The sequence below is a fragment of the Phyllostomus hastatus genome, unplaced genomic scaffold, assembly GCF_019186645.2.
Source record: "Phyllostomus hastatus isolate PE091 unplaced genomic scaffold, TTU_PhHast_1.1 phas_scaffold_216, whole genome shotgun sequence".
Lineage (NCBI taxonomy): Eukaryota > Metazoa > Chordata > Mammalia > Chiroptera > Phyllostomidae > Phyllostomus > Phyllostomus hastatus.
The window spans coordinates 19632260-19920617 of NW_025334018.1; the positions used below are offsets into that span (position 1 = coordinate 19632260).

The following is a 288358-nucleotide window of genomic DNA, read 5'->3' on the forward strand; positions in this document are numbered from 1 at the left end:
ACGTTCTGTATCTGCAAATGAAATTCGTAACTGAGTTCCATGTGAGTTTGAGGGTAGTGTCTCTTTTTAAAATTACGTATCTTTTTTTAAGGATTCTTTTGTGCTTTTTATTCATGATTGAATATTGTTTTGTAGATTTGTAAGATAACACAATAATAACTCTCTTAAAATTGGATACATTAAGTCATATATTGAGCCACTGGAAATAAATACTGATAAACAATACTATAGGCCAAAAAAATTTCAAAGGTAGTTTTTCTGATCGACAGCATGGCCTGGTTAGTCAATTGTTTTCACTATTTCCCTGCTTATTTGAAATTCTGTGTGTCAATTAAGTGTTTTGAATGCATAATTTTCTCCAAAGAACCTTTTTGTCCTGTGTGGGGGGGGCAGGGGGCATCTACCTAAAATATTATTCTTTATATCATTGAGGTTGCTTGAGTCAGAACAGAAGGACTGGCGAAGACCTGACTTTGGGTCACTGAACAGATGACTGATGGATGCCAGAAAAGAAGGCGGTAGGGATCCTGGGAACTGGAGACAGAGACGATGTTGGCTTATCTCGTGGAGCTGCGGACGAACCTCCTCGGGAAATGCCCGGTGCGTCCGATCTTACGGCCCCAGAGATGGTACTGCTAACCACTCCACTTAATACACTGTTTCACCATCCGCCTGATTTAATCATTTGGATATTGCTTCTCAGATAGTCAGCCTAACACATTCTTTACTCGGGTTTATCTGATTTCCTTTACTTTGCCTCTTTTATCACAATATTCCAGAGGAACGTGACTGCCGGACTTCAGTGCTGTATCCTGATGTATGCTCTTAACGTGGGGCCTTCAAACGATAAGGACATGAAGACCACACAATCATTTATTATGTCTCATTAATTGTCTTAAATATTCCTATTATGATTTCACTTTGGTCTCATGAGTAATGATATAAGGAAGAACTCATTATGCGATGGGGAAAAAAAAACCCTACACATTCATTAGATTTATACCTATGGGTCAAAGTCCATCGCAATATTATCCCTGATTAATATGATTTTACCTCCCTGAGTTGCAATTACGCGCTGCATAATGGGTGATCAGAATTCAGTACAATAAAAGTCACGGCTGAGGAGTGGAATGTGGTGAATAATAGCTCTGAGGTCTAGAGTGATATTTAGTACAGACTCCATTCTTTTCCTAATGTACGTATCCTTCTTTTTATCTAGAAATTAGAATGTTATTAATGTCCGGTGACATCATGCTTCTTTTATCAAATGCAAGTCCAAGACCTTTGCCATACGAGCTGAAAGGGTGGAAGTACCAGGCTTCTACGCTTATAAAAAACCCCTGTATAATGAAAAGTCAGATTTGAACCGGGGCGAGGTCATGAATCCCAAAATGCACACGCATCTGTATCCCTCCATGCTAATGTTTCATCGATCAACAGAACCCACACTTGCAGTTCATACACAGGAAAGCGCCCAGGAGAACATATATTCACATTGCTTGTTTGTACTTTGGTTCGCTGGCACGACGCCAAGAACACTTTGCCCTTCCAAGGGGGCAGTCGGGGGCTCTGGGGGCCCTGGGTCTCCAAAGCACACCTTCCTCCTTGGCTACGTGAATCACTCCACTCTCAGAAAAAACATGCGGGGACCCCAAGGTAGAAGCAATGAAAAGAGCACATGATTTAATCCTCGGACAACAGATCACTTACATCTAGACTTTGTCGGGGTATAATATTGCCAAAAAGAAATCTAACTCTATGAGGCACAGGATGGAAGTAGGATTTCTAGAGAACATTCCAGAAGAATCTCCCTAGAGAATCTTAGGAAGAAATAAGCCCCTGTTTCCCCAGGACTTTTTTTAATCTAGATTTGCTGGTACCTTCCAAATGCACTTTTCAATCTACCATGTTCTCAGCCGGTCCTGATACAGTTAGAAAACCTTAGATTTAGTGACTAATGCAAGAAACATTGTACTGTACCTCTCTTTCTGACCTGGCCATCTTTCCTACCTTTTTCTTATCCAGGAATTTTGCCCCTGAATGCCTGAACGTTTGCGTCTCCCTACAGTTCCTGTGTTGAAATCCTGACGCCCAACGTGAGGGTCAGCAAACTGGGCACGTGCTTGACGCCCTGCCAAAGTACGCCGCGCTGTCCCCTCTTCCCCTTCCCCATGTGAGACGCAGGAACTCCGAGCGCTGGAAGGGGGCCCCCATCGGACCCTGCACACTGACCTCACGCGTCATGCCCACAGAACTGTGAGTGATCATTTTCTGTCGTTTGTAAGCCACCCACTCGGTGATATCTTGTTAGGGCTAAGAGGGTTCCTGTGGACTGCAACCCAGCCCATAACCCCATCTCCTTAGCAACACCACTGGTGCCCAGCCGGGCACTGTCTCATCTTCTTCCCTGGAGGCTTAAATCTTGCTCCCTGGACTCTCGTCACAGACATCCTCGTGATGATTGAAAAAGTTGTCTCAGACCATGATGTTTTTTGCCCAAATATTACTTGTTCTATAGAAGATCATGCTAGATCTTACCCACCATGTTATACAGCTTTAGGCTCTGGTTGTCAGACAAAATGCACCTGAACTTTCTACGCCTGTTTGGGTATTTTTTTTCCTCGAAGTCTATTCCGTCCCTGAGGCACCTGCAGCTAATTAATTTGTTTGCACCCTCTCCTACCTAGGAAGCCCAGTATGACTTATCTGGGTACCCTCGAGGATGACAGGGTAGTGTGTCCTGAATACTGAGATGGCTTTGAAAGCTTATTTTCATTTACAAGTATATCACATGCCATGTGCTTAGGATTTCTCCAAGAGCAGAACAGTAGGGAGATCCTTAACTCACTGTGGGTTATCTGTTCAGTTTCATTGGCTATGGATTTGAATGAGCATTAGTTTCTTATCAAACAGACAATCGCAGAATGGGCAGAGGCTGTTGTCAGGGTGCTATGGGATGTATCGTCCACATTGAGGACAAATGGTAAGCTTACAAGATGCCCAGGACAGCAGGCATAAACCAGGCAAAATAAGTTTATAATCACTCCAGCACTTAGGCTCCTAGTACCAGAATCAGAGAATGTACTCTTGCATACATTTCTTTATTGCTTCACTGAATGACTGCAATATGCTAGGCAATTGGCTAGGCCCTCAGGCTACTCGGAAATTAAGGAAGACATAACTTCGGCCTTCCTTTGGCCTTGAACCTTGTAATCTAATGGTGAAAACAACTGAACAATTAAGAGTATAATGAGGGCTGCAAAACCAATGGAAAAACACGACGGGAACATAGAACTAAAGACCTAGCCTAGCTTTGGAGATGAGGAAGGGGAACTTGGGAAATGGGTATAACAAGGCTTCAGGGCCGAAACCTGAAAAATGAGTAGGATGCAGCGAGGAAGCAGGCAGAAGAAAATGTACATAAGGAAGAGAAAGAAGGATGCGAAACCACCAAGATGGCCCCCGCAGACCCCTGGGCTTGCCTCATCTTCCGACGGGCTTCTTCCCGGCTCTGGACCCCTGGCCTTTCCTCGGAGCCTTTGCTTTAGAAAATATACCTGCAAACTGTGTCTGCACCCCTACGACGCGTAAACCTTCTCTCCGCCTCTTGCCCATTTCACAGATCAGGAACGCCTGCCTCAGGAATCTGAGAGCAGCTCCTGTGACACGTAACCCTCGAAGAAGACAGAGCCCTCTGTCCCGGTCTCCGTGGGAAGGCAGGAGCCGATCCGAGATACAGACAGGGAGCAAACACAGATGGCATAAGAGCATGGACTGCCCCCCCCCAACTTCCCCCGGCACCCTTCCGTTAGCTCGCTCCGGTTTTTTCATTCCCCTTGCCTCCCATTGCAGCAGAGCCGACTTCAGTCACTCTCCTCCGTTGCAATAGTCTTGGATAAAATCTTTCTTGCCTCTTACACTCCATCCACCGCAGTGTTTCTTTTACAAAACTCAGCTAAAAATGGACAATGTGGCACTTATTCGGAACAGAAGGATGACCGGTGTGGTTAGAACAGGGAGAATTTAAAGGAGTAGCTAGGAGTTTTCATGTGGCTGACGAGGGCGGAGCAACTTTCATTTAGTGACATGCTGTAGAGAAGATGACTCATTGTCAAGTTTTAAAAAACCAAACTTCAGCCCTGGCTGGCATAGCTCAGTGGATTGAGCGCGGGCTACGAACCAAAACGTCACATGTTTGATTCCCAGTCAGGGTACATGCCTGGGTTGCAGGCCATGGCCCCCAGCAACCGCACATTGATGTTTCTCTCTCTCTGTTTCTCCCTCCCTTCCCTCTCTAAAAATAAATAAATAAAATCTTAAAAAAAAACCCAAACTTCGATAATCTAAGCCCTAAACATCTGGTCCTGATGAGTCCTCTATTTAATGCCCAGCTCCTCCAAACCACTGTTTAAATTTTAACAACCTGCTCAAGAATATAATTAAATTCTATGTAAGCATAAGGTATGCTTGTCATTGTGAATTGGAATATAAAAGAACATTTAAGGGAGGACTACCTGACCCCTGAAATTTTGCATCAAAGTGAGGCATTTCTAGAACAATATTCAGAATGAACCTGCAACTAGGGACCACGAAGACAGATATTTGCAAGTGGAGCGAGTCAATTTCAATGTTTTAGAATTCCTACCATTCCTCCTTTTAAATCTTTTGAGTGATTGGCTTCATCTATAAGTTCTTCCTATGTACATATTTTTGGGTATTCTGTATTTTCATAGTTGTATAATTAGCTCCACCTAACAGATTCTAATAAGATTTCTTTTTTTTAAGATTTTATTTATTTACTTATTTTTAGAGAGAGAAGGGAGGGAGATAGAGAGAGAGAAACATCAATGTGCGATTGCTGGGGGTCATGGCCTGCAACCCAGGCATGTACCCTGGCTGGGAATCGAACCTGCGACACTTTGGTTCGCAGCCCGTGCTCAATCCACTGAGCTACGCCAGCCAGGGCCCTAATAAGATTTCTTAGAGCAAGTGATCTCTCATGACGTTATTCTGACATTCTCCTCTAACATGGTAACTCTAGTTCGGATGGCTGACTCTTGCGCTGGGCCCTCCTTCCCCTCTTCTAAAAATTATGCACTTACCGAGCATACAAAACTCAATACAACAGAAATAAAAAGGATCATAAAAGATTACCATGAAAAATGATATGCCATCAAACGGGACAACCTAGAAGGGATACATTTTTTATAAACAACAACCTAAGATTGAGTCAGGAAAAAATAAAAAATATTCATAAACCAGTAACAACTAAGAAGATTGGATTAGAAATAAAAACTACTGTCCAACAAACCCCAGGACCAGATGGCTTTATTGATACATGCTACCAAACATTTAAAGAAGAATGAACACCAATCCTTCTCAAACTCTTCCGGAAATTTCAAGAGTAGAACACAGTCTCAATTCATTTTCTGAGGCCGGCCTTATCCTGACACCAAAGCCAGATAAAAACACAAGAACACTACACATCGGTATCCCCGATGAATACAGATGCGAACGTTCCCCACAACACATTAGCAAACTGAGTAAGACATTAAAAGGATCACACTGCATAATCAAGTGGGATTTATCCCGAGGAAGGGAGGATGGTTCACTGCACATGAATCGATCCCTGTGGAGCCCCAGAGATCAAACGAGCATCCCAATAGGTGCAGAAAAAACATTTGACAATATCAGTATTCTTTCCCAACAAGAACTCAAAAGAATGTGTATATAGAGAACTTACTTTATCATGATAAAGGCCACGTATGACAAGCTCACAACCAACTCAAGGATGAAAGGCTGAAAAGCTTTTTCCTCTAAGTCGCAGGTCCTAGGATCAGAAGCAAAACAAGCGATGCCCAATTTCACCCTTCCTATTCAACCTGGTACTGGAAGTCCCAGCCAGAGCAATCAGGCAAGAGGAAGATGTGGAAGGCATCCAAATCGGAAAGGAAGAAGTAGACTTATCTCTGTTTGCAGATGATATGATTTTATTACATTTTATTTTCGCTTGCCAGTTCCACAGCTCCCCTTGGGGCTGGCTTAGACCTCTGCCCACAATTGCATCTCTGTCCAAGTTCTTCCTCTGCCCAATCCTGCTCCCTTTCTTCAGTCCCAGGTGTCTTCCCTGGAGCACCCCTCCCAGAGCCTCCTGAAAGCCAACCACCATCTCAAAGGCTGTTTGTTTCCTTGGGAACACTGCCCCCAGCACAGGCCGGAGTTTCCTGGACAGGAAAGGAAGGGTCCTCGGTGGGCTGGTCTTAAAGGCGCCTCCTGGCTTTCACCTGTGATTCCAAACCGCAATTCCCTCCTCTCCCACTCCAGTTGTATTTGCTACTTTCCTCTGCTATGGATTTTGCAAGTAAATTAATTGTTCACAGTCACTAAATAGATTTTCTGTTAAAGGAAGAATACGACGTGTATATACCTGCGCTTTCAGTAAGTACAGAAGCTACATAAACACTTTTTTTTTTACTACTCCAGGTTCTGGGCCACATTCTGGGTAATTTTGGTAGTGGATAATGACTGTAACATAATTGCTGTAAGATAATTTATTTTGAGGGCAGATACTCTGCTAAATGCTAGGGAACACATATAATTAACAAAAACACCTACGCTCACAGCTTTTTAGTGTTAGAAATTTAGAAAAGACGTACACTTATGGAACTTGCACGGAAATTGCTGTGACAAAGGTGACACTGTACAGAACGGTGTGACAGTGCATTAAGTATTACAAATATTTTTAATTATATAATTTAACACCTCATGAAGCAGGACAACAAACACTGAAATCATTCACACCACATGAATTGAAACAGAACTGTTTTTTATAAATAATGGCACCTACACAAGCATACCTGAACAGTGAAACATTCTCTCTGGAGACCATTCTTAATGACAATTTGCAACATTTCACTGAATATCTGGAAAGTCGGTGAAAATAGGGAGAAAGGACACAGAGAAAGCTTTTGAAATGGAAGAGAAGTGCTTCTCTTTGATGAGTTTGATGAATATTGTAGGTCCACGATATAGATGAAATGCATGGCTTCTAAGGAAACTGCTTTTCTTAAAGGTTGATGTATAGTTGTTGTAAGTTCCCAATTTTAAGATCTATTTAAGGATTCTAGCGACGTTGTACAGACTAAATTCTGTTCTTGCAATCACATCAATAGTAGACTAATTCAGATGATCCTTAATGTTATATACTACCTTCTATTATAAATGTTGACACTTCGAAGTCATTAACTTTTAGAAAAGGCCACTTTCAGAGGAGCTGCATTTCCCAGAGCCTTTCACACGGACTGTGAGTGCCGTAGTATAAATGATACATTGCACCAAATGCCACAGGCCAGGGGACTATGTAGATTCTTGTAGCTCTCACAAGTTTTACTTTCTAAAGGGATGTGACCTGAGACTGACACGTTCCAGGAATAGGGGAAAGTAAAGAAAACGCCTCATTGCTTCTGAAAATGACACGTTCCAATGACAACTCTAGCTCAATCAGATGACCTACAGTGACTTTACTCACAGTTGGACAAGGGACAAGAAGACTGACTCAACAGAACATTTGTGACTAGTCTGTTTTAAAAAGTGCAAGCACAATAGCCTTGGCCGGGTGGCTCAGTTGGTTGGAGCATTGTCCCATACACCAAAAGGTTGCAGGTTCAATCCCTGGTCAGGGCATGTACCTAGGTTTTGGGCTCTATCCCCGGTTGGGGTGTGTACCATGGGCAACTGATCCATGTTACTCTCTCACCTGGTTGTTTTCTCTCTCTCTCTCTCTCTCTCTCTCTCTCTCTCTCTCTCTCCCTTCCTCTCTCTAAAATCAATAAACATATAATCAGGTGAGGATTAAAAAAAAGAAGAAGAAAACTACATAAAGTGTGCAAACACAACCAAGAGTTACTTCGCTGAGTAAATAATGTACCCTCCAAGAAAGCAGACCAAACGTTTATAGTTTTTTAAAAAACCTTATTTTAAAAATGATAAATGACAGAAAATACTTGTGTTGCTCATGGGAAAAAAACGAGCATTTCAGAGAAATCTGAGTGAACTCTCATCTATTAAGCATAGGTAGGTTTCTTGTGGGAAAAAATTATTTTAGCCTTCAGTACTTTCCTCCTTAAGATAAAGACATGTATCCTGCCCATAGGTAATGTTTTCTTCTAAACCAGCTGGGAATAGTGCTGTGCTCTGGGGTTCCCTCCAGTGCACGGCATTGTCAAAGCCTTCCTGGAGAAGACCTGCTTCAGTTACTCGGAACACATTCACATTCTCCAAGCAGAAACGAGTGATCAGAGACGTAAAGGTGAACCTTTGTGGGAAACAAGGTGGAGAACCTCTACTGACCCGTCGTGCAACCTCAAAGGAGGTCCCATCTCACTCTCTAAAACCAGGATGCCATCCTGACAAATGGGAGGGTTTTGAGGGTTGTGTTTGTTTTTATTTTGTGTGTGCATGTGTATGTGTGTGTCACTCAAAAACCAAAATGATGATATCAAATGTCGAAAGTTAAATTGAGTTGTAGAATTGGAATTGAAGTTGAAAACACCATATTCATATGTTTAGTTCCATTTCTCTCGAATAATGTCAAAAAGAAAACGCCAGACACTGAAAGAACCCCTGTCACATAACCATCCCTCAGGAATTTTTACCGATTGAATAAACAAGCAAATTTAATTTAGAGTAGTTAGTATTACACACTTCTAGCAATACTTATTAATCAAAGGAAGTAAGTATACTTTGAGGTATTTGAACATAAGGTAATATCTCTGTGTAAAGGTGATTCTTGTTGAAAAACAAATTAATCTTTTATATTGAAAGCACTATATTTCCCAGTTGGAGAATTAATCCAGGGATCTCAAAACAAATACATTCTTGTCATTCATCCACTGGTATACCACAATCATTCCTTGGCTCCAAAGACGTGAGAGTTTATCGTACCTTTTTAAGACTCTAGAACTAATTTCCCTCACCTTTAAAAAGTAGATGGTGACACGTACCTACTGTGCTAGTGGTAAATGTATTGCCTCTCAGCTCCAAATTCACTCAGCTCCAAAAAGACCCAGGTATGCTCTGGGTCTTTTCAATAATTTCCCTTTGCGCCTCAGAAAAGCTTGCTGGAGAGACAGTGCGGGAGGAAAGAGTTTGCACACGGCGCTGGGACGTTTGGGGCTGGCTCCTCCCACGCCCTTGCTACCACCTGGCTGGCCAGCAGCATCCTGCAGCTCCCCAGGGCACCCCGCCCCCCACCGCGTGCTGGGCAGCTCCCTGGAGAAGTGTCTCAGGCAGGACCCAGTCCGTAAATACTTTTTCCTAGGACGTTGAAGGACAGACTTTCAGCAGCTTCCCCCACAGGCCTCCAGGGCAATTTCTCTGCTACTCAGGTTGCAGAATTCCCACCAAAATCTCTGGCCTCAGCCCAGGAGGCAAGGGTGTTCAGTGGGTGCTCTATCTTAGCCCAAGGGGTAGTGACTGATATTCCTGAGTGTTTTAGAATTCTCTGCATTCTTTACTGGGTAATACCTTGTCATTCCAGTCTCCTACACTGAGTAGCTATTTATGGCGAACCTGGGCTTTGACTGACATTACCCTACATTATTTCAGGATGACACATACGTGGCATACATAAACTGAAGTTTAGAACACGCCACCCCCAAATATGCCACTGACGTATCAGCAGTTCGAGTTAAAAGCACTTAAAAATCAGCAAATTCAAGAAAAACACTCTGAACTTCCTTCTTCGTCTTAAAAGCAGGAGATGTCTCCCTAATATCAGAAAGAAAGGAATAACCCCATCATTAATGAGAGGCTGAGACAGAGGGAATTCTACACAAACAGACCTTGTTAAAGTAATGTGCACGTTCCTTCAGTCTCCCCACTTGGTTTGGTTTCTTTTCCACAATTGCTTCTCTTTGTTCAATGTACTACAAGTGCAAGTAGGTTTCACCATTTATCTGGGTCTTCATCCCTAATGAAGATTCCATGTCACGCAAAACTTGCATTAAGTAAGTTACTATGTCTTCCTCCTGTGGAAGTGTTCTTTTATGTCAGCGTAATGCTCACGCCCAGTCAAAAAGAGGGAAAAGTCTCTAAGAAAATAAAGTAAAAATTTGCCTCCACTGTAACTCCGTGACTTCCCTTTTTGTCCTTGGGTTGTCAGTATCATTGTGTCAGTTGCATGTTGGTTGGAGGCAAAATTTACTTTCCAAAATATTAGACCCTTTACAGTGAAGCGGAATGGCAGAATCTGTCAAAAGGAATTAAAATTTCTTTTCCAATAACTGACAAATTAATTGTAAGGAGAACCTGAAGGTGAAATGTATGTGAAGAGCGACTATTTGAAGAAACTAAGGGAAGCATTTGACAACTCTCTTTTTACATTACTAACCTCTTTCTTCCCGTTCCCTATTCATCGGTGGCCCCAACTCCGTGCCGATCACTGCTGTGGGCCCCAGAGTGATCAAGGTAAATGGAAACTCTGGGCGTTGTGATACTAAAGCCAAGTAGAAATATAAGTGTAAGCCCTGGCTGGCATAGCTCAGTGGGTTTAGCGCGGGCTGCAAACCAAAGTGTCACAGGTTCGATTCCTAGTCAGAGTACATGCCTGGATTGCAGGCCATGACCCCCAGCAACCGCACACTGATGTTTCTCTCTCTGTGTCCATCTCCCTCCCTTCTCTCTCTAAAAATAAACAAATAAAATCTTAAAAAAGAAATATAAGTGTAATATAATGCAACAATTACAATTAGAGAGGCGGTGACAAGATTACACACAAGCAAGACAGAGAAACGCATAGGAAGGTCCCTGTTCTAACTCTTTGTGAAAAATCATCGGAGAAATGAGAGAGGGTTTGCACAAGAAATCTTTCTAGAGAAGGAAATTTGACAAGATTATGTTGGAACATTGATTTTGAAACAATATGCAATATTTAACCACACTAAAAGGCACGTGGTGAAGAAGCATGCTGCAGGTCAAGTGTATGTCAAAGCTTGAAGCTACAGAAGCCCAGGAAACCCAAGCATGTAAGCGGTTCTCGGTGGCTAGAGCCAATGATGCGGGGAAGGGGACACAGCGGGGCATGAAGGCGGAGAGGGAGGCCTGGTGGCCTGCCCCCCGCCCGTTTGCCAGGCTGCGGCGCCTTAGCCTTGCTGAGCATCCTGAGCACGACCTGGGGTGAGGGCACGGAGGACGCCAGAAGAGACCATGAGGTCATCAGACGTGGGCTTCCAGAAGAGGAGAGCAGCAGTAAAGGGAAGCGCTTGGAGGGCCACACGGAGCGGGCCAGAAGTCAAAGAGGAGAGCAGATCTGTCACGAGGGACTACGACACACAGGGGATCAAGGAGGATGCCGGGACAGATGCTTAGGAAACAGAATCAAAGCTCTTAGGGACTAATCAGAGGGAGTGATGAGGGAGGGAGGGAGGAATGAGTTAGTGATGTCTCCCTCCCTTGGTTCTGGCTGGGCTGTAGGTGGAATGATATCAGCTGGGAGGGAACGTTGAAAAAAAAATGATTTGTAACGGTGGTGGGAGAAGTTCGATTTTGAACTGGTTAAATTTGAGTACGACATATCTGTTATACTTAATAGGCATTTGGATATTTTCATTTAAAACTCGAGAATGCTTTAGATGGATGTATTTGACATGCATTAACTCATGAACACCGTATTTTTTGTAGATAGAATCAAGAGAAATGGTGTTCGTAATCATTTAAAACCCAGCTAGGGGCTGCATCCGTGGGCTGTGGCCACAGCAATCCTGCTCCCGAACACTTCGGCGGCATGCAGCAACAAGCATTGGTTTTGGCTCTTGCGTCTGTGGATAAGCTGTGCCCCACTGGGACTGGCTCCAACGTGCCAAGTGGGTCCAGGTTCGCTTTACCTGTCTCCGCCTCTTTAGATCAGTGGCTAACTGAGGCAGGCGCATCGCGCCGCAAAAGGCAGGCACGCCCAGCTAACCCCACGCTCACGGGAGATTTCAAGCCCCCGCTCCCATGGTACCTCTTAGCATCGCAGTGGCCGAAGCAAGTCCTTTGGCCAAGCCGGGAATCGAGGACAAGACAAGGAGGGGCACCGTGAACCCGAGATGTCGTAAAGAGAGGAAGAAGCAGGCGCTTCCCCGCGGGTGAGCCCCACGCTCCCCGAGTCACTTCCACTGCGCCTGTGAGGCAGGCAGCGGAATGGGTTCGCAAAGGCAGGCAAAGCCTGAAGAAGGGAAACATTTTATTCAAGGGAAGAACTTCTACAAAGACTTCCAGAGAATTTGGGGGACTCTGAGACAGGTGAGAAAACGAGATGTATTACCGCACTTCAGGCAACCATGAAGTGGGTCCTTGAATCCTTCCCTGACCCTGCTAAATATTTAGAACTTTAAACTCTTATCATTGCTGATGTCTTCTTAACTACTATTCTTTCAGCACTTTGCAGATACTAATTTGTTTTATTTGTGGTTTTATGTCAATATTCTCCTGTTTCGACTAGATTATAGGCCTCTGGAGAATTGAGACGGAGTTTTATAGCTACTTGTAAACCCATCAGTAACTTAAGTCTTTATTCCTAATGATGTCTTGTGGCATCGCATTAAAAATATAATGTGATAATGAAAGCCAAGTGCTTAGCACAATGCCTGGCACAAAACAGTTGCCCAACAGTTCCTACTTCTCTCCCTTGTTGTGTGTATAAATATTAATTCAAAGAATCAGTGAGTAAGGCGAACAATCAAACCAGTGGTAATCTGGTTTGCTATAAATGAAGAGATTTGCTGGCTACAGATGTTATTGAAGCTAGAATTCTTCACTGAAATATAAGCCGGAAAAATCCAGGTATATAACAATTTGTCCAATTTTCATCTCCTTCACTTATGCATTTTTGTCTGATCATTGTTATTTAGCCGTGGGACTCCACCACCCTCTCCTTCATCCACTCAGGAGCTCCCTTACAAATGTCACACGTTGTACAGAGGATTCATTCGCCCAGTATTCTCGCCGGTGCTTCAGGAATAATGGATGTTTCCAAACGTGTGACACACCATTATGGACAAACACCCAGTGCTGTTCCGGTGCTTGACATCTCAGCAACCCTACTACACACGGTGTTAAAGAAATAGTGTTGCATCTTCTGTATGATTTAGGTCAATTTGCAATTGGTACTCAATCATTTGCTTCAATTATTTGAGAAACAGTTCACATGCCTGATTTAAGGTAGGCATTCACTAAATTCTTATTGAATGGCCAATGAAGAGCTGATTATTATAACCTGTGTGACTTGATACATCTAGTTTCTAGAGTCACATGTCATGACATTTGGTGCTTAGACAATGAAAGAATTCTGAGAAAATACTAATAAGTAATAAAATAATAACAGAACCCATTTGGTGATTACATCACTTTCGTGGTAAGATTGTTCTGCATTGTCAGTTGGGTAGGTTATCTACATTATCAATCAGATCAGCCATGAAACTTAACAGTGTTGAAGAACACCAGCCTGTATCTGCATGTGTGCCAATGACATCATGCACGGACACGTGTGTTCCTGTTACTACACCCCCCCGCGCACACACAGGCATGTGCACATGCGTTCCTGTAAACCCTGACTGTGGAGCAGCAGGAAATGCTGTCCGACTGTTGAGCTGCTTCAGGCTTGCTTTTTGTTGCCTTAATGATCTTTTTAACAACCCACTGAGCCTCCTTTTGTTAACTGAGGACTGACAGAGAATTGTGCCTAATATTTTGAAGCACAAGTACGTGATTATTATAGAGAAATATGGTATGAAATACTGTCATTAATTAAAATTTTGCACTGTATACACCATATGTCAATCATCTGTCTGAAATCTTTAAAATGAAAAGAGTAAATGAAGCTGAAATGAAACCCAAAGAACACGATCTATATTCTTTAAGCATTTCATCGTAATTATATCTAGGATATCTACAAGACAAGGGACTAATTTTACCTGATAAAAAAAACCCGGGAGAGATTCCGAGATTTGCTTGTGCTGCAGGAGGATGAGAAACAGGCAACGGCTGACTGAGTCCGTGGCTGGCTCATTAGGTGCGTACTCACAGGAGCCCCCCAGGGCAGGGCGGACGCCACGGGCACCCCTTGCGCCACCTCCCCCTCGTCTGAGGCCGCGCGCTCAGCGTGCCACAGCCAGGGTCCTGATAATTAGCAGGGAACTATTGGAAAGAAGAACCAGCCTACGTCCTAATTTTCTGGGACATTAGGAAAAGATATTACTAAGAAAACGTGTACAATTTTATCGTTGAGAAGACAGAACCCTGGGAGGGAAGACGGGTTGATTGCTACCCCAGGAAGAAGAAAACGGTGAGTTAAATCTCTGTGACAAAGGAGACGGGAAGAAAACATCCTGCGTGGGAGAAACTGATCCTCTTTGGGGCAAGAACACCTGCCTTTTTTAAAAAATATATTTTATTTATTTATGTTTAGAGAGGGAAGGGAGGGAGAAAGAGAGAGAGAGAAACATCAATGTGCGGTTGCTAGGGGCTGTGGCCTGCAACCCAGGCATGTGCCCTGACTGGGAATCGAACCTGCGATGCTTTGATTCGCAGCCCATGCTCAATCCACTGAGCTACGCCAGCCAGGGCAGAACACCTACCTTCTTATTGTCACTCTACCACCCGCTCCAGATTTTCCACTGCTGACGTGAGGTTTACATCCAGCTGCTAGACCGCTCCCCCTTCCTGTCCCCCTGAGTCCCCCGCAGTGCTGACCCTCCGTCCCAAACCACTGAAGAGTCAGACATTGGTCATGAATAGTGCTGAACTTGGACTCCTCTCCCCATCTCCGTTATACACAGTTTTCTCAAAGTACCGATTCTTGATTTTTTCCCAAAACAAAAACGTCAAATGCAAATTAAGCAAACTTGGGCATCTTTTTCCTCAAAGATACTTATAAAAATCTTGAAATGGGAAGGCTCACCACAAAATTCCCTTATTCACTCACCATAATATTTCGGTTATGTTTGATCGAATGCAAATATATTAAAAACTCTCATAATTTTTACCAGAAAAATAACCATAAGTTACCCAGTTAAATAATAGATAAAATTCAGGATATATAACTAATGATTTGTCATGTTCCTCTGGTCCACCTATCAATAGTATTGAATGCAAAATAAACGACGGTACAATTATTTTGTTTGGCACAAGCTTTCTTGGTGAATGGATAGTGACCCTTCATCTATGCTACATTTTTTCTAAGTGCTTTCTTTCACAGGCCTGGATCTGGCCAAAGGTCTATAACATCCTCTTAGTTTACAGGTTTCGATTTTGTTGCGGCTTCTTTACCAAAGGAGAGGCATTGACTTATCTCCAGTCCCACAACAATTATCTAATTTTGTATAGTTTCTCAGAGATGAACACGGTCGTGGTCTACAGTAACATTGAAAAGCGCCCCATACTCAGGATGGGATTCATCTGTGTTTCAATACATAAACTACTTATAAATGACTATACTTTCTCCTACTCTTTATCACTTAATGAAGCATTAATCACTCTATTTTAAAAACAAATCTTGTTGCTTAGAAATATAAAGAAAAAATATATAAAGGACCATCCTAAATTTTCTGCAAGAAGAGTGTGGACTTGGGAGCCAGACAGCCATGCTTCATACACTATTTCTGCCACCGATAAGCTGTGTGGCAGAAGTAAAACTGTACCAGTTGCTGAAACACTCTGTGCCTTAGCCCTTTCCTTTCCGAGAACGAGGACTGTGCTAGGATACCTCCCAGCGTGTCGTGAGAATATGAGGAGGTGATACAGTGCTTCATATAAATCACTGTTATCATTTTACATTCACATTAAAGCCTTTACCCCAAGCCATTTTTCTGTTTCGTTTTCAACCAAGCAAAGTTCTTTGACCCCTTTTTACTCACTTAGAGTTTACATACAATAAAACTGGTCTGTCTTCATGTTGAGTGTTGACTTACCACCAAAACAGTAGACGTTATTATAAATTCTAGGCTATCGAACTTTTGTCTAGTACTTTGCAGCTTGTCTTTGGAACACGTGCCTTAACATTGACCTGATTAGAGAGCTGACAAAAATGTCCCTTTTTATTCATCATCAATGTTAATTGTAATTTGTATAATCAGAATGGCATCTTATAATGTTGCTTCTCTTATTCAATGCAGCGATTCTTTGCAAAGCCCACTGACCTCTCAATGACAATCTAAATAAAACCTATGACTTGGCACTAGGAAGCCTATTTTTTTTTTCAGCTCAAGGGAATTCATCAGTCCCCTTTACACTGCTTTTGATTAGGATTAAAGCTGCAGGTATCATATATTCATCACTTAAAATAATTGTGTCATGTGTGTTTTTATAAGTCAAGACTTTACAAATATGGTGCTCACTTTGAAAATTATTTTAAAGGCGAATGTTGGCCTTTTCTGCCCTTTAAACCAAATTCCTCAGAATGTCATAAAATATAATAAGTAAAAATACATTAGTCAAATACAGAATAGCAAGAAAGAATGGCTTTAGGAAATTCCATTTTGGTAAGTTCTATGAGTGTAGAGAGTGTAATGGATGAAATGGATGGAGGAGCAAATTCAGAGAACTCTACAGGCTAAAATACACCGAAATAAAACACATAAGAAGTTGCCACAAAGGTTAATGGCAGTTCCGGAAATTAACCCAACTCAGATTCGGCGAGTCTGAGGTCGGGGGCTCCTGAGGTTGTCAGTGGAAGGAGGTCAGGGACTGTGACAATGACACCAGAGAGCTCCCAACGGGAACATATCCACCCCCCCACACACACCTGACTGAGATGGGGTCTCAGTGGCCCGCTCCGGCTGCAGAGAAAATTCCTCCCGAGCTTCCACAAAGACGTCTGTCTGCAAAGGAAAATCAAAGGGAGCAGACTTTTTCCAGTCTGAGGTTACGCGGGTTGTTCTCTGGGAGGGAGAGGTTTCAGGAGTCTGCCAGAGCGTGTCCCCGCTTTCAACCGAGACCTTACCGGTACCTTTCTGCTGCATTCGCTGCTGCCAACAACCTCCATGTCACCCCGCCCCGCGTCCAATGTTCATCTTCTCGGGATCATTTGAATACATTCACCATAATCACCGTCCCCTGTTGGAAACATTCCCTTCACTTGATTTCAACGTTTCTGCTTTTCCTTCCCTTCTCTGACTGGATTCATTTGCTGGGTGAGTAACTCTGTCTCATGACTGTAAATACCACGCGAGTGACAATGACCTCCAGATCTAGTCCCGACCTGCGTGGCTGCCATTCTGCAGGGTAACTGCGCTGGGACGCCTGGGACGCATCGCGCCTAAGACGCGCAAAACCCAAACATGAATTGTCCCTCGGGAACCTCTTCCCACCTGAGTGTGTTTCTCATTTTGGTAAATAATCCCAACTTGGACATGAATTGCTTGAGCAGAGAACTCGGGGTCCTAGACTCCTCCCTCTCTGCCATGCTGCCATCCAGCCAATCGGAGGGCGCTGCTGTCTCTGCCCACAGCTGACCGCTCCGAGTGGGCGCTTTCTCGCCGGTCTGCTACCCCTGCTTCACTAAATCAACAGGCGAAATAACGAACGAGTATCGGTATGTGTTTAAAAACGCATAATATTCAACAGTTAATATGACAAGGGAATACAATGAACATTAGCACCAGAAAGAAGACATAGACTAGGAATCACTACTATTCCTAAAGAAGGATTCTTAGGGGAAAACTGAAATAAATGAGTTTTAATTGATACTACTACCATTTAACTTTATATTCAAAGTTCTGATCAATGTGATTTTTTTCAACTTAATATTATAAAACTTTAATGAGCCATATAATATCGTATAGACACATTTGAAAGTTGATTTTAATACCATGTGTTCCCATTGCTTTATGGTGATACACAGAGACAAATTTCCTTCTGTATTTTCGTACTCCACCACTTCAGAGCTGGAGTCTCCTTAGAAAAATCGGAGACTCTGAGTCTCAATGGTCTCATCTGTAAAATGGGGACTATTGGGGTTGCTGTGATGGCCGAAAGCGCACCTTGACTAATTTAACTCGCTTTATGATTCTACAACGGGCTCGTCTTCGTCCACGGGGCCCCAGCGCATTAATTTGTAACTGCTGAAAGCATTTCATTAGAGGACTATGCATGACCTACTTCTCCCTTCCGCCCGCGAGGGGAAGAAATCAGAGAAATCTTTAAGAGATGGCATTTGATCAAAACTTTGAAGCATACATAGGCGTGGACCCTAGAGATAGGAGAGAAAAAATAAGTATGCTTCTGAAAGGCACCTTCTTTCATTTAGGGATTTCTACCTCAATAGTTTCTGCTCTAGCAAAAGTAATTTATCTTTTAATCTTTTTGACTGAAAACATTCATTTAAGATGATTTTCAAATTTCTGTTTCATTTAAAGTTACAAGTGGTTCGAACAACAATTACAGCGGCCCTATCTTCTTCCAGACATGCCCCTAATTAAACTTAAAAAAACACCACCATGGCATCTTTATGACTTTGCTTTGTGAAAAATAAGTTTTAGTGAAACAGTCAAGTGAAATGATTAGGGCTTCTTTCACTTTTAGTTTGGCTGAGAGCAGTTTTAGGAAAGGTTGTCTCAGAACCTCTTCTTTGGAATAGTAGAGCATGCGTAGGAGATTAAATTCTCTGGGTATTTTCTTAAAGAAAAAGAATGTTATTTCAAAAATACTTTTGCCCCTTTTGCTTCTATAAACATAATTTGTGGCCTATTCAGAGTGATATTTTAAAATCATGTTTTCTACATCCCAAATGTTTCTCCTTAGAATACAGCAGGTATTTGAAGCTAAATAAATTTGATAATGCTAGAAATCACGGATCAGCGATACTCATTTGTAAAGGTATTCATTTCAATGTACCATAAAGCAGTTTTTAAATTCTTGCTATGAAAGTCATAATATGCATCACCATCATTCTCTATACCAAAAAGATAATCCACCATATATATATCAAGATTAGTTCATGTTCAAATAAACTTAAGTACAATGAATTACTTCCTTGAGCTGTTTTGGATTCTAGATGCTCTTTGTCTAGATGTCTCTTACTGAAATAATTCTTTTTTAAAATTACTTGTATTTATTTTTTTAATTACCACCCAAGGATATGTTTATTGTTTTTAGAGAGAGTGGAAGAGAGAATGAGAGAGAGAGAGAGAGAGAGAGAGAGAGAGAGAGAGAGAGAGAGAGAGATCAGTTTTCTCCCATATGCGCCCTGACCAGGATCTAACTCTCAACCTGTTGGTGCAGAAGAGAAACGCTCCAACAATCCACAACTGAGCCACTCAGCCAGGGCTGAAGTAATTCTCAGAACATAAACACCTTTTGGGGGGAAAAGATGAAAAACCTTGTAAGATTTTTAGTTAAAATTTCCTGAATTAAACATTCAATTTTTGTTTCAATTTTTTTTCTTTTTCAAACGAGCCATAGGGTAGTAGTCTAGATTTGGAAGATTATACATCATGAGATTATACTGAATCCATCAATATTCTTACTCAGAATATTCTCAATTTGATAACAAAAAAATGATTTTGCCCTGGCTGGCGTAGCTCAGTGGATTGAGCGCGGGCTGGGAACCAAAGTGTCCCAGGTTCCATTCCCAGCCAGGGTACATTCCTGGGTTGCAGGCCAGAACCCCCAGCAACCGCACATTGATGTTTCTCTCCCTCTCTCTCTCTCTCTCTCTCTCTCTCTCTCCCTCCCTTCCCGCTCTAAAAATAAATAAATAAAATCTTTAAAAAAAAATGATTTTACTTTTCCATGTTTCTCTTAGTCTCTTAGACTTGAGACTTCGTTAATTAAGAAAGGAACCAAAAAGATATCACTGGTATCAAAGATATCACTGCATTTAAGAAGGTAGGGTGTTCACGAGCAGCACAAAAGAGAAACGTCATTACAAAATTCTGTTTAAGCCCTGGCTGGTGCGGCTCAGTGGGTTGAGTGCTGGCCTGTGAACCAAAGGGTTGCCAGTTCGATTCCCAGTCAGGGAGCATGCCTGGGTTGCGGGCCAGGTCCCCAGTGGGGGCCACAAGAGTGGCAACCACACATTGATGTTTCTCTCTCTCTTTCTCCCTCCCTTCCCCTCTCTCTAAAAGTAAATAAACAAAATCTTTTTTAAAAATTGCTGTTTAATGTAACATAGGCCATAAATATTGGGAGTCACCTGTAACTCTGGGCAGAAATTGTCCACATTTCTACTGGACACAAAGCTACACGTTAACAAACAACTCCACTACCAGTGGGACTCCTGATGGGCAGCAACAAAGACATTCATTTTGCCCTTTCCCCCACAGTCCTGGTACAAGCCTCGGCCCCCTTATGATCCTGAAGACACGTTGCCCAACTTTTTATCTTATTTTTAAAATATGGATAATGCTTTTACTCTGGTAATTCTTTTAGTGCCTAACACGGTTGCCAAACTTAGAGTTTTGCTGACCAGTTGATGGCATCTTCACGTTATTCTTTCCCACACTGTTACTAACTCATTTTCTCCATGAACAGGGACCACTGCAAGCAATGAATAAAGCACAGCCGCCATTTTTCTCTCATTTCAGAACTTAACCCAGAACATTTTTGCCACTTCAGGAACCGCTATCCTTATTTTTTTTAAGATTTTATTTATTTATTTTTAGAGAGGGAAAGGAGGGAGAAAGAGAGAGAGAGAAACATTGATGTGTGGTTGCTGGGGGCCGTGGCCTGCAACCCAGGCATGTGCCCTGACTGGGAATCGAACCTGCGATACTTTGGTTTGCAGCCCGTGCTCAATCCACTGAGCTACGCCAGCCAGGGCAGGAACGGCCATCCTTTATCTTACTTTCTTACTCTAAATGTTTTCTGTGGTAGTTGCAGAGCAGCAAGCATTGTCTTACTGACCACAAATCATCAAGCCAAGAGTTTTGCATTTGATTATTTGTTTGGTTTGGTTTAATGTTCTGTTTTTTAACTAGACAGCAATAACATACCAATTAAGATTAGAAAAATCTATCTTATTCCCTCTCTCTGAAGCTGAACTTCTAACAGAATTCTTTAAAAAGTTTCTGCTTGGGCTGAACCCAACGGAGTTACATTCGCAGTCGTTAGCAGAGAACCGCCGTATGGCACCTGGTTGGAAATCGGAGGTTGTGCTTCTCAGATATGAGATGAACTCAGTCTATTTTGTTTAAATCAATAAAAGCAGTCTCTGTAATACCTCCCCACCCACATACTTTCTCATGTCCGTCCATGTAGAAAATATCAGAAATGTTCCTCATTTCATGAAAAGGAGAGAGAGATTCATGGTAATATGATTACTTAATTAAAAATAATTGAACGGGCTGGATCAACGGGGTGTTGAAAGGAGACTGGAGGAGTTCGCTGGCATTTGATCACGGCGCTTTGTCGTCGGAGACAATAGTCACCTAAAAATAGCTCATAAATCTGCAAGGCCGATTATGTTAGCAGCAGCGGGAACATTTCTACAAAAGAAAATTAAATTAATGAGAAAGGGATGTTTAATGGTACTGCACTGCAGTATCCCTCAGCTTTGTCTCTTAGGTGTCCTTACGCGGGTCACATGAATGTGTCACTGCACGTGTGTCAGGGGAGCAAGAAAAACTCTCTTCAGCTCATTTCCATGGTGTCATAAACACTGAAGAACTTCAGTAGAGAGACAAACCATACACAACCAAACAGCACGGGACATTCTGTGGTGACATGCCTTTAATATAAACACACAGTCGCACGTTAACTCCTTATCGTTTCAATACAAATTAACTGAGACTTTATAGTCATTGCAAATGATTTTGCCCTGAGAGTCTTTGTCAGTCTCCTGAGGCACCAGGTGGACACGCCTAATAACCAGATTCATGTAGACGTTCTTCCTATCATCTGAGAACCTGTTCAAGCTAAAATATATAGGTATATATTTTTCCTTTGAACTACAAATGATAAAGCCTCGCATAAGAAGAAAGGTTCTGGATGGAGAGACAGATAACACTGTCTTCACAATAGTGCGTGCTCAGAATCCATACCTGTAAAAGAACATTTTTAGGGGCCACTAGTGCCCTGGATCAATGCAAGCAGGTCTGTGTGACACTGTCTGGGTCAGAAGAAACAATGAGTCACGTTGATAGTGCACGTAATAAACACTCCCCCAAAACACGATTAACAGAGTCTATGCTATGGGAATTAGAGGAGATTCTTTCCCCAAACATGTGCCTACATTACCTATCTCTACCTACCTATCTGTCTATATCCATCTATCTGTCTACCCACCTACCTACCTACCCATCCAAATAATAAAGCTTAAAAAATGGTTCCACAATTGTTAACATTTTCATGCGCCTTGCACCACCTGATTTCAGAAATACTCTAGACATTTCTACAGACATAACACAGTGGAAAATCATTTACAGTCTCGCCAGAGGGAGTTATGCCTGTCACATGGTGTTGTGCATAAATGTATGGCAGAGGAAGAGAAGGACGGCACGGACTTGAACACCAGTTCCCAAACTCAATAACCTACAAACGCCTCCTTGTCGCAGTACGAGAAAGTACGACGTAAGTCCTTCCTGACAACGTGACAAACACTTGTCGTGTGATTGGTGAGCTATTTTAATAATTTCCTGAAATAGTTAATAACCTTAATAGTGTTGTCAGGATGTACTGCATTACATGAAAGAGGTGCAGGGCTTGGGCCAACTCATAGACTATTGTCGCAGCATCAACCAGCGGAGGTTAGAAACTTCCCCGGTGTCGCTTCTCAGGACGGCACCCCAAGTTGAAAAGATAGATACATATTTCCACAAGGAAGATGCTGAATGTATTACAAGAGATAAAATATAGGACTAGATATACTATTAGTCTACAAAAGAATGCTATATATATATATATACACACGCACACACAAACCCTGAATGAGGCTGCAGAAAAATCATGCTGGTAGAGACACATCTGTGAGGCATCACTTTCTGCCTCCCCCCCCATCCCTGGAGCAGGGGAGGCATTCGAGAAGGACGCCAAATAAAGAAGGGAGCCTGCCACTGCACAGACGGCCCGTTTCTAGGCTGAAGGAAGCACTGACAACAACTCAGAGTGCCCGCGTTCCCATCTCTGCAGCCGCGCTTTGCTGAGGAACCTGGCGTGGGTGCGTGGGCTCCCTCACAGACAGTCTTCTCCAATCACCTTCCGGGCTGCACGTGACCAGGGAAGCCAGGGACTCTCCAGTGTACTGAAATGTTCCCGGGGCAAATCACTAGGGAAAATACATGCTTATTAATATAACAAAAGGGTCACGAGTGTTTATCTTTTTGACTGCGTGGTTGGCATTCTTTTGTGCTACCCCTATATACTACTGATTTTAATTTTCTTCGCTCTTAATTTATTCCACACAACCAATCTATTTAATTACAGTTCTGAACGATGCTTCCTTTTAATGGTTTTCTTTGCATATTTACTTCTTCCAATTAGAGCTACCTAAGGAATTCTACTGGAATAGGAGAGATTACAACCCTTGGTTGAAACCAGGGTCAGGCTCAACGGTGGCAGAAATGTGCAGAGTTCTTTTCTTGTTTTCAAGCTGATAGTGTTTTGAGAGCAAAAGAAATATTAGTCAAGACAAGCAATAAAAAGTTTATATGATTTAAGAGCACAACGCCTTCTCTACAGAATTACTATGGTGTGCAGCAACTTCCACATCAACTATGAAATATAGAAGTAGAGAGACCTATTATTATGTACTGTTAGGCTCGCACATTGCTTCCAAATGAAATGTATATTAATTCAGACACCTGACATTGCTTGACATCCACACAGCACGACCTAGATCCCTGGCCTCTGTTTCTTTTAACCAAAATAGAAGTGCATTTTCGGTGTGTTTTCAGATGCTAATCACAGGAAACTTGAGAGGGAAAGATGCTCTTTTCCAAGCAGCCAATTATCAAACACAAGAATGAATAATGGGTCCAGGTAGCATTTTGTAACACTTTGATCACAACATTTGAAAGACAAAACATGCTTTCCACAGTCATAGGGTTTCTATGGTACCTACAAGTTTCCTATATATTCAAGGAGACTATTTTTAGACTGTAAGAAATTCGAGGAAATACACAGTAAGTTTGTGTTTGATATAAAAATAAGCATCTCTCAACATCTTTATTTTATTTGCTTCATCCAGAAAATCTCCCAATTCAGGTACAATATCTGTTCACGCCTATATACATTTTAAGTGTTCCATAAAAAGTCATTGTTCGAAAATGCCATCCAACCACTCAAGGTGTTTGAAAAATTTTAGATATCTGTGTAATTGCCTATAGTAAAAGGGAAGTTTTGATGAAATTGAGCCTAAAATTTATGTAAATGGGGAAAAGAGTTAGAAGTCATTGATTCACAAACCCTTATTTCTTGCCATAATATTATGTACAAAGCGTGAACCAAGTTGTGAAGGTATTTCTATTTCCAAGGTCAGAGGACAAACCATATTTTAAAGGAAGGGAATCTCGGCGAATAATCCATATTTTTTTCCCACATGATAATAGGGCAACAACATTCAACTAGATCTGAATGACAAACAAGTGCCGTTTTCACTGAAAATATGCATATGCAAATCACGGTTCTCTTTGGGGTCGGGTTAGGTAATTTTTTCAGAAGGCGCCTGTCACTTGGATTTTCAGCGGAAGTGGCATGTTCTGCTCCACGCTCCTCAGTCCGCGTTCTGACACCAGCAATATGCTCGCCGTCCGGGGACCGGCAGCTCTAATTTATTGAGGTCTTCGCTGATCGGACATGAGATCTCGAGAAAGGACTGACATTTCATTAGTAAAGCGGTGACAGGACCAAAATTGTCTTCTGTCGTAGAGGCGTCGCCGTTTGGAATGTGCTGACACAGACCTGTGCCCAAGGTTTGTGATGGGCAGGAAAGCTGTGGGCGGGCCGGTTTGAAAGAGCCGTCAGAACCCGTTTTGGAAACGCTCGGGAGCTTATTTCTCCCCACAGACAAAACTGTTACAAAGGCTTTCCCCTGACGTGCCAGCCCTGGCCTTTTACGTTGTCTCAGGATTCCTCAACTCTTTCACATTCAAATATTGGACTTCTATTCTGTAAATAAAGGACCGTGAATGCCAGTAAAGAAGCATGCACTGAAATGATCAAAACACGATTTCTATATGATTTGGTGAACGACTTGCTTAACTTTAGAGAAAAAACGGCAAAGTAGCTTTATTATGCTGGCTGGGAACTATTAGCATAAAGCATAACAAATAGAGACAGCCTAACCAAGTATCCCTTTGTGCTGAAGCTAAGCTGGGCTTCGGGTGTGGGAGAGAAGGCCGTGGCCAACATGAGAACCCCAATATCAGTTTCCATGGCGATAGGTAAGGCTGTCTGAATGATAAGTCAACAAATCAGTAAGTGACCTCCTTGACCTAATTGACTGTTTTGTGTTTAACTTTTTATTGCATTTGGTTTTTAAATGTATTGGGGTAGCACTGCTTAATCCAATTATATAGGGTTTAGGGGTGCAATTCTATCATACATCATGTGTATTGTATTGTGTGTTCACCTCCCCAAGTCAAGTCTCCCTCCGACACCATTTATCCCCCCCTTCACCCTCTTCTGCCCCCGCCCCCCGCTTTCCCTCTGCCAATCACCACACTGTTGTGTCCAGGAGTTCCTTTCTTAATCCTATCACCTTTTTCACCCGGCTCCCCAACCCCCTCCCCTCTAACAGCTGTGGTTCTGTGTGTCTGAGTCTGTTTCTATTTCGTTATTTTGTTCATTCGATTCCACATATGAGTGAAATCCTATGGTGCCTGTCTTTCTTGGACGGGCTTATTGCACTTAGCACATACAGCGTCACACCACCGCGGCCACTAGAAAGGATGGAAACCCTTTAAAGGACGGTGCCAGAAAAGGGAAGCTCGGATTCGAGTGAATGAAAGGGCCAGGCCAGATCCCCAGCCCCCAGCCTGCTAATGGCCCCGTCCGGCCGGTTTCCCACCCGCTGGGCTGCCTATGACTCAGGTGTCTGACTCCCTTGGCAGCCCGAGGCTTACTGGAAATTCCCACCGCGCACGCGCACAGCAGGCACCTGGCGCCAGCCACAGTGGCCAGTGGGCAGACTGACCCTCCTGTACCTGGGAACAGCCGGCCCTTTACCCAACCCGTCATCCCCGCTCCCATCTTGGAACCCTGAGGCCCCCGCCTGGGAGAACAAGAGACTAACCCCTCCCCTATCCCTCACAAACCCCCAGCTTGTCCTTTTAAAAACCCCACTCCTGCTTCTCCCCCAGGGCTGCAGTCAGTGCAGACCCGGCCAGCCCTCCTCTCAGCTCCGTATCAGATAGAGGCACCTGGACCAGGTCAGCTGGTCCCTCCCGTCTCCGTCCCTCAGGAATTTCTAACAGCAATGGCCAAATATCTGGCTGATCTTTGAAGCATGCATGCACAGAGCAGACTCCAAGCAGACAACTAAGTCAGAGACTGTAGTTTTGTTTATTAAAGTTAAAAGCTGCTTTATAAATTATGCTTTGGCAGAACTTAATTCAATTCAAATTTCCTACAATATAGAATTTACAATGTCTGAGATGCCTTTTAAAATTACATGTCATAGAAAGAAACAAGAAAGCGTGACCCATTCTTGGGAGAGAGAAAAACAAATCAATGCAACAGAGACCCACGCCAGAGGAAACAAATAATAGAATTACACAGAAAGGAATTTAAGACATAATTATAACTGCTTGAGGAAGACAGGCTGATAGATTAACAGAGGAATGGCAAGATGGATAGATAGAAAAAAAACAGAATATGGTAAAATGATAACTGTAAAATCAAGGTTATGTTTGCTCCAAATTTCTTTCAATTTTATATACGCTTAAAATGTTTTCATAATAAAAAGAAGAAAAACAAATACTTTGCAAGAATGAAAAGTATTATAACCCTGTAGAGAGACAGTATTTTTCTGTGTCACCGAAGCATATTTTATTAAATTTGCCATGTGCATACAAATGTCTCTGCTCGATCAACCTAGTCGATTCTATCTGCTAATGTAGAGGAAGATATATAATAATTATAATAACTAAATTGATATTTGTATGCGAACAATTGACCGTTACCAGAAGAAACAAAAGCAGTAGAGATGCCATTCTCTGTGGTAGAATGAATGTGCACATGCTTTGAAAGTTAAAAAAATATTGTTTTACACACAGCTGTTAGTCTCTTCCCAGCTGACACTCTGCAAGGCCATTTTCTCTGAGCTTACGTGTCTTCAATCGATACATCTGCCATCATCTTTGTAACAATCGCTGCCTCTGTACTTCCCAAGTAGCAGAGTCACCAGGAACCTTCCATTTTCCCTCCGCCCCAATCCATCGAAAGAGGAATTATGGGAATCACAAAGGTAGTGTGCATCCCAGGGGGTTCCAACACGCCGCTCACACTTCTGATTGTCACGTGGCTGATGGGTCATCCACCCACAGAATTTCAGCTTCCCAGGAGGCAACTCTGGACACCGCTGTCCCAGCCTGAGTCTCCCACCAACACAAAGGCCTAAAATGGGAGTTGAAATACGAATAACCCGTTGGGGAGGATAAGCCAGGAGGTACATACAAGTGAGGAGTGGGGGAGGGGAGAGGCAAAACAGGTGAAACAGCCCAGCACAGTGGTTGACAGAGGAAAAAGAGTAAACGATCAACAAAACAAAAGAAAACGCCCAGTTTGGCAGATTGTGATAAAGTGCTACAGAACAAAAATGAGGCCAGAGAGGGGACACACTTGGAAAAGGGGGAGCAAGTTTTAAATAGAATGGTCAGGGAGATAAAAGATAGCGAAATCCTGCAGGACTTTGAGATAAGAAATTTGGCTCTAGAGGGTTGGCGGAGATGCGCATGTCCCGACTTGGGTTTTTTACGGACGGCTTTGTCGGCTGCCTGGAGAGCAGACTGGCTTTGGGGGAAGGCCAGGAAGGAGCACGCTGAGGCCATCCTAGTCACTGGGGAGGGAAGAAAGGTCTCGGACCATGATGGCAGTGAGACGCCAGCCGATCCTGGGAAGTGAAAGGCAGACCCAAGATGATCTGCTTATGTGGGGTCTAAGATGATGGGTTTGAATAGTCCAGAGGACTGAAATGGGAAAGAAGGGAAAGAAGACGTCATGGACTTGTCATGTCTAATGTACTCCTGGCACCACTGGTGTTCGTATTACCATCTGTCGGCGAGGAAACAGGGTCAAGAGCAGTTAAGTGCAATGCCCAAGGCCAACTAATAAGGGGAAGGCCCGGCACCTGGAAAAATGTCTACTTGTCTCCAAGACAGCTGCATTTCTCTCTGACGCTCTACTTCATTTTCAAAGGTCATCTCTGGCAGTGTGACCGCATGGCTATTCCAGATACGACAGCACAGAATTGGAGCTCCTTCCATCCCACTGGCTTAACCACAGGATTTGGGAAGGGAAGGGGTCACCAAGGACGGATGAGGTGACTTCAACTGTGGTGGGGATGGGGCGGCCTTACAATTATCTTGAAGTCAGGAGAATTGAAACACGTAATTCTAAGAACTGGGAATTCCTCACCACCTTCACAATCCAAACTGTCCAAACCAGCGAGCAGCCCCGTGGTTATGAGAGCCCTGGAGAAGCTACACGGTTGTCATGTGACCCATGAACAAAAGAAAAAGATTTCTCTTACTTCATAGTTCAAGCAACAAATGCTACTCTTTCACGCAAGACGACACCTTAACAAGCCATCACCTTGCAGGAAGGCGGGGCTACTTTGGGAGTACCAACCAGCAGCTCATTGGTTTTGCCCGAGGGCGGGAAAGAATCAGTCCCATTGTCTGAAAAGTAGATCTGTGGAGGGTGCAAACTTGCCTTTTCTCAGGAAATTTGTCCAGACACGGCGCTCTTGCCGACCTCCAGAGGACCTCTGAACTTAGAGGTCCTCAAGGATGTTTTCATCCCCAAGGATGAAACATTACAGATAAGCCCGCCTAGCTCCCCCACACGGAGAAAGTGTAGAGATGAAAAATGGTAAATGCCTTTCCTTGGGGTTTTCAATTCTCAGGAACCTTAAGAATGCCACAGGCTGAATGGGGAGTAGGACAAGACTGGAAACTATGAAGATAAAATAATAACTGATATCAAACTTGAGGAAGTAATGCCACCCGAGATGGAACTCTTCCTAGGAGTTAACAGGGCGCTTTGATTAGTGTCTTTTAAATAGACTATTTGTATCTCAATGATTAGTCATTGATCTGCTCCACTGAGTCATTAAAACGCAAGCAAATGCTAAGTCTATTAAAATATATCCTGTGCTGTTAGATACTGGTTAAGGTAAAAATTGCATTACAGTGCATGTTGAAAGCTTCAACCCTTGCTAGCATTTGGAGTCTAAATCTCCAATATTATTACTTAGCCTCATTTAAACTGGTGAAAAAGGAAATTACCAGTCATATTAAAATAGGGTGAAATAGATGCATTGTTGTGACTTGGAACAATTTTGAAGTTTCCAAGTCTGTGAATTTAATACACACTTGTTATATTTGCTGCACATAGACAGCATATAAGACTCAACACAAAACTATAAAACAATTTATAAAAATAATATAAGAGCTCTGTAGTAACAATTGTTTAATAAATATGTTTCTTTAATATCATGTGCATTATGTATTAACAAAGTACTATGTAAATATACATAAAGAACAAAAGGGTCTTCTCCCTAAGTATCAGATCATTTAAAATGAAGACAGGTACATAAATAATTAATTCTAGGATTAAATTGACAGGGGGCTGTTAAAGAGATGTAGATAAAATGTGAAAGGATTTCAGAGGAGATGCTACTACCAGCTAAGGAAAGAACAGGTACCGCCCTGGCTGGTGTGGCTCCGTGGGTTGAGTGCCAGCCTGAGAATCAAAGGGTCCCGGTTCAATTCCCAGTCGGGCACATGCCTGAGTTACAGTAGGGGGCACGTGGGAGGCAACCATACACTGATGTTTCTCTCCTTCTCTTCCTCCCTTCCCCTCTCTCTAAAAATAAATAGATAAAATCTTTAAAAAATAAATAAAAAAAAAGAATAGGCACCAACCTACAGTTAAAGATATGGTACCCGGTGATGACAAGTAAGTTAAGTAATTAAGTGACATATAAAGTAAAATCTTAGCCTCACAAAATCCTTCATGAATGACTCACTTGAGGTGCTGGGCAGAAATCATGGTAAAATCCATGACATGTTCCCTCTCCTTCAAACAGCACATCCTAGCTTGTGCTTTATGATTGATTCAGTGTGGTTGTTAAAGCAACGGTCGGTCATTCTGGTGTGTGCCAATGGTCTCGTCCACGAGGTTAACGGTACGGCAGCTACAATGAAAACTAGAACTTGATTTCCTCAAAAAGATGTCAACCTCTCTTTAGTATCTTTTTTGTTACTTCTGTCTTCAAGACTGAAGGATGCGTAGTTGCATGAATTCCTATGTTTTGTAGCATAGTTGTGTGTGTGTGTGTGTGTGTGTGTGTGTGTATTCATTCACAGGTTTTTTAAATCTAAGGCCAAAGCTGTCTTTCTCCAAATGGCTTTCTCAAATGTTCTCTAACTCTCCGGCACCATTCACAAGCGCATCAGACTTCCACACCTCATGTGAGAAAGCAGATCCTTGCTATGAGCCTGCACCCGCGATTCCAGGTCGCCTGAGACACAATCGGCCACTGTTAGGAAGAAGTGGGAACTCACCCCTTCCAGGATCTGTGGTAAATTTTCCTAAGAGAAACTTAACAAAGACAGTGGGGGAGGGAGAGGACTGAGTGGGAGGTGGGGGGAGGGAGGGCAGGGGAGAGTAATGGGCGGAAATGGAGACAACTGCAATTGAACAACAATAAAAAAATGAAACGTAAGCAAAAGTTTTCATTTCATTTACATCTCTAAAGATTAAAAAAATGATAGTTTCAACATTAAAAAGGAAAAAAGAAAACCTTGATCCAAAATCTCTATTCTTTTCAACATCAGAGGCTGACATTTCTGTGTACCTAACTCTAGGTGATACTCATTCTTTAGTTCTGACTTTCAACCTAAGTTTAGAAAATGAACTTCCTCCGTCGGGGATTCCTCCCGTGCAGGCGCCAGAGAAGCTGGAGGGTTTAGGAGAAGGTCGCACAGGCGCCCACACTGCGAGGTGAGCCAGCAGGCCGGAAACATCCCCGCTGAGCTGCCACATGCCTGGCCTCCACCCCTGCCTCCCAGACCCGGCACAGACTTCTCACCGATGCCCCCACCCACCCACCTGGAAACGCAGGGAGAGGGAACTTCTGAGATGTGCAGTTTAGCCTTGCCGAGCTGACACACGACACAGACGCCACACGTCACAAACCATTGTCTCAGGCTTCGGTTCAAACGCTTTGGCATATTCCAGGAGGCTTTTTCAAAATTCTCTGACCCCACTTTCCTCAAACTGTATCCTACACCAAGGCTCACAATTTTTTTTTGCAAAATATAAAATACGAAATAACAAATATTTTAAGTTTGGGGGGTTATGTATGGTCTCTGTACATGTAGTTTTAGTTAGTTCATTAATGACCTTTGAACCATGTAGAGCTCATGGCACTGCAAAAACAGGCCGCAGGCCAGGTGTGGTCTGTGGGCTGGAGTTTGCCATCCTGCCTTGCCTCATCCTATAATATAGAAAGCAAAATTATATACGTATCTTCAAATCATCAGATACTTCCAATACATAAAGTCATTTCTCTGTATATAAGTCTTTTTTTCCTAAGAAACACATTAGTCAACTTTCTCTACCTACAAAACTCCAACCCATCCTATACATCTCAGATAAAATGTGTTTATTCCTACAAACCTTTCCCAGTTTCCCCAGCAATAAGGAGCTTTCAGTCCCCACCCTGAGTTCTGTAAAACTGGTGTCAATGTTTTCTGTATTTCGATGGGCCAGTGATGAGGACAATGGTAAGCCCTGAGTGGCTCTCACTTGATACAGTTTGGATTGTGAACACATTTGTATCCACCCTGCCTCTTTCCACAGAGAAGGTGAGGTCACTTACAACAAAAGTGTGAGCACAATGAAATAAGAAACTAAAAAGGTAAAAACAGAACCATGGAAGCCAGGCTACTGCAATACTAAACTATAGGTCGACGTAGCTGTCGTCGTGAGTTTTCAAATTCAGAGCCATGCTTTGGGGGGGCGGGGGCAAGAAGAGAAACACAGTTTGGTACATTGTTCTGTTTACAGGACAGAATGAAGCAGCATAGTATTTGCTCTAGAGAAACATTGACCTTCTCGCTATGAAATTCTAAGCCATCCCCAAGCAGACAGAGCCTTCTGGGGGAGGGGAGCCCGGCTGAGGGGCAGGAGGGGCCGCGTCCTCCGCACTTCCACGGCGGATGCAGCAGGAACCGTGCGTCGCTACCAGTGGTGTCTAAGGAGGGTGACGACCTTCAGAAGCCTTGACTACTCTTCCTCCACCGTTCTGGAGGGCCTTTGCTGGCCACCCAGACGCTGCTTGGGCAGCGAGACAACTGCAGGAACGCGGCCCGGTTGACTGAGTCTAATCCAAGGAGGAAAGAACTACATGCTCCTTTGAAGGAAAACGGGAAGTGAGAATAGAAAAGAGGACCCCTAATTCACACCCTGCCCCAAAGAAGAATTTGTAACAACAATAAAAAAATTAAAAGGCCGAGTTTTGCCACTTTGTCACTCTGTAATCAGACTGGTGTGGCTGGGTACGTAAGGAGGAGGGAAGGAACTGGCTAGTATTGTTACTTCCATACTGAGGGGTGGTGGAAGTTTCCTTGAGGAAAACGCGAGGAGGACAAGATCATCGGGGTCCACCCAGCTAGTGGTCCCTACAGGAAATCACACCTGAGAGCAGAACGAGTGACAAGGACAGGAATGGTGCTGGGACGCAGGTTATCACGGTGGGTACACGTAGCCCCCTAGTGGTGGCATGGGTGCACGAATGCCCCAGTATTCACTAAACTGGCGTAAGTCCAAAGCATCCTTCCTAAGCAAGACCTCCCTCACTCGGAGTTGGGATGGAAACCAGGGAAGCCATCATTTTCTACGGCGTTTTTTACGAGACAAGAAGCTGACATCCGATGACGCGCCCACATGCCTGATTTACAAGTTCCATGACAAATTGAAATGTGGATGAGATGCAGGTGACAAGCTATTTGCCGCCTCTCTTCCAAGTCTGTTCCTCGACAGAGCTGCCTGGCTCCAGCCCAGCCTCTGCTCCCGGCCTCCGAGTCAGAATCAGTCTCTAAAGAAACGGTGACTCGGGCGCGACTGTGCGGACACCACTGCGGGGGCCCCACTGCGGGCCCGTCCCTCACCTCCTCAATCCCGCCCGCCTGGCTCTCCCGCGGGGGTTACCTTCCCCACTCTTTCTGGTTTGCAGATAAAGTCGCTGGAGTTTTCACAAGCTCCAAAATAGCGTGCATGCTTCCTATTCACAAAGTCATCATTTCAGCCAGAAATACACTCTTCCTTAATGAAGTCTGATTATCTCGGGGTGTTCCGGGAAATGGTTGGGATGACTTCTAAGACTAGAGGTTTTCCTGGGGCCGAAATGTCCTAAATAACCGATTCAAGTAGTTGAGATGCACATGACCATGTTTCCACATCTGACTGTGGAGCATTCGAAGGTTGCAGTGATGTAGTTTAACCTCTTTTTCTAGCTTTCCCACAATGTCTCCCTTAGGTGCCCTCTATCATCTACGGTCTCTTAAGTGGGGCTGGAGGGTTTTCTTCCTCGCGCCTTTCCTGCGGGACCTTCTACACAGTCTTCTGCTTGAAGAATTCTGATTTCTGTTTGAAAGCCCGGTCCTTACCCACCTTTGTCTGTGAGGCTTTCTTAACCTTAGGGGGAAACAATCTTTTTTGACCTGTTGTGACAGTGGCTGTATTCACAGAGATGAAATAGCAACTAAGAACGAGCTTGGGAGATTTGATTCATATTCTTGGTTCTACTAATTAAATGACCTTAAATGCACACGGTGTTTTGTAGTTAATAACAATTACGCAGCGTAACATCCAGTTCTATTTGTGAGCTTTGAAAGAGATAGTCAGCTTTGAATGTACAACATGAAAGTCAATCTTTGAAAATTTTCAAGTTTCATAATTCCATTTCATAATTAAACATGTGCTTGAAGTCATTGTACTTTTGGATGTTTCTCGACCATCTCTTTTCTCTCTTGGAAACGCTTTCTTCTGCGGTTCTCTGCTCCACAATATGATCTCCCCAAACTTGGGGTGTCCCCAGCACTCAACGAGCCCCCAGGGCTGGCCTCTGTGCCCCTGCCCCACCCCGCACGGCGGGCTACATCTCCTTCTGGACAGTGAACCCCAGCAATGGTCCCCCCAGCTTCCTCGGGCCCCGCCTCAGCCCCAGCACCATCCCGAGCTGCCTGCTGTTCCACATCTGAGAACCGTCACTTCATGCTTTTCATCCAGATTTCTGGTTGTATGAGTGGAAGAGCGAATTCAGGTTTCCAGGCCCAAGATGACCTACAGTAGAAATTCTTATCACAGTGTTTTACGCAAAATAACACTTAGAAATATTGGAGATATTATTTTTCTTAAGTAATGGGGTGAAACCATGACTTACGGAAGGTCTGAATTATTGATTTGGTGCCCTCTTACCCTTTCCGAGCCTAAATTATGTGGCTTGGACTTCCGGTGGGTGAGACAGATGCCAGAAGGTCTGACAGGAAATGAGGGTGTGGGGAGAGGAAGGCAGGGAGACGCATGTTCAGAAGTGAGTCAGAAATGGACATTCAGACAGATACTCAAGTTTGCCAGTTTGTTAAATGCCCTGAGCGTCCTCCTTGTTACATCAGTGTCTTAAGAAGAAAAAGAAAGAAAAGAAAGGAGCCTGATCACCTAGAGGGAAGAAGGAATACTTGGTATGAGTTTCACTTGTCCACTGACAGTCATGAGAAATTAAAAGCCCGGCCATGTGGGTTGTGGGGGATTGAGGTTTTTAATCCGCTTGAGTCTGCCAAAGTGAGCCGTGGACAAAGCACAGCAAAGAAGGAGCTGGCCACGCTCTTCCCATTCTAGTTTACGATTTACAAGTATTTTTGTTTCTGGTTCAATTCTCCAGATTGTAGCCTTATAACTGCTCAAATCCCAACCACGGTGGCATTGGAATGCCACAGGCGGCTCTACTCAGTCTGCAGAGGGAGACGCTCACTGTGCTGAAACACAGCTCAACCTCAGGACACTCTAGAGGCATGAAGGCGGTTGACTACGCATTCATGCGGGTTAGGACACCAGCAAAAAGAACCCATCAAAAGGGTAAATTAAAGAAAAGTAGGGACTTTGGGGCATGGATTTGGTAATATCTGTTGTAATTGCTTGGGTTTTTAAAAAATGTCGTTGTCATTGTTTTTTGTTGTTGTTGCCGTTGTTATTTTTTTTCTTTTTACCTTTCGACCCCCTTCTCCCTCTTCTTACCCCCACGCCCCTGGCCTCTGGCAGCTCCCGATCTGCGCTCTGTATTTATGAGCTTGGTTTTTTGTTTGTTTATTCCATATGTAAGGGACAGCATTTGTCCTTCTCTGACTTCTTTCACTTAGCACAATACCCTTGAGGTCCATGTACATTATCACAACTGGCAAAATTTCATTCTTTTTATGGCTGAGTATTATCCCAGTGTGTGTGTGTGTGTGTGTGTGTGTGTGTGTGTGTGTGTGTGTGTGTACACCACCGTTTCTTTATCTACTCATCCATCGGTGAATGCTTAGGTTGTTTTCATATCTTGGCTGTTGTAAATGATGTTGCGATGAACGTAGGGATGCACGTATCTTTTCAAGCTGGTGTTTTTTCTTTGGATAAATACCCAGAAGTAAAGTTGCTGGATCACATCATAGTACTATATTTAATTTTTAGGAAACTTCGTAATGTTTTCCATAGTGGCTGCTCCAGCTTACATCCCCACCAACGGTACACCAGTGTTCTCATGTTTCTACTCGCAATTTTGTCTCTTTAATCATTGTTATTCTGGCAGGTAGGAGGTGGTATTTCATTGTGGTTTCATTGGCATTTTACTCATCACTAGTGATGCTGAGCATTTTTTCATGTGCCTGTTCGGCCATCTGTATGTCTTCTTTGGAAAAATGTCTATTCTTATCTTCTGCCCATTTTAAAATTTAAAAAAATGCTTATTTATTTTTATGATTGAACTGTATGAGTTCTTTATATATTTTGGATATTAGCCCCTTACTAGATGTATGATTTGCAAACATTTCCTCCCATTTCATAGGGTGCTCTTTCATGTTGGTGATGGTTTCCTTTGCTGTGCAGAAGCTTTCGTGAACAATGTAGTCTCACTTGTTTACTTTTTCTTTTGTTGATTTTGCTCTTTTGGAGTTAAAAAATCATCACCAGAACCTACGTCAAGGAGCTTACCACCTAGTTTTGCTCTGCGACTTTTACGGTTTAAGATCTTACATTCAAGTCTCTCATCCATTTTGAGTTCATGCTTGCTTATGGTATAGGACAGCGGTTGAGTTTCATTCATTTGCATGTGGCTGTCCAGCTATCCCAACATCATTTATTAAAGTGGCTGTTCTCTCCCCACTGTGTATTGTTGGCTCCTCTGTTTGGCATAAATTAATTCAGCGTATATACAGGAGTTTATTTCTGGGCTCTATTCTATCCCATCGATCTCTGTGTCTGTTTTTATTCCAATACCATACTGTGTTAATTACTATTGATTTGTAATATAGTCTGAAATCAGGTAGCAAGATTCTACCAGCTGTGTTCTTCTTACTTAAGATTACTTTGGCTCTTCAGGATTATTTCTGTTTGTTTCTTTCCATACAAATGTTAAGACTGTTCCATTTCTTTTAAACATGCCATTGGAATTTTGATAGGGATCGCGCTGGGTCTGTGCATTGCTTCGGCTTGTAGGAACATGTCCGTTTATTTCTGTCTTCTTCAGTTTCTTTCATCACCGTCTCACAGCTTTCAGTGTACAGATCTTTCACCTCCTTGGTTCAATTTATTCGTAGGTATTTTTGGTATGCAGTTGTAAGTGAAATTGTTTTCTTTACTTCTCTTCCTGGTGCAGCTCATGATTTTGATATGATAGAAGTATAAATATAAGTACATTACATCATATAATATATATTTCAATATATTGTACATATTACATATTATATATACATAAACATAAAGAAGTATATGGACGCCTCTAAAAAATCAGTTTACAATCATTCTGCAGGAATATTGAACTCATGTGTGGCCTTACCTAAATTCCAAATACCCCTAAGCAGCCTGCATTTTTCCCTAGATATCTGTGCACTGACATGAATTGCATATTTAATATCTCCTCATTTCCTCAAAAGGACCGCTGCACGGGCAGAGATGGAGTGAAATCAACAACTCCACAACGACTCAAGGTCAGGTCTTTTTGCCGAGAGCCCTGTGACATGAAGACAAGTTAAGTGAATCAGTCACAAACTAAATTTCAGAAGAATTTCCTTTGTTTCTCCCCACAGTATTTCGTATTTGATTTTCAGGCAAGTCTATAAGCTAGCAGCTGTTGCCTTAAACACACCCCATGAGGTATCCCTTGAAATCCATGCAGGAAATGCCGTGCTGTAAATGCTGTTTTGTCCACTGCCTACATTCGACTCGAGAAACTTCAATAAAACATTTACTAGTTAATTTAATTACATCATTCTGAACAGGAACATCTCTAAATGTAATAACTGTATAAATGGAAGGGGTGTGGGGGAATGCATGAAGAGGTGAGGGGATTAAGAAGTACAAATAGGTAGTTACGGAGTAGTCATGGGGATGTCAAGTACAGTATAGGAAATGGACTGGCCAAAAAACTTTTTTTACACATGACCCATGGACATGAACAAGGGTGGGGGGATTGCCTGAGGGAGTGGGGGTGCTGGGTGGAGAGGGGCAAAGGGAGAAAAATCAGGACAACTGTAATAGCATAACCAATAAAATATAATTTTAAAAAGAAAATAAAAGACAACTCTTAAGGACAGGGACTTTTTGTATCTTTATGGCACTTACTACGTTAAATGTACTTCTCACTTTTAAAGATGAGAAAGGTGATTTTATTGAGAATTAATGCAAACTAAAATCTGTGAAGTTGTATGTTACAAAAAATAATTGCATTCGGAGTTTCTTGAATTATCTAGTTTGACTCTATAGCAATAATACTAATCATACTAATCAACATACTAACCAATGTCACTAGTTAAAAACTAACCAATGTAAATAGATAAAAACCTAATTTCCACCATTGTCTTGGTGTATAGACGCCATTATATTCAGCTTGAATTTTAAATAAGTAAAAATGTAAATGATACATATCACCTGTTTAATCAATCAAGTAAATACCATAGTGGACTGACACACTAGAGAAGTGACTACCAAGAGAGGTCAGCAGAGAAGTGGAAACACAAACACATCTTCATGTTTTTCTGTTTTCAGTAAAAGAAGACAACTTCTGTAAAAGTCGTTCTGAAGACCCTTCGGGAAATAAATAAATAAAGACGTGCAGCCTTTAATGACTGGCACAGGGAGCCGTAAATAAGCACTATCCGAACAACCACAGGTCTACCATGCATAAAGGGGATGCCAAGCAAAACATGATGAGCTTGGGGTTGAAAATTATTTTCTGAAGACAAGAAAAATCGGGTCTGCTAGAAATCAGATGCCTTAAGTTATAAAGTGTCCCACATAAAATAAAGCGGACCTATAAATTATTTAAACAAAGGAAAAAGTATACTGGACACAATTATTGATTTTTCTTTCCCCTTTGAGCCGGTGGGAGTTTAACTATTAGGCTTTTATGACAGCTCATGGCATCACTGAAGCTCTCTCTCAAAAAATGTATCTAACGAAATTCATGTAGTTCGTACCCAATGCAATTCAAGATACAGGAGCTCTTCTAAATCAGACCTGGTTGGTGATTTTGTAAATGATGACTTCTCCTATGGGAGTCTGAGTATCCACATACTTGAAATGTTTAAAGATTAGACTTGAATCTCCACTGCGCCCCTCGGTGCCCGTGGGGCCGAGTGTCAGTCACCCAGCATTCTGAACCTGTTTCTACATGAGTAATGTATGCACTCTGTGTCAGCTTCTCCAGCGAGTGCCCGAGGTGACACCATGATGCTCTCGGTGTGGTGAATGGCACTGAGCGGTCCCCATAAAAAGCTGTGCTGGTTACACGTGGGGCAATCAATTATTTTCATCGCCTGTTCCTCTGTTTTGGGTTCTGCCTTTAGCCCCACTGTACTCCAAAACAGAAACTGCATGGGTTTTAAAATGAGAAAAACATTCAAGACAAAACAGCCCAACAATCTTTAATGTCCTCAAAACTAGACCGAAGCTTTAGGATAGGTTCACGGCTGTGAACACCAGTGGTTGTGTCAAAAGTCAGTAACTTCCAGTCCACCCTCCATAATTCCTGAGTAATCCTTGGTGGGGGTCACGGTGAAGGGGGGGAAGGAAGGTCGAGTTCATTCAGTCTTCTGAACCTTGTAGTCTGAGAGCTGTAGAAGCTCCAACCTGGTTTCTTGCAGACAAACGCTCCTAATCTTTTCGGCGTTACTACTTTTTGCACAGCTCAGCCTCCATTTACACAGGGATGGGTGTGCCAAAAACAGAGCCTCAGAAAGCGACATGACTCTTCTTCACTAATTACTAATTTTCCCTGCTAATCTCACACTACATTTCAAAGAGTAATGAATGTCCTGGGATCAGTACCTATTAACAGGATCCTCTGTTTTCCTCTGCAAATCATTTTATCCAAAAAAATGTTTTTTTCATCTAGTTACCAGTCTCCTAAATACAATGTACTCCTGAGTGTTTTGCGTGTCCTTTCTTTTCTAAGCTTTTATTTTATTTGCATTTTTGCAGATTGAAGATTTATGAAACAGCCCTGGCTGGTGTGCTCAGTGCATTGAGTGCCAGCCTGCAAAACAAAGGGCCGCCAGTTCGATTCCTAGTCAGGGCACATGCCTGGGGTGTGGGCCAGGTCCCCAGTAGGGGGCGTGTGAGAGACAACCCCATATTGACATTTCTCTCCCTCTCTTCCTCCCTGCCCCTGTCTCTAAAAATAAGTACATAAACATCTTTTTAAAATTATGAAAAAGATTTTTTACACCCCCAAACCACGCCGTCTCACTTCAAAGCAGAAGCAAAAAGATCTCTAGCTCCTTCCAACGGCACCAAAGTGCTGACTAGGCTGCTGAGAAATGGGCAATCACACACTTTGCTGGAGGGATCCTAAATCAGGGAAATATGTCTGAAAAGCAATTCAGCAATATGTTTCTAAAACTCTAAACATGTTTATGCCCTTGCAATTGATCCTAACATGTAATATAAAATGCCAACAAAACTCTTTGCCCGATTATTTTGGTTGCAATTACATGTAGTAGAGGTAAATTGAAAATAGCCTGAATATTCAATAACAAACCCATAGTTAGTTAAGTTGTGATATACTTACAGTAACATATTACACCAAATACATGGAAAAATGTTTCTGAAGTATTTTAAAAGTTACTTAAGTAGGAGATAATATAATGTAACTTAAACAATAGCCCCACACCTGTGCTCTGGAGCAGACTCCTACTTCCAAAACCCACTGATTCCCCAAGGGAGGTTGCGTGCGTGGGCACTTAACTGCTCAGCACCTCCGGTCCCTTATCTGTAAAATGAGGAAGATCACGTGATTTACCCCACTGGGCGGTTGTGAGCAAAGAATGCGGTATTGCATATGAAGTGATTACAGCATGCCCGACACAAAAATCAGTCAATAATAGCAACTCTCGTTGTTATTTGTATAAAATTAGGATACCTAAGTCTGTGTGTAATGTGAAAAGTACTTACCAACAAGATATAAGAATTGCACTAAAATGTTCAAAGTAGTGATCTTTTCATGGTAACGTTTTTGTCTTGTTTTCATATGACTTTAGCTATACTTTCTGTACTTTTATGTATGTATTGCTTTTTTACTGAGAAAAAAGTCAATTAATTTTTAATTAGCATTTAAGTTTAAATAAAAAATAAATATCTCTCCTGGCTGGCGTAGCTCAGTGGATTGAGCGCCGGCTGCGAACCAAAGTATCACAGGTTCGATTCCCAGTCAGGGCACATGCCTGGGTTGTGGGCCATAGCCCCCAGCAACCGCACATTGATGTTCCTCTCTATCTCTTTCTCCTCCCTTCTTTTTCTAAAAATAAATAATAAAAAATAAAATCTTAAAAAAATCTTTAAAATAAAAAAAATCTCTGAAAAAGTTTGTACATGTTCTCTACTTCTGCATCAGCACCTCTGCGTCACCAGGAAAATGCCAACTGCTTCGCTCAGCCACAGATTAGAACTACAGGTTACATCGATCCTAAGTCGGTAGATGCTAGTGTACTTCCAAAAGAAATGATAGAGACACAGTTTAATATTCTGCTGTCTTCTCAATTAGTGCTACTGACCCCCGTCTCTCCCTGACTAAAAATGTACAGTGTCTGTACGGCCGGTCACATAATCCTCTACAGGCATTATTTGAAGACTGTGTTTCAAAACTAATCAGCAGAAGTGGAGGAGGCATTCAAATATTAAATGACTCATTCCATTGAATATGCCTATATTATAACGTGCCCTTTGCTACTCTATTTGTTAATGAATTCCTTCTTTCTTGGTCTTTGCCACTTCACAGTTCATTCTAATGTCATTTTGAGAGCTTGCACCTCGACCTGTACGCTATCTAGGGTCTCCAGCTTAATTGGCCCACAGCAAAACTGCTCCCTGCAGTTGGCCCAGGCAGGGTCAACAGGTAATCGCTACCATTCAGCATTGGTGGCAACATTAATGGGCATGAGCAAAAAGGTTTATAATAGCACTTAATTTTCAGAATGCTGAGTTGTAAAGGAGTAGTTTCACAGGGAGAAAGCAGTGACCTGCATTATGTGTGGTTAGTTCTTTTCTTTTTACTCCAATCCTTGCTTATTGGATGTGGTATTAACAGGGTTCGACTGATGTAATGATTCTGAATTCCAGTCTGAAACTCGCACACGCGAAACGAGGCATGGTGCTGCTGAGAACTCCAATGCGTGGAAGTCAGAAGATCCTAGGAGTGAGACGGGTGTTGGTGAAGTGTGGGGACAAGAGATTTATCTGCGTCCCTGGGCCTGCATCTCTTTAACTGAAGTACAATGAACTCCCCGGGCACTAAATGACTCACCCCCAGCCTGCAAGAACAGCTTTCATAATTGAGAACTGCTTATTTTGATGAAGAACAAAGTTTCCTGTTTGTGTACCCTGCTTCCCAATGGGGACCTGTTTGGGCATAACTTTGGCCTATTTGATTTTTATCCCTAAGGGTCCTCACGTACGTCTCCTTTGTATGGTACCGGCCCCATTATTGGAGTCCATTCCCGGCCTACTCTGGAGGAAGAAGGACAGAACAGAGACACGGAGCAAAACCGAGCCAAGTGACACGGCAAATCTGGGGTCATCGATTGGACCTCAGCGGGCATCTAGAAGTTCACATCCACACGGAGCACGGAGCCTGGAGTCAGTGAACACAGAAAGTCACATTGCAAATACCAGTTGTCCGTTGATACGGCAGCTTAGCAGGATCCGCGAGCCACTGGGCCGGATGGCAAGGGGACTACAACAGGCAGCAGGAACATTAAGAAAGAAAATGGTAAAAGTGAAAAAGTTTAAAACAAATACGAATGGTGGTGAGGGAGAGTAATCATGTAAAAAAAAAATCAACTGTCAATCTTATGTGTATACCATAAGAATCTCAGGTAAGTCATCTAAGTATCCAGGTGCCTGTTAGTAGAAAAGAATAACTGTTTCTTAGTCAGGTTTTCGACCCAACTGATGATTGTCTAACACAATAGTGGTTGGAGTACGAATTAATCCCCAAGTTGAGACAAGTGATGGTCCTAGGGAAGAATTAAAAATCAAACACGCCGAAGGGTGACAGTAAACCCGGCGACACTGTGGCCCATGTGTTTATGATCAAAGAACATAACCTTCCACGGCAAACGTCCATGACGTCGACATTCTCGCTAGACCACTTGCCATCAGGTGACGATGGGCACATCAGCTCTTCTCCCCGTACTCGGTGTTCTGACCTCCGAATGAGGAAAAGGATTTCCACCACATACATTTTTGGAAGACTAAAGATAGCATGTGAAGTACTTGACATATGAAGATTCTTCATAAGTGACAGTTATTTTTATTAATATTAAATTCAGAGATAATTTTAACCTAAATAATTTAAGCAGTAATGTATTATCGCTTTCTAAAAAATTATGAAATTTTGCTCTGGCTGGTGTGGCCCAGTGTATTGAGTGCTGGCCTGTGAACCAAAGGGTTGCCAGTTTGAGTCCCAGCCAGGGCATATGCCTGAGCTGTGGACCAGGTCCCCAGTAGGGGGCGCACAATAGACAACCACACATTGATGTTTCTCTCCCTCTTTCTCCTTCCCTTCTCCCTCTCTAGAAAAAATTTACCTTTAAAAAATAAAAAAATTATAAAATTTTTAAATTTAATTTTAGCCTCTTTATAATGACATATCATTGATATCTGATTCCTTTCTTTTTGTTTCTGTACTTGAATTGTCAACTGTCGTTATGTATTGTAGATTTCTCAAAAAGCTCATATTTCTCCAAAGCCCCTTCTGCCACAAATGAACTTTGTGTGTATGGGTTTGTTTCTCAGAACTACATTTTATTCCATCGACCTGTTTGTTCATTCTCATGTAATACCACAATGTCTTAATTTCTTCTGCTTTATAATAAGTCTTAAAATACAACAGAGAAATTGTTACCCTTGGTACTTAATTTTTTCTAAGATAATTCTGGCTGTTGCGTTTTTTTTCTTTAAATATATTTAGCATGTTTAAATAAACCAGTGGTTTTCAATGAAACGGTATTTTGTTTCCCCGAGGACATTAGGCAAAATCTGAGGCCCCCTTCAGTCACTACTGGAAGGTTCTTCAGAGGTAAAGGCCAGGGATGCTGCTAAACACCCTACAACGCCTGGGACAGCTGCAGACGACAAAGAATGGTCTGGCCTATGACCACTGTAGCCGCCATTCGCTCTTGTACAGAGACACACAAAATTTGGCAACAACTCATATGTCCACCAACAACTAAATGGGTAAATGAAGGTGGTCTAGCCATACAATGCAATACCATCCAGCAATAAAAAGGAATGAATTACTGAAATGTGCTACTGCATGTATAGCTTTTAAAATAATTACGCTGAGTGAAAGACACAGACAGAAAAGAGTATACATTCTATGATTCCACTCGTATAACTTCCCAGGACTGGACACTGGGAAGTCATAACTGGACACTTCCACGTTACTGGACAATGATTCCAACCCATGGCTGTGCGTAAAGGGAAGGGAAGTAAGTGGCGGCCTGAAGAGATGGCAAAAGCGCACAATGAGGACCTTGGGGGCAAGGTCATGTTCATGATCACATCTGTGGTGATGGCATCATGGGTTCAATCAATGTCAAAACATATTAAATTGTGCACTTCAAACATGTGCGGTTTAGTGCATGTTACTCGTTTCTGATGAAGGCTATTTTTAAAAGCAATTTGAAAACACACACAACACAACAGTATTTTATACCAATCATATTGGCAAAGAAATAAAGACATAGACAATTTCATGGTCATAGAAGCTTTTAGATACGACCGTTTGGGCAATGGAAGGTGAGCGCTAACAAAGGTACGGGTGGTTTCCGTTTGTGTTGTTCACCGGCTGACCTGCCCCTAGGTCTGAGAGCTCTGCCTGGCACAAAACTACGCTTAATAAACATTAATTTAATGCTTGAATAAATGAATGAAACATGTATCAGTATGTTTTGACTTCATATTGTGCGGTTGGCAGTACTCACTTCACACGGGCCGGTAACTTCGTGTTTCTCGCACACGCACCAGGAGACACGTGCAAACGCATTCACTAGCAAGTTGTAACGACGAACACTTCAAAGATACAAGTGTCTATTGTAGGTAAATGACAACCTGACAATTTATTCACGCCACGGAATACTACCATTGAAATTTAAGAACTTATTACAGTTACATAAAGAATTCCCGATGCATTGGTTTAACAGCTAACGTAAAATCGACCTGTAAGTTCAGAATGGGGGTGACCTCCGGGGGAGAGAGGGGCAGGTGTGAGCGATAAAAGGCACAGGCGGTTACCTCGCTGGGTGCGTTTCAGCTCCCCATGTTATTTCTTGTACCTTATGTATCTGCATTGTATTTATCATTCTGCACACGTCAAATAGCCCATGAAAATGAAACCATTTTGAAAAATAATAAGGAAATACAAGACCCGGGCGTTCCGGGTGCGCCAGTCCCTCGAGTGAGAGTGGGGGCGGTTGTGTTCTGGGGGGAGGTGGGGGCGGGGATGGCTAAATGGAGGAGGCTCCGATTGATGGGCCAACACTCACGTTGACTTCCTCTTTCTCCCAAGACGCCCCCTGGACACGAAAGACAGCAATCTTGTCTTTTGTTTGTGTTCCTGGGGGTAACCACCGGGCTCCTTGGCTCAGGCGGGCCAGGGGTATGTGTGAGGAACAGGAAAAGAGCCGTCCTCCACCCAGGTCTTCAGTGAACCCCCCTCCCCCTTGCGTTCACCCCCTGCTGCTGCAGCTCCAACAGGCAGAACTCCCTCAGCCAACAAGGGAACGTGCCCGGTTCCCTCTCTCGAAAATTGCCGTTTTCTCTCCTCTGTTTTCCGTCATTAACACTCTTCTCTCTAACTCTTACTTTGCATAATTTTATTGAAACCTCATTTCCTTTGATATCTTTGCTCCCCTGACTTTCTACCACATCCTGAAAAATTCATCTCTTTTCTATTTCAGAATATCACTAAAGGGAGAGGCAATAAGCACAGACATTCAATCTGCTATCTCAAACTGGATTTCTACAATTATTTGCCATGGTAAACATACACACACACACAAGAAAAATATACCAAATTCAAACCAGACATGGTGTTTGGGATAAGGACGTGTTTTGAGCTATTATTGTGTTTTCCTCTTTACTGGGCTGGTGGAGCATGCTTGCAGTGTCTGCCTAGGTCTCTTAGAAGACCACCTCTCGGGCTGCTCCCTGAGAACCCGCTGTGATGCTGTGGGAAACACCAGCCACAGAGAGCAAGGGCATGAGATGCGCTGGCCAACAGCCTCAGCCGAGCAACTGGCTGACAGCCAGCATCAGCTGCGGCCTCGTGAGCGAGCCAGGTGGACACCTAGCCAGGCCCAGGTGGGAGGTGACTCCAGCCTCCCAGGACTAAGACCACATAAGGAACCGCAAGTCAGACCTAGCACAGAACCATGAGAGCTGATGGCATGTTTTTTGTTTTAAACCACCACCATCTGTAAGGGTTAGCTACGTTGCAACTGATCACCTCAGCATCCCCAAGCTTTACAGTCAAGTGAAACAGAAAGGCACGAAGTAGACTTTAGTAGTCAAATACAGTAAATACGCAATGACAAAAGTGTGCACAAGATGTTATGAGGAAACTGAGAAGAAAAACCTTGCCATGGCTGGCGTAGCTCAGTGGATTGAGCGCGGGCTGCAAACCAAAGTGTCGCAGGTTCGATTCCCAGTCAGGGTACATGCCTGGGTTGCAGGCCATGACCCCCAGCAACCGCACATTGATGTCTCTCTCTATCTATCTCCCTCCCTTCCCTCTCTAAAAATAAATAAATAAAATCTTTTTAAAAAAGAACCTGGTTAAAGAAAAACCTTGAGAGATAGTTTGGGGGGACAGGAAAGAATTTCTAGATAAGATGACATTTAAAAATGAGACTTAAAGGGAGAATAAAAAAATTGTTCTGGCAAATGAAAAGCTGGTAATGACAAAGGAGAATGGTGTTCAGGGAACCACAGGCCTTAAAACTTTACTGGATTCAAATTAGGGGGAGACAATGATTTGAAATGAGATGGAAGAGACAGGCCCGGCCTGGGGCCGCCTTGTCCAGGGCCCAGCATAAGCCCTTTTGAGGGTTCCGCACCTGATCACGGAGGAGACCGGAAGACATGGAAGATCTTCCATCTAAAGGGCAGCACGGCGAAATTCATCTTTAAACTGAAGACCGACGGCAGAAGTGAGAGAGAAAAAGTGGGGGTCCGGCCAGGGGAGAAAACCATTGTAATAATTCAGATGATGCAAAAGGAGATTCGGCTCTAGGTACACACGGAGCAGTTGATGGATTTAGAGGTATTACCGAGAAAAAGTTAACAGAATTGTTGATGGATGGAAGGCAGGGATAAAGTATAACTTTCCTGCTTCTTGCTTTGCAATGGAGGAGAAAAAATGTGCTACAAACTAATATGATTGAGGGGAAAATATTGATTTGAAATATTGAGTTGGAGGTGCCTGGAAGAAATTGAGAGAGTGACATCCAGCAAACCTCGGGTATATAAATATCAGGCATGAAGGAATTAGGGTTGGAAATTCACTCATTCACTCATTCATTAAATCATTATTGATTAAGTGACTGCCAGGTGCCAGGCCCTACTCTGGGTGATTAGATTACAGAGAACAGCAAACAGACACAGAGGCTTCCTCGTGGAGAATGGATTCTAATAAAGGAGGCAGAGAGTAAATAACCAACCTAATTAAAAATAATAAATAGAGACGGATTGGGGTGCTCTTTTAGACAGGGTGGTGCGGACAGGCATGGGGCCGGGATAGGCAAGGCTTAAAAGCCAGCCAAGGAAAACAGCCACCTCGAGTGAGAACAGGAGACAAGAGGGGAAAGAGGACAGTGTGGCTGGAGTCTGGCGGGTCGTGGACATGACAAAACGAATCCAAGACCACCCTCACTTACGCAACCAAAGGCGGACACTCACTCAAGGTTTGTATGACCTGCTGCATCATCTTATTTTTTCTAGAGTAACTGAGTTCACCCGTGTTAAATGATTGTTGAAAACCGAAATAAGTAACAGTATTTTTCAACACGATGGCACATCCCTGGAGTGTTGGCACCATATATCACATGTCTGAAAGAAGCATGTCAGTCTTTCATCAAAAGGAGCCTCACACACACAAAACAGCTCAAATATAATTCAGCATATAATTAGGAACTTACTTTTCTAATACTAGGCATAAATGTTTAAAAAGTCACATTCTGCCCTGGCTGGCGTAGCTCAGTGGATTGAGCGTGGGGTGCGAACCAAAGCGTCGCAGGTTCGATTCCCAGTCAGGGCACATGCCTGGGTTGCAGGCCATGGCCCCCAGCAACCACACATTGATGTTTCTCTCTCTCTCTCTCTTTCTCCCTCCCATCCCTCTTTAAAATAAATAAATCAATAAATAAAATCTTTTTAAAAAAGTCACATTCTTTGTTTGAGGCATTGTATATGTACACCATTTCATGTAGGTCTATTTGTACGCATGCCTCTCTAAAGAGCGCTGGCTAAATTTATGCAGGACTATAGGAATTTCAAAGCAATTTTGTTGGCATCCAAGGCTATCTTTATTGGCATACATAGATTTCCACTATTTTCTTATGCATGTGTTGGAAAACACAATATTTCTAAATCTATGGTACGCATCCCCTTTTTTTTTTCATTTTGTTCTAAGTTCCAGTCACCAATTTAAGTTACAGTGACCTGTCTGAAGTGACTGTGAACACAAAAGTGGATTCCCCATTTCCTTGCTGAGCTAGGACCCTTTGGAATAGCTGATCCAGGACACAAGCCACAAGGAGCTTCATGGACTTTCTTCCAAGGAGAAATGTGGTATAAACTACTGTATATGGATAAGATACGATGTTGCCCACAAAACCATCACATTGATTGTATGGAAGTGTAGGAGGGATTTACTATAAAACAAATGGCTAACTACAAACACTGTCAGAATTATGTTTCAGGAAAAAAAGCATGCAATTTTATTATATTTATTTTAAGAGCAATAGAGGAAGTATTAGGATCTTGGTGAATTTGTGTTGTTTAGTTATAGCTCTTGCTTTCAGTGGCATGTACAAAAGAAGTTTTGGGTTATCACTAAACTCGATTGTTCTGTACACATGACTAAGTTTCTCTTATGTCAAGTATGTTGCCAGTATTCTAAGATCATCCGTTTTCGTTTGTAACATAATTGCCATACATCGCTCACTTCAGTATTTAAGTGTTACCAGCTCTCACATTCCTCGGGCCAAGTTTCATAGCATTTGTCCTCTTATTAACTCACACACATACTATCAGGGTAAAATAGATGCAATGTGATGCAAATCCTTGCCAATTATAACCTTCGAAAGTATTTGAATCTTAATTGAGATTTCATTGTATTAAAAAAAACATGGACCTTTCAGTTAAAGATTGGCAGAGATTTTACACACAGTATGTGTCTGATATCTCAAATAATTCATCACCTTTTTGATGTGGAAGCAAGGTTCATAGCTTCAGGTCACACATTTGAATCCTTACGAAGTATCATTTCTAGAAAAGTCCACATCAGGGAGGTTACAAGGTGGTTGCCAACGCCTCCCCACCTCTTTACCTTTCAGAACATTTACCTTCTCCAGCTTCAAAGAAATCAGGAGGCCGGAGAAGAGTTAAATGATGCAGGGTGTGAGGGTTCATGGTTTGCTCTTCCTCTTCACTGAGGAGGCAGCTATTCTGCCTCTTTTCTTGAGCTCTAGGAAACAGGCGTGTTTGGAAGCGTGGAGTAATCCCTTTCCCACCCCACTGTCCATCCATCACTGAATTCTTCCTCAGGCACCAACAGGAGTCAAATCGACAGGGAAATTATATTTCTGGGCATTACGCTGTGTGAGAGGGAAGATTTCATCAGTGGGGCGTCACTAATGAAATACCCCATGTATAAGAAAAAAAGAAAGCCTCCTCATGTATTTATGCATAATATTTTCAGATGATCAAAAGCTCTAGGCAGATCAATACACATTAATATTAACCAAATAGATGGTTCCAATAGTCTATTCAAAAATGACAGTGCGTATGTGCAGATAAACCAGCGACAGACTTTGTGCCTTGGACAGAAAATACACATTGAGAGTCTGCCCTGCAAACTTTGTTTAAAGCAATAAATATGACAGCGAGTCCTCTGTCAATGACAGCAGAAGGTTCCAGGCGCTGTCCGTTCCCTAATCCTGTATCTAGCTGACTCTTCTTCCTCTGCAGCTCACGTTGCCAGCAAAGGCTGAACGGGAGCTGGAGAGTCGATCCTTGTTTGGTTAACAAATTCCCCGCAAAATATCCCCCCCAAGCCCCCAGGAGCCGTAGTGATGTCATATCCGTTGCCCAGGTCCCCACACCTCTCGCAGCGCTTACTCCCTTTCTCCGTTCCCCGGGTCCAAACTTTTGAGGTGGACGGGCCCCCACCGCCGCGGGAGAGAGGGCGGGCCGGGGCGCGCGGGGCGCGCGGGGCGGAGGCGCTTCAGCACCGCGGCCAGCGCCCGCTGCAGCCCACCCCGCGGGAGCGCGCCACTCCGGCTCCCGCTCCGCTCGCTCCGAGATGCCTGCGGAATGATCGCCCCCCAGGGCGGCTGCCGCGGCTGCTGCTCCCGCCGCCGCCTCCTCCGTCTCCTCGCCGCGCCGGCTGGCGGGCGGAAAGTGCAGCCGGCGAGGGCAAGGTCTCCGCAGTGACACTGGAGTGGCCGCGGAAAAGAGAGTGAAGAGGGGGCGCACACAGCCGGATCAGAATGCAGGCGACGTCCAACCTACTCAATCTGCTGCTGCTGTCTCTGCTCGCCGGATTAGACCCTTCCCAGGTACGCGCAAGGCTTTAACTCTTGTTTGAAATAAAGGTGCAGTAGCAGACAGACCGACCGAAAATGCAAACGCACAGACCTCCCAAACGGCACGGGAGACGCCTGGCGTCTTCGCACTGCCTGGCCATAGCAAGGCGAACTACCTACCCGAGGAATAGCTCCTCAAGGTAGAGTCCTGGAGAGGGGGCGCGAGGTGGGGGGCGGGGGGGGGGTGCCAGGAGCGAACGCAATGGGCACGGGCAGCGGGCAATGCGGCTCTCCGGGGATCGGGGACCGGGGATCGGGGATCGGGGCTCTTTCCGGGTCCGAGTGCTTCGCGTGCTCTTCTGAAGTCGCTCGGGGAATGCGAAGGAGTTCGCGGCGGAAACAATGCAATTTGTAAACATGGATGGGGAGATGCTGAGCCGTGTCTTTGTCGAAAGCAGAGGAGCGGTTTTTTTTTTTTTTTGTCTGTTTGTCTGTTTGTTTGTTTTCTTTTTTTCTTCCCTAACCACCCCCTTCTCCCCACCCAGCCACCACCACCCCCCACCCCCCCAGCCCGCGGATCCCGGTCGGGAATACTCCCATGGCAGACGTGCTGCGGGCTGTGTCCAAATAGTGGGGATGGTGCTGAGAGCACACACACACGGCAGAGAGGCAGAGAGGCAGAGAGACAGAGCCGTCCTCTCCGCCGAGGCTGCAGGCAGGCGGCTGGAGGGGGCTTGTGTTTCTCTTGCTTCTTTCCTTTCATTAAGGAGATTGGGGGGCACCGAGGAAGTTCTCATGAGCAGTGGTAAGGAACAGGAAGTGAGAACCCTCTCCGACCCGGAGGGCCGGGGGAAGGCGAGGAGCTGCTGAACTCTGAGAAGCATCCAGCAGCCCTGGCCATTCGAGTGCACGCTGAGCTCTTTTTTTTGAAAAAAGGCAGGGAAATCAGGAGAAATGTGTTGAGCGGTGTGTCAGAAAAGTCTGGATGATAAAGTGAGATCGTTTGAGAGCCTCAGCATCGTAAGAAAATCTTCATTACCCAGAACAAGAGATAAGGCGTCTGGTAAAAAGAGTATGAGTTACAATTTTTGAAATGCTGTTACTTGTTTAACTGGTCCAGAGCAATCGATCTGACACGGCAGGACGAACTGATGCCATGTTACAAAACCAGTTAGAGCTGTATTTTGGGATATTGTGAAGACATTTTTAAAGCTTTGCATCATCTCTGCGGTGGAGAGAAATTAAGTTTCTTTTCATAATTGACGAGAACTAATTAAGGTGTAACCAAGCGTGGTCTAATGCTGTAGCTGAGTGGGTATTTCTAGGCCTCATACAGTACACAGTGAGAACTTAGAATCACCTCGTACAGACTCAGAATGATTCCTGTGCACTCTTCATGTTGCGGGAGACCTGATGGGAATACAATCATTTTATTTTAAAGCTGTGGGTGTGTTGCCATTGTCACTGAAATCTTCCGTGCGAATGCCCTCTTAGTGATCTTAATGCGACGTTTTACATACTAAGGGACAGCTTGAAAGCATTTACATCAAGGTAAAAAGTGTTGTTTTTTATTTTTATATTTTCTAAATCTCAGTTTTCTTCTTGCCTCTCGATCTATAGTGCACGTTCTGCGACCGCTAGTATCATATTACATTGGTTAAAACTTTTAAACAAACTCCATGATGTACTTCATTTGGAATATTCTTGGTAAAGCATTTTTAAAAACCAAACCTGATCTCAGAGTCACTGCAGAAAAAAAAAATCTCTCGACTTCCAATGAGTTTTGTCATTCTTCAAAATGCATTCAGAAAATGTGGAACTTTACAAACAACAGCATTGTGGTTTCCTGCTGTGTTTAATACATAAATCTCTTCGCTTTTGGTACTCTGTTATTTCCCAAATTGAAGATCTGTAATCAAAGAAGGGCTTCTGTTAAACATTGAGATAGGTCCTCCACATAAATGACCCACTTTTAGTAACATGATCTTTTCTGGGATTGATGCATTTATTTCTGGGTATCCAGCAATCTGAAACTTCCCGGAGACTTCGCTGTGGCTGTTTGGCGTGACAGAGCTCAGGCGTGTCAGGGAGGGGGACACACGCGTGAACTTCCCAAACCGCCTCTTCTCAGCTGCGGGCACTGCCACGCAGAGTGTGGAGGAGAGAAGACGGCCCTCCGTCCCACCCCACGTGTGACACTGTAGAGAACATTCAGCTATTCATAGCAAGCGATTCCGATGCTGTAAAAAGTTTTGGGACCTGGAGACAAAAGGTTGCTTTAGAAGTAAATAAAAGTTACTTTTGTATGTTTCAGCAAACTACTGCTGATCACCAGTCTGCCACCCCTCCCCCAACCGCAGATGGCACCGATCAGTTCTCAGACCAATTATGCATTAGGTTGTACAGTAGGAATTTCCTCAAATGTTATTGTTGTATGAACTACTTGAGGGTTTACTTAGTAAAATTAGCATTCATACTGTAAATTATGGTTAGTGAAACTGAAATTAAAAATCCAATAATAGATTACCACACGGGGCCACAGTTTTGGGACAGACAAGTAATAATTAAGTGATGACCCTTGAATGAACGGCAATCTCAAACAGCAGATCGTGAACACTAACACACTGGGACTGACATATGTCATAATAACATGTTAATATTAACGTATTTCAGTAGTCTTCTATGTTATCACACTGTGTGTTTACAGTGGGCATATTTCTAATCACACGTGGAAATACTGGCAAAACGGGGGGGCTCTTCAAATTGAATCAATTTTTTTTTCAGGTATCAGATTGCCACATACACCAAATATTGTAAATCTAAGTCTGAGAGAGTGCCTACGGTATCATAATTTACCTGAAAACAAAAAGGCTTTCTAACAACAGCACCGATTCCACTGCATAGAATGCTGTGTAATGTTCATGTTTATGATGATTTTTCCTGAGATTGAATCTTACAGAGCTCCTATGACATTTGATAAAGTACTTAAGTATCGCCACCTTATGGTAAGATAAGTTACTTGAAACTCAGTTTTATCTTTAAATTGTAAAAAAAAAAAATCCCAAACTTCTATATTAATAAGATGAACTTACTTCCAGCATGTAATTATTTCTTTCTTTTCTCTCATTTAATACATTATAAAATTAGCCAGATCAGTATTCTCTTTTGGCAAAGGAAAGCAATTTACTGCTAACTAATTATTTGTATTTTTATAGAGACAGATTATCAATTTTCCTCTCAGGAAAATTATGAGAATTATGTTTCCTTAATTAAAATCTTATTAACAAGTTTCCAGTTTCATTTAAAACTCATGGGTATCACTTCACCTATTTTAAGAGATATTAATTAATTTCATCTGTAATGAAGTATGTGAAGTACAGGCAATAAGCCAAATCATCACTCATTCAGTAAGTTTTTTTTTTAAACCTGAAAGCTTGGAGAAATTCACTCATGGCTCAGTTTCAGAGAGAAAAGACGTTTTCTGTGTAGGAAGTTCCTGAGGGCGGCTGCTAGGGGGCATCTCTGTGCTTCTAAACGGAAGGAACTGAGTTCAGTAATGACCTTGATAGTACGAAAGTGAACCTTTTCCTTTCACAAGATTTTCAGCAGACCATTATTTGAACGTAATAACAAAATAGCAATTGCTGCAGGTCCGAACCATGCCTTTCTCTGCTCTGCACTGCTGGATTAAGAAGAGAGGAGGATGAACATGAGACGGTGCAGGTTTTGAGCAGAACATTAACTCTGGAGTCAGACACTTGAGTAACAGTTAAAAGAGGTGGCGCGGCCACCGTGACACAGGACAGTGACTGTGCACTTGAGAGAGGTCATACTTGTGTGATAAATACATTGCAGAATGCCCTGGCAGGCTCAGATGGAGAAAGCATTATCTTGTTACCTAGAGATACACTAAAGAATCACCACCACAGTGTTGCTCACACTACAGACCTGAGCTGTAACAATGATTCAGCAGTAATCCGCACCAAACGACTCTTTCTGTCCAAAGGAACCCAGCCACTTGAAACTCGCCTTAAATGAGGCCGTTGCTTTCAAGCCACATAAACATGACAGCAACTAAATGAATTTCAAGAATTATCCTGCTAAAAGTTTCTTAGCACAGTACATCACGTTTAAGTGCCTTTGTGTTTTAGGACAGCGAAGGCAAGTCATCAAAGACTTAAATTGGCTAGAGGTGACTTTCAGACATAAATTGGTTAAGATTCCTATGATTTTAAATGACATTGAGAAAAAGCAAAAACAGGAAGAGAAATAGGCGGAGGCCGGTATACTTTGCTTCAACATACACCTTAAGTCATCTGTCTTCTCCTGTATCCACGGGATACCAGACACGTCCTCCCTACAGCAGGACCCACGCACGTTGCAGCAGCGGATGTAGATCGAGGGCGTGCGGCCAGGGCCTGCGGACGCGCACAGCCAGCCCCGGCAAGGCGGGGAGTGCGAAGTCCGGGGCAGCCCACCCGTGTTTTGAAAGAGCAACGACTTTTCTACTCTCCTTGTATCCCGTCCTCCTGGAGCCAATTACATTCTTATTTCGCAGAAAATATTCTCTCCTCGGTCTTTCTGTTGGCAACTTGAAAAGGTTAAAATTGTACTGCTTTCCTTTATTTTTTAAAAAAAAATTACTATGCCCTGTATTTCGCAACTATTCTCTTCAAACGAACAAACAACATAGAAACAGACTCACAGATTCAGAGGGCAGTCTGACAGCGGCCGGAGAGCAGAGGGGCTGGGGGCTGGGAGAAAAGGTAAAGAAAGGGATTACGGGGAAAAAACAACCCTCCAGATACAAGCAACAGCCTGCTGAGGACCAGAGGGAAAGGGGGCGACGGGGGGGTAGAAGAGGGTGAAGGGGCATAAATGGTGATGGAAGGAGACTTGGGGTGGTGAACACACAGTACCATATACCAATGCTGTGCTATAGAATTGCACACCTGAAACCTATGTAATTTTATTAAGCAATGCCAGCCCAATAAACTCAATGAGAAAAGGACTACTGTGACAATCGGTCGGTGCTCTGTGGGGAGGGAGAGCAGACCAGAGGAACACAGAGGGCGGGACTCAGGGCCCCCGGTCTCCCAGGCCCGCGCTGCCGCTGATATGTGACATGACTAAGGAAGAGGTTGGGGCAGGCGTGTTCCCAGTGCTCTCACCTGTTAAAGGAGGCGTCTGCATGTTCTTAGAACTCCTGGCTCAGCTTCAGAATGACTGACTCTCCCATGGTCTGCAGGTGTGCGCCCTTCCTCCCCCGCAGTCCGTATGTGGCCCTCATGTCCAAGATGACCGTGGTGAGGTGTGAGGCCTTTGGGGGTGACGGGTGCTGAGGATGGAGCCCTCGTGGATGGGACTAGCACCTTTGTCTAAGAGGCCCCAGGGAGCTCGCTCACCGTCCCCTGTGCGTGGGGACACAAGAAGAAGTCCGGCACCTGGCAGAGGGCCCTGCCCTGACCCTGCCAGCGCGCTGATCTTGAACGTCTAGCCCCTAGAATCGTGAGAAGTAAATATCTGTGTATGAGCCACCCAGTCTCGGGTATTTTGTTATCGCAGCCCGAACAGACCATGATACTCTTCTTAACATTTGGTCATGTATTGACAATTTGCAAATTCTTTCGTGGGCTCTGATTTGTAAGATGATAAAACTTGGCGAGATGTGGCCGTCAGCCTGCCCAGGTGATATCATGAAGCCTTCATCTCCTTCCCCACTCGTCACCCTCCCCCCCCGCCTGCCCCCACGTTCGTGGGTCATGGCCTCAGCCTTCTCGCCGTTCACCCATCAGACTTTGCTCCCCTGACAGGATTTCTCATCAGTGTAGTGGATCTGAAAGTCAACATGTGTCTTGCTTCAGACGCTGTCTTTTATTTGATGAAAAAATCTCGAGTGAAGGCTTACTTTTCATATAAAAGGAATTGCTGGTGTACAGAAGAGAGGAGGGAGGTATTTGGGAGGGCTGTATGGAAAAGGTCCAGCGTATTCATGGCTGACTCTTCCCAAGCAGGAACTTCCTTGAGGATTTTAGATTGGCAATTACTAGAAAACCCTCGATTTTTTTTTTTTTGTAATAACAGTACATACAAAGGGGAAATAACGAGGCAGGAGAAAGCTGCAGCATAGGAGACAAGGCTTGGCATTTGAGTTACTTAACTATTTAAGTGTTATTTTACTTTAAAAAAAACGGGCAGTTGTGCAATTAACAAAGGAGATGCAGAAGCAGAGAGCCATCTTGAGGGCTCAGCTGAGACCTGGGATTGTCTGCGCGTTCGAGCTGAGGGGAGCATGTGCACGTAGGTGAGCCAGTTATTTCAGGGTGGCGTTCAGGCGTGAAGGTGACGTCGAGAGCTATGTAAGCACTCACTCCCTGCACCCCAGGTTTCAAGCTAAAATACGGAGCTGACACTGGTCAACCGCCTCCTCAGTCTATGCCACGTCTCAGTTAAATGCCTTGAAGGATGTTTCTATGAAGCTAACATTAGCATGGCAATTTTCAAATATAATCCTTAGCATTACATTCTAGACTAGTGGCAGCGTAAAAGGGGAAGGTGGGCATGAAACCATAAGAATTGTTTCTAACTCCCCATTGTGCCAGTTTTCAGGAAGTAAGGCAATCTCTCTGAAGCTCATTTTATATTAACTATGGAAGAGATGGAATAGCAATGGAATTTACACAGTGATTGATGATATTAATATAACATATACAAATCCATTTTAAAGCATAAGGTTCTATGGAAATATTCCACCAACATCACGCCACCTACAAGCAAACTTCAAGCCTGCTGAGTACCACACATGAAGGTCATGTATCTTGCTTCTTCTGAGCTTTCAGATAAATGTCCCATAAAATTATCAGCAAGGCCGTGCAGCACCAGCCCATAGTTGTGGTCAGGGCTCCAGTTTCAACACACCCCCGTAACATTTTACATCAGAATTATACCCAAAAAGGCACCTCTTCCAAGTTTGTTAGAAAATAAATCTAAGACATGAAAACCGGTTCCATAATGCTGGCGCCAAACCACATCAAGAAAAGAGATTTTCAATTAATCATGGAGAGCAGACCACAGGTACGATGGATGGGATGTATTTGAACAAAGCATCTACAGTGCATTAAGCCACTTTTTTGACCAGCACGCAGGGTGCCAGCTTCTTGTGTCTCTCCAAAGTATATCTGTGATAACGTGGTTGCAGTCCTCACTAAGGTTTAAAAATATCAAAGAAAGACGCTTTCGAATGGGATTTTCTCAAATTAATCTAAAAGTGTTTAGGCAGAGGGTCATTGTCTTAATTCTGTCAGACTGAACAGTTTATCAGTAACAGCTATTTACTGACCATAGTGCCAGAGTCTGGGAAGTCCAAGGTCAAGGCACCCTGCATCCTGGTTCACAGCTGGTGCCTTCTTACCATGTCCTCACACAGCAGCAGGGACCAGGAAGCTCTGGGGGATCTTTTATATAAAAGGGCACTAATCTCATTCATGAGCGCTCCACCCTCCTGACTTAATCACCTCCCAAAGGCCCCGCCTCCTAACACCGTCACTCAGAGGACTAGGAAATGAACAAATGAATTCAGGGCAGGGAGGGACACAAACACTTGGGCCACAGTGATTATGGAGAAATGACCACTTTTGTGAATATCATTTTCTTGGATTTCATTCTCAGCCTCTTGCTTATACTGGTTTTCCTGCCCTTCTCAAAAGAGAGTTCGGCAAAGTACTTGGAAAGATGTGACCCTTTATAGCCTCTAGCAAATATTTCTTCCAAGGTCACCTATCCAAAAGTATGTCCACCTGAGCCACTCATGAACTGATTCTTTCTTTTCTGAGCTCAACCCATACAAATAACATGAAGGGTAAAACTAGGTGAGAGTACAATACAATATCTAGGACAGACCCTACCCGTGAACAACTAATGTTCCAAAACTGTATTATTTTAAAAACACTGGTCACACTATAGCCAGGTTCACCTTATTTTTGTTACTCACTACAATCTGGGGGGGGGGGGGGGCGGGCAGCTGGCATCCCCCAAAGATACAGGAATAGCTTAAGTTCATCTCCATCGAAATGCCAACCATGTTGCGGATAAAAATACTCAGAAATGTTCTTGAGACTATTAGAAATGGAGCCTTCTAAGAACACCTGTCTTTTGTACTTGAAAACAAGGTGTCATGGAGTGTGTACCAGGAAGCCGTACCTTCTGCCCTCCTCATGCCAAGCTCTTGGGTGCACAAAACAAGTTCAGAAGGAGGGGCGCAGGCGCGCTGTGCTCAGGCCACAGCCTCTGCCTGGAAAGCCCTTTCCCTCTTCCCCATGCGTCAGCACTGTACCTGCATTTTACGATGCAACTCCGATGTCGCTTCTTCCAGACATCCTTCCCTGACGCTCCTCATGTCCCCCGAGGAGGTGATCATGATAAACTAAGAACTCCAAGGAAGGAATCGTGTTCTATGTATAACTATAGCCACGCACTGTGTCTGACACCGAACAGGTGTTCAAGGAACGCAGACAGAATTGGATATCTTGCTCCCCCAAACTTGCAAATTACTCTATGTCTACTCACTCGTATTGTACTTATCCCTGTATTGTTTTTAATTGGATATTTCTTGTAGTGTGTTGTGTCTCCCTTACTAGTTTATCATGCAGCCGAGAGCAAGCTCTTCTGGGCCTTGGTCATCATCTTATTCTTTCCCACCTAGCAACTAGCGCAGTGTCTGTTCAGGCGAGATTTTTCACAAATGATGTCGAATGAACAGATGAATAGATGAAGAAAATAAACAAGTCAAAAACACCTAACAAATGTAAAATCCTGAATTGAATGATGCAGGAATGGAAGCTGCGGTTTTGGTCCGTGATCCCGTCAGACAACATAGGGAGGGAAGGGAAGTGAGACGGATTTTAAGAACCTCGGTGTCAAGGACATAAGAGGCATAGATCAGGCCCTTTATCTTGAAGAATGCTGCGAGATTGTGTCTTCTTAAATTTCTGATGAATTTCGCATCTTACCCCACCACCCTAGCTCTGGTGCTGACATGGGTAACTCTCTGGGGTGCTGGAACCTTCCTGTTCTTGTGAATTGTGTGCGGCGTTTCATGACGCTCTGTAGCAGCATTAGTATACTGTCCTCCTGTATTTGGCTGTGTGTCTGTGTGCATTTTATTTGCACAGCTTTCTAAGTCTGAATATCGTATTAATGTGTACTTATCGTTTTGACAACCTTTAGTTGATGGAACATCTTGCCTTATTTGAAACATTAGTATATTGTCTATATTCATCTCTTTTGAGGGACTGAATTATTTCTTTTAGGTTGCAAACTGTTCTGTTGAATTCATTCTCGTACTACATATTCTTATATCACCATGTAAAAGCCTAACACTGGTTCTACATCTGTACTGTATTACCATATGGGCACACCACCTTACAGAATAACGTCCAGTGACTGAAAGCAGACATAGGTGTCGTGAAGTTGGAGTTATCTACATGGTAACTTCTAAACATAATCAGAAATTCACAAATTTCCAACTCAACTTTGTAGCGTAAGATGCTCTGAAAAGAAATGTCAGCAATGACATTGTTTCAACGGCACGAGTCAACGGCTATCCAGATAACCCTAGAGGGAGGGCATAAATTGAACAGACAAGTCTTTTTATTTTTCAAACCAAGTTGGAGGTGATTAAGACGCACTATCCCACGGTGATGGAAGAGCGTGCCCAGAGGGAACAATTCCAGATGTCAGGATTGCTTCAGAGACAGCGTCGGCGTGGGAGACGTCCATGCGCCGGCACCCAGGTGTCGCCGCTGAAATACTGCCTTAGAAAGACGCCATCCCTTCTGGGAACAATTCTCACCTACAGCTGCCGGGGGCATTGTCTACCCAAATGAGCACCCACGGTGGGTATTTCTGCACCTACGTGTATTCTGTGGCATGATGACGGCATCTGAGTGCGGATCACTAGAGTGCCAAACAAACTGAAATATTCTGTGGCTCCAGACCCACTGAAGACTTTTTATTAGGTTTATCATTTATTATTTATACCACACTACAGATATGTTCCACTCTTGACAACACGTTGAATGCCAGACAAGGTCAGAGAATAAAATGACTCTGGTTTGATTGGCGTCGACCTTACAGCCCTCTGGGGATGGGCGGCGGCGGGTGTATGGATGTGTGGAGAGTTTGAAGCTCATGCCAGATGGGTAGCTCTTGTCATGTAGGGACTCAGAACTGGGCAAGACGCAGTTGAGAGCAAGGAATCAAGGGGGTGGAATACATTTACTCAAAGTGTCTCTCATTGGCGGGGAAGCGGCACGACCCCGCCCCCTGTCAGTCAAAGCAAGGAAACATTCTGGGTCCATCTATTTGTCCTAAAGTAGAAGTGGAAGAATACTTTAAGAAATGGTGAAATTAAGCCCTGGCTGGGGCTTAATGGATTGAGCCCCAGTGGATTGAGTGCAGGCTGCAAACCAAAGTATCGCAGGTTCGACTCCCAGTCAGGGCACATGCCTGCGTTGCCGGCCATGGCCTCCAGCAACCACACATTGATGTTTCTCTCTCTCTCTCTCCCTCTCTCTCTCTCCCCCCCTTCCCTTCCCTCCCTAAAACGAAATAAATAAATAAATAAATAAATAAGGACAAGTAAAAGATTCTATGAACTTTAAAAAAAAGAAATGGTGAAAGTATAAGTGAATGTAAGTGTAGCAGGGAGGCGAACACCTTCAAGTATAGTTAAATCTAAGGGTTCAGGGGAGATAAGGGCTCACACATCAGGGAAGGATTGAAGCCTTGAGAGACGAGACATACATTTGGCAGTGTGTGTAAGCGTTTCAAGAGAAGTCTGTTCCCCCTACCAACACCACACACACACACACACACACACACACACACACACACTCTGTATTCATTACTCTGGGACGAGTTACCTTTCTGTTACTAACCCTGGGCACTCACTTTCAGAACAAGGTCTCTAATTGAGTTCAGCTAATCTTTAATGTCTCTCACCAAGAAGAAACAGAAGGAAGGGAAAGGCATAGAAGCATCAATAAAGTCCCTCTTCCTTTCTTGACTTGAGTCTTAATTTTGCATATGGAGAAGGCATGGAAGCATAACTGCATTGTCCGTTTGTATGTAATCATTGCTTTTGGACTCGACCTAATTAATATGAAGTTAACATAAAAAGTGAAGGTAAAGACAGAGAGAAACCATAGCCAGTCAAAGCTCGGGGCTGTAGACAGAGTACTAAATGGGGGGTGAGAAACTTGTGTGGCTCTAAACCACCGAGTTTATGGTCATCTGTTACAGCAGCAAAAGAAAACCATTAGTCCAGATGATGACAATTAACATGTAAACAAGTGCAAAATGGAAGCCAGCCAAATCATTTACAGCCTGTAAATGATTAAGATCTTATTAAGATTTTAAGATTTTAAAGATTAAGATTTACTAGACCATACATGGAAATTGCAGTGAGGGTTAACAATTATAAAGTTGGTAAAATAGAAATGAAAAAAAAAGTGCTTATGAAAGAAGACTAATTAGATTTCACATGATTTTAATTGAATTACACGATGGCTTATGGTGTTCTCGAGTTGAAAATTACAAGACACAACGTGGTTCCTCTTGTTTCCGTCAGGTAGCGTCTGCCCAGAGAGTCTCACCCTCCATCTAAGAATTCAATGGTTGTCACTGCATTTCTTTGCCAGCATTAGGCTTTCAAAAGCACTTGATGTCAACTTTTTATACTGGACTTGTAATCCACAGTGAAAATACAAATAAATTGGCTGCTTTGATTTATTCAGTAAAATGACGATGATGGCTCCCTCTTCCTCATCAGTCAAGTCTGATCCATCAAAGGCACTGGCACGTCTGCGGATGAAAGCAATTTTGTTTAGAGAGCCAGGGCGTGATGGAGTCACCGTCAGACACAGCGGTGGCTTAGTGGCTCTCCATGAAATAGGCGCCACCTCCTCTCCTGTGCCGAAGAGGGAAATAAGATTGTATTGTTGAGTCTCCTGATTTAATTTTAAATAACTGAAGTTTGTTCTTAGCTTTACAATGACTTGCAATGTGAAGAAAATCATTAGTCCAAAAAGGGACGATTCTCAATGATTGTCATTATCGGGCAATGGAGTACTTTATTGACATTCATGTAGCGATCATTTTTCAACAAATACTCATGTCTGGCACTATTCTAGGAGGTGGAGATAAAATAACTTTTTAAAAGGCATAGTTATTACTCTCAAAAGCCCTTAGTGCTTTCTCCTGGAAGACCCATACATACGGGTGCACTAATCCCTGCAGTGCTGTGTGATACGTCGACAGCGGTGTCCGGTCTAGGAGACAAGTACGGAATTGACAGTGGCCACCCCCAGCTGATGGGGCATAAAGAACATTTCTCGGGGGAGGTGAGGCTTAAAGGGCGATCGCTAGGCAGTGATGGGAGGAAGGGGTGTTCCATTAAAAGGCAGCAGCCTGCATGAAGTCACAGGGACATCAAATAGCTTTTTCATGTGACTCGAGTCCTTTTAGTGTTAATTATACAGGAGACTGGAGAAGCCGATGCAGGTGAAAAACAAAGAGAGCTATTGGTGGTCTTGAAATGCTAAGGAAAGGTTTACCTAAAGGGTTCAAGACTTGACCTGCCCCTGGCTCAAAAATGTTTCTGGACTTCAATGACCCTAACCCCCAAATAAGTAAAACAAAATACAGTGTAGTTGTTATTAGTCCAAGTTCTTCAGAGAAACAAAACCAATTGAATGTACGTGTTCTAAATATATGACATATGCATATCATATCCTATATATGAAGGGGGGACCAAAAAAATGGAATGATCTTCTGGAGTGCAGGCCCCTTGTGGTACAGGCTTCCCCCACTTGGTGATGAGTGTTCTAGGAACCCATCTGGGTCAGTGGACCAGCTGGTGTTGTTGTGAGAGGATGCGTTCCGCTTCAGTGAATTTTTTGTGAAGATACTTTCATCACGTTTGCCCATTTCATGGTGGGTGATTTACAAGTGCTGAGACCACACCGCACTGAGTGTTCAGCAGTTTCTGAGCAAAAACGGCATGACCCCCATGCCCCTCCCTTCCGGTTCACCCGATCTCACCCCAAGTAACTTTTTTTGGTTTCCCTGGAGGAAAAAAGTCCTCAGAGGGAAATGTTTTGCTGAAGTGCAAGAGGTGAAACAAAACATGGCAGAAGCACTTAAAAGGCATCGAAATCGATGCCTTCTAAAACTGTTCTGAGCAGTGAGAAAAACATCTCACCAGGTGTATTGCATCAGATGGAGAGTACTTTGAAGGGGACTGAAGTTTAAACATGTAAGAATAAATACAAAAATTTTTATAAATAAATTCCAGGATCTTGGGGTTCCCCCTCGTATCATGTGTCATACATAAAAACCTTTATTTTAGGGAATTGGCTCATGTGATTATCAAGGCTGATATTTCCCCAGATCTGCAGTCAGCAAGCTGGACACCCAAGAAAGCCGATGCCGTAATTCTAGTCTGGGTGTGAAAGCCAGCCAACCAATGGGTTGATGATGCAGTGATGCGGACCCCGGCTCGTGGGGTCCACGTCATTATGGATGAAAATGAGACATTCTCACGTATTACTGAATCCAGTGGAGGAAAAGGGACAGCATGGCTTTTCTTTCAAAGGGAGCAAAAGCCTTGGCCCTCGCTCCAATGAGCTTTTATTGTCTTACTGGGCACATTCCAAGAAGGTCCTCATTAACTATGCACAGGCTCGCTTTAGGTGGTTACCTTTTACAAAAAACAAAGGAGAGGATGCTGGTAATCACATCACAGAAGAGGGATATTTGCAAATGAAAAGGCAAAAGTGGTTGGACTGGTTACACTCATCCTTGGAAGGTTTAGCATGGTTATTAGGAAGCTGCTTTGTAATAAATGTCCTCAATTCAAGGTGAGGGAGTTTCAGCAAAAACCAAGACTCATAGCAGCCTAGGTACATTGCAGGCCTGATTCCCCACAGGAGAAGCTATCTGTGGCTGTGGGTCCTGTGCATCTCCGAGTGGGAGCTGGGCCCACGCCACGCAGAACAGTCTACTACAATGCAGGTCAGTCCAAAGCCTGCAGGATGGAGACCTAGCAAGAGCCAGTGTTTCAGTTGGAGTCCAAAGGCAGGGAAAAATCCATGCCCCAGTTCAAAGGCAGTTTGGGCAGAAGGAATTTTCTCCTACTCAGACTTTTGTCCCATTCGGGACTTCAACTGATGGGGGCCTGCCTACGTTAGGAAGGGCCACCTGCTCAGTCTACCAATGATTCAAATGTCAGTGTCATGCAAAACATCTCCACAGACCCACTCAAAGTAACGTTTCACCAAATGTCTGGCACCGCGTGGCTCAGTCAAGCTGACACTTAAAAATACCATCAGAGTAGTAATATATATGTATGCTTTAGATGTATAGCTATATATCTAAGTATCTCTGTAGCCTATCATCTATCTATCCTCTGTCTTACTGTTCTCATCTCTATCTACCTGGCCAGCTTTGAACATATTTTCATAATCAGAACATAAATTACTGAGAAGAATCCCCTCACCTATCTCAACACAAGACCTGTACGACTTCCTTGTGGTTATGTGTCCCTACCTCGTCCACACCAGCTGACCTGGCTCCCGGGAAAATCATGACTGAAGATTTCTTGCATTGTGGATTGTATCGCCGCCATCATACATGACAATTACCATTATTACTCAACTTTTAAAATTATTGCTAACCTTTGATAACAAGTTTGTTGTTGGAACGGTCTCCTCCAAATAAAAGACCTTCTGCTATATATTTCACCTAGTTACAAAATGCTTCTGGCTTGCTTGAAATTGGACATCATCTAAACTTTTAGTTAGGTGGCATATTGATTTCATACTCTATTGACAGGGTTTTTTTCATGATATAAATTTATTCACTTTGAATTAAGAGAGATTTCCTTTCTGCTTCCCATATTTTTTCTTTTCCTTTCTTCTTTCCTCCCTCACTTTCTTCTCACTTTCTTTCTTCTATTCATCCAAAAAATAATAAAATCCCATCACAATGTTAAAACTGGAGCCCAAAAGTTCAAACCATGTAAAACGGAGAGCCATGCTACAACAGATATTGTAGAATAATTACTATAAGCCTGTTACGGAGTCTGGGGCCAATCACCAATTAATTATATGACATCCCTATCGCTAGAGACTCAGGGTGAAAAATTGTCCCTGCATTTTTAGACTGTCTGCCATGCACCCAATGCTAGCTGGAATCTAAGGATTCAGCATTGACTAATAAGGCAAAAGTTCTTCCAATCTAATTAACAATAAACAAACAAATAAGCAAAAGGTATGTCATATGGTAGCACATGATGTGTATTGACAGCGAAACAAACAGAAGTGAGAGGACGGGCATGATGCGGGGTTAGGGACAGATGAAACAGGTCACACAGTGAAGGTGACACTTGAGCGATGACATGAGGCAGGCGAGGGAGTGAGCTGCTCCACAGACGTCTGGGAGGAGAGAGTTCCAAGCAGAGAACATTTTTGTACAAGTTCAAGGAAACACGAGGCATGCACGGCGGGCCTGAGGAAAGACAGGAAGGCTGGCGAACAAGAGAAGTGATGAGGAGAAGCCTAGCGGAGAATGAGAGCGCAAGTCAGCAGGAGGCTCGATCGCGTGAACCCTGTAAGTGGTTCGGAGGGTTCTGAGTGGGACGGGAAGATACTGAGGGTGTTAGGCACGGATGCAAGATGACAGGATTTATGTCTTCGAGGGATCACTTCGGCTGCTGAGTGAAGAACTCACTTCTGGTAGTAAAGGAAGTAGAGAGACCGGTAGCATAAAAAAACTAAGCTAGTGTTGATGGCGGCTAAAAGAATTTGTCAATGAATTGGAAATTGACTGAGGAATGTCTTTGATTTGAGCCACTGGAAGGAAACACATCTCTTGAAATGCAAAGAACGCTGGGAGAGGAGATGGGGAGTTTGATTTTGAGTGGGATGAGCTTGCAACGTCTATCAGGCGGCCAGGTGGCGTTGTTGGGTCGGCAGCTGGTGTTTGGAGTTCCGTGGGGAGGTCTGGAGTGAATGTATCATTTCGGGAGCCGTCGGAATGTAGAGAGTATTCACACCCCTGACATGGAGGTGGCCACCCCGGGAAGCCGCCTGAGCACTGACCCTCACGTATTCAGAAGTAGGAGCTGAGGGCAAACCAGCAGTGTGGACGGAGAAGGAACCCCTGGGATGGGAGGAGACCAGGGGGAGGCGCTGTCCTGAAAACACCACCAGCAGGATGCCCCCGGAGCAAGATTTATTAAATGGCCACGTGCTCCACATGGGCCAATAGGAACGCTGAAAAGGAATCATTGTCTTTGGAAATGGAAATCATCGCAATTGGAGGCTCAAAACAGATACAAACAAGAGAAGGGGATATAGACACAGGATGGGGCTAGCAGTGCCACGCAGCAATTCCCCACGTCCGACAGAAGACACGGTTTCAGCCCCACCAAACCCACGCAGGAACACTGGGTCCGTGTGTGTGTTTCCCATGGATCCCAAGACCAAACTAAAGATCTTACTTCGATGTGCTGCATTAATGAAAAGGAATTTGTATTTTGTTATATTCAGCAATTTACTTGTGTCGAGAATAGGCCTAGGGAGACGCAGGTCAGGGATGGCTCTTATTCTGTTCTATGGGGTCTTTGGGATCCGCCAACAGACATAAAAGAAGAAAAATGTCAAGTTCAGTTTGATGTGACTAAAGGAAGAACAAAAAGCCTGTGTGACTGGCATTCTTCTCCTTTCCCTTGCTCTGGGATGACGTCGTCAGAGAGCAAGAGGAACGTGCGGGGTAGACTAACGCTGGCATTGAACTAAGAGTCCGGAAATAGAACAACTGAAGTGTGTGCCTGCGTGTGTGTCTGCGTGTGTGTGAAAGGCCACACCTAGAGTAGACCTCAGCCATTACAACTAATCGTGTTCATTATAGAAGTGAACGGCGTCTGAGTTACAAAATACTCTTAAATGCAGCTTATTTCCAGATCACGCGATGACGTAAGCTAGTCCTGCATGTTTACTGGGAAGGAGAGCCCAGCACAGAGCACCAGGCCTCGCTGTAAAAATAGACGGGGTGGCTTCCCGGCCATCCCGCCAATGAGATGGATGTGGGTGACTTAAATTCCCCGTGAAAATTCAGTTTGCACTGAGGACACTTGTCTCTTTCCTAGCTTGCTTCTTTTCTTCCTTTTTGGGTTTTATGCAAAAAAAAAGAAGAAGTCATTTTTTAAAAAAGATTTTATTTATTTATTTTTAGAGAGGGAAGGGAGGGAGAAAGAGAGAGCGAGAGAGAGAGAAACATCAGTGTGCGGTTGCTGGGGCTTATGGCCTGCAACCCAGGCATGTGCCCTGACTGGGAATCAAACCTGCGACACTTTGGTTCGCAGCCCAAGTTCGATCCACTGAGCTATGCCAGCCAGGGCAAGAAGTCATTTTTAACCTCTGTCACAATTAGCGTACGGTCCAAATGATGAGAAATTGTGATAAACAGCATTTCTTGATTGAAAGTGTAATAAATTACTTAATTTGCGTGAAGCATGTTACTTCTGTCTGATATCACACCGTTCTCAAGGATATACTGGGGAAAATAATACTTCTTTCATGGGTCTATGTGAAGTTTAAGTAAGATAATATTTTGGGGCACGAAGCTCCCTGCCTGGCATTCAGTGAGTCCTAAATAAAGGGCAGCTTATGTTTTCAGTATATTAGTGTTCAAAAAAATATCGCTTGTGCTGTACACTCTACTTCTTAACTAATGTGCCGATGCTGTAACATAACACCACTCATTCAGTTCATCTTTCCCAATTTCATGGGATTCCCAGGATGTCTTCTGAAAAAAGATATTTCTTTCAGAACTGTCTATCTGCTCCTAGCCCATCCTCATCAAGCTGTACATTTTTGATAATCTTTTGAAGAGTGATGTGAACATTTTTATGTTTAGGGAACCAAAAAGAAAAAAGAAAAAAATGACCCCTCAAAAACAGAAAAGGTTATGTCTGTGGAAATAAGTCAGGAACACAACTAGTTTTCAAAAAAGAAGAAAACCAGTGAAGCACCACAAGGGTTAACAAATGAGGATGAACAAAGGCACTTTTTAATTTTCTGTCTGTACTCACAGGTCAGCTCTGACCTCTTGAACACTGCGGGTTGGTGTTGAAAGTTCTTTTGCAAAAAGAAGGATAGAACTGGACTAACAAGGGGTCCCTGAAGTCCCTTCCAATTCAGAGATGTCTTTCAATTCAAGAAATCTTTGCTGAGCACACGGTTGGTTCAGGTCCCCCGATGCTATAAATTTCAGTGTATTCCATTTTTTTTTACACTTTTTGTAATCATACCCCATTTGCTATTTACCCAGAATCACAGTAAGTGCTCAAGGAAAAAAGAAATTCAAACAGATCTCAAGTTCAATTAACTGGGGTCCAGTTCTTCAGCAAAATAGAATATCTCAAAGAACTTAGGAGTCATTAAAGATGCCAGAATAGAATAAAAGTGGTCCGTTGATCATCAGAGAACTCTCCCCAGATGTTACGGGAAAGGCATGGAGAATGAGGAACCCCCTTGACTAAAACTCCCAAATGCATGTAATTTAGTTACCAAGACTTTAGATGCTTCCATTTCGGTAAAAGGCGCCAGTCCTAGCCCTAGAACAGTGGCTCATACACACAGTTTGTATAGTTACCATTGAGATTTCTAGAAAATAAAATGTCTAGTTTGCTATGACCCAACTTCAATGGCAAGTGGTGTTCAGAGCCAATACGTCAGGGGAGGCTGCTTAAATACACCAGCATGTCAGGTTGCATTGTCCAGGAGCTGGGGACGTACGCGGCGGCAGCTACCTTCCGCAAGCCTCGGTCTGCTTATACACACGTTCAGGATGAAAGGAAACGGAACACTGTTGTGGGGGCGTGTGAGGTGATGTTTCTGGGCGTGTCTGGAGCACAGCAAGACAGGGCGAGTCGATGGAGACACTAATACCAATTACAGCCTGATAGCTGATCTATTGTCAGTATTAGCATTTTTGTCTGTGTGTAATTGTCTCTTTTTAGGTTGCCAGTTATGTAAGCCCTCTCCCCTGGTGCTTTTTCACAAGACGGAAAAGGCGTGGGTGCAGCTAAGAACCAGTCATAGGCTCTCTCCAGCCCTGGGCACCCGTCCAGGGGCCAGGTGGCCGCGACAGTGCCCCTGGATGCCGTGACTCTCCTGCACGCAACGCCAGGTCAGAGTCCCTCGCAGGGGATTTAACCGTGAGATGGACCCGTGCGCCGTGCTCTAATTATCTGTCAGGTGAAGTCACTTTACAAGGCTAATGAAAAAGCTAAGCAAACATAGATCACTAATTGCAAATCGACTATGTTGCATCCTCGTGCGCTGGGGCCTTCCGTCTCAATCTCGCGTTCTTTTCTGTCCCCTCCCGGTTCACTGTTCCCACAGCTTAAAACGCCCCATGGGAATCTCGTCGCATCCACTGAGCTGCAACTGTGCTTCTGTGCACTCGTAGCAAATCCTTCAAGCTTGCTTCTCATTCCTCCAGGACTCTCCTCCCCACGATGCTTTTTTAATTAACGTTCTTTCATTCTGTTGTCACGTTTATATCCGGTGCTCCCTCCTCCCCAACTCTCTCATTGTGTGTGGAACCGCCTCCTGTGCCCTGCTACATATTTTTACCTGAGATCCGACCGTCTGTGCCACGAGCTGCCCCGTTCCTCTCCCGCCTCTCTTTTTGGAAACTTTCATCTCTAGGTAAATAGTAATCTCTTATCAAATCTTTGTGTTACTTGTTGTCTTGCAAAGATGGATCATCAGTGGTTAGCATTTTTCTGTGCCCATGGTCACTTGGAGTTCCAAATCCCATTTTGCTAGCTGAAATGGGCTATTTTTATCCTTGAGAAACCTTGATATTTGGCAAAAAAAAAAAAAGGACTGGCTGTACGTCAGCCACCAGAAAAAGCACATGACTTCAGATACCTTGTGCATTCCCTTATCTACAGCCAAAATGACATATTTCAAAAACAGGAAAGCTTTAAAATGCTTTTACTATTAATTCTTTGCTATCCAGAGGCTGTGGCATAGAGGTGCATACAGGCACAAGCACTCATGCACAGACAGGCTCAAATGCATTTTAAAAATCTCTAGTTTTATACTTTTTTTATTCATTGATTTCAGAGAGGCAGTAAGGGAGACACAGAGAGACGGAGAGACGGAGAGACGGAGAGACAGCTCCGTGACGCTCCACCCACTCACACGTGCTTCCTGCACGTGCAGATCAGAGCCACGTGCGTGACGCAGCCTGAGAACCGCTGCCCGGGCGTGTCGTGTCTCTCTAACCACGCACCTCAATGTTATCCGACAGCACCCACACCACCACGGTCCCGAACAGCAGCTGTTTGCCTGGGAGAAACCTGGACCTAGAGCGAATTGGATCATTGAAAGGATCTGTTTCCTGTCCATTGGGGAGAACTTCATGCTTTATTCTTTTTTGCCAGGCACGTCCCTCTACCGGGCACAAGTTGATAAGCTGCCATGGCTTCCCGTCTGTCGGGTGAAAGTCACAGTGAACCCCCTGGACAAGCGCCAGGCGCAGGGTGTCTGAGCAAGGCCTTCCCCGATGCCGTCGGCAATGCCTCAGCCACAAACAGCAAAAAGCTGTGGTCCTGTCATGGCATGTGCTCCTGTGAAAGGGGGAACGGGGGACACTGAGGGACAAACAGAGTACACGGGCTCACGGGAGGTGTCCCAACCCCTGTGGCACTCCCTCTTGGTCACCAAAATTAAAGAGGGGGGTGACACCCAGTATTTACAGTCCAGTGACAGCTCCTAGAAATAGCTACAGGCAGGCTGATGGACAACAACATACTTTGTATGGAAACACCCAAAACTTACTAACTCGTGCATTCACGCACTAGTGTATTTCACAAGCCATCAACGAGTAAAATGCTAGTCACTGGCAAAGAAGCTTTCAAAAACGACCCAGTGTCTGAGCAACATTTGTGACTTCTGTCAAATGCTTTTTGAGCATCCATCATGTTCCAGGCACAAGGAACATGATGGATGTCAGTTGGACAGAACCCCTCTCTGCGAGTTGCAGAAGTGGGCAGGGCCTGGCCAGCAGAGGGTCAAGAAAGACGTCACGTACAGGCGACGTGGTGAAACCCAGGCAGAGAAGCTGAGCAGAAAGTGCACAGGCACCCCGGGACCCCAGTGATCAAGGCGGGCCGCGTCGGCTGTGCGATTGCGGAAATGTTGGGAAAACGTGACATCCAAGCAAGTTTGCTTCACCTCTACTCCTCTGACCAAAACCTCCAGCAGTCCCAAATTTTCTTCGGAAAAAGCCGTGGCCTTCCACGTACAGCCCTCCACACTGTCCATGCAGCCCTCTTTCTCCCCCCGACAGCTTCGGCCACAGCCCCGTCAGAGCTGTGCCCTCCAGACCCACCGGTGCCTTCTGGAGTCTCTGCCCCTTCGCTTCGTGACATTTACTTTGCTTGGCAGACCAACGTGGCTACCCTCTCCCTCTCAAACCGACTGCTACCTCCTGGCTTCAGTCTGCACCCTAACATGTCAACAACACCCTCATTTTTCAGAGCCGTTCGTGCATGTGCGAGATTCCCACACAGACCAGAAATTCGCTCTTCTGGATTTCTGCATGTGCTTCAAGGAGAAGGCACCCACAGCAGCCTCTCCGTCAGTGGCTGGGGAAGCAACTGAGGCTGAGGGGTCTGTGGACTCCCTCCCTGTGGTCCAGGCAGCCGCGGTTCACTGAGACACTCAGCGTGCTCTCCGAGTGGCGTGAGGGCGGACCCAGGCTCCCAGCACCGACGGCCCGGCCCTGGGGGGGCAGAGTCTGCGGAGACACAGCCTCACAGTGCTCTGGGAGCCTGACGAGTTCAACCCGAATCAAAGCGGTTGGACTCCACCATCTCTCTCTACTGCGTTTTCCAGGCCAGCTTCCTCAAGGTGAATCTCAAGACTGAGCCAGTGAAAGGTGATAAACATTTCAGCCCCTAAAGATAACCTGCTGGAAAATGCCATCCATCAAGTAGCAAAAGGAGTGCGTGCTTCCTATGAAGATCAACGCACTAATTTCCCGGGTTTGCCACTTACATGCATGAAGGGTAGCCAAGCCCACGGCATCACCATGAAGATATTTGGAATTGAAAAAGGCACAATTCCCAGCATAAAGTTAGGTTGCTAATGTCCTCCTGGAAATGTCACAGGACTGTCCTCTAAGGGGACAGTCACACCCATCTGCCAAGGAGCGGGAGGCGCCACATCACCGCGACTCTCTGAAGAAATGTGAGCGCAGTGAAATTAAATGTCAGGAACTTGAAACAAATTGAACTTAAAAAGAAAAACCCAGTACTGCCACACTGTCAGCGATCTGCAAAGAGAGAAAACTCCAATTTAAAACCTAGGTACTGAACTGTGAACTCAAAAGTTGACTTTTAAAATTTATCTTAAAAGTTTAGGAATATACTCACATACGCACACGCCATATGCACACACTCTAAAATACAGCCAAACTAAACTCGAGTATTCGTCTACTCACATATAAACTACATGAAAGACAGATATTCTTCTATTTCCCTTTGGGATACTGCCCATAGTCCTAACAATTTGCTTTATAATAGACAAAACTATATAAATAAAAAGGATCCAATCAAATTGAGCTTTTCCGTCAGCTCTTTTCTTGGACTCGCATATCACCTTGAATATCTCCCAGCATCTCCAGGCTACAATAAAGGCTGGTCTGGTTGGGCCTCAGGAATAACTTTAATGCTGAAAACAATGACACGTGCTCCAATTAAATCACTTCTCCCACTCAATTCAACAAGCGTTTAAACTGAACGCGGAAGTTTTGCTTCGCTTCCACCAAGTTTCTGCCACTTCATCTTGGAAAGTTTGCATCTTTGTAACCTATTCAGAAGGCGGTCCAGCCAGCACAGGTCTGTCAAGGGGTGTGGCAATTCTCTAATTGGCAACACGGAAATGATTTTACCCAAGAAGGAAAAACCAGTAATAAAAGACTTGCCCTGACCGAGTAGCTCAGTTGGTTAGAGCATCGTCCCAATATGCCGTGGTTTGATACCCAGTCTGGGCGCATACAGGAAGCAACCAATGAGTGCACAGAAAAGTGGAACAAGATTGTCTTTGTTTCTCTCTCTGATGCCTACTTGCCTCCCAAACTCTATTTTCTTAGCACATCCTCAGCATTGTTCTAGGCATAATCTTTTGGACAATGGCTGAAATGTGATTACCCCAGAACCCTGCTCTGAAGTCTTCGGAACATTTTCATCATCTCCCAGTGAAGTCTAAACCCCTTTGCATGCACGCAAAGGGCTCCGCGTATGGCTGTCTATGTATCGTGCGTCTCCCATTGCTCAGCTGCCCCGCGAGGCGGGCTTAGCAGTAGCGCACATTAAAATTCAAACCACGAATGTACGCCCTGCCGCCTCATACGTACACGCACAGCCATTGCCTCTGGTGGGACTCCCTCCTCCGCAAGTTACTCAGCCCATGAATCCTTCGTCGTGGCTCAGGTTCAAGGATCCCTCTGTGTGAAGCTTCCTCTAGCAGAAGAACATGGGGTGCTCCTTTCCTCCCTCTGCATTTGGGGAAATCGCCACAAAAGCTAGTTTTAGTCTAGCTTTCCTAACGGTTAGTGTTTGTCTCCCCACGAGATGTGAGAATCTCAGGAACACCAGTCAGTGACCCATCTCCATTACTGACATTCCGAAGCCCCGCAGCGTGGGGGGGAGGGAGGGAGGAAGAGAGGAAGCAGGAAGAGAGGGGAGAAAGGAAGTAAGTGATTCTTTAACAGGGAGTAGTGTTTACCCAAAGCACTTTGTCTTCATCTTCTCCCCCTTTCTCCCTAACAACCTATCCAATATTTTTTCATCGTGATTCCTAAAGTAGATAAATACCAAGAACAATCTTAAAATGAAAATGTATACACACACAGGGTGGGGCAAAAGTAGATTTACAGTTGTTTGTGTGGAAAATAATATAATAATTAATAAATCATAATATAAGAATAAATTGTGCCCTGGCTGGCGTAGCTCAGTGGATTGAGCGCGGGCTGTGAACCAAAGCACTGCAGGTTCGATTCCCAGTCAGGGCACATGCCTGGGTTGCAGGCCACGGCCCCCAGCAACCGCACATTGATGTTTCTCTCTCTCTCTCTTTCTCCCTCCCTTCCCTCTCTAAAAATAAATAAATAAAGTCCTAAAAAAAATAAATTGTGTTTCATGTATGCACAACTGTAAACTGAGATCTCAGTTTTTATCTCAGTTTCTCAGTTTTTATATACTCTCTATATGTATATGCATACATATATGTGTGCATACATACATATATGCACGTGTGTGCATGTGTGTATATACTTATACATGCAGACATATATATATGGAGAGAGAGACTCAGAGAGAGAGAGAATGATGACAAAATGGCAACCCACAGCCTGCAAGCTGTGTGAGGAGACCCTGCGGGAACCTGGGTATTAGCTGATCCTTCAGACCCCCCTCATGGACTTGCCGGCAGGAGTAAGAAGCTCCCACTCCAATTCCATTCTCCGTCTAGGAATACCATTTCCTCCCTGCCCGCTCCAGGACTTCCTCAGAGCTCTGATTCATTCATTATCACCGTCATGCTGAGACTGACACCCCTTCACCTGATTTCTACACAGACATAGCCTAGTGATGGAGCAGGGAATTAAAACACAGCCCAAAGGAGGCAAAATCAATAAGGAGTTAACCCAAGAAATATTTGTGATGAAGGATGACATTTTGGATCGTGGGACCCAGAAATAGAATACCCCATCTATGATGTTAGAATTGGCCGCATGTAATTGAAGGCTGACGAAGACAGGGAGGAAATGAATAATATGTACTTTGATGTAACCACTCTGTACATCTTTATGGAGTACATCTTTGTAAAGGTCATTGTGGTTGGCCTTTCTGAGAAAAACGAGGAATGTAAGACACGGGCGACCTGGTTTACAATCCAGATACGTGAAGTAACCATACAGACAGTCCTGGCTCTGTCCCACAAGGGCCAAGACCATGACCCATTTATGCCATCGCCGAGGGAGCAACCGAAAGTCTCAGAGAGTCCGTGAACTTCGAAGCAGGACAAGCAACACCAAGGCAGCGAGGGCTCTGTGCCGCTGCCTCAAGCAGGAGCCGCTCCCGTTCCGTCTCCATTTCTGGTCTCTGCTCTCCCCGAGCTCACTCGGCTTCCTTGTTATCCTTACTAAAATTCTACTGATCAAGAAAAATCAATATAAGATCATCATCCTTTAAAAACTGCACTTATCTCTAAGAATGCTTAGGAGCTATTGCTTTTTGCTCACGCATCAGGCGAATTTATTCAGTCCCGTGACATTCTACCTATCAGACTGAACTCCTTCAGAGACTGGCCCCATTGGACGTGGGAGGCGTGGCTAGTGCGAGGGGAGTGCGTGGACTCAGCAGGGAGGTGGTGCGCGGTCTACCTCTGGGCTATCCATGAAGGGGGGTAGGGGCTCTGAAACTGGTTTCTTTCCTGATCAGCAAGAGAGGAAGCCCTCTTTTACCTCATTAAGTTTCTTTTAGTCAACAACACTCTCCTAAGATCCAGAATAGAGGTGAGTGCTGTACATTGGCTATGCCGTGGATTTGAATCTGTGTGCTCGTGAGACTGCCTCAGCTCCCCCCGGATCCTTATTTTTAGGAAAGCTATGTCCTCTGAGTGCCAAGCAACTGACTTCGAAATCTCTGAGAACATAATTCTTTGTGGTATTTTCCTCCGTATGAGTAAAGTCATCATGAAAAAAAAAATGTCACAAGCCCTTTTAAGCTGGTGCCAAATATATAATGGAGACAGAGAAGGTGTCAAGTCACAGGAATAGAAGATTCTTAAAATATGCGGAATCACGCAAAGGCGTATGTCACCCTTCCCAGGATACGGGCTCCTGACGATGAGACAGGAAGGCGGGCCACCTTGTTGGAATCAAGGTTCACCATCAGGAGACGAGCACTAAACAGAAACAACAAACCAACTGGCTACTTAGCTTCCTGCAGCTGGAAAGACACGAAGAAGAAATTAAAGGCCCCCTTGACCTGCTTGATCCAGAAACAGCAGGCCCCCTGACCTTTAAGGAAGAAGATCTGCAGTACAAGAGGAGAGAGAGGGAGGAGATCCTGGGAGCTGCAGGGTCTCCGCCCTGCAGGGAGGATGCTCTGACAACAGCTGCCACAGATCCACCCGGACTCCTCTAAAAACAGCCTTCCGTCACCGCCCAGATGGGAAGACGCAGGCCGGGGCGGGGAGGCGTCCTACACCAGCGAGCCTGGCACACCAGGCTCCTATTTTCCGTCCATCCCTCACCCCGCTTGCAGGCTGCGTCCTGAAAGCACAGATGGTGTGCACCTCTCTGACACACGGAATCGGTGCAGCGGCATCTTACAATCACATTGTGAGCACAAGGGCTGCTGGGTGGAAGCACCAAGATTCTGCAGAGTATCTCAGAATTGTACATCAGGGACGGTATCTTTAAGCAAAAAGCAGCCACCCGACATCTTGTGACCGTCGGCACTGTTTAAGACAGGGGTGTCAAACTCATTGTCACCGGGGGCCACGTCAGCCTCGTGGTTGCTTTCAAAGGGCCGGATGTGATTTTAGGGCTGTGTACATGTAACCACCCCTTAACGAGGGGCCAGGAGCTCGGCGCTGCCACCAGGTAGAAACAAGGTGGAGGGCCAGGTTCAGCCTGCAGGCCCTGTGTTTGCCACCGTGGTTGAAGCTGTCATTGTCTTGTGCTTAACCAGCTATATTTTCTCTGCTTTCAAGCAAAGTGTTCTCCTGCACGTTTGTCCTGGAACTTGCCTTCCAGGCGGGCCTTCAGAACAGGACTAACATGCTCTCTGCATCCACCAGCTGCATGGTAACCGAAGTAATTGAAACGTTGAGTGACGGCCTGTCGCTAAGTGACCGAACCCCCAAACCAGAGCTCGGAGGTCTGCTAGTCTCAAAGGCGCACGCTGTGTCCCCGTGCTGTAACTGGCCTCGGCCACCTTTTACGGGTTTCTCACACCGGTCAGTAGACCTCACGGAGATATTCCTGGGCAACCTCAGCCTTGAACCTGTCTGTAAGTGGCTGCCTAGCCGTCAGAGTCCGGGAAGGAAAGATCTGGCAAATCCAAACAAGCAACTGTAATGAAAGATTCATTGACCGAAGGATGAGAAGGTCAGGGGAAGCCGAGAGACGGCACATTGCCTGAGGGCTGGTCACTGGAGCACACAACTACTGCCCCAAGCCTGAAGGGAGGAGGGGAGGGAGCAGTTACCTGAACTGCAGAGATACATACCTGAGGGAGAGGTTCTCCCAACATACATGAAGACTTTGGGTAAAGGCGGAGAGTCAGAGGAACCAACTTTACCTTCCTCCTGCCTCCCGATGTTCTACTAGCGCCTCCCACTGACCAACCAGAAGGCAACGATCAGCCCCCCTCCCCCAAACACATGGCAGGAGGAGGAGCTACAGCGTGGACGTGTAGGTGCACCTTAAAAACAGGTGCCTCTACAGTGTGTGAGCGTTCGGGTCAGAGGGGAGTGAGGAAGTCCTCGAAAGAAACCCATTGTGTGATTTGAACTCATGAGAAAGTAGAGGAAGTCGAAGCTATCAACAGTGCCTTAGTTTTCTCCCAGAATGAGATATTTATGGGTTTCGGGGTGATACCCCGTGACTCTAAACTCTACATAATAGACGCCGGACATCTGGGCCTGTCCGCGTCTGCCAGATGGCACGGGCCGCTCAAAGATGTGGGGAGCTAATTTTACACAACCTCCGCTTCTAACGGGAGTTTTATCCTCAAGCCTCTGACATGCTTTTACCAGGAATTGCACTGCCAACTCAGGCTGTAATAAACGTGCGTGATTTAATAGGTAATTCTCCGGAAATACTGCTTTTTTGTTCCCTCCTTTCAAAATCTGTCCCGCATTTCAGCAGCTCACATTTTTCTGCTACCACCTTCATGCTGCTTTTGATCATTTTTCTGCCCGGAAGTGGTAGTTCCTAACACCCCGGGCGTATATATGCTTTTGTGCATTTGCTCGGAAGATTTCAAGGTGCTTTTTGCCACAAATGACAAAAGTGGGTCCCGAGTTTCCGGAGTATAAGGAAATTCCACTCCCGGGCTCCTCCCAACTTCTTTAAGATAAAAGTGCATTTCTCCTGCGTACTGACATGTTGATGTTCCTGCGTTGAATTTTATTTCCGTTTTCTCAGAATTAAATCAGGGTTTGGACAAAGGATCGGCTTTCAAGGAGTGAAGAGCAAAATTCCCAGGTCCTTCCTTTCATGATGAGGAGGGGAAAAGAGCAAACGTGTCTGTATTTTAAGCAGGTATCTCATTATTTTTTTTCTAGAACCAAAGGGCATGAAGTTACAAGTGCTTGAGAATGGTGAAGGATCCATTCAAGGTTTTACGTATCTAACCGACAGAATCACAAGTCTTTGAGTAATGAATGTTTCCAAGACATAATGCACTGTCTTTTTTCACTCTATATGTGTTTATTGATTTTATTTTATTTTTATTGAATTTATTGGGGTGACATTGACTAATAAAATTATATACATGTCAGGGGTACAATTCTATAATATATCATCTCTATATTGTTTTGTGTCTTCACCACCTTAAGTTACGCTTTCAGTAAATTAATTTTCTACTTCTTTTATAAATTGGTAAAAACATTCTGCACTCAACACGTTCTCCACTTTTAACTCTTTCAAAGCCCCTCACAACCCGAAAGATAAAACGCACACTCTTCAAAGTGGCATGGACTTCCCCAGGCTGCTACCTGATCTCACCGCTTGTCTTTCTCATTGGGCCCCGCACCCCAGCCCTAACCTCCCTCACACCCTCCCGTTCCAGCACTTCCTCTGCTCTTAGCCTGAAATGCAAGCCCCGCCCCTCCCAAATCTGCTCCCACATACACCCACCACTACCACCTGTGAGCTGCTTCAAGACTAATCCGGCAGTTCCTTCTATGGCGCATTCCTTGCTCAGTGTCAGCTTGTCACAAATCAGGGATCGGACTTAGGTCAATGGAAGTGAACACCATGCAACGTGGGCATAGCTTCTGTCTTTACTGTCATGTTAGAGTACCCACACACCTCAGGCGCTGTGCCAGATGCTGGTCCTATAGCCGGGGTAGAAAGAGCCCGTGCGTGCCCTGTAGGGCCTGGTTATGCTGGATAGAATACGCTCCTGTGCAAATCAATATTTACAACACATCTAATACCCGCCCTGTCCAGAGTTTAAAAAGATATATAATGAATCTCTTTCTTTTCCTGTTTCAACTGAGAAACCGGTGAGACAGGGGATGGGGGAGACATCCACCCCTTCATGGAAGGGGGTTGGAAACCTGCTTACATATCCCAGACTCCTCATTTAGCTCAAGATTGTCAGAGGAGTCTGAGAGAGAAAACAGAAAAACAGTGACAATGGCAAAAAAACAACAAACCCAAACTGCTGAGAGAGTTCTTCTGAGACTCATGTGTCCCTCTCCACATACACGTGACACAACCTTCCGACAGGAGACCGTCGGTGGGATCCACTGCACCCCCACCCAGGGGAACCCGCCTTCACGAGCAGCCCAGGGAGTGCAAAGACGCCAAGCTAAGTAGGACCTGACTTATCCCGGGCCAGTGCTGCCTTCCCGTGCGCCACCCCCGAACCCTGAGTTCGGCAGGGAGGTCACCGGCCCGGAAGGGTGAGGACCACCAGGTGGAGAGGACGCAGAAGAGCCGCTGACCACGCTGCTGGTTTCCGTCTTAAAGCCAGGTCCCCACGGGGGAGAGAAGAATATTAACACACGGACGTTTTTGTCCGTTCATCACGACGTGACAAAGGACGTGCTGCTTTCTGAGTCAAGACTCTGTGTGACGTGAAGTGACTTTGGAGCTGCCTCTTAGTTTTTTCCCCAAATCTAAAAGCCCTGGAACCTGCTAGAGCTTGTATTCTGGGACGGAGACGTTCACCCCCATTGACTGGAGTGTGGAGGAGCAATAAGAGTCAAGAAGAAAGTTGCATTTGATCATTATCTGCACATCCGTTATGTTCAACAAATCAGTTAGAGGACAGAGCACAATTAATTCTCCAAAAATCATCGTGGGTTTTTTTTTTCTTTTGTTTGGTGCTTCTGTATTTTAAAAAGGGAAAGCAAAACAACACAGCTGACTTCACTAATCATAGCTCACATTAACTAATGATTTGCCTAAGTCCCTACTGGAAGGAAGGGGCTTTGCTACTGAAAAGCGAGGAAAACGTGGGGGGGACCCTTGTATAATATCTCATAAAATTCCATACATAGCCCTGGCTGGCATAGCTCAGTGGATTGAGCGCAGGCTGTGAACCAAAGTGTCACAGGTTCGATTCCCAGTCAGGGTACATGCCTGGGTTGCAGGCCATGACCCCCAGCAACCGCACATTGATGTTTCTCTCTCTCTCTCTATCTCCCTCCCTTCCCTCTCCAAAAATAAATAAATAAAACCTTTTAAAAAAATTCCATACATGTTTATGGCACTGAATTGTGAATCTCTACAAACTTTAGAATCCCTGCATTTCTAATCACCCCTCCTCCCTTTTCCAACACTGACCCTTAAAAAAAAACAAAACGACTGTGCTGTAACTGATGTGTTTAACAGTAAACTGTTGTTTAAGTTCATAAAACATGTCTGCAGCTATTACGTAGAAAGCATAAAGCATAAATGGGGTTAAAAAATAAAGAAAAGAATGGGTAATCTGACAGCCTTGGAAAATAAATGAAAAAAACTGACAGGGGCATTGATAGATGAAAGTGAGGCTATTAGGAGTGTTAGAAAAGAAGGCAAGAAGAACTGAAAGGGAGCTAAGCAGAGGTCTTCCCAGAACTGCCACAGTCCTCAATGAAGAGACTGCTGTCCAGTTTTTTTTTTTTTGAGTTTTTGGTAATACGAGGTCTGCCTGGGAAAATCTAGCCATTGTCAAAATAAAGAGAATAGTTTGCGGGACGTGGATGTCACCTGGCAGCCCATGAGAGTGGACTGGAATCCTCATGCGTGAACAATGACGACTTCACTGTACTCGTCAGTGGGGGCGGTAGACGCCCTTGAGTGAGCATGTGCACTGTGTGGCTGCTGCGTTCAAAATGACTGAGTGAGCAGAGCAACACATGTGCGTTAAATTTTGCGTTCGCCTTGAACATTCCTCCATGGAAACTATTCAGATGATCAGGCTTTGGGGGGTGATGCAATGAGGGCAGCACAAGTGGGGCATAAAGGCTTCAAAGACGGTTGAGGATGCGCTGGAAGAGACCCACGCTCTGGAAGGCCTGCAACAAGCAGAGCCCCTGAGAGTGTTGAGTGTGTACGGGCCACAATCCACAAAGATCGGCGACTGACAGTGCGACAACTAGAAGCTGCTCTGGGGGTTCCAGAATCCACTGCATCTGAGATTCTGACGCGGAATCTTGGCATGAAACGTGTTGTGGCAAAACTTGCCCGGCGGCGTCTGCTACCGGAGCCGAAGGAGCATCGTGCTGCAGTCGGGAGAACTGCGTGAGGTCCCAAAGCGCCTGCTTTGGAGGGGACTGAGGCATCATTGTCTTGCGTACAATGTTCCTTGTGCCTTCTTCAATAAAGGTCTGTTCTTCCTAGTCTGCGGCTGGATACTTTCCGGACAGGCCTCTGGAGCCGAACTCTTGCGTGCAGTCTGATGCCCGGTTCCCTGGGTCACTTCGGAAGTTACAGCTCTCCGTCATGAAGTTATATTGGTTCTATCCCTTCCCGTTTATTACAGAAATTTGCTTTTTATTCATGCTTGGCCTCCCCTCACTGTCTGCAGTCCGTCTCGATCCCCTCTTTTCTGAAACATTGAAAGATGATAAATCATAGCAACAATATAAACAACTTTGCATTCCATAGTCCTTTTGTCTGTCAGAGACCAGTGTCATTAGGAATTTGTAAACTTCCCAAGCAGTTCATGGTGATTTTTTACATAAACAATCTAAAAGACAAGCTATTTTTTATTACATCTAATTTTGCATATGTTTTTGTAAACAGAGAAATTTAAATGGACTAAACCAAATGACCTAAGTCTTTTCTAAATTACGTATTTAAGATGAGCTCCATATTTAGTAGCCTACTAAATTTTGCATTCAACACTTGATTCCCGGACCCCTGGGTCAAGCCTACTTTGTTAGTCAAAAAGAAAAGAGCTGTAAGTAATCATTCTTAACACTGGATAACATCTGTGTTAAAAAGAAATCCTGTTAAAAGGTTTCAGTCTAGTAAATATTAATAAAACCAGGTTAGAGACCGAAGAAAACATGCACAGAAATGCGTTGCTTTATAAATGATTTGCTTCCCAGGACTGTGAAGCTAAATCGTGAGAGCAGAGTGAAATGAGCCCCTGCCTCCAGCTCACCTGCCCAGGGAGACGTAACCCTGCCCTGCTCCGGGCTCGCGGCAGGCAGCTGCGGGGGTGGGGTGGGGGGGGCAGCTCAAGGGCGGCCACACGGACTGGTCCATCCGCATTGCCCCGGCCCACCGATCAGCGTGGGTACTCACCTGCTTCTGGAGTGTCCAGTAATTCATGGTGCCCATCCCAGCTACTGTGAGCTGCCTCCCCAGGTTATCCAGGTAATCTCTCACAGTTCCAGTGATTATGTTTGTTAGTACTTTGGATAAACAATTGGCACAGGATTGGGGCCATTTTCCAACTCCCTTTCCCCCATAAGCACTATTAATTTTTAGTACACAATTTTGCAGAACAGAGATTTTCAAGAACCCAAGTATCCTGTGACAGCAGCCGCACCTTCGTTAACCCCTGCAGAGAGACTCACTGGTACAGACCCTGGTGCCACTCGGATGGTTGACTAGGTCTTCTCACTTTGACTTCCTTTGCTTGAAGCCACTTTTGAAAATGACTGGTCAGTCCAATGCAAATCTGCAATTCACTAGTCATCATTTCTTGTGGGAAGTTATACATTTGCATTTTTACTACCTATGTCAATCTCTTGTGAATCTGGTTGACTTTTATCAGCAAACAGCTGTGCAGTCACTTCTAAGCACCAAAGAGATTGAGTTCCTGAGCTTAACAAACTGAAGACCAGGTTCTCGGCTCCAAGGAGCTAACAGATTAAGACCATTCTGTGACATCCGGACCCAGCAGACCCCCGGTCTCGTCCCGGACTGATCCGTGGCTCTGTCTCGTGCAGCCTCTTCCACACTGCAGCACGATGGAGACCGGCCTAGATTCAACCCCCCGACTCTGGGCAAGTCAGTTAACTTAGCTCTAAGTCTAATTTTGTGCATGAAGAAAAGATGATATTTAGGTACCCATCGCATAGGGTTGCTGTGAAGGTTTCATGAGCCCAGCACAGTGCTTGGGGTGCAGAAGTACTTGATAAGAAGTATAAATACACCTATTAGTATGATGGGTGGTGAGCAACTCATCCTATTTCCGCCAGCCATTTCCCACCAGTATGCCTCCGGGTTCAACAGAGCTTAGAAAGTAACAGGAGAGAAAAAGGGGAGGGAAGGAAGGATGCACTGGGAATTTAGAAGTAGGTGGCTTTGAGCTCTGAGACCTCCCTAGTTCAGCTCTATATTTCTAGCTCCTAGCATATTTAACAGTAAATGGAATTTATTCCTGCAGTCTTGCTGAAAGGAAAAGCAGTATAATAGTGTGTCTGTACACGTGATAGCCCAGGGAGTTCTTAGGGGTCCAGAGCGCCTCCTGGTGTTGTCATTGGTAGAAAACTTTACGGCGCTCTCTTACCCCAAATTGCAGCTCCCAGTTGATTAAAAGACTGTGCATGCTCTGTTCACGATGAAGAATCGCTTTGCCCCAAGAATCCACTCCCGTGCTCACACATTCTATCCAGGAACCTCCCGGCGTCTTCTCCAAATCCAGCCTCCGTTGCCTGCTCAGGGAGAGCCATATGGCTGCGTTCCACACTTGTGGTAAGGAGCTTGCATGTTCTGAAGAAAATTTAAGATGCATCTGATCTTTATGCTCTTCTGACCACAAAATCTATAACGTAGTATTGTCGAAAGAACTCCGATTAGTAGAATAACCTTGACATTAACACTAACGAATTGCCTGAGTTTGGAGAAGCATCAGACCTAGCTGAGACCATTTTCTCTGAGTAAGATGGGCCCAATAATGACAGTCATACCTAGTGCTTCACGGCGTAGTGGAGAACTCCTGTGACAAATTTAATCTATTACAATGGGCTACATTAACTGGAGAGTGTGTCACCACACTAAAACGGTAACGATTTTTTAATGTGAAACTCAATAAAAAATTCCAAGCTAATAAAAACAGTACATAAAATTAACATGGAATTCAAATGATCACTATTAAGTAAAGCGTGAAGGCTGTTTTTCCCATCGTGCTTTTAAAAGCGTCACCGTTCCGGGAAATCAGGTCAGCTGCGGCAGGCTCACAACTCGAGGCAGAACAGGTCATCCATTCACCCCCCAATGCCTTCTCCTGAATGGAGCGGCACCCCTGAAGCTCATTCGTTTAGCCACATAAATCCGCGGTCACTGCATCCCTTCCTGCTGGGAGCCCCCATTTTCGCCTGGCTGCCAGTTACAGGCAAGCGTTATGTTACCGCCTTCCCTCTCCCCTGGGACGCTGTCTGAATTAAACACACTTAAGAAGAAAGTGTTGTCTAAAGTTTCTCTAATTTCCATTCCCGCTTCCTTACCATTCCTTGATATATGATGCTTGGAACTGGTGATTTGTCAATTTTAATAGTCTCTAGCCTTTTAAGAACCCACAATGTTATCCTTTCACTTCCTCATTATTCAGTTTCTTCCCAGAGAGGCCTCATTTATGTAACATCTAGCTTGGGTAATTTTCTTAAATTTCAAAGGAAAAAAGAGAGAGTGCATGTAACTTAAGTATTAACTACTATTTAACTTCTGCAGCCATTTTTTTTTGGTGCAAGAGCCGGTCATACATACTATTTCAGCCATATTTGGCAATAACAGTTAGGAACAAATTGATGTTTAGGTTATGGTGTAACAGAAGACTGGGTTGGATGTTTAAATTTTTAATCCGTGAATTCCTCTGTGTGGCTTGCAGTGAAGGTGAAGACGATTTCCATTTGTCTTCAGTTTGCTGTGAGGCTTCCATACTGTCCCCTTTGGTGTTTCTATTTTTTTTTTTACTTTATTTTTATCGGTGACACTATTGCCGATGTCCCCATTTCCCCCCCAGTTTGCCCACCTTCCCCCCTCTTCCCCGCCCCCCTGGCCGTCACCACACTGTTGTCTGTGTGTGGGGGTCATGCGTACCCCCTTGGCCCATCCCACCCCTTCTTTCATGCAGCCCCGGCCTGCTGTCCCTGCCTCTGTTTCTGTTTTGTTTGTCAGCCTAGCTCATTCATTAGATTCCACCTGATGTCTGACCTTCTCGGTCCCTGGCCCGCTGCTGAAGTGCGTTATGTGAGCCTTCAGTCTAAGTGTTCTGCAAACACCTTCCGCTTTTCGGCCATCGCAACACCCAGGAAAAGGTTTTCCTTACTACGTTTTGAGTAGAAACCCCAAGTCTGAAACCACAACGGGATGCGGCTCAAGAGTGAAACAGCAGCGCAGCAGGCAGTCCGTGGTTCTGGGCCGTCCCCTGGACGCGCCCCCCACGTGTCTCACGACCGGGAAAGCGGCCTGGCCTCCCGGAGACCACCTGCTCTGACGACACGCCTCCCCCCGCCCCACATGGGCCTTTCGCCTCGCATGCAGTCGGATTGCCGTTTCCAGCCGCAAAACCCCCGCGAAGTCCTAAGTGCAGGCTTGAAAGGAAATGATGGAGTCTAGAAGTGCATCGGCCTAATTTTGTTTTGATGAGAGAAGTGGTCGAACTGCAAAATGGAAAGCGATCGGGAGGAGGGAAACGGACGAGCGGTGCTTTCAAAGGTTCCTCTTCCCAGCAGCGAGAGAGGCAGGAAAAGCGTCGCCCACCTGACTCTGCGCCCCACAAAGGACTGCCTGCTGGGCCTCCCGTGAGCCTTCCCCTTGGTGGCTCCGGGAAGGCACCCGGGTTGCTCCCTCCGTTGACAATGACACTACCCGCCATTCTACCAGGACCCAGCCAGAATTTCATAATTTCGGCTGTTTTCTAATCCTTGCCCTCCAGATTCATCGACTCGACAGAATTATTGGCTTCTTTCCATCTGGCCTCACGGCGTTTGGTTTCTAGCTCTAACAGGACATGTATAACATGGCTAAGTGACCCCGTACATGTTTTGCATATATGCACGCGTCTCTGGATAGATGATAAGCTCTTAAAAAGATGGACTTATTTTCCTAGTCTTTGTACCCCCAACACTCAGAAATTATCCACATCCATCATTTTTCAATAAATCAGTTAAAGTGCCATAATGATATTTTTAATTAGCTAGTCAGCTAATTAATTTGTCATAGTTAATGACCTGCCCTGTGCTCTAAGCCATCATTTACAGTAGCTGCTTGACATCTCCTTATAGATGCGTTTCAAGTACCTGCAATTTCTTATGTCCAAAAAGAAACTCAAGGACTCCTAGTCCCCAACAAGGGCTTGCCCTAATAGTCGCCCCCCCAGTGAATGTCACCACCCATCCTGTGGACATGCCAGAAACCTAGACATCAGTCCTGACCTCCCTCACCTCTACTCTCTGCAGCGCCCTTCCATTTCCACTGCTCTTGACTTTGCCTGCTTTGTATCTCTCAGTCTCCCCAGTTTTTGCCACTTCAACGCCCCCAGCCTAACCCAAAACACCGACATTGTAAGTGGATTTAGGAGAGCTGAGCAAAAGGCAATAATTAAAGGATAAGATACAGGGCAGGGCGAAAGCCGGTTTATAGTTGTTCACATGGGAAATAAAACAATACATAATAAAGAGCAATACAAGAATAAACTCTGTTTTGCATACACACAACTGTAAACCTACTTCTGCCCCACCCTGTATTAATCACAGACTCCTCACCCATTAGGATTAACCTGTAAAGACAGGAGAATGGCCACCAAAGGTGTGTCCCTCATGATAGCCCCTCCCAGAGAACGCCTTTAGAAGGACAGCAATTGGCTCTCTTTGGCCTATCAACAAACCCTGCCCGCCAACTGTGGGACCGGCTGCTCTTCACAGAGGGAGGGAGGGAGGGAGGGATTCCTAGGTGCATCAGGGCACGAGAGGCAGAACAAAAAGGAAGATTGAAACTTGCTCATTCCTGAGTTTTTCCTCCAATGAGTCTTCCTTGGTATTATTGAATTACTTTATCCACATTTTAAACTATAGCCACATTTTCCAAGACAGAGACAGTCTCAAAATGGGAGGTATAAAGCATTTGCTACAATACAACATCATAGGGTTATATCTGAGCAATAGCTTAAAGTAGTCGAAGACCAAACAGATGCAGGTTGGGGGGGATGCCTTCTCTCTTCCCTCCATCCTTTGTGAAATATATGTATTGTGTTTGAGAAAGTCTGTCTAACTGTGATTACATGCTCTGTTTACTAAATAACCAAAACCATGGAAGAATTACATAGGGCCATTCAAAATGTCTCAGCCTTCTATTGATATTCATTAGCCTGGGTGACATAAATAAGCTACCACTTGCAAACTCAAAATCTCGTAAGCCAAAGCTGTATCTGATGTTGAATGGGCTCTGTATTCCAGAGAAGGTTGCACTCTTCGAAGGCAGGGATTCCAAGGAAAAAATGTTTCAGTATTGTCTATTGGAGAGCAAACAGATGTTCCCTGAGAGGAGGTGGCAAGGGCAGAGAGAGCCTGCCCAGAAGGAGAACAATACGGAAAGAGACATGGAGGCTTGAAACAAGTGATGTTCGGAGACCCCGTGGCGGACCTGGGACCAAAGGCAAAGGGGTCGGTGGGTTGGAGTGAGTGATGAGCCGTGAGACCGGGCTCACTCAGTGGGTCCCACCAGATTGTAAGCTTTACATGGCCTTTGGAGTAGAGGGCTTTAATTTCATCTTCTAATCAAAGAGTTCAAAGAAGACTTCAAGATTTTGTTTTACTAAGATCACCATAAAAGCACTGTGGAGTTTAGACTGGAATAAAAAAAGAAAAAAGAAAAAAACCTGGTTACAGAAAATCCCAAGAAAAATCCCAGGAAGTTTATAACTCTGACGGTGTTGCATTGACAGATGGGAGATGTAAGAAAGAACCATGGACTATAATTAACTGAATTTGGTGACTGGTATGAGAAACATAGCAGCGTAATAGCATTAATCCATAGGTTGATGGTACATAGATGTATATCTCACTGACCTATCATTCACTGATTTATATTTCACATTTCATTCATATATATATAATATTCATTCACATATCTATATACGTGAATGAAATGTTAATCATGCCCAAGCCTGTGACACTCCAACAGGACAGGAGGAAGCTTCCAGCACGGGAAAAGGAGCGCTGAAGGGAGACCTAGGGAGACAGCCAGAGGGGAGCTATGACTTAGAAACCAAGAGGGAAACAAACTGTTAACAAGTGGGGAATGGGCAATAGCAGTGAAGGCCGCATAGAGAAGTCAGGTGGTGCTGCAGACAAGTCATCGAGGCTGGTGATCAGGAGTTTGCTAGAAACGTCTGCGCTTCCAACAAGCAGCAGAGGTGGGTTAAGTGAAAAACAGATGTCGAGTAGGTGTGACTTCCATAGCACCTTACTTAGAAAAGCACTGAGAGAGAGAGTGTCATAACTCGAGGAAGAAATAGCCCAGGGTGCTCGTGTTTTGGACGAGAGATTATTTTTACAAACCGGCGTGGTATCCGGGCCCCAAATTCCAGAAGAGCCACGGAGGCGGGGCGACGCGTCAGCCCACCGAGAGAGGCCTGGGTCCTGCCTTCGCCCGGTCACTTCTCTTTCCCTCTGCATCCACAGTGGAGACAGAGGTGCCAAGACCGCAAAACAATTTAACATTTTTCTTAGAAGCCAAGATTTCCACTGTAGTCTTTTAGAATGTGAGCATGCCAGTGTGAACCAGATGGAGAACTTCCTTTATGTAATATTTGGGGGGGCGACAGAGCCTCGTGAGGAAGCAGGCTGGTGGGCCGGCTGGGCCCTCCGCGCCTCTGCCCACCTCCAGCGTTCACGCTGAGCCCGCATGCGGTGAGGTCAAAGGTGCCCTCAACACTGTGTATTCTGACCCCACACGTGACTGGCAGGGGGCGGATCCCATTAGGAGTGACCTGGAAAACAGCCACACTTAGCTGTCTGAGATATGGGACAGCGTCACATAAATACTAGCACAGTACCCCAAAACGTGTTGTGCATTTTGATTAATCTAGGTAACCACTTCTCCTTTAGGGTGAAATGAAAGAGCGTGGGCTTCTGCATTGGGAATCCCATTATTAGCCACACTTTAGAAATGCTGTCATTTCCTTTAGTTCGGTTTATCTTCGTGTTAGGTGACACACTCAGTTTGAAATGTTTGAAGTTCGGTTGTTGCTTTTAGGCAAAGTTGTTATTGACACTCAAGGTAAGATCTCATGTGGAAAGGTATAAAATGATTGAGGGATGCTTTAAACCTAAATTAAAATGTTTTAGGGTGCCTGGTCTTTACAAGAAGGAAACAGTATTTCAGGTATCTAGAAATGGAATAAAATTCAGCAATTTCACAATAATCCTACATACCCATCTACATACTATCATTTTGCATATGTACTCACGTTATTTCTAAAACAAAAATTATAGGTAGGAGAAATGACACATTCCTAGATCTAAATTTGAAATAAGTTTTTTTACAATTAAAGTGGACAAGTATATTTATTTCATTCTATGACATAAGGTAGAAAAGCAATTTGCTCTTTGGCTTTGACTCTCTTCAAACGGGTAGGCAATTTGGTCATTTGTTAATTATAAAAAGAAATGGTGGTATCATGAAAATAATTTCAAAGGGATAATGCAAAGGTCATTTTAAATTTATATTGGGATATATATTTTACTACTTACTCTCAAATATAAATGTATCCTAGGAAACAACCCCATCTTAAATAAAATATTAACACCGTAATTCATGACGATCAAAGGAGGAAGAAGTCAGAAAGCTGAACAATTTTTCCTTTTTTCTTACTGCTCAACCAGCCCTACCTGTCTCCTCAAAGACTCTCCCACAGGATGTAGAGTCTGAGCCGGTTGTTTCCTACTAAATGCATTTATACTCATCAGTCTCTTACACGGACCTTTCTTACCCAGGAACGAACGCAGGGCTAAATGTGTCGGATGCACGTGTCACGGGGCCTGGGCCCAGCTTCCTGTCCTGCTGCTCCCAGATGTCTGTGGAGGTTGAAAATATTAGGCTGATTTTCACCCTGGGTTAGGCATTCCTTGGCCTGAACTGGGTGTCCGATCTGCAGGTTGGATGACAAGGCCTGGCAACAGGAACCACTGAAATGGGACAAGCGGAAACTGTGTTTTCTTCTAGAATGTAGGGTAGAGATTACCAGGGGGTTTGACTAGTTCACGGAGAGTTGAGTTGGACGGAACACACCGGGCGAAGCCAAGGTACCACGAAAGAGCAACCATCTGGAGCAGGAATCTGAACGTTGTTTTCCGTAAAGGGCCAGAGAGAAGAGATTTTAGGCCTTGCAGGCTGGCGGGTATCTGTTGCAATGAGCCCACTGTGCCAGCGTAACAAGAAAGCAGGCGTGAACAGATGCGTAAACAGACGAACGCGGCTGTGTTTCACTGAGAAATGCTTTATGGCAGTAGATGAAGGTCTGAACCTGGCCCACAAGCCAGGCTGCCGCCCCCACCTGTCCTAGAGCCCTGTGGTCCCGCAGGAAGACGATGTGCGCCCCGGATGCAATTAGACCTTTTCTAGCAGCCACCTTCCAAAGTTAAAACAAACAGGCGAAATTCAGTTTTTTAATTTATTGTATGTAACCCAATCTGTCCAAAACACTGTCATTTCCACATCTCATTAATAAAAAAGACTACTGAGAACGTTTTCAGTCTTTCTTAATATGAAGTTTCAACTCCCAGGGTGCATTTTACAACGCAAGCATCTCCCAGTCTAGCCTAGGCGTGCCAACTAGAAGGGAGTCCCTTGGTTTTGAATAGGTGGGTTTTGAGTGCTGAATCGCCACACTGACCAGCGGCTACTGTATCAGGCTTTGCGGCTCTGGACCATGAAGGAGGTCTGGAGAGCAGCCAGTTTCCCGTGAGGCCCAGGGACCTTGTGATTTTCATTTGCAGCATTTTTCTAAAAATAGCTTGGGAAGACCTTGTCACTGGCTTTGCAGAACCTAACCAAAAGTGCGAATGAATGAACCAGTGAGCAATGGAAAGAACGCTAGCCGTTAAGTGCCCGGATCATCCCCGCCTACATCTATCTCACTGTTTAGCGTTTTTGTGATTTTTAGACTGCACATTGTTTGAGAAAGGAGGGTTTGCGGTGCACGTTGGTGATTCAGCAGCTCTCCTACCCCCTTTGTTATTTAATTCTACACAGATGCTCAATGCCTGTGCTTGAGTAAGTGCTGAATTTGATAGTCATGGTCTTTACCGCCTACTCTCAAAAATGTCCTGTTGCTTTAAAATAAATTATCGAGCCCTAATACAGAACTGTCTTAAGTCCTAAGCAATTAAAACAAGAATGTTGAAGTAAATCAAGGGTTCTATGAGTTAGCTAAGATACGTGAAAACATCAGCTCAGTCACAGGAAGGAAGGAATCAGAGAGGCAGTCTTCCCTGAACCCCATCCCAAAAACAGGTGTTTCTCGGGCAGATCAGCTGCTGATGGTAGGAAATAGCGTGGCCAGGGGACTGGTTAGATAGTGATTTAAAATCAAGAGATCCAGAGAGACAGTTAAAACAAATAGATAACTAGGAGCTAGCTAAATGTTGGGTATTTAAAATCTTAGGTCATTCGAATAAACTGAAATATCTACATATTTTATTTTTATTTCAAAGGAACAATCTCAATCCACACCTCTCAGTTTACAATCTGCCTTCTCTAAAATAATAGAAAAATGGAAAACTTTTTGTCCCCATAAATTTTAGATATCTGCTTCAGCAAAGACAATCCTTTTGCTATTTGGGACAAAGAAGATTGAGTTTGAATGATTTTGCTGACTCAAGCTCCAAAAGGGCCCTTCTATTTGAAAGACTAGAATATCTTGTAATTTACAGTTCTGAATGCACACTTTAGAGATGCAGAATTTGTCAAGACCTGTCAAGAACAGAGCATGTTTGCTGAAGAAATGGCACCTTTGAAGTCCTGAATCTGGCTGACCTTTCCTCTTGGCTCATCCGAGATAAATGGCTGCCGAGAATGACTAAGTGTTGGGGGAGCACGAAAGGGAGATGCTAAGACCCCCCAGAATTCTGACGCACTTACAAGGGGTAGGTCACTTCCTGTCAGTGCAGAAACGCCCGCCAACGTCTGATCACTCTGATGACTAACTCGCTCGAATTAATCATGAATGATTCATTAAGTCCAGGTCTAGTTTATTATGAGGTCTGCATACACCTGGAATAGTAAGTCAGGAAAAAGCTATCGTGTTTCTTTTAAAATAATACGTTGCCCAAAAAGGTAGACCATACTTCCATTTTCTCTGGGTATCCGACTGTGTGGATAAACAAACTTCAGTGAAAATAAATCACAAATTCCCACAGAGCAGTCAGCATTACGAATTCAAAATGTACTCACTTGTCCCACTCGATCCTCCAAAATATATCTTTTCTGGTGGTCATTATTTTTATCACTCTAAGCAACTGGGAGTGGGAAAAATAAGGAGCCAAAAAGCTATGCTAATCCTAGTATTTCCTGACCACGCTGCCGTTGTAACATAACTCGAGTTTATCGAGATGTCGCACACACCTTTCTATTCCCATATCATAGACTGTCATTTATATTTTCTGTCCTCTTGTTTGGCAAATAAAGAAATTGGAACATAGAGCTGTTATGTACTGTAACTTGACTACATTGGAGTAAGTGGCAGATCTGAAATTCATTTCTTTGTTCAGTCAATAAATATCCACCGAGTTCCTCTTCTGAATCTGCCCCTTTTCTAAGGGATATTGCCCTGAACAAACTAGACAAAGCCTTTGTTGTTATAGAGGACACTCCAGTAGACAAAGGCAATCGATTTAAAAGAGACACGATTAAACATTATCCATAGCAACAGGGGTGATAACGTGAACTACCCATCTGGGTGAAGGTGAAGGGTAAAGGGGTCAGTGGTCGGGATTTTATACACTAAGGTCATGCTGAGTTTTTTTGTTAAAATAACATTTGGCCCTGGCTGGTGTAGCTCAGTGGATTGAGCACAGGCTGCGAACCAAAGTGTCGCAGGCTCGATTCCCAGTCAGGGCACATGCCTGGGTTGCAGGCCATGACCCCCAGCAACTGCACATTGATGTTTCTCTCTCTCTCTCTCTTTCTCCCTCCCTTCCGTCTCTAAAAATAAATAAATAAAATCTTAAAAAAAATAATGTTTGAGCAGAAATATAAAGGAAGCAAGAGAGTGCATGTTTGAAGACAGGAAAAATAAAGGAGTCTGATGGTGAATCTTATGGGTGTATTCAAAGACCCCTGGCTGGTGTGGCTCAGTGGATTGAGCTCTGGCCTGTGAACCAAAGGGTCTCCGGTTCAATTCCCAGTCAGGGCACATGCCTGGGTTCCCAGCCAGGTCCCCAGTAGGGGGCACACGAGAGGCAAGCACACATTGATGTATCTCTCCTGCTCTTTCTCCCTTCCTTCCCCTAAAATTAAATAAATAAAATCTTTAAAAATTTTTTAAAAACTTGCATGGTTGGAGAGGATTAGAGAGTGATCAGAGATGATATTAGGAAGGTCACTGCAACAAGATCCCTGAGGGTCTTAACTACAGTAAGCAGAATTTATACTGAATTCTTGGCAAAATTGCAGCCATCAGAGGCTTTTAATAAAGGAGCGACTTGATCTAAACCTTTTTTTAAAAAGGATTCCTCTTTTTTCTTTGCAGAGGACAGAGGATGGAGGGGATGGAGGGGCCCAAAACCTGCAGATTTGTCTAGAGAGATAGCAAAGTGTGAGAAAAGTTCTGATTTTAAAACTATTTTGAAAACAGAGCCCACATTATAATTAAGAATACATAATTAATTGAGTAAAGGATTGGAACTTTTCATCTTTATAACTGTGCATGTCCAATTATAGCTACTTGAAAAATATAGGTGGAATGAGTGAAGTAATTTCAAAAGACAATTTTGTTACTCACTTGCTTGACTCTTTATTTAAAGCTGTGGCACCAAATGCAGTCCTAACGTTACTGACTTGCTTAACACCTTTGCTAACTGCTTCTGTTATGCAAGACATGAGCCTTGTCTCTGGGATTTTTCAGAAAAACATACACCTCCCTTCCATTCACCACATTTACCAACTTCTCTCTGTAACACATTTATTTGAAGAAGGAATCACATCATCTCCTGTTCACCTCCTCCTCTCCTCCACTTCCTCCTCCTTCTCTTCCTTTTTTTCCCCTTTGGAAGACAGCTGAATGCTCAAAATAACCATACCAAACTGGGTTTTCAGGAAATAAAAACCTTGATAATTAAGGACAATGAATATGGTTCTTAATGAATGAAATGTGGACTGAGCTCCATTCCCAGCAAAACTTTTATGTTAATCAGAAGCTGAAGGTAGTAACATAATTCGAATGAACTTAATTTGATGGGGTGTCATTAAATCTACCATTATACAGTAGCAGTTCCTCTCCCGAGGATATCCCTATGTGGACGCGTGTTGAGGGATATTAGCTATGTGTGCGGATCTATAACCGATGATCTCTAGAGACATCGGTAAGTTTTAAACTTAAGAAAATAGTACAACTAACACGGGTAATCACATATTTGCAAATTAAGCGAGAATAACAGAAAACAGTATGTCTACAATCCGGACCTGGTCAATGTTTTGAAAACCACAAGGGTTCCCCTCCAATTCAGAGGGGAGAAGCTCCTTAGGTGGGGTTTCTGTTTCCTGAGGACTAAGGCATTACCTCAAGTCAATGCCCTACTTCAAGTGATATTTGTACATTTGGTCCAGGGTCAGTCAATATTTAACCAGAGAAAACAGAACCAATAGGAGGCATATAGAGATATACTGCAAAGAATTGTCTTGCATGGGCATGGCACAAGCGCCAGGCCTGGAACACGGGCTGTGAGGAAGGGCAGGCGGACCCTCCCAGCTCGGCTGCAGCTGCTGCCCGCAGCTGGAATTTCTTCTCTCAGCTAAGCCTCCGCTCTGCTGTGAAGGAAGGGCTCTCACACTGATTGATTTGGACCCAACCAGATTGTCTGGAATAACGTAATGTCAACGGTTAGGAACTCTAATCACATCTACGAAATATCTTCACAGCAACACCTAGATTTGTGAGTGACTGAAAACGAGGGACTGTGGCCTAGCTGAGTTGACAAATCTGTAGTGCATCAAATGCTCTGGTGTCCTGCTAGGGGCCATGGGACACTACGCTGGGGGTTTGCCAGACCTGGACGTTTCTGAGCTCAGACATCCATAGGTCGTGTCCATCCGAAGGTACTGTGTAAGAATCAGAGTTGTGAATAGTTGTTTGCAGCAGCCCCTGCTGTGAACCAAAGAGGAAATTAAGTCTAATTGCTAAGAGACTTAAAGGTCACTTGTTGATTTCTCTCTCTCTGTTTTTCTAAGAACAAAGCACAAATGGAAGCGTGGCTTCTTCTAACTTTTAATGCAATGCTATTACTCAAAGATCACTGTGCAGTAATTTATCCATTAACTGTGGAAGGAAAATAACTTCAGTCCTCATATTACGCCACATTCATCAAAGAACAATTCACCCTATGGCAGCCAGTTATGAGAATTGTCCAGTCATAATTGGAAAGACCATAGCGGGTCCATACAGTAACGGCACTGTAAAGGACCCTTCCATAGAGTGACCAGGTGGCTTTCTGCTCCAGGACAGAGAAAAGGTCAAAGATGTGTCACGGGGGTAGGCAGAAGGGGAACGAAAATGCTACAGAAAACCCTGGCCACAGCATGAATACGGAAATCACATTAGCAGGAAACACTTGGCAGTATCTCCCTGGGACCCAGCGTCTGAGACTTGAACTGCAACATTACGCGTCCTGATCTTAATCCAGAGGTGGGAGAGAGAATGCAGGTGAGGAAGGGTTTAGATCCTCGTTGTTGTCTTGTTCTGCCTTTGCACATCAACTCTCCACTTCGTACAGCTAGTTGTGGCAGCACCTCAGTGTACCACTGACCCTTAGTCTGCCTTTGTTATCTTGGGGTTTTTAGGTACTCGGGGTGTCCCCGAACATGTTTCAGAGAGAACATTCCGATCTTGTATATCTGCATGTCTGTGTAGTTTTCTGGGTTTAGGGTTTACCATTTCCTTTAGCTTCCCGAATATTCTACTGCCCTAAAATGATAAAGACACACCCCCCAATGAGCCACCCCCATTGAAGTCCACTCCATCACCACACAGCAGCCTTCAAACATCCAAAGACAGATTCGGTGCCCCCTGAGCTTTGTCTTGTCCGTCAGCTATTCCAAAAGCCTTACCCATACCATCGCCTTCATGGAGACATGCCCAAGTTTGTTCATTAGGATTTTTAGGTGTGCAGTGTAGATTTTTATCTACGATGGTGAGTACCGGTGGGTATAGACCATGTAATCATCTTTGAAGGCCTAACTCCTCTGGCCACGAATTAGCAATGAACACATTTGTTGGACAAACAAATAAATGAAACTATTTTCAAAACATCTCTCTACTATAAATTATCTTTAACCATTTATTTCCCTAAGGAATATGATGTCTTCGTCCAATTTTAGTTTCTAAAGAAGTCTATAATTACTTAAACAAACAAACAAACAAAGTAAATCAGTTTCTTGGAAAGAGAAATTCTAAGAGGTTTGGGGTGTAAGCTGCAGTCTTTATCTCTGTTTGGCTATGGTACTGCATACTGCATGGTGTTTGGGCCAGTCTGGAATTGCTCATTCTTTAAAGAAGATTTGGGTGTTTTTTTTTTAAGCATTGCAGGGATTTTTGCAAAACAAGGGCTACGCCGGCATTGTAAGTTATAAATATGCTAAAATTGGGACTACAGAACAAAACAGGGGCAGAGAGAGAACACCGTCTCTCCAGTCCTAGTCTCTCAACGAGGATTCCGAGCAGGCGGGAAGGTTGCCCTCGATGGCGAGAAACAGGGCGCCTGGGATTGCTCCCGGCAAATATGTTGATTCTCAGCAGGGGAGGGTGACTTGGGTGAGCGCTTGGCAGAGACACTCCAATTCCCTCCAGCCTCAGGGGAACGTGTTACAAATGCCTTGAGAGGCAGCGGGAAGCGACTGAGAGTGTGGGCCCGATAAAAGCTCCTCTCACACATTCCAGGGAGCGAAGTGGGACGCAGCGAACGGGGAAACCCAGCAGGGACCCTAATAACTTTTCACACAAGTGGGCCAAGGCTCCTCTCAGCAAGCCTCCTCAGCAGAAGCACCTTGTGCTGTGATGTGGGGAACAGGAAGGGACTACTGTGCTGCTGGCCTTGATGGGACCAGCGGCAGGTAAGTCACCGCCCAGTGGCCAGGGAAAGGCTGAGTCACAAAGCGGGCCACCAGGAAACAGAGCAAAGGAACATCAGCGAAAACATGTGCATGGAATTATAAATAGGAACCCCACCCAGCATCGGATTGACCAAGTTCAAATCATCCGCTGCTTTCCCAGCTGGGTGGCGGTGGCTGAGACCTTCACGGCCGCTCTTCATTTTGCTCACGGGGTCAGAACCCCTGAAACTCACAACAGCCCCCCAGCCTGACTCACACGTGATTCCAGGGAAGTGTGGACACCACCGCAACTAGTCCACAACGTGAAGAATACAGGGTTTTCACAAAAGAAAAGTCAAACATCATTCTTTTTGGAAGCTTCATAGCAGGGGGAAAATCACTCTCTCTACCTTTCACATACATGAAATAACCCATGTGGTACAAATTTTACCCTATATCCGTGCCCCGTGGAAAACAACTGTCCCATCATTGTGGGCTGCCCTCCGCTGACCATGTGAGCACAAGCAGATGAGCCTCACCCCAGGGGACAGGCCACCCCGGTGCTCCTCAGCAAAGATACATTGCCCTAAGTATCTTGAATCTGTTTCATCGGCCACCCACAGAGCTGCAGACACTTGCCCTGAGCCTACTTTCCCCGAGACAGATTGAACTCGGGTAACCTCAGGGGACCGCCGGTGATTATTAGGAGATGTCATTAATGAGCTCCCACCAAGCTATACCAGGGACGCAGGTCAAAACGCCTGTGGATTCTGGCAAGCGTGAGCTGCAGCTGACGTTTCCTGTTCTCACGGAGAACTGCTAGCGCACGGATGCCTGAACCATCAGTGGGCTGCCAATGGAGGCGAGAGGAGGGAGTCACGGAAGGAGGTGCACGTGGTGGGGGTGGGGTGGGGGGACTGTCTTCTAGACCGTGTGAGAGCGACGGGAAAGGGAAGAGATGGAGGAAGGTACAGGAAGGTCGATTTCTCCCCATTGAGAGCGCTGATTTGTATAAAGGCCCTAAGCGATAGAAAAAACCACGTTGAAAGGTAGTCTTATGTAGCTTTCTTTATAACAGCGCAATGCCTCACAATGGGATAAAATGTGAGTTTGGTGAGGGCCATGAAGAACTTATTACTGAAATACAGAGACAATTGATTTCTTGATGTGGTTTGGAGACAAGACAAAAATTCCTTGAAAGCAGCCTGAAACAAGAAGGCCTTTTGAAGGTTTACTAGTTAAAAGCTACTCTGCATGGCAGCTATTTGAATTAGTAAGAGTCACCACTGATTATAAAAGGTAATTGCAAACAAAATATCGTGTATCTGAAATCCTCTGAGATAGTGCAATACACACATTCCCATTGATACCTGTGCTTCCTATAAATCTCATTACCTGGGTCACCCCTTTCTAAGCTATACATAAAAATGCTGAAGTCCCAGCTCCCAGATCAGCCGTGTGCTAACTCAGCACACTCTTTGGACACCTATTCGCCTGTCCCAAGCTTTCCTCTTCTCATCTGTACATAAGTAGTATAATGGCAGGGTCTCCTGTGAAGAGTTCCAGGATCTCCCTTTTGTGGCATTGACCACACTTTCCATCAGAACACCCACCATCCCTTTCTGCTCCCTGCATCCACACTCTGGACAGACATGCGGCCAGGCCAACCAGGAACACTTGGGACACGCTGTTGTATGAATCAATGAGAAGAGTCCCATGCAAAACGCCGATGGAGTACATTCTGCTACCATGCTTTACGGAACACGAAGCTGAGCTACAAAAGGTTAAACAATCTGCCTGGGATCCGGAATTAAAAGGTGGAAAAGCCAGGATTTGCGCCTCAGCCTTGCGTGGTCTCACTCCGCCCTGCAGACTTCAGCAGGACGTAGTTTGCATTCAGGAAGCTCACAGAGCATTTAAGCTTCGCCCGTGGCCACTGTCACGCTCCTCCTCGCACTGCGTGGTGCCCGTTCCTGCCTTACCCGCGAACTCAATTCAAGACCCCTTAAGGACAAAACCTCACGCTCCTGGTCTGTGTATTTGAATTCATAATGCCTAGTTTAATAAATATTTGTGGAATTAAGAAATTTAGCTTCCTAAAGACGGTCTGGCAATCCCCCTGGGTTGGCTGCACTGCGGCTCGGTCTGCAACAAAGGAAAGGATTTGATGATTTTCAGCGGTAGCGCCGGGCCGCCTCTTTGCCAGCAAACTGGCGGTCCCTTCCATCCTCTTCCATCCATCACAGAGTTTCACGTAGTTTCTGCACAAATACTACCTTTTTCCCGAGATAATGTGTATATTCCATTTTGCCTCGTGATTTTTGAAGAATTATTAGAAACTCGGAAACGATTTCTCATAAATGTACCCTCTGCTGAAGGTCTTTTCTCCATGTACCAATATAATTTGTGAGGAATCTTGGCCTGCAATCTTAGAACATGTAGAATAAGCCGAGAAAGGAAGCCTTATTGGGATGCTTTTTCAAAAGACATCTAAAAATTCTGTTCTCTCTGACATCCTGATATTTTTGCCGTATTTCAGGTGAATTTCAGGTAACCTTGATTTCCTCTGTGTGGCAGAAAGTCCGCGCTGCACTAGGATGACCCCTGCAGGTAGCTAGCAGTTTCAGTTTGATTTCACAGAGCCCTAAATGGTTTCATAAGTTATTTTTAATTCATCGGAATTACCCGAGCTGGAGGTCCATTAACTTTCATTAGGCTGTCTCGGGAGCTGACTGCAGGCGAAGCGCCAAGCTCCCGGAGGCCCGGAGCCCGGGGGGCAGGGACAGATGAGGGGCGGCTCGCGTGCAGAGAACCAAAGGTAGCCAGCCCTCCGAGATCTCAGCCCGCGTCCCTCTCCCACACTCACATGAGCAAGACTGCCACTCAGCTAGTGCTTTCAGCATCAGATCATCGGGGTCCCAGGAAACGTTGTGCATCACCAGGGATCCATTACCCAAGATGCCTGTGCGTTTGGGCTCTCCCTGTGGTAGGGCGGGGCACGACCCCAAGGCTCCCCGATTTTGCTCATCCAAATGTGCAAACCGAAAAGACGATTACATCGGGAGCACTGAATGGCATTCCGCAGTGCCGGGGTGATGGAGTGTCTGCTTGGTTAAGACGTCCTGCCTGCGCAGTTGCTGCCGCTAAGGATCCATCACTAATGAGTGCCGGCCCGTGTATCACAGCGAGGAAGCACGTGACAGGTTGGAGTGCCTTCCCAGGCCGGGTGTGTCAGCACTGTCCTCTAAGGTCCCTCGGGGCATCTCGGGGAGCGCCTGGTCTTTACAGAGAAGGGGCAGCTGGCCAGTGAGGGCATACGGACAGTGGATTATGATCAAAACGTAAGACAAAACAACAACACAAGCAAACCGTTCGGATCTAGACCTGTCAGAATCAGAACCTCAGTTCAGCCCTTCCCACACGGGCCCTTGTGTGAGTCAACTGCAGACCTTCGAGCCGCGGCGTCACCATCTGAAGATGGACGCAATCACGCTCACCTTCGGGTGTTGGGGGGGTGTCAGAAGAGCTGCATTAGGAAGTGAATACGGGACAAGCCTGGGATGGGTGTTCAGAACGTGGTGTCTGCTGCTCCCACGACAGGTTTCGATAGATCTGAACAACCCCCCCTCAAATGGACTCCTGAGCCAGAAGAAAGCACCAGGAATGACTGCAGAATTCTGAAAGGCTGTGGGTTTTCTCGAGTGTTCCCCATCAGAAGGCAGAAAAGCGCTTGTGAAGTGTAGTAAAAGCACATACGCATCTCGTGCAGATGCTCCTGGGTGGGACATGCCAGCGAAACGTCCCCCCAGAAAAGGAAGACGTGGTGGGTGAGGAGGAGTCGGGGGGCCTTGCCAAGCCCAGGGCGTGTGGAGTCACACACAGCAAAGCTCTAGAACCCTGCAGAAAGGGCCATTCTGGCCAACGTAACGAACACGCATTCCCTTTGTTTTTTTCCCCGCTGAAGGGTTATCTTTGCAGAGGCTTGCACCTGTAGGTGTTTGGGAAATGCTAATTTCCCGTGGCAACAGCCAGAGTCGTGCTGTTCCGGTCCAACCATGCAAACGTTCCCCCACGCGCGAAGATTTAAGGTGGTCTCCCAAGGCAGCCTCAGAAGTAGTGGCGGCAGCTTCCTTGAGCGCCTTATTTCTTCATTCAAGAGACATTACTTGCGTGCCTTCAGTGGGGCGGGTGCCAGGAGATGCGACTGCGAACCAGGCAGAAGCGGCCCTGCCTTCTGGGCTTACACCTTCCCCTCCCTGTCTCACCCCACCTGTGTTGGCCTGCGGCGAATTTTTCAATGACATCTTTTTCTAATTACCGAAGACCATTGCATTTTCATACAAAATTCAAAAGGTATGGAATGCAATGAAAACATTATCGTCCTGTTCTCTGCAAAATCTCCCCCGTCCATAGTCCGGTATGTGGTTTTTTTTCCCCACCTTTTCTCATTTCTATCTCTATTCATATATCATGACTTTTTCAAAAATGGTATTATATTATTAAAATCTTTAATATTTAGCATAATGACTAAGTCATGGTAGTTATTCCATACATTTCCTTTTAATAAAGCTTGCAGGCTCTGAATTAACTTTTATTTGAAACAAAGGGGGTCGTGGACGAGACTTTTAAAAAGTCAAATTGTCTTTGTAGAGTCATAAAATGAAATTTTATACAGAGCTGCCAGCTTTAACCTGATTATCCTCTTACCAAGAAGGTCATTATTCCCCAAATCTTGAAAGACGGACCCATTTCATCAGACAGGGCTCCTTAAGGAAAATTTCCAGTGATGTGCTAAATCTTCCTCCTGCTTGCCAAGAAATGCATGAATGGATTATTTTTCAAAGAAGAGTTTTTTAAAAACCCACTCTAGACCAGTTCCTTTCTGCTTCATTCAAAAAAAAATGAAAGACAAGTCAGAATCATTTTAGGGGGAAAAATGCCATTTCCTATCAAGTCCTTTCAGGCAGTTGTTACCTCTTTCCTCACAATCCCCCCTCCCCCCCCAACCCAGGCTTTTACAGCATCGGGGCAGAGAGGACTGTCGGTTGCAGCCCTTCTGCCCACTTTTATGAAAACTGGAAGTGGTTATATGTAAAAAAAAATGAAAGCCATCTTTCCTTTCAACTAAGGCTCAATAATGATTTAAAGGTTTCAAGCTACGCGTTGCTCTCAAATGCTTTTCAGTCGCAAGGAATGCTGGGGCCTTCTCTCGGCGACGGGAGAAGCGATTACAGTGTGTTTCCAGTTCCCTCGCTGTGGCCGTTTCACTGTTCAGAAGGCAGTGTCGGACTTAAAGAGCTCCCTTTTAAACATGCAAGAAAACTGGACTTCCTTTTAATGCAGAGTTGGAAGACTTTGTTCAGTTTTTGTTTTTTACGTTCTACTGCTTGAGAGAGCACTGTCCCTCACGTGTGAAATGGAAGCAGCTGGTTTTAAAGCCCATCTTCATAGGCTGAGACTCGTGAGGACTCAGCAGCGGGCAGGACCAATCCTCGGATCTGAGTGAGCAAGGAAACACAGGGAGGTGGCGGGGAGGAGACCCGTCGTCACCTTGAACGTGTCACCTGCTCTACCTCACTGCAGTCTGATGACCGACTCACAATCAATTGGAGGGTAGGCCCAGTGTGGGGTGACTGTGCCCCAAGTCCCCAGGTGATTTCACGGAGGCCTTTGCCAGAGACTTCTATCTTAGTTAACATGTGATTTTTTAATCGTTCATGTTTAATTATATTGTTTCCACCACCATGATCCCCCATACCCTCTTCTACCTCCACCCATCCCCCTCCCCCCAAAATCAGCACACTGGTGTCCAAGTCCGTGAGCTCTTTTCCTTTGGAGCTCCATGGCCTTCACCCTTGCAACCACGCCCCCTTGAAACCACGCCCCCTTGCCCCCCAGAGGTCAGCCTGCTCTCTGAGTCTGTTTCCTGGCCGGGTGGCTCCGTGGGTTGGAGCGTCGTCCCGTCCACCCAGAGACTCCCATCTTGACACAAAGTCTCCCGGCCCCACCAGGCTGCCTCGCATCCCTGACTGCTCAGAGGCCTCCGGGAACACGTATGGGGCAAAGGGGGGTTGACAGCTGTTTGCACAGAAAATAATACGACGGTTAATAAGTAATAATACGAGAATAAGCTCTGTGTCTTGCTTGCCCACAACTGTAAATCTACTGTTCCGGCAGAACGACAGCCTGAACAGAAACAGTTTGGGGAACTAAATCCCACTGTCAAAAGTAAAAGATTTAAGACCAGCTACTATAAATAGGATTTTGTCTGTGGTATAGACTACCCTCACAGATTAGAGGTCATCTCTATTTTAGTACCATCTTTTTTGCCACACAGAGAAAGTTTGTGACCAAAATAGTTCGATGTGATTGAATATATGGTTTAATTGGCTCAAGCCAGTAGCTAGAAAATTCTAATATTTTTATGGTGTGGTTCAATTGAACTAACTTAAGACTTCAATACTGAGCTATTTATTATGAGCAAGAGCATGACAGATTTAGGACCCCCTACTTTAAAATAATCCCTTAGGTTCAAATCCAGACTTTGCTACTCCCTTGATGACCATCTTGCCTCTCTGCGTCCTTGACACTTGAGTCAGAATTATTGCCCTAAAGAAGGTGATTAAATGCATTCACCAAATATTTACCCAACATCCACCAGGGGCTGAGCCACGTGTTCGGTGGAACTGAGAGAAAAGCTAGCAGAACTGTGAGTTCCTCTTTGGTTTTGAGAGCTGGCTTTTGCTGAAAAGTCAACGCAGATATGCAGATCCACGACTATGCAAAGAGTTCACGGTAAATATTTTGATAATCAAGGCAAAAGTGTTAGACTCCTACCCATTCTGTTTGAATTTAATATGTGCAATGTTTAATATTTCTAAGTTAAATATGTGCAATGACAACATCTTACCAGACGTTGCATGGCTCCTCCGGTGTGTTTCTGAGGTCATGGGAATCATTTTCAGTCCTAAACAATCCTTTACTGCGCCTGGAACAAGACCCCGCCGGCCTCACCGGTGGTGGTAACATTAACGATATCAAGTGGGAAATTTTGATTTTAAATAAGTTACACTCAACCAGTGTTTTTCAGAATGTCTCGTTACTTTTGCCTTTAAGTGGAGAAAAGAACAAATTTGTAGATTTTTTTAAGTATGTATTAAAATGTTGAGAGAGAAAATATTTTGTGTCTAACAGCTAGGTAACGCAGGCCCAGCCTTCCTTGGCAGGGAAACCACTAGCACTGGAAGGAAGGGCTGCACTTAGGTACATGAACTGGATTAGAAAACCGAAGGGACTCTCAAGAGAAGGATAGGTAGAGAAGACCCAGATAATTAAGTAAAGGATATTTACAGACTTAGATCTTTCTGGTAATTGACCCAATTTTTATTTCTTTTTTTTAAAGATGTTATTTCTTTATTTTTAGACGGAGGGGAAAGGAGGGAGAAAGAGAGGGAAAGAAACATCAATATGTGGTTGCCTCTCACATACCCTATACTGGGGACCTGGGCCACAACTCAGGCATGTGCCCTGACTGGGAATTGAACTGGCAACCCTCTAGTTCTCAAACTGGCACTCAATCCACTGAGCCACCCTAGCCAGGGCATTTTTCTTTTTTTTTATGAATAACTAAAAATATATACTTTCATTTGTTAAATTTAAATAGGACTTTTCCCCCAAGCTTTGCTAATTATATAAACTTTAAGCCGATTTAGCCATGATTTAATTACTCCACTCATAAAATGAGGTCAACAATAAAAATATATTTTTAAAAATTTTTAAATAAATAAAATGAGGCTAAGAGTATATTTCAGACATCCTATTGCTAGCATGTTCAGAGTTCAGGAATGCTGAAATTCCCCCGCAGAATCTAGTGCAAAAATACATGTTAAAAATCAGTAATTAGAATTGAGATTATAAATACACCGATTTCAAAGGGTAGGGCCCCAGGAGAATCTTAAAATATTTCTAAATTCCACCAAATCTCCGTATATTATATTCAGGAGCAAACATTCAAAAGCAAAGGCACAGTCATAGAGGGAGGAGTATATCCTTGGATAAATTTTAAAATTAGCATTCGCTGGGGCCACGCCAGGTCGCCGCCAGTCGCCGTACAGAGATGCGCCTGAGAACTAAAGGGCGCTGTCTCCCGCGCCCCACGGCCTGGCGTCCAGGAGATGTCTAGATGGAGTCCTCGGAGGCTCATGGCTCTGCGGTCACACCGCCCAGATCACATTCAGGCTTTCTGACGTTACCGGTGTGGGCCGGGTAGGTACCGTCAGCCCCGCGGTTCCGTCCTCTGTTAGCGGGGAGAAGTCACAGGAACCCCTTCCTGGGGTTTCTGCGGGGACCACACGGGGGGCTGAATGTCCCCTACTGGCTGCGGCGCCTCCCAAATCGTAAGCTCTGAATACATGAGCTGTTGTTTTCATCTCATTCCCAAATGACTCTGCACATTTCCACAAGTCTTCATTTAAAGGATGGTTTACGTACCCATAAGTGCCTCTGATATCTCCGGTGGGGGGGGAGGGGAATATCCCAGGAAACAACCCGTTTTGGTGGGGAGGAGAGCCTTCAGTTCAACAATTACTAGAGAAGGCAAACACATGAGACTGCCTGACAGGTGTCCCCGGGGACTATTGGTCCTGCGTGGCACCAGGGTGACCCAAAGAAAGGAGGGGGACATGAGGAGGTCAATCAAAAAGGGGAAGAGCCTTATGCATGAAAAGCCTAACCTATCAGGGTGAACCCCAACCAGCCCTGCTTCCCAAAATCAGGAAGGTGGGGTACCTGGCGGTCCACCCACCCCATTCCTCTTCGGTCCTAACAGTGAGCATGAATTAAGAGCCAGCATTTAATAAGCACTTACTAAGACTCAAGCACTTTACACGTGTCCACTCATTTAATCCTAATAACAGCTGTGTCAACCAGGCAGGCTTACTAGCAGCGACAGACAGTAACTAGGCACGGAGGCGTTAAGTGGCGTTCCCCAGGGACACACCTGGGCGGGGAGGTGGAGCCTGCAGTCACACCTGGCAGGTGGACAGGGGACCACGGGCTCCCTGGCAGCACCACTCTAGGCAGGGTTCTTAACTCTCTGAACGTCAGTGTCTTTGTCGGTTCCTCAAGACGTCTTGCAGAGATAACTCAGATAACATCTTCAGTGCCTTATCGAGCTCAACCAAGTGTGCTGTTTATCATTGTGCCTTAAGGAAGGTTTGCCTGCCGTGGTTGGGCGGGGGAGGTCTGAGGCTTGCTGACTCGCTGATCCCAGAAGGAAATCAGCCCAGGGGTCTGCTCCAAGCCTCCCCGGGATTCCAGCGCCCCCCCTGCCCCCAGAGACTCAGGGTGAGCCTTTGCCCCAAGACACCAGTTGCCACCACGCTTTCCCACCGTGGTCCCCCTCTCTCCTGCCCAGTGGAGCTTTACATTGGAAACAGACAAAGATGCTTTCGGCAGCCCCTGTTTTCCCGAACAGGCCTCCTTTGCATCTGGGACTTCGGTTTCCTATCTCAGAGTCAGAGTCAATCTTTCAGTGTCGTTCTGCTGTGAGAAATGGGCTGTGAACCGAGGGGGCATCGGGCCACCCGCCGTCCGGGAGCTGACAGAGTGAAACGGGCATTGGTATTTACGGAAATGGAACTCACTAAGAATGATTATTAACAATGACTTATGTGATACCTTCGCCATCACATATCTAATTTAAGACGTTATCAGGCACTTTATTATCACATTATTATCAACTATTATCTCACACTTTCCACCCACACCGAGCGTCTCTAGAATACTCAAGGGCCGCAATGGGAATGAGAGAAGCCACGCAGGTCTTTCCATGGGGGCAAACGGTGGGTGCTCGGCGGGGCACCGGGAGGGAGGCGGAGGAACCGCCTGGTTAAGAGAACGCTGCGCAGAGAACAGTAGCAGTAAGAGAAACACAAACAAGAAAACGCGCCCTTGAGAAAGACAGAGAAACTAGCGGTGTTTAGATGTCTGCGGCATTACATACACACACAGAGAACATACGTACACACGAACACCAGCACCGCCTGGCTGCTGTCAGCACCGGCCGACTCGAGACAGGGAGGGGGGTCGCTCAGGGTCTCTGCTGTGCACTGAAGCACCGTGGGCAGTGGACGCCAGAGCCCCGACGGGGGCAGAAATGCCCTTGACCCCGACCTCCTTCACCTGGGAAGATACGAGCAAGTCACTGACTGCCTCCCGATGCCCAGACTGCGAGTTCCTCTGGAGTCAGGTGCTCCACACAAGCAGAAAAAGAGAAACAAAAAGAACACCTGCATGTTCGCTCCCATCAAGCGTTCCAAGGAAGAGCCAGAAGCACGCACAACAGAACAACGTGCTATCCAGTCATAAACAACGTAAACAGCGAAAAGTGAGGTCGTCCGGGTGATCATTTTGTATCTAACAAAGCGTATAAATCTATCGAAATGCTTTTGTTCGTGATACCTTCAGACGTATCATTCCAACATTAAATTGTTCTTAGCTTGGCGAAGCGTTTTCCTTCACTCCACCCTGCAAATGGGTGCACGGTTTCATTCGGTCCTTTTCAGGATTCTGGGGTGCCCCTGCTTGGGTGACCTGTACAATAGTTATGTGTTCAGTTTGTCCGCACGCTTCCTTCCCTAGGCGTGGTCAGTCTTCACGTGGTTTATAGACACACTCGGTATTTAGTGTAATATGTGGTTCATAGTAGGCGCTTCATAATAAACCAACTGCCCAGGTCTCTCAGTCATAAAAAGTCTTCAACGTTAATAATTTATTCTTAAAAACAACATTCCATCAGTACAGGTACAAACCACTTTACTCCTTTTGATATGTATGCAAAAATAATGCAAAATATAAATACAAATAATCGTCCTTAGGTATTGAAGGTAACCATTGTCAACAAAAAACCCAATCGCTCTCAATGTATTAGATTTAGTAAAGCAGGAAATGTAACTCTATGTTTCAAAAACATTGTCAACAGTCGTAAAACTGAAGGTTCGGCCAGGCAGAATGCCAGTTCCCGACCAGCTACCCGCTGGGGCGGTAGCTCCCCGAGGCCGTCCCCAGAATCACAGGGAGAGAGGCGCACTTCGCGGTCACGGAGGGATGGGGAAGGGGTTACGTGGAGCCCTATCTCAGAGGGAAGCGCTTGAACTTGGGGGTCACGGGGACCTAAATTTAAAAACCAGCAAGTCATCACCTCTCTGGGGCCCTGCACCTTTACCTGGAAGAGGATGGCAATATCTACCTTCAATACTTGAACTTTAAAAAATAAATACGTCAAAGTGTCTGACACAAGAAGACACGCTATACCCGGCGATTACTATCAGGAGCTGAGGCCCGGACCCGGCGTTTAATGGATAGTCCCATCACTTTTTTCGTTACAAATAGTCTTGACCTATGAACCCTAGCTTCCAGTGCTGTCCCTGCCTAAGTCAGTTCAGCCCTGATGACTCAGTTTCCTGCCTATACAGTGAGCATGATAACAACCACTATTTCCTACGTCTCAGAGTGGCTGACAGAGTGGAATGAGCAACCCAGAAGGAAACCCTGAGAAAACCACAGAGCACGGGAGGGCGGATATCAGTAGCTGTGCTAGTGCTCGCAGTGATTTTCCCAGCACAGATAACTCTGGCCTCAAGTCACAGCAATGGCTGGTTTTACGGAACACATTTCCATAATCTGTTTTCCGGAGAGAGAGTGCCCAGCGCATTGGCAGGCACCGAGAAACAGACCTCGGACAGGCTTCCAAGGCCGGCCGCCTGCGGCCGCAGGAAGCGAAGCCGTTGTGCCTCGCAAGAGGGGCACTGCTTCCCGCGCATGCCCACCAGCTTCTCCACGTCCTGAGTGTTTGCCAGCGTATTTTCTCAGGGCGGGTCTGGGCTGTTTCAAAGAGAAGAGGGTCATCTCAGTTTCAGTGTCTATCAAGTGAGTAGGATCACTGGAGCTAAGTTCTTTGAGAACAGAGAATCAAGCTTTAAAAAATAAGTATACGTTTTAGGATAAAGGGCTGCATTGTTTCGATGGCAGACCTTATCATGTACAGCAGGATAACACTCTCCTTATCAGTATCACTCACTCGTTTCAAAGGTGCTTCCTTTTGGACAGTTCAAATCCTAAGAGAGTCACAGTGTCAACATTATTCAAAGCAAATTTTAAAAAGCTAAACTAGACATCATTTTTTGAAAATAACAATTACAGGTATTTTAATAAAGGACATCAAAAACAAAAAAAAATACAAGTATTTTCTGAATTCTGATAATATACTGGCCCAACTGTACATAAAATATTGACGCTCACTTTCCTTTCTTGCCCTTTAAAAATCAAATCAGCTTCCTTCTAAGCAGCACTGTACTGTGTGCTCTGACACTCCTCTCACTTCCTCAGGGACAGGTGCAGAGGACACAGAACGGGCACTGTGTGCCCTGCACAGCGGTCCTTGTCTGTGTGACGTCGCGGTGTGTCTAATGTTCGGAGCTCTTAAAACCGTTCATGTGTATCAGCCTTGCTTAAAAGACAAACATTTTCTTAACCAAGTGAGTAATAACATCAGATAAAAGGTGTTATCACCTTGTGTCCCCACTGATTACACGGTCGTGAGTAATGCAAACGTTAGCCAAACTGCCGAACGTCGAGATGACTGTTCTGCAAGGAAACCTGCCAACCCCTTCTTTCTGTCCAGTGTGTTTTTATATCTGGGCTCCATGAGTACATGTGCATATAAATTCAATGCTTTTCCTTCAGATCATTTGAAACCACTTTATTGTCCTTTTAAAGATTTATTTATTTATTTTTAGAGAGGGAAGGAAGGGAGAAAGAGAGAGAGAGAAACATCAATGTGTGGTTGCTGGGGACCTGGCCCACACCCCAGGCATGTGCCCTGACTGGGAATCGAACCTGCAATGCTTTGGTTCGCAGCCCACGCTCAATCCACTGAGCTACGCCAGCCAGGGCAAAACCCCTTTATTGTTTTGATCCCTCCAGCTGATTAAAGGTTCAAGGAGCCCCACACCAGCTTCCGCCCTTTAGCTGCCTCCGTGGCGTTACATCCTGTCACTGGCCCCCTGCTTCAGTGCAGTCTCACCCCTGAGCAACTTCCGGCGCCCTAGCATCGCTGGAAGGGATGCCCCTGGTGGCGCAGGTCACAGGAACATCGCTCCACCGCAGTGAGCTCACCCAATGCTGTCAACCCGGCACTCTGAAAGCAGGGTAGTCGGGAAGGGAAAGCTGGTCGGGTTAAACCCTGGATGTGTGACTCAGCCCAGTTCAATAGTCATTGTGGGGTGTCAGACACTGAGCAACACTGAACAATAAGCAACACTGAGGCAGCAGTATAGGACCAAAGTGTAGAGGACACAGTCGTTACCCTCAGACATGGGCCCAGTGTGCTGGAGGAGACTGACGTTAAACATACGCTTTCGAAAATGATGCGGTCGATCTAAGAACTGAGTACGGCAGCGTGCGGCGGAGCGAGAGGCGAAACACCCAACCCAGACCCGGCGTCACGATGATGCCTCGGCCGGGCAGACTTGTGGAATGATGCTCGTGAAATAGTAGCAAAACGTAACTAGAATTTTTATGAGGGTCTCACCGTAAATATTTAGTTTTATGCATTTGCTTTTCAGTTTTGTGCCTCAAGTGTAGCATTCATTAGCTCAACACACTGGGATGTGTAGGAACACATCTGAAGTTTCACAATGAATCTTGCACGCAGTGTCTAGACTTAGTAATCTTTGACGTCTCCTAGTCCCTTTGATTTTATATTTACTTATCCAATTCATTTCCTCTCATGAAGCATTTAAGTCACTTTATTCTGGCGATAAACTTTCAGATCATCTCCAATCCTGATGATCGTGGAAGCTATTATTTCTACGGCTGCTTAATGGTCTTGGGGTGTCAGGGCTTTTGTTTTTGTTGCTGTCGTTGTTTTTAGTAGATTAATGGGTATTGATCTTATTTTCTGCAGGATTTTTAGAATTAAAGATTGAACTTGTAACCTCTGGATGCCAATAGCTACCACAGGATTATCTTGCGGTCTCTTCTCCACGCAAGTACACTGAATGTCGTCATCAATGTCAGTGCAAAACAATGTCAGCTGTAAAGTGGCCATCAGTAGGGTCTTTTGTAGTCCTTATCACTAACAGTAAGTCAAAGCAATCATGCCAGAATATCCCATTCAAAAGCTAATGTGACACAAACTTCATGCCTTTTATTTCATCCAGGCTGTGAATACCTTCTGTTGACTGGTAATTCTAGTCAATACCTTTTCCAAGAAGTAAAAATCCTTGGCCTCTTCTTTGTTGTCCGGCGTTTGAGCTCTGAATCATTTAATGCCAAATGAGTGACCTCAAACTGTGCTGACCCAGCTTCCTGTTAACCTTTCTATTAAAGTGTCTGACGTGGGCTGGCATAGCTCAGTGGATTGAGTGTGGGCTGTGAACCAAAGTGTCGCAGGTTCAATTCCCAGTCAGGGCACATGTCTGGGTTGCAGGCCATGGCCCCCAGCAGCCACACATTGATGTCTCTCTCTCTCTCTCTCTCTCTCTTTTTCTCCCTCCCTTCACTCTCTAAAGATAAAAAATAAATTTAAAAAATCTTTAAAAAAGTGTCTGATATGGAAAAATCAATATCTGGAGTTACATAATCTGTAGCCTTTACTGATAGGGAAGCACGCTGATGACTACGCCAGATACAGAATTATTTCTTCGCGGTCTCCCTGAAGTTAGAGAGCTAAACTGGGACCGCTGATTCAGGAATCGCTTTGCTCCAACACTTGCAAGGCTCTTCAAGTGGGAGGGACTTCCTGCTAATTAATCCCCAGATTGGCATTGTCATGTGCTGAGAGGTGGAAGGTGGCACTGTCGATGGAACCTTGGCCCTGAAGTTCCACTCCCCTATCGTCACTGGTTGCACGAACCGTAGAGAAAATGAATGAAACTGAACTTCCGCTGCAGCTTCCGCCTGGCTCTGCGTTTCAGCCCTCCTCTGTGTCTTGGTGTCTGACACCACTCCCTCAAGGATCCTGCTTTCGCTGGGCTACCGCTCTCAGAGAGGTGACAGCGAGCTCCTCAGCTTTGCTAAGGATTATCCTTTTGGATAATAACTTTCTGAAAGGTACTGGCATTTGAACGGATCTTGGAGATCAAATGCATATTTAATGGAGGGAGTACGTGTTATCATGGAAGGTGGCAGATGAGGGGTTGTGGGCAGAAGGTAGCACCTGGATTTTCTTCAAATTACACCAGCTTGGAAGGTTCACGACAAGGTCTAATGTTCCTCAGTTGTGCCTTTGTCTCTCTCACTGTGGGCATCCCCAAGGTTCTCTGGACCTCTGCCCTAGAGCCCTTTAGTCAAAAGATCCAGCCCTACTGCACTGCTTCAGTGGGTGAAGGTTTACTGTGAAATCGGGTAGTAATGGGTTCAAGTCCCAGGCACTCCATTAAGAAACTCTGACTTTCGGCACGTTGCTTTACATCCCTAAACTTCAGTCTCCTCATCTGCAAAGTAGCGATCACAGTATAATGTACTTCGTAGGACTGTGGTAAAGATAAAATGGGTGGCGACTGAGACTTCAACTTGCTGGAGCCCCTCAGAAAAGCCATGTTGAATGCACCTCAAAAGCTTCCAAGGGCTCTGACTGGTGCGGCTCAGTTGGTTGGGCATCATCCCACAAAGTGAAAGGCCACAGGTTCGATTCCTGGTCAGGGCACATGCCTGGGTTATGGGTTTGGTCCCCAGTTGCAGCACTAGAAGAGGCAACCCATCATTGTTTCTCTCTCACGTCGATGTTTCTCTCCTCTTTCTGCCTCCTTTCCCTTCTCTCTAAAAGTAAATAAAACATTTTTTAAAAAAAGCTTATAAGGGATGGAGAGAGGAGGATTGATCCCATGGCTCGGGTCTCCTGCTGGTTTGGATTTGCACATGTGTGAGAGCACCTGTCTCATGGGGCTCCCGTAGACATTCTAAACGAGAGGAGTAGAGAAGCCGAAAGCAGAGAAACCATAAAAGCCGTGTGGTGCAGCTCAGGCAAGGTGCTGTCGCGTTATACCTGCGCAGCTCATTGCCAGAGTCATAATTAGAAGGAATGCGTGGGCCAAGAGAACATCGGCGGAATGAAGAGGTGTCTAATCACCCCTTTCCCTCCTGCCGTGCCTCATTGCCAAAGCTTCCCTACTGGTGATATTTTTAGCGTTAATAACTGAAGTTTTCTATATGAAAATAACAAGGCACCTTGAACTTTTAAATAAAACCTCTTTGTGAAATTACCTAGTTTAAGCAAGGGGAGAAAGTCAAAAGGTTGGAGGGAGTTCAAGGGAGCCACGTGAAATCTCGTCATTTTAAGGGGGTGTGTGGACTCGAATAACACGCTAGACTCAAATGAAATCCTCTCTCAGCGAGTCATAGATGGGTGGTCTCGTCTTGGCACGTCCTCCTCAGTGAGATCGGGCAATTACATTTCTTTACCACATTCGCTCCTCAAAATAGCAATGGTGTCTGTAAGAGCTCATCACGGCCTCTGCACAGTTAGTGCCCAATTAGCATCGGTGCCCACCTGACAACCTGCAGGACCTTGGTGAGCTCACGCTGGGTAGCAAGGGTAGAAATAAGAACCCAGAGCACGTTCATTTCCCTTCCTTTCCTTCCACTGCGTCATGGTTCAATAAGGGGACATCATCAGGGTCCCTGGAGTAGGTCCCTGTCCTTCCTCCCAAGGGACGATGATGCATTCACACAGATCCAATCTGAACCTGCTGTGAGGACTTAACTCACGCTTCCAGATTTCACATTGCACTATCCTGGTTTCTAAAGTCAGTTTTCCATGTTTATATTAAAAACCCCATTCTTGTCCTGGCTGGTGTAGCTCAGTGGATTGAGTGCAGGCCTGCAAACCAAAGGGTCATTGGTTCAGTTCCTAGTCAGGGCACATACCTGGGTTGCGAGCCAGGTCCTCAGTGGGGGTCGCGCAAGAGGCAACCACACATTGATGCTTCTCTCCCATTCTTTTTCCTTCCCTTCCCCTCTCTCTAAAAATAAATAAAAATGAAAAAAACCTCAAAAATTAAAATCCCATTCTAACATCCTACCCTCCTTGCCCCTATCTTCCATTGCCATTCACCAAATAGAACCTTATTTATTTCAAGTTGCCTTTGCCTTGACAGACACTTGCTTCCATTTTGTTCAAAGGATACCCCCCGAGTTCCCTCGTAAATCATTGACTAGATTTATAATGCTTCTCCTCCCAGGGCAGCGGCCCAGGAAATAACGAGGTTCATAAAATATTACCATCAGCCGTGGCTCTGCCATTGCACTGTTTCCCTTTCAAATGTTTTAACACTGCAATGCCAATAATTCTGTAGACTAAACATCCTTTCTGAGTAGTGACTAAAAAAAAAAAAAATCACTCCCTGGAATTGAAAGTTCCCCAAAGGCATCACTGAATCTTAGTTTTTACTAATTGCTCCATTTGAGAAGCTTTAAGTACAGCAGTTATGTAATTTAGAAATAGCGGAGATTTCTATCAGAGATTTAGGCATAATTCCACTCTCTCATCAAAAAGAATGTTAGAGTATTAATTCTGCATTGTGCTATTTCAGGGTCTGTACAAAGAGAATTATTTAAATGTGGTCACAAGCCCTCAGGGCCCCACAGTCTGAAAAAACACTGGGAAGAGAAAACGGAAAAAGACATGTAAAATATTAACCAGAGAACAGAGTCTGGAAAGTGATACAAGTGACTATGAATTTGGTCTACTTTGTGCTCATACGATTTACAGTTCATGCTGTTGGTAAATATTCGGGAACGGAAGACTCAATGTATATACTCCAGTCTAGCCATTTGCAATGGGTATGCCACAAACTCACTGCAATCCTGATTATTTAGACAGGGGCACTGGCCCCTTTTCTCTTAGATTGCCAGATAAAGAAATGACAATAGTCAACACAACACTAACCGTCCAGTGTGGATGCCCGGTCTTGAACCACAATATGTAGGCTATATAATAGAGTTGCATCTGATTGGTTATGTTGCATAGGTTGCATCTGATTGGTTAATTCTTGGTACCAGAAATCCTTACGTAAAGTATAGGCACTTGATTTTTTTAAAAAAGTCACTTGGGAGCAAAAAGTGTAAGCAATTGCTATTATTATTTTGGGGGTAAATCAATCAAAATTATACCTATATTTCTGTCAGTTTGGCAAAAAATATATACTTTTGGTGTGCCACAAAATTTTAGTCATTACTTTATATGTGCCAGGAGATGAAAAAGGTTGAAAATCACTGCTGGAGTCTGTTCAGAATGTATTTTTACATGATAGGTACTCAATAAATATCCAGTGATGACAAAGAAGATTATTTAATTGCAGCTGAAGCACCTTTGGGACAAAGGATAAAAAGAAAAACAGAATCTTAATGAGATGCATCAAGATCAGACATGCCCTAGTCTTGCTCCCATGGTGCCCTGCGTCTGGTACAAAGAACCTCACCGGACGACTCTGTAGTTTACCTGGACATCAGCCCAGCCTTTAAAAATGTCTATTTGCCCAGGACCTTAACATTTCCCAAATCCATATACACTCTTCTTATTAGAAACATTTCTAATGCCCCCAAAGCAATTATCTGAAAAATACAACCTATCAACCTACACACAAAATAACAACCTGCTGACACTTAAATTTAAAAACTCCATATAATGACCTAACTGTATTATAATTGAGATAGATGGCCAGTAAAAGTAATGGAATAATAGGTCTTTTAACATTAAAAGACACGATTAAGTAACCAAGTGCTTGCTCCTGTAGTTATGGTATTCCTAAGTAGGAAAATTACAAATGAAGATTTGTCCAATGTGTGGTGTGGACACTCACATATTGTTGCCAACACAACATGTTGCATTCGCTAGTGGGAAATTCAAAACACGATGAAACAGTTTTGGTAAAGTTCCAAATCAAGTAAAATACATTCTTCCTTCAAGTTACATGGTGAATATATTCCTGGAAAACTCAGTTTCTATTAAAAGGATGCCAAGGCATTTTCCATTTATATAAAAAAGAGTGTGCTTTCTAAGGTCAACTAATCACAAACAGAGGTTTATTTTTGTTTTGTTTTGGTTTGGTTTGGTTTGGTTTGGTTTGCCTACATTGTGTTTATAAAGGTTTAAATGTCTTGAGGGGTCCAAGAATTTTTTTTCAATCATCTGGACCATCCTCAATCTGTAAGACCTGTGGTCCACCTGATAGGCAGCCACTTGAAGCCATCAGAGTGACGAATGTGTCCCCGCCAGTGACAGCAAGGAAACCCCAGGGCAAAGAGACACGTACAGTGCAGTGGCACGGGGCAGCAGATCCACCATGACAGTTCATGGGAAAAGGGGCAGGCAACGTGGAAACGGGGCCCAAAACTCGTCCGATACACTCCTGTATCAGCTTCCAGTGGCCGCTGTCACAAAGACCATGAACTCCGTGGCTGGAAATAACGAACGGCATCCCTCACGGTTCTGGAAGCCAGGAGCCTGACGTCAAGGTGTAGCCGGGCCACGCCCCCTCGGAAGCCTCTAGTGGACATGCCTGCTCCTAATGGCTCCTGGTGGGCTTGGCTCAGGGCTGCATCCCTGCAGTCCCTGCTCCTGTGCTCACATGGCTCCCTCCGCTGTGTCCTTCTGGGTGTCTCTCATATGAACACTTGTCCTTGGACTTAGGGTCCACCTGGACAATCCAGGAGGATCGCATCTAAGATGGATCTTCACTTATTTATATTCACAAAGATCCTTTTTCCAAATAAGGAAGCATCCGCAGGTTCCAGGGCGTAGCACGCGGACCTATCTTTTGCGGAGCCACCATTCAATGTGCTGCCACCGCCTTCCATTCTAGACTGCAGTCCCGTCATTCCTCACTGTGCCAACAGAAAGCCCCTCTACAGATACCCAGCGGTACACCTACGTTTGCCAGGTGGCCCCATCGAGGGCCACCTACACTAGCTTCTCTGTCCTCATCCTCTTCTTCCAACCAAAGGTGCAAAGCTACTCAACCACTCTGAGCATATACCGTTTACCGTCTCATTTCTAGAGACCCCAAAGACCTCCCTCCTGTTGCAAAAGGAACCTCCTGAGCTCAAACTAGATAACGACAAAATGGGCCAGACTGACCAGGGGCCTCTGCCCCTTTTCATTACAATTTAGCCAAAGAGACAATGGTACAAGTTCTGAAAATTTTTGACACCACAGGATGTGAATGATACGTGCTGTAAAAAAGGAAAAGAAGAAGGAGGAAGGAAGGAAGGAAGGGAGGGAGGGAGGGAGGGAGGGAGGGAGGAGGGAAGGAAGGAAGGAAGGGAAGGAAGGAAGGAAGGAAGGAAGGAAGGAAGGGAGGGAGGGAGGGAGGGAGGGAGGAAGGAAGGGAGGGAGGGAGGGAGGGAAAGGGAAGGAAGGGAGGAAGGAAGGGAGGGAGGGAGGAAGGAAGGGAGGGAGGGAGGGAGGGAGGAAGGGAGGGAGGGAGGGAGGAAAGAAGGAAGGGAGGAAGGAAGGGAGGGAGGGAGGAAGGAAGGGAGGGAGGGAGGGAGGGAGGGAGGGAGGAAGGAAGGGAGGGAGGAAGGAAGGGAGGGAGGAAGGAAGGCCTTTAGAATGAATATGTACAAGTGTGTTGTTTGGAAGCCATCTGGGGACTGCCCTTTGCTAGCTCTGCTGGGAGCAGGCGGCCCCTTCTGCAATTCTGCTCATTAAAACTGCAGAAAGAACGATCAAAGTCACGGTGACCTGGGTTGTTTTTCTCGGTAGTCTGCACAGATAAGATCAGGTCAGGTCACACAGTTAGCAGGAGTAAGGAAAACGTTGAAATCCACACTCCACGGTGTGCAGTCAGTACTGCCCGGGCAGAGAATGCACTGTCTTTACGATGCTTCTGCGTTGTGTATATAGAAATATCCCTAATAATCGAATCAAGTGATTGGCGTGTGATTGGTAAGTGTGTGTGTGAGCAGGTGGATTTTAAGTCTCATTTTTGCAGAGATGAAAAACTTAAAATTCCTTTGACATCCCCCCTTTTTACCATATTTATATTATTGTCTAAATACCTCAACCAGGTTATGATTTTATCTGGATCCCATAGCAAAATTTTTTTTAAAACTGAAAGCTTCCATTCCTACTATAGTTGCAAGAAGCTCACGTGTCAGTCACATGTATCATTTAGCTCAGTTTTTCATCTTTTTTTGTCACAGAAAATGCTTAGAGCACTGAACATTTCTATTTCAAAATGAAGAACATAAAATCTGAAACAAATGGAATGTAAAAAAAATAATGAACAAGTGCCCCAATCAAAGTCCCGTGCCGGTTCAGTTTAAAGCCAACATGTCCATGGGTGTGCGTAGATGCACATCATATCCTGAGTTCATGTGTACGAGTCATATAGATGGTGTGTGTATGTGCGTATACGCTCGTATATCTATGTCATATTCAAAGTGTGGTCGCTGACGCCGGTGAAGACCATGGAGGTGAGTCTAGCTGCCCGATTTCCAGAGCAGACACTTATTTCTTCTGTCAGAAGCTTGGCTTCCGTCAAGAGGGCTGTGCAATCTCCGCCCATCACCTGGCATGGCTTAGGAAAGAGATTTACTCTTGCTGCAGTTTGCAGGATCTGAAAAGTGAGGGTTTTTTTCCCATGATTTTATTGATTTGTTGTAAATATGGCAGGAGCCACTTATAATCATGAAAGATTATTACCCTAAAATCAAAGGCTCCTACATCCTAAAACAACCTTTCCATTTCTTACCTTTTTCATCATCGATAAAACTATTTCACTTCATTGGGCCTGAGTTTTCCTACACATATAATAGGGACACCAAAAGCAATGACCTCTGAAACAATCTCCTTGGTAATACAGAACACGTGAGACAAACGATGGGCACACGTGGCCAGGCAGTGCACTGCCGGAAATACTGAAACCTACGATGTGGATGCAGGTACTTGAGTTTCGCCACTACTGCCGGCCTCTGAGTTAAATGTTGCCCATGTCATTTGTAAATGTATGTTTGTTTCAACCAATAGTTCAGCAGTGGTATAGGAAATCAGATGCCTGCCATTCCTGTATTGAACACCAAAGTATTAAGAGGAACTGTGGCTGCGAAAGTCATTTCTCCGAGACAGCCTAGACCCTGGTTTCTGTGGGTCGACTTACCAGTCAAGTCAAGGTGGTTTATAAACCACCTCCAGTTTATAGGGGGAAAGATAGCGACTCCTCCCCTGGCTGCTCAAGGAGCCCAGCCCTCTCCCCGCTTCCACTCAGAAAACAGGAGAGATCTGGCGGTGTGAGCGTTCCCTTGATCCTCGCTGGTTGCTGTTGATCCGACGAGACAGTGAAGGCAAAAGCGGCCCATGCAAAGTTAAGACGATCCCAGCACATCATCTCCTGGTTGTGCTCCTCTGCCCAAGCCAGAGACAGATTATTTCTGGTTCTGAATTATTCATGGATCCTCAGAGGCAATGTCAGACATCGGCGGGGCGGTCCCATAGATCCTGGCTGCTGCCAGCAGCTCCTTTGTGAAAGCACATGAGTGCAGCTCCAGCCTCAGGTGCGGGAAAGCCAGCAGCCCCGGCGTTTACAGTGCCTCCCCCTGGCATCCCCGACACCATTGCATTCAGAGGCTCCGTTCAGTCCCTAGAACGGGCTGTTAGCTTGATGACCACTCCCCGCTGAGACACGCACTGTGCACCTTTCTGAGACACCCCTGCAGGGGGACCCTGACAGAGCACATGGCGGGCTTCCCCCAAGAAGTCAACAGATCCGAAGTAAAATAGCTCTCAGGGCCATCTAGCATGGCTGGGGGTTAACGGTTTCCCACACCCGGTCGGGATTAAGTTACATTGGGCCTGAGTCCATCGTTGAGTGTATGGTAAACGATATTCTCACTCAGTGGCTGCTTTTCATGAGATGTTGGTGTTCCGGGAAGGTTAGCTGGAGTCAGCTGCAAGCCCGTGACTGCTTGGGGGTCTTCGGATTACTCTCACTGGTTCAACACGGGGGGAGGTGCTTCCCGCCATGGTTGTGTTCGAGTGTTGCAACGTAGACGGAAGTATGACGTGCAGAATGGAAGGATGTAGAGGACCGAAGGCTTACCAATGAAAACCAAAACCCCCAAATATGTCAAGTACTCCTGACGTATGCGCGCCATGAAATCCCTTGCTCCCGTAACCTCACCACCAAACCTGTCTTCAGGACACCTTCAGAAGGTCCCTTTTATCTTCCTGTAGCTCGGGAATTCCTAACAAACACGTCCTCAGGCCTCCTCGTGTCTCACGTTCCCCCGTGTCCTCAGACATCGAGCTCCGTGTCCAGCCCTGGCCGACAGCGAGCCATCTGCGCGTGGCCAGGGGCTGCTGGTGGAGGTGGTCGCGGAGCCTGCGGGAACAGGAGCTAAACAGGTAGGGGAGGGACCCATGTCCGCAGTTTCATTTTTCCTGGATGGCTGGTCTCCGAAATTGTAGGTTCTTTTTAGTCCTCGGGAGGAAGTTCCTTGCCTTGATTTGTTTGCCGTCCACTTCCACCCTCCAAGAAGGAAATTGCTCTGGGAAAGAGGCATCTGTCAACCCCGAACGGTGTTGCCGGCCGCCAGCTTGGGCGGCTCTGTTTCACGGCCCTGCCACCTGTCACGGATACCTTCTGACTGGTTCCTAGTAGTAAAGACAGGATTTTTCTCTCCTGCTTCACATGGTTGGTTTGAAAGCTCTGCTCCAGTTTGCACCAGCCACATCCCTTCCTGCCTTCAATCGCTCGAGAACATTCCTTTTCCTGACCCCTTCCACTTATTGTTTGATGACCCCAATGGTTGACGACCCCAATGGTCGGCCACGGCGTGAGCTGTTTGAGAGTGGGGACGTGAGGCGGGTGCAGGCGTCTGCTGGCACTGGCGGGGAAGGACAAGACAACAGGCTGTAGAGCAGCAAGGCCATTGGCACTGAGCACGCAGAGAAGCAGCAGCAGGGCCCTGACGGCTCCACCGTGAGGGTGGGCCAGTGCGTCACTGGGCTCCAGATGGGCACCAGCACGAGTGCCAGCCAGGCGGGCATGATGGCAGATGGCACGAGAAGGCACCTGTACAACCCCAGGAGCCATATCCTGCCACTCATGGGCCACTCAACCATCAGCCTGCAAATGGGCATTAACAGGTGTGCCAGCCAGGTGGGCATGATGGCTCCTGGGACCCGGTGGCACATCTATGACACCAAGCTAGGAACTGACAGGTGCGACAACTCTTCCGTGTCTCTGCGGATGCGCTGCACACAGGGCGCCAACCAGCGTGGCCTGGTCCGTGGCCTGGGCTGGAAGGTACACGACCCCAAGTACTGCCCACAAGGCCCAGTGGCCGACAGAGTTCCGGGGTCAGCTGGCCACTGCCCAAGCCCTGGGAAGGCCCCCGAGTACCACCCCTACTAACAAGGCGGGGGCAGGCTATGGAGGCCTCCCTCATGGGGTGTCTCCCCACATCATCTCCCCATCTGGGATTTCAGGTTCTCCTGTGTTTTCATCTTGTTTTTCTATGTGTTCAAGTGCTTCCAGCTGAGGGTCTGTGAAGGCCAGACCCAGATGCTGTGGGGTGCGGGTCCCCACCAAGACACATCCCGGTAGCAGATTTCCCAGCAGATCTTGGGACAAGCCGTTGAGGGGAGAAGAAACCTGAGCAAGGAGGAGAACTGGCCCCAATGGCTTGTTTTGCTTCCGCCAATCTTCCCTTTTCTCTGCTGATCAGTATGTGGTTTCTGTACCCACAGAGGTTTTAGGCAGTTTTAACAAAACAAATGGGGAATATGGTGTTAGGAAGTTTTAACAAAACAAATGGGGGGCTGTGCAGGGGGTGCTGGGATGGCAGTCCCCTGGGAGAGAGCCAGGCCAGATATTGTAGGCATCGTGAGGGACTGGACTTCCCCAGGACCCTCCCAGGGGCCCAGTGACGGAACTGGGGCCCAGGCAGGACAATGAGCTCTGAGTGGTGGAGGCTCCACCAGGTCCCCACCCCCCGCCATACTTGTCCCCTGTCTCTGGCCAAGCACTGCCCAGGGACCCCCACCAGGGGGCCCGCCCTGGGCCCAAGAGCCAACGGGAAGTACCAGCTGAGGACCAAAGGCAACAAAAACTCTTTTAAAAAGAAAACTAAATGTGGAGAGAAAAGTAGATATGCCCAGCAGCATATTAATAAATAAAACAATCCTATTTCTTTACCCAGAAAATAATTTTAAAATAACTAGAAATAATGTATTATGACATATAAGAATTATTATTCTAATAAGAATCATTCTGAAAAAATTTTCTTCCTTTAAAATTATTATAATGTCTTGTTTCAAAGAGTTCTTCAGACATAAAATTCTCTTATGAACGGCATGGATCAAAATATATAAAGTTCTAAGTTCAAAAAAGTTTCAAGAATCGTTTTTCCTTGATAGGACATGAGAGAATTCATAGATTTTTACAAATTTTATTGAATTTATTGGGGTGACAGGTGGTTACTAACATTATATAGGTTTCAGGGTACAGTTCTGTAACACATCACGTGTACATTGTAGTGTGTGTGAACCCCACCCCAAGTCAAGTCTCCTTTCTTTACTATTCAACTCCCCTTTCCCCTCTCCTACCTCCCCCGCCCCCCTTCCCTCTGGTAATCACCATACTGTTGTCTGCATCTATGAGGTTGTTATTTTGTTTCACAGGAGTTGTAAACAAACAGTTCTTAAGCATCACTGATCACCACGTACAAAAAGCAAAAGCAAGAAGCCATATCCTGTCCGTCTCCAGACCCCGGGCCCTGCCTGCCCTTGGTCTCCGCCCCTCATCTCTGCTTGATGCCGGGCATGTTCAGCCTTGTCTCTCAGGCACCACTACGTCTAATTGGCCCTTGGATATCCCGGGCTTATCGCGTTGCCCCCGGTTTGACACTTCGATGTTTTCGAAGGAATGGAATTCCTCTTTGAACCCAGTTTTTCCTTCTTTCCCGCCTATTCATTCTGCCCTTGTCCTTCCTGTGAAGTTCGAGCCCGCGGTGATTCCCTGAGCCTCCAATTAGCGCGTCTCGCTGGAGTTCTCTTCTTCCTCGCCCCACACGGGAAGCCGGTGTCAGCGGCTTCAAATACATGTCAGCACCCACTTCCCAATTTTCGTCTCCTTTGTCCGTTCGTGAAATCCGTCTCGCAGTTCCTGAAATTCTCTACCGTCCTCTCTGCCCTCGGGCTGCCAGATTCTGCTGGAGGATGCCACAAAATGAGGCCAAATACACTCCCGAGCCAGACTGTCTGAGTGAATCACACGGCTGCTGGGAAACCCCTGCCTCCCCCCACTGCCAGCCCACGCGCCCAGTGCTGCGGTCAAGGGCACGGGCTCGGGAGCCAGGGAGTCTCAGGTGTGAGTCACCGGCCCGCCTCTCACCGAGGGCCCTGAACAAGTAATGTTCTCTAAAGATCCCGTTTTCTACGTTAGAATGAGAGAGCGTTCACAGCACACACTGCACTGAGCTGCTGGGGAGACGGAATGAGCTCATGGAAACCAGTAAGCACAGTTCCTGGAAAAGAGAATCCCCTGAATAATCAGCGTTATCTTGTTATTGATTACTGCAACCAGGACCAAACAAGCAGAGGGGCTCCTTCGAGTATCGATTCTTTCTGGCCTTTTCGCTTCTCTCTTTGAATAGTGGACGAAGGACACATTCTTTCCTGCAACGATCTCTCATCTTTCACCTGCGCTCTTGACTTCCCTCTCTCCTGAACTTCCTAGCTTCCATCGTCAGTCTTCTCCTCTATGCTGTGGAGTCCCTTCCTGTCTGGGTCACGGACACACCCGATTTCTGCACTCCCTCTTTGCGATGTGTCTGTTTCAAGTTTCCATGCCACTGGTCCCCTTACTTTACTGCAATAATTATGGAAATGGAGCATATCATTTTTTTAAGATTTCATTTTACTTTTTAGAGAGAGGGCAAGGGAGGGAGAAAGAGAGGGAGAGAAACGCCGATCAGCTGCCTCTGGCACAGTCCCTGATCTGAGACCAAACCCGCCACCCAGGCACAGGCCCCAACTGGAGAGTGAACAGGTGACGTTTTGCCTGGCGGGATGATGCCCAACCACCTGAACCCCACCATTTAGCGCTGGAGCCTGTCTCGATGCCTCTACTTCCTCAGAATTCACTCACTCCTCAAATGTATCCCTTGCAACCGGGATTCAACAGGAACCTGTTCCAGTGAGTAGGTCTACTGAATATCACACGGAAATTATTCTCCCCAAACCACTACGGACCTCTGAGTCACCAACCACGGCTTCTCTCTTGAGATCTCTCCGCTTTGGCTTCCAGATCCGGGTGTCAGCATCCTCCACCCGTTCTTCCCAAACACTCCTCAGTTGTCTCCCGAACTGGCTCCTCTTCCTCTCTCAACCTGCCGACGGCAACCTCTCTTGTCAAAGATGTGTTCTGTGTTTAGCTGTCTCTGCTCTCTACTCATTGATTCAATCATCCTGAAATTTTTGACTCTCCTCGCTATGAAGATGGTTGCTGGATCTGAATCCCTAATTGTGGCTGCAGTCCTCGATTCCAAGCTCAACGTTTAGCTTGCAGTACGCTACTTCCCCACTTTCATTTATCTGCAGCATTTTAAATTAAATCAGCAGAGTCAACCCTGGTCTGCCTATTACCTTTCCAATGATTTTTCTATTTCTGTGGAAGCGCCACAATAGCCCAGCTGAAATCAAGAAGGCATATTCAATGTCCTTCTGTCCAAATGCCCCCCAAATGAAATATCTATAAGGTCTACAAACCACCATATGTTTCTCATGTCTACACCTTCCTGAGCTCAGAAGTCTATTATTCTACTTTAGGCTTTTATTTTCATTCTTTGTGGGACCATTACAATAACCCCTTAGTTGGTTTTCCTGCTTCTAATTTGCTTCCATGCCATTCTGCATATTTTGCTGATCATGTGACTGGCCATCTTGAAAACCTTCAGGGACTCAAGCCCAAACTCCTATTCCTGTCCCCAGATTCTCTACCCACCTTCCCCTTCCGTCTGTCTATCTCCACAATCAGTGTAGACGGCGTCTTGTCTCCACGGAGCCTGCTCAGTTGCTTCCCAAAGTGCTTGCCCACACCTGACGGTCTCCGCTGCTTTCTCTCGGAGTTTGTCTCCTTCTGAACTTCCACCGCATCCCCTGCGATGGGTGAAATTCTACGGATTCTTCCAGATGCTGCTCAAATATAACTTTCCCGACGCCTTCTCTGGTTCTCTCAGCTGTTTCTCTTGTATGTTCAAAATAATGTAAACTTCTTATAATGTTGTTTGCCTGTCTTAACTAGTGCTCATCTTCACCAGTTTATCAAAACAGAGATTTCTTTGCATATATCTTTGTATCTCTCACACCATATGTGTTCTGAGGAACAGTAATACATTGCATTGATGAAATGAACTTTTGTGCAAGAATACGGTCAAAGATAAATAGAAGTCCAAGACGTGGAGAATCCAAAAATGTCATGAACGCCATTTGCATGTGACCTTGTTTTTGAAACATGTTTAACCATTCATTTACAGATAGGCATTCGCTCTGAAAGGAATTTTAAATTCTCACTAATTCTATCAAGTTAATATTTTAAACTGCCCTCAAAATTGATTCCAGTAACCTTCAGACACGACCCACTGCAGCGACCCCCACCCGCGACCTACCCTGACTTTGTCAACACACGCAGTGTGCTCTACGTCTCGGTCATGATCTCTGAAACCCGACTCTCTCCTTCCTGCCTTTGGACCCAGGGAGCTGTCCGAGGCACTGACTCCCATTTTGTTGCTTGTGATCTGCCCCTTCCTGGCTTCGCGTCCTTCACTCTCTAGCTTTGACCCCCTGGTTTTCCACGCCAGACACTTTCTTGCATTTCTTACATTCAGTGCATCCCTCCCCCCTGCGTCTCCACAGCCGAAGGGCACCACCCCGAATGCCGTCTCCGCACCACTCAGGTCTCGAGCCTCCCGACAAGCCCCGACACGTGCACAGGCCGCTGTCACCGCCATTCAGGGCCTTCCCTTCCGCTCCGCCCCACGCTGTTGCTCAAGCGTGATCTCCCCCGGAGAAAACTTTCCTCATCAAACACGCCACGGGCCTGCGGGCTGGTCAGACACCCACCTGCTACCCGTGTTTCAATAGTAACCTGTGCCCACGTTGCCCGTGTTTCTTCAGTAAATATGTCCTGGGCCCGTGTCCTTGGACTTGTCCGGATGATCAGTGTACAGGAGTGGACAAGGCAGAAGGACTGCCTGCCTGCTGAAACTCAAGTTCTAGGGAGGGAAACATCGAACGCGTAAGGGAAGTCACAGGCAATGTAAGATGGAGCTATAATAGGCAATGGGGCAAAAGGCAGAGTAAGGGACTCTCCTATTTCAAATGAGGATGTAAAACATTTTTGAGACAATTCAACGTCTGTGCCACAACCTAAGATTCTAGAACAGAGCAGTCTTCTCTTAGGAGCTAAAATTCAATGTTAAGTACAATTCTACACAAAAGCAAATTTCCACATTTAAATTATTTATGCATATACTGAACACATATAAATGTATGTATTTGATGCATTTTTATTGAAAATTATTTTTATATTTTTTGTAATTAAAAATAATTCTTGGATAGAGTTATTTACCTTGGGGAGATTCAAACAGATTACCAGTTTTTGCCATGAATAATGCATACTTTTTGCCCAAATATTTGAGGGAAAAATAAGGAGTTGCATTGTACATGGGTATAATGATTACATACCACGGGTATAATAGTGGGTATAATAACCCCATGTACGATGCACACAAAAACATGGGTATTCATTATACACGGCAAAATACTGTAAACTCATGAGATAAAGGGTCTGCTAATTTGCAAGACTTTTAATTCACATGCCAAAAGTTAACCAGCAACCAATAAAATACTGATTCCTGTGGTGGGTAGTTCCTACATTGTCTCCGAAGACTCCTAGCTGGTATCTGTGCTCTCATGTCGTCCCACCCACAGGCATGTGGGCCCCATCAAGTGACTGCTGTCTAACGAAAGGACCAGGCAGAGGGGGTAGGAGGACGCGTCCAGCATGAGGTCACAGAGGGCCTTGCAGCCTCGTCCCCCCAGCCTCTTCTCCCCCTGTTCTCAGCCTCTCTCCCGCTTTCCTCTCCCTCTCCCCCCACCTTGGTGCGAGGCGCCCTGGCGACAGGCCCGCCTGGCAAGGCGCCCAGGGCAGCCTCAGCCGCAGCCAGTGAGGAAAGGACAGGTCAGTCCAACGGCGGGCGAGGGTCCGAGCCCCGCCAACCAGCACGAGCACGCTCAGAAGCAGCCCTTCCCGTGTCGGCCATCGGACGGGGCCGCTGCTCCGGGCCCGGAGGTGGTCCCGTGAGACGCCCTGAGACAGAGGCACCCCGTTGAGCTGCACCCAGATTCCTGAGGTGCAGACACCAAGATCGTAAACGGTCATTGTCTAAAGCGACCCGGTTTCGGGGTGCTCGTTATACACAACAAATACCCTTCCCTTCGTGCGTTCTATGGCGCCCGTGTGAACGCTCGTTGGGTGAAAGGATTAAAGAAACGACCGGGATCTTCTCCTGCTGCCATTCAATTCTAGTTTTTCTTTTCTTTTCCTTGCAAGTGCGTACTTGCTGATATAAATTAGGTCCCCAGATCACGCAGTATTAAATGTAACCATTAAAACATCCAGAGGCCAGATGTAGTCATCATTTAGAATTACATTCCATCACTTACTATAATGGCAGAACTTTTCATCACTCCACGAGTGACGCTGCTGTTCGTAGACGTGTTTGGAATCCATCAAAAATCAAATCCTGGACCCGCTGTTTACTAGTTATAAGACTTCGGTGAGTAACTTAACTTCACTGAACTCTTCGAGTTTCCAAATATGTCAAAAGAAAAAAGGTGTTACGCACCTGAGAAGGTTTTTATATAGATTAAATCTGATAATGTGTTTGACCAAATCAGAAGCAAAAATGTAGCTATCATAATTTGGCTCCAACAAGACATCCTGAAAAGAATTACTTTTCAAAACCCTGCAACCTAGATTGAATGTTTCAACTTATCTCGTGCTCTGAAGTGTGTTTGACCCAGGCCGCATTAACTCCATTTGAAAAAAAATTATAACCAAAGAATGTCTAGCTTGGGTTAGAACTCAGAGGTTTAATTGTCATGAAACATTTTTAAATCATTCATTTTGAGGGTGTTGTTTGCTTATGGTCCTTGAAGCTTTACGAAATGGAAAAACGGATTTCTTTGTGTCCAGCTTGCAGAAATGCCAAAGAACACAGAAGTGTTATTAATTTTACCAGCTGGAGTGTCCTTATCCATCAAGTTCTTTCCTTAAAGGGTCATTCTGAAATTGTGATTCAATTTGAAAATGCCAAGTACCCCTATTTAACTCTTCTGTTATGCCCCCCTGTATCCTACATCATCCCCAAACACATTACAGAGTTAAAAAGCGGTTTTGCTCTTGGATTAGGGCCCGTTATTTCTCAACTGTGAACCAGAGGAGAAAATCCCTCTTGAAAAGTAAATACGCTCTTCTCCAAGTCAAGTCCCGCACCCCAAGGGTGGGATGCAGTGTGGGTCAGTGTGGAAATCTCTAGCACCCCAGGAAAGGAGACATTCCCCCTGATGTCACCTTCTGAATAACAGCACAAAGACACTAAGCATTTTAAAATCCTCCTCCTAAAACTGGAAATATGGAATAACCTCTGTAAAACTCTTTGGTTTGGTGAACTGAGGACATTTCCAATACAGATAAATAATAATGGAGGATGGCTCGTTTTCTTTGAAACAGTTTCCTACCCAAAAACTAACAAATAAAAAATGGCTACAAGGAAAACAATTTTCTTCTTTGCTTTCAGACACATAGTAGTTTTTCCAAACTGAGTCAATACGCAATTGAAATGTATTATTTGTTGATATAATTTATCTCAAAAAATTCAGAAATTTGACCTCAAAACAGGAGAGTACTTTTTCCTTTTGCAATTCTATGAACTATATACTTATTCATAATCTTATGCTTACCTAAAAATAATGACTTTCCTATTTGCCTGGATTATGTTAAACTATTTCTTTAGCTACACATTCTAGAACTAATTAACTACAGGCCAGATTTATGTCTTAATGGAGAACACTCTTTTTTACCTCTTATAGTTGGTGAATTTCTAACTGTTTTTAATACTGTGTTTAAACATTTAGTGCAGTGTTTCTTAATGTATAGTTCTACCCTATGGTTACAAACTAATTTTTAAAGGTACAAATTCTTGTTTCGTTCTTTCTGTTGGTTTTCAGTTTCCCACTGACTCGAGGGCTGTACTAGAAACTTGTTAAAAAATTGAACAGATGTTATTATATTTTGTCATTCACAAAATTAGGGAGTAGAATTTACTTAGCAATGTAATGTGGTGTTTACCCGCCCCTAAGTAGTTAACCACTTTACAAAGTCCATTGTGTACCTACATAAACACAAATTGTTGGAATTCTAATGAGTTTTAGAAAGAACACTTTTACAAAGACATCATAATTGCTATCTTGCACTGGTAGTAGTATCCATTAGTGCATATTTTTTACAGTGATTAGTATATTTTTAAAATAACCAATAGTGATGTTAAATTTGAACATGCAAATTCATGCATTGTTATCATTTTGTGTCTTTCAATATTTTTGTTATCACAGATCATTTTTCTACAGGTAATTGATAACACACAGACACACACACCTGGAGGCACACAAAAAAGCCGGAGAAATTCTCCATGTCAGGTTTCCCACACTGGGGTCCATGGACTTTTTGAGCTCTGTGCTATCTTCTGCAGGGTTCTGTGACAGATTTTCAATTCCGTGTCCTTTCTTGCAAAGCTAAGCTTAGCAGGAGTTAAACCCAATCCTGTTCTGCATCAACTTGTGGCCACCTTTTATCCTAGTTTGGATTCAGGATTTTACGGCTTGCATGTACCTTTGTTTTCATTTTCTATTGTGTTTGCTCTCAGGAAGGGTCAGATGAGGTCAAGGAATAATAGAAAACAAAGGTTTTACAAAGTGATCAGAGAACGAACACATCATATGGCTACAGATCTGAAAAAAAAAAATAGGTTCACAACTTCAGTGAAGTCCCACGTGACCACGTACAGAAGGTGACTGCACAAACCACAGCCCCTGCGTTCAGACTGGGTCAGCTGGCCGCAGGCCACCAGCAGCCGTGCGTGTCGTGGAAAGTGCGCAAAATAGCTGCCCTGACCTGGAGGCAGATTCAGGATTATGTAACATTCTCAAAATTAAGACATGAAGTCCACAGCAAATGAAAACTCAATGATGCCAATATCTCTTTATTCAATTAAACCAACCCAACCTCAGCAGTTTAAATTCAAGAAAGCAGGTATGTACGCCACTGACTGTTATCAATTTAAATTTTATTAATTTTAAAATTTTATTTGTACCTATTTTTGGCTTTTTAGTTACATAAGAGTAAAACGAATAATAAATTTATTTTTAATCTTTATACATATGTATTACACATTTATATATCATATTACAAAAGTCAAAGTGAAGAATGTTATCCCCAACTGTTATTACTTTTTATTACTATCGTCATCTCCTTTGTAAATGGAATGCATTTGATGACTCTAACCTAAAAAAAATAAAAAACCTTCTCTAGGCTGATGATAAACAGAAGCTAGGGTAAGTTATACACTTACCACAAGAACTTACGCATATGCTGAAACTTCTGTAGTTCCTACATCTATGAAATTCAGCCTGATACTTTGTTCTGTGCCCCTTCAAGTTCAAAGGCTGCTCATAACCCATTAACTTAATGAATGTGAAATAGTAAAACCATATCATTTGTAACCCACTGCTCCAGGGACTTTGCAAAACCGTTCAGATCTCCTCAGGAGCTGTCTTGATAGGGGTCAAAGGTCCAGAATCGGGCCCAGTAGGAATGGAGGTAGCAACAGAAGAAACAATTAATTCTCATTAGTGTATGATGTTAGTATAAGACTCTTGAAAAATGGATATTAAGTCTACTTTATCAAAAAAAAATCTTTTTACTCTCTTTGAGGTTTTCCAAGGTAGAATAGCACACAGTTTAAAGTGAAAAATATTAGGTTGCATAAAGAGTGATTTGGTCGGCATGTACTGATAGGCATAATTATCTCCAGCAAATGAATTGGAGGTTTGGGGTTGCAGCAGAATCCACCAGCAGCCAGACAATAGGTTGCAAAGAAGCAAGCAAACAGAGTAACTGCAACCAGGGCCACCGCCAAACAGGAGAAGAACTAAATCCCATTCACTGAGGCTGGCCATAAAGGTTCACAGCGTGTGTGAGGGCGTAACGACGCCCGTACAGGGGCTTGCAGACGAACACGTCGACGCCAGGAGCCCATTCAGCCACCCCACCGCGGCCGTCAGGAGAGCGAGTGTTTGCATCTCTGCCGTGGCTGCCTGTTCTTTCTGTGGAGGGCACAGGGCTCAGTCCCAGGGCACGCCCCGCAGATCCTGAGCGCTCCGGGTAGGAGGAATCCCCCACGTGCCTCCATGGCAGGCAGAGCATTTGCCTGTCCGCTGGGGGAAATACTTCCCAACGCGCTGGCAGCAAGCTTACAGAGGGCTGCGATCTTTGTGCCAGATGCCTGAGGTTACATTGTTGCGGAACAAAAATAGCTTGTATGGTCGAAAGGCAGTTACAACCCGTGGTGTTGGTACATTCACTGGGCTGTAATACATATTTCAATTAATGTTAAAAGGAGAATTCAAGTGCGACGGCGACACAAGTATTTAAATAGTCAGGTATCGTGCTCGGAGCTCTATTTCCCTTTAAAATGGAGAATATGAAGGGGCATTCTGAGCACGTGCCCGTCTGAGTTTATATACGCTTCTGTTCTGTTGTCAGTGTCTTCTGCTGTGTGGGGGCTTTCAGTCTGATACAGCCCCATTGATACGCTTCTCCTTTACTCCCCGCGCCTTCAGAGTCCAATGCATGGAACGCTCTCTACGGCCAAGGTCCCTCAGTTTGGTACCCACGGTTTCTTCTGTGCAATGTATTGTTTCAGATGTTGTGTTCAGGTCTTTGATCTCTTCTGAGTTAATGTGTGCACCCGGGGACAAACCATGGTCTAGTTTTATTCTTCAGCGCGTGGCCTTCACTCCTCCCAGCACCGTTTAATGGCGAGGCTTGGTTTTCTCTGCCGTGTGTTTCTGGCTCCTCTGTCAAAAAATTACTTGTCCCTATGCATATGGTTTCACTTCTGGGCTTTGAATTCCGTCCCGTTGGTCTGGGTGTCTGTTTTCCTGCGGGGAAAGCGGTGAGGGAAAGGGGACCCTCATTCGCTGCTGGTGGGGGTGGGAACTGGTGCAGCCACTGTGGGAAGTAGTCCGGCGGTTCCTCACAAAAATTAAGAATAAAGCTACCATGTGACCCAGCACTCTCTCTTCTGGGTGTGGTACCCCCAAAACTCGAAAACACTTACTCACAAAGGTGTGTAAATCCCTAGCTCACTGCAGCATTCAGTGCACAAGACGTGGAGACCACCAAAGTGTGTGATCACGTGGTCGCACACCTGAAACGAACACGACCTTGTATGTCAACTGTAACTTAAAAATAGTTGAGAAACCATGAGTAGGTGAAATTATTGGGTTCCTTTCAATAACCTTAGACATTAAAATTAAAAAAAGCAGCAGGAGGTAAAAGATATATGAATACCCTATGAACCAAACTTTTCCAAGTAAAATGTTTCAATTATCTAGCATAAAAAAGCGACCACTTTTTTTCTACAAAGGTTGTATTTTGGAAAAGAAATGTGGGGAAGGGTGACTTTCTGTTTAGCCTGTCATTCCGTCGTCACTGTGCCCAAGCGCGTGTGGATGAAGTCCTTGAACAGAGGGATAGACGTGACCAGGTACCTGCCGAGGGTCTCACACTCACCAGCCCATCATCAGAAGAGTCGGGGGAAGGTGGACACCCCCGTCACCTCCCCAGACCTCTGAAGGCACTCTGGTGCAGAGAGGAGGGCAGGCCCAGCATGTCTCCTGTTTGGCACACCTGTGTGGTTTACGTAGGAAAATTCACTTGCGGAATCCTTTGTGATGGGCAATAACAGTCCCATTCGGGGTGGAGTCTCCTTCTTGTCCAGCAGGGACATAGGAAAGAGAAAGCTTGAAGTAGCAAGGAACTGCAAACTTTGTGATTAAATCAGTTACACATTAGGGAAAAAACATGTTGTCCTAAGTGTGCTTAATTTCACTACCCACAGTGCATGTAATGGCAAATTTAAGAATTGGGGAAAAAGAAGGATTAGGTTAAACCATATGAAATTGACTGTATTCAACATTTATATCTTTCAAAAATGGCAATTTCTTATGGTCCTAACGAATACGTAGTAAAATATCACTGCATTTCATGTTTTTCATAGTAAATAATGTCCATGCCAAACCTGATGTTTCTGACACTAGTAATGAATATTTCATGTTCACTGCTCTGCATATACTCATAAGCAACTTTTCCAGTAACATCTATTGTATTGAATAGGTAAGCACCATGCTTGGTTTTACAAAGATGAAATCGGCATGCATGTAGATAATCTAGTGCACATAGAGACTAGTCTTTGTTCTTTATCACACCACAAAGGCACTGAATGCGCTTGTAAATCTAAGTGAAAAAAGACAAATCCATTTAACATGGGAATACGATACAAGAAATCAATCCAAATATTAAAAAAAACAACTGTGCGTCCTATAGGCAACAGTGGTCAGTGGGTCATCAGGATTTTTGTTCTTTTCTGCTGGTGCTTATGGGTTATTATTCTTGCTTTTATTTTACTGTAGTCACCTAGTAATAAGCAGCATGTTATTCATACTGTATCTATCCTCTTGTATGCAATAATTGATAAAGTATGTTATTATTTCTTTCAAAATTAATGGCCATCTAACATTTTCTCCTCTTTGCACCTCTGCAAAAGATTTACATTGCCATGCCTGCCCAGCTGGTGTGGCTCAGTGGACTGAGTGCCAGCCTGTGAACCAAAGGGTCACCGGTTCAATTCCCAGTCAGGGCACATGGCTGGGTTGTGGGCCAGGTTCCCCAGCTGGGGATGCCAAGAGGCAACTACACATTGATGTTTCTCTCCCTCTCTTTCTGTTTCCCTTCCTCTCTCAAAGATAAATAAATAAATATTTAAAAAATAAATTGTCATGCTTAACCCCAAGAAGAAGGAGCTGCACATTTTGCATACTAAATTACTGAATCATGGGGTGGATCACAGGCAAATTTTGAACCTCTAGCTAACTCCTTCTAAACCCACAGAGCAGGCTTCTGGCCAAAATGGAGGCACAGGTAGACACACTTCACCTCCTCGCGCAACCACAAGAATTACAGCTAACCTCAAAGCCAAAAAACACCCAGAACTGCCAGGAACCTGAACTGTATGGAAGTCTGACTACCAAGGATTTAAAGGAGCCGCATTCATCCAGACTGGTAGGAGGGGCGGAGTCACAGAGCTGGGGCGGAAAGGATGCGGTAGGGCGTGGAGAGGTGGCAGCAGTGGCCGCATTAGCAAGGTGGTCCCACACTCACCTGTGGTGGATAAAAACTGGGAGGGACACCATGGGAGAGAGTGACCCCGGCCCCAGACCAGACCACATAGCCCAGGGTTCCAGTGCCAGGAAGATAAAGCCCCGTAACTTCTGGCTGCAAAACCCAGTGGGGGGTTCAGTGGTGAGAGAAACTGCTGGTTTCTCAGGGGAGTCCACTTAAAGGGCCCACACAGACTTAGAACTCATGCAAACCCACCCACTCTGGGAACCACCCCCAGGGTGACAGGGCAACAGCTAGAAGGGTGCCAGTCACTCACAGGGAGTGGGTGACGGGACTGGAAATGGGGCGAGTGCCAGGCAAACCTCCAGGAGGCAGGCGGCAGCTCTGCCCCCTCTCCGGCCCCTCCCCCACACAGAGCCACAGAGTGGGGGAGCGGGTCGCCCCGCCCTGGCAAACACCTAAGGCTCTGCCCCATATAACCTAACAGGTGAGCAAAGCGGCTCTACCTCATGCACAGAAACAAACACGGGGGGGCTGTCAGATTGAAGAGACGAAGAAATATTCTGGCCCAAATGAAGGAACAGAAAACCCCAGAAAAAGACTAAATGAAACAGGGATAGCCAACCCATCAGATGCAGAGTCCGAAACACTGGTAATCAGGATGCTCGAGGAACTCACCGAGTATGGCAAAAGCATAAGGGAAGAAGTGAAGGTTACACTAAGTGAAACATAGAAAAATCCACAGGGAACCAACAGTGAAGGGAAGGAAGCTGGGACTCAAATCAATGACTTGGAACATCAAATATCAACGATCTGGGACATAAGGAAGAAATAAACATTCAACCAGAAGAGAATGAAGAAACAAGAACTTTTTAAAAAACAAGAATATAAGTAGACTCTGGGACATCTCCACCCCTGCCAACATCTGAATCAGAGGGATGGCAGAAGGAGAAGAGGAAGACCAAAAAATTGAAATTTTATTTGAAAAAATAACCAAAGAAAACTTCCCTAATCTGGCAAAGGAAATAGAAATACAAGTCCAGGAAGCACAGAGAGTCCCAAAGAAGTTGGGCCCAAGGAGGAGCACACCAAGGTACATCATAATCACATTACCCAAAATTAAAAATAAGGAGAGAATCTGAAAAACAGCAAGAAAAAAGCAGAGAGTTACCTACAAAGGAGTTCCCAACAGACTGTCAGCTGATTTCTCAGAAGAAACTTTGCAGGCAAGAAGGGACTGGCAATAAATATTCAAAGCAATGAACAGCAAGGACTACAACCTAGATGATTCTATCCAGCAAAGCTATCACTTAGAATGGAAGGGCAGATAAAGTGCTTCCAAGACAAGGTAAAGCTAAAGGAATTCATCATCACCAAGCCATTATTACATGACATGTTAAAAGGACTTATTTAAGAAAAAGAAGATCAAAACTATGAACATTAAAATGACAACAGATTCATAACTATCAATGACTGAATCTAAAAAACAAAAACAAACTAAGCAAGTAACCAGAACAAGAATGCAATCATAGGTATGGAGACAATTTGAAGGGTTATCGACTGGGAGGGGGAAGGGGCAGCGTCGGTGAGGGAATGTACAGGGACTAAGAAGCAGAAATGGTAGGTATGAAATAGACAGGAGGAGGTTAAGAACAGCATAGGAAATGGAGAAGTCAAAGAATTTCTATGCATGACCCATGGACATGAACTAAGGACGGGGGATTGCTGGAGGGAAGGGGGTACTTGGTGGAGGAGGGGGGCAAAGGTGAAAAATGTGAGCCGCTGTAATAGCATAATTAATAACATACTTAAAAATAAAAATAAAAAATAAACCCCCAGAGGTGGGTACAAGTAATACGCTCTCCCACCAAAGGTCCCGACGTGAGTTCAACCAGACTAGTTAGGAAGCTAAACTTGCTACCTTGCTGTGAAAACGAATGTATTACTACTAACTTACTGGAACACAGGCTGTTGTATTAAATCAAATTCTCAGATCATCCAAATATTTGGTTAGATGACCATTACGCTGCATTACATACGGTCTGAAAGAGTCATGCCATCAGCTGGGTAATGAAAATATTTGCTTCTTGAAGATGAATTTATTTCAGCAGTGATCACTTGCTCTGTTGTTGTCTTGGATGCACTGAACCTCAGTGTTTTCCCTGCAGGGGTTCTCGTGGTGCCGGGTCACGCGGCAGGCAGGGGGGCTGCAGGCTGAGGAGGCGGTGCTCACTGGGGACAACAGACACGCCCGTGGGGCTGGGGGGCTTAAGGTCTGCTTGGGGTCTTCCAACATATACAGTATGTACATGGACACGGACCATGGGATTTACATAACAATATCAGAACGGGCAGAGTGCCTCTCCTCCTAAAAAATGGACACATGTGCCCGTGATTAAGAGTAAAAATAATATAGCATAGTTTGTTGAGTCTAACATCCATATATTTTTGGCTATAACATTTCTGAACATTGGATTATTTTACAATCTATGTTCAATAACATAGGCTTAAAAATACTATTAGTCTTAATGCTGCATCTTATACGCAATAGAATCTTAAAATCAAGTAAATTACACATATATAATATGTATATTTCATATGACCAACTCTCCATGCACTTTCTAAAGGTTCATGGCCAAACTCGCACCAGTGAAACATAGTTAATAATCACCGCCTTTTTTCACTGGAAAGCTAGCTGCAATGTTAAATATCCAGGCAAGAGGACAGAGGAAACATGGGGTTTCTGACAGAAAAGTTCTGAATGTTTGTTGTACCAACTGCTCTCTTTATAATCCCAGATTTTAGGGGGTGCAATACAGCCCTGAAAATGGAGTATTTTTCCATCGACTACATATTATTTTTTTCCTCACAATAAAGATGTAATTGAAGAGAAACTTGATTTTTGCCTCTTGCAAATTCATGCAACTGCCGAGTCTGTGAATATTTAAGTAATTCAGAAAATGTAAGTACCAAGAGGTCTCTGTACCAGTCTTCTATGAATTAAAATTTTCTGAATATGAAATAGAAGATACGTAGCTATTTTCTATTCAGAACTGTATTTATCAAAAACAGGATTCAGTCAATCCATAGCTAAGCCTAAGCTTCTGTATAACCTACCTTTACTATGTGAATTGGTAATATCCCAGCCACGATAAAAGATAAGACAGAAGGATTTTGGAACAAGACGTAGTGTATTGCATCAAAAAGCAAAACAGCTCATTAAATCTGAGAAAGACATATAAAATGTCTAAAAAAAATCAAATAATCTTTCACAAAGAGAAAATGAAATAATAGACAGCACAGCATCCAGTAACTTAAGATACAGCAGAACAGCTACCAACCATAGTGAATGGAAAGATTACTTTAAGGAATGATTTTTTGTTTATGTCAGGTAGAGATACCATCAAGAATAGGAAGAAATAAGCATCGGTTTGGAAGGTCACCACCACTCAAATGATGTACGGTCAGCAGCACACAAGGAAAACTATGAAACTAAAAACTGAAAGGAAACATAGGGATCGATAGCTAAGTCTTAAGCCATACATTGACTTTAAGACCCAAACGGACTCTCATTTGTCTTTGGCAATGAGACGCCGGGATGCCTTCGGAAGAGGTTTTGTAGCTCTCCTTCAACTGTCGGAGCCCCAGGGCTGCGGGGAAGCTCCGCCCCTTCCAGCCCCTCCCCCAGCCCGCCCTCCTTGGGGACACGCCTCGGGCTTCCGCAGTCCTGGCTGGTACTTTGCACACCTGTGCCCTGCTGACTGAACTTGACCTCCAAGGTTTTGGCTCAACTCTAGACTGCTCCAAAGTATCACCACATTAAAAATAACCATGGCCCATACCATGGGTCATTCCTCAAATATTTCAATTATCTCCATACTGAATAACTCATCTTTGCGAACCTCTTTCTTGTTCTTCGAGAACGTTGCACCCGTCAGCTCCTCGGTCCTTCACAATGGCCTAAGGACGCGTCCAGACACCAACAGATACGCTTCAGATCGCGTGCAGACAGGCGTGTCGAGCAAGGACCTGCAACCTTAACCTTAACCAAGTCACACACCGAAGAGGGTGGGAGGGCTGGACACGGAACCCGGTCACGGCGGCTCCCTCCCGTGGGTGCCCCACTGCGGGACGCGGCGCCTGGCAAAGCAACATAGAAGCAATGTGCTGATGCAATGAGGTGTGTGGCCGACGCTGGAGCCCTCAGACGAACCACACTGTCTCCTAGACGATCCCGACATCCACAGCTACAGGAGGAAAGTCATGAAAAAAAAAAAAAAACAGAAGATCGAAGCATTAAGAAATGTGGCAAACCTTCTCGATGACACTGTTCAATTTGGAATTGTAAGGTCAACGGCGTTTCTTACTTTGACCGGGCTCACACTTTCCATCCTTGAACAAACACAAACACAACAGTGGAGCCCGCGTCCTGCAATGGGCCGGCCTGAACTGCTCAAGGTGTAGCAGCCCTCACCTTTTCGCCGCTCTTCATGCCAGCGGATGCAGAGGCGCCTCGCTGGAGGCCCCTTTGTAAAAGCATGTCAGAGCAGTGACACCGGAGGCCAGCAGACGCCACGCCTCTGCACGGTCACCGCCCAGGTGGCCTGGGCGAGGCTGTGCGGAGGAGAGGGGCAGCTGAGGCTCCCTCCCACACTCGGCCTCACCGCCTTCTGGCTCTCGCCGGTTCCCTGTCCGACGCTGGGACGCTGCACGGAGCAGGTGGCCTCGGCGGCGGGAGGCGAGTGGGGGGAGAGATCTTCTGCAATGAATATTTATGAGCAATCCCCAATCTTCATTTCAAGTGTAAGGGGAAAATAAATTTTAAACACAGAGAAGCTCAGGAACTGCTGATCTAAGGCACCCTCTTTTAAATATTTACAGCTTCCTCGAGTTCCTTCTGGAGTCCTTTAATCTGAAGCGCAGTAAATAAATTAGGGGAGCGACGCGGGGGGGGGGCGGGGGGGGGGTGGCGAGCTCCGACACCTTCGCCTCCGCGCGGAGAAACCCGCTCTTGGTGTAAGGCGTGTCCTCGTCTTCTCGCAAATGATTTTTCAAGCGAAGTGAAATCGTTGTGCTCTCCCACTAAAATCCGGTGCGTGGCACTCATTTAAATGATGGGTGTTGACGTTTTCCCTCGTCGTTATTTCTAAGTTGGCAGGACTAGTTTTGCTAGGTTCCTGGAAGCTGGCTGTAAGAATCGAGGACCCATGCCAAACCCCTTTCAGGCACACGATGTGGGGGGTCTTGTTACAGCTTCAGAATGGGGGGGGGAACGGTCTGATGACAGAAAAAAAGGTGTTCAGATAAGATTGCTTTATGAAAACCAGTGTAGAGATTATAAATGGTCACTTCTGGTGTCCACTTTACATTTGTTCATTTAACCCCTCTGTGTCCTAAACTGTGTATTTCAAGCCTTTAAGTTAGTAGACTTCATTTTTTAGAGCAGCTTTATGTTTATGGAAATACTGAGCAGAAACTTCCCCTGTGCATCTCCAGTCACACGCACACACCCAGCCTGCCCTGTCCTTCACATCCGGCGTGAGTACACGCTGGGGACGGACTTGTGCGCCCCCCGCCCGGCATCCACAGGCTGAAGCCCTAGCCCCCAGTGGGACGGTCTTTGGCGGATAATTCGGGCCAGGTGAGGTCGTGAGGATGGGGCCCTCCTGCTGGGAGCGGCGGCCTTATGAGAAGAGGAAGACATGCCGGAGCTCTCTCCCTCGGCCACGTGAGGACACGGCGAGGGGGCAGGGGTCTGCCAGCCGGACCGGGGCTCTCACCAGAGCGCAGAGCCCCCACAGCGGTGAGGAGCTGAGCCCCGCTGTTTAACATGCCCAGCCGTCATGGCGGGCCAGGCTGACTGATACAATGTGACACATTTGCTACAATTGATGATCCAATATTGATACATTAGTATTAACTGAAGTTCATAGTCCACATTCCAGTTCCCGATTTGTGGTGCCTTCTGTGGGTTTTGACGAACGGGTAATGCCATGTACCCACCATTCCAGAGTCGCACAGAATAGGGTCACTGCCCTGGCGTGCTATGCATTTTTCAGGTGGTCCACCAACCGCCACGCCACTGTTCCTCTCAGTCTAGGGGGGATTATCTGCTTAAAAATTCTGGTGCATGCTGAGTCATTCCATTTTTCTTCATTGGTACTGAATTTAATTACCTACTTTGTTTCATACACTAATTTCTTTCAATGGATTTCACCCAAGACTATGAGGTCAGAAATAATTCTCCTTCAAGAAACTGTTAGTCATGAGGAGATTCGCAGTCCTCGTGACTCAGAGAGTCTGATCCACCAAAAAGAGAAATGGGGACTTAGAGCGACTTCCCGCATAATGGCGGCTCTTTAGTTCCATCAGCTTGGTGACATCAGCCAGTTGGAAACGACACAGGTGGTTAGGGAGGTAGGGCCGGGTCCCTGTCCCCTCGCATTTCTGCCCCAGAGACGCAGTGTCACAACACGGAACAGCGGTCCTGACACAGGACAGGAAGCACTGCCGGTCGTGCTGGGGCACCCTGGGCCAGGTGTTGAGTATCACGGAGCCTCGAGTCCCTTGTTTGCCAAATACCGTAACAGCACGTGCCACAGTTCCCGAGGTGGCCACAACACTTAGCATCCATCAGCATTCCTAGTACAGTGCCCCTGATATTTGACACACGCTCAGTGAGGATCGGTCACTGTTGGTATCATCATCACTAGAATTTTTATTTTGCACCGGGGAGCCAAGAAAAAAAAAAACGAGTCAGAGCAACAGTTGCCTGTAGGGCAGGCAGAAACGATCAGACGCGTATCCGAACTCACCTCCCAGGCAGGGACCGTGTCGGCTTGTAAACCCAATTCGGCAGAGCACGTTAGAGGCAGGGACAGAATTAGATTGAAAAATATTTATTAGAGTTTCTCCTGGCTTCCTTCTGGGTTCGTCTGATAAGGTAAAATAGTTCACACGCTATAATTAGTCTTTGAAAACTCCGGCATGGTTCCCAGGCAGAAAGAAGGCATTTTCAAAACAACTGTTGTTGGTAAAGAATATATTGACAAACTTCCATTTTTTTCCCAACTAAGAGAATTAGGGGACCAGGGTGGCACGGTGATTGCCCCGGATTTCAGGACAGTTCGCACGTATTAATCAGTGTGGGTAACGGGAAGAAATGGAAAACTGAGGATTGGAAAAGGCAGGTTACCTTTCGAAGTCCAGATACCATCTCTTTGCTGGATCGTAAATTTGGAGACAATTTATTTTAATAAATAAGATGCAAACCACGTAGGAATAATAATAGTTGATATTTACAGTTGATAAATCAACTACAGTTGATAGTTGATATTTGGTCTGACCAAATTAAAATGTGGAATTACTACGACATCTAACTCCACCAGAAACTCCCGGTGGGCCCTTATTCTCTCCGTCCCACATGAGAGAAAACCGAGAAAGATGTAGTAACGTGACTCAGCTAGTAGACGGTGGGGACAGAATTTGGACCCAGGGCATTTGGTTCCAAAGACCCTGTAGTCAACTATTCCTTTATACTAGAGAAGAAAAACACGCTGGGAGTCAGAAGAATTAAATGGAACATCAAGATCTAGCACATTGTCTCTCTGGCCACGGAGAAGCCACAACCTCCCAACACACCTGTCCTTAGCGAGGGGCGAGCAGACCACGCAGGTGGCTCTGAGGGACAGAATGAGCAGACTCTGCAAGCCACAAGAGGAAATGACACGGTATTAGCATTGCTGTTATTTTAAATCAAGGGGTACCTCTCCTGGTTTCCTCCCGGGCTAGTCTGCCGTGTGCTTATGTGTTAGAGTGTAACAGGCTGAAAAGTTATTGTGAGTTGCATTTCTGCACGTGTGTGTGTGTGTGTGTTTGCACAATAGCCTGTAGGAATTACTCCTTTTGAACATTTAGATAAATGCCAGGAAAGGTTCCGATTTGACACTCATCATTAAGATCATCTTGCTGGGGTAAAGGATAGAACTCCCACAAATGGCTTCTGTGATTGTAATGTTTATAGTTTTCTTCTATTTTTAATATAAGAGCTTATCTTCTTATCAGCCCATCATTTCACAAGCCTGCACTTGACATTTCCGAGACTATGGCCCCCACATGAAATAAACAGTGACGGGCACAACGGACGGACACACTGTTAGGCCAGCCCGGGGTTGGCAGGGGCGGGGGCGGGGGCGGGGTGTTCTGGGGCTCCGTTTCCCCTTTGAGGATCCAGATCTTGGCTCACGCCTGCAGAAGGCGGGGCCCCTGGCGGGGAGCTGGCGGCCGATCCCGGAGATCGCCGGACGCCCCGCTTCCGCCCCGATCTGTCTTATCACACTGCATTATTCAGCCCTGCGTCGAGTCTGCCCACACCGAAAGAATCCTGTCTTGGAGTGCCGTTCCAACAGATTTCATCTTACTTTGGCAATCCTCTTGGCCCGTGACTGACAATCTAAGGATTTTTCCAGAATTCACTGAAGCCTGACTTTCCGGCGATGCGCTTTCCAGGGTCCCGTGACTGTGTAACCCACGTACGCCTTCCGCTGCGGGGCCCGTGGCTCCGTGGCCACTAAAATAAGCCCTTATTGAGAAAAGAAGGCTTCTGAACCCTTTCTACACCTTCTGGAATTTATTTTTTATAAAGTACCCATTAAGAATCCAGAGACAATCACCAACAGAGTTGAAGCAAAAATGATAGAATAAAGGCCTTTGAATTCTAAAACGTACCAGCATGTGCATCTGAATTACTAAAGCAGAATGATCAGATACAACGTTTTTTAACACCACCCCACGCTCCCCCAATTGTGGATGCCAAGTGGAGATTTCATTAAGAATAATTATCATCCATCAACGTTTAACTTGGAAAAGTCCAGCTTCTGAGGAAAATGAGATTAAACGAGAACAAGTGATATCTTTCCAGGGAAGAGAAATAAGTGGCTTTTGCAGACACACGCTATTTTAAAAAAAGGTGAAAAGCAAGCTGTAATTTCCATCTTAAACATCACATCGCCTCCCAGGAAACGCACCGCCAGGACTTCGAGCAGACATACACTTATTGTAACGGCATGAACCGCGGCGTCAGGAACTTTGTTGAAAACCCTCCAATTTCAGAATCACTCCACAGCCTGATTATGTCAAAAGAATAGTCGCACGCCTCGTTGAACTCCACCCGAGCTGCCCCCTGAGCGCCTTCATGGTCAGACCGACGCGCGTGCAGAGGCACCCAGCGCCCTTCCGTCTCCGCACTTATGCCGGGGAAGCCGCACGTGGCTTCTCGGCTTTTGGGGGAGCGACCTCTCTCTACCCCCTCGCTCCGCAGCCCGCGACAGCACTGCCGAGACGCGCCTCCTCACCACTCGGGGCCGATCAGCCCTCTCTCTGGTTCCTCCTCCTCCGCTGCTCCTTCGGACCTGGGCCCCGCCGGCGGTCTCCTTGCTCTTCTCTGGAGGATGCCATCTCAGAGCTGCGTGGTCCTCGTCTTTCTCGGTGGCGCTCACGCGCAACACTGACCAAACCCTGAATCTCCTGCCCCAACACACATCCCTTGAACCTCCAGTCCCCATTTCTGCTTACGAAACGCTGCCCCTCGGATCTCCCGCCCGCAGGGCCTCCACGCGGGGCACGTGCGTGCATTTGGTCTCTGCCCGCACCCAGGCCCCGCGGGGACCTCTCTGTCGCCACCAGGGCTCGCCCTCGGGAGACGCACCTGTCTCCCGGTTTTCTCCACGCCGGTCAGCCCTCCCTCCCTTTCCAGGATTGCACCCCTGCTTAGCGCTGGTCTCTCGGGCGCTTAGCAACGCCTCGTTCTCACCTCTTGCCGCTCCACCAAACCCACTCCCCCTCACTTCACTGGAGCTCACTGACAAAAACAAAGCACAGCCATCCGAAAGCTATCGGCAGCGAAAGCAGATCAATGCAACCGCGTTAAGCAGAGTTCACTGGGCAGGGGAGGGGAGCGCGTGGCCGGGGTGTTCGCACCGACCGACCGCGGGGTGCAGCTCCCAGCTGCGCTGCTGGCTGCGGGGCCAGGGCGGTGTGAGCACCAAGACTCAGAGGCTGCGCGTCCTGCGTCGTGATTGGTGGTAGCAGCGGCGCTCCTCCAAGGATGGGGACTGGCAAAAAGCGACCGTCTGGTGCTGTTTGGGGAAGACCATTGAGATTTTCTTTAGACGCCAGAGGCAGGGCCCAGACTTGGACGGAGTGGAGTTCTCTCGGGTGGCCGGATAAGCCGATTTAGGTTTCGCTTTTGTGGATTGACTGGTTTTGTCTCCTCAGGGAGTTATCCATTCTGGTCTCCATTTCACATTTTATGTCAACGAAACAAGCAAACAAATAAACCCCGTCCCTCACTACCTTGCTGCAAACCTCTGCTCCTCCCTGCTAGCCAGCGGTGGGGTTGGAGACCTCCTCTGGGGGTGGAGGGGGGGCACCGAGTCTGTCCACATCTCCCCAGCTTCCCCTGACTCCTCCCTTCGCCTCGCCTCCCCACTGGGCAGCTGCCTGGACTCCTCGCCCCCTCTCCTCCGCCAAACCCTGAGGCTCTCCTGCTGAGCTTCTGCATTTCCCTCTGCGCAAGGCCACCCAGCAAGCCGCGGGCTCTGGAAGCCCCAGCTCAGTGACTGTCTCTCTCTCATGCACGCACAGCTCTTCACCCCCAAGTGACGGCTCCCCCGCGGGCTCACAGGTGCGGCCCCTCCGTCTGTGGCGACAGTTCACACCTTACGTTACACACGCATGTTCACCTCGCCTCTCTGTGTGCTGCCCGAGTGTTACGTGTTCTGGGTATTTTTTTTACATTTTAACGTAAATTCTATTTTCAACACATATTCCAGTTTATGTTTAACATGCATCGATGCATATCCTTGGACATCTTATTTTCAATGTATTATGACGACATTAACGTTTTCAGGCAACTTAGAATGACTATACATATGCGGTTGTTTTGTTTTCTTATTATTCCTGAGTGGCACACCGACAGAAGTGTCTGTTATTGCATTCAAACACACTGAATATTTTCAGCTACTGTCGAGTATCTATCTTAGGGTCGGTGCCTATGGGTAGCCTGTTAGCCTATCCGTTCTTGTGGTTCACGTATCTTTCTGCAGAAAGTTTCAACCCCATTTTTTGTTCAAATGGCTGGGAGGGCGTGCCGACAGCTGCGCTGGTCAGGACTCTGCGTGCGGACGCAGCCGGGGCCTGGGGCGCTCCCGGGAACCAAACCGCGTGTGCGGGGTCAGGCCCAGGCTGTGCCTTCTCTGTTTGCATCGAAGAAAAGAAAAATTAAGATTCATTCCTTTATGCGGTGTGAGGGATCTACTCAAGTGACAACGGAACAAGCCGTAGGACCCTAAGATATATTTATTCAGGTATCAGAATAAAAGCATACTTTTTAATGGTCGTGAGGCGTGTCGCACTCTCTCGGGACTAAAGAAGCGAGGAGCCCACGGAAACACTGGACGGGGGGTGACTGTAGCGACAGGCGACGACAGAACAGTGTGTCTGCGCCCTCACCACGCGGGATGGGAGGCGTAAAACCAAGATCAAGATCGGTGTTGTGTGATGGGGCAACAAAAAGAGGAAGCCCCTGGGGCTTTATTAGGAGTGCCTGGGAAACGTTTCATTTCACACACTCATGTGCTCATCCCACAGCGTTTGGGACCAGGAAAGAAAAACACACGAATACATCTATCTCCCCAGGTCGTGCTGACCTCCACCTCCAGGGGCCCCACTGCGAGGAAGCACAGAGCCCCCACTCCCCCTGAGCTGGCTGCAGGGCAGGAGCTGAGGAAGCCTTCAGAGAGGAGACAGCCGTGGAGCCGGATCTTTGTGGGTAGAAGTCCCCCAGCATTCTAGAAGGGCGTCGGTCCTAAGGGTACAGAGGGACCGGAGACTCGGTCACTGGGGGAAGCTTGTAGTGACGCGCGGGAGGATGAGATGGACGGAGCCGTGGGAAAGCCAGGCAGGGGCTGCGAGCGCTTCACGAAGAAGTGAGAATCCCACACGCATGTGACGTGTGACGAGGCAAATGTGTGGTTGGTGCCTGACCCACCCAAGCGCGGGTGACGCCACATTCGAACGTCACTGGGGGAAAGGCGGTCACGGGTGGGCGGGCCCTGCAGCTCCGGCCCGTGGCCGGGAGGCCTGGGAGGGGCAGAGGTGGGCGCAGTGCTCCCGGAAAACGGCGGAGAAGGGGTGAGGGAGTGAGCAGCATCCCTGCGCTGCTGACGTCCCGGAGATGGATACGTATCCAGGCACAGAGAGGGAATACCCCTGTTGCGTGGGGAGGGTGAAGCAAGTGTTTGGCATCGACCAAGCCAAGTGTCACGAGCACCCGCCGACTCCGTGCTATTCGTTGGGAGCACCTGTCCAACTATTAGATGGGAGCATCCGCATTGGTGACAGCGAATATGGCTTAGTACCCTACAGTAAGCCTTGTAGCGGGTCAGTTATTTCATAATAATCCCAGCAGTAACTTCATCCACTGAGTTCTAGTGTTTACCCCTGTCATAGAGACAAGGCACTTGAGGTTCCTGTAAGTGAAAGAACTTCCCTAGCCCATCGTTAGGCCACAGGGCAGCAGTCAGAGCCAGCAGCCAGGCCCCGCTGCTCTGGACCACCGAGTTGTATACTGATGCGGAGGGATGGAGAACCCTGAAGTCCGCTCTTCGTCTTCTTCAAGAGCGAGATGCTGCCTGGCAGGAAGACCACCAGGGCAGGGGCTCGGAGTCTGGCCTGCGTCCCCCTCGGTGAGCCCGCGGGGCCGCCCGCAGCACTCCGCGTGGATATGAAGAACGTCACCGCCCACGCAGCACGGACACGGCGGTCTACCGGTCTTAGGGTAGTGACGAGGTCCTGACAGCCAACACGAGTTCCTTGCAGAAGATCGCAGAGAATAAAATTACCAGCCCCCAGAGTTTCTGGATTTGCGGAATCAGAGGTCTCACTTTTTCTGCGGCTTTGCTGTGTGATGGCATGTGTAACCTCCCTGGGCCTCCGCTGGCTCACGACTGACGTGGGTGTCACCATTCGAACCGAGCGTGGTGACCACGGTACAGGATTGACAGCCCAGCCGCTGGCGAGGGCTCAAAAATGCTGCTGCTGTCCCCGTGACTGCGGGAGGGACGGGCCAGCAAGTCACCGCCGACCTGGGGTGCCCGGGGCCGAGGGCTTGACTTTTCAAGAATGGTTATCATCTCTAACATCTTCAAAATGGAACATTCTTGCTTGTTTTCTCTAAGCCGCAACACGTAATAAAGGCAAATAGCTATTTTAAATCACACACGCACACACACACAGACAAGTTAAAATTAGTGAAGCTATATCCCAGTACTGAGCTATGTTTATTATTTACAAAAAACTCCAAATATTTAAATGATAAGTGATCATTCCATATTGCATTTTAATGATTACCGAACTTGCGAAAATGTTTTATGCAGAATGCATATCTAAAAACATTAATATGAATAAACGAATGTTTATTTGCATAAGCTAACTTAGTTTACATTAAGTACTATTAAATGTTCTCTAATTCACCACGTTCTTTTATAGCTATTTTTAAAAATGATCATTACCCAGATTTCAAAATGCAGATTGCATTCCTAATATACTATGACATTTAACAAACTACTTAAGATTTTATGAAGCCAAACATTCAAATTAAGGTGCTAATCACTGTAAGCTAAAGAGATGTGGTATTATGTTTATTATTTATTGATTCAACATGCAAATTACCATCTGTGAATAAATGATACTGAAAGTATTTAATTTTGTAAAGATAGAATATAGTTAAAGAAATTTTATTCAATTGGAAACCCACACAAAAGTATATTTTAATCCAAATCAATGATTCTGTTGACCAGGATAGAAAAGCTTCCACTTCCAAAAGAGAAGTTACATTTTCAAAGTCGAAATCACTTTATCATATTCATTTATAGTTACCCAACCTATTAATAGTGTTTCCTTAAATATGTTTGGCTGACGAAACAATTGTCTGGGAATTAGGGACATTTTGTTTCGTCTGCCTATATTTTAAGTAAACAAATTAGTTCTCTATACATTGATAGATTCCTTCAGCCGATGAAACATGATTGCTGTCTTTTCCTTTTGGCAAATCACCGGACCAACTTTCTCTTTGAGACTCTGGCCAAACAAACACCGAGCCAACTAGCAATGTTGTGTGACTTCTTAAAGACTTGAATGCAAACTCTCCGCCGTCTTTTTAAAAGCACGTCTGGTCGAGCGAAGTGTTTCAGAGCTTTGTGTCCTGACCGACTGGACCTTGAACTTGCCCACCCTGAGCCCACGGGCACGTGCTCAGCCCTGGACGAATGGCGCCAGGGGCTCCCAGCGCCCGCCCAGGCTGTGACTCGGGGCGAACAGTGAGGGTGTCAGGGGGAGATGCCCTACGGCGGCGCCCTGGCACCAAACTCGCCCTAGTGACCGGCTGCTGAGCCGAGGGAATCCATGCGCCTCTGCCTTCAGTGCCGGTACCCACCCACGTGGAGAACGACATCACATCCTCGGAGAATCTACCGGAATACAAAAGACGTTACAATGGAGGCACCAAAAACCTAGCGCTCTGCCCCGCAGACTGGAGCCCACTGCGGGCTCGTGCTAACACACAGACCGCTTTGGCGCACACGGAGTTGGGAAGGCACCGCCTTATTGGAGAGTGACAGTGACCTTGAAAGTCCTGCACGATCAAAAACGTGCTCCCGTGACGGAGACTTTCTATTGAATCAGCCTCTTCTGCAGGCCTGGGCGGGGCCGCTCCCACCAGAGACGCTGCTGAAAACTCAGCCGCCTGGCGAGCAGCCCCTCGCTGCCTGGAGCTGGAGCGGGGACGCTAAAACAAACGAGGGACCGCGCAGAAAGTCCACGGCGCAAAGGCCGGAGGGGAGGCAAGAAACTGGAGCCAAGGAGAGACGAGGAAGCGAAATCATACTGGATGAGGCCAGAAGAGATGGGCTAGCGGTCACTGGGCTGGAACGGGAACGTGGGGACCGCGAGGGACTCTGTGCCTGGGCCAGCCCCCTAGTGTGGTGGCACGGGGCGGCTAACCTCTCCTGAACGAGAAACGCATGTCCCTTACTCAGCCCCTAGTGTCCGTATTTAGGGGGGCCTCTGAGAACAGAAGTCGAAGGGACCCCAAACGTTTGACTCGGACGAGGTCCAGAGGACCCCAGGCCCAGAAAAGCTCGCTACCCGCACTGTCCTGACACCACTTCTGGTGGGGGGAGTCCCTGTCACCCTGGAAATAAAATGTAAACTCTCCATTTCTAAAGAAAACACCATGTCCTCCAAGATGATGCATTACAAACGAGAAGGGTGGGGGGAAATGGGCGACATCAGACCACGTCAGCCGACGCCACGGGGCTGGAGAACAAACCAGTCAGTCACCGCTGGCAAACGAACAGTTAAAAAAGCATATGAGACTCTGATAAATACGGAAACACTTCAGTGAGCACAGGATTTTAACTTTCAAAAGTACAAAATGTTCTCTTTCTGTCATTGATAATCATGATTCTTTACAAAAAAAAGGATCATTTAAATTGTGATACATTTCATTCACCTACAAAGGAGAAAACACATCATCATATTTATGGGCCAGCCTTTGACTGTTTTCTGATCTGGCGTGACCAGGCCAAGCTGGAGTGTTCTGGAGAGTTCCGTCCCGTTCTGAGCAGGGCGATGGGGACACACGAGAGGGAGCCCAGAGGAGAGTGACCGGGAGGGAGGAGGAGCTGAGGGCGGGTTGTAAGAGGAGCAGGCAACGGGCCTTCTTGGAAACCACAGCTGCAGGGCGCTTGGTACCCGAAAGGGCTGTTACGTAACTGAGAGCAGGAGGCCTCCCAGCTGCGGCCTCGGAGGCAGAACGGCGGCGACAGGAAACAGAGAATCAGCCGCTACCAGGACCCACTCACGTTTGGGAGCATCCAATGTCAAAGCCTCCAGGCGCCAGCCCTGATGTCAGCGATGCCGGAAGTACCCGAGCTGCAACGTCAACGTTTCGGGACCTGGCGGGGCGCCCCCTCACTGCAGAGGGGGGCGTGGACGAGTGGACCTTCGCATGCCACGTTCCCGGGTGGTCGAAAGCCTCACTCGCAACCACTCGGGAGTAACACGCATACCCTGATGGTGCTTCCTCGCACTCACGTGGTTACACACCTGGTTCTGGAATGTGGCTGCACATCAAAATCAGGAGCTTTTGAAACGTGAAAATACCCTTCTACTCCAAGCCCCTGGACTAGCATGTCTGGTCCAGCATTTTCTGGGGGCGGGAAATCTATGTTTTCAAAGGCAACAGGTGACGGTGTTGTATCCGGGCCACTGTTCAGAGGATGGAGCCGCTAAAGTCAAGACAAGGGGTCCCATCCCTTGGTCGGCTGGTTAGGTTCTCAAAATTGTTCTTTTATTGAATAAAGAGGGGGCACTTGAACTCCACAGCCGATTTGCTTCGGGGAGGCTTATCTGCACGAGGACAGCTAAGCAATATGACTGCTGCTGCTGCTGCTGCTGCTGCTGCCGCCGCTGCCGCTGCTGACAACAGTGGGGTCAGCGACGATGGCTTGTGGGGCGGGCGCGATGCTCAGCACCTCACGTGCCCTGTCCAGTTCTGAGGACAGGCCTGTGGGGCCAACCTCTACGCAGGGCTTCTGTTGCTTTTCCGGAGGACGGTGAGACACGTTGCTCTCTGAAGTCGTCAATCATCAGAAATCTGGCAGTTGGGAATCGGATCACGGGAAGCCCACTCCCCCCCACCCGCCCCGGAGCCTCCGAGGCACCGTCGCGTGGAGCGGCAGCCTCAGTCTTCCCCCACCCCGCCCCCCGCCGCCGGGCGCAGAACTTCAGATAAGGGATCCTGGGGGAGACGCTCACCACTTAGCTTAACTCTGTAGTTTCCACGGAAACCGAAGCCAGACTCCACTCAACTCAGTCCCGATGTTAACGTCTTCACACTTCACAGCCTGCCTCTCACCTGGCCTTGTCAAAAGTCTGCTCTTGGAAATAGTGTCCACACGCCACCCTGCCCCCAAGTCCTGTATCTTTAAGCCTGCTTCTGCCTTTGTTCGGTGAGCTGCTCCGTGGGTCCCCTGCTGTGCGGTTTTCCAGAGGCAATAAGCAACTGCGCCCAGCTTTGCCGGACTGCAGGCATGCCCTCGGGGCTCTCCATCAGACGGCCGGATCGGCAGGTGTCCTGCTCCTTAATGGGAGGAGCAGTAGAACGAGGTTCAGGGAGGAACTCACGCAGGATCACAGAGTAAGTGACAGAATGAGGTCGCAACCCGGGCCTGTGCGACTTCAAGCCCACGCTCTGAACAGCGAGCACAGAGGGTCAGGGAACGGAGCACATGAAAAGGACACGGGGGTGCGCCGCGCAGCTAAATTTAAATGAAGAACTAGGACTCGCACGCAGGTGTCCTGACCTCCTCACCCCCCAGCACGGGGCCCTTTTGTTCTTGCTCAGCAGCCAATCGGCAACTGCTCAGGCTTTCCCTCCTGCAGCCCCGTGTGTTCAAGGGGCTTCTGGGATACCCGGAGCCTTCACCGGGACTCCCACGGGCAACTGCGGGCAGCACGCAGAATTCTGGACAGTTCTGGATTACCCCCTGCCTCGGAGATGAGCGTATAACCAAATCACATTAATGTACCTCAATTTCTATAGCTGCCGAGACACGATGGATCACCTTTCCTAAATACAGAGAAACATCAATGTGTGGTTGCCTCTTGCATGCCCCTTAGTGGGGACCTGGCCTGCAACCTAGGCATGTGCCCTGGCTGGGAATCAAAACAGCAACCCTTTGGCTCACAGGCCAGTGCTCAGTCCACTGAGCCACACCAGCCAGGGCCCCTTCCTGCAACTTTTGAAGAATCCTTGTGGTATGATCTGTTCTCCCAGGAGTCACAGGAGCCGGCTGGGTCCTGCTACCTCTCCACCCCGTCCCCTCTGTGCCATCCCAGCACGCACTCCGGATGGGCCCCACCCCAAGCAACGTAGAGCTCCTGAAAGCACCAGCGATCCCTCGCACCTCAGTGGTACCTGTTGACATGCTATCTCCAGGGCAGAATGGCCTTTTCTTCCCGATCTATTTGGGAAATTCTACTGACTCCACCGCAAACCACTGTCCCTTGAAGCCTTTCCTATTCCACCCAGACGGAATGAACTGCTAACCTGTTTCCGTCCCACCGCATCTCGTTCGCACTCTCCATCGCCATCTAGGGGAAGTGTGCTCACAGGTGGACTCCTGCCTTGCGTCTGGCAGCGCCCCACCAGACGGTGAGGCCTTCAATGAGAGGGGACTTCGTAAACCTCTGACGGCCCGCACTGAGGGTCCGCATGCAGAGAAGGATCAGCAAACCCTGTCGAGTGCACATATGATCCAGCAGGAAACAAACCATCGCCTGCAGACAGTAATTCCAAATATAATTTTTGTAGGAAAATACTGGCTTACAAATTACTGAAAGGCAAAACATATGAGAGCAAAGTTATTTTTTACCACTGGCAGATTTACAAATTAGTCCTGGGAGAAGAGCCACTGATGAGGTCCCCACGATTGAGGGACCCCCACTATGGGACAGCAGTTATGAGCAGCCTCCAGTTTTAAATCCAATAGCTTCTTAAAAACCGTAGGGACTGCAGTATGGGGTACAGTATAGCCTAAGCATGCATGTTGGAATGCTTAGAAAAGGGAACTTGCATTTGTTTTTTTTTGTTTGTTTTGTTTTGTTTTGTTTCTAAAAGCCTAGAAAGAGTGGAGAGGGAAGACGGAAAACTCGAAGCGCAAACCGTGAGGGTTCTCCGGGCCGGAATCGCAGCCAGGCTGCTCAGGCAGGACACCGAAGGCCTGGGGGACCCTCGCACACCACCCTCCCCTCTGACGTGAGAGCAGGACTCCCAGAAAGACTCGTTCAAGGTTGCTCGAAGTGGAAGAGACGGAGAGGGGGAGAAAGAGAGGGAGAAAGAGAGAGGGAAAAGGAAAGAAGGATGGGAGAAAGGGCAGAAGAGAAGAAGAAAGGCAGGGAGAGAGGAGGGAGGAAGGAAAGGGGAGAAAAGCAGGTGGGAGGGGGTCGGGGGGAGGGAGAGCGGATGCGCTGCAGAGACACTCCACCTGTAACAACACGGGCAGCATCACAGTGCTCCTCTGTCCAAACGTTTGCACGCCTCCATGCAGAAACCTGGCCAGCAGCCTCTCTGCTGGAATTCATTTTTGGCCATGCACCTGTGTCCCAGGTTACGGATAGAAATTAGAATTCAAACTTTTCCTTGTCGGAGTGTACACGTGGTTTTGAATATCATTTTCTCGGTCAACGCACGGTCCTGGCAGGAGCTCTGATAGTCCTACGTGGCTCCCCTCCTCCTCAAGGCAAATCCTCTTTTCTTAATCGCGGTCACATCCTCTCGCAGCCTTTTTACGCTCCGCAGCCCTAGAGTACGGCTCAGGTCGACATCGCGGTTTTATCTGATTAGTCCAAAGAGGCCAGAGCGTAAAACGCTGGGACAAAAGGCGCACGTTGACCAAGGAAGGGCTCCCCAACCTGACGCACAGGACCCAACCCCTCACAACCTGGGCTCCGTCTCATTTCAGGGCCCAGAGTAAAGGACGCCGTCCACGGCCCCGAGCCAGGTAACGGTCAGACTGTGAAAGGCTGAACTTTTACAATGAGCTCCAGCACCTTTCCTAATGCAGTTCCTGCCAACCCTTTCAACGAACGGCACTAATCCCTCCTTCAACTACCCTCCGCTGTACCTCTGAGGGTGCAACTCCTGGCTCAGATGTGCATAGTTGCTTATGTTCTCTCCCACGCCCACACAGAGAAATGACTCCAGAGGTGAAGCCGTATCGCATGTATTTTGCTTTCTTCCATATACGACAGCTTCTGGCCCAAAGAATGAACTTCATAAATGTTTAATAGATCAACATCTTTAAAGGTCGACAAGAGGGTAATAACAAACTTCTGCTTATGTTTTTCTAACAACACCGCAGAGTGCAAACGTAGGCTGAAAAAAAATGTGGAGAGAACAAAAAATATTAAGCCAAACAATCATCCATTTTAATGTCAATCACGAGAGACAACCTTTGTCAAACAGTTTTCCTTTCCTTACCCACTCACTGTCAAGGCCATAATTCTGTGTGCCCTTGGACCTCGCTCAGATATTGTTCCTCAGCTCCTCCTAAAACCCCCCTCGCTGGGTTAACAGTCCTTGACTGCAGAGAAACGAAAAGGCCAAGGAAAGGAGGCGATACCCTGGCACAGCTTCCTCCGTGTGGCCGTGGTTTTCACGCCCCGGTTCTTCCCTGTTTTCCTGCCTCCCTTTCAGAACACTCTGCAGTTCTCAAGACGCTTTCAACGACAGAGCATGCCTGGTTCACTTTGAATCCAGATCTTGTGACACTCGTGTTTCACTGCGTTGCCTGCCCAGAGCTTTAAATCCTGAGACACTGACGGGTGCAGGGCAGTGCGGACCAATGGCACGGTCGCTGCTGCTGCTGCTGCTGCTGCCGCTGCCGCATGAACTCGTTCTGCAGGCCTTCCGCCACGGAGGTGCCTGTTTGCAGAGCAGGCTGCAAGTGTCATCTGCTGTCGCCCTTCGGTGCGGGGGTTATTTACTACCCCCGGATCCGGGATTCCTGCTAAACATACATTTCCAATTGCAGGAGGGAGATGAGGCTGATGAAACAACTAGCGGCAAGGTTTCAGAAAATTGCTGGTTTGAAGACCCAATTGCATTCCTTCACGCTGCCACTGAAACGTCTTCTTTCAGCTCCCCGGGCAATGTTCCCACCGCTTTGCATGTCTCTTCCTAAACAGTCTCTTTCGGAAAAGCTTTTGGCAGTAATGGAACGCTTCGGTCTGCCCTGACGAGGTGGGTGAATTAGCAAAATCGGAACACGGACTCCGATGACAATGACGCAGGGGCTCAGCCCCTTCCCTGAGACTCGGTGTCTCCGGCGCGACAGCTTTGCTCTGTCACAACCAAAGACGGACTCAGCAACGTGAAACACGTTGCCTTTCAGTTCTGGGCTCAGCCCGAAGCATTTGTTGGCTGAGAAGATGCCAGTGACTCACTCTTCACCTTCCCCTACACGATTCCAATTATTTTTAAAAGACAGCGTCTGAAATCAGTGTTTGCCATAATATTATGATCGTTTGTGTGTGCCTGGGCATGCACACACATGAGGACATTCTGAGAATGTGACTGTGGGGGTTCGAATACCGGCCTCGCCGTTTCTTAGCGATGTGACCTCAGCTAGCTCACTTGCCCTCGCAGCGCCTCGGTTCCTCGCCCGTGAAGGGGCCGCAGCAACCACACCGGCGCCCCGGCTCTGCATGAGGATTAACTGAGTTCACACAAGCAGAGTGCTCAGACCAGTGCTGGGGAGACGGGCAGCGACAGGCAGCTGCCCACGGCGCTGTGGGATGGGCATGTTAGTCCCTCCTTTCCTAGGATGCTCTTAGCAGTGCATCCCTGCCCACCAACCACATTAGACTCAAGAATATGTTGCACTTTCAAGACTTGGAGAAAAGCCTTTATATTAGTAAGTCGCCCCAAAGTGTGATGATCTTCACTTCTTTATCACAATTTCCGTCTCCACCCTGTGTGCCACAAAGATGAGGAAAAGATACAGGACCTCTTTGGCACTGAAAAACTGACTCCCATAGATTGAGATCTCCTTACCGGCCAGTCCCGTGGTAAGTGCTGTGTGCCTAGAAGTTTATCCCATCCCCCCAAATGCCCGAGGAAGTGGGTTCTCCGATTAACCCCAATGTCCACGCAGAACCCAAGGCTCCAGGAGGTCGCGCACCAGCCATGCGTCAGAGCAGAGTGGGCGGGTGTTGCGGTGTGCGCAGGGACAAAACTGAGTCCCTCCGTGCGACACCGCAGGACGGAAGGGACTCTACAGGGAACTCGGTTTCATATCATCTCCCAGCGGGAGAACCCAGAGTGATGAAGCTGATACAAAATCAAAGCCTTCTGCCTTATCCTCCCTCAGGCCCAGCTCTCGGCCCCCTCCTTCCCCCTGGCCTAATCCTGAATTTACATGTTCCCACTTCTTCCATTGGGAGTGCCAGGGGAAAACGAGAACGCGCTCGTGCCCTGAATGTATTCCTCCCCCACATGCCCCGTGTTCCTCCTTTGAAGCAGCAGCGGCAGCAGCAGCAGCAGCTGCAGAGGGAGGATCCCCCAGGGCTCCTCAGATGAAGGAGGAGATGAGAAGACAGAAATCCCTGCTAAATTCATTCCTTCATTAGTGGAAACTTTTGAGATAACCCTGCAACCCCCAGGCAGGGATGGCAACGCACTGGATTCTAGGGGCTGCACGGGGTCGCTCCTGAATGGCCAAGGGCCAGCGGAAGGGGAGCCGGCGATTGGACACCCAGATCTCTGTCTCCCCTAATTGGTTTCATGTAAACTCTGCTTCCTACGGCCTCCGGTCTCTTCCACCTTCCCCGGTTACCAGAGACAAACCTCATCAGCCACAGGCGAGAGGAAGAGCAGATTGCCTCCGTGTGGAGCTGAGGTTTGAGAGACTCGGGGCTTATCCAGCAAACACAGAGCAGGACCTGCAGGCAGTACTTCTAGGCGTAGACCCAGAGTGCTTGCGTTCTAACTCTGAAATGTGGGAGGAGACAGCACTTGTAACCACAGGCATAACGTTTCACTGTGTTACACCGTTCCCTAGTCACGTGAACGTTCACCGGACAAACGCAAAAACACACGTGCGAGATGCGATATATTGCACTGGCTTGTTTTGCAAAAAAAAAAATCCATCAATCAATAAGTAAGGGGGGTATGTTGTAATTTCACACTGAGAACGGTCTCATTTTTAAACTGAGGGCAGGACATGAACAAAACAGTCACATTTTCACTTAGTCATTCATTTCACAAATGTTTATGGAGAACCTACTGTGTGCTGGGCGCTCCCGTAAGTACTGAGAATACCCCGTGAACCAGCCGGGCACAGTCCCCGCCTTCGTGGGACTCGGTTTCCGGCGGAGGGTGAATCAGGAGCACGCGGAGAGTTCTCCCTGGCAACGGGTTCTCAGGGGAAAAATGCAGCGCAGCGGGGCCAGTACGGAGCAGCCAGACGGAAAGAGCAGACGTTTGAGATGGCAGGATCAGCACGGGCCTTCCGAGAAGGCGGGCTTGGAACTCAAACAGGAAGGAGGTGAGAAGAACTTGGGGGCTGGAACTCCACCAGAGGAGAGCAGACCCAGGGAGGGACCCTGAGCCGGACCAGTATCTCACGCCCCTGCGGACACAGAGGACACAGAGGGACTCCAGGGAGCAGGAGTCAGAAATGGGACCAGTGACATACGAGAGGCTGGGTAGAACTTTCCAGTTCATGCTCCGTATTTTGACTCGTACCATGAGTGAGATGGGGCTCTGTTACAGAATTGTAAGCATAGAAATAACATCATGTGACTTAAATGTAAACAGGGCCCCTCTGGTTGGGGGGTAAAGAATAGACTGACGTGGTACCAGGCCAGGAACTGGGAGCTTCCATGACACCCCGGATGAGACATGACCGTGACCTGGAGCAGCACGGCGCTGGCGGGGCTGGGAGCAAATGCTTAAATGCCAGATGTGTTTTGAAAGTAGAGATCAGGAGACCTGCTGATGGAATGGATAAGAGATGTAAAGTTTAAAAAAAAGAAAAAATTAAGGTTGAAACCTAACGTTTCGGACGGACCTGCTATAGCGCAGGGTTGAGATGGGAAAGACGACGGGACCACAGGAATGACGGCATACGGATGCTTTTTTGCCTCTTTCTTTGAGGTCTGGTTTTGTTTGCTGGAGACGGGGAAGGCATACCAGGAGCTCATTTTTGAACATGTTCAATTTAAGATGTCTATTAAACACCCAAGTGGGGATGTCAAGTAAATAATTGGATAAGAGGCCTGAATTGATAGAGCAGGTCTGAGGGGAAGAAATGAATTTGGGAGTCATTAGCATATAGATGAGGGAAAAAAATCAACAAAAGAGGCTGAGAAAGATGAGTCAGAAAGTCAAGTCGGAGGAAAACTAGGTGGCTGTGGTATCCTCGAAGCCCAGGGAAGAAATCACTTCAAGGAGGAGAAAGTCAAATTCTGGTGAATACAATTCATAGGCCAAGAGAGCCAAGGACGGAGAATTAACTGCTAAATTTAGCAATGTGGGTCACTGCTGGCCTGGATGAAAGCAGTATTTATCAGTGGAGTAGAGAAGTGTTGAGAAAAACCTGATTAGGAAGAGAAAAACCAAACATGACGAGTATAGACAATTCCTTCAAGAAGGCATGCTCTAAAAAAAAAAAAAAAAACCAGTGAGAAATGAAGGAACAAATAGAGAGAAAGTGGTATGAAGAAAATATCGTTTCTTTTTCTGTATTTAAGGTAAGAGATACAGGGAGTGTTTGTATACGGCTGGGAATAATCCACTTAAAAAAGAAAGGCTTGTTGTCAGAAAGAAAGGACAGAGTTAAGAGAGCCGTCCTTGGGGAAGGGAGGCGGACTTGACCGAGGGCAGGCTACCGGAAGGGCGGCCCACAAACGGCAGCAGAGCACCGGGGAGGAGCCTCTCAGAAACGCAAGCTCTTTGGCCGGACGCTGGAGCTAGCGTCAGACTCGTGGGGGCACCTGGGAACCTGGGTCTTAATGAGCTTGCAGGTGACTCTCCTGCAGGAAGCCTGAAAGGGACAGTGCACAGGGGAGGGGCCAGCCCCGCCTAGACACCAAGGACTGATCGGTGGCCGGAGGAGGGAGAGGGGACCGCGCGGGCACAGGGGAGCTGGGGGGGTCCACATGGCAGCGGGACTGTAGGGCGTTCTCTTGCCCTTGCCTTGACCTTTCAGTGAAGGAGAAGCAAGGCTGGTGGCTCTTCTTCTTCACCTTGAGTTGGACTATTCACTCCGGGAACCCGGAGTGACCTGAGTCACTCAGCACCATCGTATTGTTCTCTTGGCCCACCGGGACTGAGCAGACAGCCGGCCTATAGCCCGAGCCCAGCTCCGCTTCCCCTGGCGAACCCACGGACGTCCGCACCTTCTCGGGCTGAGCTGGTCTGCACCTTCGGGCCCTGCCCCAGCCCTGCCGTTTCTCACCAAGAGCAGGGCTGCCACTCACAGGGCAGCTGACCCGCCACAGATAGAGCCTCTCGCTCGGTCCTTCTGAGCACCCTTCCGTACCGCTGCGAACGTCTCTCGTGTTACAGACCAGGGAAAGAAGACTCAGGAATGGAGCTGTTTATTTCCCTGACCATTCACAGACCACGCCTCCATCCCGGGCGACCGCACCCCCGAAGTGACTGCAACCCCAGCATGGTCTCCCTGCTTCCTCCTTTCACACCGTGCTTCCTTCTGTCCCTGCTTAACCTGCTAGCGAGGGCCCATTGGCCCTTCTCCAGGGGTCACTCGGGTTTACCCGTGCTCTGCACCAGCTGCACGGTTCATCTGTCACCGGTCTCCCTGGGAGCCGGCCTCTCCCGCTGCGCCGCCTCCGCCAGCGAGTTCTCCTGCAAACCCGGCTCCTGAGCCTCTTTCCGCTCTTCCTCAGACCCTTCCTCGAAGTTCAGATGTTTTAAAGTACAATGAAGTCCATGCAGGCTATTTCTCCTTCAATCTTTCTATCGTTTCACAAATAATCTCAGCCTCTTTTCTCATTTTGCTCAGGGTCCAACTTTTGGGTTCGCGACCATATTTTATGTGACCACCAGGGTCTTTCCATGCATTTGACTTTTTCCGATCTGAGCTGAGCTCAGCAGAAACCCCTACACACTTACCAACAAAGGGGCCTCAAAGTGGAAAGTGTGTTGAGTGTCGAAAGCAACGGTAAACCGTTGTGCTCCGGATTAAGGGGAAAAAATAAAATTCCAAGGACGGGACATGCCGACATTACATAAGTTACCTATAAATCTTTTTGGTCATTATTTATTTGCTTACCAATTATTTATTACATAGATTTATCACTAAATGTTCTCTGAATAACAGGAAGCCAGGCTACCATAACACATCTAATTAATAAATACATTAATCAGTATCATTCAGCATTCCATTAGCAATAACGCGCTTTGTAGGTTTTAATTGATCCACATTGAGATTGTGAAAAGGAAATATGTGGTCAGGTCACATTTTCTGTGAAATCACCAGAGTTACTAATATTTTCATCATTTACTAGTGACATACATTGTTTTTGTTGTTTTTAAACAAAAGTGTATAGGTAATGATGTTTGGGTAACTAAATCTAGAGATTATCTTGAATTAAAGTCTCAATAAAATCATTGGTAAGCAGTTTTAAGGCTGTTGCTAAATTAAACATTTTTTGTCATCTCGGTGGGACCCGTGATTTTTGCTAGGTCACTGTGGTTGTGTGGTCTAGTGAGAGCGACTCTTCCCTGGACTCCATCTGTGGGCACGTGACCACCCAGGGACTCCATCTACCGTCGGCGACTCACATCCGGGGTGACCATAAAGCCCACATTTTCCCTAAAGTCGTACTTCTCCTACGTGTACTTCTTACCCTGGTGAACACCATTCACCACCTGAGCCTCAAACCTGAACATTTCCGGGGGTCACTTTCTCTCTCTGACTTTTCCCATCTGTTCAACCACTAGGCGCTGTCAATGCGACCCCAAATCTCTGCAGAATCCACCCGTTGGCACTCTCCTCCCAGCCCCACACCCCAGGACCCTGTCGTGTCTCCCCTCCACCAGGAGACGATGTCCCTAAGTCACCTCCTGTCTCTGATGTCGTGCTCTCCCTGCAGTCCCCACTTGCCTACCCTGCATCATAAAAATGCCAACACAATCATTTGAGACATAACACTAATGATCTCACTGTTCTGCTTAAGTTCCTTGAGGTATGAACAAGGTAATATCCAGGCACCTTTAGGGGGCCCAGAGCCCGGCCTCTGGTCACTGTGAATATTTCCAGCCTGGTCTCTTCACACGGGCTCCACCGCCATTCGCCCTTTCCTTGTAGAACTTCTCTACCCACCCGGTTTCCTGCCCTGAAGGCAGGCTGTCACTTCTACACAGAAAAATCACCTTCCCATCTGCAGACTAGAACTTCTAAAGTGGAAATTGTAATGATAATCACTTCGCTGGAATAGGAGAGCGCCACACACTATTTAGGTCTTTACAAATGGTAGTTATGTTTATTTCCCACAACTAATAATCATTAGAATGAAAGCTTTTCTATTTCAATGTGTGCCATTTAAACCTGCTCTAAAAACAGCACATTATAGCTTTTATGTTGTTCATAAACATCATCGAATCATAAACATTCGCTATTGTTCTCTTTCAGCCTTTAGTGTGGTTATTTGCATCTCTGGGAAATGACAAGAAGCATTCCATTTATGCTGGGTTTTTATTTCTTCTTTTCTTTTGGATTTGCAATTAAGAGCCTGGTTTCCTCTGCCATTCAATCCTATATTCTTCCAAAGAGACGATTATTTTGTCAACTGACAGTTTCATTAATAAGTATAATTACTATCTGCCATGTTGCATCTTAAATTACCCAGTAATTGCATGAGTATTTGTTTTCAATTTTGGAAATTAAGCTCTTGAAAAGACACTCCCCCCCCTTGTGAAAGTCAGATATAGAGTTGCAGGTGTATTTCTAAACCATCAGATTTGTAAATCCACTTTGCTTTCTGTTATTGCCAAACTGTAACACTAAGATAAAATTCAGTCCTTTCTATGAGTACTATTATTTCATGCCAAGTTTAGTATATAAACTATTGTGCTTTTATCCTCATTGGTTTATCATATGACGTGATTATTGAAAGACAAAAATAAGTAACATCTGATGTTCTGGACACTTGGTTAAAAAATAAAAGTCAACTGACATCCTCTGGATATGATTTAAAGGGAAAACAACAGCCTGGGTCCCACGTAATAGATGCAAGGAAGATTTGAGGACTCTCTAAGCATTGACCCTGGTTTAAGGCCGTTTTTGAGACTAGATGGGGCACACATTTCTATAAACGTGTATCTCTTTCAATTTTATGACAGCCATTTCTTCATTTCTCCTGCCTAAACTGTTTAAGAAAAATATATATCTTTGGCTGAAAATTCCAATGGCAAACAATGTCAGAATTCTCCGAAGGAATCAAAACAATATTTTTTTCCTTTTTATAACAGTTTCCTTTTCATTCCATTTCCACTCAGCCATATTGCCCTTTATATCTCATCTCTATATTTTTATTTTAAACCATATATGTGATACAAGACAATGGCCTCTGATTTATTCCATTCAGGATCTGAGATTTGGATGTGGGCAATCTGCGGTATTTTCAAAGAATATAATGAAGTTACCCGTAAGCTCCAGTGCAATGTATACACTTGCCAGCAAAATATATCTAATAAACAGGTCGTTCATTCAATTTTACAGCTGAAGGAAACCTCGGAGAGCAGGGAGTCTGACCCCCATGTATTGTAGAAAAGGGGGAAAAAAAAACTAGAAGCCCAGGAACTTGGATGTCCCTGGCCAGTCACATGACTCACTACAAGAGAACCAGACCCTCAGGCTCCGGGACTCCAATGCGCCCTCTTTCCTGAAGGCACAGGCTCTCTCCCGAGACAGACCCCTGGTGTCGGGTATCCTCGCCAGGAACAAGCCGAGCTGAGCGCGTTTGCCAGGTGCCTGAGCATCTCCTGGAAACACAGGCAGTTTCTGCGAGGGGAGCTCCTCTCTGCGGCTGTCTTCCCGGCCCGTCCACCTGCCAGGTGCCTGCTTCCCCCCAGGCAGCAGCTGTGCATCTGTGGGATGCGCCTTAGAGTCCAGGGAGCTAATTTTAGGTTCCTATTTTTAAAAAAGTCTCTTCCTCTCCTCTCGGGAATTCTGTGCCGACTCCTGTTTCCGTGATCGGCCTGTGCCTGGAGACACGTGTAGGTGGGAAGTCCGCCGTCTGAAATGTGTGAGGAAGCAGAGGCCTCCACCCAAAGGCGCATCTTTAACGAAGGGCAAAGAGCGGATTGCACTCCCGCGGGCCCTGCAGGAAGTGGGCTCTGCGGGTGCTCACGGCCTCCAGCCGGGTAGGGGCAGCCCAAGGTCCCCCCTCCCGCCCACCTCTGCTCTGAAGCTTACCACCCGAGCCCTTCCCGGAACGGCCCTGGGATGAGCATCTGGGAAGGGAGGCCAGGGCCGAGCAGGGCACCTCCCATGCGGGCTGGCGGGCGGGGGCAGAGGTCCAGGGGCCCCTCCCAGGGAGAACAGCTGGGGACGGATCTGCTTTCATGTGTAGAGGTGGGTGGCCACTGCAGTCCCGCCCCCTGCCGCCGGCCCTGCCCCGGGAGCTCCACCAGCCTCCAAGAAAACTCATTAGCTCCACCGCCATGAGCCCTCCGCTGCTGAAGCTCGGTGCTGTGCTGAGCTCCTTGGCCATGATCTCTAACTGGATGTCCCAGATGCTCCCTTCCTGGGTGGGACTGAACGGCACGAGGCTGGCGACGCCAGGCACCTCAGTAAGTCACTCCGGTGGGTTGGCCGTCTCGGGAAGGAGGGGCATTACACCAGGAGGCTTGGTTTTGTAAACTGCGAAGGCTCAGATTTTTGCTTCTCTATGTGGTAACTTGAGGCATTTTTTATGAACCCTTAAACATTACATCAAAAAAAAAAATAAGTAGACTTCTGAAGATATTACCTGTGAAAGGAAGTACTCATTAAATTCTTAATCATCAAAAGCTTTCATTTAACTATATTAACCTGAGGTTTGGAAGGATTCTTCAAGAAATCTGTTTTCTTCCTAATTATTTTCATTCTTCTTTTAATGTCTGTAATATCCCTGTAACTGTTCCTATCCGGGCTCTTCTATCTAATCTAGTTGTGCTGTGGCAGGTTCTTCCTTGGAATGGAATTCCTGTGGCTCTTTGCAATTATTCAGTCAGAGAGAGCAACCTCTTTTAAACATGAATGAACAAAACTTCAGCGGTGTAAAGCCTGCCAGAAAGTCCCTAAGAAGCTACAAAACACCAAGAATAGCAAACGCGCTTGATAAAAATCATCTCTCTGCACTGTTTAATTTTTCATACCGACTTTTCCTATTACAAGTGTAACTCTTGTAGTCTTCCTTCCTCGAAAATTAGTAGTTTTTTAACCCTTGCCAAATTACAACAAAACCTCATCTGGTAGTTTGAACAGGGCGTAGTGAGCAATATTCTAAAACCTTTCAAATAAAAACTGTTGGTTTTTCCGGTAGAGGTTTATAAATTCAAATAGAAGGACTATCCTAGAAAGACACTTTTCCTCCCATCAGATACAATGCACAGAAACAATTAGTACTTGCGGTCTTCACCTTTGTAGCTTCTCTGATTTTGACCACAGGATTTCCCCAGTGAATCAGATAAAGCCACATATTAAAAGGAAAGGAATGCTCTATTTTCCAGACTCGCGTGCAGTTCCTGATAAAAATTAATCTATCCATCGATGTGTAATTGGCTGAATAGACTCGGGTCAAATTAATTACATAATTTCCCAGGTTCACGCAGCACTGAGGGCGTTAGCAGAGGACCTGGGAGGTGCACGGGCACCCCCGCCCCCCCACCCTGCAGGTTTTGGCCGCCCCTGAGTCACTTCAAAAAACTCCTCTACATGGCTTGCATGAGGGTGGACAGATGGAAAAGAGATTTTCCATCCCTCCCGTGGGGAAAAGCAGAACGTGTCATCAATAAACGATGACAAAACCAAGACACTCACAATGCTTCATATTTACTAAGATTTTCTCAGTGTTCAAATTTCCTCTATGTTCAAATGCCTGACGGTTTGTAACAACTGAGCTGTTGAGTGAACTCTTTCGAGAAATGAATCTCAGCTAAGAAACCCAGGGCTGAGTTCTTTGTCAAACTTGGCACCTGGCTTCAGAGGTAGATATTCTGCGCGCAGGTAGAGGCTGGTTGGTTCTGCTTCCTGTTGTTGGTGATGGAGAAGAACCAAGTTTCCAAAGTGACACGTGATTCCTTTAGGACCTCGAGCTATCTTGTCATTTTTAAGTAGGCTTCTTTGCTTTGCTTTCTGGTTGGTGATCTGTTAGTTGGAGAATACGCAGCACTGCTCTGGTTTATGAAATGTGCTAACACAACCACATACTCCTTTGGGTGAAAAAAAAAAACCCCGGAGAGTTCAGGAAAGTTCGCACCGTGGTATTTTCTGGAATGGGTGGAGAAACCAGGAGAAACCAGCAGCTGTTTTTTCCCTTTTGCACGCTGTGGAGAAGTGACATTCCTCACCGGTGGACAGTGTCTATGACGGTGCTTCCCTGCCTTAATTATTCACGACGATCGCTCATACTCTAGAATTCCCGTGGTGGAAAATGAATGACTCTGTATTGCATAGATGAACATCATAAAATGTTAACACTGGAATGGCTCTTAGGAACCATCCAAGCCAGTAATTCTCACACTGTTTTTGGCAGGAGTGCCCCCCTATTTTTTAAAATTAAATCTTACATAAGCATGCTGAATAAATAATATTTGTGGCATGAAACTTGAAGTGGAAATCCAATCTGTAAAACAGGTCACTGGTCACACAAACAGTAAGCGATGGGAGGAGGCATTCACTGGGCCTCAGGCCTCTGCCCTCTGCCCCGGACATAAGCAACCCCTGCCCCAGGCGAGATGCCCACACTCAAACCTCAGCACTCCCAGGAGCTGAGGTGCACATGGGACTGAACCCAACTGCCTCATCCTACAAGCGGGAAGGCAGACCCAAAATGTGTAGGTGACTGGACAGGTTTCTCCAGCTGGTTAAGGACAGGGCCGAGGGTGGAAGCAAGTCACCCAAGGGCGCTCCTGGCCGCTGCTGCTGGCTTCTCTCTGCCCTGCTCAGGGGGGTTCCATGACCCTGGACTCCCATCCGCTTCTACTGAAGGGCGCACAGTTCCTTCCCAGTAGGGGGCGCCATGAGGCCCAACCCTTCGGCTTTCTTACTCCCTGTTCTCGTTCTGATCAGACAGATGGATGAGCCCGCAATTGAGCGCACACACACACAGTAGGTCTTAAAATTGGATTCATGCGAGTTTATGACATGAATACGTGGCAAAAAGCGCAGATTTACACTAACAGGAACACAGCCTTTCTTTAGAAGCATAGTTTTAAAGGACCTGAAAAAAATGTTAAGGATAAGAAAGACAAAATATTAACACATTGTATGCGGGAAACATATTTATATGTTTTACGTTGACTGGTAGTAGAGCGCGAGATTAAAAACTACCCGCAAACAGTGTGTTAATAATTAAAGGGGAATTCAATCTTTGTAAGGCAGGTGTCTCTGAAACGGTGGTATAAAACTGGATTGTTTCAAATGTTGAAAACAGTTTTTAAATTCCCGGGATATTTTTATTAGTCAGTAGTTAAATCCAGCTCCTTATGAAGAGCTAAGCTCCCTCTTGTTTTCCTTAGAACCCCGAAACATCCCTTCATCCTCGTCTCGGGCCCGGTTTCCTTCCTTACTTTTCCCCCCTCTGACCCTTCCCTGCACCCACCCGCCTCCGGAGCGGCTGGCTGGCGCCGCAAAAGGTCAGGCTCCCCGGACGCTTCTCGCTGGTGCTGTGTAACTTGCCCTGGACGCTGAGCTTCTTAGAAACCCCCCACGCTGTGGACTGCACCCCAGGCAGAATGTGGAGAAGAGCAACTGAACAGTGGGGGGGCCTGTCAGCAGACCCCCGGTGTCCTCAGGAAGCCCACCCGCGGAGGTGAGGTGGGACGACGCCCCGCAGGGACTCGTGGGCAGAGCAACCTGCTTGTTCCATCCGCAAATATCTCGCTGCCTTCTCTTCTGAGCTGCCCCTTCAGTGGGTGAGTCTGTTTTCGGGGCTGCGGAACAAGTACGGTCGCCGGATGCCAACTCTCAACGCTCTCCCAGCCTCTCGGCAGCAGCTCCCAGGGAAGGTGCCCAGCTTCTCTGTTTGGTGGGGCCTGTTCTTCTTCCCCGCTTTGGGAAGGGGCAACTTCAGGATGGAGAGCTGGGCGAGGGAACAGAATGGTAGATCTTGAGATCCACGGACAATGGGATCAGGGCCTTTTAAAGAGACACCGAGACACGAGGGAGAAGGTGGATTTACTCCTGTTTCAGTACTGGAAGCAGAAGCAGGACCCAAAGGGCGGAGTGGCGGAGAGAAGCTCAGATCCGGCCCAGTTTCTCCACTGAGGAGAGGGGCTGGCTATGAAGCAGCGACAGTCCTGGCACGCAGAGTTCAAGTGCAGACGCAGGACAAGTGTCATGGAGCGGAAAGACCCAGGAGCCAGGTCTCCGTCATTGCAATTTCCAGACCACAAGCAGAGGTAACCAACCAACCTCAACTTGATGTCTTTGAGGGGTTTTCTCGCAGTTGTTTTTTTTGCCTTAGAGACTTAGGGTTGTCTTGAGTGAAGAACACACATTTGTACCAACCGGCCTCCTGAGAAACAGGAAGCCAGAAGCTAGGCCGAGACATCTTCATTCACACAGCCTCCAGAAAGTAGCTTCTTCTGGCGCAGTCTGTCCACGTCTGTGCACGTGTCTCTGACTGCCGTCCTCGCCTCTCTCCCCTCTCCATGCTGAGGGCCATTAGCCTGCGAAACCACATTTCACTCGGAGGCGGAACCTCGCCCCGGACCGAGCCTTTAGAAGGGGTTTCCATCACACGGATGCCTCCACTCTATGTTGAATAGGCTTCAGTAAATGGGGTTTTTCCTGCTTCCCTTCCCCTGCCTGGCACACCACTCCCAGTACCAAAGCCCTTATTCCTTTTTGCCTGCCTGCCCTTTTAGGAAATGCCCAGACCCTCAACACAAAACAAAAGACCTGGCGATGTGCCACCCACTAACTTTGTTCTCCTAAAAGGATCAGAGCTCTATCCCTCTGCCCCACTCTCCACCTGGGTCCTGATTCAGGACTGTGACACCCTCCGCAGAAACATCCACTCGTGTCACCAGACATCACTGCGCCCCGAGTGTCCAGCAGCCCCTGTCTCCTCACTGTTTGGAAAATGCCCTCCACCACCTGCAGGCATCTGCTCTGGAGCGCAGCGTTTCTGGACGACCGGCAAGTGGACACAGACCATAGGCAAGCATTGATCTGCAGAGGATGAATGGAATGAATGGGCTGGACGCTGGAGAAAACCGGTCTAAGTCCCATGTGAGGCGTTGATCGAATGGATGGCTTGGGGGGGAAAATGGCTCATGTTTTTGAACTTCAGTTTCCTGATAAGAAAAGTAAGATATTGTCTATTTCTAATCTATTTCTAAGAGTAGTTGGTTCAAAAGAAATGCGGCTATTACAAAACAGGAAATTTTCTAAACAGAAAAACCTACTGAAGTACAAGCCGTTCTACTAATTTTTGCTTTGACCTTTTTGCTTCAGGATCCTTTTCCAGTGCAAAGCCCCTGAGATACTGGAATTACTCTAGCACAGTAGCTTTATATTTATAAAGCATAGTTTATGCAATTAAATTATAAGCCAAGAATGCAGACTTGAAATCCAATCGTTAAATTGTCATTTCCTTCTCCTATTTAGAGTGCTCTTAAATACTTCATGAGTTCTGTAGTATCAAGACCTGTTAAATAGTTCACTTAGTTCTAATTAACACAAAAGATTCACAGGGACCACACCAGTGATCAGCATGGTTAGCGGTGTTTCCGATGCTAATGAACTACACCCCCCGCCCAGGTCCGAGGTGCAGGGCGTCAGGACTGCTGGGGAGCGCCAGTGGGGTTTCCTCCTGATGCAGAGAGGAGAAGTCCAGGTAACCGGGGCGGTGCCCCGTGCCCGTCCGAACTCAGGCTGTGCCAGCACCAGCCCCAGCTCTGCGGATGAACCCCGTGACCTCCGAGCAAGTCCCTCACTGTGTCTGTCTCAGTTTCCTCGTCCATCAAACAGCCAGAATGCAACTCCTCGTCCAGAGGGCCACTGCAATACTCAAAGGCAATGACGGTGAACTGCCAAGCCACACCTAGAGCTCCGTGAATGTTTGCTGTTACCCCACGAGTGTTGCTGACACCCAAATACTTGTGCTTACAAGTTAAAATGAAAGCAAGTCTTGCCTGATCCGTACCCCAAACCAGCTAACTCTTTCCTTCCACAGCAGGTCGAAGCTGGTTTTATTTTGATCCTCATTTTAATGCCTGTATGGGTGCCCTACGGGACAACGCTAGAGACACTCATAAAACTCCTTGGTTCACCGCTAGCTCTGAAACAGAGGTTCACATCAAAGCCCACGGGGCCGTCAGGCACTCAGCTCCTACATTAGCTTTTTTCTGTCTTGAGTGACATTTTTCTTGCCAGAGAGCTTTGCCTGGTTATAGTGGAGATCATTCACACTAACTCGGTAGCAGAGAAGGTCGTGACTCGTGTCTGCGATTCTCCCAGGAAGACAACTGAAAGCACGCACAAGACTGAAGTCTTTACTTTTGTGAAGCCGACACTTGGGGCGGGGTTGGGGGGGACGGGTGCTAAACGAACATCAAACCCGATTGTCCCTTCCCTCCTCCCCCCTCCCAGACGGCACCGGCCGCCTGCCCTGCCGCGATAAGCTCCTCACTAGTCAGCCCGCGCTGGGCAGGTGGGCATCGATACTAATGCCCCCGGTTTGATAACTGCCGTTTGCACTGCCGCTCAAGGTATGTTAATATTATAATGCGGCGGCCCCGGCTCCTTTGTCCAAAAGCTAAGTTTATTCTCGTGACAAGCCTTCATTTTCTGACATTTTCTTAAAATGGAAAAATTTTAATTCTGTTGAATAGAAACACTGACCCCATGGAATAAGTATTTTTAATTGACTTTACTGGAGTGACATTGGTTAATAAAAATATATAGTTTTCAAGTATATGATTCTAAAGTACATCACCTGTATATTGTACTGGGTGTTCCCCAGCCCAATCAAGTCTCCCTCCGGCACCATTTACCCTTTTCACCCTCTTCTCCCTTCCCCACGCCCCTCTCCCTCTTGTAATCACACACGCACACGCACACATGCACACATGTGCGTACACACACACGCAAACCTCATAGACACAGACAGCAGTATTTTCGGACATTTTTGAGATTTGTGCCCAATGTTAGGAGAAGCCTCACTGCACCTACAGAACCTGTGTGTAGATATTAATCCCACTCTGTTACTAAAGTTCAACTTTTAATGATATCATCGAAACTACCCTGCTAAGCTGTTTCCATCCCCGTTCTGTAGATAATGTGTTTGCATTTTTTCTTTAATAAAAAAAAAAACAATCTTTCAGATTCAATCTGACTATAATAATGTATCATTCTGAACACATCCTTCTATCCCAACCGGATATTCAGGTATAAACCCGAGGAGGAAGGGGTTCGGGGGATGAAAAGAAACGACGATGAACCCAGCGCCCCAGAAACAGCGGCGCAGAAGACTCCTGCGCCCTCTCTGAAAACCCAGTTGCTGGGAGGGGCCTACAACGACAGGCCGGGCACCAGTCGCTCCTCACTCCAGACCGATGGCGAGGCTGTGACACCTTTATGCGTTACCTGAGTGTGTAGTTTACAGCTTCCTCCGTGCGTGTCCACGGCTACTGTGGGAATGCCCACCTCTGCCCCTAGTGACTGTGGCTAAAGCCCTGGAAGGGAAAGGGAACTTTTCTGTTCTGCGTGTGGGTTGCTGGTAGGTGAGGTCCTGCGGCGAACCCCAGAGACAGCAGGCCCCGGCCTGGGGCAGGTCTGTGGACAGAGACGTCAGCCTGGTTTGTCCTTTTACAGATCTGCGTCCAGCCGGTCTGCAGGCAAACCAGACAGCCCAGTGTTTCTGGCCACTTGGCAAGGTTGCTCTGCCGGCCGCTGTCCACCTCCCGCTCCGGTCTCTCACCCCTCCATGGCCTCTCCCCTCCGGCCTGACTCACTGCACACCGTCTTTTCTAGGCTAAGTCCGTCGGCCTCTTCTCCCGGTCATAAAAGAAACATCTCTCTGTCTGCTGGTCCCGGGCAGCCTCCCGGGGCAGCTGGAGGCCATCGGGGCCCCAGGTGCAGAAGCCAGCCGGTGCTTGCGAGCAGGTGGCCCGCAGAGTCATCCGTCCCCACGGGAAAAACAAGTCCAGTGCAAACTGGGTGGTGTGTGCAGGTAACCTCTGTGAGGTGGTTTTTCTGTCTCCGTGTGACTGGCCTGGACGCTCAGCATGACGCTGCTCAGCCGCAGCACCGCGCGGGCCGGTAAGGAGGCCACGTGCCTGCCTTAGCCACGTGAAGAAGTGAAGATGTGGCCAGTCCAGACCAAGCTGCGCCCCAAGTGAAAATGCACGCTCAGTGTCACACGCTTAGTACAAAAAAGGGACACGCGGAATGCAAAGTATCACGTGAATAATTTTTACAAGAATAGCATGTTGAAATGAAAATATTTGGGACATATTGAGTTAAATAGCATACGTTGTTATAATCAATTTACCTGTTTCACTCTCCCTGTTTAAACGCGGCTCCCAGAAAACCGTACACGACGCGTGGCTCTCCCGACGTCTCTGTTGGGAAGCACTGCTCTGCAGCACAGGCCGGCTTCACGCTCAGTGCTGCCTCCTGCACGCTGTGTGCCCCCCCCAGCCCCCCCCACCCCCGCAGGGCCATCACGCTCTCTCCTGGGAATGGGAACAACGACGATCCCTGCTTCTCCCCACCCTCACCCCGGCAAGGGGCAATGAACGGGGGGGCGCCCCTTGGAATAGGGCCTGGCCTTGACCGGGCCGCACTCCTCGGCCCAGGCAACCCCCAGAGGGACACTCAGTGGACGGGCGCGTCGCCAGGACACTCGGGGCAGGACAGGTGGCCAGGGGGTGCCCCAGGGTGCCCCTAACAACAGCTCTTTGTACAGGAAGAGTGCAGTTCCCCATCCCTGCCCCTGGGAAATTGCTAGACAAAAAAATGAGGCGACTTATCTTTGCTCTGGACAGAATGCATGTGAGAGTGTAGACAGGAAATACCCACTCTATCTTCCCATATATCTGGGAGCTGGATATAAAAAAATTGTTGAAATAAGACATATGAAAGGCAACTAGCAATACTAGACAACACACAGGAAACGCCTCATGAAATACAGACACTCCTTCCGAAGCGGTGGGAACCCCAGGGCCGGGTCGGCTGGAGTTTTATAAAGCGGGAGAGGGAGAGGGACAGGGAGTCACATGCAAAGCAGGGCGGCGTGCTTTCAGGACACAGCCAGGCCGACCTGGTTGGAGAGAAGTTTCCAGTGGGAAGACACAGGAGGCAACACTAACAACGGACAGGAGGCAGGCCGGTGGAGACAGAATGCTGCTTGATGCCGGGGTCCCAGGGCGGTCGGGGGGTGACTGTGCAGACCGTGGAAGTCAGCGGCTCTGGGACTCTGCACCCTTCGCAGTGCGGGCCTCCTGACTTTGACCCTCTGTTGCCGCAGGACACCTTTCCAGCCCTATTAATAATTGGCCTTTCAATCTACGGGAAGCTCCTTGGGCTAAAGCTCTGCTTCAGAGTGTCACACACAAATACTAATCAGAAAAATAGATGACTATTACCATTTACGGTTGAGAAAGACACGCTAAGAGATCTTCCGTAGAAAGCCTGGTCACGTGTGTCTAAGCGGTTCTCGGACGCTTCTGGAGTCGCGTTACTGTGTCCAACTGCAGCGAAGGCATTAGGGAGCGGAGCGGGGTCGATGGGTGCCTACCAACATGGACCCCAAAGACAGACAGAATTGCTGCCGCTCCTGACCGCTGGTCAGGAAGCCAGGCTGTCCCTGCTAACTGTTCACTCGCTTTCTTTTGAATGTTAAAGAACAGAAGCACAAAGGTGGGGGGATGCGTGGTGATGGGCTTGACGTGACTCGGGGTGGGGAACACACCAAGCAGCGTACAGACGCTGTGTTGTGGAACCGTGCACCCGAAACCTGTACGCTTCGGTCAAACCAGTGGCATCCCAACAGATTCAATGAAAGGAAGCCAAACTGGAGTGATCAAAAAGATGCTTTGCTTCAAATGCTCCAAAGCCGCCTTCCCTTCATCCTGTAACGGGGTCTGTGTTCTGTGTGCTGCCGTTGCTCCCGCAGACTCAGATCAGCCCCAAGGAAGGATGGCAAGTGTACAGCTCCGCGCAGGACCCCGACGGGCGGTGCATCTGCACGGTGGTCGCTCCGGAGCAGAACCTGTGTTCCCGGGACGCCAAGAGCCGGCAGCTCCGCCAGCTGCTCGAAAAGGTAGGTGTCCCGGGCGTCCGCTGGGCACACTCTCATTGCAGTCCACCACGGGAAGTGGGAGAAGGCGGCGGGGCAGGGGGGCGGGGATCAGGGTCCTCCCAACATGTGTCCTTCTCGCATAAACACCCACTGTTGTATTCTATTTATGTGACTTTACTTCTTCCAACCTTGTTTTCTTAAAACTGGCTCTCCAGCATCTATCTTAATACCCAGTGACTGTCTCCTTAAGAAAAGAGAGAAAAAAAAGCAGGAAGTCTTATTCCGAGGCCAGAAACCGCGCCTCGCCTCTCAGGATCACAGCCGGCTCTTCGAGCTCAGACTTCGGTTCCCATTATGCAGCTCGCAAGGAGGTTAAAATAATGGCATGCGCTATTCGAGCTCTCAGGACAGATAATGAATAATTCCCAGTATTTATCATCATTCTCTGAGTCATGCCTTAGAACATTAAGCTCTTCGATTTCACTCAATAGTATTCTCTCCACATAATTGACTTAAGCCGGGTCCCGAACAATCAAATGCAGGATGCCCTTGATGTAGTCTCTTTTCCAGACAAAAGTCAGCTCATGAGAAGTTACTGATGTCTATAGTGTGGGGAGAACAGAACAAAACAAGGCGATACATGGTTCTTTCGCTGATTCTCATTCAGCCCTCAGCTGGGTGGGGCTCTGAGCACCGCAGGCCAGCTGGGGTGGCCCCGCTGATCAGAGGGCCACAGCATCGTGGTATTTTCAACACCTTCAGGGATAATAAGATACATCAGGCAGCATGTGCTTTTAGGGGACGTCACCATCGGCGATTCACGCTCTGCCCTCTCCTTTCCATGACCATCCACGCAGTGATGGCATCGGGTAGGAACTTTTTCAGAAAACTAAGACAAGCTAGAAGAAGGAAAGCATCCATTCACCTGCTGTGAACACAGACACTCCGAGTTTCCGCAGTCTCCAGCCAGACAGTGGCCTCCCCGCTCCGCCCCGTGTGAAAATCAGGTCCCTCTGTGGGCGTGATCGGAAGTCTACTGGTGCCTCAGATGTTAAAACACTTTTTCATGTTTTTATACAAAGATCAGTCTGTTTTTCCTCCTCTCCCCTCGGAGCTATCATCATAGATTGATTCTCTCTTAAGTCTCTTTTTATGATAAGATCCCATTGCCCCTGCCCCTTTGGTATCTGTGCTCCAGACAAGAGCAAATGTCATTTCATTCAAATTGATGACCCTGGTTAATGTGCCTCTCAACTGTTAGAAATCACGACACGAGCTGTGATTCATCCTGGGTATTGTCTTCAGTCTTGTTCAGAGGCAGATTTGTTCCATCCAGTAAAGTTACAAAGCTTTACTTTACTGCAACATAAAGTAGGAGTTTTTATCCCAATATGAAAAAAAATCTCAAATATATATGAAAGACAATATGAAAACAATATGAAGACAATGTGAAAAAATCTCAAATATATAGTTTAACATTATTTAGTTACTAGGGAAATGAATGATATTGGTAAAAAATATTTACTCTCTTAATTCATTTTTGCTTTTCGATTAAAATGTGTTTCTCCCTCAAATGACTGATTTCTCAGTTCCAATCTTATTTTCCTTCTGTACTGAAAAGTATTTTGAAAACATTACATTTATCCAAGAGGCAGTTACTGTGCTTTTAATACCATCTCAGTAATGTTGCACCACACTAGACACTTTTTGAGATGATGCTTTCTCAATGTAGGAATGACACTAAATTAATATAGGTTTCTCAGTCAGGTAATGCTGTGACCTAACTAAAGAAAGAAGGAGGAAACTTTCCTTAAAGTAATAAAATGCTAATTACACACTAGCTCCCATTGGAAACCCGAGTTAGTCTTACCCAATAGATATCTACTGAGGAATCATTCTGTGCCTGCTTCTGTGAAAGGCCTTGGGAATAAAAGATCCACGGAAGACATAGCTCCTGCTCTCGTGGAGCTCACGGGACGGCAGCCACTTCTCTGTCCCCACCCAACACGCCTGTTATACAATTAGTCTTCATATAGGCGAGGCTGCAGTTCCCACGCCCGGACAAGACAGGGCGGAACTCTGGACCAGCACAGCAGAAACAGAACCGGGGAAATGGGGACCTTCTCTAGGAAGAGGGGCAGAGGGGCTGCTGCCAGCCAGGGCGGGACAATTCCGAGTTTGTCTGCAAGTCCCGGTTCCAAGGAGCATTGTCAACCACGTAAAGTCACCAAGTGGGCCGGCCGAAGCTCTGTGACTTTACTGGGTGACCAAAATCTGCCTCTGAACAAACGATCCCTTCCTTATTTGTAAGTCACAATTTTTGCAATGAAAATGACTTTTTACTCATTATATATGTTTATATATAATATGCATACGTATTTATATATGTATTACATACGCATAATACTTACATGTGTATATCATAGATATGATATACGTATGTATTAAAAATAAAGGGAATAACTAAAAATGTATGAAACAAAGTAAAAATCACCACTACCATATTTTTGGTGTCCACGATTCCATTTTTTTGCTTATGCAAAAGAATTCTTTGCAGAAGGATGCATACGTATTCTGTGTACCAGGACCTCCTTCCACAATACATACGACCTCCGACCCACACCTCGCGCCGCCCAGGAAGCGAGTGCTAACGACCTCCCACGTGCTCTCCTGCACCCTCCCCCCTGCGTCCCCCCACGAGTGTCTGCTCGTCTGCTCCGTGTTCTTCCACGTCTGTGCGGGCATCGGTGTGCGTGGCGGAGAATCGGATTTACAACATAAAAATCAAGTTATATCATTTTTTTACATTTGCTTTTCTTACTTGCTTTTCTCATGGAAATCCCTCCACGTAAAGCATCGCTTCTCGAAATGCAACAGACAAAGGGATCCCTGTGAGGGTCTCGATCACATGCAGAGTCTGGTTTCTGGGGGAGAGGCTGCCTGTTGGAGACGCTGCAGCCGGGAGGCGGCCCGGGTGGCCACTCTGCAGACAGTGCTGGGAGTGGCACAGGCCCGGAGACCTGTCTGGTCCATTAGAACGGTGTACCGGCCTCCATTCCTCAGTTCCTTTAGTGCGTCTCCTGTTAGAGGCTTTCATTCATTGTACTGTCGGAATCTCACTGCCACGCAGTGAGAGCGGCCTGTCCCCGTTTCCAGGTGCTTTGCGGGTCGTCCATTCCCTACTTCTAAGTAGCCTGGGGTGCTGTGGGCCTGGGGCGGTGCCGTGAGCTTGTCCGGCGTCCACTGCCCGCCCACCAGACACCCCGCACAGACGCCGTTTCTCGGGCCTCTAAGACGGCGGGCCCTGCGGGGTAGGGGGTGTTTCAGCAGGTGTCTGGGGACCTGAGGACCAGCACCACCTGTCCTGGTCGACTCAGCCTCTCCTCCCGGGGCGCCTCCGGGGCGCCATGAAGTAACTGTCTGGGAGCGAATGCGTGCATGGTCTGGGAGACATGAATTTCCACCATTCACCATCGCCACACATCACAGATTTTGAAGAAGTCAGAGTCAGTTCCTGCAGAAACAACTTATTTTTTAAGTTCTAACAGAACGGGGCATTGATAAGCTTACAAAGCCCTGGAATAAAAATTCTGGTTTCTTAAAACGCATTTTTCCGACATATGAAATTCTTATTTATATGCTGTCATTTCTAATGCAAGGATGTCCATTTTATCACTTCCTGCCCGGGTATAATTTTCTCTGGCTGAATTCTTTGAATGTTTAATCATAACGAATTGTCCTTCTAAAAATATGTCATGTGGAAATACAGTTGCAGACTTGGTATTTCGAGTTCTCTATGTTAATGCTGCTTTTGCTCTGTCAGTAGTAATCGTACCACCTGTACACAGACAATAGCTGACAGCCCACGTTCTTGTTTAACAGGTTCAGAATATGTCCCAGTCTATCGAAGTCTTAAACTTGAGAACTCAGAGGGATTTCCAATACGTTCTAAAAATGGAAACCCAAATGAAAGGGCTGAAGGCCAAGTTCCGGCAGATTGAGGATGATCGCAAGACACTAATGACCAAGCATTTTCAGGTAGGTTTGACTTCTGCCATCTTGTCAATCCAAATGAGACGCGGAGCGTGATGAACAGCCAGCACCGCGCTCAGCTAGAAATAACTGTGCGCCGGCCCATGTGAGCAGGGGAGGATGCCCTGGGGACTCCAATCACCCGTCCACTGAAACTGACCCTGAGCTGGTGGGCAGGCACAGAGGACTCGCTGCGAAAAGGACTCTCATCCTCCAAGAGCTCGGTGGGGTTTCTGGATAGATTTGCACTTCAGTATTGACGGCAAGGGGAAATCTAATGGAAAATTAATAATTAAATGTAACAGGGGTTTTTTTCCCTCAATGACTTTACGCTCTGCTAATATGAGAAATATTGAGAATATAAATAATTAAAAGAGGCAATAATACCATTATTAATAGCCATAGGAAGAGGGTTGCTTCATGATTTGATACCCAAAAAGTCCTTTTTTAGACTTTAAGTGGTTTGTTGGCAATTATTAAGAAACACTGAAAATGGAGAAATGGTGCTTTTAATCACGCTATGTGGAATTTTATTAACTAACGTTAGTGCCATAGGTTAAGACGAAATCCGACTATGAGAATACCATCTCAACCTCTATTAAAAAGGAGGAGTCCCCCTTGCAAAAAGAGAGCACGTGGTTTACAAAGCGCCCTCTGGTTTCGTAAACATAATGGCCTCGGCTTCCCCTGCCCGTGAGGAAGCGAGACCCACTGCTGGAGGTCAGGGAGCGGGTCCGGACTCAGGTTCTCAGCCACGCATCAGAAGCGCTTCCCACACACACTCTTGGTGGCAGCATGCTGGCCAGGGACATGCAACAGGATCCCTGCAGAGCCCGTGGGACGGCGGCAGAGATCTCTGGCTCTGTCAGGTTCTTCCATGGTGCTCAGGAGCCCGACTAGAGACGCACAGAAAACGGCGCACACTGAACCGCTTTTCAGTTTTACCCAAAAGGACAAGAGGGCTCAAGTGATGGGCAACGAGGTTTAATCGGAAGAAAGATGGACGCTAGGCCAGGAGGTTAAGAAATTAGAAAAATTAAAGCGAAGTGTGGAAGGTACAGTAAATTCAAAGACCACTGGAAATCAGAGAAGAGTAGAGAATGCATGGGAGGGTGGCAAACAGGGAGGGTGTGAGGCTGAGGAGCAAATGAATTCATTTTCACTGGCATTTACTGAGCATGTACTTCGTGCAAGGCAGGGCGGGCCCTCTGCCGCACATACAATGCCGCTAACAGGCAGGTAAAACTGAGAGTAAACAGGGGTGTAAACATTACTTAACAGCACAAAGGGAAGAGGGATTTTGTTTAATTTTGTTTAGAGCTCAGAAGAGTTAGGTTTGGCAGTATTCAAGAACACCATTTTGGACTGGTGCCCCTCCCTGCAAAAGAAGTGTATTAAGCCTAGACGAGATCAAGAAAACTGAGAGGTTTCCCATGTCAATTCATCTTGCTCAGGGTGGGAGTGTGGACTGTGGGCAGCAACGTGAGCCTGACTGGGGCCCCCAGCAGGGCGGGCAGGGGACAGCCCGTCACAGAGCACCCCCAGGAAGGGAGACAGAAGGAGAGGTGCTCGGGGTGTCGGGTACAGAGCCATCATCCGAGCTCAGGTGGGCAATGCTGAGTTATATGACACCAAGGGACAGCTTGGGGCGACCAGGGACACAGGATGGGTGGCATAGGTGCATCCAGGGGAACTCCTGGGAGAAGACAGGAAAGCAGAAACAAAAAGATACAAAGCTGAGAGGCACACAAGGAAATCATCGGCCTGTTCCATAAGTTTGCCTGGCAACCGCTGGGCAACCAATAAGAAAATTTAATTTTCAGGCAGTGCCATGTGATGTAACGATTTTTAGTTTTCCTAGTTTGTGTAATCCAAGCAGAGAGTGAAGTTGTATGTCAAAGTCCCAATAGCAATAGTTTGGATAACACTGTGTCTCTGAAGAAGTACAATTACTCAGCACAGAGCCCTGAACACTTTAAGTACATTATACGTTAACTGATGTACCCGCACCACCGTCCCATCAGTTAGGCGCTGTCTTTGTGTCCATCACGCAGATGAAGAGAATGAGGCCCAGGGAAGCTGAGCCATCTGTCCGGGGTTGCACATCTCAGGTGTGCCCGGAACCCCCAAGCCCAGCTCCCGGGTCACACCTTCTACAGTCAGTGTCACGGCCTCTCCAAGTAGACCACAGCTCTCTGGACACTATTTAAGAATAATCGGATGATCGATACATGTTTTCTGAATGTATTTCCTCACTGAGTCCTCCGACCACGAGTCAGATTTTGCTCTAAGGCAGGGGTGTCAAACTCATTTTCACCAGGGCCGAAAGAAGAGCTCCTGGCCCCTAGTCACGGAGTAGCTACATGTACCCAGTCCCAAAATTGCATCCGGCCCTTTGAAGGCAACCGCGAGGCTGATGTGGCCCCCGGTGAGAGTGAGTTTGACACCCCTGCCCTAAGGGCTGAGGTGCTGTCTCTGAGAAGAAATGGACCATCCTAAAAGTAAGCTTAACATGGAAAAATACTTTTCATTGGAAGGAACTCCTCCTCTGGTATACCATTTTCAACTTAGGAAAAAAGGTGAATGCATTAAGCAAAAAAAAAAAAGCATAGAAAACTTACAGATACAGACGATAGTCCCAAGATCACCGGGGGGTGGGGGAGCCCGAGGTGGAGGAGGGTGAAGGGGATAAATGTGATGGAAGGAGACCTGACTCAGGGTGGTGGACACGCAAGACAGTACACAGGTGATGTGTTACAGATTTGCACACCTGGCCTGTGTAACTCTATTAACCAATGTCATCCCAATAAGTTCGATGTAGAAAACACTAAGTAGGGTTATTCCTTTGTACCCTTTAAGACGGTAAGTTTGTTCTAGTTGTCATACGGGAGACCATCAGTCTCACACGAAGAGCTCATGGTGGGACACGGCAGCCAAGTGCAACCTCTGCTCCCACAGCAGCACAGCAGGACGCACGATCCTAGACGGGATTAGGAAACACGGACCTGTGATAGTCGATTTTAACCTTTTTAAACACTTGGTATGCACATTGGCTGCATTTCCCATTGCTCTCTGACAAGTAACCTCAGTTTCAAAATTGACTGCCAATAATCAGATTATGAATTTTTGAAAAGGTCCAAAAATATCCATAACCTTTTTTTTTTAGTTCAGGAGGAAAAAAAAAAACTGCCACCAAAATTGTGACACTGTATTGTTCTCTTTTCAATATTCCCATAGTACACCCCAACACTCTTCGTGGGAACAGTTGCTATAGGTAACGTGCGGCCGATGGCACCCACAGAGCTAACTCTCCTCCGTGTGACCCTAACGAAGCGCGGGTGCCTTCCACCTGTTTGCTCTCAGCTTTACCTGCCCGTTAGCGGCATCACATGTGCAGCAGAGGGCCCACCCTGCCTTGCACGCACCGCCCCAGGTGCTCACAGCCATAAGTTTATCTCAGGGCAGCCGCCAGCGCGAGCAAAGCCCTGCAGTTCCGCCTTTTGACTGCAACATGTATGAACTTGCTCATGAACTCAGACTCTGTCTCCTCCCACTCCACATGGCCACACAGGCAACCCCGAAGAATTCCCGGCTTGCAGAGTTTAGAGCGAGTAGAAAAGCCCCCCCCCCGAAACAAAAGCCCACTCGTCAGGGCGGTGCTGGGAGCTGCTGCTACTTTGATGAGCTCACAGCAATAGCATCTTCTCCGTGCCACTGCAGAAGGCTGTTTCCAGCCCCTTACACTGGCTGGTGTGCAGCCTGGTTTCTCACAGCGCCTACGGTTCTTCTCGAATGGTCACAACTGTGACCGCTCTTCCCACCGATGAGATCATCTACAGTAAACTCACCAGTGAATCGAGTGCAGGAAATGCTTCCCCGCCCCCGCCCCCGCCCCTGCCAGCAAGTAAGTGCAAGGAAAAGAGGAGGAGGTGATAGGTCTACAAGATGAACACGGAGCCGCAGGTGTGGCTCCGCCCCAGGTGTGTGGCTCCGCCCCAGGTGTGTGGCTCTGTCCTGTGATGCTGGGAGGGAGGGACGGCGTCTCAGCAACACGCACGTCTTGCTGTCTAGACAACAACCAACATACCGGTTTCTAATAACCATGCAGCGGGGCGACTGTCTCTGTTCTGCAACCTAGGAGCACCTGGTCCCCGAAAGGGTCAGTTCACCACATGGGTAAGCCAGCTGCCCAACCTGCATAAAGAGCTCTGAAATACGATCCCTGCTCAGGCAGAGGAAGTCAGAGTGGGGGAGATCATTCAAAGTGGCCCACGGCAGCACGTGTTTCTTCGTGCTTAGAGGAGTGGTGCAGGGCTGATCGCACTTGCTGCACTCAACCTCCCCGAGGACGCTCTGCTCAGACAGATGCTAAAGAGAGTGAGGGAGGCCCGCCTGGGCGGAACGGGAGGGCAGGGTGGGGGGAGGCCACCGATGGGAGGTTCCACTAGGGAAAAGCTGTGTTCCCAGATTTCCTGGGAGTCCCCCTCTAAAATGAATAATCGGTCAATGAATGATCAGACGTAACTGAACAGGCACAGGACATTGGATCTATTTCTTTTTTTTTAAGATTGTCTTTATTTACCTTTAGAGAGGGAAGGGAGGGAGAAAGAGAGAGAGAGAGAGATCAATGTGCGGTTGCTGGGGGCCATGGCCTGCAACCCAGGCATGTGCCCTGACTGGGAATCGAACCTGTGATACCTGGTTTGCAGCCTGCACTCAATCCACTGAGCTACGCCAGCCAGGGCGGATCTATTTCTAATCATTCATACGTAGAAGGTGGACCCTCCTTCTATGTCCTAACTAAACGATGCACTGCGGACTTCCTGAAATGCTACCAGAAACTGAGATGATACATATACACGTGTAATCGCTACCATAGGAAGCTCCTGTAATTATGGTAAAAGATGGATTTGTGTCCCAGAAAATCCTGTAACCATTTAAGGAGAGGTTCTTCTATTGAAAAGATAAGTGGACTTACTCCTAATGACCACGTGGTCATTTCACATTTTCACAAAACACCTCATTTCAACCAAAAAAAAAAAAATCAATGAGGCGTTTAGAATCCACTGTAACCCTCCCCTGTGAGGGTCGGACCGGGCGCGCGCTGGCGGACGCGCGCTGGCGGACGCGGCCCGCGCTGGCGGACGCGGCCCGCGCGAACCCTGCGCTGCCTCCCGCAGGAGCTGAAAGAGAAGATGGACGAGCTGCTGCCCTTGATCCCCGTGCTGGAGCAGTACAAGACGGACGCCCGGCTCATCACGCAGTTCAAGGAGGAGATCCGGAACCTGTCCGCCGTGCTCACGGGCATCCAGGAGGAGATCGGAGCCTACGACTACGAGGAGCTGCACCAGCGCGTGCTCAGCCTGGAGACCCGGCTCCGCGACTGCATGAAGAAGCTCAGTGAGTACCAAAGATCCCGCGCGTGCGTCTCGGTTGGGTCTTCGGTGGTTTCCGCGAACACGGCTTGCGTACGTCCAGCAAATAGAAACGCCCGACTAGAGGGCAGCCAGGGCCTGCTTTCCACGGGGAAGGCGAGTGTCTCTGAATGGCTTCAGTGCACCTGGGAAGGGAGCGGTGTTGGATGAACAGCTTGCTGGATTTGCAGATCATCTGAAACAAGTAGTCTGGTAAATGCAGCCCGTTCTATCAGCTGCACTAATGGAAATCCGTTTTTTAGTTGTTGTTGTTTTTTTAAAAGATTTTATTTATTTATTTTTAGAGATGGAAGGGAGAGAGAGAAAGAGAGACATCAATGTGCGGTTGCTGGGGACCATGGCCTGCAACCCAGGCATGTTCCCTGACTGGGAATTGAACCTGCGATGCCTGGTTTGCAGCCCGCACTCAATCCACTGAGCTACACCAGCCAGGGTTGGAAATCTGTTTTAATACAGACAGACGGTGTGATGATTAGTCACTGCTTGGCCAGGGGAGGGGGGGAGGGGAGGCACCTCTGGCTGTGGGGAAGGTTGGAGGGAGAATGCAGCGAGGGAAGCTGAGGAAATGGAACACAGCGGTGGTTACAGCCAACCTGGACAGCCCCACACCCTGCAGGGCTGCCCACGGCCGCTCTGACTGAGGTAAGAATCACAAGGAGAGGCAGACGGCACTGTTCCGTAAGGGGCCAAGCGTCAGGGGGCCTGGGGCTCGGACTGCCATTCCTGGCCCGACCTGGACGGAGTTTACAAAGTCCTCATTGCATCCGTGGGCTGGTTTTTCAACTGAAGCCGGCACAGGACTAATCTGTAACTTATTGCGGAGTCGTAAGTGGTAAGGGCATGAATCAATGGGGGTCGTAAGCTCACTGAGGAACAGTACTTTAGTGGTCGACATGTGACATGACGGTGGGGGTAGGGGGCAGCTCTCTTTACCTTCTCGAGGTAAAGACAACGTTCTGGAATAGGAAATCAACATGGAAGAGGAGGAAAGAATTTAAGGAAAACAATCACCAGTAACAAAAATTTGAAAGGGTAACTGTAGGTGTTTTAAAATAAACTTTGAATGAGTTCCAAGAACATCTGAAAGACCCATCCGTTCCCTCTGCCCGCCCTAGCACCTCTCCGTAAACCCGTGAAACAGGCGTGTTTGCCGAGACCAGGCTTGTGCTGGTCTCCTGTTCTTCTCTCAAGGGCTGTTGGGTACAGCCGGACTCCACAGAGCGGGGACAGGCGACAGAAAGGTCGTACCTCGTCAACACCGTGAGCCCGACCTAACGTGTCGGTGATGTTGTTGGGGGATTAACAAGGGAAACTCTCGGAATGTGCTCAAGTTTAGAAATGAACTTCACTCCTAGCATCGGCAAAAGTAGGTTTACAGGGGTTCGTACGAAAAATAGTAAATGGTGATCCAAGAAGGAACTCTGCGTTTTGCGCGGCCACAGCTGGAAACCTGCGTTCACCCCGCCCTGTACTCGCTCTGCGTTCACGGAGCTGGATTAGACGGTCTGCTGCGGATGGGGTCCTGGCTCCCCCACGGGGCGTCCTCCAATCCGCTGCAGGCAACTCCCCGCACCCCGTCCCCTCCGACAGTGAGAGTGATGTTTGGGACGGAGAGGGCTAATCTAAGCAAACACGAATCCAGCCTCGTCCTTCCTCCTGGACTAGGAAGCATGTTTCCGCGGTGTCCTTTGGCCTTAGGGCCGTGACCTGTGACTTACATCTTTTTATTAATTTTCCCCCATAGGCCAGTAAGTTTGAAAGAATGTGACTGTCAAATGAACTGCATTAATTAGTATTTGTTTTTATTTTAACTAATCAAAAATATCCAGCAACCAATATAGATACCAAACCGCAGTCAAACTAGTGTTTAACTTTGGTATTTAATGAGACGGCCGCTATTCGAGTTCATTGACCTGACCTTGCCAACTACTGAAAACAGCAGTCACACGCCATAAACTCTCTCAGGGTCATTAGCAGCCCACAGATCCCCGGTCACTCAGTGGAGAGGCCAGCGCCACAGTGGTTCCGACGCACTGGTGCCTTCCGTCCCCAGGACTGAGTGTCTCCCACGGTCACACCGAGTCTGCGCCGGTGATACAGTGTAGACAACGTGACCAGATAAAGACAAACAGCCCCAATAACAGGAAACATAAAGCCACATGATCCCTGAAAAAATAACTAAGTGAATCTTCCTATATTCCCTTAAAAAAAAGATTGACTCCAACATGAGAGGAGATATCTAATAAGATATAATGTTTATTACATATATATTTGCGGAAGAAAACATGAGCCTATAATTTTGAGCGTAACACTAAGTTATAGTTTTATTAACACTGTCTTAGTATTTGCACTCCCTGGAAACTGGTACAGATTAAACCAAATCATCTCAGTGAGCCCTTTGAACTGCATGCCTAGCATTATCTCATAGGTAAGTGCCCCGATATCAAAATATCAGAGCACGCGAACTCCGAACATCCATGCCAATCAACATCAGGACCATGTGCAGGGAATGTGGGAAAATAAAAAGCATATCGGAGGGCCGGGGTTCCACAGGGTCTCCACCCAGGCGCCGTGCTGCTCAGCTCCTGAGTGGGACTGCGGGCAGTCCCGGTGTCGGCGCTGCAGGCACAGAGGCCAGGCTCACTCATCAGAGGCGCCGGCCCCTTCCGTCTCCGCAAAGGCCGCCCAGCACCCGGGGAGCAGACGGGGAGCGAGAGTCAAGTTGCAGCCGTGAGGAAGGCGTTTCTCCTCACCTCGCCGGTGGGCTGGCCTTTGGGGAAAATGTCACAGTGCGCGTCCCGTGAATTTGAAGGTCAGTAAAAAACAAACGAGGCTCATCCCCCGCCAGGTCGCAGATCCTCCCGCGCCGGACGAATCTCAAGCGACTGAGACAATCAGAGTGCCACTCGGCTTATTTCTCCTGGAGAATTCTAGTTTGGGCGAAAATAGAAGTTAGGAAAAAAACAGGCTTCCACAGCGATGCGCCCCGGTGGCCTGAGGGAGGGGCGGTAAGGCCCTCCCCTAAGTGCTTAGTCTTCTACTACGAGAGGCTGACTAGAATAAAGTCCGCTGTGCTTAATTAAATCCTCCCATATTCCCTGACAAGCAAAATGTAACGATATGCATGGGAGAATTTAACTGGAAACACAGTGTAAGCGCCCGCGGCCCCCTGGGGCCCCCAATAGGCATTGAGTGTGGACTACAGTCAGCTGGCCAGTTCCCGGCTGCACCCCCTGCCTCAGCTCTGTCTGAGACCAAGGTCTGGCGCCACCCAGTGAGGCGCAGGACACACCTTTGCGTGAACACTGCAGCTTTGAGGTTTCACGTCCAACGGGAGTGGCCATGACGTTCAAAACTCGAGGTCCCAAGTAATAAGACTGGGGTTCTTGTCTGGACCATGCTGGTGCCGAATGGGTTTTAAAGGGGAACACGGTGTCAATGTGGTGGTCGTCATATCTGCACATTCAGCACACACGCAACGAGTCCCCGGTGTGGGCAGGCTCTCTGCCAGGTGTCGGGGCTGCACAGGTGAGCGGCGGCAGCCTGGGTCTCTCCACGGCCATGGGGTTTGTCTTTAGTGGGGACAGCAAGCGCGGGGAAGAGAAGCTGAGTTCATAGCGTGTCCACATGCGGTCGTTTGAGTCACCGCGAGAGCTCTGGGTTAGGTCCCAGCGTTGGCCGTTTTTTGAAAACAGACAGCTCAGTTGGAACTCCCTCGCCAGAGGCACGCGTCGGAGGCAGCAACTTCACACCCAAGTCCTCCTCCCTTCGAAGACCGAGGTGGTTCCCCACACAGGTGTCTTGTTGGGTGCGTACAACAGCAGAGCAGCTCCCCGGACGCCTCAATGAGTTTGACTCGGCGCACAGAACCCAGGGGCTGTAGCAGGAAGCCGGGGAGTCTGTTCGACTCTTCTCTGAACCGCACTCACGCGCAGACACCGCCTCGTCCCCCGCCCCGCCCCGCAGCAACCTCCCCAACCTCCTTTCTGGGCGCCCTCACCTGCACCACCTGAATCCCAGCCTGGTCCGCAGCCCCTCAGCTACAGCGGCCCCGCCCCCACTGCCCTCACCTGAGGTCCTTTCCTCCCCACCACACTGGGCACTACAGTCGGTCTTTGCAAATGCAAATCTACTCAGACCACACCTGCGTTTAAGCAGTTTTCCTTTGAAATGAAATCCAAATAGGTTTGCACAGTTTGTCCTGATGACATCGATTCTTTTCTTTTATAATCTTATTGTTGTTCAATTACAGTTGTCTGAATTCCCCCCGCCCCCCTGCCAAACCCACCTCCCTCCCTTGCTTCCCCCCTCCCCCTTGGTTTTGTCCATGTGTCTTTTGTAGTGGTTCCTAAAAACCCTTCCCCCCTTCCCCTCTGGCTATTGTTAGATTGTTCTTCATTTCAATGACTCTGGTTATACTTTGTTTGCTTTTTTCTTTTGCTGATTATGCTCCAGTTAAAGGTGAGATCCTATGGTATTTGTCCCTCACTGCCTGGCTTATTTCGCTTAGCATAATGCTCTCCAATTCCATCCACGCTGTCACAAAGGGTAGGAGCTCCTTTCTCTCTGCTGGGTAGTATTCCATTGTGTAAATGTACCACAGTTTTTTGATCCACTCATTTACTGATGGGCACTTAGGTTGCTTCCAGCACTTGGCTATTGTAAATAGCACGGCTATGAACATTGGGGTGCATAGGTTCTTTGGGATTAGTGTTTCAGGGTTGATCACATGGATTCTGCCTAATTCTGCACTGCTTTTCTCTCAAGTTCCCATCATGCACCCGCTCTGAACTGGAGCGATTCCGTTCTTTCAGTTCCTCAATGGTGTGTCTGTGCTTTCACCGCCTCCCGGACACGCGACTCCCTCTTCCCCTGCAGCCTGAGCCTGCTCTCCCCACTTCCGCCCACCCGCCCACCCAGATTCTAACAGGTTCTCTTGCTGCACCCCAGATGCCCGCTTTCCCACAGGCCTTTCCGGATGGCTCCTGAGCGTGCTCAGTATCACTCGAGTGGTCTCCTGAAAACCGAAAATGATAACGTGCTTCTTTTTTTTTTAACCTTTACCCCCTTGTGGCCTAGTTGTCCTTGCTCTGAGAGGTCAGGGCCCCCTGTGTGTTGTTCTGGCAAAATCTTTGTGGACGGTCATAAAACATCTAAAATGCAACAGGCCAGAAATAAATGTCTATGCAGTCTTTGAAAGCCAACATTACTTTTAAATTGAAAAGCTTTATGTTGCCTTCAAGAAATAGATCGGTGCACGTCAAACATAAAACATCTTTATGTTTTACAAAACCAAACATGGGTGGGGGTGGGGATGAAGACAACAAAGTGAAGCCCTTCTCCCCTCTCATTTGGTGGCCATCTGTTCTTCCTGCAAGGCCAGGACAGGGCGCGGTTCCCGAACACCCGCTGCGTGGCCCAGCGCAGCACTGAGAGCAAGAAACACTGAAGATCTCCGTGGAAACGGGCATTAAAACGCAAACAGTGCGCCTGGAGTGGAGAGAGGTGAGACACAGCTTGCAAAGATAATAGGGGAAAATGACCGGAAAAAAACATCCCTGCCAGTTATGTTCAGAAGACCTGCGAACGAGTCACTAGCCACAGACACGCCTGCTGTCCCTGAAGTTCCGCACCGTGACATAGGGCGCAGTGTCCCCCGCGCCCACCGGCTGGGTGATGACGCTCGCCTCTGCAGCCCTGGAGCCCTGCTTAGTTTACCACATGGGGAGAGAATGGTGTATTTTACTATACATTGACTTATAATTTATCTTTCTTTATATCCTATGTTTTCCTAGATTACCACTAAATTGCAAGCCTTTGAAAGATATAAAACCTGCGTTTTCAGAGGCAGGCGTACATTGCCAGACTATTTGGGATTTCATACTACAGTTTTGCTCTGTGCAGTTTGGGCATTCAACAGGCTTTGCCTTAAGGATATAGTCATGATTAAGCTTGATCCCAACAAGGTTTGAGGCAGTTTTTTGAAGTAAAACGGGGGTAAAGTTGTGTTAACTGTGGAACACAGAGGTGTCTTGACGCCCATTATTCTTGGTCCCGGTGACCAAACACCCCAGTGCAAACTCGTTCTAGGCCCGATCTAGTACAGCAACTACTACATTCAGTCTGATGACAACCTTTCCCTCAGCACTACTGTGGGTCAGATTAGACACGAAAAGAAAAGGTTAAATGATAGGAAGAGTTGCCCTGGCCAGAGAGCTCAGCTGGTTAGAGCATCATCCCGATATCCCAAGGTAGCAGGTTCGATCCCCCGTCAGGGCACAGACAGGAGTCAACCAATGAATGCATACATAAGTGGAACACATTGATGTGTCTCCCTTCCTCTCTCTCTTCCTCCCTCACTCTTTCCCTCAAATCAATACGTTAAAAAAAAATTTAAGATTTTATTTATTTATTTTTAGAGAGGGAAGGGAGGGAGAAAGAGAGAGAGAAACATCAATGTGTGGTTGCTGGGAGTCATGGCCTGCAACCCAGGCATGTGCCCTGACTGGGAATCGAACCTGCGATGCTTTGGTTCGCAGCCCGTGCTCAATCCACTGAGCTACACCAGCCAGGGCAAGTTAAAAAAAATTAATAAATAATAGAGATTTTATCATCAAATGGATGGAAGAGGTAACCTTATTGTAAGGAACCTCAATAGATAAGACTTTAAAAACCAGACCACATCTACTTATTCCTATCTGAGTTCTTCCATGGCCCTAAGTAAAAAGAAGTAACATGCTGTCATAAAAACATACTCGCTATTCTATTTAACTTATTTATATGATCATGGCCTTAGGGTTCAAATCCTGAAGCTGTTAGTCCAGGACATTACAAAGGACAAATATATATATTAAACAAATAAACAGAAGAGAAGACAGATGTTGTTCATACTTCACTGCTCCAAACTGATCTTCCTGCTCAATTCCAAGAAACATCTCGTCCTGAGCTACAGATGGATACATATGGATTGTAATGGATATTGCAAAGTCTAAAAGGCATCAGAAAGTGAGATGGTCACATTCTTCCACTACCTATTCAGTATAGTTTCTGAATATACAGAACCATACACACAAAATATATTATGAAATGCTAATGTTCCCTCATAGGTCTCACTGCAGACAAGAGCATAGCAGGAGAAAATCAATGAAGCAAAACTCCGAACTTCTCTCGGTGCCTTCCGCTTCTGCAAGAACATTCGTCTCCCAGGCATTTGCGAAAATTGTCCTTCCTGCCTGGTGTCCTGTGTCCTCACGGAAAGCGAGAGTGAAGTGAGAAAGATAGTTATTCATTTGAACAAAAGCTCACTTGGGGGAGCCAAGAAATAGAAATGATGTTTCCTGTTTATTTTACTTTACGTTTGCAATTTCTGCCCCCCATCGGGTCCAAGAATACCTAGCATTCCCTGAGCATAAAGATCCACAAAATTTTAGCTACAAGAGCAGCCAGTGTTTATCAATTCCTGCAACTTTCATTTTTATCAATTTCCTGTGACAAGATGCATTTTAGCTTAGAAACCCAGTAAGTGTTTGTAAGAGAAATATCTACCAGGATGAAATCAATGAGAGCCCTTTGTGTGTTTTGCTTCCTGGGACTCAGAGTAGATGATGATGATGATGATGATAAAAGTGACCTTATCATCACCCATCAAAATCATAAATTTACTTAAGACCTAGTATGTGTGTGTGTGTGTGTGTGTGTGTTTTACTACCACCACAAATACTGCCTTCTCCCCAGCACCTAACAGTTTGTTGATCACGTATTCATTGGGCATTCTCTTAGTTAGATTAACAAAGTGTCAAGCTCAGACCGTCCATCTTACAGAGGAAGAAACCACCCCGGAAAATAACTGCACTATCCGATATTATATGATGCTGTAAGGTGGTGGCTTAGATCCCAAATCAGCTCTCCTAACACCCACCTGAGCATTCTCATCTGGACGGAACGTACTACACAAAGAATATTTCATGAGAAATTTCTGGGAAAGTTGTGGAGGAAGAGACAGACAAATGGGACCGTCTAAAAGAATAGACAGAGGCATGGTTCCTCATGGTTACTACATAGATTAAATCAGCATCTACCTAAGGGTTCATTTATTTCATTATTCTTTCTTTTACATCATCGGTTTCTCCTTCTCTATCAGATTATTCCTGAACAGTCTTTCCTTAAACAATGAGATCAGCACAATAGAGATTTCCCATGACCCCATATTTCTCTACCCCCTCTCCCTGCTTGTCCCCCGAAAGAGTCTCCCCTGCAGCTCCTGCTTCCGTTTACACACAGGGGTATCCAGCCCGTGGCCCGTGGGCCTCATGTGGCCCAGGGTGGCTATGAATGCAGCCCAACACAAAATCATAAATTCCCTTAAGACCTCTTTTTGCTCATCAGTTTTCATTAGCGCATGTGTATTTACTGTGTGGCCCAACACAACTCTCCTCCCTCCAGTGTGGCCCGGAGACGCCAAAAGGTCGACACCCCTGCTGTGTCACCTGTATGCTGTATTGTGTGTTCACCACCGCAAGTCAAGTCTCTTCCTGTCACAATTCACCCTCCCAGAACCCTCGTTCATCCACCCTCACCCCCTTTCCCTCCTCCGGTCATCCCCACACCCTTGTCCGACCCTGTGAGACACCCATCACGACTCCTGGTACCCACGAGACACCGAGAGGTAGATACTCTGCAAGCCCCCAGAGAATGAGCGATGGGATCGGGGTCCACAGCTGGGCTCTGAGGCTTCTCCACCCCTAACCGACCCACTGCCCGGACGTCCTTCCTCTCCGCTGCTGGGCCCACAGCTGACCTCGGACTAAACACCCCGCTCTCTCTCTCTGAGAGGCCGTCCCTGCCGGCCTGGCCAGAAGCAGCTCCCCAGCCGCTCTTTGTCAGACCGCCCTGTTTAAATGCCTGCGTTAAACGTATTCCTGCCTGACATACCAGCTTGTTTGCTTACTTATTTACTCCTTGCTCTGTCATCGAACTGTAAGCTTCACTGGAAAAGAGGTCTCATGTCTTGCTCACCAGTGTAATTCTAATACCTAGAGCAGTGCGTGGTGCTCATGAAATCTTAGCTAGGTGAGTGGATGAATGAATGCAGGCATGCATGAACGAATGAATGAATCACCCCATCGGAAGACAACTTACAAAAGCCTTTTCTTTAGCTCCCAAAGCTTTCTGAGACAGAATTGATTGGAATTAGAATGAAATATCCCTGCCAAACAAGATAGCTGGTAAAAGGGTTGATTAGCTAATAGGCCGCCCCGCCACGATCACCCAGTGTGGAGGGACTTGATGTGCGGCACCCTACCCCTGACTCAGGGAAGAGAAGAGGACATTTCTTTACATAATTACCGCAGACTTTCTGGGGGGGTTTAAGCAAGTTTATTGCCACGTAGTTCAAAATTCTCTATATACTGTTTCAGACTAAGAGACTGAGGGACTCATTTAAGATATGGATCTTATTTTTAAATTGTTGATGTTTTGGATTATTAACTCCTCACCTCAAGTGAGCCTCTTAGATCAATACTACAAAAACTGGTCACTCGGAGGATGGGACTTTGGGGGTGAAAAAGCCCACTTTCATTGTGGGCTGAGGTTCAGCCCAGGCTGGGCACAGGAAGACGAAGGCCACCATTGCGCGCTGCGAATTCCCGGGCAGCCGGGAGAGCGCTGGTGGGTGCCGGACCTGGGGGGAGGGGGGGTGAGGGAAAGAGGAACACACACGGGAGGATTGAAGAACGGGAAGCACAAGTTCATAAAGGACCGCAGGACCTCCCTGGCCAGAGACTAGACATGCAACATCTTCATTTGGAATGAGGGTTCTCGTAGTTTCACAGGCATGTTTTGAAATGGCTGCCTCTAACGTAAAAGCCCCTTCCCTGAAATCTCGCAGAGTTAAATTTTGCAGAATTGTATTGATTTACCAGGTCACAGAGCTAAGTTTCCTTCGCATGGAGAAGGGCCGCTAAGATCCACAGCCAGGACCTGATAAAAATATGTAAGTGCACTGAACTGGTCCTTGGCGGGCCTTCTCGTTTATTTCTCACAAAAAGCTGAACATGAAAGATGAGCTGCATTTGCTAGTCTCCTTCTGTATTTGACAGTTTATGGGTCTGTTTTGTAGCTGAGTAGGGGTAAATGTGGCTTGAAATAAGATAAACTTCAAGTTCCTTAAGAAGGCTATCTTAATGGGAGAGATGCTATGATACATCAGAGTACTCAGGGCTGCGTTTCCGTAACACTCGTTTATTGTAATACCGACAGATGCTCAGTGCCTTCAATGCTACACCCTTTCTTCCCACCGTAGATTTGGTCTGAAAGAACCCGCCTCACTTCACTTTCCTTGCCCGCTGAGTCAAAAAGGGCAAGAGGAAAGAAAGAAATGGTATGATGGCCACAGGCAATGGCATTTTGAGAAGCTACAGTACGTAAACCTATGTGGTCTCCCTGTGTCTACCCCCGCCAACACCTAGCATAGTGCCAGCACATAGCAACTTCTCGGTCAAGGATTGGTCCATGACTAAATTGAGTATTTTATATTTCAGTAGTAACTATTGGTTTTCCCCTCTACCATTTTTCAGAGGAAATGCCCATTGCTACAAGAAGAAAGCAACGTCATTTTCAGTTTAGGTATCAGAAGCCTTTAACCCCTGCTATAATTTCTGTCTCCATTCCTGGTCGGAACAGCCTAAGGCTCAGCCAGCACTGCCCGCCTGTCCTGTGGACACAAGGTTGGGTTAGCGCCAAACAGCACAGAAGTGGAGGCGCCCACACCCCCCACAATCTGTCACTGTTTGGAAATGTTGATTGCATGAGATCCATGGCAAGGATAATTCCGGGACAGATTTTAACTACTCCATCCAACTCGATTCCTGTTAACGTTATGTCTGCATAAACTGAATCCAGAGGGCGATTTAAACCCAGAGAACGAATTAACATCAGAAACGTGCACACATCGGAGGGAAATGTGAGCGTCGTGTCTTCTTGCTTTGTCCAAACGGAGCTTCGTGCATCAGGGCAGGGCCCCCGATGGCAGAGGGGCTGGTTTTGCTGAAAGGCAGGTTCGAACACTCCCTCTGAGGGTCAGTGGTATACTTTCACTGTCCAAAATGTCAAGTCCAACTCCAGAACAACAAAGTGTTCACTCTCAGTATCAAAAATGACTTGCGGTCACCATAATTTCCTCCTAATTATGTGTCCTCTCGGCCTTTAACTCTGGGTATAGTTTCATGGGGGCAAACATTTCGTCATGTTTATGTTTCATATCTGGGGTATTATACTGATCTATTTCCAAAGCAAATTCAAATGGACTAATGTGATTCCATGTATCTGGGTTTTTTGTTGTTGTTGTTGTTCAAATGATAGTGAAAGATCATTCATCTCTAAAGGAGAGTTTCCAGGAAATTTTAGACTAATTTTTTCTCCTATGGAAAGTGGATCTTCAACAGGAGCCTATTTTCCAAGGTCATAATCACTTACTCTGTTGAAATAAAATGCACAACATTTTTGCCTGGACATGCATAACATGTTAGTACCGTTCCTACACGTGGGCTCACCAATGCAATATTGGCTTTTCTTAACACACACATAAAGTAACAGAAGAATGTTATAATTCATTGTAAGGAATCTAATTTTTTAAAGGTTGAAAGAATTAGAGAGAGAGAGATGGCCATGTAAATATAAGATAGAGCCGGAAGTTTAAAGAACACTGTTTCAATCTAGTCCTTGCAGGACTGAAACCAAATTAAAATACAGAAAATTAATCACAGCGTCCATTCCCGACACTGTTTACATCTTCACTGCCCACCTGGCACGTAAAAACCTGAGAATGATTTGATGGTGAGTATTACGTGTAGTAGCAGCTATTTTAACCTTTAAAACTGCACGCACTGTATGCACAGGACTAGAAACGATGCGCTCAGACTAAGAGGGCTCAGAGTACAGAGCGACCCTCTCCGGGTCGAGCTCTGCTCCCCAGGGGCAGCTGCGTGTACGTTTACTTTTAAGGCTCCACGTAGTTAAATCTTATCTCTAAAAGATGCTTATCTGCCCCCCTTTTTAAATCAGCTTTATCCGATTTAAAGATTGCTTACTGACTCTCTGCTCCACAGAATGAAGATGTAGGTCACCGAACCACAAGGCCGGTTTCTCTCTTGTCTCCTCCTAATACTTGTGCCGAGTCACCGTTCGACCCTTAGCTGTGCAGCGTCACGCCTCGTAGGGAGATCCTTGTTGTTTTTCATCAGCTGCAGGGAAAGACTATTTAACACCATGCTTTTAAATGCGAGCTAGTTACACCCCCTCTTTCCCTCATCTCTTCTCCCAGTTTTTCATTCTCTCACAGTGCGTGCGACCTTTACCTCCCTGTCATCATGGCTGGAGACACCTTGCATTTTCTACAACCACACAGCAGATGAAACCTCTGTTTTCCGTCATGAGTTGCGGGCTGACTCTACAAGTGAAGCATTTACGTTGTTGTGACAATGCTCACCTTGTCGTTTAGGGGCTGAGTGGCAGACTCGGATGTTTTCCAAGGTCTCAGTGTCTGTGACCTTCCAAGGAGAGCATGACTAGGGTCAAGTTCCAATGAATCCTCCTTGCAGGTACTTCCCTCCGTGCCTTCACCATACCCAGTCTTCCCTGGAGCGGCTCATACAGGATTTCCAAGGTCATTCCTCTCACGGCCGAGACCTCCCTCCTGGAGGTGGCCCTTTTCCTTCTGGACTGGTCGCTCTCAAGACCTGCTCAGCCGTCATTCAGACACAAGTCACTGCTCCCTGGACTCGTGTCTCGCCCTTTCTTAGTTCACTCGTGTATTTTGCTACAATATATTCCCAAGTAACTTCTTCAGAAAGGGTGAGACTTTGGAAAGTTTGTCAGAGAATGACTTATTCCATCTCTCTCTGTAAAGACACCGATGACTGCCTTCCAGCTCGCGCATCGATGGTGGGAGCGGTGGGGGAGCCCGACACCAGCTGATTCCGATCCATCTGCGTGCGCCCACACACACGCTCCCCCTGAAAAGTTCCGATGTCTTCTCTTGACTACGAATCTTCTAAGTCTCACGGTGACTTTTTAATAATCGGAATATTTAGGTTTTTTTTAATAGTATCTTTTTTTAAAGACTTTATTCATTTATTTTTAGAGAGAGAAGGGAGGGAGAAAGAGAGAGAGAGAGAAACATCAATGTGCAGTTGCTGGGGGCCGTGGCCTGCAACCCAGGCATGTGCCCTGACTGGGAATTGAACCTGCGACACTTTGGTTCGCAGCCCGCACTCAATCCACTGAGCTATGCCAGCCAGGCACCGGAATATTTAGGTTTTGAAGGCGGGACAATTCTTTAGCCTCTTAAACCAGAGTTACTTTGCATCTCTTACCTGCTACTTCTGCTACTTTTATTTTGTGGAATTTAGTATTCATGCCTAAGGGGAATGAAAACATGCATTCTGCTTTGTGGTGATTTTCAGGGGGTGGGTGTATTCCTATTTATTTCAGTATACTTGAAATTTCATATACATTCCATCTGTGATATCAGAAATATTAGGTTGGTTATACTATGTTCACTCGTAATGGTCAGAGAATACACTCCACTTTGCAGATATCAGTGAAGTAACTAGTACAAAATGTACTGTTATTCTTCATCGTCTTTCTAACTGCACAATTTAGTATTCAGCCAGTTACAAATTACTCACACAAGGAAGCTCCAGGCTGGGGTTAGTTGTGTCCCTGATTCGCTTTGGAGATCTGTTCTTTCTCTTCCAGACACACAGGAACCAACAGAAACAAACTAAAAATGTATCAAGTCTAAGGATAGGCAGAGGAGAATGGAAGAGACATGGAACCAAAAGAACGAACAATTTTAAGTAAAAATAAAAGTAGAAAGGAAAAACGGGTGTCAATGATAGGAAGGAGTGTTCCTCGGTTCAGACCGCATGTCAGTCCCCACAGGCACTCACACCACTGCCTTTCACATGGTGCGACCCATCACTGTCAAATTTCGCCATTTAAGAATCTCACAAAATGCCTGGGTTTCTCTTCGGTTTAGGTTCTGACATTTTTGCAGTCCAGGGTTTTCCTAACATCTTATTTGGTAAAAATATTACCATTTTGGATAAAGCCATTAGTTTTCATGGCATCTGTTGCATGGAAGGATTCTCTGTATCTTTCAGAGCACGTGACCCCAGGGCTTGGGGCTGAGCTGCAAGAGCTGTTTGTCCTTGACCCTCACGCTCCGTCAGGCCCTAGCATCTGCACAAGGCATTTACACTTGGGAGCCGATGCAGGCCCACCGTGGTGGAGCTTCTGTTGTTATATTCTATAATGACATCTTCATGGGGGCTGCAGACGGATTCTGCAGTACAACTGGAAACCTGCCCACAGAGCTGTTTCTGACTCGTACAAGTTGTGCAAAGTCTTGCAGCCCAGGGGGCAGAGAGGGAAGGAGCTTCTGGGGAGGTGGACGGGTCCATCAGCGATTTGTTTACCTTTTCTGATTCCTGGAAGATACAGTCGCTGAACTGGCGTGCTGATAGTGGCTCTCCTCACTTGTTTCTTCCCAGGTTGTCCAGATCACTATCTATCTTTAATCTCTGGCGGGGGAGGGGTGGGGGATGGCGGCAAGCAGGGGAGATAGGGAGCATCTGTAATAGTGTCAACCATACATATAGATAAAAATAAACTCCATATATTAGATGCAGAGCATTGCAAAAGCGACTCTTTATGGTTCACATTATATTGAACTGTGTGACTCCCGGCACGAATGATCATCCATTCAGGATACTCGATGTTAACCCCATGATTTAGGAGCTGTTTTTTTTTCCTCTTGTACACTGGAATCGTTGCCCATGGCCACCCAACATGTTTACGTTTCTCTACTCCCAGCATGCGGCAAACTGATGAAAATCACGGGCCCGATCACCATCAAGACCTCCGGAACCCGCTTCGGCGCCTGGATGACCGACCCCCTGGCGTCCGAGAAAAACAACAGAGTATGTTGCCTTTGCTTAGAACAATGTTTTATTTGTACCTTTTGTCTACGGAGCTACTCACTTTCCTTAGGGATATGGTTTCAGGCTGAAAACTGTTACATTGCTGCAAATATGTTCAGTGTGATAATATTAACACAGTTACAGATAGATGGCAAAAACTTACTTTACTAAAATGTTCCATCCTATAATTCACCGATACAGTGAGTCTACTTTTTACCTGTTTTACTCTTTACACTTTAAAAAACTAATTACAAGAACACAAAATTCTCTATATATTTCTATTAAAACCTGCTCCTTAATGTCAAAAAAAACCAAATAAGTGAAAAACTTGAGCTAACCAATTGACCAAACAAGGTTAAATATCCTGCAGTCCAGAGGTAATTTTAAAGGAAACAGTGCTGAAACTTTGGCGGTGGGGTGTTTTCATAAACTGGCAATACCTGCATTACATCAATCCGTATAGTGGAACCTTACCATAGCTCTGTTTGTGTTCTGTTGCTGAGCTCAGTATCATTACGATTCTCCAAAGGGTTACACCCAAATGAGATTAGTGTGGCTAGGTTAGTAAAATGGCTGTATGAAAAGGTGGTTGTACTTATAAAGCTGGTCCTGTGAACAAGTGTTGGTTTCTGGAAGGTTCTGTGGTGTCCATAAAGGAGAAATAAACAGTACAAAGTTAGACCATACATTTTCCAGAGCAAGTTACAGAAGAGACAAGTTTGCTGAAGGCGGTATTTTTGCAGTCACTGAGCGCTCTGGTCTATCAGGTAGCTACGCAAAGTGGTGTGGTTCGTGCTGATACACAGTTGGCTCATTCTGTCATATGTATTGAATGGTCAAAAAAATGGGGCAAAAACCAAATCAGCTTCAGGGAAGTATATCCCATTGTTTCCTTCCCACGTGGGCCATGCCCCCACGATTTTTGCAAAAGCCTGCAGTACCGTCAGTGCTAAGAGGATGTGGTTTTGGGAGCCTGAGCACAGCGACACGAATAAGTGCTGACTCTTACGGTCTTCACTGTGGGATTCTCAGGGAAGCACAGAATGTACGGACTCCATTTATTCACTTGTTGCCCCTCCTCCCCAGGTCTGGTACATGGACAGCTACACCAACAACAAGATCGTCCGCGAGTACAAATCCATGGCGGACTTCGTCAGCGGGGCAGAGTCCAGGACCTACAACCTGCCCTTCAAGTGGGCGGGGACCAACCACGTGGTCTACAACGGCTCCCTCTACTTCAACAAGTACCAGAGTAACATCATCATCAAGTACAGCTTTGACCTGGGCAGGGTGCTCGCCCAGCGCAGCCTGGAGTACGCGGGCTTCCAGAACGTCTACCCCTACACGTGGGGGGGCTTCTCCGACATCGACCTCATGGCCGACGAAATCGGGCTGTGGGCCGTGTACGCGACGAACCAGAACGCGGGCAACATTGTCATCAGCCAGCTGAACCAAGACACCCTGGAGGTGACGAAGAGCTGGAACACCGGCTACCCCAAGAGGAGTGCGGGGGAGTCCTTCATGATCTGCGGGACGCTCTACGTCACCAACTCGCACTTAACCGGGGCCAAGGTGTACTACTCCTACTCCACCAAAACCTCCACGTACGAGTACACGGACATCCCCTTCCACAACCAGTATTTCCACATCTCCATGCTCGACTACAACGCCAGGGATAGAGCCCTTTACGCCTGGAACAACGGCCACCAGGTCCTCTTCAACGTCACCCTCTTCCACATCATCAAGACCGAGGACGACACATAGGCCCACGTCACTCGGGGTCGTCGATCTCACCGGTGTCATTCGTGATAAACTCTATAGGACGCCTCTTGTTTTTTCCTTTGTTCCAACTTCCCACCATCTCTCCAAAGCATTGTTATGATCACGTTGGTGTTTCCAACAGCAGCTGAGCCTGCCTAAGTTGACCTGTTGGAGACCCAACTGAATTCCTGCATTTACAAGGCCTGTCTCGTCCTTGTCATGAAAAGCACTAGAAAGGCTTACGTGGCTACAGTCGTAGTTTTGCAAAAGATTAATGGTCTGCCTTATATTAGAGTCAGAGATTAATGGTAGCTTAAATGCATGAACGTCTCTTTTTTTTTACCTCTGTCATTTTTTTACTGTCTCTAGCTCCACATTAGGAAACATTCTTGTAGAAATCAGAAAAAAAAAGAAAAAATACTTTCTCTCTATTCATTTCTTTGAAAAGCTAGGGTTTTATGTCTATGGGAAAATAATATGAATCATTTTGCGGTTCCTCAACCTTCCAATGCGGTGCTCTTCAGCCATTTTTAAATCTCTTGCTCACGTGTTATTGGCAATACGTCTTTCTACCATTGCAACCACCATTGTGCAATTGTGGCTCTTCACTTCTGTGAAAGTAATATTTTTAATAAAAGGACACTGAAGTGTAATCTCAGTAACTATTAATGGATCAACTTTCAAGTGGGGTCAAGAAGGAAGTATCTTCTCGGCTTACCCCTTTACATAGTATCTATTATAAGCTAAAAAAAAAATCAAACCAGGTCCCTTACCCAGAGTCTTTCTTTTGCCCCACATTTTCTGATCCACTGACACGAGATGAGAAAGAGATTCAGCGTGGGGGGGAGTTCCTCTGTCCACCCACCCGAAGGCGACCCTCGGAGGGGATTGCCAAGTTGCAGCCGAGTCACAAAAATCAAATTGGAGTTGACCGTACTTGATACAACCAAATGAAGCTTGTTCCTCATAATTAAAAATATTGGTGTTTGGTTACACAACTCGTAATACTAGTGTAACTCCTTGTGTCAGGACCAAGGACAGGGAGCACATGCGAAAAGTCATAAAGGAATTTCTGCAACATCACCTAGATTGACAGGGTCAGCTCTGGGGCATTATTGGCAGGATCTGTGCAAGAGGAAATGATGGGCAGAACCAGGAGTTGTCTGGGTGGCTTCATGTGCTGATGACCAATTTGGAAGGCGACTCCTGGTTTCCCTGATTCATTGCGTGTGCAGAAATAAATAACGTAACCAAAAAAGACAGGTTTAATAATATTTTTAGGTCAATCACTCCAAAAACGTATAAATTAGTATACTTCAAACACATCGAGTTTGGTGTGCTTTCCATATATTAAAAATATTTACCTAACGCAGTTTTACAGAAACCAGTGTGGGTTGGTTTTATAATTTAAAAAGTATAGAATATAATAAATAATATATAACTCAAATTGTTGTAAATGTTTAGTTTCGCACATACATCATACTGCAATTTTCCTTTGTAAAGTAAGGATGTAACCATTCAGATAAAGCATTGTGTACAGAAATGCTAATGCTTAAGAGTAATTCATTTCAGCCATCACAAGTAAAAAACATCATTCTCGAATAGCTCACTGTCAAAAAGGTAGGATGAAATAATCCAGTCTTGAAAATGTTCAAGTTTAAGGACAATCTCTCTCTCTGTCTCTGTCTCTCTGTCTCTCTTGCCTCCTGGGTGCTTTCACAATGTTGTCTTTCTTCTCTTCGGGAACATCCGTCTCAGTTCTCCTCTGCTTTTGAGTGTTAGAAGCTTTAGGGGACTCCCTTGTCATTCGTTGTACACGCCACAAAACCCATCAGCCAAATACTGTGTGCATCAGGAGTTTGTACGAAGAAAAGAAAGTCACCTTCAGAAATCAACGAATTTTTAAGTCGACGACCTCTCATGAGTAGCTGGATCTTCGTTACTTGCTCCTTTTAAAATGATGTGATGTGGTATCACGTACATTCCCAGCCGGGTGTCACAGCTTTTGTGAGATGTGCAGCTCGTAAAGCACTTTCTCGTCTCCCGTGTGAGGTTTCATCGCCGTCTCTGACTCCGGGTGTCGCACCGCCGCCCAGCGCGCCCGGACTCCACGCCTGTCACTGGGACTAGCACCCTGCGTCTAACCATGTGACTTGCATTGAACAGTGACTGTTTAAAAGCATTTTTCTTAATGAGTTATCAGTTCTGTGCCTGAAATAAAGAAGAACTTCCTCTGATCGCTGTTGTTGTTTTTAAATCTCAAACAAAACACATTTCACGAGGGAGATCAGGAGTATTTTAAGGTCATCCCCATAATCCCACCAGTACAGAAACCCAAGCTCAGCGAGTCTGACTCTCACGTGAACCGTGTAACCGGTGGTTTCTGAACGAGCCAGATCGTCAGCAGACTCCCAGGACACTCGAGGAACCACATGACCGTGGTCTGATTGCGCTTGGGCCCCGTTCGCCTCTGTGGTGCTTCAGTCACATCACTGATGACTGGCACCCGCACTTAGATCTAAGCGTGCAGAAAATGGGGGTGTTTCAACGTGAGTTACTAATATGCAGAGATCATAGAGAAAACCATGACGGTTGCCTACAGGCAACATGAAAGTGATCGGACAGGATTTTCTGTAAACTCGGGACCTACGGTCCCCATCACCACACTCAGAGCCTTTTCTTCTTCATCACCCATGGTACTCTCTCAGACCAAATCTGGCCTGCAGGAAATTGACCCTTATTCTTAATAAGAAAACGGTCTTTATATATCTGAAAACCACCACCAAACTTACAAGTACAAATCATGCACACAGAAGAATTATTTTGAAAATATAACTACATAAAATTGTACTTATGTTCGTCTAACAACAAAACTGGTTACTTTTCTATCTAAGGTAAGCTTTATAAGTCACAATCCTACAGCTTCATTGTCCTTTGAGAATAGATTTTAAAAAAAATCTATCTGGTCTCTTTAGCATTCAGGATTACCACATTTTTTTTCTATGGATGCTAAATTTGAATACAATTGGTAGAAAATTAAAATGATCCCTTCTAGTTAGTGAAAATATAAAAACTATAGATACTGCAGAGTTTTGAAAACCCAACCCACCCAGAATACACTTTTGGAAACAGCATTAAAAGTGGCATCTTGCTGATTTGACGCGGTAGGGTTGTACAACTGCAGTTCCTCTGATGCAAAGGAAGGGTTCTCTACAGACAAAACACACCTCCTCTGCTCCGCCCCCACAGGACACGTGGCCCATGAGAAGAGCTGCTATTGGGCAGGGGCATTGGTTAGAACGTAGAAGCTGTAAGATGACGCAAAGCCTTCATCTGTCGCTACTCACAGCTAGAAACAGTGTTTCTAGAAGGCTCAGAGCCACTGTCACTCGATTCAGTAGGCTGTGCCCATACTGAAATCAAGCTCATGGATAGTTTCTGGTTCCCAAATCAAGTAAGCTCAGCACAAATCTCTTAGCCAATAATGGGTCACAATCAGGGGCATGTCAGAGAGGGTCTAGAGCTTAATAAAATATGTTCTGTTGAATTGTTGGACTCGTCCTAGAAAAAAAGGACAGTGAAAACATTAGGTTATGGAAGAAAAAGCAACTTCATCAAAGTCTTTTATTTGTCCATGAAATAGTGAATGCAGTTGATAACAATGCCTTGAGTTATTACTCTGTTTAACCAACCAGAAAGAAATCCTGCCCAACTCACTTCACCAGGCTGATTTCTCTGACTCGCATCTTAAAATTATGTTATACAGTGTATCTCTTTTGGCTGAACTATCCCATCTGGCTCACAGAAATTTTAATCATGTGTGGAGCCTGCCTCGTCTCCAAAATGTCAAACTGGTTGGCTTAAAACTTACCCACTTTGAAGTTCAGTTTGTTTATTGCCAAATGAGTTTCACAAGACCGAGTTATTATTAGGTATGACTTGAAAATAATATAGAAGGACAGAAAGTTTTACCTTGCCGAGAGCATCTAGTACCTTTCACAGGTATAACCAGCTGAAAATGTGACTCCTAATTGGAGATGCGAAGCAATATGGGGACCATGGGAGACTTCTCCGGAATGTCTTAGGGCTGCAAGAAGTTTGCGGGTGGACCACACACACATAGGCTGCTCAGACCCACGCTGAATTGCTAGGGAAGCACGTCTTCCCAGAACAGCTCGCACCCATTGCAATGTACTGCCATAGCATATCATTCCCCACCACAAATCACTTGAAAACATCGCCTATCATGAGCATTTCCAGAAAATGGATATTACATGACAAAGTTCTTGAAACTAGAGCAAGGAACGAGCTGACTAAAAGAAGCATTAGCCATTTTAAACTCACGCATGTTCTAGAAACATATCACACTGCTGGACTGAATGATGAGTATCCAACCAGCTCTTTCTCTACACCACTGTTGACTTCACGTGAATTCATCTGTGTTACCGATGTGTAGTCCATGAGCTTTCCAACTGGTTAAAATGGCATTTTTTATCCCTGTATTCAAAAAATAATCCCTGAGCAAAAAAACTACGTGCCAGACAACTTCCAGATGCCAGGGCTGCAGCTGACCACAGATGAGTGACATCCTCATGTCCTCGCAGTCTAGTGACGAGAGGCCGCAACAAAACTACCGAGTGGAGATGAGTTCTGACTGTACGACCCGGAGTAAAGGAAATAAACCAGCCCGTGTCAAAAGAGGGGTTGGGTATTTGCCAGGGGCGGCGGTGGGGGTGGGGTAGGATGCACTATTAAGAGGAATAATCAAGGAATGCCTCCCTAAATAAAAAATGTGACCTCCTCCTTTCCGTTCCTAGAAGTTCACGGCCCAGACAGTTCTCAGTGTGTCCCTATGCAGCTGTGTTGTTTTATTCTCAGCTTGGAGCTCAGGACACACTTCTGGGGCACTGCACCCTGACCACACGCTCAATGTGGTGTGCACGTGGGGTCACACGTGCTTCCGTCCAGGGGACTTACTCTTCCATCACACTCAAAGACAGCCGGGGGATCGCCTGTGGGTCCGGGAGACCCGACTCAATCCCCGACGTGTTCAGCAGCATCTCCAAGATGGCACCGAGAGTCTGCCATCTGTCTTGCAATTCTCCAAGAGTCCTTCTGGTTTCACAGAGAAAAGAAAGTAGCAGCCTACTATTATTAGTAATTATTTTCTTTAGAAGCACTCAAACACGCTAAAGGGATTTTTTTTTTAATATTTGAACCAAATCCAATGACTTTCCTGTGACCCGGTCTCTGGGGCACCGTCTTGCCCGAGTCGACGACCCAGAGTCTCTGTGATGAGGCCGGAGCACATTCTCCTAAGATTCTAACACAGCCTTTGGGCGGCACCAGGGGGGTCAAATGGAACCGAGCACACGTGCTGTGCTTCATCCAGTTTAACTGCAGTCCCCTCTTCTGAAGTTAGCTGCCCCGGCCACACAGAAACAGCAAGAAGACAGGCAGTGATGCTCGCCTTGGTTTGGGAGCTACTGTAGTTGATAGGCATGTAATCTACCCTACAGAAAATAAAAAAAAATTTCTTTTTTTTTCTTTCTAAAGGGAGAGAAACATCAATGTGTGGTTGCCTCTGGCACGCCCCCTACTGGGGACCTGGCTGGCAACCCAGGCATGTGCCCTGACTGGGAATCAAACAGATGACCTTTTGGTTCACAGGCCGGCACTCAGTCCACTGAGCCACACCAGCCAGGGCAAAAGGATTTCTCGTTACACTCACAGAAGCAGAGTCACCTTTAAGCAGATCAAGTCACGCTGAGCAGAGGGCGGCGGCTGCTTCTCTCTGCCATTGTTTTCGTCCCCTCCCCCACCAAAAGCCTTGAGAAGACATCCATTAGCATCCACTCCAACGTGAGTCAAAAACAATAAAAACAAGTGTCTTCCATTTCTCCCAGTGTCTTTATCAACCTCCATTAGAAGCCACTCTGGGAAGATGCAGCACGCATTGAGAGAGAAGCTGACCACGTCCTTCCGTAAACAGTGAGTTCTCATATTCCAGTTCTTGCCTCTCAGGTAAAGCGTGGCCCACCTAAGTGGTCAAAAAGCATATGTAATTTGGGATTCGCTTTCCTGGCCATTATTCCTCAGTGAGTGTGCACCAGACAAACATCGCCGAGAGAAGCCCGCCCACTGTGGTGGCTCTCTAGCTGTTAGGGCTATTCCCTCTGTATGGTCTCGTGTCAGGCCTTACCACGGCCCAGTGGAGAAGGGAGGGTGAACTTGAACATCCCCGATTTACAAATGAGGAAACAGAACATTTATGGCTCAACATTTTCCAAAAAGATTTTATTTCTTTATTTTTAGAGAGAGGGGAAGGGAAGGAGAAAGAGAGGGAGAGAAACATCAATGTGTGGTTGCCTCTCGTGCAGCCCCTACTGGGGACCTGTACGCAACCCAGGCATGTGCCCTGACTGGGAATCAAACCAGCGACCCTTTGGTTTGCAGCCTGTGCTCAATCCACTGAGCCACACCAGCCACGATATGTCTCAATATTTATATTTCTCCAGGGCCATTCCACAGGCACCTTACACTCAGTACATCCCAAACCAGAATCCTTATCTTTCCCTCACCTGACCTGCTAATCCCTTTTTCCTTCCTACCTGAGCTAACAAAAATACCGGCCCATCCGTGGCCTCACTTTCTATCACATCTTTGGCTCTTTAAATGCACCTTCCAATCTGATTATTAGATCTCTATGATATGTAAGTACAATCGAATCATGCTTAAAATCTAAATCAATGTCTAGCCCAGACATTTGTTCTCAGCAATTACCTTCCAATGTGCTCAGTGCGCTCCCTGCTCCCTGCTCGACCTCCATCTCCCAGGCCCAGAGAGAGGCGCCCCGCTGGGAAATGCTTCCTATGCTTCCTTTGCTTCCTGACCCCCCCATCCTCTCCCCCGGCTTCAGCTGTACCTTCTGCTTTGGCTGAGGTCGGCTTCCGCCAGCTCTGGCTGTAGGGGTGCCCCCTGGCCGAGCAAGCTCCCTGCATTCCAAGTCAAAGGAAACGGTGGGGGGTGATGCCTTCCTCCCTAATTTATACCTGGGACTCACCTCTTACTGTCCTCCATTAAACTCCTATTTGTCCTTCAGAACTCACTTGAAATAGCACCTGATTTCTGAAGCCTATAAAAGAGGCATTTTTTCTGTGTTCCCAAAGTATTGATCTTGTGCCGTTAAAAAATGGCACATCGCATCGTCAGTATTTGTTTCCTCCACGTTAGGGTGCACTCCTCACACGCAGGGGCGATGAGTTGTTTTCCTTACACAGCTCGGCACAGCGCCCGACACAGAGCAACCCCACAGTAAGCGTTAATGACCACAGAAGTGTGACAGCAAGTCATGAAATACCCACCTTCCATATCTTCAAAACACCAAAACAGTGTTCCCTTCTGAGAACATCGCGCGCAACCAACTCTTCCAAATTTATTTGATTGGAAAGAAGTTGTCCTCGTTTACTAAGGTAAGACTCCTGGACCACCAGGGAGATACAAATGGGCTTCCTCTGCCCTCTCCGAGGAGTGGGTCTCCCCGTGATGCAGCCGGTTTTTATTTCAGAACGAAGACGCTTATAGGGCTGCCACTGTTGTTTGTGTTCTAGCACCTGTTTTTAGTTTTTTATTTTTTTATGGTTGCTCAAGCACAGTTGTCTCCATTTACAGGAGGAAGCATTTAAATTTCTGCCCGCTCAACTGTTGGTCCTTTATTTTGCCTTTTGCCCCTGTAAGACTTTGCCTAGGTGTGTACCTTGTCCTTGCTCGATTCGACGGGGTTTTAATCGAAGAGGCGTGTGCTGACTGGCCTCTCGCGTGTCCCCCGTCCTTCCTTATCCTGAGTCCGCCAGGGGCGCACCGGTAAGAAATAATCTGCTGTTTGCTAATTGAGTCGGGGATTCTAAGCAAATGCATCTCGTCACGCCTTCCCTGTAGCATCAGTAAGATATCGTTTCTTCACATGGTGCGAGCTACTCTGCCGGGAGGCAGCATATTTGATCTAAAATTAGGCCCAACTCTCTGTCTCGGAGCACGTCTCTTGGCTTCTGGGAATGAAAGCATCGGCGCAACGTGGGGTTTTCAAAGGATCCCTTTGGAGCCGGAGGTTTCTCAGGGGACCCCTCCGCGCACGTGCCACAAAGGGGCAGAGCGACTCAGCGGAGGTGGCACGGGGGCCACCCACTGTCCCCCGGCACCTCCACTACCAGCAAACTCACTCTCATCCGCTCCTTAACATGCTTCTGTGTCATGTGCTCTTATTGCCAGAAAACATTCTTGTTGTGCTTTTAAGTATAAAAACCCCTTAACTAGGTGGCCCCCAAGGTTCCTTTCAGCTCTAACAAACGGCTCCTGATCGGCCATTCTGATGATCGACAGTGGGGGTGCCCACACAGGGCTCCGAAGAAAGGGGAAGATACCACAGGGAGAGGAGAGAGAGAGAGATGAAAGTTTACTAATTCAGTTGCCAGAAGTTTTCAAGTCGTTTCTAGGGAGTTACCTACATTACGTTAAAGCCGAGGCAAACATTTCATGCAGTTCGCTATTACCTGACCAAAACTCACTACCTCCCTAGGGACCTTCCGCTTCCATGACTCAGTTCAAAATGCATGAGGGGTTTTTTTTCCCCCTTTACACTCCTTTTAAGAATGCATGCTCCCGCATGGCTTTAACTATTGCTGAACACCTTCCCAATCCACGCCACGGCTCCATGTTCGGACGCTGAAGCCATCTAAGCCGTACCTGCCTGCCTGCCGGGGTCCCTTCAGTGTCTTCAGTATAAAGGCGGCATATTCAGCAACGAACTCGCCTTGCCCACACGGGCTGCCCTGGGGATGGAGCTGCCCCCCTGGCCACCCCAGGCACAGCCTCTGGGGTCCTCAGCCAGGCGCAGGGTCCACTCCTCTGCACGCTTTCCCTGCTACCCCTCGCTGACAGCGCTCTCCGTCCTGTCTTTCCTGTCTGGTCCATTCCTGCCCGTGTTTCAGGGATGAGCCCAGGTTTTCCTTCTTCTGGAGAGCTTTTGTACGGCTTCCCTCAGCCCAGATACCTGCTCCGCTTTTGTGCTGGTACCTTCCTCTGCCCTTGCCTCCATCCCAGCACTTTCGCGACCAGTGTTTGCTGATGTGTCTGCCTCCTGCTGTGCAGGAAGCATCTCCCGGGCCCATGTGTTACCCAGCATTCCCTGGGAAACTGCAGCTTCCCTGTGCAGCCGGTTTGACCTGCCAAACCGTTGTATTTTATTAATATCCCTGATCTTCCAGGTGTATTTCTCTTCTACCGCCTTCACTCCCGATGTCCAAACTCTCGCTGGAATGCAAAACTCTGTTGTTTCTCCTTTCGAACGATTTTCTCCTCCATCCTCCTGACTCCCTAATGGCACAGGTGATGAAAGTCTCGCCCTCTTCTCTGCTCAACGTGCCGGTAAGTGTTGCTGGCAGACGTCTCTGTCTCCAGTCTCTCCGACTGAGAAAAATCGAACCTGCTTTCCCGTGCCCGGTTCACCCAGATAAAGCATTCTGACATGTCTCGTTGTCAAAAAAAAAAAATAGCTTCTTTTTTTTTCCCATGACATGCATTTCAGGCTGCTCGGACTGAATTCCCCTGGCATTCACGGCTGGACTGTCCACGGTTGCCCAGCCGACGTCCCCAGGCCACTCACGGGTCCTCTCCCTGGCCCACGGGCATCAGGCAGTCCTTCTCCCTTCTAAGTTTAGGCCTTCATGCTGAATGCCGTCCTTTCTCTCTTGTCATCGAAACCTTTGTCTACGCTCCTCAGCCCAGTGGAAAGCCCACGCAGCCCAAACAATTCCACCGACCGAGGGGCATCAACTTCACAAAGGAAGGAAGAAGGCAGCCCAGCGGCTTGCAGAGGAACAGGAGGGTTCTGAGTCCGCGTAAGGATGCAGTGGTTTGGGAGAACTGACTTCCAGGGAAGGACTCGTTCACACACTGATATAACAGACACGAAGCCTTGCCCTTGCCCAACAGTCCAATTGGTTACTTTTCCAGGTATCTGTGGGAGCTGTTTGGCTAGACCAGCCGCTGTCAGAAGCTGTAACTGCCTCATAGAATGAGCCCCCTATTGGAACCCGAGTCTCACTGCACCCACTCCCATGGAGTGCGTTTCTCTGGAGGAACGATCCCGTTCTCTAACGGTCCTGCCGGTGGCGGGAACGCCTGTGTCCGTGAACCCCCAGAGGAAACTGGGGTATCTGTTGCGGTGTAAGCAGGTTTGCACCAGACTGAAATTCCTCCTTGGAGCCCTGGGGCTCCCTGGGGCTTCCTTTGGGCTGATTTTAAAACGGCTTATGTTCACCGAAAGCTGCTTGAGAACCTAGTATTTCAGTTTCCACCCAAACAAGGGAGGCAAGAAACCCAGCAACGGGAGAAGACCGAATAAAGCTTTCACGAAGGAGACGAGAAGTTCAGGTTGCACGGAAGTTGATTCTGAGCTAAGACAATCCATTCCTTCGTGTGGCAAATGTTGACAGTGTGCCCATGCAATACCAGGTGGATCTATTAAGTACACCAGGCCAGTTGCTGTGGACACAGAAATTAATTAGAGGCAGACCCAGGGACCGCTCTGAGCTCCGACGTCCGTAGGGCTTGACTGGCGGGGCCCTGAATCTCACAAGAGCGGGAAGGAGACATTGGCCCCTTTGTTAAATGCTTCTTGGTCAGACTCAGCGACGAGATCCGATTTCATGTCACCGAATCTGCTCATTTTCTCCACTTTTTATACATTGCCAAACAGCAAGAGTGTTCCACCACAGCAGGGATTGCGGCTGTCTGACTTACGGTTTTACCTGCAGTGCCTAAATTAGCACCTGACTGACGTACAGCTGTTTCCCAGTAAATAACGGATGGATGGATGAATGCATGAATGAATGGCTCAATGAATTGTTAAAAAATCAACAAGGATCTCAGTCAGAACTCCAGATCGTATACCTCAACCTCTGATGTTGTTTAGTTGTTTATTTCCTCATTAGCTTTTCATTTTCTCTAGATAGTCCTACATTTGTATGTATAATAGAGTTAAATAGTTATTTGTGTAAACACAGTGATTGAGAGAAATTCCGAGTCTTGAGTCTGCAAGAACACACGTCAAAAACCTCGGTTTTTTACCTTTCAAGGGGAAACAGTCGAAAAGTATGCTTATTATGAGACTTTCTGTAACTACTCTCACTACTGCTGGTAACAATAACAGCAATGCTAGACCAACAACTGTAGGGAAGCTTAATTAATACTGTCTATTTGCACTTCTGTGGTCAGCTTCTCTTTCAGTAAGATAGCAGAGACAAGTATTTTCGGATTTAGGGTTAATTTTTTTTCTCTCTTCCTTTAAGCACATCTGTGGAGCCATAACCAAATAATGAGCTACTGAGAGACACTCGCTCTCTAATAAGAGCTGAAGTGTCATCGGTACTTTCTTCCTTGTCAGAACTTGAGCGTTCCACTTTCTGATCGTCGGCCGTGTAGCCCTTCTGTTGTAGCCAGCAGGCGGGTGGAAATGCCTTATTTTTTCCTGAGAGAGACAGAGATTCTCAGTATCGAGCTTGCGGTTCCCTAAAAACCACCAACATCTGCTGCAGTCGTGAGTAACTTGCCTTCCCAGACTCCTCAGAACATCCCGCAGAGCTGTGCCTACCCCCGCACCCCGGCCGGAAAGCAAAGGAAGTGCCCTGAGAGCATGTGTCTGGAAGGGTGAGGGGCAGAAGGCCCCCCAGGGACGAGGGCGCCGGCACAGATGCTGGCTCAGGCACCGTCCTGGGCCATCTGCTGGGCATCTCCAGCCCATGGAAGTCCCGTTTTCCCTACACGCCAGAATAGCAGTGCAGCACCGAAAGAGGGCAAGAGTCAGGAGGCTCATTTCCACAAAGCTACCCTCCACCTCTAAAGGCGATGTTCGCTTTGCTGACTTGCCGAATTCCTCCTTCAAACCGCAGAGTGCACGGTTCACACGAGCATTGCAGGGGCCCCTTCTCTATCCAGCGTGGCCCCCCACAGCCGCAGGCGCTGCGAAGTCTCACCATGCCAGCAGCTCACAGATACTCCGGGGGCCAGACTGCAGAAGCTAATCCTCAGAAGAACTGTGCTGAGCTCTAGTCCCAGCTGCAGATCCGCCTCGGCCTGCGCTGTCACCGGCGGGCAGGCTGTGCCAGGAGGATCGCTCTGTGACTGAGCGGCATCTACACGCAAGCTGGGACTGGGAGCTGGTTCGTCAGAGCCGGGCGCTCACCGACATCAGAGACAGGTAGGTTTTCGAAGCCCAAGAGAGACCGTGGGGCAAGAATTCACAATTCTTTACCAGGTGTTTTTGTCAATGCTGTTACATAAAAACAGATACTTAGAACAAGGCTTATATTGGGGATATCTATCCAAAAATAGTAATAAAAAGTCAAGCAGGTGGAAAAGAAAATCGGAGTTTAGGTCACCCTCATCACGACTCCCCACGGGCACCAAGGAAGTTCGTACCCTCCTCGTGTCCGACGGTGAGGAGTGACGGGGCACCCGGAGAACCACGGGCCCTGGCGAGTGCTCCCTGCCCACTCACCCTGCTGTCAGCAGTCACCGCCTGCGGTCATCCAGTCTGAACTCTTTACAGCCCACGGACCCAGGGCCCCAGGACCCAGGACCACTCTAGTCCGCTATGACACAGTATATCCACTTTCAGACTTCCCACTCCCACTCAGAGAGTCCCCTAGAACCCAAAGCCTTCATGCACAAAATCTGCCTTCCTTTTTCAGTTGTTGCCACTATTACATATGTCCCTCATTTCTCCCCTCGTTGCCCCCTCCCACCCTGCCCTTGTCCCCTGAACCTGGCCTTCACCAAATTGTTGTCTGTGTCCACGAGCTACGCATATATGCATGCATGTTCTCTGCCTAATCTCTTCTGGGCCTCCCTAAGCCCCTCCCCTCTGAGACTGGCCGGTCAGTGCCATGTGTCCACGCCTCTCGTCCTATTCTGTTTGTCAGTTTATTTTGTGCAGTGGATTCCACATACGAGTAAGAGCATACGGTACTTGGAAGGGCCACAATATCAGATATCAAACTAGACCACAAAGCTATTGCAATCAAAGCAGCCTGGGAGTGGCACAAGAAAAGGCATTTAGATCAAGGGAACAGAACAGAGAGCCCAGAGATCAACCCAGGTCTCTGCGGTCTGCCCGTATTCGACAAAGGAGGCAAGAACTTACAATGGAGTAAGAACAGTCCCTGAAATAAATGGTAGCAGGAAAATCAGACACGTACACGCAAAGAAATGAAAGTAAACAACCAACCTACACCATACACAAAAATAAACTCAAATGGATAAAAGATTTAAATGCAAGTCACAAAACCGTCAAAATCCTGGAAGAAAACACAGGCAGGAAGATTTCAGGCGTCTCACGTAGCAATATGTATTTGCAGATGCATCTCCCAGGGAGAGGAAGCCTCTCCCTTTCTCACCTCTGCTCCCCAGGCGCCGTCCCCCTCCCGACCTTCTGGGCTGTCCCAAAACCTGACCGCAGCAGTAGCTCTCCCGGCTGGGTCGGTTTCTTCTGAGCCTTGCGCTGGGTTTGCTGTGGTACTCTGTTCTCCCACCCACACCCTCAGATCCTGATGTAACTGCCCTGCAATGGGGCCCGGAGGCAGCATCGCTGTCCGGGTGTCTGAGAAGATTCGAGCACACAAGGGGTGCTCTCAGCTGAGGCTCTCCTCGGCGCCTCAGGGAAACCCGGCCCTCCCTGGATGTCACAGCGCCCTCTTCCGAGCGAGGGCTGTTTCCTCCCGCACACAGTGGCCCTCGGACCCCCGGGCCCAGAGGTGAGGCCGAGCCCTCTCTGCTCCTCACTGCCCATCCATCCCAGCAGCGCCGCCTGCAGTGACCAGTCGCCGCCACTGGGAGACACCACGCACGGCGTCTCTCTGTAGACTCGTCTACAGACCCTCAGGGCCCTCTTTCCTTTCCTCAGTTCTGCATCCTGACTGCTCCTCACTCCCCCAACACAGCTGTAGATGACCTTCCAAATGCTGCTGCCTCTCCTGTCCATGACCTCCTCGGTCCCAGTGACCTCAGCCCGGGCACCGGGCTCACGGGGCCACCATACGTAAGTGTATACACACCAAACATTTTCCTAGGGGACACGGCCTCTCTTCAGAAAGGTGGCATACTCCTTGCTTAAATGCACTGCTTTAATTTTTTTTCCAGAAAAAGCAATAGCATAAAGAAATCAATTCACCAGAAAAGGACTAGGGAACTGAATCAACCCTGCAGGTGGAGCTACAGCAGACACCATACTTCTGGGGCAGATTCCACTGCTGTTACGTCAGGGTATTAGAGTCTTTTGCATACTGAATGATTCCTGCCATAAAACTTGCCAGAGATTAGATTTTTTGGTATTGTTAAATAAAGCATTAGATTCTGATCCAGTTTATTATAAAGAGGTTTGTCCTATTGGCCCTTGTATCGCGTGCCACTAAGGAAGGCAATTAGTCAATTTCCCAATTAAAATAAATGTGTTTCAGTCATCACGCTGCACACAAGAGAAGGAAAAATGACTTCAGTTGTGCGCTTTGCATTTCTACAGTAACTTTCATCGGAGAAGCTCAAAGCGCTAATTTAATTAAAGCCCCGAAGGCTCCCGAGAAGTGGGTGTCACTGCCGCTTGGCAGAGGCAGGAGTGAAGGCTCAGAAAGATGGAGGCGCTTGGGGTCGCACAGGGAGTGCGTGGTGGGGGTCGGAATAACCCCGAAACCTCAGGCACGGTGTCCCCTGTGCCCCAGACCCGTGATCTCCCCGTGGCTGCGTCTCTCACGAAGAAGCCTCTTCATCTCCACTCCTGCCTGTAGCTGGACCGCCGACGACTTCAGTTCTTCACGTGCTGGGGGATTCTGTGGCACGTTTTACCCACAAATGCTTCTGACTTTTCACCCCGGTATCCCACTTCCTAGGAAGGCATTTGCTTGGGGCAAATTCTGGTGGTATTTTCTTCCCTTTATACTCAACGCTCCTTGTCAACATTCTCTCATTCTCTCTCTCCCCCTCTCTCCCTCTCTCCCCCTCCCTCTCTCCCTCTCTCTCTCTCTCTCTCCCTCTCTCTCTCTTTCTCTCTCCCTCTCTCTCTGTTTACATAATTAGGTGTCCTAATCCCAGCGAGGAGGGCTGTTTGCTTTTCATTAAGGACTGAATTGTGCATCGAAGTTTCATGGGCAATTTTCAGAACCTCCCTCTGGCTAATCTTTTCTTAATGAAATGAAGCTGATGGCTGCTCTGCTCCCATCCGTCGCAGCGTGTGCGGTGCACGGCCGAGGAAGTGTATTGAGCAAACAAGGTTAAAATGTGCCAGGAAGTATATTTAGACGTTTTCAAGGGCAACAAGTCCACCATCCTATTAAATTACTATATAGAATCATCCCATCTTTGTCAAAGGTAGTTTTTTTACCATTATTTCCTAACCTTTCAACCAAGCGTCCTATGAGCCCTTTCAAAAAATAACACTTTTAGAAAAATCTATTGAGAGACAAGTAACCTTCAGCGTTACGGAGTCTCATCATGCATAGATGCTGAGCCCAAGAAGGTCAAAGGGAGAAAATCAAGATGCTCTATGTCTCACTGTCAAGTGACATATGAGTCAGCCCTGGCTGCCCTAGTAGAGTTCCGGAGCCTGGGTGAGTTAACTAACGGAAGTTTATTGTCTCGTCATTCCGGAGCTGGGAAGTCCAAGGCCGGGATGCCCAGAGGGTTGGTGTCCAGGGAGGTCTCTGTCCTTGGCTCTCAGACGCCGTCTTCTCGCTGTGTCTTCCCGTGGCCTTTTCCCTCCACACACCCAGGAGGACAGAGAGCTGTCTTCCTCTTCTTGCGAGGACACCGGTTCTATCCGATCACGGCCCGACCTGATGGCCTGGTTCACCCGTGAAGACTCTGCCTCCACACAGTCACGTTAGACGGTCAGAGGCTAGGGCTTCGGCCCACAATGTGCTGGGGACCCAGTTCAGTGCACAGTGAGCCACTTCCCCCTCGGCCAGTGAAGCAGGGGAGGAAGACCACTGCTGGGGCCAGGGACCCCCACACACGGGGGCAGCCCCGAGCCGGAAGAGCATCATTTAAATATACATGCGTGCATGCATGTGCATGGGTATATGTGCACTTTGTTTTTTCAAAATGTCTTTACTTCCTTCAAAGGGAGCTAATTCCATGATTTGCTGCTAAACTTTCATTGAAGCTTCACTTTTCAAACAGTGTATCTCCCCCTCCACCCAGACCACTCCCCCACACAACCCCCACTCCCCACACACAACCCCCACTCCCCACACAACCCCACTCCCCCCACACACAACCCCCACTCCCCACACACAACCCCCACTCCCCACACACAACCCCCACTCCCCACACACAACCCCCACTCCCCACACAACCCCACTCCCCCCACATACAACCCCCACTCCCCACACACAACCCCCACTCCCCACACACAACCCCCACTCCCCCACCCCCCCCACTCCAGGACCCGGGCCCCTCCCCTGAAGCCCGCTCCCCTTTGAGTCTGTGCAAAACTCAGCTCCATTTCAACTTCCAAAAGGAACAAAAGCCACGGAGCGGAAATTCCACTCACGCTGTAAATCAAGCGATCTGAAATGCAGTCCTGGCCCTGCCATTCAGACGTGATCATCTCAAGGACTACATTTAACCTCTTTCCCCTTCCATTTTTAATATCGAGTCCAGAGTCACAGCATCGACGAGGAAAAGATTCCGAGCACTTCGGTATATGTACTTAAGGAGTGGAGGCAAATTGTAATAAGTTATGGTCGGCCTCAGGGTAGGTCTTCTCTCATCAGCAAAAATGGCCACTGTTTCAAATACAGGGAGCCTCTCAGAATCATTCAGAAGGATGGAAGCGTGGCTGAAAAGACATGGTGATGAAGTATTTATGTACGAGTATCCTTCTTTAAGCATGACTGATACACAAAACAAGCATGCCCTAGAAATTTCTGGCAGTTTCTTCTTTCTGCTGCTTAGTTCCACCAAAAGTAATAGTCTTGGTGGTTTTGAATAGCCTACGTGGTTTTAGAAGCTTCTTTGGTAATTTATGAGATGATGTCTTTTTGGAAATAGTTTCCCACTGACATTGTATTTTTTAAATCCTTTTTATCCATTGTCATACTATTTTGTACATAATCTCTCTGCCACAGATTTCTCATTGTATTACATGTAATTCGTTATTTGTCAATTGTCTTCCTCGTGTATTTTTGGCTTCTTAAAAATTGAGATCATTCATTTAAATGTGCTTCCTCAGCAATTGGTATGGTGCCTAGAACAAAGGATGAGTCAATATGGATTTTTATTTTTTATTTATTTATTTTTAGAGAGAGGGGAAGGCAGGGAGAAAGAGAGGGAGCAAAACATCAATGTGTGGTTGCCTCTCATATGGCCCCCACCAGGGACCTAGCCCACAACCCAGGCATGTGCCCCAACTGGGAATCGAACCAGCGACCCTTTGGTTCATAGCCCATGCTCAATCGGCTGAGCTACACCAGCCAGGGCTCAATATGTTTCTTTAAACACATAGGAGGTTCCTCCAAAATTGCAACTAATAATCTGATTCCCCCAGAAAAGTGAAGTGTCCCTTCTCCTTTATGTAGCTACATAGAGGATCAAGGAGTGGATGATAAAACATTTAAATCACCATTACTTTTTAGTTAGTAACACTGTGGTCCCTTAGAACTTCCTAGAATTCAGCTTAGCTACTTTCTAAATTAGGGATCTCCATGGGTCTTTTGTAAAGTGTTTGGGCTTACAAATTAGTAAGTGAGTATAAAACTATATCGAGGGGTGGTTCTTATTTGTCGGTGACCAGAAATTCTGAGAAGTTGAAAAATGGATTATCCATGCTCTATGAAAGTGTTGTTTCCAGAATTCGCCTGTTACAAGAGTAAGTATTCCCCATCTTACTGACAAAGGCTATCGGAAAGCAAGAAGAAAGCAAATCCAGAGACAGGCGGTCCTAAAAGGCATGAGAGCCAATACCCTGCCTTCAAAAAAATAAATAAAATGTATGTCCACTTTTTGATACAAAAGACCCAGCAAGGCAGTAGAACTTACCACAGACAGTCTTGCTGTGATAGAATAATCATTGTGCTCCCAGTCGAGTAGGCCAAACCAGTGGAGTAATCCTACAATGTAGCTGGAAGGTTTTTTTAACTATACTTCTGAAAGACTCCTCGTGCACAAATATCACCGTGGTAGACAGCCTCACGCACGGCCTAGGAGGCTCACACAGGTCCCAATCATGTCGGATGTCAATAGGTATTCAAGAGCTAATGGTCTTGTTTATTACCCGCAATAGCACCTATCACAATGACATGGACATTGTATATCTATTCAACAGATATGCCACAGTCGATCGCTGCCATTACATTAATTTTCCTGGATCGGCACAATAAGGATTCAGGTATCAGAGTTTAATTGTAGTGATATCAGGAATACGGATCGTGCGGATGGTGAAGTGCTCACAGTGTGGGCCTGACACGTGCGTCCGTTTGTTTAATCCTCACAACCCGCCTTTGCTTCCCTTTTACACGTAAGGAAACTGAGGCACAAGCGCATTCGGTAAATGCCCAGGGGTCACGCAGCACGTCAGTGATGGTGGTAGCACTTGAACCCCACGACAGTCTGCTTCAGGGTCCGTGGGCGTGACCGACCACGCCGCTCACGACAGGAGCCTCAAGGCAGCTGACTCTGCGTCGCCGAGCAGAGCCACCGCCAGGGAACGCAGCTCAGCTCCACTGGGGGGACCGTCCCAGTGAAACAGTGCCCCCGCCGCCCTGGGTGGGCTAACTCCTGACACCCCCCCGACCCTGCGGCCCTTCGGAAAAGCCAGGCCCTGTGGTTTTGATGGAACTGTTTAAAGGGTCAAGGACACGACCTTGTTGTTGCCGAAGCACACGCTCAGGACAGGTGATAGTTCAGGAGCTCTCGGAAGGAGAGACCGCTGCTTTCACTGGGTTCCTATGAATTGTGCGAAATGGCCCGTTACCCCTGTTCCCTACGACAGGAAACTCCAGAGGCAAAGAGAACACTCGTCTGACCAGCAACGGTGGACAGGGAGATGGGGGCGGGACAGCGGGGGGGTGGGGGCGGCCTCCAGAACGCTCTGAGCTGTTGCTGTGCCAGCCTGGCCTCCCTGTCCTTCCCCTCTCTCCTGCAGGATGGGATGCAAAATCCTTCCCCGGGAAGAGGTTCTCCTTCACAGAAACACACCTGCATCTGCAGCCTGTGGCCCCAAATTCACAGAAACTCAGTTTCCCCGCCCAGAACTTCGCGGTGGGGGGAACCCACAAAACAAAACGCTGAATTCCCTGCATCAGACTTTTTGCCTGTTGAAATTATTTAAAGCCATTGCTTTTATTCTGGTAATAAAACTCATTTAAAAACCAGTCTGTCTTTTAAAAAAAAAACCTGCTGAGAGTGTGGAAAAGAACTTGATTTATTCATGCGCCAAAATCCCATTTTAACAGTGTTTATGATACGGCTCATTGGCCAATCCTCCAAAACACAGCCATGAACAACAACAAAAGCTTTCTACACATCACGTAATTAGCCCATAAAACAGATGTTCGTTTCTTCACACCATGTGAGCATTCTTGGGAAAAAAATCACTTCATTTCAGCTGACTCGGACGCACTCAACGGATGTGCATTTTGTAACACCCAAATCAAACTGCACCCAAACATCAGCAAGAAATTGGAACCATATACTGCAGTGACTGCTACCAAGGTTTTCATCTCAAAAGATCCTGCATGAATGCAGAGGCACAAGTTCGTTGGCCAAAGTCACTAGATCCTAAATTAATTCAGGCTGCTCAAGTCCTAATCATTGACCAGAAATCCATGTGTATTACGATGACTTCAAACTCCTGAATGTGATGCTGTAAGCTAGCATCCGGGGTAGGCTGTGCAGGAAGCATCTGTTCCAGTTACACACCGAGGGGCCACAGACGCAGACAATTTACGTGGCTCCCTGACACTCTGCCGCACTTACTCGCAGAGGGGGATCGCAATCTGTGTGTCCCGAGTCTCTGCTCTGTCACCGGCCTACTGGGCCAGCTGTCCCCAGATGCCCCAGGATAAGGTGTGCAAGGTTTTTCACCTGCCTGCTAAGAAATAAGAACATTACCAGCCATAATTTTATGAAAGCAAATCATTTCTCTTTGCATGAATTGCCTGTTATTTGTCCTATCTTTTTGTGAAAATGTTCTTTTTTAAAACAAAATGACAATGATAAAAACAGTAGCAGTTTACATTTCTAAACGACCTTTCCTGGCGCACTAGTCAGAACTACCTCAGGTGCCGCATCTGAGTCTCACTCAGACCAGTTTAAGCTGAAAAGAGATTTTAGCCCTGGTCGGGCGGCTAGAGCTAAAACATTATTGTCTGTGAGAGGACACCAAAAGGTTGTGGGTTCGACTCCTAGTCAGGGCACATACCTAGGCTGCATGTTGGATACTAGGTCAGGCACATATGGGAAGAAACTGATTTTTTTTTTCTCTCTCTCCCTTCCTCTCTCCCTAAAACCACAGAAAATATCTTCAGGTGAGGATTAAAAGAGAGTGTTAGAATTTATTGGCTCATGGAATTAAAAAAAAAAAATCCATGGTCATAGGTTCTGATGTGGCTGAATCCAGATTTCAAATTATATTTTCAAGACTTCTTCTCCCTCCATCTCTTGGCTCTGCTTTATATGTTACACGCTTTCTTCTCAGACTCTGCAACAGCCTCAGAAGGTTCAAGTTTACATAATCCTTACTGTTAGCCCTCCCAGTGGGAAGAAAATTTCTCTTTTTACTAGCTGCGGAAAAGCCTTCCTGGGCGTGGTTAAGTCACATGACTAACCCTGAACCAATCATTATCGTAGCCAGAGGATGCAATGGACCAATGGCCCACCCATAAGGGCAAGGTAGACTCGGACCCTCCTGAACAAAGTAAGCACAAGGAAGAGGCACCCTTCAATCAGGACACTGTTAACACAGAGCAAGTGAATCACTGAGTTAAGCAAAAATATCAGCCGCCCACTAGTCTTGCCAAAATAACGCCTTGACAATGCTCTACCAGGCTCCTGACTTTTTGAAAAAGCCTAGAACACCCCCGAATCCCCCAAACCAGAACTCGCTAGGCTAATGTCCCGATAATGGGTGCACTTCCACTACGCCTACCGAGTGGTCGGTCACACGAGAAGCTTTGCAATTCGAGCACCAGAGAGCGCAATGTCGCCTGCTTTTCCCTCAGCCATGCAGACAGTTCAAAGTGCAACTTTTCGTTGCTAATAGCTAAGCACGTGCACTACATTCCCCCTCCCTACATTTTGAAATACAAAGGCAACTCAGATATTAAAAAACGTTCTTCTCTGTGAGCTAAATTTTAATATGCTCATATCACAAGTGAGAGAATAAAGGAGAGAAAAATATCCAGCCATCATGCTACCTTGCTCCTAAATGAGGCGGCTCTTAAGTTGAGCACAGGTGTTCCCGGTAGAGACATAGTATTGTTTGAAACGTGTATGTTCTCTGTGGTTGATAAGTAAAACGGGTATTAGAATTCTGATGCTCTTTTAAAAGGAAGCAAGAACATCCTTTTATTAAACATGATCTTCGTAACTGAAAATTAGTGCAAAGAATTTATTGGCATATTAACCCTTGAAGAAGGAGCCAGGGTTGAGTTTCAAAATGATCCCACCATTTCCCCTGGCCGGTGTGGTTCAGTTGGTTGGAACATCGTCCTGTGAACCAGAGTCGCCAGTTCAGTTCCCGGTCAGGGCATATGCCTGGGTTGCAAGCCAGATCCCTGGTTGGGGCATGCAAGAGGCAACCAACCAATGTTTCTCTCTCACATCGATGTTTCCGTCCTGTTCTCTCCCTCCCTTCCCCTTCTCTCTAGAATCAATAAGCATGTCCTCGGGTGAGGATAAAAAAAGTAATCTCCACCCCACCATTTCTTCTGTGTTTTCTACAGACTGCTTCAAACCCATGTATGTCCCCGAAGGTATGAACAGAGCCTTCGGTTCACATAGAAACACGGACATGAACAGAGCTTTCTGACCTTCCTGTGGATAACATGGGCTCCTGATGGGAGCAACGTCTGCCCCCCGCCTTTCGCTCCTGCTCCTCCGGCTGCTGTGGGGCTCACTGCATGCAACGCTCACCCCTGTCCTCGGCAGCCACAGACGCGCGTCTCCCGTGACTACCAGTCTGTTAAAACAATGCTGTCTTGATGATCTTTCTCGACTAATGAAGGGGGCTCTTCTCTGTCCTCGCTCTCCTTGACCCTCTTCAGCGGCCTACGTTCTAAAGACGTTTGTATCCTGACAGTTCCCCTTCGGTCTATGCAAGTCCTCAACTCTGGGTTTCACCTGCATTTGGAACAGCTTCTCCTCGTGTACTTATTGCTCCTTGTCTCCAAACGGGGCTAAACCAAAAAGCTAATATCTTCTAACACGTATTCTTTTATTGGATAGTACCTTGGAGAGCATTCAAGAGATAAGTGAAATCTAAGATTTAATTGGGAGGATCAAAATGTGTGATAAATGTAGTTGCTCTGATTGACTAGTTAACCATTTGAGGACCTAACACAGGCCTCGTCAACCCCCATTCCTTCCAGCCGAGTTCACGGGGTCTCGGAAGAGCTGAGAGCTACTCCCCCGCTGGCCAGTCAGCCCGTCCAGAGTAACAAGGAGTTCCTGTGTTTTGTATTCACGGCACCTAAGCTGTGTCTAGCCCAGGGGAGATCATAAAAAGCTTTTTAAAAATAGCAAGGAGCCCAAATGTCTAGGGCATATGGTATGTGCAAGAGAAAAATAAAAGCGCTAAAAATGTCTGTGCGGGAATATGGCTAAGGACCGTGGGTTTGCTCCGTGTGCCGTGGCGAGCTGAAGCTGACAGCCATCTGTTCCGTGAGCCCTTGAACAGGGCAACGCGGTCCTCGGACCCGGCCAACCTTCCGCAAAGCGCTTTATGCACACGCCTGTTGCCGAGCTGACAGGAGAGCCGCCCTCCTGGCCACGTGGCTGATGACCGCCGACTCCCTCTCTGAAGACACTCAGCAGCCAGCCGGGCGCTGCCGAAGCGTAGCTCAGCGTGTGAGCCCCAACTCCATTCAATTTGTGGAATCATTCCCTGCCTTTTCCTATAGAAACCCCTCGCTCGCACCTTGTAACTGGGGCACCATCAGGGGTCTGCCTGAATCTTACACAATTTGCACTTCTTTTTAACCCCAAGTAAACGCTTATTGCTTCTCATTTTGGGTTTTTCTTTTTATTTTTCGGTTAACAGTAACACAAATTCTTTAACGCATATTAAAGCATTAGCACTGCAACTGTCACACAGTAATCACTCTATAATCATCAGGTATTGATTATCATCATCAACATCTTTAATGGGAACCATGTTTATTGTTTCTTTTATGAATATTTCTGCTTCATGTTATACTGATTTAGTAACAGTCACATTCGAATGACCTAAACACTGAGTTTGCCTTTGGTATCTTCAAGGCATGTCCTTTGCAAAAAAACAGATTGCGACACAATGGCTCCAACTTCCGGTCTCCTACTTTCAAATAAGTCTATTTCCAGACTCAACCGCCTGCTTTCCTCCCCAGAATTCATTCCAAGCTAAAAATCGCTTAACTCCAACCTATCTCCAGACACAGAAAGTTTCCGCTTGAAAGAAGCTCGGACATCCGAGTCCCCACCAGGGACCACGACGCCCCGGTAGCCATGGTGGCCACGTGCTTGCGTAAAGGGGTGGCACCGCCTGCGCATGCGTGCGGTGTGATCTTTGCAAAAATGACGAGGCGATCACAGAGGAGGCCCCGCTCGGGGAATCCGGTGAATGAGCAGGCAGCTGGAGGCAGACCACAAAAAGTTCATCAGGCTTTGGAACAATTTTATTCTAGTTTGTATTCCTTGGGGATAACCTCCTTGGTAGCAGCTAAACAGGGTACCCTGAGGCCTGCCAAATATCCCATTTAAATTTGCATGTATTTGCATGTGCTGACACACAGAAAGATGCACTGTTAGACCACCAAAAGGTGTCCTGCCCTCCTTTCGGGGAGGGCGATCTCCTCTGTGGCTGCCTGGGCGACCAGGTGTGGACGATGCGGGGACAGGAGCCTTCTCCTCTTGGGACAGAGCGAGTGAGTGTCTGTGCTGCCCCCGCAATTCCGTCCTCCTTCTCAGGCCTCAGTCTCCTCATTGAGAGGTGATGGGGGGACGACGTCAGAAAAATGTCTAAAATGCCTTATATTTCTGAAATTCTGAGTTCTATGATCCCCACCTTTTCAGTAAATAGGCTGTCGGCCTAAGTTCCAAATTGGCAGATGATAGCCTAGAGACCAAATGCTCCCTGCACCTGTCTTTGTAAATAAAGTTTTATTAAAACTCGGTCCCACCCATTTGTGTCTGTCTTGCCTGGGCCCTTTCCACCCCCCCAGTGACAGAGTCCGGTGGTCCTGGAGGGGACCCGTCACGGGAAAGCAGAAAGCAGCTACGACCTGGCCTTTCACAGGGCAGCCTGCTGTTCCCTCATCTCAGTGACAGTAAACAGTTTTTTTTTTATTTTCTCTTGTGTATTTCTTAGGCTAATACTGTCTCTGAACATGAGTAAATTGTGAGCCCAAGAATAAAATGTGTGTGGCCGAGGCCATGTTCGTGATTATTTCTTCCACTCTTATTTAAATGGTAAGTATCAGAGCAAATGAGTAACAAATTTGTGGCGAGTCATTCGGAGGCTGAAGCCACCAGGAAGTGCCTGGGACACGCCGCTGTCACCCCCACACCCGTTCTCAGGACGGCGCGGGTTGGGCTGCACCGAACACCGAACTGTCATTGTTTTCCAGATATTTTTATTGTGCAACCTACGTGAAATAGGCCACGGCCTGGCTCGTGGTCATTCAGGTGGGCTCTACAAAACGAGAAAGGACTCGGCATCAAAATCTCCCCGTTCCCCCTCGAATGACTGCTTAAGGACCAGCAGACGGCGGTCGTCGCACGGACTCCACGGTGCACCCCATCTGAGTCACACAAACAGAAGAAACGCTCGGCCGTGCCCTGAGGAGGAAGTGACCGGACGCATTGTAGCCTGACCTGAACTTTAGAACAAAAAGTAGAAAACGAAGGCAGCTATTCCATTTTCTTTTTGTATTTTTAAAATTGCGCATCGCTGGACACGTGCCACGTGCATCTTTGGCTCTTCACAGACTCACTCCGTCTGAGCCTCAGAACATCTCCCGGGGCAAAGCCTTCCCGCCTCACGCCGCTACACTTGTCCAAGTTGTTTCTTCTGATTACCCCTTTAGTCCCCGCGTTTTCTGTTCATCAAGGGACAACCCTGCCCTCTTTCATCTACTACAGTTTAGTGCCGAGTTTGCCCAAGGACCGTGGACTGAGGGACATTTGGAGCACACAGGCCTGCATTTGATCTCCAGCGAGGCGACTCTGGGGAAGTCCTTTAACCTCACCTGGCGAGCCAAGGGTCCTACAGCCATCAAATGTGGAAAATAATAGATGCTGCTTCGTAGGGTCGTTATGAGGATGCTGTTTGCTCCATGCACATCCCCGGTGCATGGCACATGCTTCTTACAAACAGCCACAGCCAACTCGCTTTCCACAGACAGTAATGAGACCCTCTTTCTCCTAAAATTGGAGCGTCCTACCAAGCATTCACATCTTCAACCTCAGACACTCGTATCTCTCAAGGGCTTCGCTGGCACCTGTCAATCGAATCCCACTTTTGTCGAAACTGGTTCCTATCAGGCTGAGTTCACAAGACATCATGTGTCTTTCACCGAGTGGAAATAAGACTCCTCCTCCAAGACGCTGTGCTGCGGGCATCGCCGATGAGACCCCGCAGATGCAAACGGTGTGAGGCCGGCGGCCCGTGGGAGCTGGGATCTCTGTTACTTCATCATCTCTGACAAGAATCTAAGCTGTGGTTAATTATTTTCTACTTTCCTGAGCACATGGAGTGTAAGTCCACAGAATACATGAACCGAAGTCAGTAGGCAGAGAGGAACGAGACACGTCCCAGCCTTCTACCTGGACGGGAAGGCTAGTCTGACAACATGCGCTTAACCATGTGTGTTATTTTACACATCACGGTTCAGCATCGCGGTCCAATTAGTCATTTTACTTGTTAGATGCATATTTTTTTCCTCAGGAGAATTATTCATCTCAGCTTTTTAAACAGGTTCAAATCCCAATTAAATGTATCTCTTGGAAGGAATTCCCATCAGATCTCTTGGTCTGACTTCAGGCTTCTTAATGAAATTGTCATGTAACACCACTGAAGTCTGTTTTCTCTCAATCCACTAGAGCTCTCTACCCAGACGTACAGGGCGTATAGGACCTTTGCACGAACAGGTAGACAAGACCACAGGATTGTGTGTAAGTAACGCAAGGTAAGTCACCCGTGCCCTTCGGTTTATTCTGCTCCAAAAAATAACTTGTTGACTTCAGAAAGTTAGCCCCAAATGGGTGCAAGGTAGTACTGAAGACCTTACTCTAAAATGTTTCTTTCTACAGAAAACAATTTCAACACTATATAGGCATATGATACTGACTTTACTACTACTATTATAATATTCTGTAACCGCAATAGGAGGGGGAAGGGACTAAGAAATACAAATTGGTAGCTACAGAAGTGTCACGAGATGTAGGTTACAACATAGGGAACAGAGTCAACAACTTTGCAATGACTGTGTATGGGGCCGGGCGGGTCCCTGAAATACTGGGGTTGGGGGTGCGGGACGCTCTGGAACATACACGATTCTCTGGGTGCTATCTGTACATCTGAAGCTGGGACATGAAAGTATTGAGAGTAAACTGTGATTTAAAAAAAAATCTTTAAAAATAGTGGCGGGACAATAGACTTAAGGAATTACGTCAACCAGCGTCGAGTGGAGAAGGGACGGGATGGGCGACGCCGTGTGTTATCACGTGCACCCCACAGATATAAACAGACACGCGCAGGCAGTCCTGGGGCTTCGAGTCAGGCACGTGTTTCTCTCCTCTTGCCCGTGCAAAGGCCTTGAGATCTAAAATTTCGTTTTGTACTTATAAAACATCCAGAAAAATTAAAAGTTAATGCCGAAGTAATAAATTATTCTTACTAGTCGACAGTCTCCTCCATACATAAATGCTTAAGCAATACAAGATATATATTTAATATTCCCATAGCGAGAGGAATGGGTAGTCTAACACAGTCTAGTATGTGATTAACCGTTGGTCTCACTGGGGTCAGGACGGTGCGGTAAGAGCCGTTCCCTGAGCCGCCGCTGTCCTCAGGAGACTCTGCAGCCTCGTTAGCAACCTGATGCCACAGAGACCGTGTCCGTATCTGCGCCTGGAGTTAGCTCGGAGTAGGACCTATGAGGGTTCCTGTGCGTTCACAACGGACATGCTGTCCTGTGAAAAACAGCAAGAATCTGGGAGTTGCACTATAGGCAAGTGCCATAAAAATCTTGCTTCTACTTTTTTTAATAAAACAAAACTTAGTTTTCATTTTAAATATTATGTCAGTAAAGGAAAACTAATGTGTTTAAACCTGCGTGGCTTGCCCGGGCAGATGCTCCGGTGACGTCATAAAGGGAAACGCCCCGTCTGAGTGCGTGAACTGAGCGTGTGGGGCAGGCCCCAGCCCGTGGCACCCAGCACGCAGCACCCCGGCACCCGAGAAGAGCCGGCAGTGTCTAAAGAAGAAGAGAATTTACCAAAGCCCTGGAAATATTTTACCACGTGAAATGTCCAAGACAAAATAACCCAACCATCCGAATGGTTTTCAAAATGATCAGCGCCCATGCGTGTCACTTGGAAACTGTTATTTCCTCTAAAGCCTTTTTTGAACCGACTTGTGGTTTAAACCGATCATTTCTGAGGGACCATTCTCATCTGCCCAGTGATCCGGCTGGTCGGCAGTGACTGTCCTTGCCTAAAGGTGAGCAGTGCCATGCTGCAGCAGCTGGTGGTAGTGAAACCACACCCACCGGCCTAAGGACGTCATTTCGACCTCGTTGGTAGACTGTACGCCCGGGGTAGAGGGACTCTTCCAAGGAGACGGAGGGCAGACCCTCGTCACGAGCCTCCTCTGCTGGGCCTCCGTCTGCTCCACGCCAAACGGAGAGGCTGCGGGTGCTCTGGCCTTCCTGAGCGGTGAGGCAGAAATAAATGAAGCAGGACACGGGCTAATTAATCATCGGCCGACATGATTTGAAACATGGCAGGCACTTCCTCCTTGTAGCATCTAAACCTTGTGTTCCCGTTTCTGCTCCATGCGCCACATGTTAAACGGTGCTCTCGTTACTCATTTGCATCCGGCTTATTCCATTCTAAACCGTGTTCTCTCACGTACAATCCTCACCTCTCCTCCTGGCCACCGACAGGCTGTGGCCTCCCGGAGAGGAGGGGGCCTCTATGTTACTGGGCTCTGCGTCTACTCCCAAACGTGCAGGCGTTCATTAGAGTTAATGGCAGGAATGACGGAATGAATCACTGAAACAAGCTAACACCTGGAAGGTACGATGGAGAAAGACATCGCGTCGAAACCAGGATAGATGACCGGGGTTACAAAGGTGCCCAATTAAAGAGACATTTCCAAATTGTGTCCGCAGCAAAGGGCTCCTTGGAGATGGATGGTCTTTGAGTCGTCCAGTCTTCGGACTGGTCGCCACCTGGTGGCCTCAGGGAGTAACTTAGGCTTCCGCGTCTACCTTGGGTTATGTAGTAACCGGCTGAAAAACTGGACTGCCAGTTGCAATGACGCGGGCGCCGTGGAAGGCTATTTCCTGCTTACGAGGATCCAACAGGCATGTCCATGCTCTGCAAACTTCCAGCCACTCTGCTTCTCTCGTACGAGGGACGCCGGAGAGAAAGGGCCACCCGGCCACACGCCCGCGTCGGAGCCAGAGAAACGCAGTCTAGCCCTGCACTCAGGAGTCCTACTTTCACGGAAGCAGAGAAGGGACACGGAGGTCCCCGCCAGACTCAGTGTCATCGTGTGTGAAGACAGGAAGTGCAGCCCGCTCAGACCGTTGTCTCCAGAGTTCAGCGACAAAACCCGACACACACACGAGGCATCAAGGAAAACAAAGTGAAAACCACAAACACTGAGCTAACAGATCTGGAGGAGCCCTTGATGCTGAGATGGAATGGATGAGGGACAGCTCTCCTTTATCTCAGTGGGAAGGCCTGCGTCCTATTTTGTTCTGCCCCAGGTAGAATTCTGGAGTTCCGGACGATGCATAGGGAGGGAAATCTCATGGACTCACACAGCGGCCAGCGTGCCACTGTGTCCCCATGGTGTGCGACCGTCACACAGCACAGCAGTCAACAGGATGACGGGGGCTCAAGAGTTGGGAAATTTTAGTTTAAGGTAAAAGGTTTTGAGCCTAGTAGGTAATATATGTGTTAAAGCCTTTTTTTTTTTTCCAGAAACTACAGATAGATAAGGCCCATCCTGGCTCCTGGGAAAACAGCCGACCTCCTGGGGCACTGCTGAAGATTACCGCCTGGGGACCCGTGGAGGCATCCCGGCCTTTGGGTTCCAGGGAGAGACAATGACCACCAGCCCCTGGGAACAGCTGACTGCCCAGGACAGGAATGTTGCCGCTTCTCCCTGAATCTCAAAACCCCTCACCGCACCTCGTTTATTCCCTGCTATAAGAACCTTGGCCTGGAAAGAAAAACAAGATGGTCTGTTAGGGTATGAACCTGCCATCTTCTCAGATCACCAGCCATGTGAATACATTGCCCATAAAGATTCAGTCACTGTCATTGCTTATTGGGTTTGGTGCTGACAGGCAGCCCAAACACCGGTGTCCCTTCTGGTTTCAAGTGTACAGGCCGTCCCTGCCTGCGCACAGACATTAAACAGTAGGGCGGGAAAACTCCAGAGCACAGCCCTGTACGATCTTCTGCACTTCACCTTCCGAAGGGAACCGATGATGTTTTTACACAAATCAGCTGTAAGAATAAGGATCTAAGGAAAACAAAACATCGGTGTTACACAGTTTCTCTGATAAAAATAAAAATAGAAGACAAACCACCGTGATAGAGGCTGTAGACTCAGAAAAACACGGCCCGCTGGGAGAGGACGTAACACGGGGATCTGACTGAGCCTAGGGTTGGCCCAGGAAGGCCACCCTCACGAAGTCACGTGTGAAGTGAAGCTGTGCATGGCGGGTGCTGCCCAGGTGACAGGGGAGGGTGACGGCGTTCCGAGCCGCGGGGTCCTAAGCACAGGTTCCCCGGGCTGGAAGAGCCACGGGCCTGGCTCGCCTGGAACAAGGCCAGCGAGATTAGAAGGCGGGAAAACAGGACCGTGTGACACTGGGTAAACCAGGTCACACTCACACTCAGAACCCAGGTCAAAGCTTTTGAAGCGTATTCCAAGAAGAGCTGGAATCACCACGTGTTTTAAGCAAAGGCGTAGCATGATCTAACCTGCAACACCTGGAAGTTTCCATCTAGTTGTTAGGGAGTGAACTGAAAGGAAGAGAGGTCGACTCCTTGGGGCCGAGTCGGAGATGTCTGCCCCGCTACGGGCCAAGCGCCGCTCTGGCGCGGGCGTGGACGGTGGGAAGGAGGGAAGAAGCCGGAGCGCAGAAACATGTACGGGGTGGAAGAGCAGGGCCTGGAAGCGGCCTGAACGGGGTGCGGGTGGGAGCAGGGATGGGGGAGCGGGGAGACAGACCGGAGAGTGACCCCGGGGGTCCGAGCAAGGCCCCGGGGGAGGTGGGTGTCCAGAGGGAAGGCAGCGCATCCCTTACACGGGCTCCTTCCCTCTGCCTGCTGGCAGATGCCTCCTGCTGTCCCGGTTGTTGAACACTTGATTTTGCCATCAGATCGGTGTCGACCCACTCCAAGGGCCCCGGTGCCCCTCACCTCAGGGCAACCCTGGGAGAAGCACGCGACTCACTGACTGGCGAGAACACACATGCTCTTGCATTTTGGAGCTTTTATTTCTCTTTACAACGACCATTTTAAAAGTCAGAGAAAATGAGTCTGGACGCTATAATTTGGCAGTAGTGTGGCGTAATCTCATCATTTAGCATCTGTAGTACTCGGCTTCCTTATCGGTGAGGGGCTGGTGGTAGTCATCCCAACTGTATACATTTACGAATGGAATTAAGTGGTGTGAGAGGTGAAAGGGGGACAGATGGAGATGGACGGAATTGGGGGGGGGTGAACACACAGCACAATACACAGACGATGTACTACAGAGTCGTACACCTGAAACCCACATAATTTTATTAACCAATGGCACCCCAGTGAAGTCAGTTACAGAAAGAATTAAATGCTGTAACCCACAGGAGTTCTTGCCCCTTGTAAACATTCCCTAAATCAGCCAGCACTCTACTAATACTAGAATTGATAAGAAATTTTTGATCAGATAAGTTCAGAAATGTATCTATTTTTACACTAAGATATTCACTTTTTTCTATGTTAATTTTCAGAGCAAAACACATTTTGCCTAATCATCGTACCTCATTACACATCCACAGCCACTTGCGTGTTTCAAAGTCCCTTCATGCGCATCGGCCCACGTGAGCGTCACCATGTCCATGTCGGGTAGTCGAGGCAGTCGAGGTGTCATCACCCGTGTTTGTGGAGAAAGCTAAGCACCAGCAGCAAAGTTTTCACATTACACGAGCCAGAACTGTAAACCTCTGACCAGCGGGGATACAGCATCCCATACGGAGAAGAGCGTGCTAAGGGAAGAGAGTTGTCTTGTGTGAAGACACAGTAATTCTCTCACACAAAAATTCCTTCCAACGGCTCATCTCTCTGCCAGTTTACTGTTGAGCCTGTTCCTTTGCATTTCAAAAGCACAGTCCACGGTGTCATTTGAGAAATATATTATGCTAATGTTGGAAGGCACCTGGGACCCTGATTCAGAATTTATGAGTCCATGCAAATCTGCATCTCGCCGGTGAGCCGCTGCCTAGAGCTTATGTAAGAGGGAAGAAAACAGTATCAGTGCTTATTATACCTGCACCATTCATATAATTGCAGGTCATGAGAATGGCATTCTTTCAGTAAACCTTCATTCAGCAATAAACATTCAATGGTGTTTATTGATTATTAGACGAAACTCTAAAGATACAAAAATAGGCAGAGCCCATGACCTCCAAAAGTTCACAACGCGAAGAAGAGAGAGACATAAACGACCTACTGTGAGAGCTTCCAACATCACGTCTGTGTTAAAGTGCCCACTGGCTGGCCTGTCTCTTCTTCCAGACGGACAGCGTGTTGTCCTCATTTCCCGAGAGAGCTGGGGATCCGAAAGGACGAGCGGGACATGGAATGGGGCCCAGACGGGGGCCCGTGTTCCAGGCTGGGGGAGGAGGGGTGGAGGGCAGGCAGGGGGGGCGCCACGGAGCTGGAGCAGGACCGGGAGCACGTAGCATGGAGAGGAGGTGAGGTCGACAGGGAAGGCAGGGAGCGAAGGCGATTCTTCTCTACGGGAAGCCGGCGGGAGTGTCCAGCTTGGAAACCTTCACCCGACACGAGAGGAGCAGCCCTCAGCTCAGTGAGACACGACAAGGAAGGACAGAGAATTCACATCTGGACGCGCACCGTCTGCGGGACTCTCATAGGAAGCTGGGTCATTGTGCGGACAGCTTTGCAGTTCCCAAATTAAGGATGTTTAAATCATTCCTGAATAAACGGTAACCAATGGGATGTCTCCAGAAGAACATGGTTGCAACTTGTCAGAGAAAAATAAGTATTGTTTTAACACTGCCCAAAGCGTTGCTAGGCCTTGAAAAAATTATAGAAAATTGGAGCAGGGAATGGAAATTTTGAAGGGCTGGTGTGAAAAACGTAGATTCTCTCCATGGGCTGAGTGTGGAGGAAGAGGGGCCACTTCCCCTCCGATGCAGGGGTTAACGGCAGCGCGGCAGCCTGGGAGCCAGGCTGCATCTGAGCATGCCCACTTCGAACACAGCCCGTGAGCATGAGAGTCCTTCTGCAGCTTCCATTCAACACTTGGAAGGAGGGAGAGGGAAGACGAAGAAGTAGTTCCACAAGTGCCCTTCTGCTTCTTCAGGCTTCTGGACCTCTGGCACGCCTCCCTTCCTTCCTGGACAACAGTTCTCATCGGGAATGTGCCTTACCGCTCCTGCACGTCCTCTGGGAGCCCCTCTCAGAGGCGTTTAGTTTGAGTAGCTTTTTTCCTAATTGTCTGTGGAGACAATGGCCCTGATGGTCGTAGGAGGGTTGTTAAACAGTGCGGAAGCACAGGCGTGAAACACAACCCGTGCTCCTCGCTCTCGCTGGCACGAACAAGGCAGGGAGCACAGCGAGAAGCAGGAATGTCAGACGTCGTGACCGACCTAAACTTGCCGGGGTTAGCACAACACCCGCTTACTGGGTCAGCCTGGGAAGACTGAGCCAATAACACACACCACGTCTATGCGAGCATGACCCCCAAGGACATGCCCAGGCTGCACGGCACTGAATTTAAAAGCAGAGTCGTGAGTGCATCAGCGGAAACACTCCTTGACCTTCCACGAGCCCAGGAGCCGTGGGCAGGCTCAGTGGACCTGGAAGCCAGCCCGAACGGCCACCTGAAAGGCTCGGAAGACAAATGACAGAGGCGGCCGCACTTGACCCCGAGCACTGTACTTTGTTCACCACGCACCTTCTCCCTCCTCTGAGGGATGGCGGGGCGGGCTCCCGGGTCTACACTAGCAAGCACATCCTTTTCCCTTACACGTGGCTCCTTTTACTGGGGCATGTATCACTCCCTCAGGTGGGGGGAAGGGCGGGCTCGGGCAGACCACCGGGAAGAGATTCCTGCAGCCACAGGCGTTTCTGCGGTTCCGAGGCCCCGGCTGTGTCAGAGGCCTGGACGGCCACCTGTGTGCTACACTCACGCGTGAGTTGGGCTTTGGAACAAATGACCGTTTGGATGCCTTCAGACTGTGAAAAAGAACATTATTCAAGAACAAGCTGGCACGTGGACTGAAGGTCTAGCGAAAAGTGTGACATAGAAAAGCTATCCGTAATGGTTAATATTTATCGATTGATTATCAAATACTATTGTCAACGTAATAACTGACAGCCTGGAAATTAATCTCTCCAAAGGGTCAGCAACAGTAATAGTGGAGGCAGCAGTGGCCACACCTAATTAATGACAATTTAGGGTCTATCTGGCACTATTTGAAGCACTTTACATGCATGCTATCATTTCCCCTAAAAACTGAAAACATCATAAGGAATAAATAATTTCATCATCTCTATTTCACTGATATAAAACAAAAACAAGGTGCAAAGAAAAAAGTTAAGCAATTTCCCCGAGATCACTTGGGCAATACTGAAGAGGCTACCTAAACAGAATATTCTAAAGAATATAGACAATCCTATACTGCAGATGTTATAAAGTAGATACCTTCAAAAATTCTCGATACAAAGAATTTTGAAATGACCTATAGAATATAACAAACGTCATTTTGAAGACATAGTTGAATTCTTAAGAAAATAAGAAAAATCCCAGAGGCAAAATAAAGGAGAAATGAGAATGTACGTTACTCTAAAGTAAAATGGCTAAAGATGATTTACTGATATTGGTAAAACAGTCTTCGGTTTTTGGGCCATTTATCGTACAAATAGCAAAACCTTGGGTCTTGCAAAAGGTGGAATGTTCGAAATGAGATCCATACCTAAAGCTGAAAGTCTCAGAGGCCCACAGTCTTAGTAAAACTGCAGGTGGAGGGCAGAAACACTGGTGCAGAAGAGAAAACCACAAGGAAATTTTAGCTTCCAAGTGGAATCTAGGTGCAAAAAAAAAAAAAATCTTGGAACTTTCTTCCAGTCACATCTAAGCTTGAAATTCGAATTCTTCCTCTTTACAAGGTCCAATATAAAATTAACCTAAAATGGTAGCATTCTGAAGAATCAAAGGCACACTCTCTCAGGAGAAGCAAACATAATCAAGGACTCTTTATTCTTGGGAGGAAACTATCCATGCTACCTATGAACGAACACCTGAGAGTACAAACACCTTAGGAAATAAATCCAACAGCATCAGTGAGAGTTAGCACAAACCACCAGGAGCAGATTCAGCCACCCCATAATATCATATAACATAATTATAAGATGCAGACTGCAAAAGATCATTTTAAAATATTTAAGTGTACTGAAATAGAATAAAGACTCCGAGAAATAAGATCATTATTTTTAAAAGGTAAGACATTTTAAAACAAGGTAATAATAAATCTAGAAATAAAAATGTTAAAAAAAATTAAAGGTACGGGTTAAAATAAATGTCCTCATTAAACACAATATTATAAACGGTCACACAAAATTAATGAATTGGAACACATATAGGAAGAAATTACTGATCGTACAGGCCAGAAGAACAGTACGCCGTAATATAGGAGATTAAGAAGCGGAAAGGAGCAAGTCTAACATTCGTGTGGCTGCATTTCGGGAAGAACAGGAGGAGGAGGAGGGTGAGGGAGGTGAGGAGATAATGGCCGGATCTGCTCAGCAGAGGGCTGCCCGCAAACAGGAGCAAACACCGGGCGAGAGGCGTCAGGCACCAGGGAACACCTGCTGTGCACTCGCACTGACGCAGAGTTCGGAGACTGCCCATACTCGTCTTTGGCCGTCAAATGCCAGACAGCGACCCTGGTTGGAGCGAGGTGGTGACTCAAGGAAACCAGAAGGGGGGTCTGGAGTTCTGCACATATTGTGTTTCTTGGTGTGTGGTCTGGTTTGATCAGTACACGTGGTTTCTAAAAAGTCACCAAATTGTCTGGGTGCATGTTATACTTCAATAGAATGTCTTCTAAAGGTATTCAAGTTTCTAGAGTTAAGGAATACAAAAATCATCAGGTCCAGGAAGTAAAACTTTCACCTAGAAGCATCATATAAAGACTGGAGAAGAAAAAGATCAAGAGAAGACCTTAACATTCAGAGAGAAAGTGTACAAGACACATTACCTGTCACATAATAGTATTTATCAGGGTTATATAATGTCTTAGTCTTTTAAATTCGTATTGCCAAGAAAGTGATTATGACCAGTCAATATAGGAAAACGGGTTAAGTAACATATTCATGTAAAAAATGGTGGTTTGTGAGATTTTAAAGAATCTCAAAACATATAGATAGAGGTGAATTATTTTACAGTAAAGAGAAAGTTTAAGGAGCACCTGGAATTCAAAAATTAGATGAGAGGGACTTTGAGCCTTTGTTCCTCATTTATTTTTTGAAAATTATATAAATTAAAATTTATATATGTAATTATTGTCATTTTCTATCTTTCCACTGGAAAGAAAGCCTCATGAGGAATCTTGTCTTTCTCTTGTATGTAGAATAGTGATCAGTGCATAGTAATACTCACTAGCTATTGGTAGCTTTAAATCATGAATAAATAAAATTCCAGGACCAATTCCTTGCTTTACACATGACAGCAGTATAAAATGCCCAATTATGCACATTGCTGAACTAAAACCTAGGTCTCTATTCCCAGATTGTCCTTATTTGAAAAGTAAACTCAATGTAGTTTTATATACTCTTACGACTGCCACTGGCTACTTGGGACTGCAAAAATTTTGCAAGGAAAATAAATTTTAACAGACAAAGGAGAAATATTTGGAGGTAACTAACAGGCTGATCAACTATCGTAAATATGGTCCTGTGCTTTGAAGAAAGCTCTACATACCTCTGACTTAAAGAAGAACAAAAAAACCAGTCCTTATGTAAAACGTAATTTAAATACTTTTTCTCCATTGTTATTTCCTGCAAGGTTTTATGCAAAATGCTGTTTAGTCCATGATAGGAAAATACACTCCAGTTAAAAGTAGTATGCTATATAGTCTAAGAAAAGATGTCACTATTTCAATTATTTTCTGCAAATGTTGGAAATGACCATGGGTCATTTGTCTCTTCAGAGGGTTTTGTGAAATAATTATTTTAAATTTAATGAAATATCTCAAGAATTCATGTAAAAGAAACCTGTTTATGACATGCCAGTAGCTCTGATTTCTAAGCCTGTGAACACATTTAAAATATAATTTTATAGGCCTCCAGTGTATAAAAATAACTAACTCTGCAGTTACCATACACCACAGGAATGTAAAACAGTATTTCCCTCCAACCAGGCAGCGTTAAAGAGTAGTGAGTACTAAATACACAATGTCAAAAATGCCAACATTCTCCCAAGTGAAAATTGAGTAGCTGTGGATTATTATAAAAGAGGGCATGAAAGGAAAATACTCCTGGCCAAGAAATTCTCAAGAACTTAGAGCAAATTCTAAGTTCTTAAATCAAAAGAAGCACACGGCATAACTAATCTCATATTGTATCATAATGTACTTTTTAATTGGATTTTACAGATATGACTATTTACCTGATGGTTGTATTCTGATGGAGGTTCTGCACAGCATTTGGCATGAATATTTCATCTGATCCTGCTCACCTGCTAAGTAAGAGTGAGTGAAATAATATATGCAACCTGTTTAAAGCCCGCTAAGCACATAGTGCTATCTCTGAACATCACATGCTACAGTTCCTATTTTCAAATTCATGTCTATCTCCTAGGGATTCTTCAGATGAATTGAGAAGATGCCTGTACATCGAATTCAGCCAGGTGTTTGGCACATAGAGTAAATTCTTCACAAAGGTTAGCCTTGTTGTTGGCACCCTTTCTTCCATTTTCAAGACCACCTTGAGGCAGAGTCTTGCGTGAAGTGGCACCGATATTAAATGGAAGATCCCTTCGTGTAACTGTGGGTTTACTGCAGCCTGGGTGCTCTGAACGCAATGCACGGGACACTGCCAGGACTTCCAATGGGGACAACGGCTGTGGCCAGGGGTCCCGGGGACTGCTTCTCTGGAGAACCGCAGGAAGGACGTTGGCTGCGCAAAGGCACAGGAGGGCAGGGCCAGTGTAGCAGATGGGAGGAGAAAACCCGCGCGTGAAACAGTTGTGCCTAAGGCCGGCGTGGCTGCTCCAAGTGGAATGCGAGGGAACGCGGGGGCGATGCGGTCTGAGGAAGTCCACAGAGAGAGGTCACACCACGCGCGAGGCTGTGCAGAAACGCGAGGGAGCCCATCCTTCATCCGAGCAGCTACGGAAAGCTGAAGGGGCGATCTGATGGGACAGGCGGGAGGAGAACTCGGCTTTGCATCTCAGAAACGTGACTCCGGCTTCCGTGCGTTCGGCCGGGGAAAGCGGGAGAATAAGTGCGGGAGACCAGTCCCAGCAGCCTCTGCGTATCTGTGGGAGTCATGGTAACGTGACAAGTCTGGTGGGCCTGGAGCCCGTTGGCAGCGATGTCATCTGAGCTGAGCAACAGGGGAGCCACCGTTGTCACCTCCTGCGTCCCTGTGATAATCAATGTCGCACACAGGGATGAGACTGCCCGGGGCACCGTTCCGTGTGAAAGGAGAACAGAGCCTGGGGTGGAGCCTGGAAGCAATGTAATATTTCCCCGTTGGCTGGAGGAGGATGAGCTTGCAAGGAAGACGGAAAAGAGCCAAAGAGGTAGGAGGAACTCTAGGCCCAGGTAAGAGAGTGCTTCATGAAGGAGAGGCCATTTAATCACGTCAAATGTCCATGGGGACAATGGTTCAGAGTTCACAGAAACAGCGGGGTTCAGTGATGGGCTGGGCAGAGGACGTGATAAGAAACCTTGAGGTCAACAAAACGAAGGGAAATGCCCTCAGGCAGGAGGTGCGCCAATGACAAAGGTGGCAGCAATGTGATTTGACCCAAAAGTTGTCTCATCTCAAAGCCTCTTCCTACGGTGGTGGCGGTCCAGTGCGCTGGGTTGTGCTTCGGGACTAGACGAAGCAAGATGGGAGGTAACAGGTAGAGGAGAAATGGCCAAATGGAAAAGAAGTGAAATATAAGTAGAATCTGTGTTCTTCGTGTGATGCCTCAGCCCCGCCCCGCCCTGCCTGCGTTCCCGCCACAGACAAGACCCCAGGTGGTCATTGTACAAGATGAAAACAAGCCCGGGCTCCCAAAGGCCTTTTCTATCGGGTTCTCCGGGGGCAGGGAGTAAACCACCCAGCCTGAATCTACCAGTCAAAACCCGGCACATCGTAGCAACATGAATATGCAAGAGACATCCAAGGCAGAGAAACTGTTGAGTGCCAATAATGAGAAATGCGACGGCAAGTGATTCAAAAAACTTCAAAGCGACTTCATCTCAGGAGCACAAGTTATTGAAATTGGTGCTATCTTAACAAGACATTATCTCTAATGGAAACAGAAATCTTCCACTTTCCGATCTAAGTCCCAATATGCAGAACATGCAGAACAGCCTCCCAAGAATTACAGATTAGGAAAATTGCCACTGCTGACACAATCTAATAGCATGGAAATGCAGAACCGCGGGGAGGACTTCCTGTTTTGGAAAGGGAATCACCCAAAAATAAATTCATCAGTTAGGAACTGAAGATTCATGTTCAGTTCCAGAAAGAGAAATGATCTGTGTTCCCCCAGGACGACTAACTAACTCAGGACTATAATTTCCTCTCCTTTTAATATACTCGATCAACCTCACCTGAATTTTTGAAGTTAAAAAAAAATTCCGTTTGACGAATTAAGTTGAGTTTCAACTGTAGAGTAAGACAGTAACGTAAAAAAGAAAAATGCAATGCTTTCAACCCTGGTATATGAATATTTAAATATGTGTAATTGCGTTTAAGATGCCTGTTTTTCATTTTAACACAAGTAACATAGAGGTAATTAATGAATTTGGAGAATGTTCACATACAAAACTGCCACATACACTCTAACATTGAAATCATGTAATTTTACTAATTGTGATTTTTCTCTTATGAGCCAGGCACGGTCGTAGGCTGTGTCTGGAGGACTTAGATGACACATACAAACAAAACAGCCGAGTACCCTGCGCTCACGGGCTCACATCTCTAACCAGAGGGCAGACAGACAATAACCCTAAGGACAGACGCATATGGCGGGTTAGCAAGCGATGCGCACTGCAGACGGAGGAAAACGGAGAACAGAGTGGGACGTCCAGCTGCTCTGCCCACCTGTGGGCCCATCCGATGCCCATCCACGGGCCCAGAGGAAGCAGCCGCCCAGAGGCGACCGGTTTCTGCAGACCCTTCCCGGAACGACACCTTCGGGTGTTCTCTGACCGCCCCGTGAAGCTCCTGTCCTGGATCTTCCCAGATCTTTTCGTGCCTCGTTCTCCTGCTCCTGGGCAGGGCCCACTTCCCATAGCACAACTCGTATCCCACGAAATCCTCATGGCTCTGCCCCCCCGACTGTACTCGGACCCGAACCGTTCTTCCCAGTGCAATCGGAGTGCTCTTCCCAAGGACAAAGTACGGACGTGTTCTCTACCTGTGAACAGCGTCAGGGACGCCCCGCCTCCTGCGGGAGAAAGCCCCAGCGTTGAAAACTGCTTACCAGACCTTCAGGACCTGGTCTCCAGCGACTCAAATAGGCCTGTCGCTCTCGGGTCCAAACACAGAGAATTTCTACCCTTTCCTCAAACGCTCTCTCATCCCTAGGTTGTCGAGCGCACCCCCTCTTCCACGGAGCAGTCCCCTCCCGTTTCATCTAATAAATGTCTTAGTCTTCAGGCCTCAGATGAAAGGTCGCTGTCTTAGACAAGCGCTCCCAGGGCCAGTAGTACCGGTCACGTGTTCCTGTGGTGAAGGCCCACAGTGCCCATGCTCCCTGTTCCATATGCTCCTATCGCACTTCAGTGATGTGCTCTCCTCACCAAACAACAAGAAGCTGCAAGACACAGCAACTACGGCTGCTTTGCTCCCTGGTACAGCCTCACTGCCAGCAGGATCCTCCCACATTGTCAAACGAACAGATGGTTGAATGAATAAATCAGGGGCATATCCGTCAAACATGTCTGCGGAAAAAATTTGCACAGACATAGAGGATTAAAAACACACCCAAATATTGTGTTCTAGCTTCTGGGGGTCAAGCGTCCAGGAACAGCCTCGCCGGGTCGGCATCGTTCTGTCACATTGCTACTGCCAACTCCGCTGAGAGCCTGACCGGGACACATGAGCTTCTAAGACCACGTGGTTGTAGTGTGAGTCGTTCCCACGGGTTGATGGACTGACAGCTTCAGCTCCTCACTGGCCGTCGGCCAGAGACCGGCCTCCAGTCCTTGCCCCGTGGAAGCTCTCCCGTGACTTCCTCTCCAAAGGCAGCAGAGAGCCTGACACCAAGACAAAGCGAGAATCTTCTGAAACCCAAACAACAGAAACGGTACCCCCTCAACACTGAGGTTCAGTGCTGGGCAGGTGCAAGCAACCTACAGGAGAGGACTCGCTGGAGGTCCACTGCGAGTCTGCCCGCTGTAACAGGCGTGTGCCAGGAAGTGCGCTGGAACACCTACGATGGGTTTCTGCTGGTTGTCAAGGGCATGTGAGTGGCGCGGGCCAGCCTACAAGTTGTGCGGCAAACCGGTCAGAAGACATACTTTACGGACTGAAGTTGCCTCGCCCCTTGTCTTCCGCTCACCTCGTCTCAATGCATTGAAAATATCTGAGCAGTAATAACTAGTAGTGGAAAAGTTTCAGGGGCTGCTGGTGAATGTTATGGAAAATAGAGCAAAAGGTAAAGCTTAGGGAGGGAATCAAACAGTTGGCAACGCCACCCAAGCATGATACAGGACACGCCGGTCACAGGCCAGCTGTGGCTGTAACTCGGGTTCTGGCTCAGCTCCGTGAGTCCTCGTGCGGGATGCCGACAACAGCCGCACTCATTTGGAACACCCCACCCCGGGGACAGTGGCATGGACTGTCCCTGTTGGAAACAGGGTGCCCAATGCACTGTTTGCTCAAAGTTGGAACACTGTTCCTGCCACTGGCATTCTGAACATAGTGGACGGTCACCTCCCCTGTGGAAGCCCCAGTTGCTGGCCGGCACTTCTGGGGCAGAGAAGAGGGTCCCCTGATTGGGGACAATGACACAGTATGCCCGAAGAGCAACGTATCCCAATGCCTGCACGCTATAGTTCCAGGTGAGGAATCTGAGGCCCAGGGAGGCTCACGACGCCACCCGAGTTCACCCAGTAAGTCCATGGCAGGGCTAAACCTGAAACTCACGTCCTTCATCTAGTTGCTTGATCTTTCAACAGAGTTCTACTTCACTTTTACCTGCATCGCCAGAACTCGAGCAAGGAGCTGGAGGGCAAGCAATGAATGAGGCTACAGTGAGAGACCACGGGCTACTGAGGAGACGGGTGTGAACAGAACGCCCCACATTACAGGCTCTTGGAGAAAGCTTGACACTGTCAATCACCTGAGCTATGTACGGACCAGTCAGTAGAAATATGCCCCGTAATTGAGACGCTGTAGTACGGGCATTTCTGGAAGAAAGCAGAGAGGCAGCAATGAGCATGAGAAGAGGAGAGTTTTGGAGGGCGATGCGGCCAGTGCGGTACACCAGGGGTCCCCACATTCCCTCATGTTCCACAGATTTATACAAAGTTTTTCCTGTCTCTGGCCTGTGGAGAATAGTAAGATCGTTGCTGACTTTTTAAGAGTAAATATGTGAATAGGACCCAAAAGAAAAAAAAAAGATATTAAAAGAATGACAAAGGTTATTGATTTTTTAGTGACAGAAACTCAAACCTGATTTTATTTCTAGTTTAAGAGTTTAAATTATGTGTAATCATTGTCTCAAAATCCATGATCAACAAGAGTATGAGGTGGCAGGGGATCCACAGATTTGGGGGCCATAAATATGTGACCAAACATCATTAAGAGTCACAGGGCAGGTGTGTTTCTGTCTTCCGCGCCGGAAAGGTGCGATGTTTCAGACTTCCTGCGTCTGGCCCACCCCCGGAAGCCGGGGAGCACGGAAGCGAGGTAAAACGGTCCGTCTTGGCTGACACGTGCCACATCTCAGCCAAGCTCTGTAATTCACAGAGTTTCCAGATCTACCGCTTTGACAACAATCACCAGTGAAATCAAGAAAGCAGGAGGTCAACTTAAGCAGTAATTGACTTTTTCCTACGGAACTAACCAAACCAAAATTATCTGATGCTATGTAGACAACTTTGGAAAAAAAATGTTCATCTAATGTAATATCATATCACAAAGGTCTCTGTTCGTATATATTGCAGGCCTGTAAAACAGCCCCTATGAACAAGACTCCGGTTCTCACTCCCAGTTTTAAGGGTGGGGGGGAGATCAGTGTGACCCTGGAAATCAGACTTTCATGCCATTTGTAAACAATAGTGTGTTACAGCGTCACGTACACGTCCCCCGGGAACACGAGAGGAAGTTGTCATGTACCTAGTGCTTTCTCCAACTGTCCACACCTTGAGTCCTGGGAGATAAACCAGGGAGATAAACGTTATCCCCCTGGTTTTAGAGACATGAAAACTGAGGGTCAAAACCGTTCACTGTTTTGGTTAGTCACAAACAAGAGTCAGTGATGACTTTTTGATTTCAGAAACCATGCTCTCTCCAGAATTGACACAGCATGTGAAAAAATTTGTACAATTCCAATTTTTGAGAGCTAGAGAATCTAGTTAATGCACCCTACAATAATCATGCTCCAGCCAAACCATCCAATTTTTTTTTCTACTTCTTCTGCACAAGTTACTTGCTTCTAATTCTTGATGTTGGGTTTCATCTTACCAACTTCAGGGTTCTAAAACACAACAATAATCCTCAAGATCTACTAGTGCTTCCCTGGGTCAGATAAAAAGGGAACTGAAGCAGATTGAAGTCATTCAAATGCAAAGTACATCGATTCCCTGTAAGTTACTGGCATCAAGTTAGACAAGAAAAAGATGCAAGAAAAAGACATCACAGGACTCCTTTCGTAGGTTATCAAAAAACTCATCTACAGCCCATCCTAGCACCCAGTGGCTTCCCCACAGCCCTAAGCGGGAGGGAGAGGGAGCTTTGACCGAGAACGTGGAGCCGCTCACTAACTCCAGCAGCCGACCACCCTGCTTGCACCAGACCACCCAGGTTGAGCACCAGGTCTCCTGCCTCCCAGGAAAGGCCTCGATCCTGGGCGAACTCAGACCATTGGTCCCCTCAACACACTCTCCTCTGCAACTCCCGTTGGCTCCTATGAAGCTGAGAGAAGCAACACAGAGGCCCAGAGCCCCCACAAGTACGGGTGGCATTCGTGGGTGCCAGAGAGATTGGGGGGAGGGTACTGGGAAGGATCGTTGCTCTTCCTGCTGCGCCTTGTTCTGATGTCAAGCCGTCTTAGCATTCCTGGGCCCCCTGTCCCTTTCCCCATTCACTTCCACTCCACCTGGAAGACCAGCTCACGTGACTAACAAGGCAGGGGAAACACCTTAAACAGGTTCATTAGCACTATAGTCTAATAAAGGGAATGACCTACCATTAGCACAGTCATGTGACTATGAGGCTGCTGCTGTAATGGTACCTGGGGACAGTGGCCCAGCCTTCCATTCAAAGTGGGCCAGGTGGCCCCTGGCTTGGGCCCACCTCCCGATAGACGGACAAGGTGGTGGCCTATGCAATGTGACGTTTGAAACACTGGTCGGGCCTTCAGCTCCCAGGTGTCTCCATCCCTGTCTTATAACGAGCCCGAAACGCTGCCATCAGCGGGGGAGTGAGGATGTTCCAGGGCTGGAGGGGGCCGGCGCTCTGGGAGGCAGGGGACAGATCTGGCAGAGTCAGCCCGGCCCGGCCGCAAGTGAGGCAAATGTGCTTTCCCAGCAGCCTCTGCGAAGGTGAACTCGGAGCCAGAGACTCAGGGGTATTACAAATCCATTTGTTATGTAAGGTTTGGGGTCTGAGCTCATTTAAAATTTTACAGCACTATTTGGCAGAAAAGATCATTCCCACCAGAAAATATGCTTTTTATTTTAAAACAACTGTACAGAGCGGGTCAGTTCTCTGGAGACGTTATAGCTGTTTTCATTGTCTAAGTCAAAGGTCTCTGTTCCTACAGGACCCATTCTTCCAACTGCAGCTGACCTCTGCGGCACTGGCAGAACACTACACAATAGTTATCTTCATCCTTGGCAAGGGCTGCTGCCGCTTCGTATAACTGAAAGAACAGTTACACCCCAGCATAATGAGGATATTTTGCAAATCTCAAGTTGAGTGTTTGGCCTTCTGGAAAGACTAAAGGCAAAGCTGTAAGAGAGAATTACAGAGACAGCACTGTAGCAATATTCTGCACCGCGCAGTTCATTACTAGAACACTGTTTAATATGGAAAGCCCATTGCTAGCACTGGGGTTTGCAATGCTTAGGCCACAGATGCCCAAGCTTTGCTTCTGTCAATAGGGGGGCCCTGGACCCCTGTATTTCCGATGCCTTGGAAGTCTGTAGTGAGGAAAATGTGCCGTGTAGGCAGTCACACCACTTCTCACATCAAAAGTAGCAAAGAATATTTATAGATGAACTTCCAAAGTAAGTGACTGACCTCAAAAAACAATAAAGATCTATAGTCACGTAAGGCACGGAGAATCAGAATGTATAGAAACATAATAAAGCTCTCATATGTTTGATACAATATTCAAACAAGCAACAACAACAAAATTATTTGACCTCAGAATCTCATTTAACATTATTACTTTGGAAGCATTTAGACAATATTTGTAAGGATGAACTATCTGGGATGGTGTCTGTCGTGGAAAGTCATGCATATAGAGTCACTATGATTGTTAATGGAGACTCGTGTCCAGTCTGTGAGTGTGCTCAATGGCCTGGAAAGCTGTAAAGTTAAGACTTTAAATTGTTCTTGAATTCTAGGTCAATGATCTCAAAGAGCTGAAGCAACTCTCCAGTCTCCTAAAGCGAGCTTGCTGCGGGCGCTGCACAGGCATAGCTCAGAGATAATGCAGCCCCAGGCCACTGTGATGAAGTGAGCACCGTCACACGCAGAGTCATCATAACACAGCTCATCATAAACGAACTCTGCTGGTGGAGGGTCTTGCCTTCCACATGAAAAACAAAACACAATGTCTGTGAATTACAATGTATTATACTAAAGTCCAATTAAAAAGAGGTATGCCTGTCACTACTATGGAGTCTCATTAGCTCTTTCAGATCAATGCAATCTGCTTTCTTCTAGTCTGTATAATTGAGTTCATGCACTACACTGTGGAGTGCTGGGAAATTACGAGTCAAAATAGAGTCAGAATAATCAGTGATGGATTGGTGAACTTGGGGGTCAAGGTAAAGAAAGCAGCAGCAATGTGGTCCATGGGGGCTGGTTGTGTGAGGTCAGCAGGCAGCTTCCCTGAGAACTTAATGGGAAAACATCCCTGGTCCTGTATCCATCTTTTTCTAACTAATCCCCCACCCAGAGAAACACCTCGAGAAAAGGTTGTTGAGGGAGAAAAATTAGTATTCACTCCATGGTCTGTCTGAGATTTATAAAGGCTTTTACTAAACCCTGTTTTTGTTCTAATAGATGTAATTCTATCTGCAGTTCACCAGAAGATATACAGTAAGATAGAATCAGGACAAGGGACAAATCTGTATCCTGTAGGCATTAACAAACTCTATGACTGAGTTAGAAAAGTGTCACGCCAATTAAAATCACAAGCAGAAAAAAGTCTGTAAATAATACCACATTTTACTTGCATTTCTTTTTCAAACTCATATGTTACAAGTGGTAGAATTTCTTATATATTACTAATGACCCTCTGGGGAAATACGCATGCATAAACCAATTCATTAAAATGATGAAATTCCAAAACTCACTACAAGAAAATATAATAGGAAGTGACTCATACGAGGTATTTTCTCATGCACAGTGGTTCAGCTTCCTTCGGAATATACTTCCTGTGTATGTTTGCACAGTCTTGAAAGCCAGATTCGGTGAGTGCGTGGCTTCGACGCTTAGATGTGGTCCATTCAATCAGCTCTAACCCGCACCTCGGTGAGTGCTGCTTGGAAACGAATACACTCTAATTACAGTTCTAGGGCCACTGGTAAATACATCTTTTAAAATAAATATTTCAGCCCTGGCTAGCATAGCTCAGTGGATTGAGCACAGGCTGTAAACCAAAGCATCGCAGGTTCGATTCCCAGTCAGGGCACATGCCTGGGTTGCGGGCCAGGTCCCCAGTGGGGGCCACATGAGAGGCAACCACACATTGATGTTTTTTTCTCTCTCTCTCTTTCTCCCTTCCCGTCTCTAAAAATAAATAAATAAAATCTTTTTAAAAAGAATAGGTCTTGATTTTAAAAAAATAAAATAAATATTTCAGTACATAAGAGGAAAATGTGCCACAATATTATTTGTCTGTGTCTTAAATGAAGTGAATCATTTCTCAATAGGCAATTTTTTAATTGGCAAATAATATTCAAGGAAATTTGACTAGAGTGCTAATTTTAAATGTAACATATGACTAACTATCTAAAGTTGGGAAGCTTTCAAATGTTTCCAGTTCAGCGCAAATTTATTGAGAACTTACTACAGTGTTAGAATTATACCAGACAATGCTCACTACAAAAATTAATACACAAGATCCCTGTAGGAACAGAGCAAACTATTTAAAAAATACTTTTGATGCCTGAGTCATTTTACCGAAATCTGATTTACAATGAAAAAATGAGCATAATAATGATGGAAAATATGTGTACCCGACTCTTCAGATTTTCAATTTCTGTATATTTTCTACACCACATGATACAGCTTGTACACGTGTGTCATAAATCTACAATGTTGTATTTTTGAAATACACAAAAGACAAAATTGCAGACTTATGTATTGGGTTTAATGTCCACTGTATGACTCTTTCTGTAAACCTTGTTTTCCGAGGTTAAAAGAAAACGCCTCCTATTTCAATCCAGCCAAACGTCACAGGGTAGAGAATGGACCATCAGTAGTCTTTAAAGCCAGCAACCCCCTTTCTTCCCCTGAAGTCTTGCTTGTGCACCGTCCAATCCTATTTCGGCCTCTGCGAGCAGCCAAAAAAGCAATCGGCTGGTGAGAACGCCGCTGGGGACAGTGATTGAATGAATCACACCTGAGTCCTCACCCAGTTCGGGTCCGGCAAAGAGATGACATTTAAGAACAGCTGTTTCTCCTCTGTAGCTATATTAGCTGCGGTATCTTCTTTTAGTAACAGGGATGAGTATTCTGGAGACAATCTCCTGAATTTTTAAGCAGTGTCTGGCTGAGAAACAGTGGCTAAGGCTGTCTGTCTGTTTTTGGTTGTTTATTTTTCCTTTTTCCATTACAAGCCCTATTTTTATATACAAATTTGACCATTTTAATGGAGCCCGTCTAAAATGCGGCAAACAAATAAGACTTTAAATACATGTTCCCTTTCAGTGTTGTTGATGCTGAGAATGGAATTGATTCTAGTTGAGAAAATTCATAACCAAGTTAAACTCACAAACTACAAACTTATTTCCAGGGACTTTGAGTTTACAAACCCAATCTGTATTCACTAATAGGGCCTGGGAACTCGATTCCCTGTTGGAAACAAGAAGATATTGGAACTTGATACCATATGTGCAACAGAAAATGGTGCTTTGTTCCCTTTTATATCCCTTTCTAATTTATCCCCTTTATTAAAGTGTATCTGCTGCCTCACAAAAGAAAACCAAACTAAATAGAAATAAAGTTCTGGTGAAAAATGCTTGCCACGAAGATCCGGTACACCGCCTCGTCTACGGAAACCAGAACAGATTGGCCTCAGACCCAGGAAGGAGGAGGGCGCTGCTGCTTCTCCCCGAAGAGCAGTGGGGGGCTGGAGCGTGTGCTGGGTTTAAGGATGGGGGTGCGCCTTCCCCCCTTCTGGTTACACATAGGAAAGGGTGAGACTCAAAACACCTCGGTGACCCCTAAATGAAACTTTCATTTTGGAAATTTAACAAGTCAGCTAGCACCCGTTTGCGAGATGAATTGAACCTATCAAGAGCAGTACCCTCCTTTTTAAATATTGACACATGAAAGGATGCTCAGCATCACTGGCCATCAGAGGGATGCAAATTAAAGCCACAATGAAATAGCGCTGCCTCACGCCTGTCAGAATGGCCGTCATCAATAAATCCACAAACATCAAGTACCGGAGAGAATGTGGAAAAAGGGAACCCTTGTGCACTGTGGGTGGGAATGCAGACTGGTGCAGTCACTGTGGAAAACAGTGTGGGATTTCCTCAAAAAACTAAAAATGGAACTGCCTTTTGACCCAGTAATTGCACTGCTGGAATATACCCTAAGAACCCTGCATCACCAGTTCTAAAGAACTCATGCACCTGAAAATACCCTGAATCACCAGTTCTAAAGAACCTGTGCACCCCTATGTTCATAGCAGCACAATTTACAATAGCCAAGCGCTGGAAACAGCCCAAGTGCCTATCAGTAAATGAACGGATCAGAAAACTGTGGTGCATTTATACCATGGAATACTACACAGCAGAGAGAAAGAAGGAGCTCCTACCCTTCGCTACAGCATGGAGGGAGCTGGAGAGCATTATGCTGAGTGAAACAAGCCAGGGGGTGACAGACAAGTACCATGTGACCTCACCTACAAGAGGAAGCTAATGAGCAAAATAGGACCAGAGGCACGGAAACAAGGAACAGACTGACAGTGACCAGAGGGGAGGGGGGAGGGGGTAAGAGAGCAAAGAAGGGGAAAGGACTAGTCAAGGAACCCGCATGAACGCCCCATGGCCATGGCCGACAGGGCGGGGACTGACCGTGGGGGTGGGGGGTGGCCTGAGCGGAGGGGGGCAGAAGGGGAAAAATTGGGACAACTGTAATAGAATAACAACAAAATATTTAACAAAAAAGGAGGAAAACTCTAGTCCTATGAAAGGAAAGTTACTGTTTTAATGAGAGGTCTTTCTCGGTTAGAGATATGGGTACTAGTCTCTGTGGCTAATGCACAGTTACTCTCTTCATCACCCTTCATATATTTCTTAGTTAACCTCCCCTGTAGTTGGGGTTACTTAAATGGACAGTCATCCTCTACATCATCGTCTCCATGGATGACTTCGTTTAGAGGACAACGTACTCGAAGGGGTGACTTTCTATTTCTTTGCTGCTTTCTATCATGGGTCGAATGCTCCTTGCGGAAGTTGTGATCTCACGCAGCGGATACCGTGTAGCTGCTAGCCGGTGAGAACTCAGATTCGGGCCAAGCAGAGACGCCCTCTCCAGGGTCTGAGTTTTCGAAAGACGAGACCCCCTCCCTGCCAGGTGCAGGATGAATAAGCTATTTGCCTGCGTATTCCTTAGTGGTTTTTAGCAGCAGTACATACGCCAAGAAGTTTAGATCTTTTCTGTCACTTGTATGTGGCTTATTGTAACGGGGTGCAGCCAAGAGGGGAGCCCCAAATAGGGATTTGTAACAGGGTCCAGAAGAGCTTGGAGATAATTGGCTCCACACCACAGGGCCACACCTGCCCAGAATGCGGGCAGCTGTGGCCAATTGCGGGAGGAGCCGGAAATGGGGCTGCAGAGGAAGGTTGGTGCTGGGATTTAAATGGAGGCACAGCAGCCATTGGGCATCTTTCTTTTTGGGACCACGCATCTGTTTAGGACCACACGGCTCTGGTGTCTTGGTTGGGACCATGAGGCTTGGGTGAGAGTCAGGACCACGAGGCTTTGGAAGTGCTCCCTTTTGCCACGTGGAGGGTGCTGGGAGGACTGTGTGCATTTGTGGGGAACTTTAGTTTGTGTTATTTCAAATGAATAATAGATTTCGTTTCCTTTTCACGAATCTATGGCATTGAGAGATGTCTTTCCTCTGGTGGCGGCCGACATAATGAACCTGGGGGGGTTCCTTTCGGGTAATAGTATATTGCCTCGGCTGCCGTTGCCCCCCCCTTTTTGTACTGTAACATTATGACTTTCACTAAACAAAACATTTTGACTAAAAATACATTTACACGGTTGTTTCTCTCTTTTTTTTAGCCTTCTGCATGTTGGATATAGCTGACAAAGTCTTCTTCACGGAATAGTGAAGAGTCCAAGAATGTAGCCATGTTTGTTGCCTCGATTTTTCCCGCCACTGGTCTAACCCAGGTCCCCCTTCTTCCCGGGGTCCCAGCCAGGCCTCGCGTTCATGTTTCAGCAACACCGGAGGGCTGAGTGTCCTGCCTTTACCGGGCCGCATCTCACCCGTGTGACCTTAGTCAGGCTGCCTCCCCTTAACTGAAACACAGTTCCCTCCCCTCCCCCTTCCACCTGATTGTCCCTGCGTGTCCTTGGAGGTTCCACTCGGTGGCATGTCCTCCGAGGAAGCTTTCTCACCCCCAACAGGTCTCACTGTGCACCCGAAGTCCTCACTTAAGTTCGTGGTTAGATATCAGAAACCAGTTTTACCACAGGCTGACTGATGGGCACAAGTTCAGTTCCTGCGGCATCTCATCAACGTTACAAACGAAAGGACATGGAACAAAATGCTGTTACGTCGGGGCCGCTGTGTTCTGCAGTACCACATGGTTAGTGATGCATTTCCTATCTGTGTCTCCCACGTGACTGTGAACTGCTCGCCATGACAACAGTCCCTTGGTCAACCCCTTCTCTGACCCTTTACACAGCATCTGGGGCTGAAAGGGGATCAGGGGCAACTGACACCTCGAGGATTAAATTGACAAAAGGAAGAGTTGATAGGATTACTGAATGACAGCATAGACCAGAGGGTTAGAATTTCTGGGACAATTAACAGATGGTGCCCGAGAAACACGAGAAAACTGGTGAGCGGTACGCAATGTGTTAAGAAGGTTACCAGTTCCGGCCCCACGTCAGAGGATTTTGAAAGCAAGCCCCTGTTTTATATATCTGCGATGCTCATGCTTCCCCTTTATCATCATTTCCTTCTGAAATACTGCGGAGAACTGAAGCCGGAATCCACGAGGACCTCAGCGAATCTCTTATTACATCAGGAGATTGCTTTGTGCTTGACGCTTACGTACAAAAACTGCTTTCCTCCTGCCCTCCTCCCCGGAGTCCCCAAAGCATTTCTAGAAAAACCTAGATAAACTTAATTTATCAAAGACACCAAAGGGGATTTTAGCATATTAAAAGCAAAGCACAAGTGAAGATTTCTGAAGCATGTTCTTTGGAGAAATTATTATTGTATTAGAAACATAAGACATTTCATAATGAAAGCTTTCCTCTAGAAGTTCAGATCTTTAGATATGCAAAACCATTTTTAAAACCAAAAAGAACACAGCACCCCTCTCATCCAGTGACTCTGATTACAAGCTACATTATCGTGGATGATCTGTCCTTTTTTCCTTGGCCTCTACCTGCGCACCTCTAAGTCTCTAAGAAGCAATTTCACCTTAAACACTCACATCATAGCACTAGTAGCACGAATAAGAATAACAACAACAATAATAGAAACAGCAGGCACTCACCTTGGGCTTGACACGTGCAGAAAAACTGGGTTTGCATGCCCCGTATATGACATGAAGATGTATTCATATATATGCATGATATAGACATGATACACACACACACATTCATTTAAACTTCAGAGGCCAGCCTCGCCAGGCAGGTACCAGCGTTTTCTTCTTTTTCATTCAAGAGGACAGGGAGGTGCAGAATGCTTCGGGATCCTGTCGCAGGGCACACTACTGAAAGCTGGCGAGGTGGGACTCGAACCCAGGCAGTCTGGCTGCAGGTCTGTCTACCCACCCAACCCCCACGCCCCATGCTCTCATTGCTGGAAGTGTGTGAATTACAGACACAGAGCATGGTTCAGACCCGCCCTCCACCCTCATCATGGACCTCCGTCATTCACAGCAAGAATTTGGCTTAATTCACCTAATTAAGCTGGGCCACAGGCAGGTTTCTCAACAATACAAAGAAATTTTTTAATGTTATGATCCTGTTGGGAGGGTAGCATGAAGCCACATGTGTCAAGGTTCCAGCACAGTGCCCAGGCACAGTAGGTGGTTAATAAATGCTCATTTAAGATTAAACTGCTGATCAATTTCCTAACACCACATCGGGGCTGGTGTCCCAGCCGCTTCTCCTGCCCTTCCCTCCAACTTAAGAGGCCGTTGGAACTTCTGATGCCAGATAGTCAGACAAACGCACTAAGCCGCAGCACACGTCCCGTTGCGCTCCAGACGCCTTGTCTCACTTGGGCTCCCACATGCATCACACGACAGTTTACGCATACACAGAATCGGACTGGGCATGGAGACAGGTGAAAGGACCAGCCCACGGGTTGACAGGGTGCCCTGCTAGAATGAAAGCGGGGCACCAACAACCCACAGAGGTGTGTGAGAAGACAAAAGCTTGCAATGGCATCACAAGTCAAAGCTTCAGAAACGCCACGTTTCACTCGGACCCGTTTTCACTAGCGGCAACATTCAGGGCACTCGGATGAGGACCCCGAGGCCGCGCACCCCGCCCGGATGCAGAAAGCCCGAAAACCACGAGAGAAAGCATTTCGACTCCAGCCGCACGGCAGTAGTTCTGGGACGCAGGGGGTACACTTCCCATAAAAAAAGGAGCCGGCTCAACTGCAGGACAATTATGAGCCATGCAACCCGCCAGCTCCGTTCGCTTTAAAGCCACACAAAGCCAAAACTCTCAAAATACAATGTGAGAAACGAGGCGCCCATAGCGTAAGGAAAGGCATTTGAGGCAAAGACAGAAGCACTGGTAACTTACCTTTTCTAGCGTTGGACACCTGCTCACGGGCCGGGCCGGGCCGGGTCGAGTCCAGGTGGGTGGAGCGTGGGGTTCCCCATGAAGGTAAACAGGTGCAGCTGGAGCCTGCAGGGTGCACCTGCTGGATTCAGGTGTGTGGGGAGAAGGGCGCCTGAGGCCCCGTCCCCATGGAGGCCAAGGGACAGGATGGGCTGCGACACACCGAGCATCCCCGAGGCCAGAGGTACTGACTGCTGGCTGGGACGCAGCCACTCTTCCCGGAGGCAGCAAGATCTCAGGAGCCTAATGGGGCTGACCCAGGGAGGCCTAGGATGAGAACCACCTGGGCTCTCCAGGTGCCGGAGGACCCCTCATGCGAAGGGAGTCTGGCTGACACCACCTACCAAGCAAACCCCGGCCCTTGTCAACAGGTGCCGTGGCGCCCCAGTTGTGCAGCGCCTTGTCCCAGGGGCCCAGTCAACTGTGGCGGACAGAACCCCGCCCCAAGGCCCTTGCAGGGGCGGCACAGCCCTGGGCCACAAGGGTAATGAACTGCGCATCATTCACAGGCTGCGAGTCTGTCACCCTCCAGGCGGTGGAAGGCCCCCAGATCCGGCTGCCAGAGTCCAGGGTGCAGTGACCAGAATGCACCGTCCCACAGCCCGGGGGCCAGCTGCTGCTTCCAGCTGCAGCGCAGGGTCTAGGAGTCATCCCGGGAAACCACGGCCGGCTGTTCCGGGAGCCCTTCTCCCGGAGAGCAGCCCCAGGGCATGCTGTCTCCTGGCCTCACCCACCTGCCGCCGCCGGCTCTGGGGCACCTGGCCTCCGCACCCGAGCCGCTCTGTTGGAAAGGGCCTTCTCTTCTGAACACCCTTGGGACACCAGCCCCAGGTGGGGCCTCGGCAGGGTGGGTGGGGTGTAGGGTTTCCCAGGAAGGCAAACAGGGCGCAGTCGGAGCCCACATGGTGCGCTTAGTGGCTTCAGGTGTGTGGAGGGGCGTGAGGGCAGGTCCAGGTGGCACACCCGGGAGAGGCTGGGCGGGGCTGGGCGGGGCTGGGCGGGGCTTCGCCCAGCTGCAGGGGCAGCTCTCACTTCCCTCATCTGAAAGGAGGGGCTGTAGGTGGAACGTGGCTCACTCACTGAGACTAAGACGCCCTTGGCTGAAGCAAAAATGAGCCACCTGGACAGCCTTGGAGGGGGAGGGTCACCAGGGCTCCGGCATACGGTGGAGATCACACAGGTGTCTGTTAGGACTAGACGCCAGCAGGTCAGAGGAAGCGGAGAGAGGTAAGGACACTGGATCCTTGACCCATCCAGCTGCTGGGAAAGGAGACATTTCTATTCCACGGCCAGTGGCTGAGGTGCATGGAGGCCGTGAGATTTCCGAAAAGATACTGACAGTCAAGCAAAAGGAGCCTTGGCGTTGAAGCCTTCGAAGACGAGATGGGAGGACGATTCCCAGGAAGCGTGTCCCACCTGGGTGGAGCCCCGAGCTGAGTCTGGAGCCCTTATCACCCTGGGCACCGCCCCAGAGACACGGGGTCCGAGTATTTGCTACAGTCGGCGGAAACCATTGATGTGCACATGTGCTCACCTGAATTGTGCCAGGGCGACGACCTCCTCTCGCTCGTCTCTCCTTCCCAACACCTCGCCCCGGCTGGGCACAGAGTGAGATCTGAACAGGCGCTCGATGGGTGAATGGAGGGTCCTTCAGCAGACAGCAAACCTGTAGTCACTGTCACAGGAAAACAAGAAACAACCATAACGTTGTCAAGAAAGGCTTGCCAATTTGCGTTCTTTTTTCATAAAATGACAAAGTTTAACTTGGGTGAGAATCCAGAACAAAGATGCATTGGGCACGAGAGTGCCATTTTCTCTTTCTGACGAGATTCTTCCTCTCCTTCCTCCCTTTAAAGGATTCCACGAAAGAACTGGAATCCAAGAAGCCATGTTTTGTTTTGTTTTGTTTTGTTTTTTGGAAAAGATAAGAGGTGCTTTTAGCCAGGAAGACTTTTTAGGGGATGAAGGTTAAGTTCATGGTGGAAGACGTAATTTGTCTTGATGTCCAGCCGCCACAAGACAGCTACCACACTTGATGTCTCGAATGCGGCATAAACAGACATCATCCTTCCAGCTGAAAGGAAACTTAGATCAAAGTAGCTAAAAAGTCGGAACGGAAATAAAGAAACAAATATGCACAATTCCCAGCTCTGGCAGCCAGCTCAGCTTACTCCCTCTGCTAAGAGCATTACCACTTGTTATTCTGGAACTGCACTCAACATGTTTTTGTCTGCAGAAGCCCTGGATTCTTTGCTACAGACCGAATATTCTGATTGGCTTCTCCTTGCTTCTTTACGCTGATTTAAAAATGAAACCATCGAGTCTTTATGAGGTGGTGGCCTGAGTTTGGAGACAAACTCCCAGAATGACCCGCACACAGAATCCTTCGCCCAGTGCCAGGTTTGCGGCTCAGAGCAGCAGCGACATAGAAGAATCCTTCATCGATATTCGTGCTATTTTCTATCATTTGATTTCTAATATGGGAGCCGTTTCTCGCCGAAGAAACAAAACTCTGTTTCAGATCCTTCCTTCCTCTAATGGGGAATCACGAGGCGTCACAGCTGCATATGACCTTTGACAGCATTCATTCCACGCATGCGCCCCAGCACGGGGTGCTCACGGGGCAGGTCAGGGGAAGGTGGAGGCGCAGGGTCCCCGACAGCAGGGAACATCCAGCCAGTTGCCTCCGGCCTCATGAGGTCTCGCCAGTTCCTGACACTGGGTGACACAGATATCATCACCTTCTGCGCCAAGACGTCGCCAGGTTGGGGACCACTGCCTCGGAGATCAACTATCCAACGAACTGCAAAACAAATGCTCCCTACCGCCATTCCGGCATGGGCTGATTGGAGCTTGGTTTGGACGTTTTCCAGCACTTCCTAACACCACAACCCTGGCTGAAAGATCCTCCAGGGAAACAGGCTGACAAGACCCTCTTCTGACTCCTGAGAATTGATGCGAATGCGGGCGTTTGAAGCCGCAGTGGATACAACTTCACATAACAGTGTGGAATCTTGAGATAGAGACATTACATCCTTCTCCAGTTATCGGTTCTGCAGGACGTAATGTTTTCAATTCCCCCAAATGTCTCTCAAATGGCAAGGCTCAAGAACCTTCCACAATTTAGCGATGATCTCATTTACATGAAAATGATCCTTTTTAAAATGCAGGGTCTAGTACTGAATGCCAGATGTAATGGGGTCAGAGCTTATTAAAATGTATCTGTTATTTCCTCAACTATTATTTAATCAAGAATAGACAGATCTTTTTTTTTCTTAGCAGCTTCATTGTATTTTTTGTTTGCATCGAATTTGTGCTCAATGAAAAACCTCAGGATAGTTTATATAAAACTGCTATAGAATCGAATCATGTCTTCCTCCTGTACTTACTCATTTTGTTGTTTATAGATACATGGAACAGACTGGCAGCTGTCAGAGGGGAGGGGGAAGGGGGGAAGGAAAGGGAAGGGAGTAGCCAGAGAACACACGTGCACGACCCACAGACACACGACAGTGTGGGGGTGGCCGGGGGGGGGGTGCAAGGTGGAGGGGAGGTGCGCAAGGGGGGGGTGGGAAATGGGGACATCTATAACAGTGCAAACAATAAAAATAAAGCAAGAAAACATTATTTTATAGAAATTTTAGGTTCACCGCCGAACCAAGCAGAGAGCGCAGAGTTCCTGTACAGCCCCCGCCCTCTCTCAACACGTGCACAGCCTCCTTCCTTGCCGACACCCCCACACCAGAGCAGTGTGTTTGCTACAGGATGAACCGACGTGGACGCTCCATGAGCACCCAAGGCCCGCAGTGTACTTCGGGGCTCAGTCCTGACGCCCGTTGCGCTTTCGGAGTTTGGGCCGGTGTTTAATGACAGGCGCCCACCATTACCCTGTTGCGTGAAACAGTCTCACGGCCCTGAAGACCCCCTGAGCCCCGCCCGTCCGCCCATCCCCTGGCCCCAACCACTGGCCCCCACTCGTCTTCCCACCGTCTCCACGTGTTGCTTCTCTGGAACGCCACGGGCTGGAGTGACGCAGCAGGCAGTCTTTGGACGGACTGCCTGCCCTTAACGGTGCCCATCTACCGTTCTCCCACGTCCTCGCTCTCCCCGTCGCGGCCGAGGGGGTTCATTCCGGGTGTTCCCGCAAGACTGGTTCAGGATTTGAGAAGTGAATGCGAGCCACAAGCTAGGAAAGAAAATTCACCTCATCATGTCAATTGATACATTAAAAGCACTTGACAGAAGTCATTACTCATTCATGGCTAAAAAAAAAAAAAAAAAAACCCTAGGAAAAATTGGAGTGAAAGGGCTCTCCCTCTTGATGAAAGGCACCTACAAAAAAGGCCGCGGGCTCACATCATGCTCAGCAGCCAGAGACTGAGTTCCTTGCCCTCAGCCCAGGAGATGACAAGGATGTCCTTCCTGCCGCTTCCGTCCAGTATTGTGCTGGGGACTGTGACCAGGGACCCTGCCCAACTGAATTCCACCCCCCAGCTATCCTGAGGTATATTGATAAATAAAATTGTACATATTTAAGGTATACAATGTGATCATTTGACATATATATATACACATTATAAAATAATTACCACAATCAGGTCGATTAACACATCTGTCACCACAAAAGTTACCGTGTGTATGAGGAAAACATGAAATCCAGTCTCTTAGCAGATTTCAAGTATTCAATACGGTATTATTGACTGTGAACCTTTGATGGCTTTGAAGGTGAACGAGACATTCTTGTGGATTTAAATGCCTTCCATGCCACAGTGTTGCTATTGACTCGAGATGTTCTTGTGCCTTGGGGTGGGGGCAGGTGTCCCTTCACTCCGTGAGGCACTGTGCTCAGTCCTGCGGATGCAGCAGTGACTGAGGCACAGCCTTTTCCCTAAAGAAACTCAGGTTTTGGAGGAAAAATTTAAAAACTCGGTTTTTTTCAAGATTATTTTTTTAAGGTTTTATTTATTTATTTTTAGAGAGGGAAGGGAAGGAGAAAGAGAGAGAGAAACATCATTGTGCGGTTGCTGGGGGCCGTGGCCTGCAACCCAGGCATGTGCCCTGACCGGGAATCGAACCTGCGACACTTTGGTTCACAGCCCACGCTCAATCCACTGAGCTACGCCAGCCAGGGCTTGGAGGAAAAATGTAAAAGCAAATACAACGAACTCTAAGATGCGCGCCAAATGCAACGAAAGCACCGAGGAGGTAGGAACCCACTGAACGTGGGGAATCAAGAAAGCCTCCCAGAACAGCTATCGTCGGGGCTCGGCGGATCTGCACTAACCACACATCTAAGCAGCCCTATTCGCGAGCCCTATTTGATGTGTGTTTCGTTTCTCCTTGAGAAAAAATTCCTCTGAGTTTTATATTGTCATCATTATTACTATTGCACTAGCTTAAGTGATTGGACAAGGCCACCGAGGACGTGAAGTGCTAGGGTCACAGCCCACCTCTGGAGGGGCGGCAAAGCTCGGAAGGGGAGACAGGGCTTCGTGATCGGAGCGCCCTGTCTCTGAACCCCAGCTCTGCCACTGCCAGGCGAGAACAACATAACCCGCCCTTTCCGGGCCCTGGCTTCCCGGCCGGCACCCTTGGAGTACCCTCCAGTCGGGAGGGCTGTGCGCTTTCTGCGAGATGAGAAACACGCGTGTCTAGCGCCGTGCTTAGGAGAGTGGGCACTCGGCCAACCAGCATCTGGTTTCCTCGCCCTGGTGCTGCGGTAGGGTGATGGCGCGGTGAACTGATGTTCCAGAGAAATAACCGAGGCGGCGATGGGGAGGATGGACCCAAATACCAAGAAGCCCCAGAAATGTGAGACAGTCACGAGGGCTTTGCAGTCGTCCAGCCAAAAGACGATGAACTTGGAACTCAGGCAATAGCAGTTGGGATAGAAAGAGGGAAGAGTCCTGGCTGGCATAGCTCAGTGGATTGAGCGTGGGCTGCGAACCAAAGTGTCACAGGTTCGATTCCCAGTCAGGGCACATGCCTGGGTTGCAGGCCATGACCCCCAGCAACCTCACATTGATGTTTCTCTCTCTCTCTCTCTCTCTCCCTCCCTTCCCTCTCCAAAAAGTGAATAAATAAAATCTTAAAAAAAAAGAAAGAGGGAGGAGTTATGAGAAACCTTCAGAAGTAGGAGTACCTTAATGACGGGGACTGTCTGGAGTGGGCAGGAAGTCAGGGTCACCCGACAAGGGATACTTTGGGAAAGTGGTTTATGGTGCTGCCAGGACCTGAGACAGGGAACCCAGGTGGGCGAGATGGTTTGAAGGCGGAGAGTTTCTTCCTTTAGACAGGTTGGTTTAGGGGCTTGTTGAGAAGAGAGGTGGGCAGTTGGAGACAAAGGTCTAGAGCTCCCGAAAGATGCCAGGATTGTTTGTTTAGATTTTAAAATCAAGGCAGGTACAAGCGTTAACGGCACGTTGAAAAATGGGATCAACCAGGCGCCACCTATAGGCCATTGCAGGAAAAGACCGCGATGAGAAACCTAAGAAGTGATCATAGGTAAGGGACAAGCTACGAGGTGGGGTGGAAGAAACGCAGAAAAAGCCCCAGCATGGCTAGTCAGATACTTGGAAGAAAAGTGAAATCAGTGGACGAGGCCTAGAAACCAAGAGAAGAGAGACTTCAGAGGGAGGCTCAACACATACGTGACCACAGAAAAGACCCCAAACACTGGGACTAGTGGGAGGTCGCCCCTCAAGTCTGACAGCTTCCGTGGATTCGATGGGAAGCAGTTTCTTGGGCTGAAAAGAGGCGAGGAGTTTACAGAAGACAATAAGCTCGAGCCACCACACAGACGCAGGAAACAGCAAGGTGTGTTCTGTGAATATTAAGGGGCCCAACTCTGGCTTATCTCATTTTTGTGCAAATTAGAAAAACGCACCCCACTGAGCAGACACAACCCCAGAAGCTTTGAGCTAGAGAAACGGGCCGATTCTCAGCTCCCTTACCCGTCCTGCTTTTGAACACTTCTGGGCGAACAGTCCCATTTAGTGGACATGCAGCGTACAGAAAGCACAGCCCGAAGGCATAAACATGGAAAGACGTCTTACAGAGCGCACTGGAAGAGTCTTGAAAGATGCTTCAGACTCTTGCGCTCACTTCATGGGTCAGTGGGGAACCACCCTTGTCTGCAAGGACCACTTTAAGAAGGTGAGGTGGTGGGCGTGCGGGAACCCCTCAGGTAACGCTCCTAGTTGTGTGGCTTTGTGCAAAGGATCAGTTTTCCTTTGGTCTGGTTTCAGACATTTTTAATGAAGTCTAGAAAATAGAAGGGAGGGGGCGTCAGAAAAAGCACAGAGTTTGTCCTCGGAGCGTTGGTTTCCGAACGTAACAAGAACTCGTTTCCGCAGGCGCAGGTTAGGCAGATACGAGAAAGGCGGTCTCAGCTCTGCCTGGTGGCGTGCGTTAGGGTCCTGCTTTCTGATCCCCCCTGAGGACCTTAAACGCTTTGAATGACTGTCGTGGCCTCTGCCCTGGGTCTTCCCCACGATCCCTGCTGCCAGGAGAAGAGCTGAGTCCCAGACAACCGAAACCTGAAAAACTAAACAGGTCAGCCAACCCAACCCTTGGGCTCCCACGCATTCTCTCTCCCGCTGACGCCATAAAAAGCTTATAAAACCACTACTGTCCAACTTGCAGTTACTCGGTTGTTTTCCTACAGCTGTCAGCCCGGGGATGAATCAACAAAGACGAGATAGAGGAGAAGAACAGCAGAGGAACGAGAAGATACCAGGAAAAGGAAGAGAGAGACGCGTTAGAATCCGTTCAGCATCAGTGAGTGGCCCCTGCGTGCACTGCTGCAGGTGAGACGCATTCTGTAGCCCTCCTAGCCACCCGCCACCGATGTCAACGCCGACAGGTTAGAAACCGGAGCCCCTGAGGGGCTGGCCTTGGCCCGTAATGCTAATGGCGACAGATCCGAAATCAGGGATGAAGAGGACGCCGGGAGAGCAGCCGGAGGAAAAGGACACGTGACCGGAGAGGAACGGGCCTGGGGTTTCCAGCAGGGTCCCCAGCGGGAACAATACCAGGGAAAAGACAGGGAGGCCACGCGTTAAAGGGCTGGGGGTAAGATGCTGTCAGTCTCTACTTCTGCACCCGGCGAGTACACTCAGAACAAACGAAAGCGAACAAAAATGTTTTCAGACGTACAAAAGCTGAAAGAATTCATCACCAGCCGACCTAAACTACAAGAATTGTTAAAGAAAGTACTTTAGGGAAGACAAAACCATCCTCCGTGCTTTTATGAATGCGCCATTCCAACATATGAAGAAACAGCACACTTCCTAACGGTGTGATTTGGGCCAAGTAGCAACATGTTCTGTGTGTGCTTCCGCTTTCCAAGAAGTTGGAGGGATTGATGGTATGTCTCTTAAAGGGCGGTGGTGAAGATTAAATTGTGATGAGTGCGTGCGCACGTGCTCAGCCAGAAAAATGACGGGCATAATATCGCTGTAACTGCTCCCTCTTATTTATGGTTATTACGTGTATCTGTCGTAAAGGAGAAGAACATGATGGGGAGGGTATACATGGGGCAACCGATAAGAAGAATCGGAGGAAAAGAGCGAAAGACGGCCGGAGACGAAACGGCCCCAAGACTCAGCGCGTGATGAGTAAGACATCGGAGCCAACCCGTCTGCCCCAGCCTCGTGAAAGAGAGAGGAGAGTTCCCACGAGAGAAGGGCAGAGACACTCTTCCTCCTCCACGTGAGGAGGAGACTGAAGGAAAGAATCCCCTGTGGACCGATGAGGAGCGGGCCCTCCTGGGCGTGGCTGGGCGTGGAATCCAGCCTTGAGCACTGTTTACAGGTTTAGGCACAACGAACACCAGAAAGAAGCTCCTGGTGTTCCCATCTGGGAATGAGCTTCAGGGCCCCAGGGTCCCTTTGAAATTATACGTAAAGATGGACTATACAGAAATATGGTGTGTTTGTGAGAGTGTGCATGTGTGCACAGGTGAATTCAAGGGGAGGCCCCATGGTCTTCATCAGAATGTCAGAGTAAAGACCTTGACCCCCAAGATGATACGCATCACTGAGTCAAGATAAAGACAACTAAAGCTGGGAAGCACGATAATTAGGTTGCTTGATTCTAAAAATGAGTTCTCTGCTGTAAAGGTCCCCAGGAGTTTTGTCAGTCCCTGGGGTTATCAAACCAACTAAAATGCACTAAAGATTGAGGCAGACACCAGACTGTAATTTATTAACTGGCCAAGAGAAACATGGTTGCTATAAAACCTGAACTTCAGAGCAGGCACCCACAGCATTCTTTCTCTTATAATCCAATTTTAAAAGGAAGCTATTGTAACCCCAAGCAGGCAGAATTAGAATGTAAAGCATTTAAATGGTCTTAATAACAATTCTCCAAATAGGACAACTTCAAGAGTCCTATTCACTATTAGGATAATCCTGGCAAGGGGAAGAGAAGACACAAATTGTTGTGACCCTAGGGACACGCTCTTTTCTCTGGACAAAGGTAGTTGCTGCTTGATCAAGCCCTTCATGAGCTCCACAGTTTTTATGCTATCTAAATTATTTTCTATTACTACCTTTTTTTCTTTATCTCTGTTAACATTGTGTGTGCTACCGCTTTAAATTGCTAACACAGTGTGGAAATGAAAAAAAATGTTTTTTCCTGGTTTTATAATGCAACTGTAAAAGTGCAATGTTATTCCTATTATCCTCAAGGTCTAAAAGAATTCTCACATAAATTCGAGTACCGATCATAACAATAAACTTATTATTGCCAGACAAAAAAATACTTTCCAAAGGTTACAACTGATTTTTAATAGCGCATAATATTTACAGACTGAGCCCTTGACAGTCTGACCCATCCAGTGTCCCTCCTTTTATGTCCCGCTCCCCCTTCACTGTGTGCCCCAGAGGAAGGAGACACTAGGTATGCACTCGGGTGTGTGTACACACACACACACACAAATAGGTTCAAGTACAAGGTCTTTGAGGTCAGGATTGCCACTGTCTCACCAGCTCCTTCTGGGACTACGCACCTGTCAGAGGCAGCCAGCGAATCTTACCACTAACTCACAGTGGATCTTAAACAAAGAGAAGAACTGTGTTCTACAGGAAATGGTACAGGGGTAAACAATAACACCAAACAGTGTTAGGAGACAAACAGAGTGCTATTGGAGGACCTGTGTTTATGCACTTAATGCATATTTATGGAGCGGATGCTGCAGGCAGTATCGAGATCATCCTAGTAAAAAAAAAAAAAAAAAAAAAAAAAAAAGACGGGAAAAGCACCTGCCCTGACGACCTTAGTCTGATCAGACTGAAAATAATCGGACATTTAGAACAGAGCGCAAATGCGATGACAGAGGTATTCAAATTCTGCAGAACTAGAAAGAGTTCTTATAAAACTAAAAAGACAGAGGGCAGAGGCGGAGAAGAAGGCAGCCCTAGCAAAGCAAACAGCCCCTCCCCGGAGCCCTGAGTCATGAAAGAGCCCAGTGTTGTTCCGGGGGACCGGGAGATAGCGCGGAGAGAGGCGGAATGCAGAGAGCACAGGAAAGTACGTGTAAACATGTATATTAAAGTCGTGTCATAACAGAATTCCCATGCCCAACCCGGACATTTGCCCTGTGTTCAATGTCAGGGGCGTCCCACAGAGGTGTCTAATCAGGAATGCCTGTGTGTTCTAGCAACATCCTTCACAGTGAGCTGGGGGGCAGGCTGGAGTGAGTTGAAATCCGGAGCCCATTGAGATTCCGTTGCAGTAACCCGAGAGAGAGGTAATGAAAGCTTTATGGAACTGGTGACAAAAGGATATGGAGAAAAGGGCCAAATGGAGCCACATTTCTTACGAGAATCGTCACATTTCCTCCCCAGAAAGAGTGGGAGGGGGGAAAGGAGAAGCGGGAGAACAATAAACAAGGCGAAAGGCGAGGCCGTTGCTGGAGACCGCGGGAGACCGAGACGTTCTGGGGGTTCGGGAGCAGAATTGGGGGGGGGCCCGAGGTGTTGAAGCCGAGAGCCTGCATCTCCCCTGCGCTGGGCTCCGGTGCGGGCACTGGACACTGCCCCACGCAGGGTTGGAGCAGCCTGGCAAAGAGGCGAGGGGGCGGGGGTGCGGGGAAGAGTTCGCTTCTTATTCCAAAATCGAACTTGGAGATAGATACGCGGTACAAAGCTCGTGGTGGAAAAGCTTCTGAATTGTGAGATCCTGAATGTGGAGGCTCAGAGCCAGCCAGGGGAAGGATGGGACGTTCAAGCCTCGAATAGCAAACACAGGAAAACTTGAGCCCGGTCAGAGCCCATCCTCTGCACCCACCAGAGAGGGAGTATGATTTTTCTTGGGCCGGGGAAGAAGAAAAGGGTCAGACAAGAAACCGTAGTTATACACCCATGTGAGACTCAGAGCAGTATACCCCCCGTCTCTACCCCAGATTGGAGCCTCGGAGCGGGAGTGGAGTGAGGACAATCCATCACCCAGAGGGGGCGCTGCTGAGCCGGGAGGATCCAAAGACCCATGCCAGGTTGGCTTGGCATCAGCCGAATACAAATGAAGGCTTTGACCTTCCCTGCCTCCGGGTTGGCAGGAAAGAGCCTCGGAAAATTTCCGTGTCTTCACTGGAAAGGTCTCGGAAGTCGATGACAAAGAGCCAAGCAATCTGTTTTGTGTTCCAAACAGCTGGAGCGTGATCTGTCTGGAGAGTCCTGGCGGCCAAACAGAGACGCAGCCATCTCAGCAGCAGCCCAACTAGGACAGACTCTGATGACCTTGAACCAGTGTGAATGAGGCTACCAGAGAGCACAGGCACCGATCAGACAGAGCCCGCCACCCCCTCCCACCCGACATGCCTATTTAGGCCGCTGGAGCAAACAGGCCATCCTAGTCGACTCCGGATCAGCGGCAACCAACCTGAGATTTTCTGCCACTATCCAGCACATTTGGTCATAGAAAAATAAAGCCATGTTTTTGCTCATAGAATTTCGGTGAGTAATGGACATGTGGATCGTGCCTAAGAAGAAAAGTCTGGAACAGAGACCCCACTTTGGGAGCCATTCCCGGACAGATGGTAGGTTGAAGTCACGGGAGTGGATGAGGAAGGGTAAGGACGGAACCCTCGGTGCAGCGGCGTCCAGGGGACACGCAGAGAAGGACACAAAAGTAGAGACAAAAAGGCCCTCTTTTCTGTTCCTTCACTTAGAGATGAGCAGGAAGGGAAAAACGGTAGAAGAGAGGGCAAGAAGTCCAAGGTCACTGGAATCAGGCTACTGCTGACCTAGTCAAGCGAACGTCACGGGAACCGTGGAGGCAGAAGCCAGACGCAGTAGGTTCCGAAGAGGAGGGGAACTCGAGGACGTGAGGGCGGCGGGCACAGGCCGTGTTTAGTGACAGTGCAGAACGGACGCAGGGAGACGGGGAAGACTCGGGAGGTGACGGTCAGTTAATAATAGTGGTTGGATTTTCAGGTGACCTTTGTTGTCATCCTAAAGACTTGTTTTTGTTTTATTTGGTTGTAGAGGCAAGGAAAGGAAGTAGTATTGAAGATGGAAAGGGAGAGAAAAACAGATAAAAGAGAGGACTGAGCGGTTTATGAGAGTAGTTGTGAGAATGTCAGATAATACAAAGTGACAAAAGGCTCGGCCTTGGGCCAGAGCGACACGAAGGGACAAGTGTGCAAGGTGGGAGTGAGTACTGGAATAGCAGTGAGAACGCACACTCAGTGAACCTCACTCCGTTTTTCCTGGGGGGAGGATGAGGAGTTGCCCGCTGGGGCAGAAGGGGATGGGAGGGAAGGGGAAGGACCCAAGGACCCGAGAATCCGAGCCTAGCTAGGAACAACTCGAGGACTGCGGGGACACCTCCCAACCTGAGAGCCACCTTTCAGCACAGCGCCTTCTGCAGCAGCAGGCATCGGTCATGGCAGGTACAAAGGAAACACACAGTCCCCACGGTCAGGTTGCTCAGGTGGAGGAAGCAAGGGAATAAACCACTGGAAGTCAGTGTGATGAGTCTGGCGGAGGAGGGGCATACGGGGACGTGACACTCTGTTTAGGATTCGAGGGAGCAAGTTTCATAAGGAAGCAAGGAAAGGGTGGTTTCCAGTTATAAACACAGCACAAGGGAACCACGGGATTTTAACAAGAGTCCACATCTTATTAAAAGCGTCAGGATACGGTGTGAATCTGACGTGGTGTTAGAACAGGGTGAGGAGAGAGGAAGGTTGACGATTATAGTCTAGAAAGGCGAGATTAGAGATTGTGGTAACATATTCCTAAAGTTTCTTCCAGATTTTCTTCCGTGAATTGTGATTTTAATTATGTAGGAGAACCCAGGACAGGACAGGAGGGCTCACGGTTCTCATGAAACAGTATTGTTTTTAATCTGATGGTGAAGCGCATTCAAAGGGAGAGAGAAAAACGTTCTACCGCCGTGTTGCATGTAGCCACTTAATGCTTCAGGGCTGCGTATCAATAGCTAGATAGATATCGATAGCCAGGAAGCGAGAGATAGATACACACAAGCACATAAACAGGAGTACATGGATACGTAGATGGCACAGATGATGGAAAGATAGATAATATTGAAAGATAGATTTTCTGAAGCTTCTGTCATTTGTTGGTCTCCTCTTTGGAAATCATTGTTAAGGCCATATTGCAGCCCTGGCCAGGTAGCTCAGTTGGTTAGAGCGTCATCCCGGTATGCCAAGATCGAGGGTTCAATCCCTACTCAGGGCGCATGCAAGAAGCAACCAATGAGTACGTAAATCAGCAGAACAACAAACCTCTCTTTCTCTCTCTCTTCCCCCTTCCCTCCGTCCTCAAATTAATTTAAAAAACAATAAAAGACCGTGTCGCAGGGTCATCAGTTGAAATGAGACAGTGTTTCCTCTGGCTACAACAGGACAGGTATTTATGTTGATTTGCGGGTGAAGACCCACCAGAGGTGGGGGGGCTGTGTCACATGTGTTGACAGTAGTTTGAGAATCACGGCACACTGAGTGACACCCCTTCCCCAGCGCATCCCCAGAGTGACAGGATGACAAGGGACTGTTCAGAACCCCATGTGTGACAGGAGTGAAAATATTCGAGGGAGGACTTCTCTGAAGCGCTCTGGGTAGCCTGGCGGGGTCTAACCAGCCGGCTTCCCTGTCCAGAAACTGCACGGTGATCCTCGCTGGGCGGTCTCTTCTGCAACATCAGATCCTTCTGCCCTTTTGGGGTCAGACAAAGCAAAGCACCACTTCTATCTTGGCTTTTCTTCCTTTTCACTTCAGAAAATGGGAAACTTCCTAAATCACTCCACAGATGTATAACTCATACCACGCAAGGATGTCTAAAAGCCTTTCAACCAAAAGCAAGACTATCCCCTCCATCATTAAAGCGGAAACACCTCGAGACAGCTCGCGTTCACGGTGCTCCTGTCATGTGGCAGCGACTGCCTTGCCTTTTGGGCTTTAGCTCATTTAACCAAAACCGCAAACCTCAGACGGACAAGCTGCCAGCATTCCATTTTACACACAAGGAAACTGAGGCAGAGAGGGGATCAGTTACAAGCCCAGTACGGCCGCCCTGGGAGTGGGGGACCTGAGGTTTGCAGCTAGACAGTCCGGCACTTGAATCTCTGCCATGCGTGTTCACAGGGAGCTTTTCCTGAGCTTTTGCTGGTGGACAGGACAAAAAAATACACCTGGCGGGGAGGGAGGAGACACAAATTCTGGAAAGAAGACTAGCAAACGCTGGGGAAGGAGCAAATGACACAGCCAAAGGAGGCTAGAGGCACCACATCACCACCTCAGTGACGTCATGGCTTTGTCCTGGGCACAGGGTCTCCTTGGGGTCGCTCTGGTGCATCTGTGCCCCCAGGCCCGTGTTCACGGCGGCAGGGTGTCTGAGACCACTGGGACCTTCCCTGGGTCTCCCCTCGGCATCCCTTCCCCGCAGCTCTGAGCGAGCTCTGTTGTGTTGTAGGCTAATCCAAAGCGCCCTCCGCTGATAATTTATTAGTCTGTAACATAATCCATTTCAGAAAGTGCTAAATAAGTGTGGGGCAATCATTTTTTATCAATGTTCTGTTATCTCTGTTAAAGGCTGTACTTAGAGCTAATGAACATTTATTATACCCCGACAACTCCGCACATGTAAATTTTAAGTGCTAAAAAATGTCCTATTTTTTTTTCAAAGGTTAATGCCGGGTTGTTGACAAATGCTTTATCAGAAATAAGCTGAGTGTGGATTAAAGAATACTCGATGTTCATGTCAACAAAGCAGAGCTATTTAAAGCTGGATTCTAAGGAGCTTCACAGTTTTCCTAAGTGGTTTACAAATCTTGGAGCCGCGTAAGTCAGTGTCAGAACCTCACTAGGCTCGCATCGCATGACCCAAGAACCTCCTTTCGTAGGAAGAAAGAACAGAAGAGCCTCAGGGAGGAGACCGGCAGCCAGGTGCACCCCAGCAGGCGTCTGGGCCCAGGAGGGATAACCCTGGCATGAAGCAGTGCTGAGAAAGTGTTATTACTACTCTGCATTGATAATATGTTCTATAATCAGGGAAGCTGACCAGAAATTTAAATTCTGAGTTGACCGAAAAGTTAATTTGTTTTTTTCTGTAAGATGGCTCTAGTAGCGCTTAGTTACTTTTAACTTCATGTGAAACAATTTTGTTAGATTGTATTCTGACATCTGTCATATCAGTGTGCATTTTTTAAAAAATTATCAAGAATGGTGAATTTTTGCCCTGGCTGGTGTAGCTCAGTGGATTGAGCGCAGGCTGAGAACCAAAGCATCGCAGGTTCGGTTCCCAGTCAGGGCACACGCCTGGGTTGCAGGCCACGGCCCCCAGCAACCGCACATTGATGTTTCTCTCTCTCTCTTTCTCCCTCTCTTCCCTCTCTAAAAAGGAATAAATGAAATCTTTAAAAAAAAAGAATGGTGAATTTTTGTGTAGCCATTTTAATAATGAAGATGGAAAAACATACAACATTTTTTGACATATTGTGCTTTATTATTTCCAGAAAGGTAAAAAGGTAACTGAAACACAAAATAAAAGACTTGTGCAGTGTGTGGAGAGGGTGCTGTGACGGATCGAACGTGTCAGAAGCGGTTTGTGAAGTTTCCTGCCGGACATTTCTCACTGCACGATGCTGCACGGTCGGGTGGGCCAGTTGAAGTCGACAGCGATCCAATCGAGACATTCATTGAGAACAATCAACGTTATACCACATGGGAGACAGCCGACATACTCAAAATATCCAGATCAATAAAGGTTGATTTACAGAAGAAACTAAATGGACTTTTGGGGCATCCCAATATACAGTGTTAAATGTCCCACCAAATCTGCCAATTCTAGGTGCATTCACCAGCATCTAGGCCACTGAGCAGAGAAGCGTGAATGTGATTCCAAGTCCACGGATTACATTCCCCTATGGCTCAATTTTCTTCCCTCCCAAACCACTTTGAAATATTCCCCTTAGGTGACAACAAAACCCAGCCGGAGGTGGTTGTTATGATTATTTCTTAATGACTCCATCTTGCACGTGTCCTACTAACTCTAAATCAGCAGGATTAGGGCTACATAACAAGAGCACCGCTTCTCGTCCACGTGCACATTCGACAGGCATCTACCCGGTGCCAGGCCCTGCCTCACGGCGTGCACGGGCGTGAGCAGGACACGCCCCCGGGACGCGTGAGTTTTGTATCGCAGACGGAGGAGGCAGACGGCCGTCCCGTGTACACAAATGATAAAACTTCGGAGGCAAACACAACAGGGTCATAAGGAAACGTTGAAAGACGCCGATGCCACCGTAGAGGCCGCTCCGAGAGGCTGGCAGTTTGGGACCCGAATGGGGGAACAGTTGGACACCTGAAGCTGAAGAGGGTCCGGGCACAGACGGCTGCAATTGCAAACGCTCTGAGAAAGCCAACACTTGGCCTGTTCGGAGAAGAGAGAAGGACCACATAGAGACAGAGAGGAGAGAAGCAAAGCCCCACGGAAAACGCTCCTCCATCGGGCAGAGCTCTGAGGGGCGGGTGGGGACTGGGGACTGTATCACAGTGACAGGAGAAAGTCCTGGGACGGTTCTACGGAAAGGAGTGGTAAGAATCTGACACACATTTTAGGAAAATCTTTTTGCCCGCTGACTGGAAGAAGGCCTTGGGGTGTGGGGTGGAAACAAGAGTGGCGGATGAAAGGTCAGTGAGGAGATGTCGGAGGTCATCAAACCGAGAGCTGATGGGAACTTCACCAGCGCAGGTAAGACGCTGAGAAGTGATCGGATTTGGGGAGTCATTCAGGAGAGCAGCAGTAGGGCCTCCTGAGGGATCACACATGGGGTGTTACAGAAACTGCATCCTGAGGCATTGGCAGCTGCCCCAGGCCACACAGTACTGACCCAGCCGGTCACCGAGCTACTTGTAGCGAGAAAAGATGATGTAGCCATGGATGGAATAGAGGAACCTAGTGATGTGAGTCTTCTTCTTGTTTTATATTGCAAAGAGTTAAGAAAAAAAGTACACTCAACTTGTCTGTAGCTCAGGAAATTTTTTAAAAGATGAAAGGAAATAAAAGTATGATCAGCAAATAAATAGAACATTAAAAATTAGCACTGAGCCCTGGCTGGCATAGCTCAGTGGATTGAGCACGGGCTGGGAACTAAAGTGTCCCAGGTTCGATTCCTAGCTAGGGTACATTCCTGGGTTGCAGGCCATGACCCCCAGCAACCGCACATTGATCTATCTCTCTCTCTCTCTCTCTCTCCGTCTCTCTCTCTCTCTCTCTCTTTCCCCTCCTCCCTTCCCTCCCTAAAAATAAATAAATAAAAATCTTAAAAAAAAAAAAATAAAGTACTTTAAAAAAAAATTAGCACTGAGAGCCAGAGCAGAGAGTTCCAAAGAAGCCATTGCCTTTCTGATTTTCTCTTATTCAGAAACAATTACTGTGCGAAATACATGCTCCTTATACGACCATTCGTGTCAAACGATGTAGGTGTCTTCATGCACGTCTAAGAGGTGAATGGAAGGACAGTCACAAACCTCAGCGACCGTAATCTCCAGCTGGCAGATGTCCGGTGATTTCCATTGTCCACTTACACTCTTTTCTATTGTTTGAAATCTTTACAAGGACCATATATCAAAGACGTGTAGTCAGAAAAAAAAAAGTTATACTTAAAGATCCCCGTATGAGCCAAGGGGAGGTCAGTCTGTATGAGAGATAGCTTTCAAACGCTTCCAAAATGAAATGTACTGGAAATTTTCATCCTGTCACATTAAATGCAAATGGCACCACCACCCCCACCAAACATATATGGGAACAGATTTGATTCTCGATGTCTAATTCTTCACTGAGTTCATTATAAAAACTAATCTCCAGGTTCTTAGCCGGTAAAAATGATCTATCTTCATTTTTTCTTGAGCTTTTCGCTCCAGCCGTTGAATTCCTATTCTTCTTTGTACACAACGCATGTAGCAGCTGAAAATGGATTTTAAAATTAGCCATTTTCGGAGAAGCATTTGACTTACACCAGGATGTGAGAAGGTCACAGCTTGTCAAACATGCCAACCACTGTTAATATTTTATTGATTCCAGAGAAAATCATTTTCAGCTGTGCTAAGCACATACCTTATTGTGTTTCCAAAATCCAGACAGCGCAGCTGAGAGCAGGCTACCAGCATCCTGGTCCCCGACAGAATTACTTTCCCTTAATTGCACTTTGGTGTGTGGTCATCAATCAATGCCAAAGGTGATTATATGAAACAGTTCTCTAGAATTCACAGCTACATCCATTTTCAGGATTGGTGACTGAGGCTCTTTTTTACATCATCGGCGGTTCTTCTCATGAAATCCTTCCCAGGAGAGATTTCTGTCTGACCGGAATGTTAACATGGCCTGCTAATTGCCCTTTTGCAGCGTAAATGATTCTTTTCTTACAATTGCTATGAACCCTGTGACTCAAGGATTTTCCTTTTTGCTTAAGCTGTTAAAATCCCAATATATTTTGGGTTAAAAATACTTAAACAGGTCATTACAGACTGCGTGTTGACATTTTTTCTGATTTGTTTTGGTCCCAGGCTTTATAGATTCACTGTTTTATTTTTGTGTAACTTGATAAACTTCTGGGGAAAACTCCATATTGGACAAATTACTTGACCTCCCTGAGTCTCAGTGTCTCCAGCCTAGAACTTGAAAGTTGGATTACAAAATACCCAAATCTCTTTCCTTCCACAGTCGTGAATATTCAGACAGAAAAAATATGCACCTCAGCCTCTGAGAGAGGGAAAAGATATTTTTACCCCTCAAATCCCAGTACAGAAGCAGCTGCCTACTCTGCCTACACACAACACTAGCTCTGCCTTTGGGCAACAGAAAATCCAACCCCTGCTCTATCCTGGTGAGTTGCAAAGTCTCACTCATTAGAACTGGGCTCTCCAAGAAGTATCTCTGAGTTCTTGGCCCTTCTAAGCTTCTTTGAGGCGCTGTAGCCCTCTGGCAGCTGGCTGCCTACGCATGGGTCCTTCCAATCACAACCAAACCCCCACAATGGATACGGAAAACAGCAGGGTGGTGGCAGCAGTCAGAAAGTTTGGGCGTGTGCTTCGCGTTGGCCTGAACCATGGTCAGCTGCCTCCGTTCTCCACCTCGTGAACCCAGAAAAGCATGCCGTCACCTTGCCCCCCGACCCGACACCAGCTCTCGTCATCACGCCAAGCTCCTCCAAGCACCAAACGAACACGCCGGGGATGCAGACGAGCGAAGCGCGGACGGAAGCCCCGCTCCGTGAACCCGCCGGGAGCAGTAAAGGACCGCAGTATTTTTAACGCTGCTTTGTGCTGTGCCTACGCCAACAGCTCCTGTCGAGTCTGGCTGCGAGCACTGGAGGTATTTCACCATCGTGTATCTTCCCCTTGGGGTTTTTTAAGTGATTTGCAGACTGAAAACTGCCGGGAAAGACTGCTTCCCGAGCCTCTCTGCTAGCCCCACAGAGCAGGAACTGAGAGACTGCAGGCCTGCGGCCCCAGGACTGCGTCCTCCGCGCCCCACGGTCCTTTCTGGAGACTGACTGGGACCTCGGACACCCCTGGGCTTCTTCCTGCACCTGGTGTGGGGAGAACCGACCACACTGGGTGCTGTGGGGTCTCTGCCCGGCTGTGAGCCCTGCCACTCAACCAGCACGTTTCCTTACCTGCTTTTAACCTACTTCCCGCTACCTTCCAAACAAGGGACTCACTTCAAGAGTGAACGCTGCCCTGATTAGTGCAGAAGGCAAAATACTGCCCTTTTCGTTGGGATATCAATGAAACAGACATGTAAAATTTCAACTCTTGTACCACATTCTCTTTTTTTGTTTTCATATTCTTCCTTGGCCACCTTTTCTTGCTGATTTTCCCACGTTCGCGTCCAATGTTTTCCATTCTTTCACTGCAGCGTCGCTGCAAAACGATGCCAGGGAGAACCGAAGAACCACCACAACACGGATGCTTGATCATGGCTCTGCACTCGGTTCTCTTAGTCACCGAGCTCCTTGGCTTAGATCCCCTTCCCGCGTACAAATGAACAGAAGGAGATTGCCCACATTTTATGAGGCCTGCAAGTGTGAGCAGATTCTGCACGTGTGTGCTTGTGCACATATGTGCACACACATGTAGAAAACAGCTTATCAGTCCTGACGTCTGGAACTGTGCTCCTGTGGTCTCTACACGGGGACTGTCCACGTGGGCCTGACTCGACTGTGCGTGTCCCTTAAATGCGGGCCTAGAAGCTGTAGACGGAGAGGGTTGGAGGTTTGCGGTTTCCCCTCCATTCTTCCTACAGTGCACGGGAACCCAGGGGAAACTAAATCCTTAGGGAAGGCCTGGATTCTGACAAACTAAAGTGAAGGAGGTTGATTTTTAATCCTCTCCATCTAAGACTTGGAGGTTTCCAGCACATAGAATACCTCTGCCATTTAGTACAGAAACATTTTACACTGCTAATAAATATGTAATTTAAAAAGTATACCATCATGAAGTGAGCAAATCATTATCATTGCAAATAAACCAGCTTATCACATGCAAATAAACTCTAACCTTGCATTAAGCTCATAAAATGCCTTACGCTTGCGTCACCACAAACTTCCACGTTAGCTGGCAGTCCTGCAGACCTGAAGTCTGGCGGGCATGCTGGGGCTCCCCGCTCAGAGAACCGCAAGGCTGAGTCAAGGTGGCAGACGAGCTGAATTCTCCTCTGGAGGTTCTGAGGGAACGGCCTCTTCCAAGCCCAGTCTTGTCATGGGCAGAATTCAGTTCCTCCCGTTTGTGGGGCTGAGGTCCGGCTTCCATGCTGTCTCAGTGAGGGCTGCTCTCAGCAACGAGACGCCGCTCAAGTTCTTTGCCCCAGGACCCCCTTCCTTACCCATCATCAAGCTACCAACGGCACATGGAATCTTTCTGACCCTGTTTGAAGCTCTGACCCTCTCCATCTCTGACTTCAAGGCCCACATTTAAAAGACACGTGCAGTTAGACCAAGCCCGCTTGGAGTTTATCCAAGATATGGATAAACTCCATATCTCAAGGTCAATTGATTTGGGATCTTAATTAAATCTTCAAAATCCATTGTACCATTTAACACAATATAAAGTCAGACTGAATCATATTTAATGAATGGAAAATTGCTAACGAAAATTGCATGCAATATCATTGACAATGTGACAAAAGTTAGGAGTGATTTAGAAATTACCTGAAGAAACGTTTTGTTCGTACTCTTTGACTACGGTTCGAAATTAATTATATTGGAGCTCAGTATAACTACATCACTGGCTCTGTGCAGAAAGACATGGGGCCCCTATTATCGTTCTTCTTGCATCGAAGGCAAAAAGCAAGACTTGCAAGAGACCTGGGGATTGCCATTCAAACCAGACGGAGAAGGAGCTACCACCTCCTTGCACAAAAGAAAGCCTTCACGCTATCAGCTGCCGATTAAAAACACCAGCACAGCAGGTCTTGCTCAACCACCGGCCGGTTGCAGAGGGTGCTGCCCATGAGCTAGAGCAGGCACACTGCGTGCCTGGAGATTGCACCCGTTTCTTAAGCCATCACTGCCGCGAGAGAGCTCCTGTCCGTCCAGCAGGAGAAGTTGCAAGATCAGAGCACAGATGGTAGCAGTGGGGCTGCAGGCAGGCACTCGGACAAAATTTAGTTCCCTGGCAAGCCAATCATGTCGCTCCGTGGCTGCGTTTCTAGCTCCAAGGTTTATGGACACATTTTCTCAAGAGATAATGTGAAGCAGCAGAGCGTGAAGATAAATTGGAGTAAAAATACAGATTAAGGAGGCGACGCGAAGGCTGCTTCTGAACCATTCGGAACGTGGTTGTCCAAGCAGCGCACAAAACTTCTGCAGGCGGAATTGGATCCCGGGGCCAGCAGCCCAAGTGTCGACCCAATCTCAGCCCGGACGCCGAAGGGCAGACACCCCTCCACAGCAGTCTGCTGCAATTACAGATGGAGGAAAGGGGAATGATGACTTATCACAGTCCAGAAGGATCCTGTTCTGGGAGAAAGAGCAGAAACAGATCCCGCCCCCGCACTGGTCTCAAGTAAAAGTATCTCTTGTTGCAGAACACACAGTGTAACGACCTCAAGAGAAATCTGCTGCAGCAGACAGTGACGTAAAGTTAGAAATCCTGGATGTTAGCATCACACTTCTAAAATAAATCCAGTAAGCATTTTTTATGAACATGTCAAATTTAGTTTTGAATCCTCTCTGGCTAAAGAGCAAATCAGGTGCACCTGTATCTATAAATGTCATATTTTTGATTCCCCAACACTTTATTTTCAGGGTTTTTTAAATGCCTAGGTTAGCCGTATTACTTTGGATTTCGGATCACGCAAAGGGACATTTTTTTAGTGGAAAAACTGAACTGCTCTCAGAGTTTCCGGGCTGGTCCAGCTTGCTCCTCCTCGCACAGTAGGCGGGGGGGTTCTATTGCGAGGCGACCAACCACACTCAGTGTCTGCGTCCCTCCTAGTCACCCGCACAGAAGCATCCCGAGTGAAGCCAGCCTCGCCTGCGCACTGGGGAAAACACACCGTGTTCCCAACACACTCTGCTCACGAGTCACTCGATAGTCCATTTTGGGTCACCAAATGTATATGGGTGCTTTTCTCTCACCCACCCATTTTCCAGTTCTCTGCAGATACTAGCGGGGTGTCTCACGATGTAACACAATTCTGACACCATTTACCTGGAGATGACTTCAGACCCTGCAGGCTGAGGGCTCAGTCCCACAGGACTGCCCCCCTCCCCCACCCCAGGCGCCGGCTGCCAGTCCAGGCTCTCACCTGCGCTTCGGACCTGCTGGCCACACGTTGGAGGTTCCCAGCAGCCCCTCCTCGGGCTCAGTGATGTGCGAGGGTGGCTCCCAGGACTCAGGAGAAGAAAGTGTTTCACGATTATTCATCCATTATAAAGAGATACAACTCAGGAACAGCCCGTGGGAAGAGCTACCTGGGGGAAGGGGGGCAGGAAGGGGCACCAAGCTTCCATGGCAGCGGGGAGCCCTCTGCTCCCAGCACCTCCAAGAATTCAGCAACCTGGAAGTTCTCGGAGCCCTGCTCCTTGGGGTTCTTAAGGAGGCTGCACTAGACAGGCAGGACTGATGAAATGCTAGGCCATGGGCGACGAAGTGATCTCCCCTCCCCTCCTAAGGAGAAGCAAGGTGTGGCTAACAGTCCAGCCCTCTCATGGGGAGGTTGGTTGCCCCTGGCAACCAGCCCAGCCCCGAGGCTCCTCAGCAGCCTGGCCACCTGTCACCCCCTGGCAGATATCATAGGAAGAGGCACATTCCTCCGCGCTCCAAGGGTTTTAGGAGCTGCGCTCCTGGAATCATCTTGGCTGGAGACGAAAATATTTATTTCTTACTGTATCACAGCATCACACCTTAGCTTTTCAAAACTTGTAACACAGTTGGATTTATATCTACTGTTAACATCTGAGGTGTGGCAACACAGGAAACTGGGTTTGTCTACATTTGCTTTGCGTTAGGTTTTCCCCGCGAGTTAAAGGAAAGTCCTGTTAGAGATTGGGGGCTTTCAGGGTTTCTCTGTGGGCAACACAGTCTCAGCCACGTTTTAGGAAAAAAAAAATCCATGTGTTTACAGAATGGCCGTAAATATTGAGGACTTGGAGGAACGGATATTTCCCTTAGAAACTGACTAAACTAACTGGACATTTATGCTTATACCAGAGTCGACTGTTAAATTAAACTACAGGTTTCAAAAATCCCTCGAACCATATGTTACAAATATACTTTATGTTACATCACACATATGGAGAGAAACACCAATAAAACTTGCGGGGAAAAAATGAAGTTTCTCAAGGACTTTTAGAAAAGTCCACTTTCAGCCCTGGCTGGCGTAGCTCAGTGGATTGAGTGCGGGCTGGGAACCAAAGTGTCCCAGGTTCGATTCCCAGCCAGGGTACATGCCTGGGTTGCAGGCCATAACCCCCAGCAACCGCACATTGATGTTTCTCTCTCTCTCTCTCTCTCTCTCTCTATCTCTATCTCTATCTATCTCTATCTCTATCTCTCTATCTTCCCTCCCTCCCTCCCTTCCTTCCCTCTCTCCCTTCCCTCTCTAAAAATAAGTAAATAAAATCTTTAAAAAAAAAAAAAGAAAAGTCCACTTTCACGTGAAGGCTGCAGTACAGTTTGATGGGATTTCCCTTGGATTTATCTAACAAAGAGAAGGAAACTGAGAAGACAGCTAAAGAGTCAGAGAACTACGTGAGGAGGTGGCTGGTGTTCTCTCTGTTTACACGATGCGCAGGCCTGTGAGGTCTGAAATGCTCTCGGGTCACCCTGACTACAGGGGCTCTAGTTTTTCTAGTTGCTGCCCTCTCGCCTCAGAATCAAATATCCTGCTGCATTGGACCTCAGCGGGGGTGCCAACTATTTTAAAAGGCTATTCAGAAAAATCAGCTTTTTAATTATCTTAGTTTTCACATCGATTTAAATAATTAGGGCGGGATAGACCGGAGTCTTTAAAACAGATTTAGACCCAACTTTCAAAGAGCCAGCCACCTCTCCTCATCCTAACGAAGCCCATGAAAGGGGTGGATTTGTTAAAAAATGGCTGCAAGACTAACAGATGTGGCCTTAGAACTTCAAAGCTGTCACTTGTTTGGTTTAATTTAGTTATCTTTTTTAAACTTCAGCTTTTTAAAAAAGATTTTATTTATTTATTTCCAGAGAGGGAAGGGAGGGAGAAAGAGAGAGAGAGAGAAACATCAATGTGTGGTTGCCGGGGGCTGTGGCCTGCAACCCAGGCATGTGCCCTGACTGGGAATCGAACCTGTGACGCTTTGGTTCGCAGCCTATGTTCAATCCACTGAGCTACACCAGCCAGAGCTAATTCAGTTATTTTTGCTTAGAGGCCACACATAGGAAGCATATACAAAGACTATACAAAGAGAATGATTGAAAATTCTGAAATGACCCTCCTTGTCCTCCCCCAAAAAGTCGGCTGAATTTAGAAGGAAACGCCGCTAACTCACGTGGAACGGGGTGGACAGACACGTGGTTCCGCAGCACGCTTCCTGGCCGCGGGCACAGGCACAGCGTGCGTCGCACACTGCAGCTCCGCTCAGCACGGCTCTGTCAGTCCCCAGCAGCGAAGGGCCGGCGGCTGGACAGCGAGGGTAGAATCCCTCTCTCTGGTTAGCCCTCCCTGGGCAGAGCTCTGTTAGACTCAACTCCCAGCACCTGCCCCTGGCCGCTCAGTGGCTGCGGTCTGACCTTTGTCCACCACTGGGCTTTACAAGACAGAGGAGTGTCTCTGACGAATAGGTTACGTTTGCCGATGCGAGATGGACGGCATTTCATTGCAAAGGAGCATTTAATTGCTATGGTATGAATTTGAATTTTACGTCCGAATATTGATATCATTCCCCTGTTGAAGTAATTTCAGGCTTCAGCAATTGCTGAACCTAAGTTCTTGTTTCCGTGATACGGACAGACGGAGGCAGCACGGAGGCCGGCAGAAGGCAGGGGCTCCTTACGGCTGGGACAGCCAACAGACGCGATCACTGCTGGACACCTAGGGTGCGGGTCCGGCCCTCCGACCCTGCTCATCCTCCATCACCAGTTCCCCCAGACCTGCAGCTCTCCCCGCCCTCCCTCCAGACCCCCAGCACTCTCCTTCCCCTTCTGGAAAGTTCTATCCTCCTCTACCAACTCCTTCTCGCCAGCACACACGTGTTTCCTGTGCTGGTCCATCTGACGTTACTGCAGTTCAGTTGGTCTCGGTGACGTTGTCTCCACCACCACACCCCCGTTACGGTGACTTGGAACCCAGCCCCGCACCCCTGCTCTTTATGGTCCCCATTCTGTGCTGCCCTTTCGGGCGAGTCCCCATTTCAAACATCCTGCCCTATTGTCCTCTCCAGTGCACTCGTATTCATCAAACCATCTGTCCTGGATTTCAGTCTCTAACATAATGCCCTGGCACTCGTGGCTGGAATTGGAAATGCCTTGTTCTCATGGAAATAACAGGACAAATGTTGCTAAGACTCGCAGGTGAGGCTCCGAGCTCACTTAACCCATCCGTGAATGCAGCGCCGTTCATACCAGCGAATACCTTCTCAACCACTCCACAGGCCAACCCGGATTTTATGGCAGACTCCCGTTTTGAGAGCATCACAGTACCCGGGGCTGAAGGGGGTCGAGAGCCAACGTGCAGTGCGAGCAGGCGGTGCCAGAGAACATGCAAACAGCTGTCAGGGGTTGCACGTACACGTTAGGCGTTTTCAGACTGTAAGGCAAGGCACCAAGATGTATCCAGTTCCCACCAAGCAGTGGAAGTTGGCTGTAATGTCAGAGAAGTGAGCAAGAACAGAAAAGCGCCCGGTCACGGTCACGAGAGAGCCAAGTCGTGGGGAAAGCGCGGCGTGAACCCGAGGACAGACGCAGCACCGGCTGCGGAGCCCCGGGGTCTCTGTCCTCCGCAGCCCTGCTCCCCCGTCTGCCTCCTCCAGCCTCCCTGGCCACCGCCCGGCTCCCCGGCTACTCTGCGCTCAGAAGCGCCCAGGCAGGGAACGCTGCTGCCGCCGCTGCAGACGGTCTCTGTGGAAGGCGCAGAGTGCCGCGGCCGGGCTGCCGTCCACTCGACAGACAGACGGCTGCGCTGGGAGCAGTCCCCCAGCCCCCGATCCAGGCGGCTCGGTGACGGCGTGAACTGGGGTGGCCGGACGTCCTGGGTGGTCCACGACAGTCCCCGCCTGCACCTGCTGCCCTGGTACCATGGATGGCGCCCATCCCGTTCTCACGCATGTGGTGTGTGTAACAGTGTCTGCGGTCGCTCTACGCAGAATCCCGCTGAACCGAGGCCTGAGACTTGCAGGTCGGAAAAGACCCGTCCCCACCGTCTGTGCCGCTCGGCAGGCTACTGCGCTGCCGGGTGGGGGGGCCAATTCCACCAATGGCCTGCAGCCCAGCAGTCCCAGAGGCCAGCAGTGCTACATTCCTCCAGTCGATATATTTTCCATGGGGCGCCTTTACGTCCCAGGCACTGCAGACCCATCCAACAGTGATCAGAACACACAGAAACTCTCCTCCGCTCCTGCGGTGTTCACTTTGTTCTGGTCACATATTTTCCCACTCGTGGCAAATACGTACTGAATACTTCTGTATGCGGGGCACTGTTGTCATCACACTAAATATGTTACTTCATGGTGTCCTCAAAATCACTCCAGGCAGGGAGTCGCATGATTGCTGTCCTCATCATCATTGTCATCATCATCACTGTCCACGGGGACTGAGCCATTGAGGAGCTCAGAAACAAGTCACGATGAGCCTGGCCCAGGTGGCTCAGCTGGGTGGAATGTTGTCCCAAGCACCGAACTGCGGCAGGTCTGACTCCCCCCCCCGGTCAGGGCACGTAAGCAGGCTGTGGGCGGGGTCCCCCGTCAGGGCACGTGGAGAAAGCAACCGATTGATGTTTCTCCCTCACATGGATGGTTTTCTCTCTCTCCTTCTCTCTCTCTCCCCCTCCCTGCCCCTTCCTATCTCTCTAAAGTCAATAAACAGATCTCCGGGTGAGGATTGAAAAAAGGAGAAAGAAACCAATTGAGATGAGACAGCTGACGCGTGGTCGGCCTGGGCCTGGGTTCCCAGCCGGTCTAGTTCGAAATCCCCCCTCGTGACCCTGTGTGACCCCACCTCGCCGTCTTCAGCAACACACACCAGACCAAACATTTGTATCTGGAATCTGCAAAGCACACGTTCTACTCAGTAACAGAAAGACAGCTAGCCAGAATCTCAACAAACCCTCCATGAAAGGAGACATTCGGTTGTGCACAAGCCCAAGAAAAGATTCCCAGTCTCATCAGTCATCAGAGAAACACACGTTAAAACCTGTGTAAGAAGCCACTTCGCACCTGTCCAGACAGATCAAGTTCAAGGCGGACCACGCCGGGCGTCGGTGACGACGTAAAGCAGACTCGGGGAAGAGAACGTACAAACTCCACATGGACGGTCGCCCCGGTGGGGGCTCGATTTTTTTTTCTCATTAGCATCATAACGAAGTGATGTTGGACAACACAACGCTGTTCAAGGACCTGATAAAGGGCGTCCGCTTTAGTCCGCACGGCAGCCTGTGCGGTGGTTGTCGTCACAGCCCCACTGCAGCTGGGCACCCGGCCAAGGCACAAAACGCGTCCCAGGATGACTCAGCCGGCAAGAGGCAGGGCTGGCTTCGGTGCACAGCCTGGCATCGAGACTCGCATATTTTGTCTTCGCCACACCGGTGTTTTCTGAGACGTCGGCACGTTGAGGGGATTTGTAACCCAGAGAAGAACTTCTTCACGTCCCGTTGCCCGGAGTGGGACCAACAGAGAGTGCAGAGTGGCCCTGTGTCCAATTGGTGCGCGGACCCTGGCGCCTGATGGGTCTCCTGCTTAGCGCGGCCCCGCAGGAAGTCACCCGGGAATTGTCAGCAGGGCTTCCCCTCCCCTGTCACCCTCGCCCAGCTGAGCTGCCCCCGCCTGTCCCCGGCCTCAGCCGCACTGCCCTGTTCTGGAAACAGAGCCGCCGCTGATACCTAGTTGGGAACCGAGAGACAAATCTCACCTTGCCTTCCCCAACTGGGGCACGTTCACTTACTGATATGGGAAATGAACGCTTGCGTCTCGTCCGCTAACTTTCCCAACTCTGACTTGTTAGGTGCTCATTAAAACCCGGCCAGAAAGTGTACTCACTGGAACTCTCTGGGGCCTCTCCTCCTCTGTCTCAAAATAGAATAAAATAATTACCTTAAGCTAATGAAGGCCTTTCGTCTGGCTGTGTGAAGAGGGGACAGTGAGTCCCTCTGCAGTGTCCACGGGTTGGGGGAGTGGGGGGTCTCGGCCTCACGAAGACAGAAGTGAGGCTGCCGGACCCAGGCTCAGAACGCAGCAGCCTCTGTTCTGTACGTGACCTTAGGCGGAACGCCCAATGGCATCTCTGAGGGCCACGACCTTCATCTACAACAGGACGCTATTGAAGACCTACCTCACAAAATGGTATCAGGGCTTCTGGGAGATAACGTATGCATGGTGCTTAGCGTGAATCTGGCGTGAAATGCAGGAATTCAAAACATTAGCACCTCCCCCCACTGGCCCTTTTATTTATACACAGTCGACCTAAATGTCTCGGGTTTCCGGTCCAAAGCTGTCACTGAACCCAACCTTAGATTGGTTTTTTTTTTCCCAGTTGGTATTCTTTTCTGGAAGCCTTTAAACATTAATAGAACATTTAAACGAATATGGCTTTCTTTCAAATCCCAGCCAACGTGGATAGCATGGAAATCAAATTGGTGGGTAACATGAAACCAGAGAGAAAGTTAATATGCTGCGTGCTAGCTTCAGGAACCAAGAAGGATTTCGTCGAATCTAATTACGGGCTGCATCTGGCTAGGATTTAGTGTGAATAAATAAATCTAGAGCACAAGTCCAAAAATATAGTGGCGCATACATCGCCATTTGGGGATTTAATTTTGTACAAGATTCATGAGGGTCAACAATGTATGTGTACTTTGTGCACCCTCAAATGGAATGTGTTTTTAAAGCATGGGGTCAACTTTAATTCATCTTCAAATGTGGAGGCTGCCCCAAGTTATCCTACTTTGTCTGCATCACTGGGTACAGAGTATCAGATCAAAAAGGATGGTCCTGTCTTGCCCTGCGCTAATCAGAACGCACTTAGTGGCAGTTCTGGGTATCAGGACGGGTGGGATTTTGGGGGGATGTCGGAGCGAGGGCTCAGCAGAGCGTCCGGGAGGGGAGGCCCCCCCCCCGGTGCAGGGGCACTCGAGCTGTGGCAGAAGTCCCAGCAGAGGGAAAGCTTGTGTGGGACTCTGTAATTGGCCTCATCTATCACGACAAAGAGAAATTAGACTTTTTTTTTTCCTTTGGTGCCCCAAGGAGCAACACAAAGAACAATGAGGATTATTCTCTGGGAGCCAGATTTCATTTCAAGATAAGGCAAAACTTCTTAACGATTATGTGTTATTAAATCGAGCAGCCTAGCTTATAAATAGGTTCCCATCACTGGTGGTTTTAAAACAAACACATTAGAGTTTTCTCTCATTTAGAAGATGCTTCTAATGTGCCTTGCAGCCGAAACCTCTCATTTCAGGGAGGCGGTGTGGGAGGGGGGGACCAGCCCCTTCATCCAGGGCCTTCCGTGAACACACAGACCCTGGAGGGAAGCCTGGAGTGTGGGACTGTGGGATTGTGGGACGGGTTCTAAATGAGACGCCTCTACACATCACACACAGGGTCCGGCTCAAGTAACGCCCCCTTTTTTTATTACAAGATCTTTTCTCACAAAATCATAAGCACGTCACTCTGTAACACAACAATGTCACACTCAAGCACACCGTCTGGCATTTTGGATGAAATGTGCAAATTAAAACCATTAATTATCCCACCCATATTATTGTCCTACCCACCACACTCACGCAGGCCTTACTTCTGTATTTTGCTTAAAAATGCATTTTGATTTTTTAAAGCTGTTAATCCATCACCTACCAAATGTCGATGACGGTCACGATGGCCAGTGTGTGTTCACGGCTCACTGTGCGACAAGCCCCCCCTCCCCGTAAACACTCCTCCGGGACTATCCCGCTGAGCCCTCCCCACCGCTCCAGGACCTGAACGCACACGCGATGTCGCTGTGCCCACTGCCCCCGTGGGGAGCACAGGCATCAGGGAACGCCGTGGTTACACTCCCCGTCCTCTACCCCACTCCTTGGGGCGCCCGGAATAGAAGCCCACGGCCCCCGGCAGAACACACGGGGTCGGCCTCGTTTTCCCATCAGCCAGTGCGCAGGTAACCATCAGAAACGCCCCAAGTCACGTTCAAGACCTCCCAACCCCAACGACCAAGCTCTTCGTTATGTATTTTGCCGATAAGACACGGGGCACTGAGCAAGTCACCCATTTTTTTCCCTCTGTTCTTGGAAACTTAAAAACAAAATGTTGACTTTCAAAGGGAAAAAACCAGTTCTCTGCTGGGTGAGGTTCACAGTGGCCCCAGGGGCCGGTCGGCACCGGGGAAAGCACAGGACGGACCAGGGTGGGCAGGGCGTGCGGGCGCGGCCTCCCCGCGTGCTCGCGGTCGGGTCCAGTGGGCACCTGCTCGCACACGCCGCTGCGGTGGCAGCTGATCCAGGGAGTGGGGGGGCCACGAGCGGAGGTGCAGGCGCAGACCGGGGCAGCGCGCAGGGCTCGGCGCGGCAGGCAGGGTGGGGCCTCCCGTCCAGGAGGGGGCAGTGCGCCGAAGCCTTGGCTTCGGGGGGCCCAGCAGCTCTAGCCGTGGGCAGCCCTGCTGCTTGGGTCCAGGTCAGGGGAGACCCCGGGAGTCCTTTGTAGGACCAGCTAGGGCCCTTGTGTCCTTGATGGCAAGGTTATTGCGCCCCCCTCTCCCGTTGTAGGGGGAACTCATCACCAAGGGGATTCCTCAGCATGGCACCCGCGTGGGGGATGGGGTGTGGAAGGCAAAATGCTTCTGACTCCTTCCCATGTGGCCATCCCGGGCCTCGGTCTCCTCTGGGGTGTCGCAAGCCCTAATTTGCCCCAGGGCTCCCCTACATGTGTGCCGGCGTGCGCACAGTTGACTTGACCGTCAGGTGTGCATTTGGCGTGGAAGCCTGCGACCTGCCTTCTACGGTTTTGCTCTGTGCTTACCTTTCACTTCTCCTCCTGTAGGGGGCGTTTCCGTCTTCATGATCCCAGGTCCCGTAAGAGTGACCTCGGGGGAGACGGGCCAGCGCTGCTCCTGGGGTCCGGACTTTCAGAGCGGTGGCAGGCCTGGATGGGGACAGAGGCAACCCCCTCTCACTGGTAGGTCCCCCCGAAAGGGGCATCCAGGAACCCTCAGAAGGGAGGCCCGGACGAGGTCTTTGAAGATGAGTACGGGTTGGTAAATAAGGGTAAACACAACAAGGGTGCTCCAGGCCGGAGCATCAGAATAAGCGGAGATAGCTCTGCAAGAACGAATCTGGGGCGGAGCTGGGGACTGGCTGGCGGAGGGGATTGGAGAGAAGGCAGGGGACGTGTCCACTGTACCCCAAATTAAAGATGACTAGGGAGACAGCGAGGCCCAGAAGATTTATGTTTTTACTTGTAATTCTGCCTCCCAGGCAGCCCAATGTTCTTTCCCCAAACCCACAGCTCTTTCCTTCTTCCAGTCGCCACCACGCCCTACCCCTCCCCCCACCCCATCCCACACTCAGTCTCCAGACCACTGGGCGCCTTGGCTGTGTGCCACGGTGGTGGTGGCTCAGGACCTGCTCTGTTCTCCCCCCCGCAGAGGTTGGCTGTTTCCATCCATTCTCTCTCTCCCATTCTATCCCGGCTCCTGACACAAAATTCACCAAGTTTGCCGACCTGCCCTGCACTCTTTCGCCTGAAATCTAGTTGTTGTTATAGCCCCAGAATTCCCTGAGAAGGGAGTGTCTCTTCAGGTGTGTCCAGAGTGGGGGCCTATGCTTAAGTCAGTCGAACCGGTGGGGGAATGAATTGGCTTCTCCCCCGGGGTTAGAAATCCACTTTCCTGCTCTGGGTGGACTTTCAGCCTCAGCCGCCTTCCTCCTGATAATTAATATTCCCGAGTCTGGACGGCAGAGTGCACACCCATCCCAGGAAAACGGGGTGCGTCTTCTTTATGCTGTGTTCCTGCTCCCACGCCACTCACAGCTGCGAGGGCCTCCCCGGGGACCCTATCTCAGCTCTGAGAAGCTGTCAGCACAGAGCTGAGTTGTTTCTGTGACCTTATTATGACAGCTTGTTCAAAATTACGGGAGACAAAGGACAGGGAAAGGTTTAGAGATTGTGTCTGTTACATAGACACCTGGCCTCCACAGCAGGCCAACTTGAAACTTGGCCGAGGCTGCCGTGGTAGGAGAGAAACAAAGCAGCCAGCCATTCTCGACGCATTGCAGCCATTTCGAGAGTCAGCTGCTCATGGGAACACCCTCCCCAAAATCTGACAGTTAAAGTGCGGGGTGGGTGGGGGACAACTATTCAGATAAAATTCTGGGGTAACTATTCAGTAGGTTCCTATGCACATCTTTAACCATTGGACTCAAATTATTCTATTTCTTAGGTTGTCCTGAGTGTTAGTA

The 288358-nt window shown here is 47.1% G+C and overlaps 2 protein-coding genes across 3 annotated transcripts; both read left to right on the forward strand.

Moving 5' to 3' along the window:
* Window positions 1-50491: 50491 nt before the first annotated feature.
* On the forward strand, window positions 50492-203329 carry OLFM3 (olfactomedin 3). 2 transcript variants are annotated; one of them, XM_045817360.1, is made up of 6 exons: window positions 50492-50735; window positions 174794-174940; window positions 178802-178957; window positions 184132-184351; window positions 199261-199367; window positions 200454-203329. In XM_045817360.1, exons 1-6 carry the CDS (start codon window positions 50667-50669, stop codon window positions 201129-201131), a joined length of 1377 nt encoding a protein of 458 aa, XP_045673316.1. In that variant the 5' UTR covers window positions 50492-50666; the 3' UTR covers window positions 201132-203329. The 2 variants fall into 2 exon arrangements, with proteins under 2 accessions (XP_045673316.1, XP_045673315.1); XM_045817359.1 differs by lacking the exon at window positions 50492-50735 and adding an exon at window positions 165126-165254.
* On the forward strand, window positions 121301-122695 carry LOC123804563 (calponin-2-like). Its single transcript, XM_045816934.1, has 3 exons — window positions 121301-121334; window positions 121578-121683; window positions 122203-122695. Exons 1-3 carry the CDS (start codon window positions 121301-121303, stop codon window positions 122693-122695), a joined length of 633 nt encoding a protein of 210 aa, XP_045672890.1.
* Window positions 203330-288358: the final 85029 nt, after the last annotated feature.

What these genes read in the sequence shown, in the direction of transcription:
- LOC123804563 (XM_045816934.1), top strand. Translation starts at nt 121,301, where the DNA reads ATGGTTGTGTTCGAGTGTTGCAACGTAGACGGAA. An exon ending in GTGTTGCAACGTAGACGGAA is followed by an intron (nt 121,335 to 121,577) that starts GTATGACGTGCA and finishes CCGTGTCCTCAG; the next exon opens with ACATCGAGCTCCGTGTCCAG. An exon ending in CGGGAACAGGAGCTAAACAG is followed by an intron (nt 121,684 to 122,202) that starts GTAGGGGAGGGA and finishes GCTGTAGAGCAG; the next exon opens with CAAGGCCATTGGCACTGAGC.
- OLFM3 (XM_045817359.1), top strand. Translation starts at nt 165,126, where the DNA reads ATGAGCCCTCCGCTGCTGAAGCTCGGTGCTGTGCTGAGCTCCTTGGCC. An exon ending in TAATGACCAAGCATTTTCAG is followed by an intron (nt 178,958 to 184,131) that starts GTAGGTTTGACT and finishes TGCCTCCCGCAG; the next exon opens with GAGCTGAAAGAGAAGATGGA. An exon ending in CGACTGCATGAAGAAGCTCA is followed by an intron (nt 184,352 to 199,260) that starts GTGAGTACCAAA and finishes CTCTACTCCCAG; the next exon opens with CATGCGGCAAACTGATGAAA.